The sequence below is a fragment of the Schistocerca nitens genome, chromosome 12, assembly GCF_023898315.1.
Source record: "Schistocerca nitens isolate TAMUIC-IGC-003100 chromosome 12, iqSchNite1.1, whole genome shotgun sequence".
Taxonomy (NCBI): domain Eukaryota; kingdom Metazoa; phylum Arthropoda; class Insecta; order Orthoptera; family Acrididae; genus Schistocerca; species Schistocerca nitens.
Genome location: NC_064625.1, coordinates 74,270,376 through 74,558,733, shown reverse-complemented (window position 1 = coordinate 74,558,733; position 288,358 = coordinate 74,270,376). Strand labels below are relative to the sequence as shown.

The following is a 288,358-nucleotide window of genomic DNA, read 5'->3' as shown; positions in this document are numbered from 1 at the left end:
AGCACGTTCTTGTATGCGCCCGTTTGTGCGACATCTCGTCACTCATCTTTATCCCTCAACATGGACACCAGATAGGAAAGGACATAAACAAAAAGAGGATAGCAGCAGTAAATTCTTATGCAAGACAACGCAGTGTGTTAATACTTTAGCAATCTTAATCTATTAATGCAACGATTATTGTTCCACGAAGAAAGGTTCATATATTTGCCTATTCTACTATGTACACCACTTACACTACTACTATAGCAAGGTTCATGTATTTGCCCATTCTACTATGTACACCACTTACACTCCTACTATAGCAAGGTTCATGTATTTGCCCATTCTACTATGTACACCACTTACACTACTACTATAGTAAGGTTCATGTATTTGCCCATTCTACTATGTACACCACTTACACTACTACTATTCCACGAACTCCTTTATGTGAGAGATGTGGTGGAGTCCTATGGACTTCTTTCCTTTCAGCGTCTCCAATTCATAAGCATTGTGGTGAGCTGCTCTCCTTATACGGTATGGGCCGTTGTAAACAGAATAGAATTTTTGGCATTTCATTTTTTGTTTGTTCGAAAGTCGGAAAAACTTCACGAGCACCTTTTGTCCAATTTGGAAGTGTCGTAGATGAGCTCCCCTGTCGGCACGTCTCTTCCTGACCTCTGCTGCAGCCCGTATCCTCTTGAGAGCCAAATCCACTATGGCTCGGTGCTGCGTTCGCGCCCTTGGTGGGAAGTTTACGACCTCGGTTATCAAGTCCTTAGGAATCCGGTTTTTCAGTACTGTAATGGGTGCCAATTTTGTTATCCCATGGGGTGCCTCATTGATCACCTCCTGGAAGTCTTTAAGGAAAACGTCCCATGTCGTGTGCTGTTTGGTACAGTACAACCGGCACAAGTTTCCGAGTTCCTTAATAACCCGTTCTGCAGCATTCGAGCTCGGATGGTGTGAAGATATAAAATGGGATCAATTTTACATCGACGCAACGTCTCCTTCCATGTTTTTGACTTAAACTGTGGCCCGTTATCAGAAATAATTCTACTCACATGACCAACCTGTGGTAGGAAATCCCGGATTAGGGCTCGTGATACAGTTCGTCCTGTCGCCCTCTTCAGTGGCGTAAAGGTAACGTATTTGGACGTTAGTTCAACAAACACTAATACGTAAGTATATCCTCTTCTTGTTCTTGGCAATGGTCCCATCAAATCTGTTGCTGCTAATTGTCTTAATTTGGTCGGTACGATTGTGGATAATGGTGCCTGCATGCTCACAGTGGTGTGCTTAGCCTTTTGGCAGTCTTTACACACCGACAGTACCCTCCGAATTCGACGCTCCATGTTTCGAAAGTAACACATGGTCCTTAGCTTGAGATTGCACTTGCGTGGTCCGAAGTGTCCATAGCTGAGGTGAGTATGCCATATAACCTTGTTTATTAGGTGCTCAGGGATGCATACCCCCCATTCAGTGTCATTTGCATAATTTCGGTGGAAAATTATGCCTTTCCGCAAGAGGTAGAACTGCCTGATGGTGGCGTGTCTTCTGTCTATCCATTTCTGTTTCAATAACACTAGGGCAGGGTCCTTGTCTTGCTCCTTCTTGATGTCCTGCATACTACAGATAATAAAATTTTCAAAGGCTACTTTCTGCATATAGAAAAGGCAGTAGTGATTTTCCTCCAGATCTTTTTCCATGTTGTGCTCAAATCCGATCGGTGACCGTGATAAGGCGTCTGAAATAATGTTCTGACTGCCGGGGATATATTCTATCGAAAAGTTGTACTGCTGCAGGTATGATGCCCACCTAATGAGCCGCCTGTGATTAAGCTTTGCAGTCATCAAGAACTCGAGTGCCTTGTGGTCTGTGTAGACCCTCGTCTTGCGACCAAACAGAAGGTATCTGAATTTTTCAAACGCCCATACAATAGCCAGTGCCTCTAACTCGGTTACTGAGTAATTCCTCTCACTCTTGGCTAGTACTCTGCTACCAAACGCAATTGTCTTCCACACCCTGTTTCCTTCATGTACATAGTCTTGGAACACCATGACACCCAGACCTGAGTATGAACTGTCCGTTACTATGCAAAGCTCTTCTGCTAAATTAGGGTGTGATAGGATGGGTGCTTGTAATAATGCGAATTTTAATGCTTTCCATTCGGTTTCGGCCGCCTCATCCCATTTCCAAGGAATCTTCTTTCCTGTAAGTTGATGCAACCTAGGACTGCTCTGAGTTTTGACATGTATAAAGCGGTTGTAAAAATTTATGATCCCCAAGAACCCCCTTAACTGCTTCTTTGTCGTAGGAATGGGAAACTTTTCAATCGCTTCGATCTTTTCGGGATTTGGTGCAATGCCCTCACCCGTGATGATATGTCCCAGAAATTTGACAGAGGACGTCCCAAAATTCGATTTTTCGATATTGATAGTCACTCCGTATTCCTTGAATGTCGCAAGGAGTTCACCGAGGACCGCATTGTGCTCTCCCCAAGATTTCTCCGCGATCAGCAAATCGTCCACGTAGCTGGTGACATAACGTTTCAAATTATCACTTAGTATGCCGTCCAGCCCCCGAATGAATGCGGCAGATGAAACGTTCAAACCAAATGGTAGACGACGAAACTGGTAACATCTTCCAAATGCTAAAAAGGCTGTGTACTGTCTGCAATTTGGATGGAGCTCGATCTGCCAGAAACTCGATTTTAGATCAACTGATGAGAAGATTGATATTCCATGGAAGTTTTGTAAGAGTTCCTCTAATCATTCCGGTCTGTCTGTTTCGGGTTCTATTATGGTATTAATTTGTCGCAAGTCCAAGACTAAACGAATACTACCATCTGCCTTCTCGACTACTCTTAACGGGTTATTATAGGCTGAAGCCGTAGGTTCTATTATTCCTTCACTCAGCATTCGCGTAATTTCAGCTGCTACTTTTTGTCGATATGCCAAGGGGATTGGATAGGGTGGCACACGAAACTGGTTGTGCGGACGTACACGAAATTCATATTGGAAGTTCTTTATCGAACCTGTCTTGGGAAGGAAGACCTCCGCATGTTCTACTAGTAATTTATGAAGTTCTTTGCGGTGGTCGCACCTTATATTCTTTATTGCTTCCACTTTTTCTCCTATTTTCTCCTTTATTTCTCCCATTATTCCGACTTCATTCTCATCCGTGTCCTCTCCCCTACCCGCAACGTCAACCTGTTCTTCCTTTCTGTCTTTCAGACACGCATAGTTTATCCGTACACAGTTAGACGGTAGTTGAGCTGGGATCAGCTGGTCGTCGAACTTAATGTGGACGGGATTCCCTTTCCTCAAAACCACTTCACCTCGTCCTAGATCAACTATCGCTTCATGTTCATTTAGGAAGTCCGTTCCTATCATCATGTCGATCGCCAGATTTGGCACGATCCAGAAGTTAGACTCTATTTTGTGTCCTTGGCAGGAGAATTCCAGTCGTGTTTGTTGGGTGACCTCCGTACATTTACCTGCTAATGCCCCTTTTATTTTGGTTTTCTTAACCGATAGGACAGGCCACTCCATCTCCTGAGGGCAACTCTTGTATGCTGCCTCAGATATTGCTGTTATGTAGCTTCCACTATCTATTATCGCATTCATACTCTTTTCAGCTATTGCTACTGTGATAAGAGGCTGCCGATCTTGTCGAGGAGTTGCTTTATGTTCCTCGAGCAGGATTTCTGATAAATCTTCGTAATGTATCATCCATAGTTGGCCAGGTCCAAGATTATGTGTGAAATTCCGGCGGCCTGTGTTCGCACTAGTCTGGCGTCAATCCCTTGTTAAGCTCCCCCTCCTCTGACGTGCATTAGGATTTGCGGGTCTAGTTTCAATCTCCTGGTTCCTCTGTTGTCCTTGGTTTCGCTCTCTCCAATTACGGTCGCTTTGCCGTTCGTTATTCCTCCTATCCCAGATTCCTTGTCTAGATTGACCCCTGACCCTGATGTTCTGGTTTCCGTGTCTTTGGTTTCCACAACCTTGAATAGCGTAACCTTGACTTCCGTAACCCTGGTTTCCTAACTGACCAGTGCGATTATGCGATCTGTTGTCGTCTTCCCTTCCTGGCCCGTGGTATTTGTTACTTTGCCCCTTCTTCCTGTCCTTTGCGTCTTGTTTATCAAAGACTACTTCGAGTTCGCGCAATAGACTCTTGAATGCTTCTATGTCAGATCTACACTTCCCGACAAGTGTCTGTTGGTACCTAACTGGCAATTTGGAAAAGCAAAATTTAGTGATTTCTCCGTTGCTATATGGACTATCTAAAAATTGATTCTTCTTGAGTAAATCATCAAGAAATTTGGTTGCGCTCCTATGCCCGGACACTTCCAGTTCAGGACAAAATATTATTTCCTCTTTAATCCTGTCTTGCGTTTCCTTTGACCAGTAGGTCCGCAGGAATGCACCAACAAATTCCTGATAAGTCCGACACGTCAATGCTACACCCCGCATCTTTTCCGCGGCTTGGCCTTCGATGTGTCCACACATGAATTCTAATTTTGCCTGGGTTGGCCATGATGCCGGTAATGAATTTGTAAACTGCATCACCCAGCTCTTCGGATGCATCGACCCTCCATTTTCTTTGAACTTCTGGAATTTTAGTATCGACAGGAAGTGATTGTGATCAAAATCCTGTCTGATCCTCGCACTGGTGGTGTCACTCATTTCCGATACTTGCACGTCTGCTGAGTGCCCTGTTCTATCTTGCTGATAACTGTGATGTGCTACCTCTGTATCACAGTGGAAGTGGCACTCAGAATTCACTCTCCTAAGTGGGCTATAGTTATTGGAGCTATTACTCGCTGTTTCTGCGTGTACATTGTTAGTTCCGCACTCGGTCATTGGGCTAGAGCACGCCGGGCTTTTCCTCGGAGACACAATTCTGTGTATTCCATCATTGGTATCCGAACGTGCAGTGCTCGTGTGCCCGTTTTGCTCTAGTTTTGCTATCCGACTCTCTACTTCTTCCATACGTTTCGTGGTGTTTGTAACCGCGATATTACCTTGAGTTTTTAAGAAGGCTAGGGATTTTGAGTGGGATTGTGTTGTACGTCGCAAGCGCCCTGCGAATTTAGAAGTTGCTTCCGCGACTTTCATTGCCCCTATTGCTGCCGTTTTGGCCAGGCCTGCTACTTTTTGTGCAGCCATTGACATTTGTTTTACTTCTCCACATTCTTTCTTTATTGTTAGTAATTCCCCACGAATTTCCCCTATATGCGAAATTATTGCCTCAGTGTCCTTCTTACGCTGTTCGTCAGCTTCTTCCTTCTCCTTCTTACGCTGTTCGTCAGCTTCTTCTTTCATTGATTGTAGGAAGCTCAGTATTGGGTTTACGTCATCTTTTTGATCCTCTTCAAACGTGGGAGATGTAACTCTGGACACCTGGGCGCTAGAGCTCTGACGTGGCCGAGCTAGCCCCTGTCTGCTCTCGTTCGTTTGATAATAAACTTCTGCTACCGTCTCGACCTGTGTGCCTGTCTCTGTTCCATCCTCTACTTCGCTATCATAATCACGGCCGCAACGCTGCTCTGAGATCGCGTCCAAATCACCTTCCTCATCAATGACCCTGGCGTCCTGCCCTGCTAAAAATGTGCCCATCTCATCTCCGAACCTATTCCCGTCAGTAAACTGCCCCTTATCCATTATGCTATCCTCTTTTGTTTTAGCTTCGCTCGATAATAGTCGTGCCTTACTTCTCGTTATCATTCATGAAAAACAAATTTATCTAAAATGCACAATAAAATTAATCTACTCCATATATTTTTACACATAGACATAAAATTTCAACAACGCCTCTCCAACGCTGTAATTATACGCACGATTTGTTGTGGTACAGAAACCGTACACAAACCCGATAAAGTGTGATGTGATACGGACACACCATCAAAGGAACACAAAAACAATGAACAAAAGAATATATACACTGAAAACAAAAACTGTAATCATGTGCTGCTACTTAAAACTAAACGCGGAACTACCAGAAAAAAACTTGGGTATTAATCAATAAAAAAAATTAAGCAAAAAAAATTCTGAATGTCCCTACTACTAATAATACTTGCTTATCAGAAGATTCACAGGAAAGATCCGAGGCTAAGGGTCGCCATTTTATGCGAGGTGCCGGGGCTAGCAGTGTATTTAACACTAAATTCTTCGAGAATCTACATATGTAAATGATGCTCTAAGTCCCCCCCCCCCCCCTATTCTAACTCCGACTTTTGCTGTTGCACAAGGATTAAAAAAAAAACACGCGAACTGACTCTTAATCAACCCTGCCAGTGGAGTAGAAGAGAGTTTGGCACCTGCAATAATTTAATTTGATAAATAAGTTAAATAAACGAAGGTTTCATTAACATAGTGAGAAATGATGGGTTGCTCTACCGATTAACAGAATGAAAGTTCTGTCCACAATAACAATATGATTTATTTAGACTAAACACAAAATAATAAAAAAAACACATGAAACATTTATAATACATCAAATTGGCTCAAATTGGAGACTCATACAAACACTGTGAAGGTGAAGTTGTCCCTAAACTAGATTATGAGGTTTAAGACGAAGTGGTATGTGGAGCCAATTCCTTGCCACTCAAATCTTAAGAGGGACACAGCTAGCCCAACATTAAATTGCTGCTACTCAAGACAGAACAAAGTTAGAAAAAGACGAACAGGCGCGCTCTGCTGAGCTCTGATTATCACCTAGGAAAATCCCTATCTGCCGGTGCTGCGGACATACATTACCAAACTGTCTTCTTAATTGCCAGAACACGATCTGGTGTACCGGGGGTGATGGCTGGTTACTTCGACGTCCTCGACCGAAAGGCGAGAGCCGACTACCCCTGAGCACCCGTACAGGCCGAACACAGAACATTCCCGCCCCCACGACAGTGGCTGTGGTTAAACGTTCCAATCAGCAACTCGAAAACTGGCGGAAAATTCCACTCCATTGCCGGAGCACTACCATTCCACCAATGGAGATTCTTGGCGCCAATTTCTGCGCTGATTTTGCTACGTCACGGAGCTATGCCCTGAGCAAGCCAATCACAGTTACTATTTTGCAGAAAGCGCGGGAATTTTCCCGCCACAACTGCCTGGGTACACAAGTCATTCCCACGCCTCACTGGTAGCCCACCAGAAAGTGTTTTCGCTAAGTTTCTGCGAAGTAACGGAACCTGTAGCCCAGCCGCTACTTCAGGCCCCAGCGGGCGTGTCTCTTGACAATGTCGGCGTCTGGAAAGCATTCACTCGACTGCCTCACACACGTCGGCTTAACCCTCTCGAGATCAGTGGAGCCCGCCTGTCACCGGACCACCTGGGTGACGAGAGACGCTGCGTGGGAAGTCCGCGTGTGAAGGAATAGCAACTTTCCACCGCATGCAATTAGAGAGGAGAATCGTAAGATAGAAATATGAGAGGGGGCTCATGCCACCTCTCATGTTTTTCATATGGAACCCAGAGGGACTATACTATACTTGGGTACAGTTCTGCCATCCCTCCCGGCAATATCAGACAAGTGATGTAGCCGAACCAAAATTACTCTCTCTGCCAACTCCTTAATATTTTATGCTGTTGTGAAAAAACTCAGTTCTGTCATCTCATGGTCAAAACCAATGTGAAGGCTTCTGAAGTATAAAGTCAGAAGATGCATTAAATATAAGACGTGGCTGGGTATATAAGTAAAAGGGTGTATGGCGCGCTTTTACAATATAACGGTGAATTTTGTTATGTTGCACTCTTATTGTAGAACCAACAGTAGACAGGCTCACTCAAAAGTGTTAATACAGGCTCTCATTATTCGTGGAACTGACCCGCAAATTATGGGGATGGTCAGAACAGACCAGAGACATCCATTTCACTCTAAAAGTTGACTACAGGACATATGTATGTTATTTTGACAGTGTGTAAACAATCATAGTTACAACCATATGTGTCACTGAATGGCTTTCTCGGGTGTGGTCCTGCCGGATTACTCTCTCATTTTGAGCACAGGCTGTGTGTCACTGGAGCACCCCTTAACGGCGCACATGTTAAGCCTTTGAGGCCCAGGAATAAACATAAGAAGAAAATTATAACAATTTCTATCAAAATCTACTTTTATTGTCTCAAAAAGCAATAATATAGTGCAATAACAATAAAATTTATATTCCATAATAAAATATTTTAGGTGGTTTCATAGTGAAACCACTGGGTGGCTACATTTTCTTATGAAATTCAGTGAAACAATTTTTTGTTTTTGTTAAGCAGAAACCCACATTACACATTTTGCAGAACGATCTTGTTCGATGCGGCTCTTTAGCAGTATTACAGTGTGCACATCTTTGAAATGGTCCTTTTTCTGGCATATGAGGTGCACTGTCAAATCGCCTTTTTGGTGCAACAAATGGCTTGAATTTGTTCCGCTGGATCTGAGATCTCTTGCGATTACGAGTTTATGATGAAATTGCTCCAACTAGACGAGCAATTGCAGACAGTCTGAATTGCTTCAGAGTTTTCTGATCATTATCACAATGTTCATTATAAATGATGCAGGCATTTACAACAGTGACATCAAGAAAGTGCCAGAAAATTCTTTGCCACCATTTCTTGCTTTTTCTATCAATCTCATAGAGTGATTTCACCATGTCGGATTTATCTACAAGCCCCATATAGGTATTGTAATCCGTTACAATATCTGGGCACAAAATTTCTGTGCGAGAACCATCTTTGGATTTCCGAGATGCTGAGTTCATATTTTCAATGTTGTGGAAGTTTGAAAGAAACTGTATTGGTTTACGATCTTTCCAAACCAATGCCATGATACCTTTGCCACTACAACGAAACTGGAACTCTCCGCAGGACATGTTCTTTTCATTTTCGAAGTCTTTTGGGAACCCAACTCTGCCTTTCCTCACTGTCCCACAGGCATATATTCCTTGTTTCTTCAGATCGAGCATCAGGGGTACAGAAGTAAAATAATTATCAAAGTACAGCTTGTGATGCTTTCCTGTTAATTCTGAACTAAGGTTTTTTACAACTCTGGCACCTAGACACTTTTCTACCTCCTGACCAATTTTCCCAGTATAAAGCTGAAATTTGGAAACATAACCAGTTTCATTTGCCAGTACCCAAACTTTGTACCCATGTTTTATGGGTTTTTGTGGCATATGCTGCTTGAGGCTGGATCTACCTTTGAAACGAATCATTGATTCGTCCACAGCAAGGTGTTCTGTTGGCTTATAACTTTCTGTGTACCTCTTGCTAAGATAGTCCAATAGTGGGCGTATCTTGAACACTTTATCAAAGTCTTTTTCTCCCTTTTTTGGTTTCTGGCTGTTATCATTTGCATGAATATGACCTAGCAACCATGAAAATCTATTCCGAGGCATGAGATCTGAAATGTATGAATCATGGAGAACTGGATCAGTGGACCAATAATCCCTAAATGAAGGATATTTTTTTATACCCATTAGTAAATTTATGGCAAGAAATTTCTTCATTTCGTCAATATCGGTTGGTTTGAAAACTGTGGAACCTCCAAGCTTTTGAGTTGCATATAAATTTGTTTGATACACTAGATGGTCTAATAAATCATCACCAAATAAGCAACCAAATATTTCAGTGGAACTTGATTTGTTAGATGAGATATTTGAACCATATTGCTGTGAAAACTCAGTTGTTGCATTTGACAGTATCTGTTGCACCTATTCAATATGCTCATTTATTTCTGTATTATCATCACACACATCGCCGTCATTGTTGCCACTACTATCACAAACAGAGTCAGCACAAACACCTCCATTCAAATACTCTTCAAATTCAACTACGCTCTCATCAGGTAAAAGAAGTCGAAGTTCTTCATCGGTTTTGCCTGATTCACTTCCAGCATCCGAAGCAGCCGACTCAGTATCACTTGGAATTTCAGCAAGTATGTCCATTAGCATATTTGTGGTAAGGTCACAAGCTCTGAATTGCTGATTTACTCTTGATGTTGGTCTATTATCCATAATGATACACTGTAAAGAATAAAAGAATTTACCGTTTGAAGGTTATGTCCCAGTGGTTTCATTCTGATACCACTTACATATTTGTAGAAAAACTAAACTTTACATTATAATTATCAATAAAAATATCTCCCAGATATCATAAAATGAAGCATAAGAATAATCCATTACCTGAAATTCTTATTATCTGCTGTATATTCGTCACAAAACAATTTTGTGTGAAGGCTGTGTCGAAAGCACGTGTACTCGGCACAGCACTACACAAATAATGCTTTTACCTGACAACAATCACTTCGTTACTGCAAGTAGCTGGTGCTGATGCTAGATGTCACCAGCAATCAATGTGAGGTGGTGGTTTCAAGAATGAACCTCTGGATCGCAAAAGCAGGCAAAGTAAAAATGTGGTTTCAGCACATAAACAACCCTGGGATATTACTTCCCAGAGCAACCAACAGCCCCGCCCGCAAACAACCAGCACTGTCAGTAACTTAATGTTATGGCAACAAAGCAAAGAAGGCCTTTCTTATTCACTGTACACTTTGTCACAAACCCAGGCACGGTATGCAGATTCATTACAAACAGGTATCAGCAAATTTGATGGACAGTAACTACATTGCAGTTATCATAATGTGAAGGCATCTGTACACATGGGTGGTGAGTAGAGCTTGTTTGAACACAGACTTACACTGTTCTATCAGTTTACATCTCAGTTTGGGAAATCTCATGTTGTGTTAGATCTTTTGATCTGTCTGCGATCCAGTGACTTTTGTTGGTACTATCAAGACGACCTATTTTAACTTTTCTAACATACTGTGGATTTGAACAATAAAATGAACTGTGAAACATGAACTGAAGTATCTTCAAGGGTGTAGGTCACGTGTAACAACAGCAACTAATAAAGTGAAGATTGCAATAAAGATCCTATGTAATTCTCAAGCTTTCGGTCATCCCTCGATCTGGCTGGGTCTGATGGTACTAGCTGCAAGACGGGCCACTCTGCTGTTATTTATTCTTGCTATAAAAATTACTGTTACTTTATTACGAGACATTTAGCTTGTTCAGCATTTAATTCATGATCAGTTGTCTTGATTGTTTCATCTGAATATTCCAGTGTTGTTATCAAACTGATTAAAATCTGCTAATATTTTTACCTGTTATTCAGATACATGAATAGGGATTGAATTGCTAATTTGCAACCTATTTGGTAAATTTCCAGAAATTTTACTCACTTAAGTTCTCAAAGGAAGCAAACTCCAGATGCATGAATGTAGTGACCATAATACAAGAGGTGTAAGAAGGAGTAAAGTTTAATGTTATTTTAAATCAATGTAATTACAAATATAATTTCATCATAGTATTATTTTATACATTTACACTAAATTAACTTCAATTACTGCTGTTATTTTTTAAATTTTTAATTAACGTTGACAGTGTGAAAATATTTAGCTGTATTGTGACATCATACTCCAATCTGGTTGTTATTGGAACCATATTGCAGTGTAGTTCTAGCTATAGGATTACGTCCAGAAGAGTCATCCGAAGAAAAATACTTCTCAGATCTGTCAAGTGATGACCTAACTGGATTTGCACCCTGACCACGTGGAACAGTTCTCGCAAAAAATTAACATTGTTAATAGTTGCGATTAGATGACTAGTAGGGCTGTTGAATCTCGTTTTTCTTTTTTTCGACTTACACGAGATGTTGATTTCGTGTTTTGCGAGTATCATCATCTAGCACTTCGAATTTCAGGCACAGTAGATCACAAAATAAAGAGCTTTCATCATTTTCTGTTTTCACTTTGTCAGCAACTCGTTTCAAAAAAATACAAGCGTTATCCATAAGCTTTTCATTTGCTGTCTGTTCAGCTTTCCATTTCCTGCCTGTTGGAGGTCAACCTTGATAAATTACAGTAGCTTCGGTAGCTGCAATGTCATGAATTTCTTCTCTGTAGTGTGCAGTATTTATTTCAGAAGATTCTGATGACTCAGGGTTGCATATTCAGTAGTTGATGGATTATCCTGTTTATTTTCATGCCCCTGAAAACAATACATAATATATAGCCTGCCTTTTTGAAACCATGTTGTCACTTTTAGAGCTACTCTCAAAAAACCTTTCACTTAAATTATCTACATAACATGTGCATAGAATAACAAACCTGCTTTTCTTCAGTTGCATGTAAATGAAAATGTAGCTGGATGTAGCATAACATTAGGAAAATGTTTGGAACTTAACAAACCATTTGGGAATGACTGAAAGCTGACCCACAACACAGGGCCTAATGAATACATGGACAGAATTCCAGTTTTAAAGTGCCATCGAAAGCTGGTGAAGTGAGAAATGCTGTAGGGTTTTGAAACAGTATAAGTGATTTTATGTTTCTATACTGAGGATGTGCTGTCAGTACATGATGCCATTATGAGTAACGAAATAATAATGTTATTACATTAACTCTTTTTATTTCCTCTCCAGCCACTTCATTACAGTAGTTCACTGAACAACCCTTCACTATCCATGAGTGTCCTCATTTTACTTCTTTTGTACTCTATTCTTCTTCTTCATGGATGGATCACTTAGGACCACGCGTAATCAACATTTGTTAACCTTCCTTTTCACCCAGTATTCCTTCATACGAAACGAATGGGCTAGTTTTCGTTGCACAGACCACATATGTCAGTTAGTTTTTCTCTCTTCTTCCTCAAAACCCCATGTGTTTGTAATTTTTCTGATTTCATTTCTGTCAAGTAGATTTGGAGATCCTAATTCTCTCAGGTCTTTTCCCATCTGTTTGTACCAGTTCGATCTTGTAGTTTTGTTCTTTAAAAATGTATGGATTTTGTGCGTTAACCTGTTTGAGTCCATTCTTTCTAAATGCCCCATGAATTGGATTCTTCTCATGCGCATTGTGTCTGTTATTTTGGAGATATTTTTATACATTTCTGCATTGGGTTTTGGATAATGCACACCATTTTTATTTCTTGTTCCTAGGATTTTCCCCATTGTTTCACATTCTTTCACTTCTTTTCCCATTTTAGTGTTTTGTGTTGAATATTTAGTGTCTCAGAGGCCTAGAGAGCTTCAGGCTTAGTTACTGTTGTGTAGTGTCGTATTTTGCAGTTCCACGAGAGACTCTTTTTGTTGTAAACGTTTTTTGTTAACTGGAACGCTGTCTCCATTTCCTGGACTCTTGATCTGACAGATTTCTTTTCATTACAATTTTCTGCAATCCATTCACATAATTTTTTAAATTCTTTTACTTGAGAGATGTAGTTATTACCAATTTTGAGACCGTAAGGTGCATCTTTGATGTCAGTTATAATTTTTTATTTTTTTTTATTTTTATTATTATTATTTTTTTTTTCAAACGAAATTTCTGATCCTATTTTTGCTGCCTGCTCTTGTAGTAATTCTAGCTGTTTCTGTGCATCGATAATGTCTTGGGCGATCAGTGCCATGTCGTCAGCAAATGCTAAACAGTCTAATTCTATGCCCTTACACTTTGGTCCCAGTGTATGTGCTGGTGCACCTGCTTTTCTCCATTCTTGAACGAGCACAATTGAAGAGCACTGGGGACAGTCCATCCCCTTGTCGTACTCCTGTGTCTATTTCAGATTCTGCGCTCAATTCTCCCATAAATTTTACTTTGGATTTGGTCTCCGTGAGTGTTTCTTTTGTTATGTTTGTTGTCTTTTGATCTAGTCCAAATTCTGCTAACACTTCAGAAAGGAATTCTCGGTCTATAATGTCATATGCTTTTTTAAAGTCGACAAACATGATGACATAACTTTTGTTTGAAGTACTATGCAAATATGTCATCGAGTTTTTCAAGTTAAAGATTTGTTGTACGCATGATCGACCTTTCCTGAATCCTCCTTTGTATTTGCCTAGTTCTGAATCCAGCTGAGGTTCTGCTCTGTTTAATAGAACTTTAGGCAGAATTTTGTATGTTGTTGACAATAAAGAGATTCCACGATAGTTGTTGGGGTCTGTTTTACTTCCTTTCTTGTACAGAGGATGTATGATTGCTGTCTTCCAATCTGTGGGGATTTTTTCAGTTTTCCAGATTTCATCTACAATTTCTTCGACTTTTGCAATAAGATTTTCTCCTGTATTTTTCCATGATTCTGTGATGATTTGGTCTTTCCTGATGCTTTGTTATTTTTCAGTGACTGAATTATCTCTTTAATCTCCTGTAAAGATGGTGGCTTTGAGTCTGGGTTTCGTTGTGTGTGACGGGACTCAAGTTTTTCTGCAGGCTTTCCACAATTCAGTAATTTAGAATAGTATTTTGCAAGAATTTTGCAGTTTTCGGTGTTGGTATGGGCAATTTCTCCATGCTCATTTTTGAATTGGAGTGATGTAGGAGAGTGTTAATTTTTGTTTGAATACTCTGTAGATATTTTGGGAATTGTTTTTCTTGAAATCGTCTTCTATGTCTTGCAATTTTTTGACTTCGTGTTGTGTACGGACTGTTCGTATTGCTTTTGTGACTGTTTTCCTGATATCTTTGAGATCTTCCAGGGTCTTTTGATTTTTGTTGAACAACCAATTTTGCCACGCCTATTGTCTGAGATTTATCCGTTGGTCACACTCGTCTGTCCACCGTGGGTGTTTATGTGTTCTTGTTTGCGTTGCTACAGTTTTAGCTGTTTTAAAAAAGTCCTACTTGCAGTTGTTGCCAATTTTGGGGTTTTAAATTTTGTGTTTCTTTTGTAAATTGTTCATCACCATTTATCTTTCGCACATCATATTTATGGTGTGGAGATTTCTTAGTGAATTTTCTTTTTTTTGGAATGACATCTAGGGAGAATTTTGTTGGGTAATGGTTGGAATGTAGGTCTTGTCCGTTAAGGACTTTTAAGTTTCATGATTTCTACTGTATTTATGTGGGAGATCATTACATGATCCAACTGATATTCACGTAGTAATGGGATTAGGTGAGATCCAAGTTTTGGTTTTCAAGGCTCTTTTCTTGAAAAATGTTGATTTGGAAAAATAGGTCGTGGTTTTTGCAGATTTCAATGAGTCACATGCCCTTCCGGTTGGTCTGTGTATGTCCTGACCATTTACTTACCCAACAATGATATTTCTTTTATTTACCAATTTGTGCATTGAAATCGTCCATAAGGATTTTGACATGGTTATTTGGGATTTTTTGGAGAATATTATCTAATTGGTTCTAGAATTCTTCTATTTCTTCTACTTTGTTTTTGTTAGTGATGTTAGTTGGTGCATGTCTGTTGATTAGAGTGTATATCTTATTAGCTGATTTTATTGTCATCATGGAGAGCCGACCCGAGTAAGATTTGAAAGTCATGACTGAATCAAGTATTAATTTATCTAGTATAAATCCAGTTCCAAATTGTGGACAATTTGCCATGGCTCGTTTTCCAGGTTTTCCTTTGTATATCCTGTATCCTTCAGAATCAAAAGGTGTTCCATCTGTATATTGTGATTCCTGAAATGCAAGAATTTTGATTTTACGTTCTCTGGATTTGGCCAGGATGTTTTTTAATTTTCCCATTTTTAGGAGAGAATTTACATTAAATGTCTTTAGCCAAATGCTTGATTTTGGCCTGATTTTGTTATTACGGAGTTTTGTGGCACTCTGGTTTACCTCCATGTACACTTCGGTGGTCTCCCCAAAATCCAAATAGACCACTTGTGGTTTTTCAACTGTGGGATTTGACCCACTGGGGTAATGTGTCTTTGAAGGTACTATATCCCTGTTGATTTGTTTGGACTGAGTTTGTGACTGAAATTGAGATTTCAGTCTGTTTAAATATTTGTACTCTATATTTATTTACCACTTCCCTATTATTTCAGATGTTGTTAGTAGCCATTTCCTTTACCCTTTACCCTTACCACCTCATCCCTTCTGGTCTTTCCTAATTAATTTTTCTGATTACATGCACTTTACTCTCCCCTTCTCGGATAAGAATCCTAATACGTTCACACAAAGCAGAGCATTTCATTGCTCATCATCAGATCTTCCTATGATTTACCTTTTCAAGTTCTCATTATCCTCATTCAAACTGTTCACATGTTATAACAACAACAAAAAATTCTTATTCTATCTACACACTTTAACTATCTGTTTGTTTGATGCTTATGTCGATTTGACCACAAGAATGTCTATGGATGTGGGAATATGGAGAAGTGTGGGAGGCGAATGGTCATGCAAGATGAAGAAAACAATTTGACAATTGGGGTTGCACACATGCCAGATTTGTGTAGCAGTCACAGAAGGACTGGCCCCACACATATTTATTACTCGCTACTAAGGATGTGCTTCCTCTGTTACATGATGCTTTTGGTTATTCACATCTCTACAATCAATGGATTTTATTCTCTTTTTTTTTTTCCGTATGTCCCTTCAGACTCGTGCTTTCTTTTATTCCTTTCAGTAGATTTAGGTGAAGTTGGTGCAATGTGGTCGCTCTTCTCCCGAATGTGCTTCGTCACAGATTCTGCAGTTTCTCTGAGCCAGAATCTCTCAGGATGGATCAGGATTTGTCCAAAGGAGTTTATTTTCAATATATATATACCAAACAAAAGCGCTGGCAGGTCGATAGACACACAAACAAACACAAACATACACACAAAATTCTAGCTTTCGCAACAAACGGTTGCTTCGTCAGGAAAGAGGGAAGGAGAGGGAAAGATGAAAGGAAGTGGGTTTTAAGGGAGAGGGTAAGGAGTCATTCCAATCCCGGGAGCGGATTGTAAGTCTTTCCGTCCCGGGATTGGAATGACTCCTTACCCTCTCCCTTAAAACCCACTTCCTTTCATCTTTCCCTCTCCTTCCCTCTTTCCTGACGAAGCAACCGTTTGTTGCGAAAGCTAGAATTTTGTGTGTATGTTTGTGTTTGTTTGTGTGTCTATCGACCTGCCAGCGCTTTTGTTTGGTAAGTCTCATCACTTTCTTTCTTTTTATATATATATATATATATATATATATATATATATATATATATATATATATATATATATCAGAGGGAAACATTCCACGTGGAAAAAATATATCTAAAAAGAAAGATGATGAGACTTACCAAACAAAAGCGCTGGCAGGTCGATAGACACACAAACAAACACAAACATACACACAAAATTCTAGCTTTCGCAACAAACGGTTGCTTCGTCAGGAAAGAGGGAAGGAGAGGGAAAGATGAAAGGAAGTGGGTTTTTAGGGAGAGGGTAAGGAGTCATTCCAATCCCGGGAGCGGATTGTAAGTCTTTCCGTCCCGGGATTGGAATGACTCCTTACCCTCTCCCTTAAAACCCACTTCCTTTCATCTTTCCCTCTCCTTCCCTCTTTCCTGACGAAGCAACCGTTTGTTGCGAAAGCTAGAATTTTGTGTGTATGTTTGTGTTTGTTTGTGTGTCTATCGACCTGCCAGCGCTTTTGTTTGGTAAGTCTCATCATCTTTCTTTATATATATATATATATATATATATATATATATATATATATATATATAAAATAGAGGGAAACATTCCACGTGGAAAAAATATATCTAAAAAGAAAGATGATGAGACTTACCAAACAAAAGCGCTGGCAGGTCGATAGACACACAAACAAACACAAATATACACACAAAATTCAAGCTTTCGCAACAAACTGTTGCCTCATCAGGAAAGAGGGAAGGAGAGGGAAAGACGAAAGGAAAACCCACATCCTTTCGTCTTTCCCTCTCCTTCCCTCTTTCCTGATGAGGCAACAGTTTGTTACGAAAGCTTGAATTTTGTGTGTATATTTGTGTTTGTTTGTGTGTCTATCGACCTGCCAGCGCTTTTGTTTGGTAAGTCTCATCACCTTTCTTTATATATATATATATATATATATATATATATATATATATATATATATATATATATATATATATATATATATATATATATTATGTTCCTGGTATCAAATACCCTTTTGGGTTGTGGATACGTTAATCATTAAGCATTTTCATTTGGAATTGACTCCATCCCAAATGGACCATGATATATGAGGGGAAACTTTGATTTCGCTGGTGATTTTCTTGGACCTTGGTCTTTACCAAAGCTAAATCGCTTTCTTTAAATATAGTGGCTTTAGCCTTTCCATAATGCCTAGGTTTTCTCTGTTGTGCCTTTTTTTTTTTTTTTTTTTAATTTAATTCGCGTAAGTTCTTCTAGCTCATTTCTCGTCAGCTTATCTCATGGGGGAACTAATTTCCTCTGAAATGATATTAGTTGGGTCCTCTCCTAACGTGAACTCACAAAACACAAATCCTGCCATGTTGTGCCACTTGTTGTTGATGATTCCCTCAAAATCAGGTATCAACTTTGCCCTGGTTGTAATCTTCTGATGTCAGAAGGGATGGCACAGTCTGTCCATTTCCTTCATAACCCTTTTGTTACACATGCCCTGTGGAGAATAAGGTGTTATTCTAACACGCTCAACTCCTTCTGGCTGTAGGAAACCTTTAAATAGCTCAACGAATTCCTGACCATTGTCCTACAACATAGCATCCGGCTTGCCATACTTACAAACAAAAATTTGGAAATTTGTAATCAAAGTTCTACCAGTTGCTTTCTTAAGAGGAAAGAAATTCACAGATTTGCTGAATGTACATTGTTGCGCCACTGTAATTGGGTAACAGTCTTAACAAATCCACAGCCAGGAGTTCTAATGGTTTCTTGAGGCCCTGTATGGGACCTGCACCAGCACACCTTTTGACATTGGTCACATGCTCCTACCAACCTTTTCATCTGCTTCCATGTGTTATCAAATATAACTGTCTCCTGCAATTTCTCAATGCATTTTCATACTCAGTAATGCCCATAACTTTGATGCACAAGCTCTATTAGTTATGTGATGGTCAGGAAACAAAGTTACCATTCCTCCGCATCTGTGTCATTCTCCTAAATAGTGCACCATTGTGAAGCTTGTTGAAAACCTTTACCTTTGTATGCTGATTTGAATTTAAAATTTACTTTACAGTCTTTAAATGGGGATAGACATACTGTTCCCTTCGTATCTTCCTACTGACCACCTCATTTGTGGTACCCTTCATACATAGTATTCGGATTTCATCTGACAGGGTTTCCTTGCTCTGTTATAGGCATTCTTGACAAGACATGTGCAATTAAATTATCTGCGCCCTTTACATATCAAATTGTTGGAGGTGCATAGCCCAACAGGAGAATGCTGGATGCTTCAATTGACATATCCTCCGAAAACCTAAAAGCCTTGTGATCCATTAATACCAAAGTTTTGTTCCCCAATAAATGCCCTTCAGGAACTTCTTGTTCTCATATACAGTAGTTCAGCAGATTTTAGGGTCCTGCTTGTGAATGCAATAGGAGGTTGTTTATCCTCTCCTCCTTCATCAACCTCCTGAAAAATGCCAATGACAGATATCCGTTGACACAACAAATGGCCTGCTGAAATCAGGATGGAATAAGATTTGGCAGCTGGATACTTCCCTTTTGAGATACTGAAAAGCTTACTCACACTCATTTGACCATATCGATACAGCATCTTTCTTCAATGAATTATTGAAGCAAGGGGCAGTAAATGTTTGCTTTGAAACAAAATTACAGTAAAAACCAAACAAACCAAATATGGGTATTAATTTTTGCTTTTTCTTTGGACTATGGAACTGTTTAATGGCTTCTAATTTCTCTTCTTCACGCCTAATAGCCTGTGTACTAATTATGTGCCCTAAGAACTTAATTTCTGATTTGACAACCTCTACCTTACTCAGTTTTCATTCCATTCCCCGGCTGTTAACATTGCATGCATTACTTCCCTTTATAATTGACAATGCTCTTCCCAATTGGGAGTGGCAAAGAGAATATCATCTTCATATACGACCAACCTTTCCATTAATTTAGGACCCAATACACACTGCAGTGTTGAGATCAAATGGCACAACACAAAAGTAGTAGCAAAGACCATCATGCAGAAATGCAGTGTACTTTCTTGAATCTGGGGCCAACCTTATATTCCAGTAAGTACATGTAAAATCAAGGAATGAAATAAATTTTACAACATGACATTTTTAAAGCAGTCGATCTACTTGCACTGGGTGGACACTTTCTCTGTCTACTACGTCATCAATTCTTCTCATGCTCAACTCTTAAGTGTATGCTCCCATCATGCTTAGGAACAATTCCCAGTGGGTTAATGTATTCACTTCTAGCTTGCTCAGTAACTCTCCAAGATGACATCTCTTTCTCTTTCCACAGCTTCCTCTTTGCATATGGTACAACATGTATTTTTGCCACAAATTTCTCATGGGGTTATACTGTTAGTTCGCACTCAAAGCCTTAACCTGTCCTGGAGCCTGAAAAATAGCTCCTTTAACTGCACAAGTACTCTCTTTAAATCTTCCTTTTGATTACCAGGTGAAACCTAATTCTCTCCACTTTACCCTCTGTTTACTCCAATGTATCGTTTATTTTGAGTTTTCTTGGTATATTCCCTCTACTTCCATTTCTTCGTGTATTATAAATGCTTATTGCTTTTGGTATGCCATTGTCCTGGCAACAATCCATAAAGGAAATACTCAAGTTGTCCCCCTCAGATCTAAATTGGTCTTTAAACAATACTACTAAATCTTGTCCTTGCACACATACCTCCACCTCTTTACCCTCGAAGTCTGTTGAGCAAAATATATATATATATATATATATATATATATATATATATATATATATATATATATATATATAAACAAAGATGATGTGACTTACCAAATGAAAGTGCTGGCAGGTCGACAGACACACAAACGAACACAAACATACACACAAAATTCAAGCTTTCGCAACAAACTGTTGCCTCATCAGGAAAGAGGGAAGGAGAGGGAAAGACGAAAGGATGTGGGTTTTAGGGGAGAGGGTAAGGGGTCATTCCAATCCCGGGAGCGGAAAGACTTACCTTAGGGGGAAAAAAGGACGGGTATACACTCGCACACACACACACATATCCATCCACACATATCCAGACACAAGCAGACATCTCACAAGCAGACATATTTCATATATATATATATATATATATATATATATAACAGAGGGAAACATTCCACGTGGAAAAAATATATCTAAAAAGAAAGAAAGATGATGAGACTTACCAAACAAAAGCGCTGGCAGGTCGATAGACACACAAACAAACAAACACAAATATACACACAAAATTCAAGCTTTCGCAACAAACTGTTGCCTCATCAGGAAAGAGGGAAGGAGAGGGAAAGACGAAAGGATGTGGGTTTTAAGGGAGAGGGTAAGGAGTCATTCCAATCCCGGGAGCGGAAAGACTTACCTTAGGGGGAAAAAAGGACAGGTATACACTCGCACACACACACATATCCATCCACACATACAGACACAAGCAGACATATTTAAAGACAAAGAGTTAGGGCAGAGATGTCAGTCGAGGTGGAAGAGTAGAGGCAAAGAAGTTGTTGAGAGACAGGTGAGGTATGAGTGGCGGCAACTTGAAATTAGCGGAGATTGAGGCCTGGCGGATAACGAGAAGAGAGGATATACTGAAGGGCAAGTTCCCATCTCCGGAGTTCGGATAGGTTGGTGTTGGTGGGAAGTATCCAGATAACCCGGACGGTGTAACACTGTGCCAAGATGTGCTGGCTGTGCACCAAGGCATGTTTAGCCACAGGGTGATCCTCATTACCAACAAACACTGTCTAGGCAGACAGTGTTTGTTGGTAATGAGGATCACCCTGTGGCTAAACATGCCTTGGTGCACAGCCAGCACATCTTGGCACAGTGTTACACCGTCCGGGTTATCTGGATACTTCCCACCAACACCAACCTATCCGAACTCCGGAGATGGGAACTTGCCCTTCAGTATATCCTCTCTTCTCGTTATCCGCCAGGCCTCAATCTCCGCTAATTTCAAGTTGCCGCCACTCATACCTCACCTGTCTCTCAACAACTTCTTTGCCTCTACTCTTCCACCTCGACTGACATCTCTGCCCTAACTCTTTGTCTTTAAATATGTCTGCTTGTGTCTGTATGTGTGGATGGATATGTGTGTGTGTGCGAGTGTATACCTGTCCTTTTTTCCCCCTAAGGTAAGTCTTTCCGCTCCCGGGATTGGAATGACTCCTTACCCTCTCCCTTAAAACCCACATCCTTTCGTCTTTCCCTCTCCTTCCCTCTTTCCTGATGAGGCAACAGTTTGTTGCGAAAGCTTGAATTTTGTGTGTATATTTGTGTTTGTTTTTGTGTCTATCGACCTGCCAGCGTTTTTGTTTGGTAAGTCTCATCATCTTTCTTTTTATTTATATATATATATATATATATATACCAAAATTTTTACTCAAATTGTAAATGGTCGAGAAACTTTGGTCTGCTCAGCATCATGGGTAACCGTACTTCATTTTAACAGCTCTTGAAAGTTTCCCTGTTGCACCTAAAATTTTCAGACCCATAACTGGCAAAACAAAAAAAATTCCTGTTTTTGGGATAGATTCATAGAATTCCTGGACAAATCTGACGCTTCTGAACTACTACCTAGTACAGTGTCTGCAGTGGCACTTACTAATTGGGCAGTAGTTATTGGTTTCATATTATTAATAAAATTACTATTATCTTCTTCTTCTTCTTCTTCTTCTTCTTTCAAAAACTCATTATCTCCTTCCTAATAAAACCAGAACAATCCCTTGATTCTTTATTATGAGTAACAGTTAGTAAACAAAAATGAAAATCGGCAACCTTTTGTGAAGTGATAAATTGCACGTTTTTTGCCCGACGCCACACCTCTTGTACAACCAAATTACGAAGCTTCTCATCACTAATAATTCTTTTAGAAACAAATTCATTTTCATCACTGTCTTCACCTTCAAAAATAAATTCCATAACATTTTCCTTATTCCTAATAGATACTTCATCAGTGTCAATACCTTGCTCACCTATCACGTTGTCACCACAACTTACCTCTTTTAAATCCTCTTGCAATTGTTCTTCAGTTTTAGGAGACAACAAACTCGATATCTCACTGCTAAAATTATGGTGTACCCCTTGTCATCCTTTGAATTTACACCAAATACTTCTGTTAACGACTCTTAAAATGTCACCGATACTCTACAAATTCTGTTCCCCATCAAATCAATCCCTTTTTTCACATCAAAAGCATTGGTAATGTTTAATTGGTGAATGAAGGTGAGTTCTGCTGAATGTGCGTTGAGTGGAATAGACTGGGTGACAGGAATGCCGCCCCCTGCCTCCAGCACGTTATAACTTGGTATGGGTATGCTGGGTTCGAATGCTGTGTCTCTTCCAGTTCCTGCCTCCAAATCGTGTGACATTTCAGTGAAAGTGGAAGTTCTCACAGACATGTAAATATGGATAAATGGAACAATAGTTACTCAAAATGTGTGAGAAAAATAAGAGACTGTGGGTCAGTAGTTTGAATGAAAATGCTGTCCCAGTCTGCGACACTATAGTACAACATTCAGTAATATCTTCCTCTCGTTACACCCTGGAGGACAGCATTCGAACTCCGCTTCTAGATATGTCGGCCAACATTGACGATCCTGATTTAGAATTATTATCTAGTTATTCATACCACTTACTGCTGTGTGCTGTCTGCTGTGATGCAGTGGTGACGTGCAGGTCACTGATGAAATTGCTGCCTTGTGCAGTTATTTAGAATTTAAATTTGTGATTAAAATATGGTACATTCAGTATTCATACATGTGACATGGATAGGTTTGCATGGCTATACAGTATTTAGAATAATAAAATATGCATATTTTTAATAATACCCAAGTACAAATAGATGTTGAGTTCATGGGTTCACAGAAAATTAGGTTATACCTATTCAGTAGGCTGTGACATATGCCTTACTTTGCAGTTGTTGAAGGTAATTTCAATTTTCTGTTAAATTGAAGAAGTACAGATAATTGCACAAAGTTAGTAAAATATTAGAAACTGCACACAACATCGCAACTTCTGTAAATAAGACAGATAAAACAAATTTTAATATAATTGACAATTATAACATTCTGATAATTGTGTCGGTATGACCAATATTTCTTATGTTTGTGACAAGTTTAGTAAAAAAAGTATAGTGCAGTGTGCTTTTAAATTTCAGTGCAGCAATATAACTAGAATACAATTAAATGTACTTTAATATAGATAATTTGAGAGCCATTTTAAGCTAGGAAAGAAGTAAAAATAAATAGCTTGGTGTGTCTGTCTGCTGAAGGTAAAATTTTCTCGAACTTAAAACTTCATTTGGTAATACATAAGACATTGTAAATGCATAGTTTTTGCAAACATGTTACACACATAAAAGTAGCCTGTCTTGAAGGCAAATGAAGACTTCATGGTTTTTATTAATTTATTTTATAGTGTGTTTTTGGCTTTGCTTTTGTAAATAAGCAGAACAAAGTGTTCAATAGTTTCCAGTGTTCTGTCTCTGAATTAATTAATGTAAAATTAAATTTAACAGAAGACAGTGCTGTTAGTGGGTAATTTTTTTCTGGTTTATTTATTTCTTCTTTCAGAACTTCGTCCTGGACTTTTTTATGAGGTATATGCCCCTTGCAAACTCTTGCATAACTTGTTACAAACTGATATTGTGAAATTTTGTCAAACTACATTTTGTAGAGGGATGGTACTTCTACTAGAGTAAAAGTTAAGACAGTAAAAGATTGTACGAATGTGTTAACTAATTGTGCCCACAAGAACTAATTGTACTACTACCTGGAAAATTTATAGCATTTGTAAGCACATATCAGTGTGGTATTGTTTAGGTATGTGTATAATTAAGACTGAACATAATCCATAGTACCGCAGTGTTCCTCATTATTACAGATGTCCTATCTCGATAGTTTTCTGTTTTGTGTTATATCGTCTTTAATTGTCACTTGCTTCTGCATATTCATATTTGATCACAACTCTGAATTAAATGCTGTTGAAGATATTTTTGTGTGACTTTGTGAAGACAGCAGAGTTGTTGACCAAATTTTGACTTTAATTGAACCAATATTTTCTTAGAATTATTGTAGATACTGCTTTTATTAATGCAAAAAATAAAGTGCAATAAAAAATTATCTGAGGAATATGAGTATTTCACCATCAATATATTCAGTGTACAGAATTGTGTTTGTGTATCATGAAAAGTGTTTCATTGTGAATGCAAACTCATTGTGCAAGGCACTTTGTAAGAATTTTATAAATCCTGTCATTGTTGCATCTTGGATTTAGTTGATGTTAGAGATTCACTAGGGTGTTTCTGTATAACCATGATTTAGTGTTGGTAATAGCTCTAAAGAATAGCATTTGTAGCAACAATATTGTCTACTTTTAGTGCCACCATAGGTATATTATTATTTTTGTTGTATTCTAAGTTATATGGTTACAGTTATATAGAAATCCATTGTTAGAAATGTTCATATTTCTTTGAAATGGGGGCAATATTGTTAATTAATAATTTTGGTTACAATATAATTCATTTTATCACAGTAATAGTGTATGGTACTATTTCATAAATTTTTATCATTCTGTAGTTACTTCAATTAAACAAGACATACATTTTTGGCATAATTCTAAATCTGACATTCTCCAAGGGATTTGTGAAACATAATTGATGTGAGATATTGTAGAAATAAGTTCAGCACTATTTTTATCAGTCATCAAATTGACAATTGTTAGTAATGACTCTCATCATAAATGTTACATGCTGCTCACAACTTGTAGCACACCTGTGAAGCCAATTAAAAACAATCTAAACTAGTGTTTGTGACAGAGCATAACAACAACAACCTTTGAACTTTGGTCTTGGTGTTCAGAAACATTGTGTACACCTGACAGCACCAAATAGTGGTATCAAAATGAAGTGAACTGGATGTAAGGGGAACTGTCAGACCCTGCAGATGAGGCCTCGTACTTACCACCACAATGTGAATAAATTCAAGCAAGGCATACTGCTACTCTTCTGGGAGATGTTCTCACAAAAAACATTCATCAGGAACTTTAGGGGAGGCACTGGAAACACAGAACGTTGTGTCACTGTCATTCTTAGAGGAATGCATTACAGAGTATGTGGATAAACATTCTGTCGGGAGTTTACTTGATGAAAATGCCAATCTGCATCTAGGGTGTGGATTTCTACTGGACACCATTAACGTCTTTGGTGTTCCTTGGTGATGATGTTGAAGTATGGAACAGACTGAGACCACAAAGATGATGTGGCACATGCTGCAGTTGAATCTGTGTGATCTCTTCCTGAAGTGTGTGTGTTTAGCATATAGCTTCCACAATGTCTCCATTGAAAGCTGATTTTCATCTACAAGTGACTGATCTCCACTGGGCACTGTATACGCATTTAGTATTTTTTTGTTGGAGAAGATAGTTGTTGTATCCCGCCATCTGGAGATCCGCATCAAAACGAGACAGCTTGATCACAACCTTGAAGAGACTTCAAGTCCAGGTGTTTACTTCAGGAGGAGACGTCGGAAAGTACACTCCTGTGAAACCTCACCGTACTAAAAGAGTACTTTTGCAAATGGAGATTTCAGACAAAGCCAATAAAATGGCGGTAACTGGTTCCATCACTATAATAAAGAGACACACAGGAATTTACAAGTGTAATTTCAAAGGGCCAAAGTATCCCATAACTGTGTCCCTAAATACCTATGTGCCATGGCCAGTCAGACACTATCATTCAAATAGCACTGCACAAACTGTGAAAGAAGCTTGGCTCAAAAGTAAATCTACCCCACAAAATAGCAAAAACACAGCTGAGAAGGAAATGCAGAGACACTACATAGTGGTACTATTTCACTTGTTCTCAGCTTCTGATATCGTGCCCAAGCATGGGAAAACTAGTGCCCCAGCAGCTAAGATAGATAAACATCTTAATGAGGCAATGGCGACTATCACTGGCACTGTTGGATCTACTCGTATTTTGTGGTTGCTTGATCTATCCAATATTGCCCTTCCATATCCAAGAATAAAAGTTAGTAGGGTGCAGAATTGTCAAGAAGAAAGTCATAAAAATTCAAATCTATATAGCCCTTTCCAGACTCCACCAGCTATATACACCTGAAGTCATGAAAGCCACCTTTGATCAAATTCTGTGTCAGTCATTTTCGATGACTGAAAGAGGAAAGAACTCTGGAATGAACATCCATCCCAGAATGTCCAACTAATTCAAAACCCATTGGAAAAAATTGCAACGTTTGATCTGTCCCATAATGAATGATGAAGACTCGGCCATACCCAAACAGGACGAGAGATGCGGGCGCATCTGGAAGAAGTGGGGTTATTATGAAAGTGCTGTGTGTGAGTGTAGTGTGGAGGAATAGACACAGACATTGTCCCTCAGTTCACACTTCTAAAGTCGGTCTGAAAGACTTCCATGAAGTGACACTCAGTGCTTTGATATGCTTGTCTAATTTAAACATTAACATGTAAATTCACTGTGTATTTACATGTTTATGTTCTGTTGTGCCATGACATGATGAGTCAATCATGTGCACCCATATGTTGCAATTTGGGCACACTACAAGCAACAATTAAATGTGCATCATTAGTATTTTGAATGCACAGGATACTAGCTGCATTTCTTAAGCGTGTTTGACTACACTCCAACTTTTTCTGGTGTTCATCATATAACAGCAGCTCATGCCACCATGGTAAATCACAGAGTCACTGAATGCTATTGTACTGCCTGTGAAATGACATAGGGTAGTGTCTGCTGTTGAAGCAGCCAATTGTAGGATATACAGTACAGAATGAATGACATGGAGTAGCACCTTGCATGAGGAAGTTACATTCTGATGTTTAACAAACAAGTGAAAGAGATGTGAATTACTTTGACAATCTATGTATTGGATATAAAGCTTTACCAATAGCTGTGTGTACATGATGTACACTTCCTCAGTAGCATTCAGTCTTCATGTATCAAAAACTTGGTTGTGGTATGCAGGTGTCAGATGCAGAGCAAACTGTGAAGAGGGAAATAGTTGTCAATCAATACATATGGATTCAGAACGGCATAACCTCTGTCAAGTGCACTGAATTTTGTTAGAAAAAAGCTTAATGTGCATTTACATGTTTGAAATTCCACGTCAGTAAACTCTTGAAAACCCTATCTTACATAGACTTTTCTGAATTCAGAATTTGTACATCAGCAGTTGTGCTAAGTGGTACCCAGACTTCAGATAAAATATTCTGTAACAAAATGAATGAAATCATCTGTAGAGGAGACATAGACAAGGTAACAAAATGTTTTTCCTCAATACATCAGCAGCTTGATGATCTTGTTTCTGTTTTGACATATGTTTTTGTTATTTAAATGTGCAACTTTGTTTGCTCCCACACCAGTGTTCAAAGAACTTTTTTTTTACTGTGTGGAAGAGTGTTTTATTTAACGTAAATTTTGAAGCAAGCAACATTCTGTGTTTAGTTGCAACAATACTGCTCAAGCAGTGACTTACTATTTGCTTTTATCATAGCTGATGTGGTCATGTAATAAGGTTCTGTGTGCGTAAGAGTGAGGAGTGATGTTAAGAAATGTTTTCCAATTGTGATTGTTGAACAAATCATTAATTTTCAGTGATGTTTGCTTAATAAATGATACATATGAGTTTCCAGTGTAAATAACCTGTAAGATAGATGTACACTACTATCATGATGGCTAAGATCCTGTAGTATACAAGCTAAAAGTAAATTTTCTTTTTAGGTGATCAGAATAACTGATAATTATAAAAGAAGAATTAATTCTTCTGTGATGCCTAAACTTTTTTCTGTTTTCTTGTTGCTTTTTCCCAATTTGCATTTCCAATTTTCTGTCTCAAACAACAAATATTTTTCAAGGTCACCCTCCCCTACTTACAGTGAAGCAAAGTCCAATGGAATGTGTAATCTATAGGTAATCAATTGTAAATATATTATTATAAGGTGAATCTGAAAAGTTTGGTAAATGGTCGTATGTGTTAAAAACTGCCCTCATTAGTATGAGACACCCTCAGATAATCATTGAGAGACATGTCAAGTACTTCGTACCTGTAAAAATGAAGCAGTGGTGCACACTGTGACTAAGTTAATAGTCAGTGTTAGAACTTGTGCGATTGCAGAATTGAGCAACACATGATCTTGAAGTTTTACTTCAAATTAGGGAAAACTGTGATAGAGACTCATGTTAGTGCAAGTGCATGGCATTGAAGCAGTGAATAAAAGTGTGTGTGTGTGTGTGTGTGTGTGTGTGTGTGTGTGTGAGTGGTTAAACACTTTGGAGGTGGAAAGAAAGGTGCCAAGGATGAGCCACTTTGAAGTTGACCATGAAGAAAACATTCCCAGGCAGCATCAAATGAGTGCAACAGATGATTACAGATGTGCAGCAGCTGTTCTTCTGGCAGAAGAGTTGAAGATAATCAAAGACAGGGTAAGCACTATTGTTCACATAATTTAAAAAGGCAGAAGATTTATGCCCAGTTTGTACTACAGATACTGACAGACAGACAAACTAAAGTGGAAACATCTGGAGATTTAATGGACATATCTGACCAGAATACACTGTTTTTGGAAACCATCATTACAACAGTGAATTGTGGTGCTACCAGTCGATGTGGAGACCGATCAACAGACAGTGGCACTGTGTTCATTGTCTTCTCCACCTCCCAAAAACAGTTGGCTGACGAAATCCAAGATAAAAATGGTAGTGAAAGTCTTTTTTGACAGCAAGGGCTTGGTCCATCATGTATTTATACTTAAGGATCAAACTGTTGATGCGGAATTTTACAAAGGAGTTGTGAAATGGCTGCTGCAATGCATCTACAAGGTTTGAACAGAACTGCAGTGGCATGGACAGTAGAATTTCTTCCATGACAATGCCCATCCACACACTGTGATCAGTGTGCTCGGCTTTCTCACTTCAACACAGGTGACAGTTCCTCAGCACCCTCCTTATTTTCCAGTTTTGGTGCCAGCAGACTTACTTTTGTTTCCCTGCCTTAAAACAGCCATAAAAAGCTTCAGGCTTCACAAATATCCAACAACACATGACCATTGTGCTTAGGGTGATTCCACAAGAAGTGTTTGCTGACATTTTCCAAGAGCTATACTACCAATGTCAGAAGTGTGTTGCAGCTAATGGTGATTACTTTGAAGTCCAGTAACTCTTGTTTTCTTTATTTTCTGTGCCCATTTACCAAATTTTCCAGATGCACTGATTAAATTGTCATTTGCAAACCAAAACATGTAGCGCACAAGTGATTTCTATCAATATGTGTTCATGATTATAATGGCCTTTAGCTTACAGGTGTGTTAATGCTAGCGGTACTTCTGTCCTTCCTCATTTCAGGAAAGCAAATTTCATAACTCACTGTGTAGTTCACAGCGGTTCAGTTACAACTGAAGTACACCAATGTGTCCTTGTTTTAACATATATAGATATTTTGAGAGTTTTTTTTCTTTTTTGTAATAAACTATGATCGGACCAATATGAGGCAATACTGTTAGTAGTTCTATATATATAACGTGTTTCACAGGCCTTGTTTAAGCACTAACATCATTGCTTTACTATTACGTATGTTGACTGTTCAAAACAAAGTTGAAAATAAGTTGCGTATTGTGCTTCTATATCAAGAATGGATGTTCAGGGTCTTTAAAATTTGCCATATTCCTGGTCTTTGCACTTTAATTTGTATACAGAATGATGTGACAAATAATTATGGGCTGTTTACAGTTAATGTTTCCGAATTAGAATGTTTCAGTTATGTTAAAAAGAAACCAGAAGTGTGTCCACAGATATAATAATAAAATATTGTAAACACCCAGGACTGTGTTTTTCATGTGTGATTCATTGAATCAGTTGCAAAAAGATTCTGCTTGTATGAAGGTGATTTGATGATAGACCCAGTACATAATGTTTTCACAACACTCAAATGTCACTAAAACTGAGCAAGGAAAAAAGTTCTCAGCCTAGCTGCATTTTATAAGTAAAAAATGTGTGTAGTACTTCTTCCCACCTATGCATTTTATCCAATATTTTCTCAGGGAATAGATTTAATTCCTGGTGTGTGATTCTGTAAAGCTTTCCTATTTAACAAACACTCGTCATTACCTTCAAAATATTTTTATCCACAAATTTCTTTAGATGTAGGAAGATACGGAAGTCAGCCAGTGCCAAATCAGGACAACAGGTTAGAAAGTACAGCAATTTGTACTTGGATCCATTAATCTTTGTGGACACAGTCTTCACCATAAGAAACATTACTTTTTTTTCTTTTTGCAGTTCAGGCACTTATCATAGGCATTCTCATCAAATAGGTTCAGAGAACTTGCGTGGCATTCACCAGTTACTGTTCTATCTTTTGCAAGGTTATCAACAAGAAAATACTATTTGTGTCCCAATAAAATATGACTAATTTTTCTAGCATATGAAATTAACTTTCTCTTTTTACTAGCTTTTTGTAAGCCATCAGCTAGATTTTATTGTATTTGTAGTGAGGAGTGGGTGTTATATGGTCCATTCACAGCAATGAATTGGAATTATCTTTAAAATGACTGAAATTGAGTGGAGGAATTTATTTTCACATGTGTTTTGCTCAGCATCCAAACACATTTAATCACTGGTTGTCCAGTTCCTTTCTCCATATTATGATCTGTGGCGACAATTTTTGGAGTGTGTCACATAGATGTTATTCAAAACAAGTAGAACCACATCTGAATTCAGTAGCCAGTTCCTTAAGTGTTACGTTGAAGTAGCAGACTGCCATAAACATAAACCTTCACCAATCTCAGATCTATTGGCAATAAGCTGTCCAAAACAATACAGTATTTTTGTGTTTGAATAAAATGTGCACACAAATATAACTACTCTGATAAGCCATATAAACCAAACCACTCTAGATTTATGGACATAAAAAACAAATTTGATTCGCCGCGCGGGATTAGCCAAGCGGTCTAAGGCGCTGCAGTCATGGACTGTGTGGCTGGTCCCGGCGGAGGTTCGAGTACTCCCTCGGGCATGGGTGTGTGTGTGTTTGTCCTTAGGATAATTTAAATTAAGTAGTGTGTAAGCTTAGGGACTGATGACCTTAGCACATAAGTCCCATAAGATTACACACACACAACAAATTTGATTGATATCAATATTGTGTGTATGCAAGACAACAGTTTCTCACCCCTGTCTTTATATTGTGCCAGACTGTACCTGGCTAGTTCAGTAAATGTCTGGAAGACCCACAGTGCATACAAAAATGCTTTGAGAAGCATTGTGCTTAGTGTCCTCATCCCTAGTTCCTTCTTTTCAGACAGGAGAAAAATTTGGGCACAAGAGTTTAGCTGTCTGCAGTTCCCAAACGATTTTGTCTGTTTCTTTCCTAGAATAATGTGACAAAGCATTGCCGCCATTGCCAGGCATGCATTTATTGGTAACTGAGGTGTATGCTATATCATAAGCTAGCTGTGCATGTCTGTGTAGATTCATAACAGGACACTATGTTCATTCACTACTTAAATCATGTGTAAACATCCTCATTTAAACCATATCTTCAAATAATTTGAGATAGTAAACACCTTTTCTTGAAGTGCTCATAAGAGTGGAGCAATAAGGCTGTTGTTGCATGGATCTTGGTGATAACGTTATAATTGTTCAATAAATTTTTTCTGGGTTTGTGGCCACATTGTCAATATATAAAACTACCAATGTTTCGGTCCCTGGTGCAGGTGACATATTTCAGGATATTTTTGTTTACTGACGAATGAGAACACTTTGTTTCTTATACACCTGCTGGCCTGGCTGTTATCTAATTCTGATGGGCTGTTAAGGATGAAGGGGTGGGATGTTAGGAGTCTTTATTGGTGTGTATAATTGTTGCACTGTTCAGCTACTATACCTTAGTGATGTGAAAAAATTTCATTGTTATTGCAAATGGACTAAACAAGTTGTTAATTATTTCGATATGATACACCCATTCTGTGGTCATTGCAATGCCCAGAGTCAGGGCAATATATTTCCATGTGAAACCTAATCTGCAGTCAGCCATTGTAAATATATTAGTTGCTATGGATTTGAAGGAAGAAAGTTATTGCGCTAGTTATGTGATATGTACAAAAAAGTGTTCTTCTGGATCTACATTTACACAGTTGCAGAATTCATCACATCAGACATTACTGAACTAGATGCTGTGTGGCTGGCAGCAGCCACTACCAGACCGCATGCCTGACGCCATGTGCATGGTCTGACGATGAAACATCCATCACTAAGTTTGTGGTAGTCAGCTAGGTGAGCTCACTCTAATATGCCCGCAAGTGCGCGCGCGCGCGCCCACACACACACACACACACACACACACACACACACACACACACACACACACACACACACCTTTTGCTTTCCTTAAAAAATAAAAATACAGTTGTTGAGGTCAGAAAAGCCAAGAAACACCCGAGGGAGAAGCATTTCTACTAACTGTGATGTCTGATCTTTTAGTGAGAGAGGGCTCTGTGATCAGTTTGTACCCTTGGCAAAAAATTGAAAGGTCGACTGCTGTTTTGATAAATAATAGTTTGCTTTTTGTACATCAGGGACGAAATAATAAATTCTAGTTTGCCTGCAAATGAAGCACATACAGCTTTTAATAGATGATAGATAAGTAACTAAAGATTTTCTGTTTATGTATTTGTTTAGAAATATCTGCCACAAAATTTATTATTGTGGGTAGTTTGTCAAACAGTTTTGGTGCTATGTATTTCACTTCCTTCAGGGGCAAATCTGATTAACCAGATTGCAGTCTAGATAATTTTCATTACCGTATTGCATTTATTAGTGTCTCTTACTTTCAATGGCTTGTTGTCAATAAATTTTCTCACTAAATAAATTCTCTATGTGGCCTTTGGGTCTGCCATTGGATCACATCTTGTGTGTATCTCAATATTTCCCCGAGGCAACTGCTCAACATCGCCAGGTGGTAACTCTACTGCTGGTAAGCAGTAGCCACACAGTATTCTGATTACTCTTTTAGCTACAACTGAGAGATTTTGCTGTCAGCATTGCCACTTTTAAACTTGCCTTACACAGAGATTTTGTAGTAGTACACACAAAAGCTGTTCTGATACATCCCATCTTATCTGGTACACGAAGCTGTGTGTTGTCTCCATCTGACAGACACCTCACTGTTAATCTCTGCAACTATGAATGTTATGATGTAGGACTCTAGTGATGAAATGTTTGCCTCTTTCAGCTGCAACTCCAGAATTGAGTGTCATAAATTTGAAGATACAAATGGTAACTGCCATCTTTACAATTCCCACTGCAATGAAGCAGAGAAAGAAAGTAATCTTTCACTTTTTTCCTTCCTTAACATGACGGGGAGATGCCTGGTTTACTCTCACCATTCATGAACTGTTTGGATGCTGTACGAGAAACAGAATTTTGCCCAATTCCTGAATGGAAGCAATTTTAACCTTTGTAATACCTGGGGGAGGGGGCTACGTTGTGCCCACATATTCAAAATATTCTAATCTAGTCCTGTACTTTGTATTTTAACATTTGTGGAAAATATTTATTGATTTCAATTATATTTATATCAGATTCAGTAACTGTCCTAAATTTTTCAATGAAATTTAACCCAAATATCTAAGTCTTAGTAGCGAATGTGGTTTCTTGCAACAAATTTCATATTTTCAGGTTTAAGTCCCTTCTATTCATCTACATAATTTGAAAGGGTATGTTGTGAAAAAAATCAACAGTTAATGAAATTTGTATATTTTTTTAAATTTTTTGTGGTGGTCATAAAGTATCTCTCCAATTAGTGTAAACATTACAGAAAATGTGTTGGTAAAATACGACAATGGAAACTCCAGGTAGGAATGTCAACAATGTAGAAAAAGATAGATGGCTGCTTACCCTAAAGATGACACATTAAGTTGCAGACAGGCACAATTAAAAGACTATTACATAAAAAGCTTTCAGCCACAGTCTTCATCAGCAAAAGAGAAACACACACCGTTCACATACATAAGCAAGCACACATCATACACGCATCACTGCCAGCTCCAGCAGCTCAATCGGAATGCCAGGCATTTACTGCAAAATTGAAGACAGTTACGGAATCTGATATAAATAATCATTAAAAACAATAAATATTTTCTTCATAATTTTAAAATACAAAGTACCAGGCTAGATTACAATATTTTAAAATATTGGCACACAGCATCCCTACCCCAGGTATAGCAAGGGTTAAAATTGCTTCAATTCCAAGAAGTATGCAAAATTTTGTTTATAATACAGCATCCAAACGCAGAAGTTTTACAGTTTTAAGAACTGTGTAAGTAATCCAAACATCTCCCCCTCACATTAAGGAGGGAAAAACTGAAAGACTATTTTCTTGCTCCACTTGATAAGAGTGAGAACTGCAAAGATGACAGTGACTGTTTGTCTCTTCAAATGTATGATACTCGATTCTGGAGGAGAAGCTGTAAGGGACTGATGAAAGCTGTGGCCGAAAGCTTTTTGTGTGCATGTCTTAATTATGCCTGTCTGCAACTTAACATGTCATGCTTACAGTAAGTAGCAATCTGTCTTTTCCTACATTTTTAGAAAATATGTGGGTTTCGCTCACATTATGCTTCAAGATATTTTCAGGTTCTCTACCCTACTTATAACTCAGTATGTATTTAAGAAGTATCTCATCAACAAAAGTTAAGCAAATTTAATAAAATATGTTTCTTTGTTGGTACCCCCTCTCCCTTGGTATTAGGCATTATGTAAAATATGTTGGTATTTCTAGGATTAATGATCATCACTTTCCTATAGAAACATGAGTGAGTACGGAAGATCCTTCCCTAGTCATTCAGGCTTACCTTACACCATTTTACTGGGTCTAGCAAGTTTAGAGTAACTGGAGCCACTGTTCAATAAATCAAAAAAGCTCATAGCCGATACATTCGGTAGAGTAACTAGAGTCACTGTTCAATAAATCCAAAAAGCTCATAGCCAATACATTCAATGTTTAAAACAAATTCAGTTGAGTGTGCAAGATGTCAAGCACAGGTGCCTGTCATATGAGGTCCAGGACACACATGCCAAAAGGATGTGTGGCTGACGAGGAGAGGCCCTAGTGGTGGGATTGACTTTTCGAAACCATCTGTGTAGTGAAATCAAACAATGGAAACTCAAGTTGGGAATATCAACAATGTAAGGAAAAGATAGATCACTGCTCATTATAAAGATGACATGTTAAGTTCCAGACAGGCACAATTAAAGGGCACCTACGTGTTATCTTTAAGCCACAGCCTTCATCAGAAAGAGAGGAAAACACGCACACACACACACACACACACACACACACACGAGCAAGCACATCTCACGCACACACAACCGGCTGCTGACTTGTTTGTGTGAATGAATGAGAGCCTGTGTTTCTCTTTCTATGAAGGCTGTGGCTGAAAGCTAGTGTGGAAATGTCTTAATTGTTCCACTTTGAAACTGAATGTGTCATCTTTACAGTAAGTAACAGTAGCTTTTCTTTGCATTGGTCATCTATATGGTGACATAGGTTAGAGTCCCAGGTACCACATTCTGCAGTCATTCAGCCCGGGAGGTACTGTAATCGCCAAAAGAATTTTGAAATGTTGCGGGATGTGCTAGAGCCTTAAAAATGAATGTTGTGCAGAATGGTTGTATAGTGTAATGGTTAAGATACAGTTGTCACATGCAAAAGGTGGTGGGTTTGAATCTTCTCAAATGCTTTGAACTTTTTAAGTCGCAGATAAGCACAACAAAAAGACTGTTCTAAATAAGGCTTTCGGCCCATAAGGCCTTAAATTACATTCCATCCTGGATTTCCCATTGTTTGATTTGAAATTTTTCATTTTTAAACGTATATCAAAATGATTATGATCAGTATTTTTAGTCGGTTAATTGGACGAAAAATATATTTGTTACTTAGATTCCTTTGTCACATTTTAATCTTCATATTCATTTTTTCATTAGGTCTAATTTGTGTAGCTATCTTTCTTTTTCCACTTTGAATCTTTGTTCATGTGACTTTAATTATTTTTATGTATTAACTTTGATTTAATTCATTCTGTTTTATTGTCCTATATTTTTAAAGTACTTCAGGAGATTTGGGCCCACAACCTTTTGCATGTGAGCACTTTGCCTTAATTGTTGCACTACACAAATAAAGTGCATAACACTCCTTTTTTTAATGCTCTAGAGTATTGTTCAAAATTCTGAATTTTTTTCCATTGAGTGCTAGCAAATGGGACCCCAACCGGGTGAATGGTTGCAGGCTGTGACACGTGCGATGTTAACCTGCATCACCATGTAGATGGTTTCAGACAGTAGATCCATCCTTTGGGGGCCACTCTTTGGGTGCGCAGGTAAGTCGAAAGGCTATTAGAAAAGTGAAACATATGAACTGTGCTCAGAAAAGAAAATGCTGAAAGAATAAAGCAAAAAAGGTTTGGAATATTTCTAAACAAGAAACATGCAAATAGCATTTCAAACAAAACTGAGAATTTGTACCCTGAATAACACTGGTGACACTTTAAATCATTGGCTACCAAATCCAGTGACTACTTCCTCACTGGAGAGAAAACATTTCACCCGCTAATAAACAGCAAAATACTTGTGTAGGGTTTTACTTTTGCAGTTACTGCGTACCTCACCAATAGAAATTATCTCAAAAAATACAGCAGCTAAGGAGATTATATAATTCATTAGGTCACTCAGAAGCAATAATTCTGCTGTATGTGATTTGATATCCAACAAAATGATAAAAAACTTGTGCTGACTAGATAGGGCTAGTCTTGAATTTGTAATCAGTCAGTAACTGAGGGCATTTTTCCTGACAGCCTTTTATTAAAACCCACCTACAGAACTGAAGATAAGCAAATTCTGTAATAATTTTTGTAAAGAAATAGTTGTAATTCAAGATTAAGAGCATTAGAGATGGAATTTACCATGAGCAAATAGGTGCTTCTGACTATAATCACATACCTCAGTTAAAAGCCGTCATCTTCCTCACCTTACCAAACTTGTTACTTTTTTCCAAAGGCTTCGTATTTCAAAAATGATTTATTGGTAAAGTTTTCGGGTTCCATTCTTGATGCGTGTTGATTTAAAAAATTCAGTTCCACAGATTTGTAGCCCTTACTTCAAAAATTCCCACTTCACTACAAAACGTTGTTAGTCGACTAATCATTTAACCTAGAAAATAATTATACTTTTTAGTCATTGATGATGGGCTCTGTGAATCCCTGAGGGAGTGTACATAACATTCACAACACAGTTCCTATAATTCTGTCAATTTTCCTGTTATACAATCAATAGTGAAAAAGACTTTTTCCTTACTTATTATAATTTCATGTTCACTAATTTGGTTTTCTTTCCTGTTGTAAATCAGAGTATGGTACCCTACTTTCTTCTTCGTTTTCTTTCGAATGGGCCCGCTAAGGACCACGATATTCAACTTTTCAGCCTGGAGAGGGACTTGATGTTTGCACAGTAATCCCACATTCTCTGGATATGGTTCTCCTTATTTTTCCTTTGTCCAAAGGACGCTGGTCTTTTTACGGGGTGATCTGTCCTGAAACCTCTTTTCTTTTAGTATCCTTCTGAGAAGTGCTTGGTTTCTAATGTCACTTTCAGTTATGTTCACTCCCTGGATGCCTTTCTTGACTTCTGTTAGCCCTGCTTTTCCAGTAGTTGAGAAGTCTCGTTTGGTCCATCCTTGTGATGTGTCCATAGAAAGTGAGACATCTCTTCCTGGCCACATATTTGATTTTCTCAGTTCTATAGCTCCTGGTCTGATTGTTTTCTGTACTCACCATCTGTTTTCATCGGTCCCAGCATTTTTCTCAGTAGTTTCCTCTCCTGAATCTAGTTCATCTGCCAAGCCTTTCCCATTCAGATTCAAGCATTCTGAGGCATATAGGGCTTCAGGGCGGATAACTGTTTGGTAGTGTTTTAGTTTGGAATAGGCATTTCTTATTATAGATGTTCTTGGTTAGTCGATATACTAATTGTAACTTATTAATCTGAGTTGTTAGTGCTGTTCCTTCTGATAGATTAGGTTCCAACCATTCTCCTAGGTACTTGAATCTGTCAACTTTTTCAGTTTGACCTTGTTCCAGCTGTAGTTCACTGGGAGTTTCACTTATGTTGGTGAGGTATTTTATCTTTTCTAGTTGAAGTCCTACCTTGGCAGCCTCGAGTTGGAGCATATTTAGCTGCTTTACTGCTACTTCCACTTAGCTTGCTGTAAGTGCCAGATCATCTGCGAAAGCTAAACAGTCTACTACTAGTCCCTCATTTGTGTCCCAGGTAAATACCACTCGCTATATTTTGTACTTCCACCTCTGATCACCTTGTCCAGTGCACAGTTGAAGAGAAGAGGTGAAAATCCATCTCCCTGTCTGTCTTTATCTCAAAGCTTTCTGAAAGTGTTCTCCTCAACCTTCCTCATGATCTAGTGTTACTTACGGTCTTTTGGATAAAGCTGTGGGTTTTCTGGTCCAGGCCCTTTTCCTGCGAAATTCTCATAAGAGTGTCGATTGAGTCTTATGCTTTCTTGAAGTCGACGAAAGTAACTATGTACTGTTTATTTGCTAGTTTAATTTGACTTAATTCTTTCTTCAAGTTAAGGATGTGTTCAGCACAAGAATGTCCTTTTCTAAAACCACACTGATAATCTTCAAGTTTTGGGTCCAATTGAGGTTCGACTCTATTCAGTAATGCCTTATGTAATATCTTATAGGTGACTGGTATCAGTGAGATCTCTCTATAAGTGTTGATGTCAGTTAACTCACCCTTCTTGTGCAAGGAATGGATCAGAGCAGATGTCCACTCATCTGGTAACTTCTCAGTATCCCAAACGTTCTGTAGGATCTCGGTCAACTTGCCGATTGCTTTGTCTCCAGCCTGCTTCCACAGCTCTGCAACTATAGCGTCTTCTCCTGGTGCTTTGTTATTTTTCAGGGACTGAATGGTGTTTTTCACTTCTTCTTCTGTTGGTGTGTGAGAGTTTGGTTATCTGGGACTGTCTTGATAGATAAAGTAGGTTTAAGAGGACTCACAGTTGAGGAGATTCTCAAAATATTTGGCTAATATGCGGCAGTCGTCTTTGTCATTATAGGCTATGTTTCCATCTGGTCCTTTGAAGTGTAAGTTGGGTGGGAGCATAGCTTCTAAGTTCTTGCTTGAAAGTTTGGTAAAAGTTTCTAGTGTTATTCTTCTTGAAGTCTTCATCTAATTGAGTCAATTGGTCCTGAGTACTGACATTTAACCTGCCTGACGGTTTTGGCAGTTAGCTGGCACTGTTCTATGAATTTCTCCTTATTTGTTTCGGACGTCTGTGAGCTCCATCTTAGCCAAGCTACTTGTCTCTGTGTGATCGCTTGGTCACAGGTACTTGTCCACCACACATTTCTGCTGTTTCTTCAGTGGGGCGACTTCTGTTGCGGCTTTTACTAATTTGTCCCTTAGTTGGTCTCAGTGTTTGCATTCTCTCTGTAAGCATATTGCAGGTTTTCAGTTTTTCCAAGTCAGACATGGTAAGTTTGGGAGTTTGAAACTTTCTTGTATTCCTAGGTAGAAATCGGAACTTTATTTTTGAGAAGTAGTGGTCTGAGTCCAAGTTCACCCCTCTTAACACACTCACATTCTGGACTTCTCTACAGGACTTTCTTGAAATGGCCACATGATCTATTTGAAACTCTCCTAGGAGTTTATTGGGTGAAGTCCAAGTCTTTTGTTTTCTTAGTAGATGCTTAAAGGCTGTTGATTTCATTACTAGGGTAAATGCTTTACAGAGTCCCACAAGTCATTCTCCATTTCTGTTAGTGCGCATGTGAGCTGGGTATTCCCCCACTATATATATACACTTCTGCTCTTTCCCTAACTGGGCGTTAAAATCACCCAATAATATAACTGTATTCCACTCTGGGATCTTGCCGATTGTGTCCTCGACTTCTACCCCAAAGTTGGTCTGTGCCTTAAGAGTTTTTCTTGTTGTCCTGGTTGATAGGTGCATGTACATTCACAATGGTGTAGACCTTATTGGAGCATCGAAATGTTAATAGTCACACTCGAGTATTACATGACTGGAAGACGATAACTGAATGAAGTATTTTGTTACTGACAGTGAATCCAGTTCCCAAGTGAGCAATTTTCTCCATCTTCCTAGGTCCCACTTTGTCCTTGAACATTGGATAACCCTGAGCTTCAAAGGCATGTTCGTCTGTATACCTGGTCTCTTGTACTGCTGTGACAAGAATCTTGTGTTGTGTCAGAGTGTCTGTCAGATGCTTGCTCATGTTGAGCAAGGAGTTAACGTTCAGTGTGGCAAAGTAGTTGCATTGTTTATGCCGTACCTTATTATTCTTATACATGTCTGTAAACAGTTGTGCAGGACAGCTCTTGAGTCAGCAAATGGTAGTCAAATTGCAAGTGTCTGTGTGTGTCTATCAGGTATCAAAATATACAAGGCATTTGTCAACTTCTTTTGTCAGTCAGTATTTAGAGCATTTTTACCAAGTTAACAAGTATATGGTTACTAGTTAAAGTGCATGTTACAGTCAGTCTACAGTTACAGTCAGTCTACAGGTATTGTGCAATCCTTTCATGTAATGTATTTTCTACTTAGTATGTGTGAGTGAAGTTTCTGTATGCATTTTACCAGTACAACTGTGATCTGCCCCCCCCCCCCCCCCCCCACCTTTCCCTTTTCCCCCACCTCCGATATGTGAGATTGTTTATTGGCTTAGCTTTTCAGTCTGGATGAAATATAAAAACTACTAACTGTTAAGAAGCTGATCATCATAAAAGTAAAATTGTTTCAATAAATGTAAAGTAACAGAAAACTGTATGCTACAACGCAGTGTATGATTTGCAACAAATGGCAGCACAATGATGCAGTAACAGGAGTGTGATTCGAGGCTAGAAAATGAGACAACCAAGGGCTAATAACAAGATAAAGTGAATTACACTCTCTTTTTCTAACGTGTATACACTCATTATGCATGTAACCACCAGTCACATGTCTAAGTAAAAAAAACATAATACATAAAGCAGGGGTGTTCAACACACAGGCCGCATGTGGCTCAAAGCAAGTAGCCCAAGAAGTGAGCATCTATTACATGACTGGTAAAAAAATATCCTATACAATTCAGTTTACGTAAATTTATGATAAATTTAATATTTTTAATCTGAAACTGAAACACCCACCGCACAATGTTATTCTCTTCTTGGTCCACCTGCTGTGTGTGTGTGTGTGTGTGTGTGTGTGTGTGTGTGTGTGTGTGTGTCCCTTCCCCCAGTTATTGTTAGTGGTAAGTGCATTATGCAGTCAAGAAATTCTTGTCTTTTTCCACAGCAGCCCAGGTAAGCTAAAAGGTTGGACACCCCTGATCTAAATGCTGTTTTTCCTCTCTGTAACTAACAGATTCTATATTATTTGAGTACAGACCAACTTCACCTTCAAAAACTGGTTAACTGGACAAGCCCAGACAAAATAAAACACCCAAATACATTGAAGCAAATTGAGATGATCGACTAATTACAGCAAAGGAAACACAAATAGAAATATAACTACAAAATAACTTCATTTACTTTAATACAAAAGGATTTCATGTCCACGTGGCAACATATAATCAAGTTTTTACCTTGTGTATGCAACGTGTGGCCTTAATAGTGTTGCTGCCAATAATGCTGCAATACACAGCAGTATGGCAATTTGACCGAGCAGAGGGTTACAGGTGGTTCCGAGATGTGATCAGCGTGGTGTCCATCAAGGACAGTGAGAATATTTTGTAAAGCCAAGCCGTATCTGCCTCTCTCCTTGTCTGCAAATGCTTCCATCTCAGTGACAGCCTTGCTTCCTCCTTCTCACCTCAACAGTGCTGATTGACATTAACAGAACAGAGTTTTAATATGTTCCCCTGCAAACATAGTTGTTTGGAAAAGCAAATCAACTTGAAGCTAAACCAAACACTGTTATTAAAAAAGTTAATACTTTATGCCCATAGTCACAGGCTCACATGTAACAGTGTGGGGACCATGTTCAGCTATATACAGCATGTCACATCATGATAACCAGCTAACAGTAGTGCAGCACCTAAACAACTTATGAGTATGTGGTAGGAGAGCATCAGGTTGCGTCATTCTGTGGTAGATGTTCTACGTAGGTACTGCATGAATGGCTTCTCTATATCATCAACAAATGGCAAGTGCCATGCAATACGCTACACTGAGACGCGCCGTTCTGGGGAATACTGTTTCTGCCAGACGCACCTGACAAATGACGAGCCAGCAGAAGTGAAATGGCCGACGAGATTAGATTAGATTTACTTTCATTCCAATTGATCCGTAGTGAGGAGGCCCTCCAGGATGTGGAACATGTCAGAAAAACAACAATACATGACAAATATTTACAACTAAAACAAATAAGGTAATGTACCATTCCACAGGTCCCAAGTGGAATGATCGTCATTTTTTAATGAACACTAAGAGTCATTTTACAAATACTAATGCACTGAATTTAAAATAAAAAAGTTTTTTATTTATTTATAAGGTAATACCCAAACATGTAATACAACTACTGTAATACTTATTTACAATATGAGAGAAGTGCTGGCTTCTTCGGGGTGAAGCACTTCTGATACATGTTCTGACCATGGAATATTGTACTTACCATAAACATTTCAGATGACAGAGTCCATTAAATACCAGCACAGTAATGTGTGTGATTTTTGTGACGAGTGTATATTACATTTACAGTGCATCTATCTCTTCTTGATCCAGGCAGTCGGGGTAAAAAAATATACATTCTGCCTCATGGTTGGGAGCTGTGAATGATAATTCCCACCGTTCTCATTCAGTGCTGTCACCAAATGTGCGCACTTTGCTCCGTGTGACTATCATTTGCAATGGTAGAAATGACAAATGGAAGTGACAAGCTTTCATGAATACGCAGTATGGATAAATTCATGTTCAAATCTGTTGCTCATTTATAGTAACGAATACGAAATGACGCCCATTGTAAGACAATTACTGTCAAATTGCAAAGATTGGTGGTTGTTGGAATGGGCAAGAAATCTGCTGATGAGAACTGTAGGGTCCATGAATCAAAAAAAGAGAAAATTAAAATACTGCTTCCCTCATAATTTCATAATATCGATTAATCGATAAAACGAATATCGACGATATATATCGACACCAAATTGCAGAAAAATTGATTTTTTTGTACATCGATATTTTTCCTCATTCGTGGTGTAAAATGTGAACTTGTGTAATCCAAACAATGAAACAATAATACTCTGCTTCAGTTTGAAAGATGGCATGCATATGTAGTTTTCTACAGGAGTATAGAGATGGCCAAAAGAGAGGACGTATATCAGTGTGTTACATGTATGTACAGCCATGGCTGAGGAACATAAAGATCACAGTCTGAAAAATAACATTCTAGGGTATAGGAGATGGTCATTAAAATCAGAAAAGATCAGTTCTTTACTGTTTAATCGGTTTTAGTCTATATTTTACGATTTTGGTCTGTAAAATAAGTTTTACATCACGTCATTTTTGTTTGTGTGCAAATTTTGTTTTTTCAGACTGTGTGCAGGGTATATACGACCCGGGAGATCCGGGAAAAACCCGGGAATTTTTTCGTCCGGGAGAAAACCGGGAAAAACTCGGGAATTTTTTAGAATTCCGGGAACTTTTCCTTGTTTTATTTACTAGTTAAATTTTTGTGATTTTGACCGGTAAGAACCAATACTCTAACGAAGGATATTACTGTATTCCGCTTCTGCAGAATAATGCTGCAAAAAAAAAAAAATGTACGAGAGAAAAAAACGAAAATAAAACTTAAGATGCAAAGGAAATGCGCCATTTACAACAAAAAAATACAGTGCTCATCCAAGCGTCTGCCAACCAAAGTGTGTCAAAGGCTTTAGGAAGAATATGCAGTGCTTCCTAACAACAAATTGCCTCCTATGACCGTGACATGACAGCTGTTTACATTTGATTCATTTGAGCAGTTGCAGGCGGGCTACTGCGCATGCGAAGTTGTCTCCATGTGACCTGTGTTTACGTTTAGTGATTTTGCTGTTTCCTCCTCGTTTATTGCTATCACATTAAATGAAAACAAAACGGATTTCTGTGGCCGGGAGCTACCAAATGAATTAAAATACGTTCGCATAATTACGGAAGGCTAAAATTTGTTGTTAGTTTCAGGTTTTATTTCCACCTTTCTGATGGTCAAGCATTAATCACCTTGCAGAACAATGAAGTTATTTTTGTTGGTTTGCCAAAGAGATTTGCCTTTTATTAATATTTTGCGCTGAGGCAGTCAATTTACTTGAAACGAAGTGTTTAATTTCACACTGTTGGCTAGTTTCAACTCTTCGCTGCATTTAAAATGCACGTTTTCCATCTTCTAGCTCGCATGGCATTATGCCATAATAAAGAACCAAACATGAGATAATACAGTACTGGTGCTCAAGAAAATTTACATCCGAATCTGGACATACGATTGTGCACCTTAAGCCGAATTATGCATTTTAGTATAGTTCACGAAATTCCGTTGCTCCTGAAGTATCCTTTGATGTCTTGTTTCTTTTATGACATAATGCAAGATCTTTTAATGTTTTACACGTACGAACATGCGGGCTTCGTCATCGTAGCTGCACAGGCGCAGTGACGCCTGTTATCTGGCGCTCTCTGGCAACTGCCGAAACGAACCAATTTCTAACAGGTCACGGGAAAATATTGCGAATGGTGGTTTGAAAAGTGTTACTTTCAAAGTAAATTTCATTTTACGCAAGATGAACTATGTGCGAAAATGTACAATGAATTTCTTAAATCACAGAGCGTTTAACTCTCATTTAAAAATCAACTCTTTGAGGACGACCATCTAGAAGAATTTCGCGCCCAGAAGATCAGACATTTACTACGCCGTTATTAAAAATTTTACTGGCACATTTGTGTGATGTATCTTAAAGTGTAACACGCGCAAAATGATCAGCATTATATGTGGAAGCTTAGCTTCTCTTACAGTTTATTAATCTTCGAGACCAGTATTATTTGTGAAAGCTTTGCTTTTCTTCTAGCAAAACTATGTATATTAATTTAAACCATTAACTTCTCTTCTTGTGTGTTCGCGCTACTTAAGAGTGATCTTGCTATTGGTTGACTACACTACGTGTCCTGTGCTATCATCAGCTGCCGAGATCACTTGACATGAGCTATGACTGGCTTACAAAAGCGCGTCGCAATCTCGATTTCATTGCTTCGGAAAGTAGCATGCAGTGTTTGGTGGAATTCGAATTTATACCTCCGTAAAACGAAGAAATGCAGCGTACATGTTTCTGCACATCAAAGATCTTTCCAAAACGTGTTTTTTCCCCCTGGGTTTCGTTTTCTAAAGTGTCGGCAGATTCTACGTCTGTCTAGAAAACCATAAACATTCTAAGGATTGATAAGTTTTACAGTGCCGAGGAAAAGTATACTGTCATTTAACACGGAAAAAGTATATTTTCACCTGGGAGAAAGTGTATTTTCAACCGAGAAATCCGGGAACTTTTTTTCCTTGTCCACGTATACACCCTGTGTGTGTTATAGAGCGGCATATGTCTAGTCGGAAGAACAGAGAACAAAATAAAGTGAAACTGACAACGTAAATGTCCAATCCGACATGTCGAAACCTGCCTTGAAATTTTTTGTACGTGAAGAATACACCAAGAGAAACTGTGTAGAAATTTTAGCTGCTAAGGCACACTACAAGTTTTTTTTATTTTTAGTTTTAAGATGAAAATTCACAAATACGCAGCTCGCCAAGTGGCTGGTGAATTGAACACCCCTACCATAGCTGTAGCAGATAGTGCATGTGCAACAAAAAAAGCATATAGCCTTGATTAACAGCACATCGGTAAACAGGTAACACAGCACAGCGCGATCGTTAGCTTATGAAACGAATTTCAGTTTCCGTTGATAGATTTACTGACACTACTCCAGCCTCGCTGTATCGCCTTCAGTTTCACGACCTTCGTGTACACTGATGGCTGTCGCACTGACCAAGGTGTCGGGTGTGCCTTCGTCATTGGCGTCGACGTTTTTCGGTATCGACTTCCAGCACACAGCCCTGTTATCAGGCCACGGAGTACATCCGGCGACACAGGCGTTTCAGTTGTGTCCTCTGCTCAGACTCAGCGCCCTTCAAAGTCTCTGTGCGCTGTACACCGCCCATGCCGGCCGGAGTGGCCAAGCGGTTCTAGGCGCTACAATCTGGAACCGCGCGACCGCTACGGTCGCAGGTTCGAATCCTGCCTCGGGCATGGATGTGTGTAATGTCCTTAGGTCAGTTCACTCTTGATGGAGCCACTGTGATGTTTATGTGGGTTCCTGGTCATGTCGGTTTGCCAGGAAACGAGGCTGTTACCAAGGCTGCAGTCCTCGTACGTCAGTCCACTTCTTCCTATATTCCCTCCGATGATCTCTGTGTTGCCCTCTGTCAGGAGGTGTTGTCACTTTGGCACTTTCCCTTTATGGGAATAAGTTCAGTGGCTTGGACGACCTCTCGGCCATCCCGCCGGGAAGAGGTCATTTTAACGAGGTTGCGTATAGGGCACTGCCTTTTTAGCCGTCGCCTTTTGTTAAGTGGCGTTCCCCCACCACTTTGTGCACACTGCGCCGAAGTTTTAACTGTCTGCCATTTCTTGACGGAATGCCCATTTTTATTTATTTATTTATTATTTTACCGTTTACGTTCCCGCTTGGGTTTGCCGTCTGAGTTATCGGCCGTTTTAGCGAACGACGCGTGGACTGTCGACCGCGTTTTACTTTTTATCCGTCATAGCACTATGGCGAAGGCCATTTAATTTTTAGTTCTGATCCTTCGTTTCACTACTGTGTATTTTATAGCCCTTTCTCCACGTCCCTCCTGTTAGCTGTCTTCTCTTACAACGATTGGAACGGACGTGTAGTCGTTTTTTTAACTCCTCTCTGCCTTCGTGTTCTATAGCTTTGACTTGGGCGCGTATGACTCCAGTTGTTTTTGCGCCCTGAAACAAAACAAAACAAACAAATTTGCAACTCATTTAATATCGATAACAATTAGTAAGTGGCTGAGTTATTGCTAATTGTTAACAAAGGAGGTAAAATGGAATTAATTTTCTTGGTGATTTCTTCGTATATGTCTGCTAACAGCATTTGTCGTTTTGCAGGTTCCAGAGTTTCACAGTAATGTTGTGGACACTATGTTTTAGGCCTCGCAAAGATACAGCAAGAAGAACATCGTATGCAATCGAAATCACCTTCTCCTGAAGGCATGCCTGTGTTTTATTTATTAGTTAATTTGTTGCACATTCATTTGAATGATGTTGATATTTCGTTCGAAATTGTGGAAATATTTGAAGACAGAAGAAACAGCTGACTATTCTGTGAATTTTAGTTTGAACGATGATTGTTGTGCTAATTAAAGTCCAGAGCAAAAATTCAGTACCTTTCTAGCCCAAAAAAAGATGGAGAGCGATAGCTTTCAGTGAAGGCTGTAAAATTTCTGGTTAAATGTATGAGGGAGACGACGTTTATTTAAAGTTAAGCTCTCTGCAAAGCCGATTTTGTTTCATAAAATACGAACATGAATCGTATAAGTGAAAGAAAGATTTATACAGTACGAAATACGCACCAAAATGAAACTCAGAAGAGTGTGAAAGAGAAACTGTTCGAACGATCTAGAACTGCTTGTGAGAGTCAGTGCACAGTTACCGATGGAAATCTATGAGACTAAGCCCCCTTGAGTTCTGACTGAGACGAACGTTGCTGATTTACAGGCTTCCTTGATTTGGTTAAACAGTTTCAGATAATTATACAGGAAAGGAAGTCGCAGAATTATGAAGTTTACTTTAAATGTGTGGGGGAGCTGTCGACAGGCAGTACTATAGATAAATTAGTAGCTTCTTGTTATCCCGAAAGGTTGTGTGTAAAGCCAATCAGTCAAGTTTCGTTCAAACCGCACTGTATCATTTTGAACAAGAAAAACAGAGACGCTTATGCAGTCAATGAATGCTATGACTAATTCATATATAACAATGCCAGCCGTAAGTGTCAGTGGGTTATTTTTTCCACAGCTTTAAATCTGTCTTCAGGAACTTCTAGGCAAATTAAGGGCAAAAGTTAAAAAAGGGACTGTTTAGTTTCAAAAATCTTGTAATCGACGTAGCAAAAGTCCGGGAAAGTGGGAGAGAAGTAGGCTCTGAAAACTTGTAATTGCAGGACATAGATTCAGCAGGTAAAATTAATCTACAGTGTATATACAAACAATACATTTTAGTGTTGCTTGAGGCTTTCCCGACGGACATGGGTGTATGTGTGGTTCTCGGGCGGGACGCCGGATGTCATAGGGAAAACTCCACAATATTTCGTCAGCGCAACTGGCCGACATCTTCAGGTGCGACGAACACACTGCTAAGGCAGCACCAGGGTCCCCTATTTATGCCAGTTTTAGGCAGGAAGTGCGCATGCGTGGAGGCGCCAAATTCGATGGGACAGTGTTATTAAGGAAGCAGTGGAAATACGTAGCTCGACGAATCTTGTAAACAGAGACACGGGCTTTCATCTTAGTTCAGCATGGGATCCTGCACTGGCCATATTGAAATCGCTTCGAGCAGAGAGGAATACTATTGGTCATAAGACGAACGACGATTCGCCAGCAACATAAATATTCTGTTGACAACGGGAGGATAATCAAGGCGCCTACGTGGACGCGCAGTTTTGCTTGCGGCTTCCGACAGAGGTCGCTGGAGCGGCCGATGGCAGCGCAGAGTAACAGCGGCAGCCTCCGCCCTTGCGGCTTCCGACAGAGGTCGCTGGGGCTGCCGATGGCAGTGCAGAGCAGCGGCGGCAGCCTCCGCGCGTGCGCCGAAGTATTTGGTCCTTCATCCTGTAGGTGGCGTTACTGTCCTTCCAGCTATCAGTTGATATCGTCGCTATTGGCCATCGAATTTGGCGCCTCCACGCATGCGCGCTTCCTGCCTAAAACTGGCATAAATAGGGGGGCCCTGGTGCTGCCTTAGTTCCCTTCCCTTCCCTTCTCTTTCCTTTTTCCCCGTCACCTCCCTCCACCGCTCTTCCCCCGGGCTTCCCCTCCCCCTTCCTCCCTCCCCCCTTTCTCCCCTGCCCGTGGCATCTCTGCTCTCCCCTCTCGCTCTCCCACTCCCCTTCCTCCTCCTCCTCTCTTGGCAGGTCCCCGGACTCGCACACGCCTAGTGAACATTCGCGCGCCGGAGGTCATCGCCATTAGTGTCTCGTGTGTGTGTCTTCGTTTGTGTTTAGTGTTTGTTCGCCGGAACGCCGCCACTGTTCACGTGTACCATCGCCATCGTCCCTGTTTTGTGCGCCGTGTCCACTAGTGTCAGTGATGTTTTCTCATCGGGCGTGAACGGCTCCGTGTTTTTTGTTTTTTGGTGTCTACATTGTTTTGCCCGCCATTTTTGATTGTATTCTCTGTGTCCCCTCTATTTCTTACTTATTGTAAATCTCAAGGCTGAAGAGCGGCGTACTCAGCTGCTGCCAGCCCGCCTTATGTAAGGTGATAAAAATTACAATAAAGGAAAAAAAAAAAAAAAGCTGCCTTAGCAGTGTGTTCGTCGCACCTGAAGATATCGGCCAGTTGCGCTGACGAAATATTGTGGAGTTTTCAGTATGACATCCGACGTCTCGCCCGAGAACCATACATACAATACATTTTAGAAATAGTAAAGCACTGAAGTATAGCTATTCAAGAAGGCAATTTATAATTGCATCGAAAGATTTCGTTATATAGTGACTACGACGAAATAAATAAGAAGTGCAATTCGAAATGAGAAGTATGAATATGCCTTTTCTCTGGAAACATATAAAGTCACAAAATTTACTATAGACAATCAGATGTAACGCTTTGCTTTAGACGACTGTGCAACGTAGGTGTAAATATTTTACCCATCATCACAGACGAACGTCTAATATGCACATCGAGGTAAATGCCAAATAAGTAGGAGTATATGATACACAAACATGAAGTGCATTATTATTTTGTAATTTAGCTAACAACAGAAGTGTGCATTTTAAAGTAAAAACATACAAGTACAACCATGTAAGACAAAAAATATAAGCACACATTTTCATTGAAAAAAATATGTTGGGTACTTGTTATACAATGATACAGATAATAATTAAAATTCACATTCAGTTAAAAATTGTATCGGTTGGTTCACATGAAATAAAGCACCACAAACAAAAGTTATGCAGAAACAATGAAGGCAAAGGAAAATACAGACAGCACGAAGTGCACACTGTACTGTATAGTACGAGGGTAGTTTGAAAAGTTCTCAGAACAGAAAAGAAAAAAATTACTTACATCACTGAAACTTTTATTTTTCAATGTAGTCTCCTTGTAGCTTAATGCACTGGGTCCAGCGATATTCCAGTGCCTTGATCCCATCTCGAAAATGAGTTTCCTTCAGGCCTGCAAAATAGTTGTCAACTCCGGCTATCAATTCTTTGTCCGAAGTGAATCTTCGTCCACCAAGAAAAGTATCAGTTTTGCGAAGAGATGGAAGGCTGACGGAACCGTATCAGGTGAATAACGCGGGTGTGGCAACAATTCATACCTTAGTTCGTGTAATTTTGCCATGGCGACGGCACATGTGTGCGGGCGCGCATTGTCTTGACTGAAGATGACTTTCTTCCTTGCTAAAGTTGGCCTTTTTTCGCGTATCTTTTGTTGCACTTCGTCCATTAGGTCAGCATAGTATTGGTTGGTTGGTTTGGGGAAAGGAGACCAGACAGCGTGGTCATCGGTCTCATCGGATTAGGGAAGGATGGAGAAGGAAGTCGGCCGTGCCCTTTCAGTGGAACCATCCCGGCATTTGCCTGGAGCGATTTAGGGAAATCACGGAAAACCTAAATCAGGATGGCCGGACGCGGGATTGAACCGTCGTCCTCCCGAATGCGAGTCCAGTGTCTAACCACTGCGCCACCTCGCTCGGTCTCAGCATAGTATTCTCCAGTTATTGTTTGCTTAGTGGGGAGATAATCTACAAACAGAATCCCCTTCGTATCTCAGAACACTGATGCCATGACCTTACCCGCCGAAGGAATTGTCTTTGCTTCCTTTGGTGGAGAGGAATCAGCATGTTTCCACTGCTTTGACTGTTGTTTTGTCTTTGGGGTAGTAGTGCACCCAAGTTTCATCTTTGGTTTGTTTCTCCTAAAACGGGCCAAACATTGTTCCGATATGTCCATTCTCATGCGCTTTTGATCCAGCGCCAAGAGTCGCGGCACCCATCTTCCAAATAATTATTTCATTTCTAATTCTTCAGATAAAATGTGATATACCTTGTCAGATGACATCTGGAAAGCGTGAGCAATTTCACACTCTTTCAATCGGCGATCATCCATGACCATTTTGTGCGCCTTTGCAATGATTTCTGGAGTAGTGACACATCTTGGCCGAGCGATGCGCGGATCATCATCTAAGCTCTTCCGACCAAATTTAAATTCATTTGTCCACTTGGCCACAGTTGAATATGAAGGAGCAGAGTTCCCCAGTGTATTCTTCAAATCGTCATGAATATCGTTTGCTTTCATACCTTTCTTTACAAAGTACTTAATCACTGCTCGAATCTCGATTTTTTCCATCTTCGCAAATCACTACGCCGGAATAACGGAGCCACGTCGCCGCCGCTGCTCTGTTCCAAGAGCACTGACGTAACACGTGTTTACAGGCAACAGTCCAATGAATTTCACGTAAACATCTCGTTGCGCTAGCGCTGATCTCTCGTGGTGATTCCGAGAACTTTTCAAACCACCGTCGTAGCAGTGCATTCCTGGGCTTAGCCACCGGGAAGGGATACGGAACGTCCTCAGTCACCTAAATAAAATTACACACGACCTAGTTGCCGTGAAGTGAAATTGAAAAATATTTTGATTTTCAGCCACACAACGAAACTGGGATACGAACTATCGATAGTGAACATCGCCCTTAGCCAACACCAATTACTGTACGTTGTTCGCCTTACTTAAAAAAGAGTCCAGATTTTACTTACAGTTAAATTTAATGTAAGCGCTGCCGTTTATTATTTTCGTGCTGTGTGCTGTGGCGATTGTTTCTGACTATGGATAAGTTAGTAACAAAAAAGAAGAAGGTAACCGGTTTTGACTCGTCCACTAGCATTAAGTTAAAAATATGCACGCACTATTACTATAGCCTAATTACCTATCTACAGCAGTCAAACGCTAGCACTGGAGTCATTGTTTAGAGATTAGTAGACCTTTGGAGTTGCAATATTTTAGTGTTTCACAAAGCAGCATGCATAAAAATACGCTTGGGTTCGCCTCTGTCGCCCAAATATCGCGTTGATCAACAAAAATATCGCCCAGACGATGTTGGCTCCATTTCTTTAAAAAAAATTGTTCAAAGTTCTATCATTACTAATCCAAAAGGCAAAATATCGCGCATTATGCTCACCCGGGCGGTATTCACTTACGAAAACGAGTTCAGGTACTGAACGCTAGGTGGGGGTTTGTGGAAATGACAGTACATTCTATTCTTTTCTAAAAGAGTTTTTCAGCACGGTGCTTGAATTCATCTGAGCCGACTGTGCCCTGCACCATCCCCCTCCTCACGTCCAAAATCTATCTACGCTCTTGCAATACTATGTATAGTAACGGAAATTCTCAATCACTCAAAAAAATTAAATGATAGGTACTTCAATACTATTTGAGACTGAATTGAGGAACTTGGGATCCTCTGATGGGCTGAAGGCATTCTGACTTGGTTCGTATAAGCAATAACTTTAAATAAAAGATCGTAATAGGAGAAAGGTAATTATTGTCAAAAGAGATTTGAACTTGTTTAACTTTATAAGCAATTCAGCGCTTCGTTAAGATTTCTCTACTCTACAGTAGTGAACCTTTAATTGGAGACTGAGCTTTGTTTTGTTAACAGTCATATTGTATATATAATATATATTAATTTGATGTACAAAATTTGCTTTGCTTTAGGGAGGCATCACACAAATATTTCGTCTAAAAAATTAAGGAAGAACAGCTTTTCTTGAAATATAGTTGATAATATACGTTGAACATTTTTAAGAAAAGCTTTTCTTGCTTAATTTTTTAGACGACATATTTGTGTCAAGCAAATTATGTACATCAAATTAAATAAATAAATAAATATGTTCTCAGAATAAATGAAAAACATGAGCCTCTTTTAAGTCAACTTTAACAAATCGGACCCCCTCCCCACTCTCCTTTGACAAAACTCAGGCTACGTCCTTGTGCACCATCCAAAAATTTCGAAAAATGTTTCGTAGAGCAGTGGATCATCAACAGTGTCTGTTCTTTCAGAGATGTGTATAAACACTACAAGCCTAGGCAGGCACTCGACGGTATCAGCAATGGTATTGATTCCTCATCATCACATCCTCCACGGTGCGTGAATCCGAGTAATGCTCCGAACATTGGGTGATGAATTTAGTGGAATATTCATATTGTCACTATTGGGTAATAGCTCTATAACCGCACAGCTGTTGTCAACGAATTCGCAGTCGAACTACAATACTGGCCATTAAAATTGCTACACCAAGAAGATGACGTGCTACAGACGCGAAATTTAACCGACAGAAAGAAGATGCTGTGATATGCAAATGATTAGCTTTTCAGAGCATTCACACAAGGTTGGCGCCGGTGGCGACACCTACAACGTGCTGACATGAGGAAAGTTTCCAACCGATTTCTCATACACAAACAGCAGTTGACTGGCGTTGCCTGGTGAAACGTTGTTGTGATGCCTCGTGTAAGGAGGAGAAATGCGTACCATCACGTTGCCGACTTTGATAAAGGTCGGATTGTAGCCTATCGTGATTGCGGTTTATCGTATCGCGACATTGCTGCTCGCGTTGATCGAGATCCAATGACTGTTAGCAGAATATGGAATCGTTGGGTTCAGGAGGGTAATACGGAACGCCGTGCTGGATCCCAACGGTCTCGTATCACTAGCAGTCGAGATGACAGGCATCTTATCCGCATGGCTGTAACGGATCGTGGAGACACGTCTCGATCCCCGAGTCAACATATGGGGACGTTTGCAAGACAACAACCATCTGCACGAACAGTTCGACGACGTTTGCAAGAGCATGGACTATCAGCTCGGAGACCGTGGCTGTGGTTACCCTTGACGCTGCATCACAGACAGGAGCACCTGCGATGGTGTACTCAACGACGAACCTTGGTGCAAGAATGGCAAAACGTCATTTTTTCGAATGAATCCAGGTTCTGTTTACAGCATCATGATGGTCGCATCCGTGTTTGGCGACATCGCGGTGAATGCACATTGGAAGCGTGTATTCGCCATTGCCATACTGGCGTATCACCCGGCGTGATGGTATGGGGTGCCATTGGTTACACGTCTCGGTCACCTCTTGTTCGCATTAACAGCACTTTGAACAGTGGACGTTACATTTCAGATGTGTTACGACCCGTGGCTCTACCCTTCATTCAGTCCCTGCGAAACCCTACATTTCAGCAGGATATTGCACGACCGCGTGTCGCAGGTCCTGTATGGGCCTTTGTGGATACAGAAATGTCCGACTGCTGACCTGGCCAGCACATTGTCCAGATCTCTCACCAATTGGAAACGTCTGCTCAATGGTGGCCGAGCAACTGGGTTGTCACAATATGCCAGTCGATACTCTTGATGAACTGTGGTATCGTGTTGAAGCTGCATGGGCAGCTGTACATGTACACGCCATCCAAGCTCTGTTTGACTCAATGGCCAGGCGTATGAAGGCCGTTATTACTGCCAGAGGTGGTTATTCTGGGTACTGATTTCTCAGGATCTATGCACCCAAATTGCGTGAAAATGTAATCACATGTCAGTTCTAGTATAATATATTTGTCCAATGAATAGCCGTTTATCATCTGCATTTCTTCTTGGTGTAGCAATTTTAATGGCCAGTAGTGTAATTTCGAGGTATAATTTCTTGTAACTGAATCAAATGGCTATGATCACTATGGGCCTTAACTTCTGAGGTGATCAGTCCCATAGACTTAGAACTACTTATACCTAACTAACCTAAGGACATCACACAAATCCATGCCCGAGGCAGAATTCGAACCTGCGACCGTAGCGGTCGCGCTGTTCCAGACTGAAGCGTCTAGAACCGCTCTGCCACACTGGCCAGCCTTCTTTCAACTCCCTGTATATCTAGACCAATGGTCGTCAAACATTTTTGCTCAAGAGCCAATACCGACATTATGGGACGGCACCTCAAGCAGCATTATTAACTGGTAACCAACATGAATTAGTATTTTTTTGAGCCCACAGCAGACTAGCTATAGTAAGGGAACGATATGCCGGTCGCCGGCCTCAAGCACTGATCGTTTAAAGTAGGCTCCACTCAGAAAACTTCATGTCGACTGTTGCCTGTTTCAGATTCCTGCCATCCTCGATGACCCCCGAGTTGTGACACCGTAACTGCTCGACCAAGGGTTGTGTTGTCTGCGTGAGCGGATGATTAACTGATTAATAGCAGTAACTGTATTTATACTGATCGGCCAGAACATTATGACCACCTGTGTAATAGCCGGTATGTCCACCTTTGGCACAGATAACAGTGGAGACATATCATGGCACCTAAGCAGTGAGGCGGTGATAGGTCGCTGGAGTGGATTAGCACCACATCTGCACACACAGGTCATCTAATTACCGTAAATTCCAGGGAGGAGCGATCAACTCTGACGCCACGTCCAATTACATCCCAGATATGTTCGGTCGGGTTCAGATCTGACGAGTCGGGGAATCAGCACTCGCTACTGTGTTCCTCGAACCACTCCATCGGGCCCCTGGCCTTGAGACGTGGCGCATTATGTTGTTGGAAAATGCCACTACCATCTGGAAACATGACCATCATGAAGGGGTGTATGTGATCTGCAACCAATGTATGATACACCATGGTCATCACGGCACCTTGCACAATCTCCACTGGACCCAAGGATGGCCACGTGAATCTTCCCCAGAGCAGCTTGTCTCTGTCCTGCTGTACATGTGTCAAGGAACTGTTCCCCTGGAAGAGGATGGATTCGCGTCCTCCTATGCCACGATGAAGAAGGTATTGAGATTCATCATACCATAGAACACTCTGCCATTGCAGCAACGTCCAGTGCTGATGCCCACTTCAGTCGGAGTTGCCGATGTTGTGGCGTTAACATTGGTATGTGTATGGATCGTTGGCTCCGAAGGATCCTCGTTAGGAATGTTTGGTGCACTGAGTGTTTGGACACACTTTCTCTCTGTCCAGCATTGAAGTCTGATGTTAGTTCCGCCACAGTTCGCCGCCTCTCTTGTTTTACCAGTCTGCCCCGCCTACGACGTCCGACGTCTGTAATGAGGTGTGTGCGTCCTGTCGCACGACTTGTGGACGTGGTTTCACCCTGGTTCCGGACATCCGACAAGTCGCGCAGTTTCCGAAATGATCGCGCCGAGCCTGCGAGCCATCAAAATATGCCCTCAGTCAAATTCAGAAAGGTCGCTTGCCTTCCCCATTCTACACATGGACACCACGCTCACTGGTGTTACATGCACTGCGTGTGTGTCTGACTGGCAATCATTCCTCGATGGGTGACGCCGCTATCGCCTGGACGGGTGTATATCGATAGTAGGTCCGTGTTCATAATGTTCTGGCTGATCAGTGTTCATTTAAGTGCATTATGCAGTAAGTTACAAGACACGATCACAGTTGTTTACTAAGTGCTTTGAACGTAGTTTTTTTTTTGTTCCCATTGCATTCTATTACAACAGCCTTAATTTAATTTCATATTCCTTGCTAGAAATATGTACCGCACTTGAAGACGACCGTCTCTATAATGCATATTCACAAATGCATGTTACTTCCGTCTCAAAATTTATACCATAGCAGCCGGCTGGCACGAGGCACATATGCCTATGAATTGTCAGTTCTGGAAGATAAGCAACTGTACTTAGTTCAAAGTTAATTCACCAACGTCATTTCAAATTAAGCTCTTCTCAAATTGCAGGATGAATCAAGAGGAAAGATATGTGTTTTGGAGGGTGATACTGTTAGTTCAAAAAAATGGCTCGGAGCACTATGGGACTCAACTGCTGTGGTCATCAGTCCCCTAGAACTTAGAACTACTTAAACCTAACTAACCTAAGGACATCACACACATCCATGCCCGAGGCAGGATTCGAACCTGCGACCGTAGCAGTCGCACGGTTCCGGACTGCGCGCCTAGAACCGCGAGACCACCGCGGCCGGCTATACTGTTAGTGATTCTGAACATAAAACTTCTTATGGACATATCCCCCCCCCCCCATTCCGAATCGTTTCCGAGATACAACACATTTAATATCACTTTTGTACGTTTTTGTCGAATAACTCGAAAACCACACCCTCCAGCGAAAACGTTTTGCAGTACACAATTAAACTGCATTAAAGTTCCTACATAAAAAAGGTGCTACTGATTTTTTCTCTAGGACTAATATTTTGCGCGAAGATAGCACCAGAGCACCATAAATCTCGCGCGACGCTCATGCGCTGTAGGTTAGGTAATTTCTGTAGGCCAATTTGAGGTAATTTCTCGACGACAGACCTCAAGTTTCCTGTATCAAAAATGTTCGTCTCAACTTCCTCTACTAGACTACTGTGATACGTCGTAAACAGTGGTAATGTCTGAATAATACGGAAAATGACTAACAATATGCATTAAATGTGTACTATCTCGGAAACCATGCGGAATAGGGCATATGCCCATACAAAGTTTTTTGTTCAGACCTACTATCAGCCCTCAAAGCATGTGCCTTTCCTCACGGTTCACCCTCTATTACTGTCTTTGTATTTTCGTTTGCTACTTACCAGCAAAACTACACTCGAAAGAAGCTATTAAGCCGGCCGGAGTGGCCGAGTGGTTCTAGGCGCTTCAGTCTGGAACCGTGCGACCGCTACGGTCGCAGGTTCGAATCCTGCCTCGGGCATGAATGTGTGTGATGTCCTTAGGTTAGTTAGGTTTAAGTAGTTCTAAGTTCTAGAGGACTGATGACCTCAGATGTTAAGTCCCATAGTGCTCAGAACCATTTGCACCATTTGAAGCTCTTAAGTTTAGTTAATGTTTTTGGATTCAGCTGTTAGTTGCCAGATGCATATTATTGTAAAACACCGTCGTAACCGCGGGCCTCACGGATGCTCGGTTCGGAGCGCACGTGGCCAGCGGTCCGCCGTTTGACGACCACTGATCTAGACTGTTAACGTTGTCGTTCAGTAGTCAACGCTAGGCCTTCACCAGGGAGAAACCACTCATGGCGCGACAGAAAGTCGCCTCTGCTGCGCATCTTAGTGATTCAGAGGGCACAGGTGTCGCAGGCATTGCCGCGGTCGCACCCCGCAAGGTAGCGGGTCAGAGAGCGCTCCTGTGAATCACCGAGTGACGAGTCGGACCGCTGTAGGGACGCCACCCAGACACTGTAGGTAGCCGGGAGGTCGGTGTGGAGGCCGCGGTTGCATCCCCGCGTGTTTGCCCCAGTGAGATACGGCCCCGCGACCGCGCAACGCCTCATTAGACGGGGCTAAGCCACGACACCTCTCGGCAAACAATCGGCGAGGACACGGCGTGTCAGTGATAATGAGCCGGCAGTCTGCGGAAGGCACTCCGCACAATAGCATCTAGCCGGAGGCACGAGCTTACTCCAGCGGACCGACACCATGCCGGGAGAGGGCAACACTCAGGTAAGTCTCCCAGCTAACCCAGTGGCCAAATGATGCGCTGCGTGAAGCAGTCGCATCCTCTTGAACGGCACATGTAAGCTTTTTGTTCTGTGCATTTAGATATTGCCAGAAATGTGCACAAAATCCGCACCTGAAGGATGCGTTCTGGGACCACTATTATTTATTGTCAGTCAGGTCAAATGCACCGAAAAGTGCAGTTTATGAGTCAGGGGGATTGTAATCAATGAAGAAAAGGGAGCTCAAGTAAGCTTTTTGTACCGTTTGTAGAGCTATTGCCAGAAGTATGCATAGTAAATGGACCTCAAGTATGCGTTTTGGGACCATCGAGCCATTCATTTCCATTTTCAGAGCATTTAATTTGATTTATCTTATTTAAGCCATTCATTTCCATTTTGATTTATCTTATTTAAGATAAATCAAATTAAATGCTCTGAAAATGGAAAGGAATGGCTCGATGGGATTTTAATCAATTATGGAAAGGTAGCACAAATTTTATTCGCAGAGTTTTTGCCAGAAATGAGCACACTGTCTGTCCTTCACGGCTGTATTTTGGGACCACTATTGTTTAAAATAAATCAAATTAAATGCACTTAAATGTGTAATAAATGAATCGATAGGACTGCAATAAACGGAAGGAATCTAGTGCACATACGCTTTTTGCTTTATTCGCAGAGCTATTGCCAGAAATGTGCACAGTAGTTGCACCTCAAGGGCGCGTTTTGGGACCAATACTATTTAAGATAAATCAAATTAAATGCACAAAAAACTGAAACAAATGACTCGATGGGGTTGTAATAAATCATGGAAAAGCAGCACAAGTAAAATTTTTGTTGTATTCACAGTGCTATTGACAGAAATGTGCATAGTACCCTAAAGTGAAATAAATGAATCGATAGGATTGTAATCAATGAAGAGAAGAGAGCACTAGTAAGGCTTTTGTTCTACTCACAGAGCTATTACTAGAAATGTGCACAGTCGCTGTACCTCAAGGATGCGGTTTGGGACCACTACTGTTTAAGATAAATCAAATTAAATGCACAGAAAAGTGAAATAAATTACTCAAGGGGCTGTAATAAATTATGGAAGGGGGGCACAGGTAAACTTTTTGTTGTATTCGCAGAACTGTTACCAGAAACGTGCACAGTATCTGTACCTCAATGACGCGTTTTGAGACCACTACTGTTTAAGACAAACTGAAGTCAGTGCACTGACAAGTGAAATCTGTGGATCGATGGGATGCAATATCCATCTAGAGTATTCAGCAAGCCTTCTGATGTTAAGTTGGGGAGAATACTTCTGGTGCCACTGTCTTTTCACTCCTTTGCTGTTCCATTCGAGAATGGTTCTTAAGAACGACTGTCCATAAACCTGCATTTGACCGGTAATTCTTCTGATTTTACCGTCGTAGCCATTTGGCGAGACGTATTTGGGAGGAGATAATGTGCTGTCCTACTCTTCTTGGAATGTACACTCTCCAGATTTCAGCAGTATACCACTCCATGTAGCAGAGACTCGTGCTTAGTGGACGAACCTGCGTGACGAAACGGGAAAATAGCATTTTTAAATCAATATCTAAAAATTGTACACTGAAAATTTGAGCCATTTTCTATGGGTGGTTGTTTATATAATTGCGATCCACTGTACAAAAACGGCTAAGAACAGCTTTTGTGGTTTACTGTATAATTACATAATAAGTTTGACCATCTGAATCTCGGTAACGAATATTGATACTGAAAAAAGTTTCGACGTTCCCGGAGAACATCATATTATGAACGTATGCCAAACATCTCGGAGATTTTTTATGAACAGAAATTATAAAACTAGCCATCGCCACAATTACGACTTTTGGTACTCAGAAATCATGATTTTTCGGTGTTTTCTCAGTACCCAGTCATGAACTAATGATGTCATAAACTGTCTGAGGCTCACCGTAGACCACACCTAATCCGTAAGAACCAACCAGTTTGCTGAGTTTTCTTGGGCTGGAAGAACGTGATATTTCAATTTTGACCCTGAACTCTACGATAGCTACAGTATGCCTACTCTTCCAGTAGGTATAGAAACGATCGCTACGCCAAGGGCTATCCAAAACATTTTAACTGTTATCTCTGTGATATGACTCCTTGAAAAATTATATTTGCGCACACGGGTCTGTTTGGTATGGATGCCTCCCACCTGAGCAATGATCTAGCATAGGTTCACGGGCGTATCGTAAACAATATCCTTTGCACACTGACCGCACTTTCCCAGAATCCTAACAATCCGCATTCGGGAGAACGACGGTTCAATCCCGCGTCTGGCCATCCTGATGTGGGTTTTCCGTGATTTCCCTAAATCACTCCAGGCAAATGCCGGGATGGTTCCTTTGAAAGGGCACGGCCGACTTCCTTCCCCGTCCTTCCCTAATCCGATGAGACTGATGGCCTCGCTGTCTGGTCTCCTTCCCCAAACAACCCAACCCCAACCTACCAAATAAACCAATGTATGTAGACAGTAATGGTTGTTGTGAGCTTTCGAGATAATTTCAAGAATGAGACCTACGAGTGAATTTTAAATAGTGCACAAAATATTAGAAGTTAGGAAGTACATATCTAAAGAATACAAGAAAGTGCATTTGTATCATTATCATGAGCTAGTCAGTCAATTTCAGATTCATTCTAATTGTATTTCACCGAACTATTTAATAACTGAATACCAGTCTTACGCGGAGGAGTCTTTGATGGATGTTTCACCACAAACATTTTTAAACTGAAGCTAATTTTCTGCCGAAAACTAACGGATCAAGAACACACTTCGAACTACACTTGAATCAGACTGGAGACGCTAGCGGAAGCAATGTAAATTACTATCGTTTGTTTTTGCTTCGGTTTGGACGCTCAAGAGAAGCCAACTTTAACTGAAGAAAATATAACAAAGCCATTTCTTGCGAAGATAAATTTGAAAATTATATTTATTCCATGAAATATAATTCGTGTTGTAATGCAGTTTCTAACAGCAGAAAATCTGAGTAAAGAGTAAGTATGGGAAATTTTTCGACCGCCCCTTATAGATAGTTCGTTTCCACCTGATTTATCGCATAAATACTTCTTTTTCTATCTTTTATTTCAAACGAACAAATCCGTCACAGTGATTGTCATTCCGTCAAGAAACTGTCGAATGCTTTCGGAGTTTGCTGGTGAATTAAATAAAAATTTAGTTTCTACTGAGAATCATATAACTCCAATGTAAAATGCCTTTCCGGGACTGAAATACTCCTTTGTGATACAGACAAGGGGGAGATTGAGTGACTAATTAAATGACTGAAGACTAAAGACTCTCATGCATATTATGGGGTGCCTAGCAGTACTGTACTACACATATTAGCTCTGTCTTTAGCCATATTTATAATTTTTCCTTTAGGAATGCTCAATTTCCTGAACGATTAAAGTACTCAGAAGTAAAGCTGCTTTATAAAAAGAGGGAAAGGGCTAATGTAGACAATTGTAGCCCTATTTCTGTGCTATCAGTGTTTGCTAAAGTTATTTAAAAGGCTGTGTATGTAAGGATAATTGATCATTTTATATCACATAATTTGCTATCAAATGTACAGTTGGGCTTTAGAAGTCGTTCAACAACTGAAAACGTCATATTCTCTTTTCTCTGTGAGGTACTGGAAGGGTTAAATAAAACATTTCGAACGCTAGGCATATATTTTGATTTAACTAAGGCCTTTGATTGGTTGATCACAAAATATTGCTTCAGAAGTTGGACTATTATGGAATACAGGGAGTAACTCACAATTGGTTCGCCTCTTACTTTAACAGCAGACATCAAAAGGTTATTCAACAATGTTGAGAATGGCTTGCATGTGGGGTCCGAGTGGGATACGGTGAAATGGGGTGTGCCCCAGAGATCAGTGTTGGGGCCACTTCTGTTTATATAAAATGATATGCCCTCTAGTATTACAGGTAACTCTAAAATATTTCTGTTTGCTACTAAAGGATGTTGTGTGCAACATTGGTTCGGTTTCAAACAGTGAAGGTCATGAATAAGTTCATGGCTTGTAGAAAATAAACTAACGCTAAATCACAGTAAGACTCAGTTTTTACAGTTTCTAAGGCATAATTCAACATAATCCGACGTTTTAATTTCATAGAATGGACATATGATTAGTGAAACTGGAAAGTTCAAATTTGTAGGTGTTCAGATAGATAGTAAACTGTCATGGAAAGCCCACGTTCAGGATCTTATTCGAAGACTTAATGTTGCCATTTTTACTATTCGAACGGTATCTGAAGTAAGTGAACATTCAACACGAAAATTAGTCTCCTTTGCTTATTTTGATTCGCTTATGTCGTATGGTATTATATTTTGGGGTAACTCTTCGCATTCTAAAAGGATATTTTTGGCTCAGAAACGGGCAATAATTGGTTTTAAGTTTGGAAACCTGTTGTTGACTCCTGTTCATTAGTCTGGGTATTTTGACATTGGCTTCTCAATATATATATATATATATATATATATATATATATATATATATATATATATATATATATATATATATATATATATATAATGTTGTTTCTTGTTAACAATATCAGCTTATTCCCAAGAATAAGCAACTTTGACTCAGTTAATACTCGGCAAATATCAAACCTGCATTTGGATCGGACTTCCTTAACTCTTGTGCAGAACGGTGTGCAGTATACTGCTGCATCCATTTTCAATAATCTGCCATTCGAATTCAAAAATCTTAGCAGTAACCACGCTCTCAAATCGAAACTGAAGAGTTTCCTCATGGGTCACTCCTTCCATTCTGTTGAGGAGTTCCTCGAATTTGTTGTATTGTTGATTGCGTTTACTTAAAGTTATGGCTTGACATTTTTTGGATTCATAAACGTTTTATTTTTATCTGTTATTACACTATGTTGTAATTTCATGTACAGAAACGTTCCAGGACCTTGGAGATTTGCTTCTGAATATGGTCCTGCGGAACTTGACGTGTAAATAAAAAAAATAAAAAAAGACGGCACGATTTTTAAGATAGGCTACCACCAGGCTGGGAAAAATAATCTGCCGCAATGCTTTGAACGCGTGCAATAGTATATAAATTGTAAAGGAGTGTGGTTTTGAAGATAACAAAACCATTTGCACCAATATGATGTTGTGGGGGTCTGAAACTGGCGGACGAAATAGAGCGATCTGGAGTTTCCCAAGATCGCGTTGCTTGGACAAGGCGAAGAACTGCAAGAATAATCGCGCCCTGCATCCATTGTGTAGCAGAGTGCGTGAGGCGAGTGAGTCACGCTGGAAGCAACTGCAAGGTCGTGATGAGATTAGGCGGTAGCAGATGCTGGAATCGTTTACTGGACGGCGCCTGCACGTGCAAGCGTTCACCGGGCGACGTCAGACAGCGAAGGGCTCGACAGCTGGTCGCCCACTGCGTGGGAGGCGTCGCTCAGTTGGGACTCGGCCGACGTCGACAATTGGCGGCGCTGCGCATTTCTCCAGATGCAGTGGGAAGAGGCGGCTCAGGTAGGTCGCACCTCCGTATAAAGGGGATCAAACAATTTGTCAAACTTTACTATGTTTCACAAATCTTTGATTGTACAAAAGCTGTCTGGCGTCTTCGTCAAACATACATCGTGTTTGTCAAACGTAGAGCGTGTTTGACGTGTTTCAGAGAAATTTTCTTTGGCGGCAGATTTCACGAGATGGAGCGCATCATCTGTCTTGTTGTTACGCCGCGCTTATTGAGCGAAGAAGAGTTTTATTGCAATTTATCTCCCTTTTTCGTGTGTTTCCGCTACTATGGAAACTACGATTGATGGTGAAAACAAAATAATAGTGGCAATTACCAAAATGGTAGAGCTGCTGCGTCTTTTCCAATCATTGCCTATACAGGGTGTTCCGAGAGGAAGGGAAGGATAGAAACCATCATTTGAAACAGAAAACTTCGTATGGACATATGCTCTATTCTGAATGGTTTCCGAGACAGAACACATTTAATGTATGTTGCTACTAATTTTTTGTACAGGGTGTCCCACATAAAACTGATACGCCTCACGTGCTGGTTAATCATCTCTAGTCGAATTGCTTATGAAGTGGCAACACTGACTCGAAGGTCTGCTGCACTGCTTTTTACCGGGAAGTTGAGTGCAGCTTTGTGTTCGTGCGTCAATTGTCTCGAGAAGCTCGTTTTATCGGATCGTTACAGAAATGGAGCACTTTGCATTAGAATAGTGAACCGATATTGTGGAGTGTTACATAAAGATGTAAGGACTTAAAATCTACTAAGAAATGCGGGATGCATTAGGTAGACGTATTTCATTACGTCCACATGCACTAATGTCCTCTAGCAGCCGTCAATCAGGCTGGTGGAGGAATGGGAGACTCTACCACAACAACTCCTGACCAATCTTGTGGGGAGCGCACGTTGAAGACCATACATTGCCACGCGCAGTGACCACAAACCCTATTAAAGAAGCACATTATTCCTCCTTTTATGATGTCCAGAGGACCATCGGAAATCAAAGTGATTTCAGTGTTGATACTACTAGTTGTACATGGTGTTTCAAAAATGACTTTACAACTTTAAAAATTTGTACAAATTTATTGAAAGAAGATATAGGGCTGGGTTTAGTGTTTGTTTGTAGGGAAACACATCAAGTTTTTTTTTACCTTAAACTAAATACGTTGTATGTGGCTTCCGTTGGTTATCTTGCACACATCCTGTCGCAAGTCAGTTTCTTCGCAAACTCGCTGTAGCATTGCAGGTGACACTTGTTCAGTGGCGGTGTAAATTCTTGCTCTAATTTCAGGTAGAGATGCCGGCACTGGAGGTACAAACACGGTATCCCTGATGACTCACCATAAAAAAAAGTGGTGTCGGGTCCTGGGAACGTGGGAGCCATGCAGTTGCCACATCACAGCCAGTCCATTGACCTGGAAGGCGGTCATTGAGAAAATCCCAGATGTCAGCCAGTTAGTGGGGTAGTGCACCATCTTGCATCAAGTAAACATTTCGTTCTTGATCATCCTCATCGGTCTGTGGTATCAAAAATTGCTGTACCATATCCATGTAATCTTCTTGATGGTTCTGTCACGCTCAGTGCACAAAAAACTTCATTTTAGGGCTATCACGAGTAGGACCTTTAGCGTACTTGGTAAGGAAATTACGTTGAACTGTTGTCGCAGACTTCGATTCTTGAAACCAAAGCACACAGCTAACATGCTCAGGTCCAGTGAAGGCAGCCATCTTTAACACAACTGCTGCTAGCGCTTCTTACGGTGCGGTTCGGCACTAGCGAACTACAAAAACGTGATGTATTTCTCTATGAATTAATTTATTTGAATTTTCAAAGTTGTAATGTGCTTTTTGAAACACCCTGTATATATTCCCACAGGGAGATCGACGCAGGGCTCTCTCTCTCTCTCTCTCTGTGTGTGTGTGTGTGTGTGTAGACTTCGCCTTGCGCCTTGTACGTATGCAACTCCATGACGCGTCACTTCACTGTTTGAGGGGTTGCTGAGCCCTTTAGGCGAACTACGGGTACATGAGAGTTATAGTCTTTGAATAAAACTAATATCTGTTCGCCTTGTTGCATATTTCTCTCAGGTACTTTCCGCACTATACTGCAGAAGTTCTTTCTGTATACGGTACAAGTTTCATCGAAGTATTTTGCTTGGCAGTGGCAAATCATGTAAAAGTTACTTTAGTCGTTAAGGTTCTAGGCGCTTCAGTCCGGAACCACGCAGCTGCTACGGTCACAGTTTCGAATCCTGCCTCGGGAATGGATGTTAGGTTAGTTACGTTTAAGTAGTTCTAAGTTTAGGGGACTGATGACCTCAGCTGTTAAGTCCCATTGTGCTTAGAGCCATTTGAACACCAGTGTAATTTCTTGTGGCTCAGTGGCCTGTTGCAAATCTTTCAACTGCACACGCGACATCCGTGTCCCTAACTTACCCCAGTCATCCAAACGGCGAAACGGGAGCTACAGTTTAACACGGAATTCGAACCACGTATCGGTACTGACGATCTTCGACAAGTCTGAAAGGTGAAAGGAAAAGTCCATGGTCTCCAAAGTTAACTGTTTAAATTTATTTTAGTGGTAGTGGATCTGTAATTATGGCTGTGTTTTTAATGTTAAATTGTCCGTTAGATGCTAAACTTTTGGCTTACTGTTTTGAATGATGCACATACCTCACCTTACAGCTGATACCTTGCGCAATGCTAATCGTTGGTTACAAAATTCAGTTGTGAGTACGCGTGGAGAAATCCAACGGCGATAATTCTGAGAAATTCGTGCCCTGTCGAAAACTTATTGTAATCACAAAATCTGACTGTGTACTTTGATAAAAGAAAACTGATTACTTTGAAACTAAAATTGGTCCCTTTGAAATTTAATTAAAGGAAGAGTTTATTTTATACACTATTTGGTTTACCTGAGTCGCGCTGAATAGCGCCGTGCAAATTGCTGTCGTAGCCACAGCCCGTCAGCGAGCTTGGTGGCGCAGGGGTTAGCACACTGGACTCGCATTCCGGAGGACGATGGTTCAAACCGGCATCCCGTCATCCTAATCTCGATTTCCCGTTGTTTCCCTAAATCGCTTCGGGCAAATGCCGGGCTGGTTCCTTTGAAAGGTCACGGCCGCTTTCCTTCCCCATCCTTACCTACCCCGAGCTTGTACTCCGCATCTAGTGATCTCGTAGTCGACGGGACGTTAAACACTTGTGTCCTCTACAGCGCGCCTCGATAACAGAGCTGCAGAACTTAACTACAGACGAACGCAAAAAAAAAGAAAAATAAATAAATAAATAAAATGCTGTCATTCTTGGTTCATAATTTTCATAATGGTTTTAAATAGATTGAAAATTAGTTGACTCTTGGGATGTGGATAATGACTCGGGATTAAATGAGCTCAGTAGCAATCTCATATCGTTTGACTTAATAACATTTGATGAAACAGATAGGTTGATTCTTACATAGAAGATTGCAGCAACCAGCCATTTCTGTGTAAGAGTCAACCTGTATTTTGTACACAGCTAGGGGCTCAAAATGTCAGTTTTTGACAAAGCAGCATTTAATAACAGTTCAGCTTCCTCTGAAATTAGGTAACTATAATCCAAGAATTAAAAAAAAAATAAGCTTAACAAAATTCCGAAATCTAATTCCTAAATTTGTTCTCTCACAATGATCGGAAAAAAAACGATTCCCGATTTGGATGTCTGATGAACCAAGACTACTACATTATCAAACAGTTAGCGCGAATAAAACAGACTTAATCATTACCTGTAATCCATTATTCAAAAAGAGTGTAATCGCACCAATCTAAAAATCAATTCTTTTTCTCTCACAATAAAGCTTCCATTAATCTATATTATAATACCCAAGAATCTCCATTGTTTGCTGCTTATTACTACGAAACCAAAACTCGACTGTTCATCGCCCGCATCTCGTGGTCGTGCGGTAGCGTTCTCGCTTCCCACGCTCGGGTTCCCGGGTTCGATTCCCGGCGGGGTCAGGGATTTTATCTGCCTCGTGATGGCTGGGTGTTGTGTGATGTCCTTAGATTAGTTAGGTTTAAGTAGTTCTAAGTTCTAGGGGACTGATGACCATAGATGTTTAGTCCCATAGTGCTCAGAGCCATTTTGTTTCGACTGTTCATCATTTTTCTGAAAGTGATTGATTACCACAGTCGAAGCGATTCGAGGTAGGGTTGTTGAGCGAGGTCTTTAGGTTGAACGTAAAAACGTTATTCAAAGAAATATCCCTAAGTGAAATTTATATTTTTTTCTTAATTTTCTGTAAGTTTTCTACTAAGCAGTATAGGACCTGCTATTTTTAAATAAATAGCAAATTTTTTCAAAACTTGGGGGAAATGCGTGATACACACTGTACTGTCTATATATATTGGAGAGCCAAAGAAACTGGTACACCTGCCTAATATCGTCTACGGCCCCCGCGAGGACGCAGAAATACCGCAACATGACGTCGCGTGCACTTAACTACAGTCAGTGCTGGAGGGAACCGAAACCATGAACCCTACAGGGCTGTCCATAAATCCGCAAAAGTACGAGGGGGTGGAGAGCTCTTCTGAACAGCACGTTGCAAGGCATCCCAGATATGCTCAATAATATTCATGTCTGGGGAGTCAGCTGGCCAGCGGAAGTGTATAAACTCAGAAGAGTCTTCCTAGAGCTACTCTGTACCAATTTTGGACGTGTGGCGCGTCACATTGTCCTGCTAGAATTGCCCAAGTCCGTCGGAATGCAGAGTGGACATGAATGGATGCAAGTGATCAGGCAGGATGCTTGCGCACGTCTCATCTCACAGAGTCGTATCTAGACGTATCAGGGGCCGCATATTACTCTAAGTACACACGCCCCACTTCATTACAGAGTCTCCACCAGCTTGAACAGTCCCCTCCTGACATGCAGGGTCCATGGATTCATGAGGTTGTCTCCATACCAGTACACGTTCACCCGTTCGATACAATTTGAAACGAGACCCTTCTGACCAGGCAACATCTTTCCAGTCATTAATAGTCCAGTGTCGCTGTTGACGGGCCCAGGCAGTCATCAAGGGTACACGAGTGGGCCTTCGACTCCGAAATACCGTATCGATGACGTTTGTTTGAATGGTTCGCACGCTGACACTTGTTGACGGTCCAGCATGGAAATCTGCATCAATTTGCGGAAGGGTTGCACTTCTGTCATGTTGAACGATTCTCGTCAGCCATCGTTGGTCCCGTTCCAGCAATGTCGGAAATTTGATGTTTTACCGGATTCCTGATATTGACGGTACACTCGTGAAATAGTCGCACCCGAAAATTCCCACTTCATCGTTACCTCGGAGATGCTGTGTTCCATCGCTCGTGCGACGACTGTAACGTGCCATTGTAACAGCAATATCCGATCTAACAACTGCGCCAGACACTTGTTGTATTATATAGACGTTGCCGACCGTAGCGCCGTATTCTGCCTGTTTACATACCTCTGTATTTGAATACGCATGCTTGTACTAGTTACTTTGGCGCATCAGTGTGTTAATTCACAAACGGTTTCGATTATGGACCATCTTCACCGAGCTAGCATAAAAGTGGAAACAAACTGAAAACTGTGAATATCAACGCAAATTACATTTTCATGAGAATTATTAGTCGGAAAAATTAAGTGTTCGTAACGAAAAATATCTATTGTGACCAGTTCACGTATCATACACGATATTGCTGAGGTGACAACGTTGTCAAATGATACTTGTGGGGATACCACCGGCTTAAATGGTTCAGATGGCTCTGTGAACTATGGGACTTAACATCTGAGGTCATCAGTCCCCTAGAGCTTAGAACTACTTAAACCTAACTAACCTAAGGACATCACACACATCCATGCCCGTGGCAGGATTCTAACCTGCGACCGTGGCAGGCGCGCGGTTCCGGACTGAAGTGCCTAGAACCGCTCGGCCACCACGGCCGGCACTACCGGCTTAAGCAAGCAGAAAACATTGAAAACATGACAATCTGCAACAGAAGTAAGTGGACAGCAACATTACTCAAGCACAAGTGTTGATCAAAGAAGCTACAAGCGAAAGGCGAAGAACAGGGTCAAAGATCAAGGTCATCGAACAAGTTCAGAAATATATGGTACACTGTATCACAGTCACAGAGAGACCAACATGCGCTCAAATTACAGTAAAAGAGATACAATAAAGGCAGACTGAAATGTATAAAAATATTTTCCTCCTTTTAGTGCATTTTTCCTTTTCTTTCTCCTCATTTTTTTCATTTTTGTTTCTGTTTTTAAATTTTATTTATTTATTTAGTTTTTGCACAATTTCTTTTTCACTTCGTTTCAGTGCAATTTTATGTAACATATTAGTCACATGATACTATTATAAAGTTAAACAGTATAAAGTCATATGATGTAAACAAATCAACTATTTTATCCGTATCAGTGTGTGTCATGCATTTCTCCAAGTATATGGATGATGTCGAAAGTCATCTGAAAAAATTTTTTTGTTCTGTTTTCGAAACGATAGTAATGTCTCATCTGCTAATAACTCAAAGAGGTGAGCCTCATGGAGTGGATTGATGCGGTTAGTGGTGCAAATGTACAGCAGTCGCCATTGTTAAGTGTGAACCTTAAGCGTTAAGCGATGAAGCACTCCTCCACCCTCCCCCTCCCCCTCCATCTCCCCCCCCCCCCACCCTCCGGCCTCACCACACACACACAGACACACACACACACACACACACACACACACACACACACACACACGAAACGACTGTGGGCGGGACTTGTGGAGTAGGTCAGGGCGCCGGAAACGACGGCCTCGCTGCAGGCCCAGACAACTGTTTCGAGCCTCGCCTGCCCCTTAAATGAGATTGCGAGCGCTTCACAGTCCGCTAACACGACACTGTGTTTGCGCTTCTGGTTAGGTGGCGCGCCAGACATTCACTGCCGAAACGAGCAGCAACAGTAGAGGCACGTGAGGATTAGCTGATTCGTCAAAGGGTGATCACACGGAGTATCAAACGATATTTGTGACTGGACTGGGGGTTTAGTAGTAGGGAACACGCACTTGTATCGAGAGTCATCGACAGAAGTGAAAGCATCCATTTGTCACGGAAGGGCGCCGCGAAAATGCTCAAAAAACATGAACTGGCAAGACGGTTGAAGGTGGACACCAAGTATCCCTCGACAGACTGCTCACAAGCTTACTAGAACCAGTATTCAGTCAAGAATTTAGAGATATTCGTCAGCCCGTCAGCCCGTGCTTATCGTTTTCGTAGTAGTCGTGAAGACAAGGTCAGACTAATTGCGGCACTCACACAGGCTTTAAGCATCCATTCTACACTCATGCTCATAAATTAAGGATAATTGCAGAATGTGGTGCCACACAACGTGGCACTACACAAAACTGGCACTAATAGCATAGGCACATAGGGAACACACACGACACAGATCTGTAAGTCCACAGTATTGGTGATAAGTTGAAAAAACCGTCCCCAAACACATGTGCTATAAAACGCCACTGTTTCCTGCGCATGTACCCCGACATCAGTGTTGGATATGATCACCATGCACACGTACACAGGCCGCACAACGGGTTGGAATTCTCTGGATCAGGTGGTCGAGCAGCTGCTGGGGTATAGCCTCTCATTCTTGCACCAGTGCCTGTCGGAGCTCCAGAAGTGTCCTAGAGGTTTTAAGACGTGCAGCAATACATCGACCGAGAGCATGATCGATGGGGTTTAGATCTGGAGAACAGGCAGGCCACTCCATTTGCCTGAGACCTTTTGTTTCAAAGTACTCGTCCACGATGGCAGCTCGGTGGGGCAGTGCGTTATCATCCATCAGGAGGAAGGTGGGACCCACTGCAGCCCTGAAAAGGCGGACATAGTGGTGCAAAATGACGTCCCGATACACCTGATCTTTTACAGTTCCGCTGTTAGAGACAGGCAGGGGTGTACGTGCACCAATCATAATTCCACCCCACACCATCAAACCACGACCTCCATACAGGTCGCTTTCAAGGACATTAAGGGGTTGGTATCTGGTTCCTGGTTCACGCCAGATGAGAACCCGACGAGAATCACTATTCAGACTATACCTGAACTCGTCCGTGAACATATCCTGGGACCACTGTTCCAATGACCACGTACTGTGTTCTTGACACCAGGCTTTACAGGCTCTCCTGTGACCAGGGTCAGTGGAATGCACCTTGAAGGTCTCCGGGCGAATAAACCATGTCTGTTCAGTCGTCTGTAGGCTGTGTGTCTGAAGGCAACTGTTCCAGTGGCTGCGGTAAGGTCGCGAGAAAGACTGCCTGCAGTACTCCGTGGCCGTCTGGGGGCACTGATGGTGAGGTATCGGTCTTCTTGTGGTGTTGTACACTGTGGACGTCCCATACTGTAGCGCCTGGGCACGTTTCCTGTCTGCTGGAATCGTTGCCATAATCTCGAGATCACACTTTGTGGCATACGGAGGGCCCGTGCTACAACCTGCTGTGTTTGACCAGCCTCCAGTCGCCCTAGCATTCTACCCCTAATAACACCAATATGTGTTCTTTTAGCCATTTTCAACACACACCGTTAGCACGTCTGAAAACGTCTGCACACTTACTCGCTGCACCGTACTCTGACATGCACCAACACACCTCTGCGTATGTGGACTGCTGCCAGCGCCACCGTGCGACGACCGCAGGTCCAAATGCACCGCATGGTCATACCCCGAGGTGATTTAAACCCGCAAACCGCCTACCAGAGCGTTGTTTCACCATGTATCAGCATTATCCTTAATTTATGTTCATGAGTGTACCTGCACTCAATACGTGGATGGAGCGGGAAGAACCCCAGAACGTGGTACTATGATAAATATCCTCTGCCATGCGCTTCATATTGGTTTGTTGAGAGTATATGTAGGCGCATCAAACCAGTCACAAGACTGATTACTCAAAAAAAAAAAATACAGATTAAAAAATGTGTTAGAGAAATGCAGTCTTTCTTCCCTAATGTTTAATGTATATGCAGTAGAACCAATGAGGGAATAAAGAAAAGCTGACGAGTGAGATTAAAATTCAGGACCGGCCGGAGTGGCCGTGCGGTTCTAGGCGCTACAGTCTGGAGCGGAGTGACCGCTACGGTCGCAGGTTAGAATCCTGCCTCGGGCATGGATGTGTGTGATGACCTTAGGTTAGTTAGGTTTAATTAGTTCTAAGTTCTAGGCGACTGATGACCTCAGAAGTTAAGTCGCATAGTGGTCAGAGCCATTTGAACCATTTTTAAAATTCAGGCTGAAAGCATATCAGTTATAAGATGCGCTAACGAGATTGCTATCTTCAATGAAAGTTTAGGAGAATTACAGAATGTGTTGAACTGTGTGAACCGTTCAGTAAATAAACAGTATGGATTGAGAGTAAACTGAAGGAAGGCAGAAGTAGTGAAGAATAACACAAAATTAGAAAAGGAAGAAACTTGACATCCAGATCGGTGATCACGAAGTAAACGTAGCTGAGAAATTATGCTACCTTTAAACAAAATAATCCATGATGGACGAACGAAGGAGGACATAAAAAGCAGACTAGCACAGGTAACGACGGCGTTCTTAGCCGAAAGAAGTCTCCTACACAGGGTGGCGCAAATATAAGAGGCCCGGAGAACAAAGATCCTGGCTACAAAGAAACACAGCAGAGGAAAGGAAATACAACACTAACCTGCCTACAGCAGATAGTGAAACTGCGCCCTGGTCAGGAAGTTGCTGCATTCGGATCGAAGCTGGACTGCTGCAGGCTCCTCCGAAATGTTCCGCTGCAGTTCCCGAAGACTATGAGGGTTGTTGCGAGACACCTCAGACTTGAGGGTTCCCGCGCAAAATTAACGCACAGCACGCAGACGGATCATGTGACCTGGGTGGCCAGCTAGGACCGCGACCGGACAGACCCCTGCCAACAACTCTCTCAGGCGCGAAAATTGTGTGAATGTGCTCCAAGGTTCAAAATGGTTCAAATGGCTCTGAGCACTATGGGACTTAACATCTATGGTCATCAGTCCCCTAGAACTTAGAACTACTTAAACCTAACTAACCTAAGGACATCACACGACACCCAGTCATCACGAGGCAGAGAAAATCCCTGACCCCGCCGGGAATCTAACCCGGGAACCCGGGCGTGGGAAGCGAGAACGCTACCGCACGACCACGAGCTGCGGACGTGCTCCAAGGCTCGGCCGGCTGAGTGGGCACTTACTCCATCCTGCTGGAAGTAACTGTCGGTCCTTTTCTCGTCCGCTAATGCTGCCACGAGTTGTACCCACTCGTCCAGGTCACTTTTATTTGCCCCATCCAGTGTCAAACATCGGTCTTAATTTGTAGAGGGAATTTCTGAGAATGTGCGTTTGGAGCACAGCATCGTATAGTAGTGAATCGTGGACTATGGGTAAAACGGAACAGAATAGGATCGAAGCGTTTGAGGTTTGGTGCTACAGAAGAGTGTTCAAAATTGTTCGGACTTATAATGCATGGAATGAGGAGGTTCTCCTCAGAATCGAGCAACGGAGGAAGATATGGAAAACACTGACAGGAAGTGGGGCCGGAGAGTGCGTTTCATGGTACTATACAGAATAAACTCGGGGAGAAGATAGGGATTGGAATACGTCCAGTACTAATCTGAGGACGCACGGTGCAAGTGCTGCTCTGGAGTGAAGAGGTATGCATGACTGGTTCGATGCGGCCCACCACTTTCTCCTGCGCCAACCTTTTGATCTCAGAGTAGCACTTGCAACGTACGTCCTGAATTATTCGCTGGATGTATTCCAGTCTCTATCTTCCTCTATAGATTTTACCCTCTACAGCACCTCACGTATTAACACATATCCTATCATCCTGTGCCTTCTTCTTTTCAGTGTTTTCCGTACGTTGCTTTCATCGCTGATTTTGCGGAGAGTCATTTTATTCCCTACCGTATCAGTCCACCTAACTTTCAGCATTCTATATCATTTATTTTAGTTTGCACGTCTACTTCCGTAGGACCAAATTGAGGAGGAAATCTCCATGGTCATAGAATGTATCAGTGCATGAAATTACAACAGAAAAGTACTAATAGATAAAATTAAAAAAGCTTTAAGTTTATATGAACACATACTGTAACATAGGAATCCATTTTTCGTGGGAATCCTCGACAGAATCGAAGTAGTGAACCATGAAAAAACTCTTGAACTTGGATTTGAAAGCTCGTGGACTGCTGCTAAGATTTTTGAATTCTTGTGACAGCTTATTGAAAATGGATGCAACGGAACACTGCGCACCTTCCTGCACAAGAGTGAAGGAAGTACAGTCCAAATGCAGATTGAATGTCTGCGTAGTATTAACTGAGTGGAAGCTGATAATTCTTGGGAGTAAGATGATATTGTTAACCAGTAGCAACAGTAAAGTATATATATATATTGAGAGGACAATGGCAGCAACGTATCTGAAACACTTATATTCTCTTTTGTTCCGGTTTTCTACCTGTTCACGATACACTACCGTACAACGCTGTGCTCCAAATGTACGGTACATTCTCAGACATCTCTTCCTCAAATTAAGGCCAATGTTTGCTAGTAGAACACTTTTCTTGGCCAGGAATGTCCTTTTTGCCAGTACTTGTCTGTTCTTTGTGCTCTCATTGGTTTGTCTTCCATGCGTCATTTTACCTCAGATGTAACAGAATTCCTTCACTTTGTACACTTCGTGGCCCCCAAATGTAGCCTCATTTTTGCTACTCCTTATTAGTTTCATATATCATCGATTCACTCTCAATCTATATTCTGTACTCATTAGACTGTTCATTCCATTCAACACGCCCTGTAATTCTTCCTCACTTTCACCGAGAATAACGATGTCGATATCCTCTCACCCTGATATCTGATCCCAGTCCTGAACCTTTCATTTTCATCAGTACTTTTTTATGATTAGATTAGATTAATACTTGTTCCATAGATCATGAATACGACACTTCGTAATGATGTGGAACGTGTCAGGTTAATAAAAGGTGTCTATACAAGATATTACATCACACGAAATATTACATGACACTTAATATTTTTATTTTTACTTTTTTTGTTTTGGTGGGGGTTGGGGAAATTACCCACTTACTATATCCAAAAATTCATCTAATGAGTAGAAGGAGTTTGCCATTAAGAACTTCTTTTAATATCTTTTAAATGCTATATCGCTATCTGTCAGACTTTTGATGCTATTAGGTAAGTGACCAAAGACTTTTGTGGCAGCATAATTTAACCCATTCTGAGCCAAAGTTAGATTTAACCTTGAGTAGTGAAGATCATCCTTTCTCCTAATGTTGTAGCCATGTACACTGCTATTACTTTTGAATTCGTTCGGATTGTTAATAACAAATTTCATAAGTGAATATATATATTGCGAGAGTACAGCGAAGATCTCTAGCTCTATAAACAAGTGTCTGCAGGATGATCTTGGATGAGCTCCAGCAGTTATTCTGATTACACGCTTTTGTGCAATGGACACTCTATTACTCAATGATGAGTTACCCCAGAATATGATGCCATACGAAAGCAGAGAATGAAAATAGGCGTGGTAAGCTAATTTACTGAGATGTATATCACCAAAATTTGCAATGATCCTAATAGCATAAGAAGCTGAACTCAAACGTTTCGGCAGATCTTCAGTGTGTTTTTCCAGTTCAACCCCTCATCAATGCATACACCTAGAAATTTTGAGTATTCTACCTTAGCTACCGATTTCTGATCTAAGTCTATATTTATTAATGGTGTCATTCCATTTACTGTGTGGAACTGTATATACAGTGTGGTGGTGTATATACTGTTGGGTGTGATAGCTATACTTGTATCATGGGCAAAAAGTAGAGCTTTGCATCGTCGTGAATATAGAATGGCAAGTCATTAATATATATTAAGAACAGCAGAGGACCCAAGACCGAACCTTTCGGCACCCCGTTCTTGATTGTTCCCCAGTTTGAGAAATCATCAGTTTTTTGCATATTATGTGAACTGCTTATTTCAACTTTCTGCACACTTCCAGTTTGGTATGATATAAACCATTTGAGTGCTGTCCCATTCATACGACAGAACTTGAGCTTATCTAGAAGTATTCCATGATTTACACAATCAAAAGCCTTTGAGACTATGTATAGACTGACTATGTATAGACTGAACAGTGGGGACGAAAGACTACCTCCCTGTCTTATGTTGTGGGAACGCTTGGTCATGATCTTCTATTCCACTGCCTAATAGACTGCTCCATACCTAGGTAGAAATTATCCAATAATGATGTTCCCCCCTCGACAGACGAACTCCATGGACGTGATGGTGAGCTGAGACGCACGTGGGAACGGGGTCAGCGCCGTGAGGGGCGCACGCAACAGGTGTGGCCGCTAACCACGTGGAGGCGGACCTGCTCGCTAATCGGCCCCTGCTGTCTCGTGTCTTCGACCTTGCCTACCGTGTTGCGCTGTGTCTCACGGTACCTCGACGGAAGGCCATTTAGTGCCGGCTGTGCGTGCATTATGGAACTAGGCTGGACAAGAGCTACATCTACATCTATACTCCCCAAGCCACCATGAGTTGCATGGCAGAGGAGACGTCCCATTGCACCAGTTATTAGGGTTTCTTCCTGTTCAATACACGTATGGAGCGTGGGAAGAATGATTGATTCAATGCGTCTGTGCTTGCAGTAATTATTCTAATCTTATCCACTCGATCCCCATGTGAGCGACGCAAAGGGGATTGTAGTATATTCCTAGAGTCATCATAAAAGCCGATTCTGGAAACTTTATTGACTTCCTAGAGATAGTTCATGTTTGCAAGTTCAGTTCTTTCAACATCACTGTGACACTCTCAAACGGATTAAACAAATCTGTGACCATTCGTGCTGTCCTTCTCTTTATACATTCAGTATCTCCTTTTAGTACAGGTCCCACACTGTTGAGCAATATTCTAGATTGGTCCCACGAGTGATTTGTAAGCCATCTTCTTAGTAGACTGATTCCATTTCTCCAGTATACTACCAATAAACTGGAATCCACCACCTATTATATTACCCATGACTGAGTCTATGTGGTCATTCCATTTCATATCCCCACAAAGCTTACATCAGGCATTTGTATGAGTTGGCTGACTCCAACAGTGACACATTGGTATATAGTTATAGGACACTATGTTTTTTCGTCGTGTTAAGAGCAGAATGTTACATTTCTAAACAGAGTGTAAGTTGCCAATCTTTGAAATCCTATCAAGATGTAAACGTTTATGCAGCTTCTTTCAGATGGTACATCACTATAGATGACTGCATAAAAAAGCCTGATGCTACTGTAAATGTTGTCCGCAAGGTCATTAATATACAACAGGAAGAGCAAGGGTCCCAACACACTTCCCTGGAGCATATCCAAAGTTACTTCTACATCTATCCAATATAACATGTTGTGTCCTCTCTACAAATTTCACTTGATATCCTATAACAAGCGTAGATGTGGTACTGGGTCAAATGCTTTTCAGAAATCAAGAAATTCTGCAATTACCTGTCTGTCTTGATCCAAAGATTTCAAAATGTAATGTCAGAAATGTGCGAGTTGGGTTTCACATGATCGATCTTTTCGGAATCCATGCTACCTGGTATTGAGGAGGTCTTTCTGTTCAAGATACCCCATTATCAGAATGAGATTTTCACTCTGCAGCGGAGTGTGCGCTGATGTGAAACTTCCTCGCAGCTTCATATCAGCGCACACTCCGCTGCAGAGTGAAAATGTCATTCTGGAAACATCCCCCAGGCTGTGGCTAAGCCATGTCTCCGGAATATCCTTTCTTTCAGGAGTGCTAGTTCTGCAGGGTTCGCAGCAGAGCTTCTGTAAAGTTTGGAGGTACTGGCAGAAGTAAAGCTGCGAGGACGGGGCGTGAGTCGTGCTTGGGTAGCTCAGTTGGTAGAGCACTTGCCCGCGAAAGGCAAAGGTCCCGAGTTCGAGTCTCGGTCCGGCACACAGTTTTAATCTGCCAGGAAGTTTCATACCCTATTATGTTTGAGCTCAGAATATGTTATAAGATTCTACAAGTCGATACTGGATGGTTGTTATGTGTATCACTTCTACTAACCTTCTTGTAGAGAGGTGTGACCTGTGCTTTTTTCCAAAAACTCGGGCATGGTTTTTTGTTCGATAGATTTCTGCTATAGATTGTAGTTACAAGAGGACCTGACTCAGCCGCAAATTTAGTACAGAATCTGACAGGGATCCCATCGAGCCCTGCAGCTTTGTTCAGTTTTAATGCACTGATAATGTCAACAATTTCTCTTCTTTAGGGCCAGCAGCGTAATACTCGTATGTGTCTGATAACGACATGGTTGTTACAGTAGATACACCAAATAGCTGCTTATAATGAGTAATCTTTATTTACAATTACGACAGTCTGTTTCGCCTTTATCGCCATTTTCACGTACGTCTAGATTGATGTGACGTCCATAATGCGTCGTTAGTGCACTGGTTTGTAACTGTCACTGCTTTAATAAGATCGTAAATGTTATTGTCAGCCGGCCGGAGTGGCCGAGCGGTTCTAGGCGCTACAAACTGGAACCGCGCGACCGCTACGGTCGCAGGTTCGAATCCTGCCTCGGGCATGGATGTGTGTGATGTCCTTAAGTTGCAGGAGTCACAGCTGTGCACGGCCGGCCCGCACGCGGGAGATCAGACAGTCTTGCTTGACCTTGCGGCGATGATGACACACGCTTTGACCAACGACTCACCGTGCTTTTGTCCACTGCCAGATCACCGTAGACATTCTGCAAGCGCCTACGAATATCTGAGATGCCCTGGTTTTCCGCCAAAAGAAACTCGATCACTGCCCGTTGTTTGCAACGCACATTCTTTACAGACGCCATTTTAACAGCTCCGTACAGCGCTGCCACCTGTCGGAAGTCAATGAAACTATACGAGACGAAGCGGGAATGTTTGAAAATATTCCACAAGAAATTTCCGGTTTTTTCAACCAAGATTGGCCGAGAAAAAAAATGTGTTGCATTACTTATTGAACTGCCCTCGTAGTTCTAAGTTCTAGGGGACTGATGACCACAGCAGTTAAGTCCCATAGTGCTCAGAGCCATTTTTTTTGTTATTGTCAAGATGTTAAAATTAAATGTTAATTACGACCTGACAGCAGTTTGATAGTTCCACTATTACGACGCTATATGTTTACCATATAGATTGCTTTAATAAGATCGTAAATGGTGTTGTCAAGATGTTAAAATTAAATGTCAATTACGACGTGACAGCAGCTTAACAGTTCCACTATTACGACGATATATGTTTACCAATCTGTGCATTGCCCTGCTGGTAGATGCCACCACAAATGGCTCTGAGCACTGAACAGCTGAGGCCATCAGTCCCCTAGAACTTAGAACTACTTAAGCTTAACTAACCTAAGGAAATCACACACATCCAAGCCCGTGGCAGGATTCGAACCTGCGACCGCAGCGATCTCGCAGTTCCAGACTGTAGCGCCTAGGTGCCATCATGCTGAGGAAAAAAAAGCAAACTGCATGTACGGATGGACATGGTGCCAGAGACACTGGCACTAATGTGTTGATCCACAGTGCCTTCCAGAATGACGAGATCAGCCCGACAATGGCGCGAAAACATTTCCCAGACCATAACGCTCCCCCCTCCGGCCTAGACCCTTCTGACGATTGATGTAGGATGTTTGCTTGCAGGCGTTTCACGAATATAGCGCATAAAACGTGATTAATCTGAAAAGACCAGCTGTCACCACTAAATGTTCGTCCAGCTACGGTGCTCGCGTGCAAATTGCAGCCTTCGTCGCCGATGGACAGCAGTCAGTATGGGTGCATGAACCAGGCGCCAGCTGTGGGGGCCCATACATTTACATCCACATCTACATACATACTCCGCAATCCACCATACGGTGCCTGGCGGAGGGTACCTCGTACCACAGCTAGCATCTTCTCTCCCTGTCCTACTCCCTAACATAACGAGGGAAAAATGACTGCCTATATGCCTCTGTACGAGCCCTTATCTCTCTCATCTTATCTTTGTGATTTTTCCGCCAAATGTAAGTTGGCGGCAGTCAAATTGTACTGTAGTCAGCCTCAAATGCTGGTTCTCTAAATTTCCTCAGTAGCGATTCACGAAAAGAACGCCTCCTTTCCTTTAGGGACTCCCATCCGAGTTCCTGAAGCACTTCCGTAACACTCGCGTGATGATCAAACCTACCAGTAACAAATCTAGCAGCCCGCCTCTGAATTGCTTCTATGTCCTCCCTCAATCCGACCTAATAGGGATCCCAAACGCTCGAGCAGTACTCAAGAATAGGTCGTATTAGTGTTTTATAAGCGGTCTGCTTTACAGATGAACCACATCTTCCCAGAATCCTACCAATGAACCGAAGACGACTATCCGCCTTCCCCACAACTGCCATTACATGCTTGTCCCACTTGGTATCGCTCTGCAATGTTACGCCCAAATATTTAATCGACGTGACTGTGTCAAGCGCTACACTACTAATGGAGTATTCAAACATTATGGGATTATTTTTCCTATTCATCTGCATTAATTTACATTTATCTATATTTAGAGTTAGCTGCCATTCCTTACGCCGATCACAAATCCTGTCCAAGTCATCTTGTATCCTCCTACAGTCACTCAACGACGACACCTTCCCGTACACCACAGCTTCATCAGCAAACAGCCGCACATTGCAATCCACCCTATCCAAAAGATCATTTGTTGTTGTGGTCTTCAGTCCTGAGACTGGTTTGATGCAGCTCTCCATGCTACTCTATCCTGTGCAAGCTGCTTCATCTCCCAGTACGTACTGCAGCCTACAACCTTCTGAATCTGCTTGTATTCGTCTCTAGGTCTCCCTCTACGATTTTTACCCTCCACGCTTCCCTCCAATACTAAATTGGTGATCCCTTGATGCCTCAGAACATGTCCTACCAACCGATCCCTTCTTCTAGTCGAGTTGTGCCACAAACTCCTCTTCTCCCCAATTCTATTCAGTACCTCCTCATTAGTTATGTGATCTACCCATCTAATCTTCAGCATTCTGCTGTAGCACCACATTTCGAAAACTTCTATTCTCTTCTTGTCCAAACTATTTACCGTCCATGTTTCACTTCCATACATGGCTACACTCCATACAAATACTTTCAGAATCGACTTCCTGACACTTAAATCTATACTCGATGTTAACAAATTTCTTTTCTTCAGAAACGCTTTCCTTGCCATTGCCAGTCGGCATTTTATATCCTCTCTACTTCGACCATCATCAGTTATTTTGCTACCCAAATAGCAAACCTCCTTTACTACTTTAAGTGTCTCATTTCCTAATCTAATTCCCTCAGCATCACCCGATTTAATTCGACTACATTCCATTATCCTCGTTTTGCTTTTGTTGATGTTCGTCTTATACCCTCCTTTGAAGACACTGTCCATTCCGTTCAACTGCTCTTCCGAGTCTTTTGCTGTCTCTGACAGAATTGCAATGTCATCGGCGAACCTCAAAGTTTTAATTTCTTTTCCATGGATTTTAATTCCTACTCTGAACTTTTCTTTTGTTTCCTTTACTGCTTGCTCAATATACAGATTTAATAACATTGGGGAGAGGCTACAACCCTGTCGCACTCCCTTCCCAACCACTGCTTCCCTTTCATGTCCCTCGACTCTTATAATTGCCATCTGGTTTCTGTACAAATTGTAAATAGCCTTTCGCTCTCTGTATTTTACCCCTGCCATTTCTGTGGATAGAAAACAACAGCGGACCTACCACACTTTACTGGGGCACTACAGACGATACCCTCACCTCCGATGAACACTCACAATCGAGGACAACGTACTGGGTTCTATTAGTTAACAAGTCTTCGAGCCACTCACATATTTGGGAACCAATCCCGTATGCTCGTACCTTAGGAGTCTGCAGTGGGGCACCGAGTCAAACGCTTTCCGGAAGTCAAGCAACGTTCACTAAAAGCGTCGTTGAGGAGACACTGTTGGTAGTCCTCCCATCTGGACTGTCAGTTACTCAACAGTTGAACATCTTTCGAATAGCTCCTTTTTTCCTGCACAGTATACTTGAACCACGGTGGCATGCGATCGGTTTACAAACGTAGCAGTCTCGGAAGTGCTTTCACTCTTGGCCCGACATTGACGGTAATGCCCTTTTGGACATCAGTTATATGGGTCGGTTTCTGCATCACGACAACGGCTGCACTGTTTTTCTTGTCACTAGTCACTGGTCACGGTCCTGACGAGGATGTCTGTTGTAGTGGTACTTGAATTACGTAACCATTACGGCACCTCACCTCAACCTCTCGATACCAGCAATATTCTACTGTGTTTCTGTAAAGTAGTTAACATATTTCTGTGACAACATCCAGATTTGATTTCATTAATGTAGAGGTACTTCGATACATCGATATGCATATATTGCAATGATATTATTCTTATGTGTGTACTTCCTTTTGTCACTATGATCTTTGACGTACTTGTAACTCTGATTTTTGGACGTGTAGGCATTTATTGGAGAGTCAAGCTTTGGTCGTCATGTTAAAAAGACGCAAATTGTAGTCAGTTTATGAAATGTGAACTTTAACAGTGAGGAAGATATTTTCAAGTATGTCTTATATTGTGAAGTGATGGTGCAACAAAAGTAATAAAAAAGAAGTGTTAAATTCGGAGTGCTGATTACTTTTTTACATCACCAATGTCCTAACTTGCAAAAGTTTAATCTTCAAGAATGGTTTATGAAACACATCTATAAAACATTTGAATTTCGCAGAATAACACCTAGGCCTCTTTGCATCCGAGTTTGGAATCAATACTACCTAGATTTTCGACGATTGAGCCATGAGATCACAACGAGACCAGCGTTGGAAAACACGAAAAGATGAGTGCCTAGTTTATCCATTATTTCAAGAAATGACTTTATTAACTGTGCTCTAATGACACCTGCCACGTAATATAACTTTGTTGTTGGCCGAGAATGCAATATTTAGCAGCGTGAGCAACACTACAATTACAATTAATTTTTGACCTTTGTTGTGGCAGGGTTGTTATACTGTGCTCGTCCGCACGCAGGGTAAGCGTATGTCGCTCTTCCTGCAGTCCCTCGGGTACTGGAGTCAGAGAGCACTCACTGTAAGGACGGGCCCAGCGGACGCACTGCCCCCTTTGGATCAGGCTGAGGCCGAATAAATGAGAAGATCGCTTCATTTTCAGGGGAGTGAATGTCCGTCGGACACGCTTTATACACCCCCCCCCCCCCCGCCACTTGCTAGTGTTGATTGGTTGTTGCACGTTGACGTCGAACATAGCCGATGATCACATTTATGTGACTAGACGGTGTACGAAGATAACGTTGCCTCTTACGCTTTCACTGACTATGCCGCTCAACCGATTTTGATGAAATTCCGTAAGGAGCTAGTTTGAACGCTGAGGCTATTTTAGAAAATGTGTAGTACAGGATGTTCATTGATTTGAAAAACGTGGCGCGGTACTGGAGCAATAATTAGGTTACTCTTAGAGAAAAACGTTTTACCCTTTGACTTCGTGCAAATCCTTTTATTGTTTGTATGTTCTACATAGTACGACTTGGTGTAATTAATACAGTGCTATAAAATCCTCTATGTGGTTAACCCATACTTCTGTATTAACTTCGGTCATAAGCCTACCACACGTTGGCCGCTGAGCTTCACGTGTCTCTCATAGCTTCTGAGTTGCTTGAAGACGCGCAGCGACTGCGTCATTTAAGGGGGGTAGGACGTCAAACGGGCCGACTTGGAGCAGGAGAGGCACCACAGGACATTTTAATTTCCACTGTCTATACTTTTAAAAGTAAATTCATAAAACTTTGTCTGCATGACCAGGAAGGATTCACACTCGTAGCAGTGGAAGTTCATAAACATAACAAAATAATTTTTTTACATGTGAAATTTCATAATTTTTTGACTTACTATTGGCTGCATTTGTTGCTATAGGCACACTTTTCTTCATAAGTAAGAGAGACTGTTCGATGAATTTTGCACAGCATACAAACCATACTTACAGGTGTCTGAAACTCTAGAATCTATTTAATTTATGAAAAAATGAATGAGCTGCTACGTTTTCAACTTTATCTTTAGAAAAATATCAAATTTTGTAGTTAATTATCTCAATTTTTACCACAGTTTTTAATAGATTTGGAAAATTCTAGAGTTTCATACACCTGTAAGTATGGTTTGTATGCTGTGCAAAATTCATCAAAGAATCTCTCTTACTTGTGAAGAAAAATGTACCTATAGCAACAAATGCAGCCAACAGTAAGTGAAAAAACGATGAAATTTCATATCTAAAAAAGTTTATTTTGTTATTTCTTTGCACTTCCACTGCTATGAGTGTGAATCCTGAATCCTTCCTGGTCATGCTGAAAAAGTTTTATGAATTTATTTGTAAAAGTATAGCCAGTGGAAAATAAAATGTCCTGTGGTGCCTCTCCTGCTCCCGGTCTGGCCCGTTTGACGTCCTTCCCCCTTAAATGCTGTATGACGAATAGAGGCATCGTGCCTTTATATGCAGAACGTGAAAGGCGTTTAGTGAGGCTGCATTTGATAATGATATGCGAGTGCATCTGTAACAGGCTGACATGTGACAACATCTGAGGTTACGGTACGTACGAATATTACAGAATAATTGTACTGCACCAAACCACAGATTATTTATTTTGTTTTTTGTCAGATTAACGCTGTTTGATAAATTTTGAAAATGAACATTTAATTTTAGCACCGTCACTATCACTCTTCGTAACAAAACTGGTGGAATGCGTCAACGGATCACGGTGACTAGGTTCCCTTAATTTTAGTTATGACAGCTGCCCTTACAAACGTGGGAACACTAATACAAAACACATGCTTTTTTCTTTCATTTAACGCCTTATAATTAGTGATTCTTGTACATGTTCACAGTATTCTCACTTCTTACAAGCTCCAATATTTCTAATATGGTCCAAATAGCCATTCCCACTTAGTTATAATTATCCAAGTTGAATATGGCCATACAAGGATGTTTTTAGTCATATTCATTCCAAATCCGAGCTCTGGCTTTAACTTAGGAAATAAATCCTTAACTTTTTTTAAAAAAAAAAACGTTGAAGTGACGTCTCTTCACACATATATACATAACTTTGCAGACTCGAACTTGGGACCTTTGCCTTGCCTTGCCGGCCGCGGTTCTAGGCGCGCAGTCCGGAACCGTGGGACTGCTACGGTCGCAGGTTCGAATCCTGCCTCGGGCATGGATGTGTGTGATGTCCTTAGGTTAGTTAGGTTTAAGTAGTTCTAAGTTCTAGGGGACTGATAACCACAGCAGTTGAGTCCCATAGTGCTCAGAGCCATTTTTGAACCATTCTGTTAACACCTGATGGCACTAATCATTTTGACCTCCGTCGGTCAATAGATAATAGGGGCGATGAAACCGACGTTGTACTTCCTTTCACGCATGTATGTTAAGCCCGTTACATTATTTGACCTTTAACGTCAACAGCTATTAGAACATAACCGATCTTAAGAAACTAGTTTAGCTTTTGGTTCTTTTTACACTATTTTGCTACATATCCGATAGCACTATTCAAAATGACCTCTGTCGCTCGGCCGGCCGGAGTGGCCGAGCGGTTCTACGCGCTACAGTCTGGAACCGTGCGGCCGCTACGGTCGCAGGTTCGAATCCTGCCTCGGGCATGGATCTGTGTGATGTCCTTAGGTTAGTTAGGTTTAAGTAGTTCTAAGTTCTAGGGGAGTGATGACCACAGCAGTTAAGTCCCATAGTGCTCAGAGCCATTTGAACCTCTGTCGCTCATTAGATATTAAAGGCGATTAAGGCGACGTTGTACGTCTTTTCACGCAATTACATTAAGCCTGTCATACTAATTTGACCATTTTCTGGTCAATAGCGCTCAGAATTTAATATAGTAACTGTAGACCCTTATCCAAGCGTAGTCATCAAATACTATCACCAATCCCAAGTAATTAAAAAATGGGTTATTCATCCCCCATATTTTTAGCCTGCTTCTAGCTGATGGTATTTTGTCTGTCCTGCGTGCATGTATTTTAACCATCCGTGGAATTTGCTATCCCACATATATAGTTTCAGCCTATTCACGTTCTATAAAATCGTCCTCGAGCTACGACATTATACGTACACACGCATTAAGTTCCTGCGCCTTCGACCCGGCCATCGGATCACTTTCGTAACACATGTTATGCCAATCACATAGAAGAAGACGATTTCTTAATTTGCGCATGCGCGTTCCTTTCCGACATTCTCACAGCCAAGCTGCTGGCGCCACCTCAGTTTACCTGGGAGCCCGCGGCCCACCGAACGTTGGCTGCGGTGAGGAAGCACGCTTCTGACTTTTGAGCTGCTAAGTACACCTTTTGACATGGTACACACGTTCCGTTTACTGTGCATTTTATGCGAGTCTTTTGCCCTTTTGGGCGTTCTGGATTAAGGGGCTCCGGAACGCCCTATACTTGCAATGTTAAAATAACGCTTATAAATTACATCTTTCCTCACAAAGTATTTGAGGTAGGAAGTTGAACTTTTTACAGATTATTTATTGGAATATGGGCTACAACTTAACACAGGGATTTTACAAAATTTTAGTTCAGTTATTAAAGATGATTTTTTCAATTGTAATGAAAATTCACAACATTTTTTTGCAATTTTTTATTTATATATTCAAAAATATACAGTTTTTTGGAAAAAGGCTGTGTTAAATTATGCAGAAGGTACTGTGTAACATTTACTGAAAGTTTGAAACAAATATGTTTGGAAGATCCTTAGAAAACATGTAATTAGTATGAGAAAATAAAAGTTTTGGGAATCGAGCGACAAAGATTGGATTAACTTTTTAGTGCATTCCAGGTCCATAGGATGGATTATCTTCATCCTCTGCAAACTCCTCCTCCAGCTTCCTCTTGTTCCTCCTCCTGTTTACTCTTGCTTGTATTTCTAGACTCTTTACAGCCCTGTCTGCAGCCCGAAGGCGTTCCTTGTCTAAAGCAAGCATCGCTCGTACCATGTTAGAACCTATCTTCATTCCCATATTTCTAAATACCTTGCACCTTACAATGTTGCCATCATTGAAAGTCGCAACAGCATCATACACACCAAAGTGAAGTGTTTCTATTCCAACAAATACAGTCTTGGGGATTCTCGACCATATAACACTATTTACACTTTCATTGGGGTTTTGAGTTTTTCCGTGAATACACTTTTTCAACAGTTCAGGTGCTGCTAAGTCTCTGAAAATAGGATTTATCACCTCCATTATTGCATGAGGCAGACTATGCTTATGAGTGTACACTTCACCAGTTAGCAATCCTTTGTTATATTTACACCAACTGTCTTCTTCTTTGGGACACAAGCTATGTTGGGGATTTTCATCGTCTTTATTGTTTACAGTAATAACACATACCTTTGGCTTTCCAACATTTCTCCTTTTCTTAAAAGCCTTCAGAGGATTTCTAATAACTTTACTTTTACTCATTATTATACTTCAACAAAACAGAGACTCAAGAAACAGAATTAATTACGAATATTTTCGAGATAACGACAGAGTAAATAAACATGAAACAATCGACAATCACACCAGCGATACATATTGAACCATCACAGGTTAGCCACAACACATACTTTATCTCACATCACTAAAATGTACCTGATGAACACGGACGTTAATAATAACACCATTTGACAGCAGTTTAACAGCGCCACAGTAGGTCACGCCCATGTAGAACACATTTCAAAAAAAATTTAAAAATAGTTGTAGTCTTCGGAATTGAGTAAATTATATATCTATTAAAAGGTAATAGTGTGCAGATTCAGAAAACGCAAAAAAGAAAAAATTGAACTTTTCATGATTTTGAGCCTTTCCGGAGCCCCTTAATGTTGGACCATGCCACTTTAGCAGTTGTAGTTTTAGTGTGTTCCGAAGAAGGCGTGGTTATCCGCGCCGAAACCTACGTCAACATCCGGTTTCTATTTGCAGTCGAGGCGGATTCTTCATAATCATTAAATTATTCACGATCGCTGACGCGCTGCAATGTTAAAAGTTCTCAAATTAAAAATGCTGTCAGAATCTACTCAGTAAGAGGTACAATCTTACGTTATAGGTTTAGCACAACAAGTATTAAGGTTAGAAATTGAGTACACAGGTTGCTCGGAATTTCCCGTCACAAACTTCTAGAACTTGCAGAGCGGAGTGAGTACGTAATATTCTGAATAGCAACCCATGTCAGGAAACGTACCTTTTCTATTCTATGACGGTTTCAGTTTGGATGTGTAACGCATCCACTTCCGCTTCTACTCAGGCTAACTGGTCCTGCATACTTGATCCTCCTACAAAACGTATTGGACGCATACTTGGAAGTTGCGTCGATGAATGACCATCAGGAAATGTGCTTTCAGGATGTTGGCGCACCGCCGCGTGGGATTAGCCGAGCGGTCTGTGGCGCTATAGTCATGGACTGTGCGGCTGGTGGCGGTGGAGGTTCGAGTCCTCCCTCGGGCATGGGTGTGTGTGTTTGTCCTTAGGATAATTTAAGTTAAGTAGTGATTTCACACACACATTTGATTTTTTTTTTTTTTTTTTTTTTTATGGCGCACCACATCACCTCTCACGTGCAGTTCCGAGACATCTCAACAGACGATATGGTGAAAGATGGGCAGGCCGAGGTGGCCCAACCGTGTGGCCGCTGGATTTAACTCCTATGGGCCACTACTAGTGGGATCGTATGCGAAGTTTAACTAACGAGACTGCTGTAGAGACAGAGGAAGAGCTTCTGGCACGAGTTCTGGCCGATGCACTACAAACTGAAGAGACACCAGCTGGGATGGGCAGTGTGGACCAGAACATGCTGCGTAGGTACCGTGTCTGTAACACCGAGCCGCTGTTACAGTGCATCAGTACTGCTCCGTACGCACAGAATGCGGAGTCGTTTTTTGTTTTGGATTAATGTAAACACATAATGTTCAAGTGCTAATGCAAACAACCGTGCTTAAGTGATACATGGTTGTTTCGGTACGTTTCCTTTCGAATTGTTACGTAATAACTGTACTGCGTATCGCCCAGTACGGATGCTCAGTCATAAATCGATGAGTTAGACATCTGAACTGAAACCTTTGTAGAACGAAAATGGTACGTTTCAGGACATGGGTTACTACTCAAAATATTATGTTACGTTATGTTAAGAGGGGGCCTAGAAACGACGGAGAGGCTCCGTCCCCGCCGCAGCCGCAGTGGTCCGCAACCCCACGGTGACTACCGCAGTCCACTTCACCCCTCCATCGCCCCACCCCGAACCCAGGGCTATTGTGCGGTTCGGCCCCCGGTGGACCCCCAGGGAACGTCTCGCACCAGACGCGTGTAACCCCTATGTTTGCGTGGTGTACGCGTACGTGGAGAACTTGTTTGCGCAGCAATCGCCGACATAGTGTCGCCAGATATGTGTTGAGACGCTGTAACACACGACGTGCAAATTATCCAGGCCATACTCACGGAGTGTTTGAGAACGAGAGCGTTCACAGGCTCCCAACGAACTCTACACTCAGTGTAATTTCAAACCTTTTGCAAACTTTTTCTCGCACACACACTGTACAAAATTATGAAAGGGAGACAGTTTATTGATTATCATGCACATTTTTGCTTTTCTTGAAAGTAAAACTTCAGTTTGAGGGATGAAGTGGAATTCGTATCCCACTGCAGTCAGTAATACCGCGCAGCTCCAGCGCTGCTAACATAACCATAGAGTAAATATCTCTGGAGTGAGCATTGCGTTCTGCGCATGTTGTCAACATTAAACGAGGATTGTCACGTGTTTTCGGGACTTCGCTGTGCATGTGTGCTTTACGTAGAGTTCGCAGTTTATAATATCAAGAATTTTTGTTGTGTTTTCACCGTTTGTTGATAGTGTAATAGCTATGGTGAATTACTGTTCTTGCTACGGATGCAAAGAAAAACATGTTAAAGGAGGGATAGTAACTTTTCATGGGTTTAAAAATTTCGAGACGCATTATAATTAAGGCTTGATTCTGTAGCCCTATTTTTCTACGCTTTTCTGACTATATAATAGATATTACGGCTCGTACAAAAGCTTACAAACAATCGCTTCCTCTCGCAAATTAGCTAGTGCAATAGGAAAGGGAATGGTTAGTTGTTTCAGCAAATACTATCCTCCATGCATTTATCAGTGACTTGTCGATTATGTATATACATTTCAAAGACGGGAGACAGATAAATTCAGTAGAGTGGGAGTCTGTAATTGTTTTCGTATAATATGTATGTCCAAACCATTTTTGTTTACTATAAAGTTACAGTAGGAGACCATGTTAAGTGTGTCTAGGACATGGAGAATGATTATGTGTGATTTATATTTTACTTTCCCGAAGGATGAACAACGAGTAAAGATGTGGCTCTAGAAAATAAGGAGGAGTAATTTTGTCCCCACAAAATATTCCAAAGTATGTTCAAAACACTTTGAAGAGGAATGTTTAGACAAAGAAAAATTTGGACGTGGGTGGCTGAAGGTAGATGCTATAACAACTATTTTTAATTTTTCACAGCACCTACTACCAATTTCTGCATTCAGCTTAAACACATTTTCTGCACAAATCAAATAAAAAGCACAATAGTGTAGCTAATCAAAGTACACATTCATCTTCTTTGGTGTATTTTGCCTTCAATTTATTTTCTTCATCATTTGATTAAGAAACGTTAATAGTGTTATATGGGTTGAGTGTTACATGACCAACTGTATTTGCTTTACAGTACATTTATTCTCCGATCGCCTTTTCTCCCCCTTCTTACTCACTCTACTATTTATTTAATAAACTGGGAGCAAGTACGTAAAATGCGTTAAAAAAACACTTTAAAGTGTCACCAGTAAGAAAAATTGTGCTTTAGGTCGCAAAAAAGAGAAAATAAATTCGCAGAAATAGCAGAAAAAAGGACGAATTAGCAGGGATATAATCGCTAATGTGTGGCAAATTTGGTGTTTTTCGGACACTTGCAAAAGTACTAGCGTACTGTCAAGTCCTTTGCAATACTATAACTGCAAAAATGTACGTCAGGCTCCGTAATACTATAAAGTGCCGTATCATACCGAAAATTACCAAAAATCGAGTGCATCTTAACTGTGACACCTAACGCAAAGGAGCAGAATGCAGTATCACTTTCCCTTAAAAGTTACGTATCTGGTTTATTCCCGGTATCAAATAGATATTGTTAAAATGTCTGCGCAACATACAGTATATAAATAATCCACGACACGTACGAAAAGAATCCGTCTGTACTATGGATGAAGTGACATTCGAAGTACACAGGGCGCTACACGGACAAACACACGACGTCCCGAGCACACGTGACCAGGCCGGCAATGTATGTCGACAACACAAAATGTGTTCTGCGCATGTGAATGCTCACTCCAGAGATATTTACTCTATGAACAGAACCAGAGAATACTACACGATAAGTCGAAAAGAAAATAGGTCTCAGCTTCACGCAGCAATAAACAAACTGCGCACTGCACTAAACTGACTAAAAATAAATAATGTCACTTTCACACCAGTTCAATTTGTACAGGAAACTTTGCCCGGTATAGTACAGCATCTCGACGTGCCATGGGCTTAACAACTCGTTCGACCCCCTGCAGAAATATTGAGTCATGCTGGGTCTATAGCCGTCCATAAGAAGGTAAGCGTTGTCGGTGCAGGATTTTATGCACGAAATGATTTCTCCGTTATGTACCATATGTGTTCGATGGGATTCATGCCGCGTGACGTGGGGGGCCAAATCATTCGCTCGAATTGTCCAGAATGTCCGCCCCCGGTAGCTGAGTGGTCAGCGCGACAGAATGTCAATCCTATGGGTCCGGGTTCGATTCCCGGCTGAGTCGGAGATTTTCTCAGCTCAGCGACTGGGTGTTGTGTTGTCCTAATCATCATCATTTCATCCCCATCGACGCGCAAGTCGCCGAAGTGGCGTCAAATCGAAAGACTTGTACGCGGCGAACGGTCTAACGGACGGGAGGCCCTAGTCACACGACATTGTCCAGAATGTTCTTCAAACCAGTCGCGAACAACTGTGGCCCGGCGACATGACATCATTGTTTGGGAACAAGAAGTTCACGAATCGCTGCAGATAGTCTCCAAATAGCCGAACGGAACCATCTATAGTCAATTATCGATTCAGTTCGACCAGAGGACCCAGTTCATTCCACGTAAACACAGCTCATACCATTATGGAACCACCACCAGCTTGCATGGTGCGTTGTTGACAACTTGGCTCCATCGGTTCGAGGTATGCACGCAGTTCTCGAATCCTACCATCGCCCGCATCTCGTGTTCGTGCGGTAGCGTTCTCGCTTCCCACGCCCGGGTTCCCGGGTTCGATTCACGGCGGGGTCAGGGATTTTCTCTGCCTCGTGATGGCTGGGTGTTGTGTGCTGTCCTTAGGTTAGTTAGGTTTAAGTAGTTCTAAGTTCTAGGGGACTTATGACCACAGCAGTTGAGTCCCATACTGCTCAGAGCCATTTGAACCATTTGAATCCTACCATCAGCTCTTACCAGCTGAAATTGGGACTGAGCTGACTACGCCACGGTTTTCCAATCGTCTAGCGTCCAACCGGCATTGTCACGAGCCCAGGAGAGAGGCTGCAGGCGGTGTTGCGCTGTCAGCAAAGGCACCTGCGTCGGTCGTCTGCTGCCATAGCCCTTTAATGCCAAATTCCGCCACACTGTCCTAAAGTGTAAGTTCGTCGTACGTCCCACACTGATTTCTGGGGCTATTTCACGCAGTGTTGGTTGCGTTTTAACACTGACAACTCTACGCAAACGCCGCTACTCTCGGTCGTTAAGTGAAACCCACCGGCCATTGCGTCATCGATGGCGAGAGGTAATGCCTGAACTCTGCTATTCTCGGCACACTCCTGACACAGTGCATCTCGAAGTATTGAATTCCCTAACGATTTCCGAAATAGAATGACCCACGCTGTCGTGTCCTCACGTAGGTGGGAGAGGGAGAAAAGGGGTTGCTGGTCAGTATGCGCTCCCGAGCGGTACAGAGCAGAAGGCAGAAGGACAATTCACAGTGACGGCATTTGATTGTTTTCTTCTATCTGAGCCAACACTGGTACAGGCATTTACTAGAAATGTAGGTGGTGAGTCTCGGTAGGGAACTCGTTGTGGAGGCTCTAGGACAAACAGGGTTTTCAAATAGTTGTTTATTTCAGACAGGACTAACTAATACAATGGAGGCTAGTTCTAGGCTTAGAAAAAGCCCGAATAACACTGTTACAACAGAAGCCAGTGCAGAAGACCCGGGAGTGGGTGCTAATCACAGTGGCAAACACTAGCAGCATCTCAAGGCAACAACTTAGTTGCAAAACAAAACATACTGAATGTGACACTGTTCACTGAGGCACTCCAAGTGAGAGAGAGAGCAGACTTACGCGGAGCTGGACCGAGGCTGGAGTCGACGGACGCGGATTCGGCGCCCAGATCGTCTGAGAACTCCGCCAAAATGCGGAATCTAGGGGTTTTTAAGAGTCGCGTGGGGTCTCTGTTGTTAAGTGGGAAAATCCCGCAGGTCTCCTGCAGGCGCCTGCCAATCACGGTTTTGTTAGGTCCCCTGTACTGCTCCTAAGGCGGGGATGTTAATGCAGTTGAACTAGCTAAGTCCGTATTTGGTACCAACTTTGTTCAGCTGAAAGCTAAACGTAACTGCTCTGCCAAATAAGGCTGGCAACATTATTGTTAGTCATTTAGCCCCGCCCCTCGGGCTCCACGGAGTAGGGACTGCTGGGTCAACAGTTTTTTGGCGTTTTCGCTCTCTTTCTAACCCTTGTGAGCCTACTGACATCGCTGTTCTCAGGGCTGGTATCAAGCTGGCTTTGTACACTAGTAAGTGCCTGTTAGTTACAAAGTTCTGCGGTGGCAATCTACCACAGCGTCAAGACGACTTATGAAGTTACATGTTAATTCCTTGAAGAGTAACTAGCGCCCTGGGACCGCGTCTGGGGACGTCTGTATTTTCGCAAGGCTCTCCCCTTACGGTTTACTTCATGTAACAATATCTCTCCTAGTTTCGTCTGCCCTCAGCATCGTCTCTGCTTCCGCGCCTTGGAGCGCCTGTGCACCTTTCTCACAGCTTCAAGATAACACTACAGTAGTAAGGAATAATCAATATATTACAATTGAAGGTGGGATGAAGAGTGTGTACCAGAACATGCTTCGTAGGTACGATGACTTCAACATCGTTGATGGTCGCCACATCGAGCCGCTGTTGGAATGCATCTGTACAGTTGTGTACAACCAATATGCTGGTTTCTTTTTGTTTTGGAATAACGTAAACACGTAATGTTCAAATGTTAATACAAACAAATATGCTCAAGTGATAAATGGGTGTTTCGTTACGTTTCATTTCGAATTGTTACCTAAAAATTGTACTGCATCACACCTACATCAATTCCTCAAGCAATAGTGGACGAGTTAAACATCTGAATTGAAACCGTCGTAGCCCCAACTACCATTCCTCGTTCAAAGTCTGTTAATTCTCGTCGTGCCGCCATAATCACGTCGGAAACCTTTTCATGTCAGTCACGTGAGTACATATGACAGCTCCGCCGATGCACTGCCTTTTTACACCTTGTGTACATGACACTACCACCATCTGTATATGGGCATATCGCTATCCCACGACTTTCGTCACCCCCACTGTTCCATTACTCATCGCCAAGTTACGCGCTGCAGTTCGGAGACCTCTGGCGGCAGGGGACTACAAACATACGCCAGCGAAGCGAGAAAGTCGACCGAGTAACATTCGTGCCATATAATACCTCAGCCGATATTGAGAAAAGAATAAAAAACTTGGAACCATTACATTTCAGCACACCCTCGTAATATTTTAGTGGGGGAGGAAAAACAAAATTATGCAAGTGGTCCGTCGCACTGTTGGAGGCGTGGTGCTCCAGAAACATGCTGGAAATTGTACTGGAGTGGTGGGTGAGTAAATTCTCTCAAGCATTGGTGATGAAAGCAATATGAGGAAAAGACTGACTGAAGAAGGGCGAGGATCATAGCGCGTATTTTAAGGTATCAAGCGTAACTTGCATGGTACTCGAGGGAGCTGTAGTGGGTATATACAGTAAGGGAAGAGAGATATTCGAATCTCCCTGCCATGCACTAAATTGCGAATTGCATAGTAATTATGTAGACGTAGATGTAGTGCGTAGCCAAGCTCGATAATGAGTCTTAGTTTGAAATAACTGGTAGTGTGAAATTAGTTTTGCGCAACTTTTCTTGCGTATGTCTTCTGACTGGTTTGAGGTGACCAGCTACAACTTCCGCTCCTGTGCTAATCTCGTCCCTCCAGTATATACACTGGAGAGTCAAATAGACTGGTATAGGCATGCATATTCAAATACCGATGTAAACGGGCAGAATACGGCGCTACGGGTCGGCAACGCCTATATAAGACAACTGATTCAGATCGGTTGCTGCTCCTACAATGGCAGGTTATCAAGATTTAAGTGAGTTTGAACGTGGCGTTACACTCGGCCCACGAGCGATGGGGCACAGCATCTCCGACGAAGCGATGAAGTGGGGATTTTACCGTACGACCATTTCACGAGTGTACCGTGAATATCAGGAATCAGGTAAACATCGTATTTCTGACATCGCTGAGGCCGGAAAAAGAAAATGAACCAACGACGACCTAAGAGAATCGTTCAACATGACAGAACTGCAACTCTTCCGCAAATTGCTGCAGATTTCAATGATGTTTCATCAACAAGTGTCAGCGTGCGAACCATTCAATGAAATATCATCGATATGAGCTTTGGGAGCGCAAGGCACACTCGTGTACCCTTGACGACTGCACAACACAAAGCTTTACGACTCCCGGTCAACAACGACATTGGACTGTTAATGACTGATCGGAAGAATCTCGTTTCAAATTCTATCCAGCGGATGGACGGTACGGGTACCTCATGAATCTATGGTCCCTGCATGTCAGCAGACGACTGTTCAAGCTGGTGGGGGCTCTGTAATGGTGCGGGGCGTGTACAGTTGAAGTGATGTGGCATCCCTGATACGTGTAGATACGACTCTGACAGGTGACACGTACGTAAGCATCCTGTCTGATCACCTGCATCCATTAATGTCCATTGTGCATTCCGACGGACTAGGGCAATTCCAGCAAGACAACGCGATACCCCATACGTCCAGAATTGCTACAGAGTGGCTCTAGGAAAACTCTTCCGCTGCCCACCAAATTTCACAGAGATGAACAATGTTGAGTATATTTGGGATGCCTTGCAACGTGCTGTTCAGAAGAGATCTCCGCCCACTGGTACTCTTATGGATTTATGGACAGCCTTGCAGGATTCATGGTGTCAGTTCCCTCCGGCACGACTTTAGACATTAGTCGACTCCATGCCACGTGCTCTGCAATTCACAATTTAGTGCCTGGCAGAGTGTTCATCGAGCCACCTTCAAGCTGTTTGTCTACCGTTCCAAATGGCTCAAAAAATGGTTCAAATGGCTCTGAGCACTATGGGACTTAACATCTATGGTCATCAGTCCCCTAGAACTTAGAACTACTTAAACCTAACTAACCTAAGGACATCACACAACACCCAGCCATCACGAGGCAGAGAAAATCCCTGACCCCGCCGGGAATCGAACCCGGGAACCCGGGCGTGGGAAGCGAGAATCTACCGTTCCACTCTCGAATAGAGCGCGGGAAAAACGAACGCTTAAATCATTCCTTGCGAGCTCTTATTTCGCTTATTTTTATCACAATGATCATTTCCTCTATATAGCAGGGCGCCAACAGAATATTTTCTCAATTGAAGGAGAAAGTTGGTTGAAATTCCACGAGAAGAACCTGCCGCAACGAAAAACACCTTTGTTTTAATGGTTGCCACCCTAATTGACGTATCGTATCCGCGACTCTCTCTTCCCTGTTTCTCGATAATACAAAACGAGCTGCCCTTCTTTGAACTTCTTCAATGTCCTCCGTCAGTCCCATCTGTTGCGGATCCCACACAGCACAGCAGTACTTCAGTAGAGGGCGGACAAGCGTGATGTAAGCCGTCTCTTTAGTAGATCTGTTGCACTTCCTAAGTGTTCTGCCAATAAATTGCAGTATTTGTTTGCTTACGCCACAAAATTGTCTATGTGATGGTTCTAATTTACGTTATTCGTAAATGTGATGCCTAAGTATTTAGTCGAATTTACAACTTTTAGATTTCTTTAATGTATCGTGTAATCTAAATTTAGCAGATTTCTTTTAGTACTCATGCGGATGACTTCACACTTTTCGTTATACGGAGTCAATCGCCATTTTTCGCATCACACAGGCATTTGTCTAATTTGTTTTGTTTTGATTATCTGATGAATTTACAAGACGATAAATGAAAACATCATCTGAAAGAGCTGCTCAGATTGTCTCCCATATCGCTTATGTTCGAGGGTAAGTCAATTCTTATCGGCAAAGTAGTTATAAAATTTTATTGTAATCAAATAGGAAACATACAAGAACATCATTTTTCGATACAGTCTCCTTGCGTTTCAACGCACTTGGTCCATCGTTGTACAAGTTTTCTGATGTCCTCATAAAACAAGGTTCTCGGATGAGCTGCGAGCCAGGAATGCACCGCTTCTTTTAGTGCTTAGTCCGAGGCAAATCGGCGGCCCCTTAGTGTCTGTTTGAGTGGACAAAACAAGTGATAGTCAGAAGGAGCAAGATCGGGTCTATATGGAGAATTTTCTGGAGCGTTTCAGCAGTGTGGGCAGCAGTATGCGGACGGGCATAGTCGTGCAACAACACAAAACCTTTGACAACAATCCTCGGCGTTTGCTTCGAATTGCAGGCGTTAGCCGGGCAGTAAGCATCTCACTGTAACGTACACTGTTTATTGTTGTGCCGCGTTCCCCATAATGTTCCAGTACTGGACCTTGTGCGTCCCAAAAAACCGTAAGCATCGGTTTTCCTGCGGACGGTCGGGTCTTGAATTTTTTCTTGCATGGCGAATTTGGATGTTTCCATCGCCTACTCTGCCGTTTACTCTCCGGCTCGTAATGATGGATCCATGTTTCGTCACCAGTAATGATTCTGCCTAAGAAATTGTCCCCTTCGTGACCATAGCGATCCAAATGTTTTTTGCACATGTCCGAGGGCGTTTGTTTATGCAACTGTGTGAGTTGTTTTGGGACCCATCTTGCACAGACTTTATGAAACCCAAGTCTGTTGTGGATGATTTCGTAGGCAGAACCGTGACTAATTTGCAGACGATGTGCCACGTCATCAATAGTTAATCGTCTGTCTAAGAGAATCATTTCACGTGAACGCTCAATGGTTTCTTCATTTGTTAACGGTCGTCCGGCTCCTTCAACGTGCGTTAACACTTGTGCGACCACTCCGGAATTTTTCACTCCATTCGTAGACACTCCGTTGTGGCAAAAAGCACTGTTCCCGCACTGTACCGAAAGTCTTCGATGAATTTCGGCCCTTGATACGCCTTCCGACCACAAAAAACGGATCACTGAACGTTGCTCTTCTTTGGTGCAAATAGACAGTGGAGCAGCCTTAATGGCTCTGTCACCAGCGATAGCGAAACTAACCTAGCAGCTTGCAAATTGCAAAGATATAACAACAAATGAACAAAGCATGCGTCATCAACGTAAAACGACAGTACTACCAAAATAAACAAAAATACAACTAAATTGCGGATTAGGAATAGCAGAGGGCCTGTAACATTTCCCTGGGCACGCCGGTATTACTTTTCCGTCAATTACTACATACTATGACATTTCTGACAATAAATCACAAACCAGTCGCACAACTCCATAGGCACCCTATTTTGATATAAATCTCTTGTGAGGAACGGTGTCCAAAGCCTCGAGGAAATCTAGAAATGGCCGGCTGGTGTGGCCGAGCGGTTCTAGGCGCTTCAGTGTGGAACCGCGCTACGGTCGCAAGTTCGAATCCTGCCTCGGGCATGGCTGTGTGTGATGTCCTTAGGTTAGTTAGGTTTAAGTAATTCTAAGTTCTAGGGGACTGATGACCTCAGATGTTAAGTCCCATAGTGCTCAGAGGCATTTGAACGATTTTGAAATCTAGAAATATGGAATCAGTATTGGATCCGTTGTCGATAGAACTCATCACTTCGTGCTAATAAAGAGCCATTTAAGTTTCACAAGAACGACATTTTCTGAATCTACGCTGACTATGTGCGATAGATCGTTACCTCCGAGTTAATTCATATTGTTCGAATACAAAATGTATTCCAAAATCGTACTACAAATCGCCGTTAATAATATGGGTCAGTAATTCAGCGGATTACTCCCATTATCATTCTTGAGTATTAGTGCGATCTGTTCAACACTCGTTTGCACGAGTCTTTTGTCTAGCGAGCGGTTGTATATGACTGATAAGTATGGAGCTACTGTACTAGCAGACTCAGAAAGAGGAACGTGACTGGTGTACAGTCTGGACCGGAGCCCCTTTTCTTTATTACATCATTTAAGTTGCTTCGCTAGACTGAGAATGTCTACTTCTAAGTTACAGATGTTGGCAGTTGTTCGAGATTCGAATTCTGGAATATTTGCTTCGTCCTCTTAGGTGAACGAGTTTCGGAAAACCGTGTTTGGTAACTCTGCCTTAATGGTACTGTCTCCAGCGACATAGCCTTCGTTATCGCGCTGTGGAGCTATTGACTGCGTCTTGCAACTGGTGTACTTTACATATGACCTGAGACAAAAACTATCAACTATTGCACATTCTTCAGGGAATTACGGGAAACCAGTGCTGCCAATTGTGAAAATACGGCTTTTCCTCCATGTCTGTTATTCCTACGCCGCAAGAGATGAAACCGTGGTAATTTAGCAGTATAGGAGCTAAGGCGCGTACATCGAGACAAGATAAAAAGACACAGGAATTTCAAGGTCGGGCATCCCTCGCCGACAGATTTACAGTTGTGTTTGTGCGGCGCTGGTAAACTCAGTGAGTTAACACGCAGCTCTTTTATCTGCAGAGGCGTGATGCAATACTGAAGGTGTTCCCGCAGTGCGCTAGTACGCTGGTGGCTTAGTGCGTTGCCGGCGACAGGTAGAGACTGCCTGACACTCCATTCATGGCGGAAGAGTTGTGCTTCTGGTGAAAGTAATGCCGCCACTTCACTATGCCTCCACGAGGCTGTTCGGAGTCGGCGCTGTTGTAATTACGCTACTGGCCATTAAAATTGCTACACCAAGAAGAAATGCAAATGATAAGTGGGTATTCATTGGACAAATATATTACACTAAAACTGACATGTGATTACATTTTCACGCGATTAGGGTGCATAGATCCTGAGAAATCAGTTCCAAGAACAACCACCTCTGGCCGTAATAACGGCCTTCATACGCCTGTGAATTGAGTCAAACAGAGCTTGGATGGCATGTACAGGTACAGCTGCCCATGCAGCTTCAACACGATACCACAGTTCATCAAGAGTAGTCACTGGCGTATTGTGACGAGCCAGTTCCTCGGCCAACATTGACCAGACGTTTTCAGTTGGTGAGAGATCTGGAGAATGTGCTGGCCAGGGCAGCAGTCGAACATTTTCTGTACCTAGAAAGGCCCGTACAGTACCTGCAACATGCGGTCGTGCATTATCCTGCTGAAATATAGGGTTTCGCAGGGATCGAATGAAGGGTAGAGCCACGGGTCGTAACACATCCGAAATGTAACGTCCACTATTCAAAGTGCCGTCAATGCGAACAAGAGGTGACCGAGACGTGTAACCAATGGCACCTCAAACCATCACGCCGGGTAATACGCCAGTTAGGCGATGACGAATACACGCTTCCAATGTGCGTTCACCGCGATGTCTTCAAACACGGATGCGACCATCATGACGCTGTAAACAGAACCTGGATTCATCCGAAAAAATGACGTTTTGCCATTCGTGCACCCTGGTTCGTCGTTGAGTACACCATCGCAGGCGCATCCTGTCTGTGATGCAGCATCAAGGGTAACCGTAGCCATTGTCTCCGAGCTGATAGTCCATGCTGCTGCAAACGTCGTCGAACTGTACGTGCAGATGGTTGTTGTCTTGCAAACGTCCCAATCTGTTGACTCAGGGATCGAGACGTGGCTGCACGATCCGTTACAGCCATGCGGATAAGATGCCTGTCATCTCGACTGCTAGTGATACGAGGCCGTTGGGATCCATCACGGCGTTCCGTATTACCCTCCTGAACCCACCGATTCCATATTCTGCGAACAGTCATTGGATCTCGAACAACGCGAGCAGCAATGTCGCGATACGATAAACCGCAATCGCAATAGGCTACAATCGGACCTTTATCAAAGCCGGAAACGTGATGGTATGCATTTCTCCTCCTTACACGACGCATCACAACAACGTTTCACCAGGCAACGCTGGTCAACTGCTGTTTGTGTATGAGAAATCGGTTGGAAACTTTCCTCATGTCAGCACGTTGTAGGTGCCGCCACCGGCGCCAACCTTGTGTGAATGCTCTGAAAAGCTAATCATTTGCATATCACAGCATCTTCTTTTTGTCGGTTAAATTTCGTGTCTGTAGCTCGTCATCTTCGTGGTGTAGCAATTTTAATGGCCAGTAGTGTAGAACATTTGCCACACTAGAAGCCCGTAGCGAATTGCCGAAAGACATGCGGAGTACCGGTGGCCGGGGTAGACATTGGTAGTTGACCCTGTACACCAATAAACGTAACATTTTGGACATAATCGTGCGAAAAGATTCACTACATTTCGGTTTCTTCCGCTAACAAACTGTTTGTTGGCTGAGCTCTGGCTCTATACGGGCCAATGGGGCCCGACCGACCGCCCTGTCATCCTCTGCCAATGGCGTCATCGGATGCAGTGTGGATGGGCGTGTAGTCAGCACACAGTTCTCACGACCATAGTCGGGTTTCTTGACATCCTCCCACGAAGGAAAAATATGTGGCAGGTCAGGGAATTCTACCCGGTTCCTCTACATTGTAGCCAGACAAAACGCTCACTCAACTACCAAGGCGGACAGTGGAAATAGCAACAATATGAGGGTCAGTCAGAAAGTCGTGTCTTATGTTTTTTTATTTTACAAGAAAAGAAGAATTCCATATACACAGGATAACAGCTAGCTAATGGTCTTGCCGAAGTGGTAACACCGGTTTCCGTCGGATTACTTAAGTTAAGCGCTGCCGAGCTGGGCTAGTACTTGGATGGGTGACCATCCGGTCTGCCGCTGTTAGCAAGCGGGGTGCACTCAGCCCTTTGTGACAGAAACTGAGGAGCTACTTGACTGAGAAGTAGTGGCTCCGGTCTCGTAAGCTGACATCCGGCAGGGAGAGCGGTGTGCTGACCACAGGCCCCTCCATATCCGCATCCAGTGACGCCTGTGGGCTGAGGATTACATGGCGGCCGTTCGGTACCGTTGGAACTTCATGCCCTGTTCGGGCGAAGTTTTGTTTAGCTGGAACATTCCCAACTAGTGTATCGCTTTTCAGTATAGCCACCATCTTTGCCAACAATTTTTTTGTCTTCATTGAAACACGAGCATATATATTTGTTGAAAGGTGTGTGTGTGTTAATTTTTGTAGGAATTTTTCTTTATTTGGATGTCTGAAATCGCGCGCAGAATCGGGCAGAGAAGCTGCGCTGCACGGTGATAAGTTAGAGGTGATCTTTGCTCAGCAAAGATTGCGCCGGGTTTATCTGTTGGAGGAGAGGAGAGGAGAGGAGACGAGACGGTCAGTTGAACTTTGTTGTTAGATGTGAACAGTCGAGTTTTGGTCTAGTAAGCAGCAAACAATGGAGATTTTTGGGAATTATACTATGGATTATCGAAAGATTTACTGTGAGGACAAAAATAATAGATTTTCACATTGGTACGATTACATTTGTGAAGAGTCGATTACGGGTGATGATTAAGTCTGTTTTACCTAAGGCAGCGATATCATAAAGCGGCATTCTTGGTCCGTGAGACATCGAGATCAGAAATCTTTTTGCTTTTGATTTTTTGTTACGATTTCTCAATAACTGAGAGAGAAATGGATTTAAGCATTAGATACTGAAAATTTCTTTAAGGAGAGATTACACATATGAAGTTCACTTTTTGTAATTCTTGGATTGTTATTACGTGACTTCAGGGAAAGCTCAACTATTTTTGTAATTTCATTAAACGTTTTTGAGTCAAAGGAAATGAAATTGGAACTGAGTTCATTTAAACCAGAGTCATTGTCCATATCCAAAGAATCGATTAATTTTCAATTTATTTACAAGAAGAAATGTTTTTAGAGTACCCATTGCACTTCTGTATATCTCTGTAGTTAGATTTTGCGGCTCTGTTATCGAGACGCGCTGTAACTGCGAGAGCAGTTTGCGCCTAGGTAAGACTGTGTAGAGATCAGATTCTTACTTTAATTAAATTTCACAGGGACCAACTTTACTTTCAAAGAAATCAGTTTTCTTTTATCAAAGTTCATAGTCAGATTTTGTGATAACAGTAAGTTTCAGACAGGGCATAAATTTTATAAGATTCACTCACTTACACTAGTGGCCATTAAAATTGCTACACCAAGAAGAAATGCAGATGATAAACGGGTATTCATTGGACAAATATATTATACTAGAACTGACATATGATTACATTTTCACGCAATTTGGGTGCATAGATCCTGGGAAATCAGTACCCAGAACAACCACCTCTGACCATAATAAAGGCCTTGATACGCCTGGGCATTGAGTCAAACAGAGCTTGGATTTACATCTACATCCATACTCCGCAAGCCACTTGACGGTGTGTGGCGGAGGGTACCTTGAGTACCTCTATCGGTTCTCCCTTCTATTCCAGCCTCATATTGTTCGTGGAAAGAAGGATTGTCGGTATGCCTCTGTGTGGGCTCTAATCTGATTTTATCCTCATGGTCTCTTTGCGAGATATACGTAGGAGGGAGCAATGCACCGCTTTACTCCTCAGTGAACGTATGTTCTCGAAACTTCAACGAAAGCCGGTACCGAGGTACTGAGCGTCTCTCCTGCAGAGTCTTCCACTGGAGTTTATCTATCATCTCCGTAACGCTTTCGCGATTACTAAATGATCATGTAACGAAGCGCGCTGCTCTGCGTTGGATCTTCTCTATCTCTTCTATCAACCCATTTCCGTAGGATTCTTCCAATGAATCTCAGTCTGGCATCTGCTCTACCGACGATCAACTTTATATGATCATTCCATTTTAAATCACTCCTAATGCGTACTCCCAGATAATTTATGGAATTAACTGCTTCCAGTTGCTGACCTGCTATATTGCAGCTAAATTATAAGGGATCATTCTATGCATTCGCAGCACATTACACTTGTCTACATTGAGATTCAATTGCCATTCCCTGCACCATGCCTCAATTCGCTGCAGATCCTCCTGCATTTCAGTACAATTTTCCATTGTTACAACCTCTCGACACACCACAGCATCATCCGCAAAAAGCCTCAGTGAACTTCCGATGTCATCCACAAGGTCATTTATGTATATTGTGAATAGCAACGGTCTTACGACACGCCCCTGCGGCACACCTGAAATCACTCTTACTTCGGAAAACTTCTCTCTATTGAGAATGACATGCTCCGTTCTGTTATCTAGGAACTCTTCAATCCAGTGACACAACTGGTCTGATAGTCCATATGCTCTTACTTTGTTTATTAAACGACTGTGGGCAATTGTATCGAACGCCTTGCGGAAGTCAAGAAACACTGCATCTACCTGGGAACCCGTGTCTATGGCCCTCTGAGTTTCGTGGACGAATAGCGCGAGCTGGGTTTCACACGATCGTCTTTTTCGAAACTCATGCTGATTCCTACAGTGTAGATTTCTAGTGTCCAGAAAAGTAATTATACTCGAACATAATACGTGTTCCAAAATTCTACAACTGATCGACGTTAGAGATATAGGTCTATAGTTCTGCACATCTGTTCGACATCCCTTCTTGAAAACGGGGATGACATGTGCCCTTTTGCAATCCTTTGGAACGCTACGCTCTTCTAGAGACCTACGGTAGACCGCTGCAATAAGAGGGGCAAGTTCCTTCGCGTACTCTGTGTAAAATCGGACTGGTATCCCATCAGGTCCAGCGGCCTTTCCTCTTTTGAGCGATTTTAATTGTTTCTCTATCCGTCTGTCGTCTATTTCGATATCTACCCATGCAGCTTCAACACGATACCACAGTTCATCAAGAGTAGTCACTGGCGTATTGTGACGAGCCAGTTCCTCGGCCAACATTGACCAGACGTTTTCAATTGGTGAGAGATCTGGAGAATGTGCTGGCCAGGGCAACAGTCGAACATTTTCTGTATCCAGAAAGGCCCGTGAAGGACCTGCAACATGCGGTCGTGCATTATCCTGCTGAAAGGTAGGGTTTCGCAGGGATCGAATGAAGGGTAGAGCCGCGGTTCGTAACACATCTGAAATGTAACGTCCACTGTTCAAAGTGCCATCAATGAGAACAAGAGGTAACCGAGACGTGTAACCAATGGCACCCCACACCATCACGCCGGGTTATACGCCAGTATGGCGATGACGAATACACGCTTCCAATGTGCGTTCACCGCGATGTCGCCAAACACGGATGCGACCATCATGATGCTGTATACAGAACCTGGATTCATCCGAAAAAATGACGTTTTGCCATTCGTGCACCCTGGTTCATCGTTGAGTACACCATCGCAGGCGCTCCTGTCTGTGATGCAGCGTCAACGTTAACCGCAGTCACGGTCTCCGAGCTGATAGTCCATGCTGCTGCAAACGTCGTCGATCTGTTCGTGCAGATGGTTGTTGTCTTGCAAACGTCCCCATCTGATGACTCAGGGATCGAGACGTGGCTGCACGATCCGTTACAGCCATGCGCATAAGATGCCTGTCATCTCGACTGCTAGTGATACGAGGCCGTTGGGATCCATCACGGCGTTCCGTATTACCCTCCTGAACCCACCGATTCCACATTCTGCTAACAGTCATTGGATCTGGACCGAAGCGAGCAGCAATGTCGCGATACGATAAACAGCAATCGCGATAGGCTGCAATCCGACCTTTATCAAAGTCGGAAACGTGATGATATGCATTTCTCCTCCTTACACGAGGCATCACAACAACGTTTCACCAGGCAACGCCAGTCAACTGCTGTTTGTGTATTAGAAATCGGTTGGAAACTTTCCTCATGTCGGCACGTTGTAGGAGTCACCACCGGCGCCAGTCTTGTGTGAATGCTCTGAAAAGCTAATCATTTGCATATCACAGCATATTCTTCCTGTCGGTTAAATTTCGCGCTTGTAGCACGTCATCTTCGTGGTGTAGTAATTTTAATGGCCAGTAGTGTAGATATTTTTACGCAATCTCGCAGTTGAATTTTTGACTCCAACATTCTTAATCTACCTACACATGTATCATGCGTTATTTCTAATGATGATTATAAAGTTAAAGCCGAATATCTTAGTTGAAGCTTGTTAGCAGTTTCATAACTTCTGGCACTTATCTAGGTTTCACATCACGCACAAATTTCATCCAAAATTCTTCCTCTTCCACAACGATGTGCTAAACTGCGAGTAATCGGTTGCGAATTGCCTTCTTTCCTATTTGTTCAGGTCGGTCAACATTTTCGGTATGCAGCGCGTACAAGTGTTGGAGTAGCCCAGCTTTTCATTGATGTCCGTCACACATCCTTTACCGACTGATAACCGACGACGCACTCACACGTTGTTGCCCGTCGGCCGATACGGTGATCTGGTCGAAACGCTGGATGTGATTTGAAGGAACTGCAGTCACTGGCCGGCCGCACCACGCTGCATATGCCGGCTGGGTTTGCCCTCCAGCTTTTTTTGCAGTGACGGACCCATCGCCTAGTCGGCCGTAGCATCTCCATACACCTTCTACAGCTTTTCGTTAATGCTACTGGACGTTTCAGCTTCTGCAGTAAGGAATTCAGTCATAGAATGCTGTGTGACGGGAGGAAAGGCGTTCATGTAACTGACTGAAAAATGTCGATTTTCATTGTATTTTTTGTTTGTTAGTAGATCTCACGGACTATAGGTTCCGAAAGTTTCAAGGATCAAATCGCATATGAAGTGCCTGGAAAATAAATAAACATATGAATACGTGGTGTCTGCCCTTTCGTATGTCTCCAAAAGAACAGACACCACACATTCATATAACTGATTCGTTTGGATGGGCAATGAATCCACCACTTTCATTGCGGATGCAAAATTACGTTGGATCTTCTGAGGGAATCTCAGAGTAGCGAGCCCGGAGTGCACGGGTAGGGACTGCGAGTAGGTGGCGCTAGGAGAGAATGTGAGTAGACGGAGAGGCGTGCCGACACAGTCCGCGCATTTGCAATAAACACTGTGTCCGGATGGAGCAGTGGTTAACTCAGCTTCCTAGTAGGCAGGAGATCATTGGGTTCGAATCCCAGTCCAGCACGCATTTTCACTCATCACCACTGATTCCGCATAAAGGCCCGAAGCAGCTGACATCAACAGTTCCTTCCCTTTTCTTTCCTTCCTTGCCGGCGGGAGTGGCCGAGCGGTTCTAGGCGCTTCAGTCTGGAACCGCGCGACCGCTACGGCCGCAGGTTCGAATCCTGCCTCGGGCATGGGTGTGTGTGATGTCCTTAGGTTAGTTAGGTTTAAGTAGTTCTAGGGGACTTATGACCTAAGATGTTGAGTCCCATAGTGCTTTGAGCCATTTGAACCATTTTTTTTTTTTTTTTTTTTGATGACCTCAGATGTTAAGTCCCATAGTACTCAGAGCCATTTTTTTCCTTTTTTCCCCTCCCCACCTTCAATAAATGTGTGACACGATCTCCACGCTCGATACTAGCTTGGTGAACAATGAATCCGTGAATTAGTTTCAAGCAAACTTGTATGATACACATCTAGAAGGGTGTGGTATATACTCTTTGGTTCTATAGATCTTCTGTGTTCCGTATCTTAGAAACAAAACCCAGAATCCAAATGAGTCTCTAAATTGACTCATATGGAAACGAAGCCCTGAAACCACATTTTCGTCTGATAGAGTAGACAGAATTATAACTTATAATTCATTTCTTGCATTTAATGGTGGGAATATAAGAATGCTGATGGTAATAGGAATAAAGGAATTCTGCTAGGTCTGCAGGAGAGCTTCTGTAAAATTTGGGAGGTGGGAGACGAGGTACTGGCAGAAGTAAAGCTGTGAGGGCGGGGCGTGAGTTGTGCTTGGGTAGCTCAGTTGGTAGAGCACTTGCCCTCGAAAGGCAAAGGCCCCGAGTTCGGCTCTCGGTCTGGCATACAGTTTTAATCTGCCAGGAAGTTTCATATCAGCGCACACTCCGCTGCAGAGTGAACATCTCATTCAAGGGAATTTCGCTTAAGAAATCTTCAGAAAAATAGAATTACAGCGCGTCTCTCCAGCTGTAAAGTCCGTTGAAGACCTGGTAAAGGAAAGAAGGCAAAAAACTAGAAATTGCAAGAGAAGCCTTGGAGGGAAGGAGGACCCTTAAGAGGTGATATAATAGAAACGTTAAATTGAAGTTTAAATTGCATTTCCTGAAAGTTATGTTTTTTAAACTGTATGTACTTTTTTCTCAGAATGTATGAAGACCATAATTAGGAAATTTTGTACACTTATTTCTGTGGATCCAATCAATCTTGTATCAAGAGTAAATGTTGCAATTCTGAGCGTCAGCTGAGATATGGAGAAAAGTGCTTAGAATTTTGCATGAATTTTATATTAGACTTACAGAAGTATAATTTAAAAAATTATTAAAATTCTCCTATTCGATAGATTCAAAAAGCCTCTCGAGAAACCCTTCCTGTATGCAAAGAGATTAAACATTGTAAATTTTGTAGAAATCTCTTGAATAGTTTCTGAGACAAAGATACACACAGTATCTTTAGAAAATAAAATTTTTAAATTCCATAACAAAAGCTCAATATATATGACCCAAGGAGCTTAACAGGAAATTTGTTAATGTAAAGCATGGTACAAATTTCATTGCTGTAACTTACCAATTGTGTATTTGTTGTACATTTTCAATAGTGTGTGCTTTTCAAGAACTTCCCTCCTCAACGCCCTCGTAAACGATCAAAGAATTTGTCACATTTCACTATTTTTCCCAAGTATCTGACGGTGTAAAGAGCCGTTTGACGTGTTTGGCAAGCGTAGAGCTTTGTTGACGTGTTTTCAAGAAATTCCAATTGACGGAAATTTTGACAAGAGGGCGGACGTTGTTTGTGTCGACGTTTCGTCGCATATGTTCGGAGGAGAAGACTTTTATTCCAATTTATCTCTCTGTATCGTGAGTTTCCACAACAATGATCAAGGATAAGAACAGAGATAAAAATATAACAGCACTGGCAGTTACTGAAATGACAGGTGTTTCCCAGTCATGTATTACGCAGGAAAAGTTAAAGAGAAGAGCAGTATTCTACGCTGAAAGCAAAAGTGGAAGTGAAATGAAGCAAAAAAGAAGGAAGTACTTTGGTTCTTCCAAGGACGATGTGAGTTATACAGGGTGGTCCATTGACAGTGACCGGGCCAAACATCTCACGACATAAGCATCAAACCGAAAAACTACAAAGAAGGAAACTCGTCTAGCTTGAAGGGGGAAACCAGATGACGTTATGGTTGGCCCGCTAGATGGCGCTGCCATAGGTAAAACGGATATCAGCTGCGTTTTTTAAAAAATAGGAATCTCCATTTTTTATTACATATTCATGTAGTACGTAAAGAAATATGAATGTTTTAGTTGGACCACTTTTTTCGCTTTGTGATAGATGGCGCTGTAATAGTCACAAACGTATAAGTACGTGGTATCACGTAACATTCCCCCAGTGCGGACGGTATTTGCTTCGTGATACAATACCTGTGATGATGTATGGCTATTGTGATCAAAATGCCCAACGGGCGTGTGCAATGTACGCTGCTCGGTATCCTGGACGACATCATCAAAGTGTCCGGACCGTTCGCCGGATAGTTACGTTATTTAAGGAAACAGGAAGTGTTCAGCCACATGTGAAACGTAAACCACGATCTGTAACAAATGATGATGCCCAAGTAGGTGTTTTAGCTGCTGTCGCGGCTAATCCGCACATGAGTAGCAGACAAATTGAGCGAGAATCGGGAATCTCAAAAACGTAGGTGTTGAGAATGCTACATCAACATCGACTGCACCCCTACCGTATTTCTGTGCACCAGGAATTGCATGGCGACGACTTTGAACGTCGTGTACAGTTCTGCCACTAGGCACAACTGAAATTAGGGGACGATGACAGATTTTTTGCACGCGTTCTATTTAGCGATGAAGCGTCATTCACCAATAGCGGTAACGTAAACCGGCATAATATGCACGATTGAGCAACGGAAAATGCACGACGGCTGCGCGAGTGGAACATCACCGACCTTGGCGGGTTAATGTATGGTGCGGCATTATGGGAGGAAGGATAATTGGCCCCCATTTTATCGATGCCAAACTAAATGGTGCATTGTATGCTGATTTTCTACGTAATGTTCTACCGATATTACTACAAGATGTTTCACTGCATGACAGAATGGCGATGTAGTTCCAACATGATGGATGTCCGGCACATAGCTCGCGTGCGATTGAAGCGGTATTGAATAGCATATTTCATGGCAGGTGGATTGGTCGTCGAAGCACCATACCATGGCCCGCACGTTCACCGGATATGACATCCCCGGATTTCTTTCTGTGGCGAAAGTTGGAGGATATTTGCTATCGTGATCCACCGACAACGCCCGACAACATGCGTCAGAGCATTGTCAATGCATGTGCGAACATTACGGAAGGCGAACTACCCCTTGTTGAGAGGAATGTCGTTACACGTATTGCCAAATGCATTGAGGTTGACGGACATCATTTTGAGGATTTATTGCATTAATGTGGTATTTACAGGTAATCACGTTGTAACAGCATGTGTTCTCAGATATGATAAGTTCACAAAGGTACATGTATCACACTGGAACAACCGAAATAAAATATTCAAACGTACCTACGTTCTGCATTTTAATTTAAAATACCTCCCAATACCAACTGTTCGTGTGAGCCATATGTTTATTACAGCGCCGCCTATCACAAAGCGAAAAAATTGGTTGAACTAAAACATTCATATTTCTTTATGTACTACACGAATATGTAATAAAAAATTGGGGGTTCCTATTTTAAAAAACCGCAACTGATATCCGTTTGACCTATGGCAGCGTCATCTAGCGAGCCAACCATAGCGTCATCTGGTTTCCCCCTTCAAGCTAGACAAGTTTAGTTCCTTGAAGGTTTTCCGTTTGAGGCTTATTTCGTGAGATATTTGGCCCGGTCGCGATCAGTGGACCACCCCGTATAAATACGTTCCTACGTTGTGGTATTCTAATGAACTGTCGTTAGAGAACCAAGTAGAAGAGAATACGTACTTGCGTCTTCTTTTCACCGCGAGGGCGAAGTAACTCTAAACAAGTTATTAAAAGTTTCACTGCCCATCTGCAGATAGTTGATGTAATCTTCAGGTTCTGACTGTAACTTCCTTAAAGAAGTTTTCATGTGTGTGTTTCTGTCTCATTTAAGCCATTCCGTGGACCAGCGTCTTGTTTTCTTCTGCTTCTCCTTTAAACACACTGCCAGATTCAGTGTCAGAAATATTTTGTCTGTATTTATGAACATCCTCACTACTGTCAAAATACTCACGAACACGAGCAGCGCCTTGTTCAAAGTGAGTTTAATCTGATAAACTTTTTTTGAACGAGAACGGGCTTGTTTGACAAATCCGCGACTAGATAAGGAAGAATTTGACAAACAAGTCTGCTCGTTCACGAGGGTCTTTACTACTGTGAAGTGGATGGCAGATGGTATGTCCCATTGTACCAGTTGTTAGGGTTTCATCCCATTCCATTCACCTATGGAGCGTGGGAAGAATGAATGCCGCTATTCGTGCTGTAATGGTGTTAGTCTTATCCTCACGATCCCACGTGAGCGATACGTAGGGGGTTGTACTAAATTCCTAGAGTCGTCATTTTAAGGCGATTCTTGTAATTTGTTAGTAGACTTTCTCGGATTAGTTTACGCCTATCTTCAAGAGTCTGCCAGTTCAGTTGCTTCAGTATCTTTGAGACACTCTCCCGCTGATTAAACAAACCTTCTCTGTATACGTTCAATATCTCCTAATAGTCCTATTTAGTAGGGTCCCACACGCTCTAGAATGGGCCGCAAGAGTGATCTGTAAGCAGTTCGTAGAGTCATTGCACTTCCGCAGTATTCTACCAATAAACCGAAGTTTGCGGTCGGCCGGCCGCGGTGGTCTAGCGGTTCTAGGCGCTCAGTCCGGAACCGTAGGACTGCTACGGTCGCAGGTTCGAATCCTGCCTCGGGCATGGATGTGTGTTATGTCCATAGGTTAGTTAGGTTTAAGTAGTTCTAAGTTCTACGGGACTGATGACCACAGATGTTAAGTCCCATAGTGCTCAGAGCCATTTGAACCGTTTTGTATGAGTTGGCCGATTCCAACTTCTCTGTATACTACAGCATCATCCGCGAAAAGCCGCATGGAACTTCCGACACTATCTACTAGGTCATTTATATATATTGTGAAAAGCAATGGTCCCATAACACTCCCGTGTGGCACGCCAGAAGTTACTTTAACGTCTGTAGACGTCTCTCCATTGATAACAACATGCTGTGTTCTGTTTGCTAAAAACTCTTCAATCCAGCCACACAGCTGGTCTGATATTCCGTAGGCTCTTACTTTGTTTATCAGGCGACAGTGCGGAACTGTATCGAACGCCTTCCGGAAGTCAAGGAAAATAGCATCTATCTGGAGGCCTGTATCTAATATTTTCTGGGTCTCATGAACAAATAAAGTCTCACACGATCGCTGTTTCCGGAATCCATGTTGATTTTCTACAGAGTAGATTCTGGGTTTCCAAAAACGACATGATACTCGAGCAAAAAACATGTTCTAAAATTCTACAACAGATCGACGTCAGAGATATAGGTCTATAGTTTTGCGCATCTGCTCGACGACCCTTCTTGAAGACTGGGACTACCTGTGCTCTTTTCCAATCATTTGGAACCTTCCGTTCCTCTAGAGACTTGCGGTACACGGCTGTTAGAAGGGGGGGGGGCAAGTTCTTTCGCGTACTCTGTGTAGAAACGAATTGGTATCCCGTCAGGTCCAGTGGACTTTCCTCTGTTGAGTGATTCCAGTTGCTTTTCTATTCCTTGGACACTTATTTCCATGTAAGCCATTTTTTCGTTTGTGCGAGGATTTAGAGAAGGAACTGCAGTGCGGCCTTCCTCTGTGAAACAGCTTTGGAAAAAGGTGTTTAGTATTTCAGCTTTACGCGTGTCATCCTCTGTTTCAATGCCATCATCATCCCGGAGTGTCTAGATATGCTGTTTCGAGCCACTTACTGATTTAACGTAAGACCAGAACTTCCTAGGATTTTCTGTTAAATCGGTACATAGAATTTTACTTTCGAATTCACTGAACGCTTCACGCATAGCCCTCCTTACGCTAACTTTGACATCGTTTAGGTTCTGTTTGTCTGAGAGGTTTTGGCTGCGTTTAAACTTGGAGTGAATCTCTCTTTGCTTTCGCAGTAGCTTCCTAACTTTGTTGTTGAACCACGGTGGGTTTTTCCCGTCCCTCACAGTTTTACTCGGCACGTACCTGCCTAAAACGCATTTTACAATTGCCTTAAACTTTTTCCATAAACACTCAACATTGTCAGTGTCGGAACAGAAATTTTCGTTTTGATCTGTTAGGTAGTCTGAAATCTGCCTTCTATTACTCTTGCTAAACAGATAAACCTTCCTCCCTTTTTTTATATTCCTATTAACTTCCATATTCAGGGATGCTGCAACGGCCTTATGATCACTGATTCCCTGTTCTGCACTTACGGAGTCGGAAATTTTGGGTCTGTTTGTTATCAGCCGGTCCAAGATGTTATCTCCACGAGTCGGTTCTCTGTTTAATTGCTCGAGGTAATTTTCGGATACTGCACTCAGTATAATGTCACTCGATGCTCTGTCCCTACCACCTGTCCTAAACACCTGAGTGTCCCAGTCTATATCTGGTAAATTGAAATCTCTACCTAAGACTATAATATGCTGAGAAAATTTATGTGCAATGTATTCCAAATTTTCTCTCAGTTGTTCTGCAACTAATGCTGCTGAGTCGGGAGGTCGGTAAAAGGAGCCAATTATTAACCTAGCTCGGTTGTTGAGTGTAACCTCCACCCATAATATTTCACAGGAACTATCCACTTCTACTACACTACAGGACCACCTGCAGATGGGTGCATCCTGTACCCTTCATAGCATCCGGAAGGACCCTTTCCACGTCTGGAATGACTCCCCCCGGCATGCACACGGAGTGCACATTGGTTTTCTTCCCCTCTCTTGCTGCCATATCCCTAAAGGGCCCTATAACGCGCCTGACGTTGGAGTTCCCAACTACCAGTAAGCCCACCCTCTGCGACTGCCCGGATCTTGCAGACTGAGGGGCAACCTCTGGAACAGGACAAGCAGCCATCTCCGGCCGAACATCAGTATCAGCCGGAGACAGAGCCTGAAACCGGTTCGTCAGACAAACTGGAGAGGCCTTCCGTTCAGCCCTCCGGAATGTCTTTCGCCCCCTGCCACACCTCGAGATGACCTCCCACTCGACCACAGGTGAGGGATCAGCCTCAATGTGGGCAGTATCCCGGGCAGCCACAGTCGTAGTCCGATCGGGGGATGCGTGGGACGAGCTGGCCGTCCCCGACAAACCCCCATCCGGACGCCCACAGTGATGCCCACTGGCAACAGCCTCAAGCTGTGTGACCGAAGCCAACACTGCCTGAAGCTTTCAGACAGTACTTCATTATAGATAACAACACATTTGCAAAAACTCTGTGGTTGCTACTAATATTGTCCACAAGGTCATTAATATACAACATGAACAGCAAGGGTTCCAACACACTTCGCTGGCGGGAATCCGAAGTTACTTCTACATATGACGACGAATTTTCGTCCAAGGTAACATTCTGCATCCTTCCTACAAGAAAGTCCGCACTCCAGTCACAAATTTCACTTGACACCCTATAGGATAGTACCTTTGACAATTAGCATAGATGTGGTAATGACTTAAATGTGTTTTTGATGTTTTAGCTTAATTTACTGGCATGTATTTTATGACTGACTTACGTTTAAAGCTTATGCATCTGTACATTTAATAATGCGTGCATGTTATCGCGTTGTAAGTGCTTCTACACATGCTTCTTAGCACTGAAGATGGCTTCAGAGTGACCGAAATCTAGGTATGGAATAAAACCAGTGCGACCGACTGCTGTACACTGTACTATTGAAAATCTTGGACGTTGTGGTATTGCATAGCGCCGGAGGAAGTTTTTTATAGCTCCAATGTATATAGTACGTTCGAAAGTAATCTAAGCTCGCATCTATATGTGCTACATTGGTGAGGCCGTTACTGTGCTCAGGGCCCAACGAGACGGATGAAACGTTCGTAATGTGTGGCTTGTTGTTGTTGTTGTTTTTGTTGTGATCTACAGTCCAGAGACTGGTTTGATGCAGCTCTCCATGCTATTCTATCCTGTGCAAGCTTCTTCATTTCAAAGTAACTGCTGCACCCTACATCCTTCTGAATCTGCTTGGTGTATTCATCTCTTGGTCTCCCTCTACGATTTTTACCCATCACGCTTCCCTCCGAAACTAAATTGTTGATCCCTTGATGCCTCCAAACATATCCTACCAACCGATCCCTTCTTCTGGACAAGGTGTGCCACATATTCCTCTTCTCCCCAGTCCTATTTAGTACCTCCTCATTAGTTACGTGATCTACCCATCTAAACTTCAGCATTCTTCTGTAGCACCACATTTCGCAAGCTTCTATTCTCTTCTTGTCTAAAGTATTTATCGTCCATTCATGGCTACACTCCATACAAATACTTTCAGAAACGACTTCCTGACACTTCAATCTATACTCGAAGTTAACAAATTTCTCTTCTTCAGAAACGCTTTTCTTGCCATTGCCAGTCTACATTTTATATCCTCCCTATTTAGGACATCATCAGTTATTTTTCTCCCCAGATAGCAATACTCTTCTACTACTTTAAGTGTCTCATTTCCTAATGTAATTCCCTCAGTGTCACCTGATTTAATTAGACTACATTCCATTATCCTCGTTTTGGATTTGTTGACGTTCATTTTATAGCCTACTTTCAAGACACTGTAGATTCCGTTCAACTGCTGTTCCAAGTCGTTTGCTGTCTCTGACAGAATTACAACGTCATCGGCAAACCTCAAAATTTTTATTTCTTCTCCATGGATTTTAATTCCTGCACCAAATTTTTCTTTTGTTTTCATTGCTGCTTGCTCAATATATAGACTAATCTTCAGCATTCTTCTGTAGCACCACATTTCGAAAGCTTCTATTCTCTTCTTCTCTAAACTATTTATCGTCCACGCTTCACATCCATACATGCCTACATACAAATACTTTGAGAAAAGACTTCCTGACACTAAGATCTATACTTAAATCTATACAGGCTACAACCCTGTCTCATTCCCCTCTTAATCACTGCTTCTCTTTCATGCCCTCAAGTCTTATAACTGCCGTCTGGTTTCTGTAAAAATTGCAAATAGCCTTTCGATCCCTGTATTTAAGCCCTGCCACCTTCAGAATTTGAAAGACAGTATTACAGTCAACACTGTCAAAAGCTTTCTCTAAATCTGCAAATGCTAATGTCTGCCTTATTAGAGTTTATTATTTTGAAATCAGGAGTTAGAAACAGTGCGTCACGTCTAGATTTAACATCTTTAACAGCTAGTCCCGAGTTACGTCACTGCAAAGTCGCGACACTATACAGGCAGTTATGTGATGGTGATACAGCCGAGGCGGAAGATAGAGTTGTCTTTTAAAGTGCTTACTTTAGTGTGAGGTAAGAGATGCTGCATTATGAAACTTTCTCAGCGCTGTTAGCGCTACCGACAACTTGTGCAGGGCAGGGTCGTTTTGAGCCAGCGGTCAAGGTCCAAAAGCTCGCACGAGGCACAGATGGGACCCAGGGGAGTTTGGCCTGCAGCCCTCTCTCTCATACACACACACACACACACACACACACACACACACAGAGAGAGAGAGAGAGAGAGAGAGGGGGGGGGGGAGGAGCGCTAGCCCAGCCCGTGGAATGTGCGATGTTCAACTTGCTGCCGTGACGTATGAATCAATTTCTAAAATGGCCCGGACGCGCACTGTTGCCGATAATTGAAAAAAAAAAAGAGACAAAGAAAGAGAGAGAGAGAGAGAAAGTGAGGGGGAGAGAGCGAAAAAGAAAGCGTTAAGAAATAAATGGAATGAGAAAGGGCGGGATAAGAGCGTTGGCGGAAGAACTTGGAAAGAAGAGGAGTTTTCATGACAGACGGATATAGAAAGCAAGATGCAAGGGGGAGTAGGGTGATGGGGGTGGCGGGTGGGGGGGGGGGGGGGGAGAACGACGTAGCGGAAGAGACAGAAGCCACACCAGTTACAATGCTCTCGGCAATCACATTGATTGCCTGCTGGGCGAGTACCATCTGCGAGTGCCAATTTTTCTGCGTTTCTCATTTCCAAACGTTTGCTGGGAAACTTCTTTTTTTTGTTCCAGTATTTTGCGATGTAAAGTTGTGGGGGGTGGGGGAGTGGAGTGGTTTGTTTGTGATAATAGTGGGTGGATAACATGACGCAAGAGCAGGGAGAATGGTGTTGTAGTATGTGGGGGGAGGGGGTGGTGGGCCGCTCATCAGATATGCCGATATCTGCTTCGCTGCACAGATACCGTGCCCGCTGGAATACGGTCGCATCAGCGTTTTATACGCAGCTGCGCCATCTGTTCAGCGAGGACAAACAGGCAAATTTATTCGCTCAGAAAGTAAATTCCACGAAATACGTTCTGAGCACTGTTTTACGAGAGTGATCCAAGCGGCAAAAGCTATAGCTTATGAGTATATCGAGGGTGCCCAGGAAGAGCCATTACAGTTCGTCGAAAAAAAAAAAATGTTTGAATAAAAAGACCAAGTTGATCACCAGCAATAGTTCAGCCGAGAGGGAACTATCATGTGTGACATTTTCGCTTGAGGAACATTGTTGTAAGCATACACTGTTGTATTGCGTCTAAACAGTGCTGAGGATTACTTGTTATGTAGGAACTCTACAGTGAGTATGCATCATACCCCAAGCACATCGTACAAAATATTGGAGGAGTCGTCGAAACAAAGTGCTGACACTAATTTTAGTAAGAGTTAGTCTGAGCAAGTTATCTGATGTGTTTTCGAATGGTCCAAATCTTCGATTGTTGGTCGAGTTAGATTCCAGAGAAGCTTACACGCCAAGTTCAGACATCGCTGTAGTCATATCCGTTCTGCGCTCTATTAGAAAATACAAAAGACAGATATTGCTTAGGCCTTGCTTCAGCATTTCATTTCTTGAAAAATACCTCATGGCAAATGTTTAATTTATGATGATGAACGTAGCTATGTGGAATGCATTCTAAGACAATGTAGGTTTACAGTGAATAGAAGGGATTGCTAATGTGATATTAACTGTACATTCGAGTGATTTACATATCCTCATCACTGAATCATTTAAGAAATGAAAATGATTGTGATCTAAAATAGTGATCGACCTAAAATATAAACTGCAAGTTTTCGTAATCTTATCTGGAGGGTTAGAATTTCAGACTTTGGCGCGAATTGTGCTCTCCGCCACACACCGCTTGGTGGCTAGCGGCGTACATACAGGGTGTTTCAAAAATGACCGGTATATTTGAAACGGCAATAAAAACTAAACGAGCAGCGATAGAAATACACCGTTTGTTGCAATATGCTTGGGACAACAGTACATTTTCAGGCAGACAAACTTTCGAAATTACAGTAGTTACAATTTTCAACAACAGATGGCGCTGCGGTCTGGGAAACTCTATAGTACGATATTTTCCACATATCCACCATGCGTAGCAATAATATGGCGTAGTCTCTGAATGAAATTACCCGAAACCTTTGACAACGTGTCTGGCGGAATGGCTTCACATGCAGATGAGATGTACTGCTTCAGCTGTTCAATTGTTTCTGGATTCTGGCGGTACACCTGGTCTTTCAAGTGTCCCGACAGAAAAAAGTCACAGGGGTTCATGTCTGGCGAATAGGGAGGCCAATCCACGCCGCCTCCTGTATGTTTCGGATAGCCCAAAGCAATCACACGATCATCGAAATATTCATTCAGGAAATTAAAGACGTCGGCCGTGCGATGTGGCCGGGCACCATCTTGCATAAACCACGAGGTGTTCGCAGTGTCGTCTAAGGCAGCTTGTACCGCCACAAATTCACGAAGAATGTCCAGATAGCGTGATGCAGTAATCGTTTCGGATCTGAAAAATGGGCCAATGATTCCTTTGGAAGAAATGGCTGCCCAGACCAGTACTTTTTGAGGATGCAGGGACGATGGGACTGCAACATGGGGCTTTTCGGTTCCCCATATGCGCCAGTTCTGTTTATTGACGAAGCCGTCCAGGTAAAAATAAGCTTCGTCAGTAAACCAAATGCTGCCCACATGCATATCGCCGTCATCAATCCTGTGCACTATATCGTTAGCGAATGTCTCTTGTGCAGCAATGGTAGCGGCGCTGAGGGGTTGCCGCGTTTGAATTTTGTATGGATAGAGGTGTAAACTCTGGAGCATGAGACGATACGTGGACGTTGGCGTCATTTGGACCGCAGCTGCAACACGGCGAACGGAAACCCGAGGCCGCTGTTGGATCACCTGCTGCACTAGCTGCGCGTTGCCCTCTGTGGTTGCCGTACGCGGTCGCCCTACCTTTCCAGCACGTTCATCCGTCACGTTCCCAGTCCCTTGAAATTTTTCAAACAGATCCTTTATTGTATCGCTTTTCGGTCCTTTGGTTACATTAAACCTCCGTTGAAAACTTCGTCTTGTTGCAACAACACTGTGTTCTAGGCGGTGGAATTCCAACACCAGAAAAATCCTCTGTTCTAAGGAATAAACCATGTTGTCTACAGCACACTTGCACGTTGTGAACAGCACACGCTTACAGCAGAAAGACGACGTACAGAATGGCGCACCCACAGACTGCGTTGTCTTCTATATCTTTCACATCACGTGCAGCGCCATCTGTTGTTGAAAATTGTAACTACTGTAATTTCGAAAGTTTGTCCGCCTGCAAATGTACTGTTGTCCCAAACATATTGCAACAAACGGTGTATTTCTATCGCTGCTCGTTTAGTTTTTATTGCCGTTTCAAATATACCGGTCATTTTTGAAACACCCTGTATGTAGATATGTAGATGTAGAGTCCATAGTCAGACTATTTTATTTTGTTGTTCGATAAACTTGCTGCATGAGGCCTATCAATTTTAAAGATTCAAATTATTCCGTTTAAAGTCTACAGTAAATCATCGTTTGAGGTTGAAGCCCTTTTTTCCGTGTTTGCTTTAACAATACGTATGTTTTTGGATAGGGTCCGCCTTTAGCAAAACACAATTTTGTTTTTGAACCCAAACAAATTCACAAACCCCTCTGAAAGATTCAGAACAACCGCACAGGAACACGATCAACTGTTCCACTGTCAGCCATCTTGTTTTTACACCTTCAGTTGTTACACTGCTCGCCATGTTTGTTTTTACAGCTGGTAAGCAGTGAAAGAGTGACAGTGACAGTGGCAACTCAATATATAATGTTAGACAGTGATGAAGATGAGGAAAAAGAAAACGTAAGTTCAAAAATGTTCAATGTGTGTGAAATCTTATGGGACTTAACTGCAAAGGCCATCAGTCCCTAAGCTTACACACTACTTAACCTAAATTATCCTAAGGACAAACACACACACCCATGCCCGGGGGAGGAGTCGAACCTGCGCTGAGACCACCCGCACAGTCCATGCATGACTGCAGCGCCTGAGACCGCTCGGCTAATCCACAGGGCAAAACGTAAGTGAAACATTATGTAAATAGACGCACACACACGCACTCACACACAGAATTAATTAATTTCAGGCATAGAAATAACAATTTTCAAATCGTAATTTTGGCTTAAACAATTTACCTACTTTAAGGTGTAAGTCGTTGCAGATGACAAAATGTGGAACAAAACAAAATGGTTGTTCCGATGATGCCAGACGTCTCGCCCAGCGCTTTTGTTGGCTGCCAAGTCTCCGTAGACATTCTGCGAGCGCGTATGAATCTCTGCAATGCTCTCGTTTTTCGCCAAAAGAAACTCAACTACGGGTCTCCGCTAGGAACGCACCTCCGGTGTGGGCACTATTTTGAAGGCTACGTGCAGCGACGGCATCGATCGGAACTTTATGAAACTACAGGGGCTGAAGCGGGAATATTGCGTGATGTCCCACAACAAATTCCGGATTTTTGTAGCCGAAACTGGCCCAGAAAGGAGTGCGTTGCGTTATTTATTCAAAGTCCCTCGTAGAAAATTTGTCCAGTGTCAACCGCAACCAGGTAAGAAAGGTGATATTATCGCACGGAATATTCATAATAGTGCCTAGACAGCGTTATTATGGAGCGACAGGATGCCCGAGTGTTTGGTAAATCAGGAATACATGCGTGCAGCTTAGTAAATGTGTATTGTCATCTTGGGAGTCCGACAGAATGCTGATCATGAAGATGTAGATGAAAGGGCGACACTTGGTCACAGAGAATGTTTAAATAAACACCCTTGTTCATGTTCTCGGTAACCTGAATGATTGGGCCATGCCATGGTATTAGACACAGTCTCAAAAAACCACAGTACGGCGTTCAGCCTGAAGTATACCCTAGACGCACTGTGGATTAAACGCAAATATTTGTGCCTATTGTCCTCTGCTGCCGGCCGGTGTGGCCGAACGGTTCTAGGCGCTTCGGTCTGGAACTGCGCGACCGCTACGGTTGCAGGTCCGAATCCTGCCTCGGCCATGGATGTGTGTGATGTCCTCAGGTTAGTTAGATTTAAGTAGTTCTAAGCTCTAGGGGACTGATGACCTCAGATGTTAAGTCCCATAGTGCTCAGAGCCATTCGAACTATTTTGTCCTCAGCCGATCGGAGGTACTCTTTGATCATTCATCGCTTTGTAAATAGTCTTTACATAGTGTTTGCACTCGTATATTCGTCTTGTACGCTTTACGAGCGTGTTATTTATACATCTTTTCTGGCTTGGGTGATGATTTGAAAGTTTGTGCAGGATTTATCGGAACGGTGCTAACCTGCGGCGTAAGGCGACTCACGCCGGCAGGCGCCTGCGCGAACTTTCAAATCATCACCCGAGCTAGAAAAGAAGAATGCGCGGCAAGGAACCGTAGTTGCACCACTTATTGCGTGATTACTGTCTCGAATCTTAACACCCGGCAACGTGATCTACATGTACATCTACATTCATACTCCAGAAGTCAATGTATGGCGCGTGGCGGAGGGCATCTTGTACCACTACTAGTTATTTCCTTTCCTGTTCCACTCGCAGACTGAGGAGGAAAAGACTATCTGCATGCCTCCGTATGAACCCTAATTTCTCGTATCTTAACTTCTTGGTCCTTACGCGCAATGTATGCTGGCGGCAGTAGAATAGTTTGGCAGTGTGCTTCGTGTACCGGTTCTTCAAATTTTCCTCGAAAAGAACATCGTCTCGCGCAAAGGATTCCCATTTCAGCTCCCGAAGCATCTTCAATATACTTGCGTGTTGTTCGGACCTACCGGTAACAAATCCAGCGCGCGACTGCTACGGTCGCAGGTTCGAATCCTGCCTCGGGCATGGATGAGTGTGATGTCCTCAGGTTAGTTAGGTTTAAGTAGTTCTAAGTTCTAGGGGACTGATGACCTCAGAAGTTAAGTCAACGTCTGAGGTCATCGGTCCCCTAGAACTTAGAACTACTTAAACCTAACTAACCTAAGGACATCACACACATCGATGCCCGAGGCAGGATTCGAACCTGCGACCGTAGCCGTCGCACGGTTCCAGACTGAAGCGCATAGAAACGCTCGGCCACAGCGGCCGCCACAGTGTTTACAACCCGTCGGAGATTATTAGAGAGTCTCTCAGATCGGAAAAGGAGAAAAGCGACCCACCAGCATCTCATGTACAGACAAAAATGGATTACAGTTTCATAAAAATTGAATGTTTTTTTCGCAAGAAAGAGCTTTACAAATTGAGCAAGTCGATGATGCGCTGGTCCTCCTCTGGCCCTTATACAAGCAGTTATTGGGCTTGGCATCGACTGATGGAGTTGGTGGACGTCATCCTGAGGAGTATGGTGACAAATTCTGTTCAATTGACGCACTAGATCGTCACACTTCCGAGTTGGTTCGAGGGTCCTCTCTATAATGCTCCTAACGTTCTCAGTTGGGAAGAGATCCAGCGACCTTGCTGGCTAAGGTTGGATTTGGTAAGCATGAAGACAAGCAGTAGAAATTCTCGCCCTGTGCGGGCAGGCATTGTCTTGGTGAAATGTAAGGGCAGGATGGCTTTCCATGCAGAGTAACAAAACAAAGCGTAAAATATCGTCGGCGCACCGAAACAGGATTCATCTCTGCAAACAATTCTACTCCAGTCAGTGAGATTCCAAGTATAAAGGAATTGACAAACCTCAGTGGGGAAGAATAATTTTCTCTTAAGATTGTATCTTGAGGTTTTCAGAATGTTAGAACCTAGACCGAGTTTATTTATTGGGTTTGATCACCTAATGGCTTTCTATGAATTTGCAGAAGAATGTCATTATTCTGTTGTGATAAAGCTGTTCCTAAGATGTTACTTCACTTGTAGGTTACATTATTTGTACAAAAGTAAGTCGATGGCACACAGTGCAATACAGATAAGAAAATATATATGAAGTTAATTTTATTTAAAACACAATTATGGCCCTTTCTTGTAAATTGGCCTACTGAATGTTGAAATGTAGTCTCAGCTACATTTTAACCTCGATTAACTGTTGGCCTAAGTAACAGAACATTGCTTATGACTAAACTTTCATTTGCTACATACAATAATTTTTTATTGCATTTCTTTTTATTCCTATTAGCTTTGCAACAGAAATTATCAGTAGAAATTTCTGTGCTTTACCTCAGTGCACAACATAAAATATAGTGATTCAGTTTTATTTTATCCGCAATAAAATGATTCTTGGAAGCCTGCAACAGTAAAACAATGGATTTCCATGTTAAAACAGTAATACTTGCTTTTATACGGAGACAGCAACAGTCTGACATCGGATTTGTGGTGTCGTGTATGGTGTTGAATCATGCAGCAGGCTACACGAATGAATGAATATTCAACTTCGATGAATTGATCTTAAGGGTCTAGTAACTGCTCTTTTACGACGAAGATGTATCCTAATGCAATGTGATATAAAACAAGGCACTCGTGGCTTCGATTAGAACTGATAAAAACCAGATAAAAACAACATAAATCTATGAAAAGAAATATATATATGTGTCCTGCGTAACATATCTGGAGTTCTCCCCATCAGAAAACACAGTTAAGCCTGTGAAGCACATTTTTAAAAATTTGTTTACTCGGCTGTTGCCTGCTTTCACTATAAATACCAACAATCTGTTAAAACGTAGTTCTGATAAATATGTAAGGGGTGTTCCCAGGTGTAAAATGTTGTTCAAATTAGTAGTAGAATAGCCAAATATAAAAGTTATAAATGGATTCGCCTGTATCTGCAGGGAAAGATACTTCGGTAATTATAAGAGTACGCTTTTTTACGTGACAATAAAGCCACCAAAATACTGCAAAACCCACGCGTCGCAAGTATCACGCTCAAGATGACATACCAGTATCACAAGACAGCTCACTTCATAATGAGAATCATTTACCGAAAAGCATCATTGTTGTGACTGGCAGCAGCAAATTCTATTCTACGACAAAACCAGACTTATGCATATTACATATTTTCATTCACTAACGTCATACGGAATAATATTCTGGGATTATTTCGTCTTTAAGAAAGAAAATATTCATTTTTCAAAAACGTGCTGTAAGGATAGTTTATGGTGTTCACCCACGATTATTTACAATTCTCTTTAAGGAGTTTGCCATTCTGACTAATGCTTCACAGTATATTTATGAAGTTTGTTGTAAATAATCCACTGCACATCAGAAGGAACAATGGTGTACATCACTACAATACCAGAAGGAAAAATGACATTCATTAGTCCTCATTAAGATTGTCTTTAGCACTAAAGCTGCAACTAAAGGTTTTGATAACTTATCCAGTGATAGAAAATGTCTGACAGACAGGAAAGTAAAATCTGAAAATATAACTGAAATTTTTTTTCCTTGACAACTCCTTCTATTAAATAGAACTTCCATTATTGTAGTGTGTGAAGGTGGTGGGTAGAAATTACAAGCTCAGGTCTGTAAGTTTAATAGTAACAATACAAAAAAACAAACATAAAAATAAAAAAAATGTTCAGCATGTAGTCATATGTACAAATCAATTTGCGATGTGAACATAGAACGAATCGTTCCACATCCTTGCGATTTTTCGTGCAAAATGACCCCTGGCACGTGAAACTATGTTTTCCGTAACGGTGCTGAGAATGTTACGACACCAGTTGCCAAATGTGCGATATTTTTAGCACAGCATGTTTCGGGACTGCGTTATCCCATTACCAAATGCTATAAAACAAGAAAACCAATAAATAAATGTATATACTATACGTACTGGCAACCTTATAAAATATTTATAACGCCCTGTGATATAACCTACTTAAAAGCTTCTATGCCAGTGGCAACGATAATAGCAAAAATCCAGCAGCGAACATGCATTGTCACACATAACACTGTTCTCCGAAGATCTCATGTTGGCGTGTTATATGTTCAACACACAGTTGTAAATTAAATGCTACCGATTTCATCTACCACACATAGTAGTTTACTGCAAAACGCATGTTACAGCCACCAACGATGCTACTATCATAAGATCTATGAACATTATATGTCATGTCTAGTAAAATGGATAAACCGATCGTACACCTATACTGCAACGTGCGCATCCATCGCCAACAGAAAATGTAAAACCCAACGCTGTTATTTCGAATAAGATGATGGCTGTTTCCCAAGGAGGACGTCGCTAAAGTGGACCCAGAAATTTCCCTTAGACACTTCTGTTTCTCATTTAACACCTGACGTATTTCTTTGTTAAAGCGCAAAAAAATCTCCACTTATCCGTGATTTCCCTAAATCGCTTCAGATAAATGCCGGGATGGTACATTCGACTGGGCACGGCCCCTTTCTCTCTCTCCATCCTTCCCTAATCTGGGCTTGTGCTCCCTCTCTAATGACGTCGTTGTCGACGGGACGTCAAACATCTAACTCCTCCTCTTCCTTTATCCTCGAAGTGCAATACCATCAGCTGTCAGTGCTTGTAGAATGTACTAGGACTTGACATATAGTGTTCATAGATTTTGCGACTGACTGTAGCATCGTTGTGGGCTGTGAGATACACGTTGCACGGAAGTACTATCTGTGACAGGTGAAAGCGGGTGCCTTCGGTTTACAAATGTGTCTCTTTTCTTTATGGCATCTCTGCTTCCTTACTCATAGCGCGCCAGACTGCTGTATACCACATTGTTTCCCTCTTTTTGCTTATTGTAACTCGATGAAATCCTGCTACAGTACGTCCTTTATTCTCTACATGTATTTGTAACTGACAATTTTATTCATTCTGCACTACGTATGGTCGTAATCATTTTTTATCATGTCTTCTTTTATGCTACATACAATTTGCTCCATTTAAAGGATCTTATCATACTGATGTATTACTGTAACAGTTGCGTGTTTCATATAACTGAGCGTTTCCACGCCACCAGGGCCCAGTAAGTGGCGCGCTCTACATTACGTTTACTTGGCATCGCAGGTAGTTGCCAGATGTTCTTTCCGATGTCTGCTCTTCCGACAAGCTGTACCTGTGTAACAATTTTTACTGTTGGAATGGAGGACTTTATTCCATATTTTCTACTGTTTGACTTGAACTCCTTAGCTCATCATGTGTGTTTACGGTTTTAACATCACGTATTTATGTAAGTACCAGTTTCATTCCATGTAGCCCGTTTCAGTGTTGTACAACATTAAGTATTTTACACGTTTATTGTATAATTTGTTTAACGCAAAGTAGATGACTTTCGTTCCGAGAAAGTTTCCCTTAGTGGTACTGAAACTTGGTCGCAATTTTTACAATAAATTTGACCAACCGGTTGGTTGTTGAAAATGACGTAACGTTCTCGGTACCGATTCACGAGTCAGTTAGTACGATGTCATCAAATTCACCATTTGTGTGAACATATTGTCCGTAGTTACTTTGCTGTTCCTAAGGGTATTTTTGTTCCGTCGTTACAGCTACAAGAAAATGCGTGTCTTTCTCAGCACACGCGTTTCGCTTTATTGAGAGCACCGTGAGTGGTCTGCAGTTAAGGATAATTACAATTTGGTTTATTTTTAAGCTCGTAAAAAACAATTAATCAACAATTTGTTCGTTTCTGCCTTCGGTAATTTCTGCTGGGTTTTTCGCCTATATCAGGAAATGCTGCCTGTTAGCACGTCTTTGGCTTTTTCCTTAACCAGACATTGATACTTGTTGTCTAATTTTTTGCTGCTCTGCAGAACTATGCATTTTTTACGTTTTACACAGCACACTTTTTCGTACTGTTTGTGTACTTCCAAGTGCTTATTGTGTTGTGTAGTGTTGCTAAAATTGCGACTAGTTAGTCTTTGAGCTGCACTTTTCTTTCTTATTCTCTGTAGTTAATTATGTCGTGTTATTTTTAATTCTGTTGCTCTCCAAAAAGTCTCCCTCATAGTACTATGCACTCATGTGACTCATCTCTGCTTCTCCCTCCCCCTCCACCACAAATAATCACTATTCCTTCATTACTCTTACACAGTAGCCGCGCGGGATTAGCCGAGCGGTCTCAGGCGCTGCAGTCATGGACTGTGCGGCTGGTCCCGGTGGAGGTTCGAGTCCTCCCTCGGGTATGCTTGTGTGTGTGTGTGCTTAGGATAATTTGGTTAAGTAGTGTGTAAGCTTAGGAACTGATGATATTAACAGTTAAGTCCCTTACGATTTCATACACATTTGAACATTTTCTACCACAGTATATGAATGCACAACAACATAATTAAATAGAACAACACACATATAATTAACTGTAGAGAATAAAGAAAATAAGTATAGGTCCAAGGCAAACGCGTAGCGATATTGGCAACACTATAAAACACAATTCACGCTTAGAAGTATACAAATAAACAGCGAACAATGGTGTACGAAAAACTGTGGTGTGTAAAACGGAAAAAATTCATAGTTCTGCGAAACAGCGAAAAATTGAACCACATGTATCAGCGTCTAGCGAAGAAAAATCACAAAGCCGTGCCAGCAGACAGCATTTCCTGGTGTAGGCGAAAATGCAAGCAGAAATTACCGTAAGTAAACACCAACAAGTTGTTGACGAACACTTTTTCGATCGAATGAAAGAAGTAGTTTACTGTTACCAGTCATTCTTTATTTGTATCCGCAATGCGTTTCGAAGGTTTAAACCTCCATCATCAACTGGATTTACATGTGTTGGTGTGACCTACGTGTGTTGTGTTTCGATTTTGGGGGAACTTGAGGATGACTGTTACAACCCCGCCCGGATAGCTGCGCGGTCTAACGCGCTGCTGCCGGCTGTGGTGGCCGAGCGGTTCTAGGCGCTTCAGTCCGGAACCGCGCACCTGCTTCGGTCGCAGGTTCGAATCCTGCCTCAGGCATGGATGTGTGTGATGTCCTTAGGTTAGTTAGGTTTAAGTAGTTCTAAGTCTAGGGGACTGATGACGTCAGATGTTAAGTCCCATAGTGCTCAGAGCCATTTGACCCATTTTTTTAACGCGCAGCTTCCCGAGCGGGAAGGCGTGCCGGTCCCTGGCGCGAATCAGCTCGGCGGATTAGTGTCGAGGTCCGGTGTGCCGGCCAGTCTGTGGATGGTTTTTAAGGCGGTTTTCCATCTGCCTCGGCGAATGCGAGCTGATCCCCCTTATTCCGCGTCAGTTACACTATGTCTGCAATTGCTGCGCAAACACTGTCTCCACGTACGGGTACACTATCGTTACTCTACCACGCAAACATTTGGGGTTACACTCGTCTGGTATGAGACGTTCCCGAGGATGGGGTCCACTGGGGCCCGAACCGCACAATATCCCTGGGTTTCGGTGTGAGGCGGCGGTGGGATAGGTGGACTGCTGTGGCCTGTTGTGGGGTTGTGAACCAATGAGGGCTACGGCGGTACGAAGCCTCTTCGCCGTTTCTAGGTATCCAGTTCAATACACACACAGTACACAATGACAGTTACAGGATTTGGGTAACTTGTGGCACTGTCTAGACACTGTCTAGGATGAAGGTTTACATCTTCGAAACGCGCTGTGGATATAAATAAGCAGGGACTGGTAACTTGTTGTTTCATTCAATATCAATAACAGTAAGGCCTAATCGAAATTGTTTGCATTTTAATGTTTTCTTCGATCTTAAAAACAAATCAAATTGTACATATAGTTAATCACAGAACACTGGCGATGTTTTTCTTCTCCGCGCGGGATTAGTCGAGTGGTCTGAGGCACTGCAGTCATGGACTGTGCGGCCGGTCCCGGCGGAGGTTCGAGTGCTCCCTCGGGCATGGGTAAGTAGCGTATAAGCTTAGGGACTGATGATCTTAGCAATTAAGTCCCACACACATTTTTTTTTTCTTCAATAGAGCGGAACGTGTCTGGTGAGAAAACACGCCCGCATCTCGTGGTCGTGCGGTAGCGTTCTCGCTTCCCACGCCCGGGTTCCCGGGTTCGATTCCCGGCGGGGTCAGGGATTTTCTCTGCCTCGTGATGGCTGGGTGTTGTGTGCTGTCCTTAGGTTGGTTAGGTTTAAGTAGTTCTAAGTTCTAGGGGACTGATGACCATAGATGTTAAGTCCCATAGTGCTCAGAGCCATTTGAACCATTTGAGAAAACACGCATTTTCTTGTAACTGTAACGACGGAACAAAAATACCGTCAATAATTTTACGAAGCATCATACCAGATAACGACGTTCGCATAGTAGCAGACGACTGGTATCACCCAACCTGAGGTTGCAAAACACGGCGGTTAAGTTCCCGGTTGGCTTAAAATGTGACGCCGTCTTGGCCATTCTATGTTGTTTCGACAGGTCGTCGCATTTACCCCCATTTCTTATCTGAGCCGCCGCCTCTACAAATTACTTTCTAGAATGGCTGGCCCGCGCTCGAGATCCACGGTCAGCAATGCGCTGCCATGTGCGCGTGTGTTGCCCTTGGGTGTCGGCCTTTTCAAGGACGGACCAGCTGATTCGTAGCTCGTTAACTGGGATAATCGGTCCCTCACGGCGCTTTACCGTTACAACACTGTCGAGCGAACGTAACCATTCAGCGGAGCTCAGCTAAACACCCTCCCACTCTTCACTGTCTCTACGAATTCGCGTGTGCATCTCTCTCTCTCTCTCTCTCTCTCTCTCTCTCTCTCTCTCAGAGCACTGGTCTCGACATTACTGCACCCTCCTGGGACCGCTGTCTATTATATTGAGGGTTTCGTACGAACTATGGCCTGTTGCCCACTGGGTGCGTAATAGGGCTGTTGATAAATTATCGGTATATCGATATTTTCTACAGAAAATATCGGTCTGTACTGGTGACACCTTTACGCCAGATGTATCGATACATCGTTGCCGAGACGGCAATATCGAGTGCCGATATATTTATTTTGTATTATATTTTTCTAGCAATTTTCGGTAAATATTTGAAATTGTTCTTTTGAAATTGTAGCAGAACATAATTTCAATTTCACTGTATGAAGGAATCTTACTACTACTTGTTGAGCTTTCATCACGTCAAGTCTACCTATTTGAATGTATGAAGCAAGTATAGGTGGCACAAAGGTCCGATTGCACTGGCTGGTGGAGAGGCGTTGCGTTAAAGATCAATTTTTTACGCAGCTACTGTGCTGATTATTCACATAGACATTCTTCAAAACCAGTTGGCTGCAAATGATGTACAAAAATCTGAATGACAACGTCGGTTTTTGCGGTTGGCAGAGACGTACGGGATGGAAATGTTGACGTAATCGGCGCTCGACGCTACTAAGAGAAACTGAAACATTTAGAGTACAACTGCTAGGTGGCTGGCGTTTGCAGAAATGAAAAAACAGGTTAGTTGGCATGAAGTGTTCCGGACAAAAATGCTTCAAATGACTCTGAGCACTATGGGACTTAACATCTGAGGTCATCAGTCCCCCAGAACTTGGAACTACTTAAATCTAACTAACCTAAGGACATGACACACATCCATGCCCGAGGGAGGATTTGACCGTAGCGGTCGCGCGGTTCCAGACTGAAGCGCCTAGAAACGCTCGGCCACAACGGCCGGCTGTTCCGGACAACTCTAATATGTGACGAAACCGAACGACAAACCCATCGGACACCTTTTACTTTGCCACTGACATGCAGTTACCGTTGTTAGCAAACTGGTTATCGCCATGTGCAGAACATGCATCACTTTCCTTCGAATTCTTGCTCTAAGGGGGATAAGCAGTCTCCTAGCTTGTTTATGGAGAGAGCATCTAAAATGAATCAATACTTAAATATATAGCTCTGAAACCGGCAGTATATTTACAATGTGCAGTAGATATTTTTATAGGCCGGTACGTCTATACAGGGTGTTACAAAAAGGTACGGCCAAACTTTCAGGAGACATTCCTCACACACAAATAAAGAAAAGATGTTATGTGGATATGTGTCCGCAAACGCTTAATTTCCATGTTAGAGCTCATTTTAGTTTCGTCAGTATGTACTGTACTTCCTCGATTCACCGCCAGTTGGCCCAAATGAAGGAAGGTAATGTTGACTTCGGTGCTTGTGTTGACATGCGACTGATTGCTCTACAGTACTAGCATCAAGCACATCAGTACATGGCATCAACAGGTTAGTGTTCATCACGAACGTGGTTTTGCAGTCAGTGCAATGTTTACAAATCCGGAGTTGGCAGATGCCCATTTGATGTATGGATTTGCACGGGGCAATAGCCGTGGCGCGGTACGTTTGTATCGAGACAGATTTCCAGAACGAAGGTGTCCCGACAGGAAGACGTTCGAAGCAATTGATCGGCGTCTTAGGGAGCACGGAACATTCCAGCCTACGACTCGCGACTGGAGAAGACCTAGAACGACGGGGACACCTGCAGTGGACGAGGCAATTCTTCGTGCAGTTGACGATAACCCTAATGTCAGCGTCAGAGAAGTTCCAGCTGTACAAGGTAACGTTGACCACGTCACTGTATGGAGAGTGCTACGGGAGAACCAGTTGTTTCCGTACCATGTACAGCGTGTGCAGGCACTATCAGCAGCTGGTTGGCCTCCACGGGTACACTTCCGCGAATGGTTCATCCAACAATGTGTCAATCCTCATTTCAGTGCAAATGTTCTCTTTACGGATGAGGCTTCATTCCAACATGATCAAATTGTAAATTTTCACAATCAACATGTGTGGGCTGACGACAATCCGCACGCAATTGTGCAATCACGACATCAACATAGATTTTCTGTGAACGTTAGGGCAGGCATTGTTGGTGATGTCTTGATTGGGCCCCATGTTCTTCCACCTACGCTCAATGGAGCACGTTATCATGATTTCATACGGGATACTCTACTTGTGCTGCTAGAACATGTGCCTTTACAAGTACGACACAACATGTGGTTCATGCACGATGGAGCTCCTGCACGTTTCAGTCGAAATGTTTGTGCGCTTCTCAACAACAGATTCGGTGACCGATGGATTGGTAGAGGCGGACCAATTCCATGGCCTCCACGCTCTCCTGACCTCAACCCTCTTGATTTTCATTTATGGGGGCATTTGAAAGCTCTTGTCTACATAACCCCAGTACCAAATGTAGAGACTCTTCGTGCTCGTATTGTGGAAGGCTGTGATACAATACACCATTCTCCAGGGCTGCATCAGCGCATCTGGGATTCCATTCGACGGAGGGTGGATGCATGTATCCTCGCTAACGGAGGACATTTTGAACGTTTCCTGTAACAAAGTGTTTGAAGTCACGCTGGTACGTTCTGTTGCTGTGTGTTTCCATTCCATGATTAATGTGATTTGAAGAGAAGTAATAAAATGAGCTCTAACATGGAAAGTAAGCGTTTCCGGACACATGTCCACATAACATCTTTTCTTTATTTGTGTGTGAGGAATGTTTCCTGAAAGTTTGGCCGTACCTTTTTGTAACACCCTGTACATTTCCCGTCGGTGTATCGATATATCTACATCTACATGGATACTCTGCAAATCACATTTTAAGTGCCTGGCAGAGGGTTTTTTCGAACCACTTTCACAATTCTCTATTATTCCACTCTCGTATAGCGCGCGGAAAGAATGAACACCTATATCTTCTCGTACGAGCTTTGATTTCCCTTATTTTATAGTGATCGTTCCTCCCTATGTAGGTCGGTCTCAATAAAATATTTTCGCATTCGGAGGAGAAAGTTAATGATTGGAATTTCGTGAGAAAATTCTGTCGCAAAGATAAACGTCTTTCTTTTAATGATTTCCAGCCCAAATTCTGTATCATTTCTGTGACACTCTCTCTTATATTTCGCGATAATACAAAACGTGCTGCCCTTATTTGAACTTTTGCAATGTACTCCGTCAGTTCTATCTTGTAAGGATCCCACACCGCGCAGTAGTATTCTAAAAGAGGACGGACAAGCATAGTGTAGGCAGTCTCCTTAGTAGATCTGTTACATTTTCTAAGTGTCCTGCCAATAAAACGCAGTCTTTGGTTAGCCTTCCCCACAACATTTTCTATGTGTTCCTTCCAATTTAAGTTGTTCGTAATTGTAATACCGAGGTATTTAGTTGAATTTATGGCTTTGAGATTAGACTGATTTATCGTGTAACCGAAGTTTGAGTTCCTTTTAGCACTCATGTGGATGATCTGACACTTTTCGGTATTTAAGGTTAACTGCCACTTTTCGCACCATTTAGATATTTTTTCTAAATCGTTTTGCAGATTGTTTTGATCTTCTGATGACTTTATTAGTCGATAAACGACACCGTCGTCAGCAAACAACCGAAGACGGCTCCTCAGATTGTCTCCCAAATCGTTTATACAGATAAGGAACAGCAAAGGGCCTATAACACTACCTTGGGAAACGCCAGAAATCACTTTTGTTTCACTCGATGACTTTCCGTCAATTACTACGAACTGTGACCTCTCTCACAGGTAATCACAAACCCAGTTACATAACTGAGACGATATTCCATAAGCACCAAATTTCACTACGAGCCGCTTGTGTGGTACAGTGTCAAAAGCCTTCCGGAAACCCAGAAATACGGAATCGATCTGAAATCCCTTGTCAATAGCACTCAGCACTTTATGTGAATAAACAGCTAGTTGTGTTTCACAGGAAAGATGTTTTCTAAACCCATGTTGACTGTGTGTCAATAGACTGCTTTCTTCGAGGTGTATTGGCGGTCGATAGTGATACCTTTTTAAATATCGATATATTGGATTGGCGATATTTTCAAAAATATCAGCTGTCCCAGTGCGTAAACTTTAGACTAATCGTCGGACGATTCTGCACGAGCCGGCCGCTGTGGTCTAGCGGTTCTAGGCGCTCAGTCGGGAACCGCGCGACTGCTACGGTCGCAGGTTCGAGTCCTGCCTCGGGCATAGATGTGTGTGATGTCCTTAGGTTAGTTAGGTTTAAGTAGTTCTAAGTTCTGGGGGACTTATGACCACAGATGTTGAGTCCCATAGTGCTCATAGCCATTTGAACCATTCTGCACGATAATGTGCGGGTAAAACAAATACATGCAGAATATGGGGGCCCTACTAATGCTACGAACTAAACGGTTCCCCGCTGTCGTGCGTAGTCGCACAACCTTCAGATCAGTTTGGATTTTCTAAACCAGTCGCGTGATATAATGGTGGACGGCGAGGAAGCTAATCAGCCTGGTGGAGAACACGGAGATCCATACGGGATTACAAGACGCCTCAGTATTACACGAGGAATACTACTTTCAAGGCGTGGGACGCAGTAGCTATGGAATCAGAAAGGTCAGCTAATTTCCTTTGCTATCGTTTGATGGGTGAGCTGCCACGTAAACGTATATGCAGAACAAGTTTGTCATCCGGAAATTTCTTGTCTTCTGGATACATCATTACAGACAGCAACGATACTGCTAATTTGTCCTACACTGAATGTAGTCCTGAGTAGAAAGGTCTTGTTTACCAACTCGGTATTGCATTATCTTTCGACGATTTCTTTTGTAAACATTTGGTTTTAATTTTTTATGTGTTTAATAGCAATGAACAAAGCATTTATTTAAAGTGAGTGTTACACGTTCATCGCGTGCAATAGTTTCTCTGAAGCTGCTGTATTTCTTCAAAAGATGCTCATTGTGCATCAGAAGTATCCAAAGGTTCACTTACTGATTATAAAGTGGACGAAAGAGTGCTCATCATTTTCTTACAGATTCTTAGATGAATGAGCAAATTCTCCATGCATACATCTTTTCTGTAGCCTAGTCACTCACGCAGGCTTGCTTCCGCCTTCTGTTTCTCCGCATAATATGCCCCAGCGTGTGCTATATATATGTAAGGAAAAAGAAACAAGATACAGACCTTACAACATTACTAGCTAAAATGCCGACTACACTGATTTTATCGGACGACATCGTGAACAAAGGACGCGGTGCTGTGAGATAACGAAACGCACGATAACGTGCGACCGTCTGTCACATATTTACGCATCCAGTGGACACCTAGCCTTAATTCGGCATGTAGACAGTTCATCCATCCAGGGAATCGGGGATCTCAATGATTTTTGCCTGTTATCGACATTGAAACTTGCAAGATATGGGTCGCAGGCATTCCAATACTTACCAGCATAATTTCACATTTAAAGTCTGATAACAAACGACAAAAGATATATTTTTTTCCTCTGATATAATTATAAATCAACAGTTCTTGGTTTTTTTCTTTACTTGTACTGTGAAACCTTACTTTTCACCACATTTCACGATTATACCCCAGGAGGAGGTATCCAACAGGTTTTATCGAGTGAGTTTGCAAGTTCCAATGTATGTGACGTAAATGACAGTATGTTTTGAGTACACTGACTTACAAGCGTAACATTTTTACAGCACCAAAACACCTCAGTATGTGACATAAATTTCAAGTTGATATAACTACCCGTTGCTGAGAAAATCGGGCCTTAACAGACGGACGGATAGTCCTTAAAACAAATGACAAACATTTTTCTTCGTGTGAGAGAATTACAAATTAACAATTTTCGAATTTTTCGCTTTAATTTTACTGTGGAAGCTTACAGAGTGCCAAATACGGAAAATAGCCTAAAGATTTGGATGAGTGAATTTGCGAGTATCAAAACCTGTGGCTTAAATGACCGTATCTTTTGACTGCACTTATTTGGAAGCTTACGTTTTTTTACGTCGCCAAGGGACCGTACACTTTAGGGATGTGACATAAATTTCAACTTGATACCTGAGAAAAAAGCGGTCTTAACAGAGGGACAAACAGACAGATTGATAACAAATGACGAAAAAATTTTTTTCGTGTGATATAATTACAGATTAAGCATTTGCAGATATTTCCCTTTGGTTCTACTGCGAAATCTTTCTTCTCGCCAAATTTCATGATCCTGTGTCAAGAGAAGTACCCTATAAGTGTTAATGAGAGTTTGCGAGTATCAAAATACGTGACATAAATGGCTCGTATCTTTTGAGTGCATTGACTTAGAAGCTTATATTTATTACACCACCAAGGAAAGGCAGAGCTTAATATGTGACGTAAATTTCAACTTGATACATCCAGCCGTTCTAGAGAAAAATGAATTTTGATACCAACTGAGGTACGGAAGCCTAAAAACACCAGTTTTTGAAAGGATGGGAGAAACTGAGAAAAAAAGGTTCATGTGGCTCTGAGCGCTGTAGCACTTAACATCTCAGGTCATCAGTCCCCTAGACTTAGAATTAGTTAAACTTAACTGACCTAAGGACACCACACACATCCATGCCCGAGGCATGCCCGAACCTGCAACCGTAGCGGTCGCGCGGTTCCGGACTGAAGCGCCTAGAACCGCTCGGCCACGCCGGCCGGCGGAGAAACTGACAGAATGCGTGTAGATCACAACTCACGCGTTTAGTTAAGGAAAAAATTTTTACGCGACCGGGTAGAGAATTACAAAGTTTTTCAGGAAAGGGAGTAAATAATTTACAACAGACGCCAGCGGTTGAGTTGTCCTTGACGGGCGCACATGCGCGCGGAACATCTGGCGACGCGCGATGCGGCGAAGTGGGCGCACTCAGTCGGCTGTATTTTTTCAAGCGAAGTGGGTGTGGTTTGCAATGCGCGTTGTAACTTACAGAGTCTGAAATTATGATCAATACTGTTCAAGAACTTGGTGACATCTGCGTCTGTAGCCTGCACTACTGTGAAGTGCGTGGCAGTGGGTACGCCACATTGGAGAAGTTTATGAAGGTCTCTTTCTCGTTCCGGTCAAGTATTTTCTGCAGGGTAACTTTTACTGCCGACTCCAAACATCACGAAATCATACGCAGGCCGATCAAAGGGGACACTAATTTCGTATGAAAGTATTTTTAGTTATTACCTGTCTTCGACATGCAGTCAACGGCGACTGTCAGGTTCTGCCGGGCGGTGTTGGCAAGCAGCGTGCATTCAGTCCTTGTGAGGGCAGTTGGAGAGTTACTTGATCGAGCAGTAGCAGCTCCGGTCAGGAAAACTGACAACGGCTGGAGAGCTGTTTGGTGACCACATGCCCCTCCATATCCGCATCCAGTGACGCCTAACGACTGAGGATAACACGGCGGTCGGTCGGTAGCGTTGGGCCTTCCGAAGCCTGTTCGTACGGAGCTGGACATGCAGCTTAATGAATAGAGTCGATATTTTGGCAATAAATGGTCGAACATAGGGCCTATCATTACAATTGAGGTGCACACGGTAAAGCTAATTACTGATCAGTGGGAACGGTCATACAATATGCTGTATTGTTCTACTGGAGACAAGCAATTATACATGGCTCTTCATATATTACAAGATAAAAATAATGAAGATTTTAAACATGACTGCAGCAGCAACTGTTAAAATTCTTCACAATAAAAGGATGACAGCCAAAAACAGTTGCAGGATAAAATTTTTTATTAAAATTCTTGACCAAGGTTTCGGTACATATAAATATACCTTCATCAGAAGTAAAACTTCCTGAACAGAAAGACACATTCATTAGAAAAGCCATATCAACGAAAGTGAGAAACAGAAGCTTAAGTAAAGGTGAAATTACCAAAGTAACACAGGTACAAAATCTTTAGTACTTACTAAAATTACATCATATAATGTTTTATTATTCTCCATTACATGATGTAATTTTAATAAGTACTAAAGATTTTGTACCTGTATTACTTTGGTAATTTCACCGTTACTTAAGCTTCTGTTTCTCACTTTCGTTGATATGGCTTTTCTAATGAATGTGTCTTTCTGTTCAGGAAGTTTTACTTCTGATGAAGGTATATTTATATGTACCGAAACCTTGGTCAAGAATTTTAATAAAAAAATTTATCCTGCAACTGTTTTTGGCTGTCATCCTTTTATTGTGAAAAATAATGAAACTAGAATATCAGCACCTCTATATTAAGACCATTTCAGCGTCTTACTGAAGAGATTAGTTGGCAAGCTGACATCATTACATGTAGCTATAAACCATTCTGAACGTGGCAGTGAACAAAATGCGTAAGTGGAAACTGACAGGGGATGGCCGAGCGGTACTAGAAGCTACAGTCAGGAACCGCGCGACCGCTACGGTCGCAGGTTCGAATCCTGCCTCGGGCATGGATGTGCGTGATGTTATTAGGTTAGTTAGGTTTAAGTATCTCTAAGTTCTAGGCGACTGATGACCTCAGAAGTTAAGTCCCGTAGTGCTCAGGGCCATTTGAACCATTTTTTGAAACTGACATAATTAAGTAGCTTTAATCAAAACCTGTTTGGTGTTGTGTCACTAGATGTGGCCGCTGATTCACTAATCAGCGACAATACCGTGTGACACAACACCAAACAGGCTTTGTCTAAAGCTAAGTAGCGCACAAAGAAATATTAACGAGTGCATTGTCACTAGATATTAAATGCTGTAAAAAAGTAATTCGTTCCATCTAAAAACTGTAGATAAATTCATATCTCGACAGATACAAATATTTCGAGTGTAAATCATGCGGCAAGATACGTACTTCATAGCGCAACCACGCGACTTTATACAAGTCGACGCAACAACTTGACTTCTTGAATTTAAGCTCCATAGGAAGTCATTAAACTTTATACGAAAAAGCAAAAGCAAAGAGTAAAGTGAATCAGTCCGTACTTCGGATGGTATTAATACCAGCAGGTTTGAACACTTAAAGTATAAAAATGGCTTCAAATGGCTCTGAGCACTATGGGACTTAACATCTGTGGTCATCAGTCCCCTAGAACTTAGAACTACTTAAACGTAACTAACCTAAGGACATCACACACATCCATGCCCGAGGCAGGATTCGAACCTGCGACCGTAGCAGTCGCGCGGTTCCGGACTGAACGCCTAGAACCGCTAGACCACCGCGGCCGGCACACTTAAAGTATAAAATCTTAACCTGACTTATCCCTCAGATGATGACAGGGGTGAAGCGTAACCTCCAGTGATACTTCGTTTCTTCAGCAAAGTTGGCTACAGTAGCTTCGCTTTTCTCTCATGCCTATCTATTCCTTCGTCATCGTTGCGTAAATCAGTCACTAGTCAGGTTTCTCGAAATTACTGCAACCATTGACCTTTTGTTTTGTTCTTCATTTATTATCCCATTACCAGTTTCGAATCGCCTAGCGATTCATCATCAGATGATACATGTTTATTGATTGTCTGCAGCACTGTGGGAGTCGTGTAGCTGTCGCAAGATGTTAAACGAAATAAGCAAGCACTGAGTGTGGCGAAAATCATTCACAGTACGAGATAGATAAAAATGGCTCTGAGCACTATGGGACTTAAAATCTGACGTCATCAGTCCCCTAGAACTTAGAACTACTGAAACCTAACTAACCTAAGGACATCACACACATCCATGCCCGAGGCTGGATTCGAACCTGCGACCGTAACAGCAGAGGGGTTCCGGATTGTAGCGCCTAGAACCGCTCGGCCACAACGACCGCCTAATTACTGTTCCATGGATCATTTTGCACGACAGATTGTAATGATGTCGAACGAGTCATTTTACGTTCACACCACAAATTAATTTGTACATACGGTTAAATTCTGGATATTTCTAAGTTTTTAATTTATGTATTACAAAAATAAAAAAAGATATAGAGGTGTGGGTTTGTAATTCCTACCCACCACCTTTTACGCAGTAATAGAAGTTCTTCTACGGAATAGAAGGAGTTGTCAATGAGAAACTTTCCCAGTTTGTTGTTAAATTTTACTTTGCTGTCTGACAGACGTTTTATATCATTGGGTAAATGATCAAAAATATTTGTTGTAGCACTGTGTATCCTTTTTGTGCTAAACACAACCTTAATGTGGAGTGCAGAATGTCGCATTTCGTTCTGATATATTCTGCGATAGCTTTTCGTGATAACGAACTGGTACTGAGAGGCTACAGCGCGTTGCTTTTATTACATCATTACGATCTGTCGTGCAAAATGATCCATGGAACAGTAATTAACTAAGTAACCAACTCTGTAGTTAGTAAATATGTACATCATTGTTCCTTTTGAACTGCAGTGGATTATTTACAACAAAATTCATGAGGGAATAAATATACTGTGAAGCAGCAACAGAGTGCACAACACCTTAAACGGATGTCTAAAAGATGATCGTCAATGAGTACCACTTACTATCCTTACAGCATGTGTTTGTGCGATGAAGAGTTTATTTATTAAGATGAGTTACTCCAGAACGTTATTCCAGATGACGCTTTAGAATGAAAATACGTCAAATTATTGATCTGCCTCACGCAGGATTTGCATTGACTCTAATCGCAAATGTGGCTGAACTAAGTTGTTTTAGGAGTTCCAAAATGAGTTTTTTTCCAATTTAAATTCTCACCAACGTGGACCCCTAAGAATTTTGAAGCTTCCACTCTTTTCATTATTTCTTCACCATGTGTTACCCCTATCATTGGTGTAGTACCCCTGGGTGTGCAGAACAGAATATGTTGTCTTTTTAGAACAGCGGGGGAGAAAATTCACAGAAAACCAGTAATATATACTTTTAAGAACATTGGTCACCATATCTTCTGTCTCTGTACGTACGCTTCAATTGGTTATAATACTGGTGTCATCTGCCAAAAGAACTAATCCTGCTTATTGTGCACTAGATGCAAGATCGTACACATATATATATATATATATATATATATATATATATATATATATATATATATATATATATATGATGGAAATCGGCGTCAAACGAAAAAACTACAAAGAACGAAACTTGTCTAGCTTGAAGGGGGAAACCAGATGGCGCTATGGTTGGCCCGCTAGATGGCGCTGCCATAGGTCAAACGGATATCAACTGCGTTCTTTTAAATAGGAAACCCCCCTTTTTTATTACATATTCGTGTAGCACGTAAAGAAATATGAATGTTTTAGTTGGACCACTTTTTTCGCTTTGTGATGGATGGCGCTGCAATAGTCACAAACGTATATGTACGTGGTATGACGTAACATTCCGCCAGTGCAGACGGTATTTGCTTTGTGATACATTACCCGTATTAAAATGGACCGTTTACCAATTGCGGAAAAAGCACGATATCGTGTTGATGTATGGCTATTGTGTGCTATGTATGCTGCTAGGTATCCTGGACGACATCATCCAAGTGTCCGGACCGTTCGCCGGATAGTTACGTTATTTAAGGGAACAGAGAGTGTTCAGCCACATGTGAAACGTCAACCACGACCTGCGAAAAATGATGATGCCCAAGAAGGTGTTTTAGCTGCTGTTGCGGCTATTCCGCACATCAGTAGCAGACAAACTGCGCGAGAATGGGGAATCTCAGAAACGTCGGTGTTGAGAATGCTACATCAACATCGACTGCACCCGTACCGTATTTCTATGCACCAAGAATTGCATGGCGACGACATTGAACGTCGTGGGCAGTTCTGCCACTGGGCACAAGAGAAACTACGGGACGATGACAGATTTTTTGCACGCGTTCTATTTAGCGACGAAGCGTCATTCACCAACAGCAGTAACGTAAACCAGCATAATATGCACTATCGGGCAACGGAAAATCCACGATGGCTGCGACATGTGGAACATCAGCGACCTTGAGGGGTTAATGTATGGTGCGGCATTATAGGAGGAAGGATAATTGGCTCAAATGGCTCTGAGCACTATGGGACTTAACATCTGAGGTCATCAGTCCCCGGATAATTGCCCCCCAATTTATCGATGGCAATCTAAATGGTGCAATGTATGCTGATTTCCTACGTAATATTCTACCGATGTTACTACAAGACGTTTCACTGCATGACAGAATGGCGATGTACCTCCAACATGATGGATGTCCGGCACATAGCTCGCGTGCGGTTGAAGCGGTATTGAATATCAAGGACGCAAACCACCGAACAACATGCAAGAATTCTGTCGAACAAGCGTTTTGTAAACGAACTCTTTCGTGCATAAATTACGATTCCTTAAGGTACCGGCCTAGACGCTCCGCTAGTTAATGGAATGAAACTTAGATTCTAAAGAAGCTGACAGGAGAGAGAAGGAAAGGTTGATAGCATAGAAAAATTTGAAGAGGAACATGGCACTGTTTACAAACATAGAAAAATTTAGTTTCACTAAAGTATTTAGTTTATTTGGTAAATCGCTTATGTGAGTTGCACAGAACTGATTTGTATAGCACTATATCTCAAGGTATTTGCTGTGATCTGCTTCTCGGAGCTTCTGACCTATATGAATAATTTGAAGTGCACTTGTTCCTGATTCCTTATTCCAGGTGAGCCATTTACATAAGAAATGAAAAGTATTGGGCCCAGAATTGAACCTTGGGGGACACTTTGCGAAACTGATTTCCATTGTGAGAAATGATTTCCATTGCTTGACCCTATAACAGTCCTTTGTTTCTGTGATGACCACAAGTGCGAAATTAGATAAATTCTGGGTAATGCTGGTGGGGACCATTACTTCCTCTTGTGTATCGTCCGCAAATGAAATAAAAATGAGGGGAAGCGAAGGGGAGGAATGTCGTACAATAATACCCTCCACCACACACCGCACGGTGGCTTGTAGAGTACAGATGTGGATGTGGACACAGATGTAGGATCTGATTGTGCTCCTCCTAATCTGTTGCGATGGTTTTACTTTTATGCTTACTAGCTGTTGTGACATCTTTTCCCTCACTGTGTTCAACATGTAATTGTGCTATTTTGCCGACACGCCACACGTGGTAATACTCAGAACGCTGTACCCATCTGTTGAGTCTGTACAGCATGCACTGGCTGACGTAGAAGACACTGCAACGCCTGCTGTACTACTGGTTAGAGGAACACTACGAACTCATTGAACTGGAGGCAGTATTCCCCGTCACGAGATCTAGTATAGATTAGGAGGAACAATTTATTTGGATGTGGAGCTGAAATGTGGTCTTTACGGATGTGAAAACTGAGCACTGTTAAGGCCAGGCAGAAAGGTTTAATACTGGTGGAAATTTGGATCTGGGGAAGGATATGCAGTACCAGGTGGACAGACAGAAAAAAATAAAGATATTTTGAAAGAGACCAGTGAGAATAGAAAGCTCATAGCCATTTACATGCATCTCTGAAAGAGCATATACTGGTGACGATTTACAGCTGCACAAAATATTTGGAAATTAATTCGCTGGCTGCAATTTCTTGACATCAGCTGTACTGGGGTATAGATTTAGTACCCAACAGTGAAATATCAAAGTTTGTACCTAACCGGGACTCGAACCCGGATTTTACTCTTATCGTTAGCGGTTGCCTTAACCATTTCGTGTGTTGCGAGCCTTAGGTGTTGAATTTAGTGATCTACGACATAAGGATGAGGACAGTGTGACATACAGTATGTAAGTGTGGGTCGGTCAGGGGAGCGTGCACAAGTAGCTAATACAGCTGAGGTCTAGGAAATCGCAGCCAGAGAATTAATTTCGAAGTACTCATAGCAAAACATCAAAACACGAAAACGAAACTTTTGGGGCATTTGTTTGGACAGAGTGTTTTTAAAAGGCGCTTTGCAACAAAAGATTTTGGGAAAGAAAACTTTAGTTCGCGCAAGGAAGAAAATAGTCGAAGACCTAGTAGAGGTAACGAACCGCCTAAATAATGTAGAATGAGGACAGCATAAAAGAGGTGAAAATTGTGGCAGCGACAGGGCTTCACCTTCCCAATGAAGAATAAAAACGACATCAAGATGATGATGAGCTAGTGTGGAAAACGTATGTTGGCGTGTGGAAACTTCTCGACTTTTTCACTTTCTCCCCTGAGTAGATCTTCCATTATGCGACTAGCAGGCAGCTTTTGGCTACAGTCTTACCGTCACTTTTGAAAGAAAAATGACCTTAATTTTTCAAATGCTTTGCTGAATTCTAGTACAGTTTATATTATAGCCTCATCGTTGTCTCTGGCATATTTTAGGACACAAGGTATCTTATTTATAGCAGTCTTTGTGCTGGGGTGTTTGTGAAAACCGGACTGAAATTTGTCAGACAAACTGAATATGGTACAACCACTGCTCCATGTCCTCTCGCTTGCACTGACCTACAACGGCTGGACAAAAAGCCGGAAACACCATGAGAAATGCACAATTGAACATATATGCAGATCCTAACCAAGCCTTCAAGTTGGGCTGCAGTATCTGACCCCGAACGGCACCTGTACAGTTTCCTCAATACATTGCAGCTGTCAGTCGGCGTCAGAACAGTGTTCGGTGTAGTTGTGTGCAGTACGTCAGAACTCAGTGCATTCGAAAGTGGACAAATTGCTGGTCCTCATATAGTGGGTGCTTCTGTAAACAAAGTAGTCGAAGTGTTCTGCATTGCAAGAGGTACTGTATCGAAGACTTATACTACATGCAGGGAAAACAGAAAAACTGTGCTGGCATAGTCTGTCGCCAGCACTCCGATCGGCAAAGAGGTTGCGAGAAGATCGATAGAAGGCACCGGAGCAAGCGAACCTGTCAGGGGAGAGGTCAAAGACAACCTCGCAAGGAACAATCCGCCAACGCCCTCTCGACCGCCAGTGAGTCACCAAGTCGAGTCATCAGTCACAGCCGAGACTTGCAGTCGCAATTAGAGTCTCAGCGTCAGGCAGTACATAGCGACCAGAGTAGTGTAGATAGCGTACTGCATCAGCAGTAAGGTAACGTGGACTATTACCGAGAGCTTGTACCACAGTAGCTGGAGTATCTTCAGTTACGTAGATTCCTGAATGAGATTTTCACTCTGCAGCGGAGTGTGCGCTGATATGAAACTTCCTGGAAGATTAAAATTGTGTGCCCGACCGAGACTCGAACTCGGGACCTTTCCTTTCGCGGGCTGGTGCTCTACCACCTCAGCTACCGAAGCACGACTCACGCCCGGTACTCACAGCTGTACTTCTGCCAGTACCTCGTCTCCCACCTTCCAAACTTTACAGAAGGCAGGTGCTCTCCCATCTGAGCTACCGAAGCACGTCTCACGCCCGGTACTCACAGCTTTACTTCTACCAGTACCTCGTCTCCCACCTTCCAAACTTTACAGAAGCTCTCCTGCGAACCTTGCAGAACTAGCACTCCTGAAAGAAAGGATATTGCGGAGACATGGCTTAGCCACAGCCTGGGGGATGTTTCCAGAACAGCGCACACTCCGCTGAAGAGTGAAAATCTCATTCTGGAATCGTCCCCCAGGCTCTGGCTAAGCCATGTCTCCGCAGTATCTTTTCTTTCAGGAGTGCTAATTCTGCAAGGTTCGCAGCAGAGCTTCTGTAACGTTTGGAAGGTAGGAGACGAGGTACTGGCAGAAGTAAAGCTGTAAGTACCGGGCGAGAGTCGTGCTTCGGTAGCTCAGGTGGTAGCCGGCACGGTAGCTCAGCGTGTTCGGTCAGAGGGTTACGTGCCCTCTGTAATAAAAAAAACTGAGTCAATCGATCAACAATGTACATAAATGGAAGTCTTACGACGTCCGCCCCGAGCACATGCAACGAACGAAAGCGAGAAAAAAAAAAAAAAAAAAAAGATGGTAGAGCACCAGCCCGCGAAAGGCAAAGGTCCTGAGTTCGAGTCTCGGTCGGGCACAATTTTTTAATCTGCCAGGAAGTTTCATATCAGCGCACACTCCGCTGCAGAGTGAAAATCTCATTCTGGAAACATCCCCCAGGCTGTGGCTAAGCCATGTCTCCGCAATATCCTTTCTTTCAGGAGTGCTAGTTCTGCAAGGTTCGCAGGAGAGCTTCTGTAAAGTTTGGAAGGTGGGAGACGAGGTACTGGTAGAAGTAAAGCTGTGAGTACCGGGCGTGAGACGTGCTTCGGTAGCTCAGATGGGAGAGCACCTGCCTTCTGTAAAGTTTGGAAGGTGGGAGACGAGGTACTGGTAGAAGTAAAGCTGTGAGTACCGGGCGTGAGACGTGCTTCGGTAGCTCAGATGGGAGAGCACCTGCCCGCGAAAGGCAAAGGTCCCGCGTTCGAGTCTCGGTCAGGCACCCAGTTTTAATCTGCCAGCAAGTTTCAAGTAGCTTCCTGTTTATGTTAATAAAGTACCCTGTTAATACCTGTGTACAGTTATAGAAAAAGGACATCAGCCACCAAACAGCATCTTCTCCTTGCTTCCCATGGTACACAAGCCTACAGTGACAACGAGAGGACAGAAAATCATACGCTGCGTCACAACCCGGACGAAAGTGTGTGTCGAGTTCGTGATATACGATCATTTGAAGAGTACTGGGACGAAAAATAAGAGACACAAAGGGATTACAGACATTGACGAACGAATGGTTCAAATGGCTCTGAGCACTATGGGACTTAACGTCTATGGTCATCAGTGCCCTAGAACTGAGAAGTACTTAAACCTAACTAACCTAAGGACATCACACAACACCCAGTCATCACGAGGCAGAGAAAATCCCTGACCCCGCCGGGAATCGAACGCGGGAACCCGGGCGTGGGAAGCGAGAACGCTACCGCACGACCACGAGCTGCGGACATTGACGAATGCGTATTGAGTGAAATCAATGAGGAAAGTTGAAAATTTGGGCCGGAGTAAGCAAGATACCGGTGTTGGAATCCCAGTCCAGCTCGCAACCAATATATATAAAATAGCTCGGAGGGTACTCCAAAAGCAGGCATTTACTGGGCGAGCTGGAATTCGACAACTACTCATTAGTGATGCAAATGCCCATAACAGGAAAACGTGGTACCGAAGCCATAAAACCTGGACTATGGAACAATGGAAGAAAGTCATTTGGTCGGCTGAGTCTTGATTCACGCTGTTTTCAACGTGGGGCCGACTTTATATGCGAAGATTGAAACGTGGTGGGTGTTCGGTAAAGATTTGGGTACCCACATTGTGGTATTCAATGCGCAGGTAGCATTACTGCCCAGGATGATATTCCATTTTAACTGACGAGGTCCATCCCGTAGCACAATGCCTATTCCTCAATCGCGATACTGTGTTCCAAGACGACAGGCCCCTGTTCACACAGTTTGCATTGTCCGGGACTGGTTTTGGGAGCACGAAGACACTGTCGAATCTGCCCCGGCCACCCAAGTCACCAGATCTCAATATTGTTGAGTCTTTGTTGTCCACTTTGGAGAGAAAGATGAGTGATAGCTATCTACATCCATCATCGCTATCTGAACTTGCCACTATTTTAAAGGAAAAACTGTGTAAGATTCCCTTGAAAACCATACAGGACCTGAACTTATCTATTCCGAGACGAGTGGAAGCTGGTCTGAATGCCAAAGCTTTTCCCACCCCGTATTAGGCATGCTAATGTGCTGTGTTTTTAATGTTTCCGTATTTTTGTCCACTCCCTGTGCACACAGACCCGAACCGTATACTTTTACTTCTCGTAAATTACTTCTCAGCTCTGGAATCAGTATACCATTGAATGCCTCAGTTTTACCTCTCATTTATACTTCCGTAATCCGATCACATTTTCGGCGGACGTCATTGACTGACTTGAAGTACTTATCCATCGAGGGACTGATGACGTCGCCATTCAGTCCCTTAGCCCCCAATCAACCATCCAGTCATGTGAATCAAGCAGCATTTTATGAAGACAGGTGCGTGAAATATTTTATTCAATTGTTTATTGAATCTCTGAACAGAAAGGAACAATCCCTTCTCTACGATACGATAATTAGTACCAACTATCTAATTTTTAAAATTCATAAATGCATTTGTGGATACTAATGCTGCTATCATTATGAAACGCCATGGGATGCTTTCTTGTACAGATTTTCAAGATGGACATGTGAAATTAGTTAATTTCGTTTGGTTGGCGTTTAGTCATTCATCATAGTCGTCTTTCGCTGTTAAAATTTCGTGTTTTGAAGTGCACTACTGAAAATTCGACCTTTCCCCGTTTTCAAGTGGAGCGCGCGAAAATTTTGTACTTCAAAAAAGGCCAAAATTTTGAAAAATGTGAGGTATATATACATACATGATATTTTTAAAATGTCGACATGTGCAGAAGGAAAGATTTTCGCTGGTTCCACCTGAAAGGCTTCAGCGCATTTTATGTACAAATAATTTCAACAGTTAAAGATAATTATGATGCACTTCGAAAAGTAAAAATGAGATATCACCGTGGGTACTTGGTGACACAGAATAACGTGAAAGAGAAAAGCACTTTTAATTGCCATCTGTGTTTCAGCAATTCTTTGTTTTGCGACCGCGACTTGGAGTTTGTAGCCTATTGTCTAGCATAACTGATAAAGATGTAGTTGTGAACGGGCGTTCAGTAGTGCAAAACATTTTTTTTTTTTGAAAGCAGATCGGTTATATTTAGGATTCCAGAATACCATGTAATTCCCCATTCTTTTGGCTGAAAACCATATTTTTCAACACAATCACCGTTCAGTGCGACGTCTTACGCCACATTACTGGGAGGACCCGAACCCCCCCGCATGGTACCACTCTAACGGAGAGAACGTCTTGCTCTGTGGAGTACCTGCGATGCTCTGGCTTTCCGCCAGAAGAAACTCAAAGACAGCTCTCTCCTTGGACTGCACCTCCATTAGAGAAACCATTTTGAAGGCTACGTAGGGGATAATGTTGGAATATTCCACGATGCCCCACAAAAAATTCCGCATTTTTTTCAATCGAAATAGGCCGAGAAAAAGTTGTGTTGCATTATTCATTGAATGCCCTTCGTAAAAAACATAAATGTCGAAGAATACACTTTAATCAAAGAAATTAATTGAGCCATCTGAAGAAAAGGGTATAAGCGCTGGAAACGCATCGTAGAAGAAAATGAAAATGACTCGCTAATGGTTCTGATTTGTCTTTGATATCATAGTTGTCACAGTTTTCAAAACACAGGCTATCATAAGGCTGATTCGTGCTAATATTCAATATGTAAGTTTTCTGTGTTACTAAGCGACTATCTCAGAACCTGGTACCAAGATGCGTATTTAAGGACTTCCTGGTGCAGCAAATATTTGATGTTCACTATTTCGCAAAATTATTGACAAATTTAAAATTTTAAAAGGCTGTCATAACCTATCCATAAGGGGTATAATCTTACAGGTATGAATATTACAGGTCCATCAGTATGGTACGTCATGTTTGGAAAATACTAATACCTATTGCTTACAGTAGAATGGAAAAACTGGTATAATCTGAACTTCGAGAAGATCAGTTTGGATTCCGGAGAAAGGTAGGGACACACGAGGCAATGCTGATCCTAGACGTATCTTAGTGTGTGGATTAAGGAAAAGCAAACCTACATTTATAGCATTTGTAGACAGAGAAACTTTTTACCAGTGTTTACTTGCAGACTCTCTTTGAAACTCTGAAGGTAGCAGGGATAAAATACTGGGAGCGAAAGGCTATTTACAACTTGAACAGAAACCTGACGGTATTTATGAGTCGAGGGGCACGAAAGGGAAGCAGTGGGTTGGGAAGGGAGTGAGACAGGGTTATAGCGATTCCCGATGTCATTAAATCTGTACAAGGAGAAGATATAAAATCTGTACAAGGAGAAGATATAAAATCTTTGAGGAATGCCGGCGACATCGTAATTCTCTCAGAGACAGCAAAGGACTGGGAAGAGCTGTTGAACGGAATGGAGCAGGTCTTGAAAGGAGGATATAACATTAACATCAACAAAAGCAAAACAAGGAAAGTAGCCGAATTAAATCAGGTGATTCTGAGGACATTAGTTTAGAGAACGAGGCACTGAAAATTGTGGATGAGTTTTGTTATTTGGACAGCTAAGTAAATGATGATGGCAGTAGTAGAGAGAATACACACACCAAAAAAAGTTTTGCATCACCACGGTTCCCAGAACTCCTGGAGGTAGAAGTTGACTGTGGATACTGTATCACAGACACAGTCCCTTTGAGTGTTCAGAGATGTCACTAAACCCGCTCAAAGATGTAAACAACCGTGCATGAGCAGCGCCTATTAGACGGAGGGGGTCCGACAACCGATCAGTTCCAGTCGTTCCACCAGGAAGGAGGTATACGACTCGTCTGTAGTTCAACCACGCCTAGACGGGCAATACCGCAGTTCGGTCGCGTCCGCATTGTTACTTTGTGTCAGGAAGGGCTTTCAACAAGGGAAATGTCCAGGCGTCTCGGAGTGAACCAATCGGACATGGATGAGATACAGAGAGACAGGAACTGTCGATGACATGCCTCGCTCAGGCCGCCCAAGGGCTACTACTGCAACGCCACCATATTGATTAATGCTTTCGTGCAGTGACAGGAAGTCGTGTTACGACTCGACCTGTGCGCAATAGACTGCATGATGATGCACGTCTTCACTTCCGACTTCCATGGCGAGGTCCATCTTTGCAACTACGACACCATGCAGCACGGTACAGATGGACCCAACAACATGCCTAATGGACTGCTCAGGATGGGCATCACGTTCTCTTCACCGATGAGTGTCGCGTGTGCCTTCAACCAGACTATCGTCGGAGACGTGTTTGGAGGCAACCCGGTGAGGCTGAACGCCTTAGACACACTGTCCAGTGAGTGCAGCAAGGTGGAGGTTCCCTGATGTTTTGGGGTGGCATTACGTGGGGCCGACGTACGCCGCTAGTGGTCATGGAAGGCGCCGTAACGGCTGTGCGATACGTGAGTGACGTTCTCCGACCGATAGTGCAACCATATCGACAGCATATTGGCCAGGCATGCGTCTTCACGGACGACAATTCGCTCCCCCATCGTGCACATCTCGTGAATGACTTCCTTCAGGATAAAGACATCCATCGACTACATTAGCCAGCATGTTCTCCAGACATGAACCCTATCGAACATGCCTGGGATGGATTGAAAAGGGCTGTTTATGGACGACGTGACCCACCAACCACTCTGAGGGACCTACGCCGCCTCGCCGTGAGGAGTGGGACAATCTGAAGCAACAGTGCTTTGATGAACTTTTGGATAGTATGCCACGACGATTACAGGTATGCAGCCATGCAAGAGGACGTGCTACTGGGTATTAGAGGTATCGGTGTGTACTGCAATCTGGACCACCACTTCTGAAGGTCTCGCTGTATGGTGGTACAACACGTAATGTGTGGTTTTCATGAGCAACAAAAAGGGTGGAAATGATGTTTATATTGATCTCTATTCCAATTTTCTGTACAGGTTCCGGAACTCTCGGAATCGAGATGATGCAAAACTTTTTTTGATGTGTGTAAAATGCAGAGTGACAATGTCAAGAAAGGCGTTCCGAAAGAAAAGAAATTTGTTAACATCGAATATAGACTAAAGGTTAGGAAGTCTTTTCTGAAGGTATTTGTCTGGAGTGTAGCCATGCATGGCAGTGAAAAATGGACGATAAACAGTTTAGACAGAACAAGAATAGAAGCTTTTGAAATGGGGTGTTACAAGATTAGATGGGTATATCACGTAATTAACTAGGAGGTACTGAAGAGAATTTAAGAGTCAAGAAATTTGTGGCACATGGTATCTAGAAGAAGAGATTGATTGATAGGACACATTCTGAGACATAATGGGATAACTAGTTCAGTACTGGGGCAAAAACCATAGAGGGTGAGTAAGAGATGAATATACTAAGAAGATTCAGAAGGATGTAGGTTGCAGAGTTAAACTCGGAGATCAAGAGGCTTTGACAGGATAGAGTAGCGAAGAGTGTTGCGGTCAAATCAGTCTTCGGACTGAAGATCACAACAACTGTCTTATATTAAACTTTTAACACAGTAAGACAGGTATTATTGTTAGAAACTGTGTGTTAGTCTTGAGGCAACACGACTGACCGATTGAATATACTCAGACTTCCAGTATTTGAATATGAGAGCAATTAGCGACTTCCAACGAAGCGTCCACATAATTTCAAGCCTTGACGAAATATTTTTATCTCTGATTCCTCTTAGAGGGCAACACCTTAACCTGTGCATCATGCCTTTGCAAAAGCAGAGGTCACGCACGGAGGTAAAGATCGCTCAGATGTTTTTCGTAAATGAAACTGAAATCGTCTTATGGACTGACACTGTAGCGGGTGAGAGTCAATGACCTCTGCGGTGGGTGTTGTAGCTGGACAGCTAGTTGTAGGGAGTGCCTGAAGTTCGCCAACCTAGGTACGGCTGTGAGGTCGAATAACAGAAAAGCCGGACTCGACGTTACATTTAGCAGGACATTTTACCCCAAAAGAAGGCCCTTCTGTTTTAAATACAAGCAGAGTCGCGTTAAAGGCACCGGAGAGGCAGTTCTGCCGTTGCTGTTCATAGTGGAAGCAAGACTAAAGAATAACCAAAACAAATTCATAGGATTTTCCGACCTGGAAGAAGCACTCGACAATGTCAAATGGTGCAAGGTGTTCGAAATTCTGATAAAAATGAGGTAAGCTATAGGGAAATACGGGTAACATACAACATGTACAAGATCCAAGAGGGAACTATGAGTCGAAGACCAAGAACGAAGTTCTCGGATTGAAAAGGTTGTAAGACAAGGATGTAGTCTTTCGCCACTACTGTTCAATATGTACGTCGAAGAAGCAATGATAGAAATAAAAGGAAGTTTCGGAGTGGAATTGAAACTCAAGGTGAAAGGATATCAATGATTCGATTCGCTGATGACGTTGCTATCCTGAGTGAAAGTGAAGAAGAATTGCAGGGTCTGCGGAATGGAATGATCAGTCTGATGAGTACAGGATAGATCGAAGAAATACGAAAGTAATGAGAAGTAGCAGAAATGAGAACAGGGAGAAACTTAGCATCGAGAGATCTCGAAGTAGATGAAGTTACACAATTCTGCTGGCTAGGCAGCAAAATAACCATGAACGACGGAGCAAGGACGACATAAAAAGGCGACTAGTTCTGGCAAAAAGGGCATTCCTGGCAAGGAGAAGTTTACTAGTATCAAACATAGGCCTATATTTGAGGAAGAAATTTCTGAGAATGTACTTTGGAGCACAACATTGTATAGTAGTGAAACATAGACTTGGTTCAAATGGCTCTGAGCACTATGGGACTTAACTGCTGTGGTCATCAGTCCCCTAGAACTTAGAACTACTTAAACCTAACTAACCTAAGGACATCACACACATCCATGCCCGAGGCAGGATTCGAACCTGCGACCGTAGCGGTCACGCGGTTCCAGACTGAAGCGCCTTTAACCGCACGGCCACACCGGCCGGCGAAACATAGACTGTGGGACAACCGGAACACAAGAGAATCGAACCATTCGAGATGACGTGCTACAGAAGAATGTTGAAAACTGGTTGGACTGGTAAGGTAAGGAATGAGGGGGTTATGCGCAGAATGGGCGAGGAAAGAAATGTGTAGAAAACACTGATAAGAAAAACGGACAGGATAATAGAACATCAGAGGAGACACCAGGGAATGAGTTCCATGTTACTAGAGGGAGCTGCAGAGGGCAAAAACTGTAGAGGAAATTTTTAAAACCGGAGTCGGCTTTTCTTTATCTCGTGAATTTCATGAAATTTTACCGCTTATCGAAGGATTTACTGTCATCCACCTACGTTTTTTGCTAAACAAAATATCTGTAATTTTTATTGCTTGTTTCCTGGTTACAGCAGCAGCTAATGTCGTTCACTGTAAGCGCTTTAATCGTGTGTTCAATTTGCACGTCCAGTATTTTAAGTAGTGTTTTGGAGTGAGCATATAGTATCTCGCGGGATGATGCCATATATTTTCCTCTACATGAAATTTTGACGGGAATGTTTATGATTTTCCAAACGAGATTAATGAAACATGTTTGGCAATGTTTCTTCAAACTGAAAATCTATGTTCATGACAAAATGATAACATTTACGTCCGGTAGCAACTTTTTTAATAAGTTAGACTACTAGCCATCTCAACCCGAAGATCAGGGTAAGATGACAAAATAAATTTGACACCATTACCAATTTTATTATATATTTTACTGTCAAGTACAAAAAAAAATTGTACTGCAATTAGTAGCCCGTCTATGGTTGATATTTACTGTTGTACAGCACCGTCGTTACATACGTCCGCTACGGAATCCCACAGTTCAGAGAAGTTCTAAAACTGTTTCAGACACGGGTTTTACGTGTTCCATTGTTAAATGGATGCTTTCTTCACTTCATTAGCCTCTATTTCTGGTTCCTACATAATTTCTAGCCATCGTCTGTAAATAAATAAATGTAAAAAAGTTATTACGAGTGTCCACCTTGTCCCAAAGAAAGTGTGGCGTCTTTCGCAGTTATCAGGATGAGATACATTTTGAAATATGTGTTCCAGTACGGCAGGAAACTGGAAGTAACTGGACGCACATATGCATCAAGAAATAGAGTACGTACAGAACACACCGTTAGAAACGGTAAAAATGTATTTGAAACACTATTATAGTTTGTAAGTGCGTCAATTTTAATACACATGTTTTTGCTCTCAAAAACGAACAACATTTGCTACACCTGCACTTACCTCTGCCGCTCGAGACTTGGACTCAAGGAAGCAGTGGACCGCTGTGTGAACTAACACCACCAAATAGCCATCATAAGCCGATTACCACGTTCTTCTCGATTCGCTCTGTTATTTGTGTTGTTCTAAATTTTTCCTCCTGATTTTCTTCTGTACCTGCAGGCTGTGTTTTCTTTTTCAGTGCTAAAAAACCTAACAAAAGATGAACAGGCCAGACTTGTATACATTTGTTGGACTCTTGCTTAATTTGTTATCAGCTTAGCTCCCGCTGCTTCGCTCGCGTAGACTGTGTGGTTTGCACAGATTTCTTTTGTCTTTTTCTTTAATTAAATTTTTACGTTGTTCATAAACTACAGGACCTCCTAAGCTTTTCACGCTTATTAAGGCCATGTAAGCATGGTCTTTTCCGAATGTACTTCTGACCAAAAAGCGATTCTGGTAGGTGGAGTCCAAGGTTTATGTTAATTATGCGTTATGCTTTCTTGCGCCGTTATTTCCATAGGAACTTCCACGCCCAGACACATATTTCTTCATATCTACCACAGAAGTCCAATAACAATTTTCATAGATTTAACTTTCAAAATTTATTAAAATTTTATTAATAATCTTTACCCGTTACTTCACCCCCTTAGGGACTGAATTTCCAAAAACACTGAAACACACATTTCTTTTTTTACTTCAGTCCGAGAAGTCAAATGCTAGTTTTCATACTTTTAACTTTAAAAATGCTTTCACAATGAAACATTTCGTAAAACGTTTCATGTCATGTTTCAGCCCCTTAAGGGTCGAACTTCCGAAAGTAAATTTGCAACTAAGAAGTCGAATACCAACTTACATAGATGTTGCTTTAAAAATACTATAGTAGGTGTTTAATAAAGATTTATTTTCAAAAGAAAACTTTCACTCTCTATCAGCCCCACAGGTGCAAAATTTCCAAAAATGCTCAAACACGTATTTCTTTATTTCTGACCGAGAAACCAAATAGCAATTTTCGTAGGTCTGGCTTAAAAATTATCTTAATAGCGACATATTTTCAAAATAAACTCATCCCCTATTTCACCCCCTTCTTAAACGACGCCTGCAGTACAAGAAAAACACCCTACTCAAAATTCAAGTTTCTGTCTTTAGTGGTTTCGGATGGTTGATGACGAGTCAGTGAGTGAGTGAGTCAGCCAGTCTGTCGATACCTTGCCTTTTATACATAAAGATTAGTTTTTGTTTTTGTTGTTTACGAATGTGAGCAGGTCCATTGAAATGTTTACTAGAAGCTTTTCAGATATAATTACGTCCATTCTGCATAATTTTTGCTCCTGTTTTGCAAAGCAAGCAACTCCGTCGCACTACGTGTTCCACACCATCGAGCGCCGACATCTTCGCTGCAAAGGTAGACTGTTCTGACTGACGCGTCCCGGCCATAAATATTGCGCAGTAATATTGTCCCGTTCTTGGTCTCGCACTTCTGCGCTATATATTGACAATATTATTGCGCAATAAATATTGAGTCATGGGCAGTATTCGGACTTGGCGCAGGCAGCACAGCTGCCGCTACTGGCAGCTTAACGGCCTGCTTCAGTTGTAGGCTGGTGACGACCTCTCCTCGTGGATGGCTGCTACGGTGGCTGATGGTACCTGTCTAAATCTGGCGCTACACATGCATGCTCGATCTGCTATTACACTGCGCAACAGAGTCAGATGATCACTTTTCGAAAACCCGTAACTGACTCCCATTACGACGCGTTAGTGTGACACGTGGCTAAAAGGTGCCTCTGTAACGGAGCAAAACCTTGGGGCCATATGAGGTCAGCCTCGGGCTCGGCGACGCTCCAAACGACAATGTGTCGACATATGTGGAAAAAGGCCAGAGCTCAGAAATTCATGTGGGATGTAATGTGGGATAACGCCGTCACGATGGCATCAAATTTCACTATGATTCTGCCCAACGCTACCGTGGATGTGTCGCACGATGGGAAGGTAGTCACAGCCCCTCCATTTCATCCATTCATCTAACGCTTCTGCGATGGAGGTCAGAACCGCGACGCTCAGAGTTGAAATCACATTTCATACATCCTGCTGCTTCGAATCGACACGACATGCCTCAGAGGGTGACAGAAGGACGTCCATAAAACCAGCCCTTCCCTTGGCATGCTGATTCCCGTACATTTCGCGGTCGAAAACGGACAGTTCGCAACGCGATGAGTAACCTTTGACGTTTCAACTCTTCTCCAAAGACATTGTGAGGCTGCATTCCCATTTAATGTAAGCCCATCCCTTTGGAGTGAAGCTTGAACGCAATTTTTGTTCTCCTGCACGGGTTGGAACCACAACAGACCGTTCAAAACCATTCGATGAAATTTGAACCTGTTTCGAAGCAGCAAAGGGTACTCACGCTTTTTCAGCTCTACTGTTTTGCGCCCTCCTGTGGTCACAGAGAAGTGCAGCATTAAAATGTGCGTGAATGAAACGCCAGAGCGTCCCTCTAACAACCACCACCCATTCTCGCAACACTCTCTGTGCTACCCAAGCACCTTTCCCGAGCACCGGCCTGAAACTTCGACACCCATTGACCCTCCCGCCTGCTTTAGCGCCAAACGTATATGCAACCCCTTCGACGCCCATTATGTGCGGGTTGCCTACCTACAGGCGCTAGAGCAGCCACAGTGCTGAACTGGTGTCGAAGTTTCCGATATGCACATTTGTAACGCGCTCAACAAAGATGTGTGAGTGCCACTAAGGGTGTTGACAAACTGGAGAGTTTTAAAGGGACGCCTTGGCGTTTTTTTCATGCTTGTGTTACCATTGCATTCCCCCACGATCACGCCACAGGAGGACTCAAAACAGGACTGAAAAAGCATGACTTTCTTTTGATGTTTCGATCATGTTCTTGATTCAAAAAACTTTACCCATAGCTGTGTGTTTTGGTTTATTTTATATCTCAAATGCTACCGGTTTTGGTAACTCAATATTGCCATCTCCAGACCCCTGCATAATAAAGGAGTATACATGTAGTGATATAAGGGTGTGCAGTTCAAGTTTACAATTGACAGGTATTCATAATCGCGCTTAAACTTAAAAATATTGGAAATATTATCGTTATATCATGTCTAGGTGTGCATCGACCACAAATATGCTAAAACATAATTATTTATTTGTTAATATCATTAAGTGAAACCTCTCTGTTTATGTAGCAAAATAGATTAAAACATGTGTGCACATTTGTTATTCAGAGAACTATTTTACATGACAGATTTACTAGGGAGCATGTAGAATCATTAAAAATATGAGCACTAGAAAGCGTACAGTCAAGAGCTCCATACAAACAAAGCGCGTCATTTTTTTAAATAATGAAATCTTATAAAATTCTTTTAGATGAGGGATCGCCTAGTGTATATGAGTCGGAATCTTTTATTTAAAGTAAAATGTCACATAATAAGGTATGAAGTACAATAGTTTGCAAAGTTACAGCCTAGGCAATATCACGTATGTTAAGACAAGCAGGTGTCACAGTATCAAAAATAACTTGACACAAAACCCAATGGCAATCGACAAATTAAGATAAAGTAGCATGCATAGCGAACACTAAGGAATTTAGCTAACTGGTGGCCTAAGTTATACAGTAACTCAGATTAAAAGATATGATTGGTTTCATTTATATCCCTGAACAGGTTAGCATTTCCACAGCGAACCAAAAATCAAGAAAGTCAAATCCTACTTAAGCAGGGCGAGTTCATAAATTTCACAGCCGACTACTTCATACAATGAGTCTATAAAGAATTCCTAACACGACCTATCTAACGATGCCGAACCATCTATATACTAAGACTAACAAGTTGGGTAGTGATAGGGTAAGTGGATACGGAAAAAAATAAAAGGTAAATGAGTATACGAAGACCAAAGGAGTACCATCTTCTACCTCTATGAATACCAAAACACATCAATAGTAAAAACATCATTGCAACCTCCATAATCTGTATGTAGAAGTAAGAAGCACGCTAACACGCTGATAAACTAACCGCCTCCTAATTATACTCGTCAGATGTGGTAGAGACATAACGAATTTCCACAAGTGAATTGGGGACTGTGTTAGTTGGGTCTAAAAGGCGAAGGGAACACAAAATACTTCATTGACCTAAGTATAAAACTAGCGTAGAAGATACCAATAGCCTAAGAACATCATCATTAGTAAATGCTGTCTACCATAGGAGTAGACTGCTATAAAACGGATACTTTGTTTGTACGGAGCTCTTGACTGTATGCTGTCTAGTGATGATCTTTTTAATGATTCTACGTGCTACCTAGTAAATCTGTCATGTAAAATAGTTATATGTATAACAAATGTGTACACATGTTTTAATCTATTTTGCTGGATATACAAAGAGGTTTGGTTTAATGCTATTAACAAATATATACATATGTCGTAGCATATTTGTGCCCGATGTACGCATAGATTTGAATTAGTGATGATATTTCCAGTATTTTCAAGTTTAAGCGCCATTATGAATACCTGTCAATTGTAAACTTGAACTGTTCACTCTTATATCACTACACGTATACTCCTTTATTACGCAGGGGCCTGAAGATGGCAATACTGAGTTGCAGAAACTGGTAGCATTTGAGATATAATATAAAATAAACCAAAACATACGGTTGTTGGAAAATATTTTTGAATCAAGAAATACGTACCGGCCGATGTCCCCAAGGTCATAATGGACCGACAGAGACTGATGTCCAAATTTCGTCGCATGCGATCTCTAGCGGTTCCACCTATAAACGAAAGCAAATATTGCATCCCGCTGCTCACCTTACACGGGCTTCTAAGCTCTGGCCTTTTTCTCGTATGTGTCAACACTCCAAGCGTCGCCGAGTCCGACGGTGACGTCACAGGGCACCACGCTTTTTCATAATTGCAGAGGAACGTCTAGGCACCTCTGAGCCAAATTTCCATCTTATGCATCGCTTCGAAAAAGTGATCCATTAATTTTATCTGCCGTGTATTTTTGAAACACTTGCACTTCTGGCGTCTAAGTCACAAAAACGTCGAGGTGCTGCGTGTGACCATTCAGCCATCATGACATCGTGCCAGCAACTGCACAGCTCTCGCTGTGGAGTAACCTCTCCTTTCAGAAGCCCAAGGCGCCGACTTCTGCATTGTAAGCGTGCTGAATACGTCTCTTTGGACAAGAACGCCTAACTATCGAGGTGTTCTGCGTCATCCTTCCTGTGGCGTCCTTTCGCTGAAACGGTCACAATAGTCCGCTGCTATTAGGATGGCTAGGTGTCTGGATTTATACAGACGTTTGCGGCCTTTTATGGTCGTTTTCGCCCAAAAAGATGTAAGTCCGGCCTGTCCGTCTTTTGTTAGGCCTTTTAGCGATGAAACAGACAACAGGTAACTATCGTCCGTTCCAAGATAACGACATAAGCGGGGGGAATAAATATACAGAGGAATGAGGAGATATACCATAAGGATACATAATATATTAACCAACGCTTCTGTTATGTCTGTGTCGCATGTTTTCTTTCGTAGGTTCAGCAAACCTAAGAAGCAGCGTACTGATGCGCCTGTTTGGGCATCATTTCTGTGACGTATGTGTTTCGTCTAAGTCTTCTTTTTTTTTTTTAATTATATAGCTACTCCTACAATGACAAATCACCTGTCAAGTCACTTGTCAATAAAATGATTTTGCCCTTGAGGGTACTGCATTTCTTTCCGCCAATATAGATAGTGGGCTAATAACACGAAGGCTAGATGGCAAAAATTTTAAAAAAGTAACAAAAAAAGCGTGGTTTTACCATGAAATGAGCTGTTTACGAACCAACAGATACGGTCTCGTAGAGAACAATTCCAGTAAGGGTTGACAAAGCAGCAAGGAGGCAACAGCCTGGAGCAAGTGTCAAGCCGGGGATACCTGCTGACAGGTTGGAAAGGGGGGGGGGGGGAGTGGGTGAAGAAAGAAACGTCCACCGGTAGCCTCGAGCCTGCGGGTGCATTGTTTCCCGTGGAAACAAGGAGGGGCAGAGAGGGCACGGGAGCAGCCGCGGTACCTTTGTTCTTCTGTCCTCAGCGCGGGGCAAGTGTCTGGCGTGTGGTTCTAGTCGGGCTGCGGCGACTATAAACTCGTCTATCAGTGAACCACTTTTATAAGGGTATGGAACATGTCACCGTGTTACAGTTTAAGAACAAAAACATATTTCTCATATACCGGCATTTATACAGGGTGTTACAAAAAGGTACGGCCAAACTTTCCGGAAACATTCCTCACACACAAAGAAAGAAAATATGTTATGTGGACATGCGTCCGGAAACGCTTACTTTCCATGTTAGAGCTCATTTTATTACTTCTCTTCAAATCACATTAATCATGGAATGGAAACACACAGCAACAGAACGTACCAGCGTGACTTCAAACACTTTGTTACAGGAAACGTTCAAAATGTCCTCCGTTAGCGAGGATACATGCATCCACCCTCCGTCGAATGGAATTCCAGATGCGCTGATGCAGCCCTGGAGAATGGTGTATTGTATCACAGCCTTCCACAATACGAGCACGAAGAGTCTCTACATTTGGTACTGGGGTTATGTAGACAAGAGCTTTCAAATGCCCCCATAGATGAAAATCAAGAGGATTGAGGTCAGGAGAGCGTGGAGGCCATGGAATTGGTCCGCCTCTACCAATCCATCGGTCACCGAATCTGTTGTTGAGAAGCGTACAAACACTTCGACTGAAATGTGCAGGAGCTCCATCGTGCATGAACCACATGTTGTGTCGTACTTGTAAAGGCACATGTTCTAGCAGCATGAAATCACGATAACGTGCTCCATTGAGCGTAGGTGGAAGAACATGGGGCCCAATCAACACATCACTAACAATGCCTGCCCAAACGTTCTCAGAAAATCTGTGTTTATGACGTGATTGCACAATTCGCATGTCAACACAAGCACCGAAGTCAACATTACCTTCCTTCAATTGGGCCAACTGGCGGTGAATCGAGGAAGTACAGTACATTATGACGAAACTAAAATGAGCTCTAACATGGAAATTAAGCATTTCCGGACACATGTCTACATAACATCTTTTCTTTATTTCTGTGTGAGGAATGTTTCCTGAATGTTTGGCCGTACCTTTTTGTAACACCCTGTATACTCGGAGGTCTAGCTTGAGAAGGGTAGTACAGGTAATCTTGTATTAGGAACCATCCTGGCATTTGCCTGAAACAAGTTAGGGAAACTATGCTGAACTTAAATCGGGCCGGATGAAGGTTTTAGCATCCATACTCGCGAATACAGGGCCAGTCTGTTTAAAACAGCGCAACATCGTTCGTTTTACCCCTGTGGTCTACAGTGAAAGTGGCTAATTGGTTTTGATACAAAAAGTTTTCTGGGTATAGTACCGCGTCATAATGTATTAAACTACTGCTGCTGGAGAAAAACCAACGTTTCGGCCACGGTTGCAGCGGCCATCTTCTGGGTCTAATGGTGCGTTCTAGCTATGCAGTGTCCTTTTATGTCGACTGACAGGCCGCGGAAGCCTATGCAGTTATAGCTGGTTTTGGTTGTATGGTAATATCTAGTTATATTTACTGGTATTTTGTCTCAGTGATGATGTGAAATTAAACTCGCGATTACAGAAACAGTAAAGCTCGTATTCGTAAGTAATCTTGTAACTCTTGAAAAGTGATTAACAATGCAAAAGTTAATCAGAACGGCAGCATTAAACTGAGTACTGCAACGCCCATGGCGAGAGTATAATGTGTTCCGTTAAATTTAAAGAAAACCGTCCTGCTAGCAATAATACAAGCAATCTGACTGCGAGAAAAACATGCAATATTAATGACTACCAGAAATGCCTTATCTGAAAAGTGTCTCACTTTTGAAATGTTAATTGTATCACACACAAATTATAAATGGCCTACCTGTATGTGCCATAAATAAATGCTGTGTTGCTGCTATCTAAAAACTACTGCAGGCGCTTCTGCTATGCTAGATAAATAATAAAAATTCAAACTACTAGCAATGCAATGTGCAGTGCGTTCTTTAAAACATAGAGAAATCCACAAAACGTCTGTGCTAGTAAATATCATTACTGCAATTATCATTGTCAATTAGAGTTCTGTTACTGAGAAAGTAGGGAAAGCAAAATTATATATGTTGTAAATGAAATAAAGAGATACATGCTGACTGATGGAAAAACAATAAAATAACTATATTAACAAAACTTTACATCACTAAGACAAAATATTTGAACAGTTGAAATATTAAAAATTCACTTTACTGTAACAGTGGAAATACCTGAACAAACTCTCTTTGCTTTCTTACAAACACATATGCATCATTGTAGAAAACTCATCACACATTGCTATGTATCATAAAAATCTCCAAATCTAAATTCCTGACCAAATTAATTACTATGCTTCGATGTGTCGGTGAATGTGCTCTTGCAGAACCTTTTGAAGTCTTCTGAATGAATTTACAAAATCTCTCTCCAAATATGAAAATCAATCTAAGAGAATCATTTCCGGCACACAACATGGTCTAAACACATCTTACTCCATCAAAAGATACGACTGTCTTTCTCTCTCTCTCTCTCTCTCTCTCTCTCTCTCTCTCTCTCTCTCTCTCTCTCCCTCTCCCTCCCTCTCTCTCTCTCTCCAACACTGCAGTCCACTCACAAACAAAGATTCTTCTAACGCTCTCTCGCAGCACGACCTCTCTGGCAGAAATGTTGCCCACTATTACTCAGATGCTATTAAAGCTTTACTTTTTCACGTGACATTCAAAATATTAGCAAAATCGCGATTTTCTGTATAAAACAGAACCCTTACAACAATACTGTTTTGCAATAAACTTACTTAATAATTGCTTGCATATCTGAAACAACTTACTTTGTTGACGATCCGCAGCTGTGCGAAATAATTCGAAATTTATTTGCTGACTGCGAACTCTTTGACATCGGCTGTACTGGGTGTACATCCACTACCCGTTAGTGACACGTAAAAATTTATACAGGACCTGGCTTCGAACCCAGTTTTCCCGCTTACCATGAGCAGGTGTAGACATTCTGACATATGCAGATTTGGGTTACTCCGGGGAGTGTGCGCGTTTAGCTGAAGTGGTTCAGGTGACCGTTTGTGATAAGTGAGAAATCGGGCTTCGAGTCCTGGTCCTGCAAAATTTACGTAGGTCACTAATAGGTCCTACATCTATACCTAGTACAGCTGATGACAAAGAATTCGCAGTCACCCAGTAAATTTCGAATTACTAAATAATTTTCTGCTGCTACACTGCTCATTCGCTTCTCACTGCCGATCACCGTTGATTTGTATCCCGCCTGGAAGGCGGCGCGTGGGTCTCCTACAATTTCGAGGGTAGGCCGAATGTAGGAAGCTAGGAGGAGCAGGTGAGGTACAAATACGTCGGTACTGCAAGTAACGTAAAAGAAGTTTACTCTAGGTAAGACAAGTAATAAAATGTGGTTACATAACTTTGGCTATGATGAGCACGTAGGTGCGAAGCAGGAGGTATCAAAGCCAACAGAAGTTGCACAGGCAAAATCTGTAGTGGCTCGCCCACTATGAAAATGAAACGAAGTTTGTTGTTTGTCTGCTCCTGATCAAATGGCTGAATCTGGAGCGGCGCTCGTACAGCTGCACAGCGCCGGCTAGAGGCCGCTGTCGTCGGTGTGGATCGTCCGCTCTCGTAGCGCCAACCTAAGAACTTTTACCTACGCCGTGGCATCGTAGCTATCGATACCACATCCGCCACATTATATACATTGTTTCATAGCACAACACTACACTATCAGCTGATATCTGAACCATGTCGACGATGTTCGTGTATCACAACTTTCCATTTCCTTGCCCAAAAGATTCAATCAGCATCACTCTATAATGAGTGGAATGCTGAGCTCAGGAAGAGAATTATGTGTCATTTTAAACATGGCATAGCTTTGAAAGTAACGTTTTCGAGAAACGAAGAAGAAAATACTGTGGAAATGTTGTATGAAATTGCATGTTGTGTTATTATTAACAGTGTTGGGGAAGTCATTGATACACACTTCCAGAAAAAAAGCATTACACCATTTTAGAGGTACCCTATTCATTCAAGATTTACACTACTATCCATTAAAACTCCTACACCAAGAAGAAATGCACATGATAAACGGGTATTCATTCGACAAATATATTATACTAGAACTGACATGTGATTGCATTTTCACGCAAACTGGGTGCATAGATGGTGAGGAATCAGTACACAGAACAACCACCTCTGCCCGTAGTAACGGCCTTGATACGCCTGGGCATTGAGTCAAACAGAGCTTGGATGGTGCATACAGGTACAGCTGCCCATGCAGTTTCAACACGATACAACAGCTCATCAATAGTCGTGACTGGCGAATTGTGACGAGTCAGTTGCTCGGCCGCCATTGACCAGACGCTTTCAATTGCTGAGAGATCTGGAGAATGTGCTGGACAGGGCAGCAGTCGAACATTTTCTGTATCGAGAAAGGCCCGTACATGACCTGCAACATGCGGTCATGCATTATCCAGCTGAAATGTAGGGTTTCGGAGGCATCGAATAAAGGATAGAGCCACGGGTCGTAACACATCTGAAATGTACCGTCCACTGTTCAAAGTGATGTCAATGCGAACAAGAGGTGACCGAGACGTGTAACTAATGGCACCCCATACCATCACCCCGGGTGATACGCCAGTATGGCGATGACGAATACACGCTTCCAATGTGCGTTCACCGCGATGTCGCCAAACACGGATGCAACCATCATGATGCTATAAACAGAACCTGGATGCATCAGAAAAAATGACGTTTTCCCATTCGTGCACCTAGGTTTCTCGTTGAGTACACCATCGCAGGCGCTCGTCTGTGATGGAGCGTCAAGGGTAACCACAGCCGTGGTCTCCGAGCTGATAGTCCGTGCTGCTGCAAACGTCGTCGAACTGTTCGTGCAGATGATTGTTGTCTTGCAAACGTCCCCATCTGTTGACTCAGGGATCGAGACGTGGCTGCACGATCCGTTACAGCCATGCGGATAAGATGACTGTCATCTCGACTGTTAGTGATACGAGGCCGTTGGGATCCAGCACGGCGTTCCGTATTACCCTTCTGAACCCACCGATTCCATATTCTGCTAACAGTCATTGGATCTCGACCAACGCGAGCAGGAATGTCGCGATACGATAAACCGCAATCGCGATAGGCTACAATCCGACCTTTATCAAAGTCGGAAACGTGATGGTCCGCATTTCTCCTCAATATACGAGTCACCACAACAAAGTTTCGCCTGGCAACGCCGGTCAACTGCTGTTTGTGTATGAGAAATCGGTTGGAAACTTTCCTCATGTCAGCACGTTGTAGGTGTCGCCACCGGCGCCAACCTTGTGTGAATACCCTGAAAAGCTAATCATTTGCATATCACAGCATCTTCTTCCTGTCGGTTAAATTTCGCGTCTGTAGCACGTCATCTTCTTGGTGTAGCAGTTTTAATGGCCAGTAGTGTATTGTTGCAATATTGCATATGGAGTACTTGAAACGCTTACATTTACATATCAATAGCGCACGTGGTTCAGAGGTACCAGGTATTGACCCATGCTGGGAGACCCATATTAGTACGTGGTGTAGGCTCCACGGGCGGCTATTCAGACACCGACTGTCACATCCAGTGGATCGTACATATTGCGAATACTGTTCTGGAATATATTATGCCACTCCTAATGGACTTGTTCACGTAGTTCTGTAAGAATCGTCAGCTGAGTCGTACGAGACATTTCTCGTCGCGTCATATCCCACAATTGCTCCATTGGAGACAATTGTGGAGATCATGGTGTCCAAGGGCGTTGCTGCACGTCTTGCAGAGCACATTGAGTTTCACGTGCAGTGTGTGGACGAGCATTATCCTGTTGGAACAACACACCACCTTCCTGTTGGAAAAATGGCAAAAGAACATATCGAACAACATTCTGGATGTACTGAGCGATGGTTACAGTCCCCTCCAGAAATACGAAGCTGAACGAAAGTGGTAGCTTACCGCACCCTAGACCATAAGGCCTGGGGTGGGGCGCTGTGACATAGGCGAATGCATTCTATTAGACAGTGTTCACCAGGTCTACATCGTACGTGCAAATGATCATCACTTGCGTGTCGGCAGAATCTGCGTTCTTTGCTGGAGACCACGACTTGCTGATTCCATCCTCCGATGGAACCAGTCGAGCAGTGCACATCGATGCCGTGGCGTGAGTGGAAGATGGGCAACAGGTGTGCGTGCCAGTAGTCTCACTGCTAATAACCGGTTCACAGTTGTTCGTGTTGACACATGTGGGCTCACAAGCTGTGCTGTGGTAGCTGTACGATCTGCCACTGCTGCCCTTACAATTCTGGCAGGCGTCTGTGCTGCGTGAGCGTCCAGAACCTCCTCTGCAAGTGTGACAATGTCCAAGCGACCATTGATAGAAGCATCGTTACACAACTGACAGCAGGTCCAACTTGTGTGGCAATTCTCCGAAAGGAGTATCCCGCCACTCAGAAGGACTCAGTTTGCCACCCTTCAGACTCAATCAGTTGGCTGTAGGAAGCACGAGTGCGTCTCTTTGGCATGGTTGCCTGCTTACTGTACACGTTTGCTGTCTGTGAACCTTCCCTATTACGGGATACACACAGATGGCGCTCTATAGCTACGAAATTTAAACGTCACACACAATGCGTTAGTTTTTCACGCATCTCAATGTTTATGGCGTCATTTCGAGAGGTTGTAACAATGGAAAATTGTACTGAAATGCAGGAGGATCTGCAACGAATTGACGTATGGTGCAGGGAATGGCAATTGAATCTCAATGTAGACAAGTGTAATGTGCTGCGAATACATAGAAAGAAAGATCCTTTATCATTTAGCTACAATATTGCAGGTCAGCAACTGGAAGCAGTTAATTCCATAAATTATCTGGGAGTAGGCATTAGGAGTCATTTAAAATGGAATGACCATATAAAAGTAATCGTTGGTAAAGCACGTGTCAGACTGAGATTCATAGGAAGAATCCTAAGGAAATGCAATCCGAAAACAAAGGAAGTAGGTTACAGTACGCTTGTTGGACCACTGCTTGAATACTGCTCACCTGTGTTGGATCCGTACCATATAGGGTTGATAGAAGAGACAGAGAAGATCCAACGGAGAGCAGCGCGCTTCGTTACAGGATCATTTAGTAATCGCGAAAGCGTTACGGAGATGATAGATAAACTCCAGTGGAAGACTCTGCAGGAGAGACGCTCAGTAGCTCGGTACGGGCTTGTGTTGAAGTTTCGAGAACATACCTTCACTGAGGAGTCAAACAGTATATTGCTCCCTACTACGTATATCTCGCGAAGAGGCCATGAGGATAAAACCAGAGAGATCTTTCTTTCCACGAACAATACGAGACTGGAATAGAAGGGAGAACCGATAGAGGTACTCAAGGTTACCTCCGCCACATACCGTCAGGTGGCTTGCGGAGTATGGATGTAGATGTAGATGAAGATATCTACTTAACTATATGTGGTACCATTATACTATTTTGTGGGTGCATTTAGCGGTGTATGTGTATACTGTCTGCGAAATGTATTGCGAATAAAGTCAGTAGCACAGAAGTAATAAATTTAAACGTCATGCACGATGCAGCAGTTTTTCACGCATCTCATTGTTTATGACGTAATATCTTCTGAACTGTGATAGGCAGGTGGTTCTTACCCCGAAATGAATTGTTGCTTCACGGTAAGAGATATGCGTACTACAGTAAGTTTCCTTGAAATCGGCCCAGTTGTTTAGGAGGATATGTGGAACACACATAAACTGGTGTACACATACACCGTTTCTATAATATGTACGAATTTCTTTATTCATTGATTGCCGACTCCATGGCATGTTGTGTACACCACGACCAAATAGTGGACGGAATTGGAAGGAAAATCAGCATTGGCCGTATTTTGTTGTTTTATTGTCAGCAAAATCGATTTTCTGGCACTTAGTGACCATCCTCAGTGCTGTAATATACAATTTATGAGTTTATGTGATCGCTCTAAGCTTGTAGTTATAGCTTGACACCAGTGCCTACCAATTTTAATTGTATATTACAGCACTGAGGATTCTCACTAAGTGACCGAAAATCGATTTTGCTGACAATAAAACAACAAAATACGGCCAATGCTGATTTTCTTTCCAATTTTTTTATTCAGTTCTTCACTCAATCCTGCATAGGACCATAAGGCTTTCTATTACGTCACAACACGCACTGTTAGGAACTGTAGACACTTGTTATCTATTAGAATCCCATCAATAAAACAAGATACACTGATATATATTTGAAAAAGTCGCATCACGTGTTAAGTGAGCAAGGACATTGGTTAATCACCTCTTTGATGCAGCGTGGGTTTTTAGCTGATCTGTTGTACGTTTTGCGAAGATTTATTTACCCATGATTTGTAAACGATGCTTCATTCATAAAAGCAATTTTGTGTAGAAACACCGCGTCATTTTGCACCTGTAAGTAGACACTTGATTGTAGCTTTTGACGATGTTTGGCGCCGAATTTAACAAATATTTTGGGTAACCTTTTATCACTGTAAAGTAATTACCATTTGTATAAAGAAAATATTCATTTTATGATAAGTGGGATCACAGCCACCAGACATACTGTGTAATAACTGTAGTCTAATTGAGGTGCCTCGGCGCCACTATACGTTTTGTAATGCCACCTGGCGTCAAAAATGTCTTCTTGGTGCGCACTCTGTAGAATTGTGTCAGTACTCTGCGAATGTTTGTTTCATATAAAACTGGAAAAGACGTATCTAAGTGCAGGAATCGCTCTTGGATAGGTCTGTTATGGTTTTTGCCAGGTGATTCTAGTTAAAGTAATGCTATAGCCTTCGATTATTGTGTTTTGTAAAATACTTTTTGTATGTGAATTTTTTGCTGATATCTGATTAACAGCACTGAAGTCATTTTTAACTGATGTTTGACTTTTATCATTGCGACCAGTCAGCCTGAATGCGGAACTACTGATTACTATTTGGAGAACTGTAACCGATTTTGGGAGCCATTGCCATGAAGCTGTCATTTTTTGTTGACGTATTTTATTCATCACACTTCCAGTTTCTTGAAATTCATATAATGTTTGTGAAGACATATCGAGATGGCTTGACACGCTCAGGTAATATGTTTCATTATACAACCCCACCGGCCGCCGTAACAGTTTGGCGACATTCGCTATAAACGAAAACCGCACCCGTCGTTTCGAACGTCTTGTACATTATGAAAGTCTGAACAGTTCGAGGAGCAAGTCGTTTGTGATCGCTACAACAGCAGAGCACAGACTGATATGTTTCAACTGGACAGGTAAGCACACGGCCCCTACCTCACAGTCACCTGTTTGCTGACTGTGAGACGCGGTTTTTCGGCGTTGTTGCCCGCAGCTCACTATCTGATCCTGGAGTCCCGGGTTCGAGATTTTCTCCGCTGAAGGACTGGGTCTTTGTGTTGTCCTCATCCTTTCATCATCATCATCATCATCATCATCATCGAACGACGTGCATCAGGCCTAATGGATTCTCCCAGCCAATAATGTCATACGATCATCATCATCATTATTTGTTTCTGATTGCTGTTATTTGGTTACTATTTGATCAAGTTCCAATCGTGTTAAGTCGTTGAAGCCCAATTCGAAGACTCTTTCCAATGCTACACGAAAAGTGTTTAGTTCCATTAAAGAATAGTTCAGTGTCATAGTACAGCAGCTATAAATGTTAATCATTACTCGTGTACGTCAGAAAGTTCTTTCGTTGTCCGCTATAGCTTAGCGGAAACAGTACCAATGTACACGTTCTGCATATACACGGACCAGTCACATTAATGTGACCACCTGCCAAAAGCCTGAATAATCACCTTTTGCAGCCAGGCCGTGCAGAAAAAGACACAGTGAGGCTGTGGAAGGTACCGACAGGGATGTACAGCTGTGCCGACTCCAGTGACGTGCCCAACTGCACCAGGTTTCTCGGTTGAGGATCCGCAGCGCGAACAGCCCGAACGAGGTGGCCCACAGATACGCGATTGGGGCACATCCGAGGAGTTTGGTGGCCAGAAGAGCATGGTAAACTCATCCCGGTGCTCTTCCAACCACGCACGTACAGTGTGAGTTGTCTGACACGTTGCATTGTCCTGCCGGAAGATGCAATACGTGTAGTGGCGGATATTGTCCCAAGTGCATACGCATGTTGATGCATTGTGCCGTCGAGAATGATGAGATCACCACGAGAACGCCGTCCAAACATTCTACAGACCATAACGTTCTCTCTTGGTTGCAGGGTCTTTGCTTTGAGACATTTTATGCCGTACACGTCAATGGCCATCTGTCTGATGGGGCATAAAACGTGATCTGTAGAGGCCATCTGTTGCCACTCAGTGGCCGTCCAGTTGGGTACTGGCGTGCAGATTCCAGCTTTCGAAGCCGGTGAACACCAATCAGCATGGGTGCTTGAAACAGGCACCTCCTGTGGAGGCCCAAACGCAGCGAAGTTCGCTGAACGGTCGTTGGTAGCCCCTTGGTTCATCCGGCCGGTCAGATGCTCAACAGTTGTACGTCTATTCGCCCGAACACATCTGCGCAGCCGTCGTTCATCTTAGTGACCTATAGCCTGCGGTGCACCACAGTTCGCTGGCGCCATTTTGTCGTGCACGGTATACGTGAACTACGGTGACATGCGAACAGTTTACAAACTGAGCCGTTTCGGGAATACTTCCACCCTTGGTCCCAAAAGCAAATGATCATATCCTTAAGGACGTCAGATAAATCACTCAGTTGCCTCTAATGAGGGCTGCACTGTTTTACCCATCCCCCAGACACGCGTTATACAGGGTGGTTCATTGATCGTGACCGGGCCAAATATCTCACGAAATAAGGGTCAGACGAAAAAAACTACAAAAACTACAAAACTAGGTTGAAGGGGGAAACCAGATGGCGCTATGGTTGGTCCACTAGATGGCGCTGTCATAGGTCAAACGGATATCAACTGCGTTTTTTTTAAATAGGAACCCCCATTTTTATTACATATTCGTGTAGTACGTAAAGAAATGTGAATGTTTTAGTTGGACCACTTTTTTCGCTTTGTGATAGATGGCGCTGTAATAGTCACAAACGTATAAGTACATGGTATCACGTAAGATTCCGCCAGTGCGGACGGTATTTGCTTCGTGATACATTACCCGTGTTAAAATGGACCGTTTACCAATTGTGGAAAAGGTCGATATCGTGTTGATGTATGGCTATTGTGATCAAAATGCGCAACGGGCGTGTGCTATGTTTGCTGCTCGGTATCCTGGACGACATCTTCCAAGTGTCCGGACCGTTCGCCGGATAGTTATGTTATTTAAGGAAACAAGAAGTGTTCAGCCACATGTGAAACGTCAACCACTACCTGAAACAAATGATGATGCCCAAGTAGGTGTTTTAGCTGCTGTCGCGGCTAATCCGCACATCAGTAGCAGACAAACTGCACGAGAATCGGGAATCTCGAAAACGTCAGTGTTGAGAATGCTACATCAACATCGATTGCACCCGTACCATATTTCTATGCACCAGGAATTGCATGGCGACGACTCTGAATGTCGTGTACAGTTCTGCCACATGGCACAAGAGAAATTACGGGACGATGGAAGATTTTTTGCACGCGTTCTATTTAGCGACGAAGCGTTATTCACCAACAGCGGTAATGTAAACCGGCATAACATGCACTATTGGGCAATGGAAAATCCACGATGGCTGCGACAAGTGGAACATCAGCGACCTTGGCAGGTTAGCGTATGGTGCGGCATTATGGGAGGAAGGGTAATTGGCCTCCATTTGACCGATGCAAATCTAAATGGTGCAATGTATGCTGATTTTCTACGTAATGTTCTACCGATGTCCCTACAAGATGTTTCACTGCACGACAGAATGGCGATGTACTTCCAACATGATAGATGTCCGGCACATAGCTCGCGTGCGGTTGAAGCGGTAATGAATAGCATATTTCATGACAGGTGGATTGGTCGTCGAAGCACCATACCATGGCCCGCACGTTCACCGGATCTGACGTCCCCGGATTTCTTTCTGTGGGGAAAGTTGAAGGATATTTGGTATCGTGATCCACCGACAACGCCTGACAACATGCGTCAGCGCATTGTCAATACATGTGCGAACATACGGAAGGCGAACTACTCACTGTTGAGAGGAATGTCGTTACACGTATTCCGAAATACATTGAGGTTGACGGACATCATTTTGAGCATTTATTGCATTAATGTGGTATTTACAGGTAATCACGCTGTAACAGCATGCGTTCTCAGAAATGATAAGTTCACAAAGGTACATGTATCACATTGGAACAACCGAAATAAAATGTTCAAACGTACCTACGTTCTGTATTTTAATTTAAAAAACCTACCTTTTACCAAGTGTTCGTCTAAAAATGTGAGCCATATGTTTGTGACTATTACAGCGCCATCTATCACAAAGAGAAAAAAGTCCAAGTAAACATTCCTATTTCTTTACGTACTACACGAATATGTAATAAAAAATGGGGGTTCCTATTTTAAAAAACGCAGTTGATATCCGTTTGACCTATGGCAGCGCCATCTAGCGGGCCAACCATACCGCCATCTGGTTTCCCCCTTCAATCTAGACGAGTTTCGTTCTTTGCAGTTTTTTCGTTTCATGCTTATTTCGTAAGATATTTGGCCCGGTCACGATCAATAGACCACCCTGTATACCCTCCACTGCTAATGCTGCCACTTGATATCTGTGAGTGGTTATTGTACGTTGACGTGACACGGTGATCACTGTAATCTGAGTGGACCGTATATTTAAGATGGCCTGTCTTAACTGCCTCTAAAGTTGTGTACAGTAATTGTGCCATTATACTCCCTTGGGGGTACTGGTACGTTCGAATCTACTTCTACATCATAAGATTTCTCCTTGTTAAGAACGATGTGCGGTGTGTCTTTTGTCATTGTGCGAGGCTGTGTAACTGTATTGAACACCTTGCGTGTGTCAAGCAACATAGCATCAACTTGGGCGTCGGTATCTGTTACCCGCTGGATCTCGTGGATGAACGAAGCGCGCTATTTTTCATACGATCGTTGTTTGCAGAGTCTGTGGATTCCTAATGAGTACATTTCCAGTCTCCATAAATTTCGTACTACGCAAGTATAGACGTGACCAAAGTTGTGCAACATGTTGACGTCAACGAAACAGGTCTTCTAGCTGAGACTTGATATTTACTGGTATTAAGAAAAACGTGGAAGGGAGGATACACCAACGTAACTTTCTTTTCACACAACATGTTTATTTAACAATATATAGAATTATAAATTTGTTCTCTTTACAAATTAACAAATTTGTGAAATAAATAAGCTTTTACAAGAGAAATCAAAACAAGAATAACATGACAATCGGGAGAGCTGCAGGTCCGGGGCCTTTTTCTCATGTTGTTCTTTCAAAGACAGAAACGCACAGCTTTGTACAACAGGTAGGTCAGATTATCTCAAATACAATTCCAGTCAAGGAACTGAACCGGCTAACATCTAAATCTAACCACAAGACTCCTGTTTGTTTAACAGTAACCAATGCCTTGCTACAATTTTTCCACCTGTATTTACGACCAGTAGCTGATTCATTAAAACATTAACAGCGGTGTTTACTACGGCGCTGGACACAGTGCATGGGGGCTTAATTAAAACAGAATGCAAATAATTTTAATTTTTTGCTTCAGTAGCTTGTCCGATTACGAAGTCTCGTAACGGTTGGCCCTGACTAGTATTATTACGCAATCTGACTGTATAGAACAACAACAAAGAATGAAATGGAAATTTTCATTAACACAATTAATTAATTAAGTCCCCAGCAACTATAAAACCTACGAAACCAAGGCACAAGTGTAACTGTTCTGTTTGTGGAAGTATGACTCAATGTACGCATCTGGCACGGTTCTTCTTCAACAACACAAGAAATTTTAAATATCATTTATACTGAATTAATTAAAGAAAATAGAAATACCATAATTACTCAAGAAAACCAGAATTACACTCCAATACAAGAACACAAGCCAGATGCTTTGTTGACTGAACCTGTAATGACGCATTATTCAGCACATTGAAATAATGAGAAAGAAAAGAAAAGTAGTTTGTTACCTTAATTTATATTGATGAAAAGCACTCTAGACATTACAATCTCTCCACACCGACTCGCTACTATCACATCTCAACAAGAACTTTTCAGTATCACATCTCAGCAAGCACTGCCTACTAGCTCATCTCAACAAACACTCCTCACTACGACATCTCAGCACTGACTACCACGAGTTCTCCCAAAGCACTGACTACTACGAGTTCTCAACAAGCACTGCCCACTACGAGTTCTCAATAATCACTGCCAGTGGTGGCGGCGGAACAATACTCTCTAGCGCGATCTCTGGCGCTGTGGCTCAGTGTAGCCACCTTTCAACAGTCTCTCTTGTTAAATTCTCTTCTGCAACACGTGAAAAGATATCAGTAATATTGATGACAAGAGTGTTTCAATTACTCAAACAGATGATGTACAACTTTTTTTAATTTGGAAACTATATGTCGGAATGTTCTGGATTAAAATGTGCACCTATGCTTAAAGGTTAAGCAAATTAGGAAATAATTATTACAATGATAAGGCTTGCATCAAAGCGAGCAACCTTTTCATTTCAATCAGCAACCAAGGTGCGACTGGATCCTGACCCGTCCCTTTTGACAATCTTATTCTGACTAAAGCCCTGGTGTCAGTTGGCTGTTAATATGTCAAAAGTTAAACTGCTTCTCAGTTATGAAGGCCGCTCTGAAGGAACGTTTTCAAACATTGCGTATGGGTACTTATTACAAGAGAACTCACTCGGCGGAACCACAAGAGCCAGTTAAAAATACACCAATAATGACCCTGTCTTTCAAAGACAGAAACGCACAGCTTAGTACAACAAGTAGTTCAGATTCTCTCAAATACAATTCCAATCAAGGAATTGAACCGGTTAACATCTAAATCTAACCACAAGACCCCTTTAACAGCAACTATTGCTACAATTGTCCTGCCTGTATTTACGACTGGGAGCTGATTCATTAAACCATTAATGATCGGGTATAAAGTAGAAAGGAAGGGCAAATTTTCAAATGACATCTAGTGTCTAGTACAATACTACGGTCTGTATTTAAGACGAAAGACCCGACCGAGTAAAACTTTGAGGGTCGGCTACAAAGCAGAAAATAATTAGGAGACTTCCTGGAAGATTAAAACTGTATGCCAGACAGAGACTCGAACTCGGGACCTTTGCCTTTCGCGGGAAAGTGCTCTACCATCCTTTTTTTGTTAATATCATTTTGTTCTATATTGTTCGTTGATTTTGTTCGAGGCGGACGTCCGATGATACCCGTTCAGGTTCTTCGTTGACCCGTTCGCTCAGTTTTTTATTACAGAGGGTAGATAACTCTCTGACCGAACACGCTGAGCTACCGTGCCGGAAAATAGTGATGATAAGGACAATACCCAGTCACAATCTGAGCTACCCTAGCACGACTCACGACCCGTCATCACAGCTTCACTTCTGCTAGTACCTCGTCTCCTACCTTCCAAACTTCCCAGAAACTCTTCTGCGAACCTTGCAGAACTAGCACTCCTGGAAGAAAGGATATTGCGGAGACATGGCTTAGCCAAAGGCTGGGGATGTTTCTATTCTGGAATAATTAGGAGGTCGGGTAGACAACGAAACAAATCACCACGAGGATTACAGACTGTTAGCCCCTTTACTAGTTTTTTGCTCGAGTATCATGTCGTTTTTAGAAATCCAGAATCTACTCTGTAGGAATCAACATGGATTCCGTAAACAGCGATCGTGTGAGACCCAACTCGCTTTATTTGTTCACGAGACCCAGAAAATATTAGATACCGGCTCCCAGGTAGATGCTATTTTTCTTGACTTCCGGAAGGCGTTCGATACAGTTCCGCACTGTCGCCTGATAAACAAAGTAAGAGCCTACGGAATATCAGACCAGCTGTGTGGCTGGATTGAAGAGTTTTTAGCAAACAGAACACAGCATGTTGTTATCAATGGAGAGACGTCTACAGACGTTAAAGTAACCTCTGGCGTGCCACAGGGGAGTGTTATGGGACCATTACTTTTCACAATATATATAAATGACCTAGTAGATAGTGTCGGGAAGTTCCATGCGGCTTTTCGCGGATGATGCTGTAGTATACAGAGAAGTTGCAGCATTAGAAAGTTGTAGCGAAATGCAGGAAGATCTGCAGCGGATAGGCACTTGGTGCAGGGAGTGGCAACTGTCCCTTAACATAGACAAATGTAATGTATTGCGAATACATCGAAAGAAGGATGCTTTATTGTATGATTATATGATAGCGGAACAAACACTGGTAGCAGTTACTTCTGTAAAATATCTGGGAGTATGCGTGCGGAACGATTTGAAGTGGAATGATCATATAAAATTAATTGTTGGTAAGGCGGGTACCAGGTTGAGATTCATTGGGAGAGTGCTTAGAAAATGTAGTCCATCAACAAAGGAGGTGGCTTACAAAACACTCGTTCGACCTATACTTGAGTATTGTTCATCAGTGTGGGATCCGTACCAGATCGGGTTGACGGAGGAGATAGAGAAGATCCAAAGAAGAGCGGCGCGTTTCGTCACAGGGTTATTTGGTAACCGTGATAGCGTTACGGAGATGTTTAATACACTCAAGTGGCAGACTCTGCAAGAGAGGCGCTCTGCATCGCGGTGTAGCTTGCTCGCCAGGTTTCGAGAGGGTGCGTTTCTGGATGAGGTATCGAATATATTGCTTCCCCCTACTTATACCTCCCGAGGAGATCACGAATGTAAAATTAGGGAGATTAGAGCGCGCACGGAGGCTTTCAGACAGTCGTTCTTCCCGCGAACCATACGCGACTGGAACAGGAAAGGGAGGTAATGACAGTTGCACGTAAAGTGCCCTCCGCCACACACCGTTAAGTGGCTTGCGGAGTATAAATGTAGATGTAGATGTAGATGTACTAGCAAGCAGCTCCATGGATCCACGGTGCGTCGCGGCGGTTACCGAGTGCTGGCGATGACAGGCTGGTAGAAGGGGGCAGCCAGGCCACGAGCGGTCGTCCGACACGAATGTTGCCGACCAACCGACGGCATGTCGGCCTGCTGCTTGTAGTCGACGCTCTCCGGTGAAGTGCTCCGGTATCTTCGCTCTGCATAGTCCCTCCTTGTACAGCTCGTGGCTTCGGCTGCTCGGACCTCGTGACCGCCTTTTGTCGCGATGTTACCTTCAATCCCCAAACTTGGTGCCCTCCTCACTCGGGCCACCGATCCCACACATATATCTGCAAGCAAAGAGCTTCTGAGTACATAAGCCACAGATACCAACTCTTCCTCATACATATTGGCAACGCGATACTATCTTTCAGCTAGTGGCGCCAGACAGAACAGTGTTCTAACTTAATGGCGCCACGGCTCACTAGGGAACAATGAACTGAATGTGCAGAAAGTTTTTTTAGTATTTTATCTGAAAATATACAAAAATTATGAGCTACAACCGGAATACTACAAAGTATTTCGGTATGGGTAGTTGTTAATCAACATGTCGCAATAACGAAATTTTTAGAAGCTCTTGCTGCGCGTTGATTTTTTTTAATTTGCGTTGTGTAAGATTTGTAAACAAATTTCTGTGTTTGTGTTGTTTTTAGCATATGAATGTGGAATGATACATCTGGTACTCGCAAGTTATGAAGAACAGTATGGGCGCTAATGATCCAGATGCCATGCGCCCTAATCTGAAACTGGTCCATTGATGTGCTCTACCATCCTTTTTTTTGTTAATATCATTTTGTTCTATATTATCTATTTGCGAAACTGTTGTGAATAAAACCATACCTCTATATGAACAAGCTGGCGTTAAAAGACTATTTTTGTCAAACATCTCTGTATTGAGTTACCACTGTGGGACACCTTGTGTATTGTGAAGGAAACTATGTGATTATATACGCGCTCAAATGCCTTTTACCAGTTCCTTACAGTTCTTGATAACTGTACAATACATTTTTCCATTTTTCAGCATTGCGCTTCGTGAGTGCCTTTCGCCTTCTATTTCGTCCTCCCTCTGCCACCAGACGGACTCAGTGTTAGCGATATGTATACGCATTACTTCGGTGTCTAGCATTTGACTGAACACTAGAAACGGTGCGTTACAATATCTCAAGTTTTCGCAACAAGGGTTAAAGTTTCGGCCACTTATTTTACGAGCCATATCGCTGTATAACCTTACACGTAAGTCTTTAATCGACGTTCATCATTAGGGCTGTAACCGAAGAATCTGTCGTAGAGTAGATAGTCCTGTTAATCTGGAATTTATACATTTGTAAAGGGGACTGTCATTCTCAGATCAGCTAAGGGTTTTGTCGACGTTAGTGTGAATTTTTCTGCAGGAAGCATGACAGATTTGATCATCGATTAGAGAATTTCTGCAGGTGTTAAGGGCCCCGCACTTCAAATTACAGTTTCAGTGTACATTAAATCCATGCACGAAAAAACGAGAGTTATCTCGCAGCCGATATGTTAACTGTTAATGTATATGATTCGGTAAGAAACAGGTATGTTAATCGAATGTTAAATTATCCTTCAGCTTTTACGTAATGCTCGATATCATATATTATAGTCTGGATTACTGTCTTAAGCAAATTCGGTCAACGGATGATAGTAATAGAAAGATGAACAAATGCTACACGTCGCGTATTAGCGGTTTCTGATCAGTGTAGTCTACGATGCAAGTATGTGTGTGTGCCGAAGTATGAAAAGGATGCCTCATATGAAGGAAAAGAAGGATGAGAAACACGTGACACTGATCCCTTTGGTAAAATGTAGACTTTCATGGCCGGAAATTTTGTTTCTTTATTCATTTAAACTGCTAAAATTCTCTTACTTCCTATCAGTCACATTTTAGAATATTGCCGGTTACAACACCGTGGCCTAACGAATTTCTTCAGTATTTTGTACCTGTCTATGGAGAACATCTTCATGGAGGACTGTAGCTTCTAAGAATGTCCGATTCATACCCAGACTGCGGTAAAATTCCATTCCCGCGAGCTCCCGTGACGTCACATGTTTTCAAAACTCGAGAGCAATCGAGTAAAGTTGCTGTCGTCAGCTGTTGCTATTGCTATTGCTACGATAAACGGGAATTGAGGTGTCAATCAGCTTCACACCCTCCTATTCGTGATTGGAGTTAACGGAGTGGGTGACAGAGGGAAGTTATAGAGGTCTGTGCCCATGATAAAGTACGAACACAAAACTAACTTTAACTTCCACAGAGAGTTTGGGCGACGTGCATCATCCCTTCTTTCTCCCGTAACTTTATTATTGGCGCTTCTATTAAGTACTTGTTTTCCTGTTGATTCTTATCCAGATTTCACGATTTCTCTCACCTTGAAGAGGGATCACTTCACATATTTTATAGTCTTCTAATACATTTCTACGCTTGCTAAGCATTTTATTTTTGTACTAGCTGCATCCGGCCCAGTCTGGTTAAATGAAAAGAAAAAAAGAAAGGACATGATTCTAATATGTTTACGTTATGAATGAAAATACGCACAACACTGGTGTAATGTTCTACAGTACCTCGTAATGTGTTTAATTTCGCAATGCTAGCTTGTGTGCCGGCATATTAACAGCGTATGTTCGAATGATTGTCTGAAACCGAGCAGTGCTTCGCAATTGCTGTATACAGCTATATATAGCTACCACTTCTTCCTCATCTGCCCCCTTCCTCTCTCCGCCCATGTTGTCCTCTCACCTCTCTTTGTTCATTTTCGTCTCCTTCCACCCTCTCTTTCGATCTCCTCCTCCAGCCTCTATATGTCCATTCTGTGCACAAACCGACCTGTCGATTATGACCCATAAATGTTCGATGGGATTTATGTCGGGCGATCTGGATGGGCAAACCATTCCATGGAATTGTCCAGGATGTTCTAGAAATCCATCGCGAACTATTGTGGCCCGGTGACATGGCGCATTGTCATCCATCTACATCTACGTCATTACTCTGCTATTCACAATAAAGTGCCTGGCAGAGGGTTCAAGCTGTCTATCGTTCCACTCTCGAACGGCGCGCGGGAAAAACGAGCACTTAAATTTTTCTGTACGAGCCCTGAGTTCTGTTATTTTATCGTGATGATCATTTCTCCCTATGTAGGTGGGTGGCAACGGAATGTTTTCGCAATCGGACGAGAAACTGGTGATTGAAATTTCGTGAGAAGATCCCGTCGCAACGAAAAACGCCTTTGTTTTGAAGATTGCCACTCCAATTCATGTATCATGCCAGTGGTCCTATCTCCCCTATTTAGCGATAATGCAAAATGAGCTTCCCTTCTTTGAACTTTTTCAATGTCATCGTCAGTCCCACCTGATGCGGATCCCACACCCCACACAGTACTCCAGGATAGGGCGGACAAGGGTGGTGTAAGCAGTCTCTTTAGTAAACCTGTTGCACCTTAAGTGTCCTGCCAATGAATTGGTGTCTTTGGTTTGCTCTAGCCACATTATCTATGCGATCGTTCCAATTCAGGTTATTTGTAACTGTGATCCGTAAGTATTTAGTTGAATTTACAGTCTTCAGATTTGTGTGACTCATCGCGTAATCGAAATTTAGCGGATTTCTTTTAGTACTCATGTGAATAACTTCACACTTTTCTTTATTCAGGATCAACTGCCACTTTTCGCTCCAGACAAATATCTTATCTAATCGTTTTGCAATTCGTTTTGTCATCTGACGACTTTACAAGACGGTAAATGACAGCATCATCTGCAAACAATCTAAGAAGGCTACGCAGAGAGTTTCCTATGTCTTTAATATAGATCAGGAACAATGGAGGGCCTATAACACTTCCTTGGGGAACGCCAGATACAACTTCTGTTTTGCTCGATGACTTTCCATCTATTACTACGAACTGTGACCTTTCTGACAGGAAATCACGAATCCAGTCTTACAACTGAGGCGATATTCCATACGCATGAAGTTTGGTTAGAAGACACTTGTGAGGAACAGTGTCGAAAGCCTTCTGGATATCTAAAAATATGGAATCAATTTGATATCCCCTGTCGATAGCACTCATTACTTCATGAGTATAAAGAGCTAGTCCATAAAAATTCGAACTTCGTTCGGGAACATGGAGTCCATGAATGGTTGCAAATGGTCTCCAAGTAACCTAACCTAACCATTCGGAGTAAATGACCGGTTCAGTGCCACCAGAGGACCCACTCCATTCAATGTAAACACAGCCCATACCGTTATGGAGCCACCACCTGCGTGCACAGTGCCGCGGTGACAACTTGTGAGTGGTCCCGGCGGAGGTTCAAGTCCTCCCTCGGGCATGGGTGTGTGTGTTTGTCCTTACGATAATTTAGGTTAAGTAGTGTGTAAGGTTAGGGACATATGACCTCAGCAGTTGAGTCCCATAAAATTTCACACACATTTGAATATTTGAACAACTTGCGACCATGGGTTCGTGGACTCCGCGCCACATTCGAACCGTACCATCAGCTCTTACGGACTGAAATCGGGACTCATCTGACAAGGCCACAGTCTTCCAGTCGTCTGTGGTCCAAGCGGTATGGTGACGAGCCCAGGATAGGCACTGCAGGCGATATAGTCCTGTTAGTAAAGGCACTCGCGTCGGTCGTCTGCTGCCATCGCCCATTCACGCCAGTTTTCACCGCAGTGGCCCAAAGAATACTGTTGTGTCTAGACAAGACAGTCGAGACACAAGGCGAGGAAGCCGAAAGGGCACGCGTCTGCTACGCAGGCTTGTTTAGGTCTGAAACAGGAGACGTAATGAATGCTATAAAGAAAAGTACGTAGCTGCTATAATACTTAACTTTAATCCATCTTTTGTATACAGCATTCTTGATGATACAAGTGAGACTCTATCTGGAAATGGTTAATGGCGCCTTGCTAGGTCGTAGCCATTGACTTAGCTGAAGGCTATTCTAACTGTCTCTCGGCAAATGAGAGAAAGGCTTCGTCACTGTAGTCGCTAGCAAAGTCGTCGTACAACTGGGGCGAGTGCTAGTAAGTCTCTCGAGACCTGCCGTGTGGTGGCGCTCGGTCTGCGATCACTGACAGTGGCGACACGCGGGTCCGACATGTACCAATGGACCGCGGCCGATTTAAAGCTACCACCTAGCAAGTGTGGTGTCTGGCGGTGACACCACAAATACTTTCGTCGAAGGTCCCACATTGATTTCTGCGGTTATTTCCGGAGGTATTTGTAGTGGCGTAGCAAGACAGCCACGCCACTCTGACGTAGCCGAAAGGCACGCGTTCAGCTCACGCAGATTGACGTGAAGTCTGGAACAGGACAATGTCTTGAGAATTGCAATAAAGTACGGAAATCTTGTAATACTTAACTTTAATCCACATTTGTAGAACATCTCTCGTTACGGTACATGCTTCATAATATTAATTATCAATTGAATACGGCGCCTTGCTAGGTCGTAGCAAATGTAGCTGAAGGCTATGCTAACTATCGTCTCGGCAAATAGCGTATTTGTCAGTGAACCTTTCCTTGCAAAGTCGGCTGTACAACTGGGGCGAGTGCTAGTAAGTCTCTCTAGACCTGCCGTGTGGCGGCGCTCGGTCTGCGATCACTGACAGTGGCGACACGCGGGTCCGGCGTATACTAATGGACCGCGGCCGATTTAAAGGCTACCACCTAGCCAGTGTGGTGTCTGGCGGTGACACCACAATATTGCTTGTCTATTGGCATTGACGACTCTACGCAACCGCCGCTGCTCGCGGGCGTCAAGTGAAGGCTGTCTTCCGAGGTGAGAAGTAATGCCTGAAATTCGGTATTCTCGGCATACTCTCGACATGTGGATCTCAGAATATTGAATTCCCTAACGATTTCTGAAATGGAATGTCCCATGTGTCTAGCTCCATCTACAATTGTGTCGAAAGTCTGTCAGTTCCTGTTCTGCGTGCGTAATCATGTCGGAAACCTTTTCACACGAAGCACCTGAGGGCAAATGACAGCTCCACCAGTGCACTGTCCTTTTCTAGATTGTGTTCGCGATAGAACCATCACCTCTATAAGGTGCATATCGCTTTCCCATGACCTCATTGTTAGCCAGACACTTCTGCAGTCAATGTTAGCGACGCTGGAGGCGATATCCACTACACTGTGGATGACCGGAAGCGAGAGATTTACAGTGATGAATCACGCTATACTCCGTGGCAATCCGACGGATAGGTTTGGATTTGGCTTATGGCTGGAGAACATTACCTGCCCTTATGAAGTAGGGTGCAGATGGTATTACGTTGTGGGGATGTTTTTTGGTGTTGGGGTGTCGTCCTCATATTGCTCTTTGGAAAACACTAATTGCGGAAGGATATAAAAAACATTTCACAGCATTGTGTACTACAGTAGAGGAACAATTTGGAGACGATGACCGTTTGTATCGGCACGTCAGTGCACCATGACATAAAGCGGCACCTGTAAAGCAGTGGCTTATGGACAGACGCTTACCTGAAATGAACAAACTTGTCCAGAGTCGCCGGCCGGAGTGGCCAAGCGGTTAAAGGCGCTACAGTCTGGAACCGCACGACCGCTACGGTCGCAGGTTCGAATCCTGCCTCGGGCTTGGATGTGTGTGATGTCCTTAGGTTAGTTAGGTTTAAGCAGTTCTAAGTTCTAGGGGACTTATGACCACAGCAGTTGTGTCCCATAGTGCTCAGAGCCATTTTTTGTCCTGAGTCCCGACCTGAACCCAATGGAACAGCTTTGATGTGAGATAGAACGTAGATTTCGTCCAGACCCTTGAGTACAGCAACACACCTTCTCTGATTTCGTCTCAAGAGGAAGAATAGGCTGCCATTACTTCACAGAGATTCAGACGTGTCATCGAAAATGACTGCAGCAGAGTGCAAGGTCATAAAATCGAAGAGAGGAAACACTTCATATTAATAATTTTTTCATAATGCGGGGCCACAGCCATAATATATTTCTTTAAAGTCAGCTCCGCCATTAGACTGTTGTTTATTTGCAGTGTTACATTTACACTTACACGATCATGATTTCGGCTTCAAAGTGCCATTATCAGGTGTTTTAAGTGTTATACAGTGCCTAAGATGGGTGTGAAGTAATGCCTAAGATGGCACTGTATAACACTTAAAACACCTGATAATGGCACTTTGAAGCCGAAATCATGATTGTGTAAGTGTCATCTTAGACACTGTATAACACTTAAAACACTTGATAACGGCGCCTTGAAACCGAAATCATGATCGTGTAAGTGTAAATGTAACACTGCAAATAAACAACAGTCTAATGACGGTACTGACTTTAAAGACTTCATATTAAGCTCCAGTAGTAGATGTACAAACGATTTTCATCAGGTATTGTATAATTTACTGTTTCTCTAGTCAGGATGCACTTGTGCATGGTACCTTTAAGTACTATTTTGGCGTGATACTCTGTACTGATTTTCCCCCTTGGGTTTTGGTATGTATATTTTCCACCTGTAGACGCTCTGTACTTTTCTTCCTCTTGGCACGCACATTTTCTTTTTGGTAATACGTGACAAAACATGTATCCTTTGTTTATTCCTTTTTTGCTATTTGACAAACTCAATGGATGCAGTCTCCGGAAACGCGTAATATATGTGCCATGGCTCTAAAAACAAATGAAATTGGTTTATATTTGATAGCTGTTTTTTTATGTTTACAATTTCATTGCAGTGTAGTTTGTTCGTTTCTCTCTATTACTTCTTTAATTATCATCATTCACAGGTTTTGTATACGCCAAAAAAATGGATATGGCTAGAGAACATGTCCGTGCTATGAATTTGTATGATACTGAATCCTCATTGATCCTAAACAATGTGAAGATCGTCTTGGAAATACATTTGGCGAAGAAGCCCCGTCTAAAGGAACAATTCATAATTGGTACAATGTATTCAAAAGAGATCGTCTTTTTCTTTGGGATGAATTTCATGAATGGCGCTATTCAACTATTGCCTAAAGAAGATCGACGGATATCTTATGAACTTACTCGGGCGACATTGGGCGGTAATATGAGTGCAGTCCAAAACATTTTACTTCCATTGTTGGATGTGAGAAAACTCTAGTATTGATGGATTCGACATAAACTGACCTTCGATCAAAAACAAGTGCCCATTGATTGGTGCAGCAAAACTCTGAAAGGATTTCAAGGGAGCATTTCGGATTCGGTTTCGTATATCGTTACTGGTGATGAACCTTGGATTCATTGTTACGATCCTGAAAAGGAAAAGTTAGTCATCTAAGCTGGTCTTCAGAACAGAATCTGTTACTATAGCATCAGAAGACAGACGCTCCTGTACTGTGGATTGGTACACAGATGTCTGTTTACTCCAAAAGTTTTGAGAAAGTAAGAGAAAAAGTAGTAATTTTCCATCATGACGACGCATCGACGCATGCAGCAAAACTAACAACTTAGTATATGGATGCCCTTAAGGCCAGCACCATGCCCCCCCCCCCCACCCCCCACCATAGAATCCCGCAACAGCACCTTATGATTTGTTTTAGTTTCCAAACGTTGAAGATGAAATGAGTGGAATCACTTTTTGGTCTCTGTTATGCCTCAGTCACAGCGACATCATTCCTTTAATACATTGAATGTATTCGCTGTTGGTAGTATGGATAACCATCAGCTGTATAATGGAATGACGACAATGAACATTTGTGTCTTGCCGGGAATCGAACCCGGATCTGCCGCTTATCGCGAGCGTCCGCCTTACCATATGGGTACCTGACCACGACTCACGGCGAGACCCAACCTTCCATAATGTCGTCCACCACGAAGTCCGGGTTCGAGTTCTGGTCCGGCACAATTTTTCATTGTCGTCATTCGATTATGCAGCTGATGGTTATCCATATTCGCAACAGCGAATACATTTAATATATTTCATAACGACTGTTGTCGCCACAGTGCCTGTCCGTATGGACATTCATGCATGTCCGTAGTAACTTTTCATCGTAATTCGGAAAAACAAAAGCTCTGAAATATCGGTCCATTGATTTCAGAACTGGTTTCATCAAATACAAAAAAGTATCGATTTTAAAAGATAATATCCTGAGAAACAATAAAATAATTTAATTTTTTAAAACTCATCGTTGTTTGATTTTCTAAAAAATATCAGTTTCCCTGCTGTAGATGTTTAGTAACCTCTGTCGCCGTACTGTGTAGCCGATCTTGGTATCAGCTCGCAGTTACTAAGACCTCACTACTACCAAAGCACGTTACTATCAAGCAGGATTTCGCCATCTTAGACGTTTTCTGTATCAAATAAGAGGGAAACGCCAATATTATCCTGCTCCCTGCATCTGATGATCCTCTATGTGGACAATACCTCGGCAGTGTCTGCGGACCTGGGAAAATTAATTTAGTTCTATTAATACTGACGACTTATTAATTATTTGACCGATCGCTCTCTGTTTCGTGTCAATTTACTCGGAATTTTATTGAGGTTTCGAATCGTTGATCAGAATTAAAAGACTAATTTTATTTGTCTCTCTTCCTTTGTGCCGGCCGCTATGGTCGAGCGGTTTGGGCGCTTCAGTCCGGAACCACGCGGCTGCTTCCTGCCTCGGGCATGGATGTGTGAGATATCCTTAGCTAGGTTTAAGTACACTACTGGCCATTAAAATTGCTACACCACGAAGATGACGTGATACAGACGCGAAATTTAACCGACAAGAAGAAGATGCTGTGATATGCAAATGATTAGCTTTTCAGAGCATTCACACAAGGTTGGCGCCGGTGGCGACACATACAACGTGCTGACTCAAGGAAAGTTTCCAACCGATTTCTCATACACAAACAGCAGTTGACCGGCGTTGCCTGGTGAAACGTTGCTGTGATGCCTCGTGTAAGGAGGGGAAATGCGTACCAACACGTTTCCGACATTGATAGTGGTCGGATTGTAGCCTATCACAATTGCGGTTTATCGTATCGCGACATTGCTGCTCGCGTTGGTCGAAATCCAGTGACTGGTAGCAGAATATAGAATCGGTGGGTTCAGGAGGGTAGTACGGAACGCCATGCTGGATCCCAACGGCCTCGTATCACTAGCAGTCGAGATGACAGGCATCTTATCCGCATGGCTGTAACGGATCGTGCAGCCACGTCTCGATCCCTGAGTCAACAGATGGGGACGTTTGCAAGACAACAACTATCTGCACGAACAGTTCGACGACGTTTGCAGCAGCACGGACTATCAGCTCGGAGACCACGGCTGCGGTTACCCTTGACGCGGCATCACAGACAGGAGCGCCTGCAATGGTGTACTCAACGACGAACCTGGGTGCACGAATGGCAAAACGTCATTTTTTCGGATGAATCCAGGTTCTGTCTACAGCATCTTGATGGTCGCATCCGAGTTTGGCGACATCGCGGTGAACGCACATTGGAAGCGTGTATTTGTCTTCGTCATACTGGTGTATCACCCGGGGTGATGGTATGGGGTGCCATTGGTTACACGTCTCGGTCACCTCTTGTTCGCACTGACGGCACTCTAAACAGTGGACGTTACATTTCAGATGTGTTACGACCCGTGGCTCTACCCTTCATTCGATCCCTGCGAAATCCTACAGTTCAGCAGGACAATGCACGACCGCATGTTGCAGGTCCTGTACGGGCCTTTCTGGATACAGAAAATGTTCGACTGCTGCCCTGGCCAGCACATTCTCCAGATCTCTCACCAATTGAAAACGTCTGGTCAATGGTGGCTGAGCAACTGGCTCGCCACAATACGCCAGTCAGTACTCGTAATAAATTGTGGTATCGTGTTGAAGCTGCATGGACAGCTGTACCTATACACGCCATCCAAGCTCTGTTTGACTCAATGCCCAGGCGTATCAAGGCCGTTATTACGGCCAGAGGTGGCTGTTCTGGGTACTGATTTCTCAGGATCTATGCACCGAAATTGCGTGAAAATGTAATCACATGTCAGTTCTAGTGTACTATATGTGTCCAATGAATACCCGTTTATCAACTGCATCACTTCTCGGTGTAGCAATTTCAATGACCAGTAGTCTAGTTCTAAGTTCTAGGGGACTGAAGACCTCAGAAGTTAAGTCCCATAGCGTTCAGAGCCATTTGAACCATCTTCCTTTGCGGTGGGGTTTCGTCTGGATAGACGCTGTGATCTCGCCACGTGCATTATGTGCTTGACAGAGTCACTGCTTCACAAGATGCCTACCGCACAGCTATTGTTGTTGTCAACGACTCACGCTGTTTTTGATCCTAATCCTCACTTTTTTCGTGTCCTTTCAGCTGAAATGGCAGCACGTGGCTGGGGACTGCCGCATCCTGTCGGACATCTTGGCCGAGAAGAACAACAAGTCTCCCTGGCTGCTGTTCAAGTTCCTGGACGCTCTGCTGCGCGGCTACGGACAGGTACGTCCGCATTACGGAACATAGCATGCTCACGAAATGCGACGTTTTTGATTGATGAAAAAATCAAAATCGATTCCGCGAAAACAAAGAAAAAGACCTGTGAAATGTGCCCGCCCTGTAATACCGTGAGTGCCGTAGACAACGCAGCCCAGCTTGATGCTCTATCCTTTGACTTCAGGAAGACGTTCGTTATAGTTGTAAGGTTTATACCTTATTTTTGGTACGCGATGAAACTTCACATCTGCACGCTGGATATGTTTCAAACAGAAGTCTTGAGTAGTCGATATGTTACGCCACAGAGCACACTCCTTCACCAAAGAAGACGAAGTAAATATTCCTGAATTCCAATCAAGAACAACTGCCAAGATGAGGAACGTAGAAGTAGATATCCTCGGAGTAACGAAGCAGCTTAAATCAATAAAGGCGAGGCCTCCGGTCCAGATTGTATACCAGTCAGGTTTCTCTCAGAGTATGTGCCTTAATATTCCTCCCTTCCTTCTACTGCACTGACTGCATCAGTAGCGGTTGTCTCGTTTGTGCTGCAGGTGCTGTTCTGCAACAACCCGCTGACTGGCGCGCTGCTGTTGGCAGCCCTGGCGGTCGCTGATTGGACGGTGTGCCTCTGGGGGCTGCTGGCAGCTGCCACGGGCCTCCTCGTGTCCGTCGTGAGTAGCAAAGCCGCCATTAACCTAGCTCTGTGCACGCGATTAGCGCCCTCGTGTCTGTGACGGTCGTAATGTGGAGAAAGGGCTCCAACTCGCAAGATGGGCAGTTACACTGAAATCTTTTGATCGTCATATTCACAATGCCACCAATCCTGTTGTGCAGTAGTCATGTGTGAATTGCCCAAGCTCTTATCATCTCATCCCGCTCTATGTCTTCATGCTTACATTTGCCCACACCATTTCTGCTATCACCGCCGTTAAATTGTATTCCATCTCCTTTGATGCATTCTGTACCCCTTTTCTTGCACATTTGTTTATCCTCTCTCATAAACATGCGTCACAAGTTACTTAAGTTCACTCCACTTCTCGAAATCATCAGACTTCACATAGAACCTAAATGACGTTTTACAAAGCGTTATTTAACAATCCCCACTTCCAGACCCATTAATTCACTATCTAATTTAGTCTTACATGCTTATACAACCTGCTATTAACATCCTCTTCTTGAAGGATAGCCGGCCGTTGTGGCCGAGCAGTTATAGGCGCTTCAGTCTGGACCCGCGCGACCGCTACGGTCCCAGGTTCGAATCATGCCTTGGGCATGGATGTGTGTGATGTCCTTAGGTTAGTTAGGTTTAAGTAGTTCTAAGTTCTAGGGGACTGATGACCTCAGATGTTAAGTCCCATAGTGCTCAGAACCATTTGCCCCATTTTTTTCTTGAAGGATAACTTGTTTACCTCAACCTCACCTCCAGTCTTCACCGTTCAGCCTTCTTAACCGTTAACAGCCACAACAAACTCTACCACTCAAACAATCTGAATTTGTTTCTGAATCATCAGTCAGTCAGTGACTGATTGTATCTCGCCATCCATGGCTTCATCTCCTGTACTAACCTCTTCATCTCATAGTAGCACTTACATCCAGCGTCCTCAATTATTTCTTGGACATTTTCCGACCTTTCCCTTCCTATACATTATTTTGCCTCTTCAGCTTCTCCTTCTTGATAACCTTTCTGAATCTTCTTTGAGTCAGTGTTTTCCATACATTTCTTTCCCTGTTGATTCTGCAGAACTTCTCATTCATTATCTTATCAGTCCACTTAATAATCATCACACTTCTATTGCACCACATATGTTTCCAGGTTTTTCTACACAAATTGTGGTTCACTTCTACACAATGCTGTGTGCAATACACATATTCTCACAAATGACTTTTTAAAGTAAATGCCTATGCTTCATACTAGTACACTTCTTTTAGAGAGAAATACTGTTTTGGCCTGCTCTAGTCTCCTTCCTATACCTCTCTAACCTCATCCACCATACACAATTTTGCTTACAATATAGGAGAATACCTTCACTTCATCTGTTATCCCAAATTGCGATTTTAAGTTTACTGGTACTGTCATTTCTATACTTGCAGCAGCTAGCACTTTATATGCTGATGCTATATCAGAAGCTGACTATTGTCTGCCATCGTCATGTCATGCTGCACTAACAGGTACCCTTTTATTAACCAAGAGATAATATTCACATGGCTGTGCCACATCACTATGGAAAAATAGCAATTTAGATAAATATCATCAGTTAAAAATCGAATTTTAAAGCTTTTTAAGCTATTTATTGGTTTTAACAGTATCATATGTGTTATATTGCCTCTCTTCTGTTGTGGAAGAATGACATGAAAGATGTGTCTAAAACGGTCAGTGATAAGCTGAAACAGAATTGTCTGTTGTGGGCAGTCAACAACAGTGAGTGACGAATTGTGACATAATACAATGCGTAAATATCAAGTTTTGTTACTGCTTCGGAAAAGTGGGTAGAGAGACCCATATGATGAGGGTGGACATGTATAAAATGGAAGACTAGTGGAATTAGGACAAGATATCTCGAGAGAATAGGAAATTGGTGGTGGTGGTGGTGGTTAGTGTTTAACGTCCCGTCGACAACGAGGTCACTAGAGACGGAGCGCAAGCTCGGGTAAGGGAAGGATTGGGAAGGAAATCGGCCGTGCCCTTTCAAAGGAACCATCCCGGCATTTGCCTGAAACGATTTAGGGAAATCACGGAAAATCTAAATCAGGATGGCCGGAGACGGGATTGAACCGTCGTCCTCCCGAATGCGAGTCCAGTGTGCTAACCACTGCGCCACCTCGCTCTGTAGGAAATTGGAATAAGGGTGTTAGAGGACTAGTAAGGACTGTGTGAATGCCACTAGACACGTGCCTCTACGTAAGTTTAACGTCAGTTACTGATTTGTGTTGTACCAATGGATCGGAAAGCACAAATCGACATGCAACGACACTGCTGGAGATTTCATGGGTACCTGTGGCTGGGATCTCTCTTTTCAGTGATCCATCCACTTAGGGGGTGAGAGCTGGTGCTGTACGTTGCAACCATCATGGTAGCAGCACAGTGAATTCTGCATCACATTTTCAAGGAAATTAAAAGGCATTGAGAAACTGTAACAGGAGAAACTTTGTAATCTTCGCCTTAAAAGATCATACTGGGCACTGCTCGATCTAGAGCACTGTAGACGTTGTACCAGGCTGTCATGTGAACCTTAACAGCCAGCGTAAATCATGTCAGTGAAGTGGGGCATATGTAACAGCCATTTGTCAGGATTGAGCACAGTAATGTTGGTCGACAGGGATATGTGACAGACTGGCCGAAAGAAGCACTTGTTCGGACGTGCCCATTACCACACCTTGGATGCAGTTGCCCAATCCGTTTGTGTATCAATGCGCACTGTCCACTGTGTCTATAAGGAATGGTTTACTATTGACAACTATGTAACATGACACAAGAATGGTGGTTGTACGTAGAAAGATCATGACTGACAGTGAATGTAGAGTGTTGTCCTTGACAGCATTTATGGACACTGGGCCAGGGAAGGGCAGTGGATAGCTGCTCCGCTAGCCCGTCAGCACTGTCTCTTCCCACATTCCATAAAGTGTTATTTTCCGTAATATTTGAATGTTCTATTATGTTTTACGTGCGCGAAACTACGATTGACTGATTTCTGTAGTATTCTGTGTGGTCTGTGAGATTTCTCAAAATGACTGAAACACCTAGAAGGAGCCAAATGTTTCAGAAATAGGCAAGGGATCTTATTTTCAAAATGTACTAGTGCTTCAAATGTGAGGTATGTTAAGAGGAGATTAGTATTTAACATCCCATCGACAACGAAGTCATCGAGTACAAGCTCGGATTAGCGAGGGAAGAAGAAGGAAATAGGCCGCGCCCTTTCGAAGGAACCATCCCGGCATTTGCCTGAAGTGATCTAGGGAAATCACGGAAAACGTAAATCAGGATGGCTGGACGTGGGCTTGAACCATCGTCCTCCCAAATGTGCGGACCAGTGTGCTAACCTCACTCGGGGGCAGATTCAGGCGAGCCAGTCTGCAACGTTGCCAAGATGGAGGAACATAATGTGGTTAGCGTCTATGCACTTTCAACCAAGTTGACAACACAACATTCCTTGTGAGCTACGCTGTCACCTACGCATTGTCATCAACAGTCGATTTCAAACCGACAGGAATTGCTGCTATTAATGACTGCAGCTTCATATCAGTTTCCGAGTGAACATTGGGAAGGGAAGCGCATGCAGTGCCACTGCTCTCTGTGGGAAATAAAGCTGCACATTGTTAGTGGGCCAAGTAGTACAAAAACTTGACAGTAGGCTCACAGGATGCGAGTAGCGTTGACCCATGAGTCGCGATTTCTCCTCATTTCGAATGTTGCAAGTTGATGTCCACTGACGGCATTCAACACCGATCTGTATGAACAGCGTAGTCCAGACCGAATGTGGTTCTACGGCATTTTGCATTTTTTTGTACCATGGTTTAAACCACTCATTCATGTTTCCCAGAACATGAAATAGGATGTTTGTTTGGATAAGTCTTTCCTGTTCTTCTACATCTTCATGGTAAGTATACCATGGACACACACATATTCCAAGATGAGAACAACCATATCCACACTGCTGCAAGCGTACATTCCTGGTACGTGAACGCTTTGGCATCTTTTTGCACCTTGACTGGCACACTAAATCGCTCGGTCTTAACCACATAAAAACATCTGGGACTATTTTGCAAAGCAGCAATCAACATCCTCCCAGAGTGTTAGCTCTGTGGAATCTAACCATGAGTGAATGTCTTCAGGTGGATATGGCCTACCTGAAGAACCTAGTGGACTTTTGTTCTCACCGTATTGAGACCCATTACGTAAGCTAGTGGAGATGTTACATAGTGTGCTGTCTCCTCGGGTCTGGGTTGCGTTCTTTGCAATGGTATAGCAGTACAATACGCAGATGATATTTACATTGTATGCTGCATCCCGCCATCCAGCCAGGTATTCCGTGATGCCATAAATCGCTCCACGCAAATGCGGGGATGGTTCCACTGAAAGAGCACAGCAAGTTTCCTCCTCCCTCTTAGAAACAATAATAACTCGTTCTCCATCTCCCAGAATCGAAGCACCTGAAGCTCACAGAACAGAAACACAACTATAGATGATGGAAAGATACACACACTAAGCAGAAAGTGGGCAGTGTCACTCAGAAGATATTGGTAACGCACATCCACGCAAATACCTTCCATCAACAGGTCTATAAGAGAAGCAGTTTGGAGTACTTTAACACATATTGCATAGGCAATATCTGATCAAGAGACGAGTTCGAATCGAAACACTTGAAGCTCAAAGTACACAAACGCAGCTATAGTGACATTGAGAAGATGGACAGATACACGCACTAAGCAGAAAGTTGGCAACGCCATTCAAAAGATATTGGTACTGCTACTGTACTGCAGTCTAACGATAGCAATACAGGTATCAACAGAATATGGCGTTCAGATTGCCATCGATACTTAAAATTTATGTTGTGATTCGTTGAAGATAGGTTCAGTGTCTTGGTCATAGACACTACAGTAATCAGTACTTACAAATCATATGATTAAATTACACGACATATTCACTAGATATGAGTGTAGTTACAAGGTGCACCTAAAAAGTTTGTTGAAACTTGTCAAAAGGCAAAGAAAACAGAAGATACAAAAATTAGTTTTATTCACGTCCATACTCATCTACACTAGCTGTAGTGCATGATCGGCAGCACTCATAAAGCCGCAAGAAAGTGTCACCAAATGCTGCTATTGATCTTTACTGTCAGCCACGGTGGCCGAGCGGTTCTAGGCGCTGCAGTCCGGATCCGCGCGACTGCTACCCAATGCATACGTGTTAAGGCAATCCAGACTGGCTATCTTCTGGCCCCAGTGACATAAGGTGTGTAGATGACTAAGCATTTGTCTCTGAATCACCATGCTAACGCTTCTGTCCGCAATTCACCATGACATTCTGACTGAAAAAAGAGAGAGAGTGAAGTGGGGTATTTGACTGGGATGCTAAAAGATGCAATCTGTGCCTGGTCAGACATGTTTAGCATGACCTACACCATCGCGAGTGTATCACATTCATAAGCAAAGCTAAATGAACCCGACTATCCACAGTCCGCCTCCCTCCTACCGTCCAATTCGCCAGCAACCAGTTCGACATCCATCCCATAGTGAGGCTCGTCAGTTGTTGCTTGACATGTGAGAACACATTTACGTTGACCGTATTCACAGGTGTGGATTTGGGTTTGCTCCCGGTGTGTCCAGTGTGTGTTTTGTGTTTTGGAACACAGGCCGCCCAGCAGGACATGGGCGCGGTGCGTGCGGGGGCGACCACGTTCAACTCGCTGCTGGTGGGCCTCGTTTCGGCCAGCGCGCTGCGGGGCATCTACGGGACGGCCCTGGAGGAGGACCCCAGGGTCGCCGTCATCGTCGTCGCTGGGGCTGCCATTTGGTGAGTCTAACAACACCCTGCGAGGGAAAGGTGCCGCGATTCCTGAAATTTTCCCGGTGTAAAGAGTATTCCACGAAGTTTTGGGACAGCAGCCGGATAACGTCCATCTGCTGTCACGATATTTCGGCTGACAACAATTTAGACATCTTCAGGTGAGTGGTTTGCTCCGGAGGTTGCTAGCTTTTTTTTTCCCTTTACTGTGATTTCATGCCTCAGCTGAGGCGGGCCGGCAGCAGACTACATACACCGCTCTTCGGCCAAAAGACACAACATAAATACGCGGAAGGCATAGAAAACGTAAAAAAACATGGTAAACACAAGATGAACACTGCACAAGTAATCAGAACGACGGAAGACACTGTAATGAAGGGTGGCACCACTTGAAAACAGATGAAGACGATGGAGACGCGAACGTAGGAGAAAACACTGACTAAGACAGGGCTTAACAACTGGCCAGTTTTGAGCGCGAGTACTCGCATCTGCTCAGGCATGTGCTCGCGAGCAAGTGCAAGGTCGCGGAGTAGGGAGAGAGGGGAGGGAGGGGAAATGCCCGCGCACGTTTGAATAGGGCCGCAGCGTGCCTATTGAATTCGCGCCGACTGTGTAACGTTTAAAGTACTGCGATCGGCTCTTAACAGTCACTTCGCTAGTTAAGAATCATGTGATGTCGCCGTTGTGTAACCCCAACCATGCTTCCGCAGTTCAACCCCCATTGGGAGGAATTGTATCTGTTTACAGAAAAAGATGGTGTTGCAAAATGTTTTGTATATCACAAAACGCTGAATTCTTTTACGAAATTTAATTTGCAGCGACATTATATGTCGTACCACGCGGAAGACTACGGACGTGGAAAATGTGATTGACCAGATCGTGCACAGGAAGTTATTAAATTTATAAGGAAGCTATCTGAAGAAGATCTGGACGACGAAGGAAAATCAACTGAGGCAGCTCTCAGAGTGGGTTACAAAATTGCTTTACTTTTAGCAAAATCCCTGCACCCCTTAACTCATGGCTATTTAATAAAAGAATGTTTGGTAGTTGCAGCGGAACATTTGTGTCCATCTCAAGTTGAACAGTATTGGATTGTGCCATTATCTAACATGACCATTATGCGTCGCATACAGGACATGGCAGACGACGTCCAGAGCCAGCTTGTAAATATCAGTAAAGATTTTATGGCGTATTCTCTAGCTCTGGACGAAAGTGTTGGTTGGTTGGTTGGTTGGTTTTGGGGAAGGAGACCAGACAGCGTGGTCATCGGTCTCATCGGATTAGGGAAGGATGGGGAAGGAAGTCGGCCGTGCCCTTTCAGAGGAACCATCCCGGCATTTGCCTGGAGTGATTTAGGGAAATCACACGAAAGTGTTGATATCACTGGAACAGCGCAGCTTGCCTTATTTATTAGAGGTGTTAATAGAGGTGAGGGAGGAGCTCCTCGATGTAGTAGCCATCAAGAACACTACAACCGGAGGTGATATTTTAAGTAGTGTTGAAGAAAGTGTTGAAAATACAGGATTGTCGTGGAATTCTTTAGTTTCAGTGTCTACAGATGGTAGAGGCATACACTAAGCTAATAAAATTATGTGGCACATGTACATTCTCCTCTATTTGTTTCATTTGTCGCAGTAATAATTGGTGAGTGATATCCCTGCAGGAGGCCGCGGATTTACATTGACTGGCGGCAGCTGTTGTGTGCCCCACGTGACTCTCCCCACTCTTCGCTCTGGTCCGGTAGTGGGGGTAGCGTGCTCGCGCTGCTCCGTGCTCGCACCTTGCTGCTCACAGCTTGCTCCGCGAGCACGTATGTTGTGAAGCCCTGGACTAAGACACTGTACACAAACGGAGGGACACTGACGTACGGAAAACACTGGCGATGACCATCGGCGAAGCACTCACACTGACGAAGGGGGCGGGGGGGGGGGAGGCTGCCTCCAGGTCAAAGGGTGAGGTAGGAAGGCGGGAAGGGGGGGGGGGATTGAAGCCAGTGGGAGTAAGAAGGGAGAGCGGCGGAAGTAAGAGGTTGCTAGTTCATGTCGGTACCTTTATACTAAAAACAGGAGCGCTACATGAGTGACCTCTGTCGAGTAAAGTGCTCTCTTCGATTACTGGTCCACCTACGGCCCGCTGGCGCAAGCGTAATGTGATACTACATGAGCTGGTACGTCAAGATCATTTGCAAATCTTTTTATTAATTACCTGTTTTGACAGGTCTGTCCTGTCATCATCGGATAGCGTAACAGATTAACAAAAGTTCATGATCTTTACAAACGTACGAGTCACACAGAGATGTTGCGTCGTTTTACTATAAAAGGTAGTCAGGAACATCAGCATGTCAAACATAAAATCTCACAGATATAAAACATGCACCATGTTGTCCTGATTGCTCAGTATCGGGAATGAGTTAGCACGATATCGTACTAGCTCAGTCGCCATTGTGGTGATAAGTAAACGAGTGCTCTGAGCAATCAGGACAACATGGTGTATGTTTTATATCTGTGAGACCTGGCTTCGATTCCAGTTGCCGTTTCAGTTTAAATACCGGGTGATCAAAAAGTCGGTATGAATTTGAAAACCTAATAAACCATGGAATAATGTAGATAGAGAGGTAAAAATTGACACACATGCTCGGAATGACATGGGGTTTTATTAGAACTAAAACAAAAAACAAAGTATTGCTAGACGCGTGAAATATCTCTTGCGCGCGTCGTTTGGTGATGATCGTGTGCTCAGCCGCCACTTTCGTCATGCTTGGCCTCCCAGATCCTCAGACCTCAGTCCGTGCGATTATTGGCTTTGGGGTTACCTGAAGTGTATCGTGATCGACCGACATCTCTAGGGATGCAGGAAAACAACATCCAATGCCAATGCCTCACCATAACTCCGGACATGCTTTACAGTGCTCTTCACAATATTATTCCTCGAGTACAGCTATTGTTGAGGAATTATGGTGGAAATATTGAGCATTTACTGTAAAGAACATCATCTTTGCTTTGTCTTACTTTGTTATGCTAATTATTGCTATTCTGATCAGATGAAGCGCCACTTTGTATTTTTGTTTTGTTCTAATAAAACTCCATGTCATTCCAAGCATGTGTGTCAATTTGTACCTCTCTATCTACATTATTCCGTGATTTATTCAGTTTTCAAATTTATACTGACTTTTTGATCACTCGGTACATGAAATCACATATTTCTGAAACCAATTAAGTCTCTGAAATTGTGTAATTTCACGAGAATTTTTAGTTTTGTAACCTATTGAACCTTTTGGCGATAAAATTATTGTGAGTTGCTTTCCAATCTTGTATAACTGCGCGGTACGAAGGTGTACGAGTACTTGTTGGACGCGCGGATCTGTATACCGTGCTGGCTGTTGCAGTGCGCTGGTGGCCTCTGGGATGACGCGCCTGCTGTCGCACCTGGGCGGCGTGCCCAGCCTGGCGCTGCCCTTCGTGCTCACACAGGCCCTCATCTTCCTCTGCGTCGCCCACGCCAGCCTCATGGCGCCCGCCTCCGACAACGGAGTGCAGGTCGCGGCTGACGTCACGAGTCCAGCTGCCGCCGTTACCCAGGTGCGTAAGACCACGATGTGATACGTACTGCGAAACTCTGTCGTGGGCAAGTCGTTACCGTTAGACAGCGGAGAGAAAGCATACCATCACATGCGTCGTAAGGATAATGTTTGTTCTTAATTATTACTATTATTATCGTATGCATCAATTACAGTGGCAACGGCTTTGCCGCACTGGATGCACCGGTTTCCGTGAGATCACCGAAGTTAAGCGCTGTCGGGCGAGGTCGGCACTTGGATGGGTGACCATCCAGGCCGCCATGCGCTGTTGCCATTTTTCGGGGTGCACTCAGCCTCGTGATGCCAACTGAGGAGCTACTCGACCGAATAGTAGCGGCTTCGGTCAAGAATACCACCATAACGACTGGGAGAGCGGTGTGCTAACCCCAAGCCCCTCCTATCCGCATCCTCAACTGAGGATGACACGGCGGTCGGATGGTCCCGGTAGGCCACTTTTGGCCTGACGACGGAGTGCTTTTATCAATTACAGTAATACACATTTAGCAAAACAAAGAAATATATATATATGAACACGTGAAATTAAATACAGTACACAAGTTTTAAAACGGCTCACACTCGGATGTTGATGGAGTCAATCCAGCGGAGTGCCTCGTGGGATACTTGGTGGAGCTTCTCAATGCTGCCATGGAAGCGTCTGATTGGACATTCATTCACAATGTGGCTCATTGTTTGGATGTCATCACAGTCACACACACTGTCATTTGAAAAGGCCCACTTGTGCATTTTGTATTTGCATCCACCCTCTTCAGTCCGATATCTGTTTAACTGCACCCACACCTCCTTCGGTTGGTGGAAGCCGGGAACTGGAACTGTTGGATTGTCTACAACCTCGTGGTTTCGGTTTCTTGTAGCTTGCCACTCACGTTTCCACTCTGCGTCCTGGTCGAATCCTGTGCATAGCATTTGGACTCCCATTTCATATGCCGGTCTTCTAGATTTGAGGCGTTTCCTGGGCAGTGATAGCAAATCGTCATCAAGAGGGATCGACTTGTTTTCACAAACCTGCTGACAGAGATTGTAAAGAGCAGCGCCGGCCGGGGTGGCCGAGCGGTTCTAGGCGCTACACTCTGGAACCGCGCGACCGCTACGGTCGCAGGTTCGAATCCTGCCTCGGGCATGCATGTTTGTGATGTCCTTAGGTTAGTTAGGTTTAAGTAGTTCTAAGTTCTAGGGGACTGATGACCTCAGAAGTTAAGTCCAATAGTGCTCAGAGCCATTTGAACCATTTTGTAAACAGCAGCCTTTTGACGGAGGTGAGGTCTGGTGGACAGGTGTTTGAAAGCACTGGTAGCCAGCAAGTAGGTGTAGACCGGACTGTACCACTAATTACTCTCATAACTGAGTTCAGTTGGACGTCTACTTTCACTACGTGGGCGCTTCGGAGCCGAACTGGAGCACAGTATTCTGCTGCAGAGTATACCAGTGCAAGGGATGCTCCTCGGACGACTGATGTGGTTGCTCCCCATGTACTGCCTGCAAGCTTTCTCACAAGGTTCACTCGTGTTTGTATCTTCTTCGCCAAGTTGGAAAGGTGGTTTTGTATGTTAAAGTTCTGTCCAGAGTGACTCCCAGGTATTTTGACTTTCTTTGTATCTGACTGTGCCAAGAGGGACGAACTGTGGATTGATCTTTGCTGATTAGAGAGGTGGAACAGGCTTACCTCGGTTTTAGAAACATTTGGTCTCAGTCGCCATGTTTGTTTTGTATCATTTTCTACTTAAATGATCGGCCAGAGTAGCCTAGCGGTTCTAGGCGCTACAGTCTGGAACCGCGCGACCGCAACGGTCGCAGGTTCGAATCCTGCCTCGGGCATGGATGTTTGTGATGTCCTTAGGTTAGTTAGATTTAAGTAGTTCTAAGTTCTAGGGGACTGATAATAATAATAATGAGCGTATGGCATTGGTGGCCGGGAGACCCCTCGCGGGGCGGTTCGGCCGCCGCTCCACAAGTTCTTTAACGCCACTACGGCGACTTGTGAGTGAATAAGGATGAAATCATGATGAAAGACGCACAACACCCAGTCATCTCGAGGCAGAGAAAATCGCTAACCCCGCCGGGAATCGAACCCGGGACGCTGTGCGCGGGAAGCGAGAACGCTACCGGAAGACCACGAGCCGCGGACAGGGGACTGATGACCTTAGAAGTTAAGTCCCATAATGCTCAGAGCCATTTGCACCATTCTACTTAAATAAGGAAACACTTTTACGTTCCATGCGTTAGTAAATTACCAATACACATGAACTGTTGTGGATTACAAGTAAAAACAGCCGAATCACACTGATTGCATAACACAAGCTACACACTGACCAGTGAGAACCTTATGATCACCTACCTTACAGCCGGTATGTCCACCTTTGGCATGTCATGACATGGAAGCGCTCACGCCTTGGTTGGTCGCTGGAGGGAGTTGGCATCGCATCTGCAGGCACAAGTCACCTAATTACCGCACATTATGGGGATGGGGGCGATGAGCTTTGACGCCACATTCAGTTACATCCCAGATGTATTCGATCAGGTTCAGATCTGCTGACTTGAGGGGACAAGCACATCAGTTGGAAGTCTCTACTGCGTTACTCGTACAACTCCATCACACTCCTAGCCTTGTGACATGGCGCCTTATCTTGCTGAAAAATGCCACTGCTGTCGGGAAACATGATCGTCATGAAGGGGTGTAAGTGGCCTGGGACCGGTGTACGAAACTCCTTGTCCATCACGATGACTTGCACCAGCTCCACTGGATTCATGGATGCCAACGTGAATGTTCCCCAGACCATAATGGAGCCGCCGCCAGCTGGTCTCCCTCCTGCACTTCAGGTGCCAAGGAGCTGCTCCCCTGGAAGACGACGGACTTGCACCCTCCCATTGGCATGATGAAGATGGTATTGGGATTCATCAGATCATACAGAGCTCCGCCACTGACCAGTGAGAACCTTATGATCACCTACCTTACAGCCGGTATGTCCACCTTTGGCACGTCATGACATGGAAGCGCTCACGCCTTGGTTGGTCGCTGGAGGGAATTGGCACCGCATCTGCAGGCACAAGTCACCTAATTACCGCAAATTATGGGGATGGGGGCGATGAGCTTTGACGCCACATTCAGTTACATCCCAGATGTATTCGATCAGGTTCAGATCTGCTGACTTGAGGGGACAAGCACATCAGTTGGAAGTCTCCACTGCGTTACTCGTACAACTCCATCACACTCCTAGCCTTGTGACATGGCGCCTTATCTTGCTGAAAAATGCCACTGCTGTCGGGAAACATGATCGTCATGAAGGGGTGTAAGTGGTCTGGGACCGGTGTACGAAACTCCTTGTCCATCATGATGACTTGCACCAGCTCCACTGGATTCATGGATGCCAACGTGAATGTTCCCCAGACCATAATGGAGCCGCCGCCAGCTGGTCTCCCTCCTGCACTTCAGGTGCCAAGGAGCCGCTCCCCTGGAAGACGACGGACTTGCACCCATTGGCATGATGAAGATGGTATTGGGATTCATCAGATCATACAGAGCTCCGCCACTGCGCCAACGTCCAGTACCGATGGCCCCTACACATTTCAGTCGTAGCTGCCGCAGACGCACGAAATATGGCAAGGCGCCTCAGACTGCATGGCTCCCCCACGTGGCCATCAAGAGAAGCTATTGTTATTGTTATGTATCTGGTGGAACAGCGATGATGTGGTATACTACGAATTGCTTCCCCAGTTTGTGTTAATCACTTCTGACATTTATGTCTCGTCAACAAGTGAGACCTCTTGCAGATGCAGTCCACGAACAACGATCAGGAGGACTGCATGGAGTGATGCTACCCCCATATAACGCCCACCCGCATTCTGCTAGACTGACAAGAAGCACTATATAGGAGTTGGGTTGGGAAGTCATTTCACAACCACCTTTTCACGTGGTCTCGCGCCCTCAGATTTCCGCCTTTCCCGCTATCGGACACCCTTTAAGTAACTTCCTTTCCGCATGAAAATGCACTCCGAACACGGCGCTATGAGTTCTTCGTCTCGTTACCACGTGATTTCCAGTTGCGGAATCGAAAAATTACGCCAGCGATAGCAGACTGTTGTAAATAGTGAAGAGGAATACATTATCGATCATCAGAGTCTCTGTTATGTGTATCTGTTGCGCTGTTTACACGTATGGAAAAACGCTACGAATTAATACACCAACCTGATACATCCACATCCAAAGATTTTTTCTGTGAGTTTCACTTTCTTCGTCAGGGGAGTTTAACAACAGTGAATATAAGCTCATTTCAATGGAACTTTGTACAATGTGTTCACACATGTACATAGGTAGGCAAAAATCTACAAAATAATAATTATTCATTTTAATAATTATGTTTGCCTGTGTTGTTTGTACTTCTCCTGCCATATAATCCTTTCCTTTGTTCATTTCCTTAAAACAAAAATAACTAATAACTGCTTTCTAAATTTTTTGCCTTTACATATTGGTGATGAAACACGAATGTTGGTGCATTGTAATGAGTTGTTATTCACTTCTGTTGTATGTTTTGCTTATAGCACATGTAAAGGTGAGATTGTAGACTTTCTGAAACCATCATATGACTTAAGTACCATAAATAAAACAGACAAATACATTTTTTAGAATGAAAATTTCACTCTACAGCGGAGTAAGCGCTGGTATGAAGCTTCCTGGACATCAGACACATCCATGCCCGAGGCAGGATTCGAACCTGCGACGGTAGCCGTCGAGCAGGTTCCAGACTGTAGCGCCTAGAACCGCTCGGCCACACCGGCCAGCCATTTTGGATATCTTGATGCTTTTAACAAATTAGACCATCTAGTCGACATATGCAGTTTGTGAAACTTGGAAGAGAAACCTCTTTATTGCTTCCATTCCCCATGAAAAGTATGCTGTGTGTCAATTTCCAGAGATTTTATCAGTGATATTTTGATTTGATTTAACAGTGCTACATGATGTTTTCATATTTTTAGTTCTCTTTGCAATGCTCAGAGCTATGATTTACGTGTGTAAATGAAATGTTTGAAGGTGAAATGACAGTGAGTAATAACAAGCTTGTAGGTAATACTTTTTGGTCCGCAGCTCGTGGTCGTGCGGTAGCGTTCTCGTTTCCCACGCCCGGGTTCCCGGATTAGATTCCCGGCGGGGTCAGGGATTTTCTCTGCCTCGTGATGACTGGGTGTTGTGTGATGTCCTTTAGGTTTAAGGTTAGTTAGGTTTAAGTAGTTCTAAGTTCTAGGGGACTGATGACCATAGATGTTAAGTCCCATAGTGCTGAGCCATTTGAGCCATATCCTAAATGTCAATCTCCACTTGAATGATGCAGTCAAAATATTATAGAATCGAACCCTATTGCAATATTATTATGTCATCGTCAACACATATTCTTGCGCATGAGACAGCCAGCTATTAAAAACAAAATCTTTCAAGTATCCTTGAGAAAAGAAAGTAACAAGTTGGATATGGGAAGTTAAAAATGATTTAGAACTACACGACTTAAAATCAGAATAAGCAGCAGATGGAGACATTTTCTGAAGAAATTTGTTAAGAAGCTACATGATAAAAGGTGCGGACTGTCTTGAAGAAAGAATAGTATACTATCATTAAAAATTCTGTGTCGCACTGACCAAATACTTGTCCCTTTGCAGGTACCAACTATGCATACGCATCAGCCCCCCAGGCCCGTGGTTCCAGTACACCGCACCTCGACTGTCTGGACAGCACCACTCAACGCCAGCGTTCCAGCACAACTGCTCTCCAGCGCCATACCCACACTGCCCCGAGACGTCGAAATCATCCAAGTGCCTGATGCAGTTCTCAGGAACCGGACACCATCAGAGTCGATTGGCGCCAGTAGCATACGCAGGCGCAGACGCAGGCTCGCCCGTTCAGCTATGATGGAAGAGGAACTACTGCCACAGGATGGCAGCAATGGGGGAGAATCTACTACAGGAGCAGAACAGTCTGACAGCAGTCTGGGGAAGGCTGAAACTATTCCTGTTCCTGCTGCTGAAGATGTCACTCTCCAGTCTTCACTACCTGTAGAAACAGTCCCGACAGCAGAGAGCACACATGCTATGGATGTGACAAACTCTCTGAGTACCACTGAGGTGTTTGCTGAAGGAACAGATGTGGGAGGAGGAATCCTTTATGGGGCTAACTTTCTGCTGGATGAACTGATGCAAAATGATGGGCCACCTCAGTTTGCATCAGCTACAGAGGAGAATGAGTCTACCACCGGAAATGATGGCATTGGCGATCCGGGAGCCTCAAATAATGGGGAGAGCAACAATGGATCTGTAGGAGACATCACTACGATCGGAACAGCCAAACTGGGCCAACTATCAGAAGAGCATCAGAGCACTGTGACTGAAGTGATGACTACAGTGGTATATACAGGCAAAGGAGTCAGTCAGGACCAGATTTACAGTCAAGGGGTTTCCTCAACCGTTCCTAGTAGTGTCAAGGAGGAGGGATCCAGTACAGCAAATGGTAATGCTGCTCTTAGAAGCAGTGCAGCCCCATCTCCAAAAGAAGCCCACCCTGCTGAGACAATGGAGTTGTCAGAGTCCAGATCAGCAGCTGCATCAGCACTGGAAGGTCCTTCCAGGTTCCAAGCACCAAGGGAGCCGGCTACGTCTGACCGTCAGCCTGTGGCGGGTCCGGTGGACACTGAGGCTGGCACTGCGGTGGAAGTGGAGGTGGATGTGGAGCCAGCCAGTGGCGAGGTGGACTGGGGCCGTGTGTTCGGCAGCATCCTGCTGGCCCCCACACAGGCCTTCGGGCTGGAGCACGAGGTGGCCGGGGCGCTCATGTACCTGGCTGTCGCCCTGAGTTCCCCGGTCACTGCTGCTGCCCTCGCTGCTGGGGCCATCGTAGGAGCCTTCACAGGTAACTCAGGGTCTGCTTCTGTATCTGAGCTTGGTGGTGGGTTGGATCGTTCAGATTAGGAGGGTTGTACGAAAAGCTCTGTTAGAGAAAGTGAGAATTTATGTTTTTAAAAACCTTTTGCTTTGTAGCATGATCTCCTTTATTATTAATACGCTTCATTCAGCGATTGTGATAAATTCCTGTTCAACTCATCGCTCATTTTATAAATCCCAGATCCATTGCTACCATTCGACCTACTCAAAATCGACTGCTTCAGATGAAAACTGCTTTCTTTGATATAACCTAAATCCTGCGTGTCATAACAGACACTTTCAGCCACCTCACAAAAATCCTTCCCTATCGAAATCAATCTCTTTCCTTATACTTACTTTGCTTCCTTTCTTCACGTGTTTAAAAGTCTCATGTTTGGGTCCTTATTTAGCATTTATCTCCAGATTGACTAACGTACATTCAAAGCCCGATCCAGCTCTTACTCGCAGTGACGTTATTGGTTTTGCAATGGACGGGATGGCTTCCATCAACTGATCTTGCAAATCCTGATATGAGTGCACTTCCCTTCTTTAGACCTTTCTTTAGGAAAGCCTTTTGAAGCAATTGATGCATTTCAGTCGAAGCAGGAGGTGAAAATACCTCGCTTCTGCTAACAAGTTTGATTAAAAAGATAACATTTTGATTACCATTAAATAATTGAAATCGAAAAAGACATCCCAGTAACTTTCACAGTATTTTGCCTTGATGAAGTGTGATTACAGTTTTATTATCTTCTGATCAAACGATGTTGTCTGGTGTACATAATGATAAACTTGTGTTAAATTTATATTCCGTCGTTTTTCTAGTGACTTTTGTTTTTTAATACTCTTGACCCTTTCAGCTCAACACGGTTAAAACATTATAAACACATACAGTGATAGCTTTCACGACCGAATGTCTCAGTAGCTGATGAGTCTTCCGGGCTTTATAGGCGTGGTCGATGCAATTTTTGGGTTCCGGACGTTTCGTCCAGAGCTGTGTTGGACATTTTCAGAGATGTTTCTGGTGACGGTGAATCTTGGCGACTGAAGAGTCGGGCGTCCGAGACCGACCTAACTATTGTGTGTAATGATCGTGGTCGAGTTTACACGCGGTCAGCAGAGATGCTAATCTTTATCAGAGATGAAACGTAACTATAGATTGTCGGCCTTTCAAAATTATCTATCGATTCTGCAGAGCCACTGTCCATTATCACTCAGTTTCGTCACTTTTCTTTTTCTCTTAAAATTGTCACTATTCTGGTATATTTCGATGGATTCTCTGTATAGTCGTGGATAAAGTTTTGTCAGATAAAATTTCTGTTTCGGAAAACTTCACTTCATGATTTCCTGATTGAAGACTATATTCCGATACAGCTGATTTTTCTGTTTTCTGTAGCCGACAAAGACTTTTATGTCCTTCCAGTCTTGTTCTACATCTACATCTACATCTAAATCTGCATGATTACTCTGCAATTCACATTTAAGTGCTTGGCACAGGGTTCATCGAACCACAATCATACTATCTCCCTACCATTCCACTCCCGAACAGCGCGCATGAAAAACGAACACCTAAACTTTTCTGTTCGAGCTCTGATTTCTCTTATTTTATTTTGAAGATCATTCCTACCTATGTAGGTTCGGCTCAACAAAATATTTTCGCATTCGGAAGAGAAAGTTGATGACTGAAATTTCGTAAATAGATCCCGCCGCGACGAAAAACGTCTTTGCTTTAACGACTTCCATCCCAACTCGCGTATCATATCTGCTACACTCTCTCCCCTACTCCCTTTCGATGTCCTCCGTCAATCCCACCTGGTAAGGATCCCACACCGCGTAGAAATATTCTAACAGAGGACGAACGAGTGTAGTGTAAGCTGTCTCTTTAGTGGACTTGTTGCATCTTCTAAGTGTTCTGCCAATGAAACGCAACATTTGGCTCGCCTTCCCCACAATATTACCTATGTGGTCTTTCCAACTGAAGTTGTTCGTGCCGGCCGCGGTGGTCTAGCAGTTCTAGGCGCGCAGTCCGGAACCGCGCGACTGCTACGGTCGCAGGTTCGAATCCTGCCTCGGGCATGGATGTGTGTGATGTCCTTAGGTTAGTTAGGTTTAAGTAGTTCTAAGTTCTAGGGGACTGATGACCACAGATGTTAAGTCCCATAGTGCTCAGAGCCATTTGAACCATTTTTTGAAGTTGTTCGTAATTTTAACACCCAGGTACTTAGTAGAATTGACAGCCTTGAGAATTGTACTATTTATCTAGTAATCGAATTCCAACGGATTTCTTTTGGAACTCATGTGGATCACCTCACACTTTTCGTTATTTAGCGTCAACTGCCACCTGCCACACCATACAGCAATCTTTTCTAAATCGCTTTGCAACTGATACTGGTCTTCGGATGACCTTACTAGACGGTTAATTACAGCATCATCTGCGAACAACCTAAGAGAACTGCTCAGATTGTCACCCAGGTCATTTATGTAGATCAGGAACAGCAGAGGTTCCAGGACGCTTCCCTGGGGAACACCTGATATCACTTCGATTTTACTCGATGATTTGCCGTCTATTACTACGAACTGCCACCTGCGACCTTCCTGACAGGAAATCACGAATCCAGTCGCACAGCTGAGACGATACCCCATAGGCCCGCAGCTTGATTAGAAGTCGCTTGTGAGGAACGGTGTCAAAAGCTTTCCGGAAATCTAGAAATACGGAATCAACTTGAGATCCCCTGTCGATAGCGGCCATTACTTCGTGCGAATAAAGAGCTAGCTGCGTTGCACAAGAACGATGTTTTCTGAAACCATGCTGATTACGTATCAATAGATCGTTCCCTTCGAGGTGATTCATAATGTTTGAATACAGTATATGCTCCAAAACTCTCCTGCAAACCGACGTCAATGATATAGGTCTGTAGTTCGATGGATTACTCCTACTACCCTTCTTAAACACTGGCGCGACCTGCGCAATTTTCCAATCTGTAGGTACAGATCTATCGGTGAGCGAGCGGTTGTATATGATTGCTAAGTAGGGAGCCATTGCATCAGCGTAATCTGAAAGGAACCTAATCGGTATACAATCTGGACCTGAAGACTTGCCCGTATCAAGCGATTTGCACTTTGCCAGTCGGAGTGCTTCACATATTTTCTTAGTGATCTGGTGTCATGTTTTTGTGTCGACCTGATCAGTTGCTTTTTTGATAAAAGGATCAGAAACCGTGTTCTTCCATCGCTATGTTTTATCAGTGTCCCTTTTCTTACTGTTGCTCGGTCACAGAATCCTATTAACTTCTCTGTTTAAATAGCCTTTTTTTCGAAAATCTGCTACAGATGTTTGAATACGGCGTCTGTGTGTTCCTGAGTGGCCATTCTCTTGGCTCTGTCAACAAGACTTTTAGTGACACATCCCTTTTGTTGCGGATGATGGTTGGAGTTCTTATGCGAATATCTATCTGTGATTTTCCGAAATTCCTTATGTTTCAACTTCTGATCAGCTTGTCTTATTACTATAACATCCGAGAAGTATATTGCACTGTCTTTTCCATAGAAAAGAAGTGTGAATGTTTTAGTTGGACCACTTTTTGCGCTTGGTGGCAGACGGCGCTGTAATAATCACATGCCGGCCGGAGTGGCCGTGCGGTTCTAGGCGCTACAGTCTGGAGTCGAGCGACCACTACGGTCGCAGGTTCGAATCCTGCCTCGAGCATGGATGTGTGTGATGTCCTTAGGTTAGTTAGGTTTAATTAGTTCATAGGCGACTGATGACTTCAGAAGTTAAGTCGCATAGTGCTCAGAGCCATTGGAACCTAAACTGGATTTTTGGGTTCAGAACACGGAAATAACAAAAGAATTCGTCTAAAGCTTTTTTACCATGTGTCCAAACTAGGAGTGTATCGTCAACAAACCGATACCATCGACATGGTTTCTTATTTGCATTTTCTGGAGCTGACTGTTTGATTTTTTCCATATAAAAATTAAGGATCGCAGGTGACACCATCAGCTTGCTTATAAAATTCACCGTGCCACTGGAACTGACTAGAAGTAAGGCAGTGCCGACATAGTGTCTATATTCACTATGATTTCAAGTAACGAAGTTATGATTTATTCAACGGATATTTTTCCAGTGGCTCAGTCTGCTCTTTTTAGACACTGTCTTCTATGTTGTGGCGGGTAACGTCGCTGTTATTTCACTTAGTTTTTCTGGATTTATGGTTGCCGTAGATGGGCAAGTGTTCTGTCTTTCCATTTTGGTGCTCTTGATTTCAGGCGATCTCCACAGCATTCATCTAGTAGTTGGTTTATGGGCGTGAATCTTGCCATGTCTAGGTATATCTATTTTTTGCCGTTCCTGGATTGTTGTCAGCTTGTTTCGGATTTCTGATGGAGTAATATTTAACAGGATATGAAGCCATGCTAGTGGGGTCGACTTTGCCGTTCATATTATTATTATTATTATAGTTTCATAGATTTGGACGTCAATTTTCTTCACATCGTGTTTGTACTGCATGCAAGGGGTCATTACTTCGCCACAATGTAGACCAGTGTTTGCTCTGCAGTGCGTAGTGTAATTAGGAGTACATCCGCTGCCAATGATGTTATTTCGAGTTTCCGTTGCTGGCTATTTAGTTCAAGGTGTTTTTGAAGGTAAGTGACTTGTCATGAATTATGCCTAGATATCTGGAATATTTGTTGTTTGTCGCGATCTCTGCAGAAGGTTAAGTTCCGTGTCTGTCAGTCGGTTATTTAAATGGAAGGAGAAATGTTCTATTTTACTTGGGTTCGGGCACAGTCTCCAGTTTATGTAGTACAAGTTTAGTACTTCTACATCAGCTGTTAGTTTTTTCCTCTTCGTCTAGCCACTAGTATAACTTCTTACTGTCTCATTTAGCGGGAAAGGAGGAAACGGAGTAATGATCATCATTCAAAGATAATGGAAATAAGAGCTCGTACTGAGGCGTTCAGACAGTCGTTTTTCCCTCGGGCGATGGGCGAGTGGAACAGAAGGGAGGAAATACAACTTTCACATCTACATCTACATTTATACTCCGCAAGCCACCCAACGGTGTGTAGCGGAGGGCACTTTACGTGCCACTGTCATTACCTCCCTTTCCTGTATGGTTCGCTTTGTGGTGGAGGGCACTTTACGTGCCACTGTCATTACCTCCCTTTCCTGTATGGTTCGCGGGAAGAACGACTGCCGGAAAGGCTCCGTGCGCACTCGAATCTCCCTAATTTTACATTCGTGATCTCCTCGGGAGGTATAAGTAGGGGGAACCAATATATTCGATACCTCATCCAGAAACGTACCCTCTCGAAACCTGGACAGCAAGCTACACCGCGATGCAGAGCGCCTCTCTTGCAGAGTCTGCCACTTGAGTTTGCTAAACATCTCCGCAACGCTATCACGCTTACCAAATAACCCTGTGACGAAACGCGCCGCTCTACTTTGGATCTTCTCTATCTCCTCCGTCAACCCGACCTGGTACGGATCCCACACTGATGAGCAATACTCAAGTATAGGTTGAACGAGTGTTTTGTAAGCCACCTCCTTTGTTGATGGACTACATTTTCTAAGAACTCTCCCAATGAATCTCAACCTGGTACCCGCCTTACCAACAATTAATTTTATATGATCACGCCACTTCAAATCGTTCCGCACGCACACTCCCAGATATTTTACAGAAGTAACTGCTACCAGTGTTTGTTCCGCTATCATATAATCATACAATAAAGGATTCTCCTTTCTATGTATTCGCAATACATTACATTCGTCTATGTTAAGGGTCAGTTGCCACTCCCTGCACAAAGTGCCTATCTGCTGCAGATCTTCCTGCATTTCGTTGCAATTTTCTAATGCTGCAACTTCTCTGTATACTACAGCATCATCCGCGAAAAGCCGCACGGAACTTCCGACACTATCTACTTGGTCATTTATATATATATTGTGAAAAGCAATGGTCCCATAACACTCCCCTGTGGCACGCCAGAGGTTACTTTAACGTCTGTAGACGTCTCCCCATTGATAACAACATGCTGTGTTCTGTTTGCTAAAAACTTTTCAATCCAGCTGGTCCGATATTCCGTAGGCTCTTACTTTGTTTATCAGGCGACAGTGCGGAACTGTATCGAATGCCTTCCGGAAGTCAAGGAAAATGGCATCTACCTGGGAGCCTCTATCTAATATTTTCTGGGTCTCATGAACAAATAAAGCGAGTTGTGCCTCACACTTTGGCGCGAATTGTGCCCTCCGCCACACACCGCGTGGTGGCTAGCGGAGTATATATGTAGATGTAGATGTAGAAAAGTGTATATCGAATAGTAAAGTCAATGGGTCTCGGTTTACACTGGATAGCTGAGGACCCAAAGCTCGGGCCCTGCAAGGCAAGGTCCCAGGTTCGAACCCCATTCTGACACTCAGTTTTAACCTACCAGTAAGTCTGATCGCGACTTACCTGCAACTACGACCGCGTGCTGACTCTCTGGGAGAAGCGGGACCCCCGTCCTCGCAGTGACGTCACCAGCTGTCCCATGTGTTCCACAGCGCTGCTGGTGGGCGCGCCGCTGGAGGGCATCTACTCTGCGGGCTGGACGTTCAACGCGATGCTGACGCACGGCGCGCTCTGCGGCTTCCTGTTCGTGTGGTCGCCGCTGTCGCAGGGGGTGGCGCTGGCGGCGGCCGCCTTCTCCGTCGCCCTCTTCTCCGCCGTCGAGCCCGCCATGTCCTCTGTGAGTACTGCTTCATGCGCCAAATGCTCCTGCCCTCAAACATACACTACTGACCATTAAAATTGCTACACCAAGAAGAAATGCAGATGATAAACGGGTATCCATTGGACAAATATATTATACTAGAACTGACATGTGATTACATTTTCACGCCATTTGGGTGCATAGATCCTGAGAAATCAGTACCCAGAACAACCACCTCTGAACGTAATAACGGCGTTGAAACGCCTGGGCATTGAGTCAAACACAGCTTGGATGGCGTGTACAGGTACAGCTGTCCATGCAGCTTCAATACCATACCACAGTTCATCAAGAGTAGTGACTGGCGTATTGTGACGAGCCAGTTGCTCGCCCACCATTGACCAGACGTTTTAAATTGGTGAGAGATCTGGAGAGTGTGCTGGCCAGGGCAGCAGTCGAACATTTTTTGTATCCAGAAAGGCCCGTACATGAGCTGCAACATGCGGTCGTGCATTATCCTGCTGAAATGTAGGGTTTCGCAGGGATCGAATGAAGGGTAGAGCCACGGGTCGTAACACATCTGAAATGTACCGTCCACTGTTCAAAGTGCCGTCAATGCGAACAAGAGCTGAGCGAGACGCGTAACCAATGGCACCCCATACAATCACGCCGGATTATACGCCAGTATGGCGATTACGAATACACGCTTCCAATGTGCGTTCACAGCGATGTCACCAAACACGGATGCGACCATCATGATGCTGTAAACAGAACTTGGATTCATCCGAAAAACTGACGTTTTGCCATTCGTGCAGCCAGTTTCGTCGTTGAGTACACCACCGCAGGCGCTCCTATCTGTGATGCAGCGTCAAGGGTAACCACAGGTCTCCGAGCTGATAGTCCATCTGCTGCAAACGTGATCGAACTGTTCGTGCAGATGGTTGTTGTCTTGCAAACGTCCCCATCTGCTGACTCAGGGATCGAGACGAGGCTGCACGATCCGTTACAGCCATGCGGATAAGATGCCTGTCATCTCGACTGCTAGTGATACGAGGCCGTTGGGATCCAGCACGGCGTTCCGTATTATCCTCCTGAAAAGCCCGATAAACCGTAATCGCGATAGGCTACAATCGGACCTTTATCAAAGTCGGAAACGTGATGGTACGCATTTCTCCTCCTTACACGAGGCATCACAACAACGTTTCACCAGCAACGTCGCTCAACCGCTCTTTGTGTATGAGAAATCGGTGGGAAACTTTCCTCATGTCAGCAAGTTGTAGGTGTCGCCACCGGCGCCAACCTTTTGTGAATGCTCAGAAAAGCTAATCATTTGCATATCACAGCATCTTCTTCCCGTCGGTTAAATTTCGCGTCTGTAGCACGTCATCTTCGTGGTGTAGCAATTTTAATGGCCAGTAGTGTATAAATGTTGCAGGAAGAGAATCGCCTGCTACAGAAAGTGGTCGCTATTACGAGGTAGCCCGCTGGCACGTGTCAACTACACAGCCTTGTCACAAGGCCAAATACGGTTGGGTAACAAAATAAAAAAATAAAAAAGATGGCAATAAGGATTGTTATTGTTGTTGTTGTTGTGGTCTTCAGTCCTGAGACTGGTTTGATGCAGCTATCCTTGCTACTCTACCCTGTGAAAGCTTCTTCATCTCCCAGTACCTACTGCAACCTACATCCTTCTGAATCTGTTTAGTGTATTCATCTCTTGGTGTCGCTCTACGATTTTTACCCTCCACGCTGCCCTCCAATACTAAATTGGTAATCCCTTGATGCCTCAGAACGTGTCCTACTAACCGGTCCCTTCTTCTACTCAAGCTGTGCCACAAACTCCTCTTAGTTGTGTGATCTACCCATCTAATCTTCAGCATTCTTCTATAGCACCACATTTCGAAAGCTTCTATTCTCTTCTTGTCGAAACTAATTATCGTCCATGTTTCGCTTCCATACATGGCTACACTCCATACAAATACTTTCAGTGACGACTTCCTGACACTTAAATCTATATTCGGTGTTAACAAATTTTTATTCAGAAACGCTTTCCTTGCCATTGCCAGTCTGCATTTTAGATCCTATTTATGAGGACACTACACGATATTAGGCAGGTGTATCGGTTTCTGTCGCTTTTCAGTGTATATTAAGACGGATTTTTGATCAGAGTTTGAAAAAATTAGGATCTGTAGGAGAATGCTGGTGATTTTTTCGAAGTATTTAATCACTTATCGCTTTTCGAAAAAAGCAGCGAACAGTCGACGAATTAAATGGTTTTTTATTTACCTAGTTAATTTAATATTTTCATTCTATGTATTGTGAAACTAAGGCAATCAAAATTTTTGCATCTTTGCTCGATTTCTGCGTTTATTACGGGAAATAATATGAATAAAAAACCGCAAATTGGATATTTCAGAAACCGGTTATTTTGAGCGATTTCAACAGTCAGGTTAAACTGGCGTCGAAGAAGACCGATACAGCAGAAACCGGTTGTTTCATCGATAAGCGTCATCCTTACTGGAGCGGGGCCAACGGGATATACTTGCCCTGCAAAGAACTCGTGACGTCACACTAGTCGCATTGTCCGCCACACTTCGAGAAACTTCGGCTCTGTGCAGGGTCCAAGGGAAATCAATACGTAATTGAAAAGGTACCCACTAATTCTCAAATTTCTCGTATGCTGTCGAGAGCTTACGTGTATTTAAACGAGCATTTAAACGAGCATTCAACAATTATTAAACTCGTATGAAGTGGTTACTTGCTCCCGGCCAGAGATTGCTGCTGGCACTCGTGACCTGCAGTGTCACGTAATGTGACGTACGAGCCACGGCCTGTCTTTCTCGTGGGCCTCGTACTGGAGGGTAGCCTTAATTCAGCTGCACCTGAATTGTAGGCAGCCCGTCACTCTTCTATGTATGGCTGTGTTGCCTGTCTTCTGGGGGACACAGCAACTACTTCTTTACCAGGTGAAGAGTTGCGTGTCTCAGTGGAATCGATGCGCCTGTCACGGTCCTCTGTTGAGCATTTCTGCCCCGCAGTCATACAGCTCGATACCTGTCATTGTTTCACGTGCAGCAGACGCGGTAAGCCGATGTAAGCAGCGGTTCCTCTGTTCTGCCGTGCAGGTACCGATGCCGGTGATGAGCCTGCCCTTCAACCTGACCACCATGCTGTTCTTCAGCGTGGCCAGCAGGAGGCTATGGAGGCCAGAGGAGCTCTCCAGCCCGGAACAGCACTTCCGCGACTACCGGGCCGAGATGAAGAAGGTAACGTATCAACACTTGCCGATTCGGAGCGTGCTGCTTCGAAATGGTAAGCGCGCAACTATATAGTATTGTGGAAAATTTTTATTTTGGCCGTCTCTGGTGCATGAATGTACAGTTTATAGCTACAGTTGTTACCGGTTTAGGGTTCACTCGCCCATTCTCAAATCACAGGCCCTGTTTTTAACCGTAGATAGCTATGCGACATGGTGCCAAAAGGCACGAATAGCTTTTTACAGCCGGGCGCAGTGGCCGAGCGGTTCGAGGCGCTTCAGTCTGGAACCATGCGATTGCTACGGTCGCAGGTTCTAATCCTGCCTCGGGCATGGATGTGTGTGATGTCCTTACGTTAGTTAGGTTTAAGTAGTTCTAAGTTCTAGGGGACTGATGACCTTAGATGTTAAGTCCCATAGTGCTCAGAGACATTTGAACCATTTTTGAGCTTTCCACAAGAAAGTCAATATCTGAACAACAAATACTGTCATTGATAAGACGACCTATGTGTCTACTCTTATACTTTAACGAATACATCTACAGGGTGGTCCATTGATAGTGACCTGGCCAAATATCTCACGAAATAAGCATCAAACGAAAAACCTATTAAGAACGAAACTCGTCTAGCTTGAAGGGGGAAACCAGATGGCGCTATGGTTGGCTCGCTAGATGGCATTGCCATAGGTCAAACGGATATCAACTGCGTTTTTTTAAATTGAAACTACCATTTAATTACATTTTCGTGTAGTACGTAAAGAAATATTAATGTTTTAGTTGGACTACTTTTTTTGTGATAGGTGGCGCTGTAATAGTCACAAACGTGTAAGTACGTGCTATCACGTAACATTCCGCCAGTGCGGACGGTATTTGCTTCGTGATATATTACCCGTGTTAAAATAGACCGGAGAAGACGTTTATTTCAATTTATCTCTCTGTATCGTGAGTTTCCACAACTATGATCAAGGATAAGAACAGAGATAAAAATATAACAGCACTGGCAGTTACTGAAATGGCAGGTGTCGCTTGTTTCCCAGTCATGTATTACGCAGGAAAAGTTAAAGAGAAGAGCAGTATTCTACGCTGAAAGCAAAAGTGGAAGTGAAATGAAGCAAAAAAGAAGGAAGTACTTTGGTCCTTCCATGGACGATGTGAGCTATACAGGGTGGTCCATTGACAGTGACTGGGCCAAACATCTCACGACATAAGCATCAAACCAAAAAACCGTTCGCCGGATAGTTACGTTGTTTAAGGAAGCAGGAAGTGTTCAGCCTCATGTGAAAAGCCACCAGTACCTGCAACAAATGATGATGCCCAAGTAGGTGTTTTAGCTGCTGTCGCGGCTAATCTGCGCATCAGTAGCAGAAGAACAGGGCGAGAATCGGGAATCTCAAAAACATCGGTGTTGAGAATGATTCATCAACATCGATTGCACCCTTCCATATTTCTACGCACCAGGAATTGCATGGCGACGACTTTGAACGTCGTGTATAGTTCTGCCACTGGGCACAAGAGAAATTACAGAACGATGACAGAGTTTTTGCACGCGTTCTATTTAGCGACGAAGCGTCATTCACCCACAGCGGTAACGTAAACCGGCATAATATGCACTATTGGGCAACGGAAAATCCACGATGGCTGCGACAAGTGGAACATCTACGATCTTGGCGAGTTAATGTATGGTGCAGCATTATGGGAGGAAGGATAATTGGCCCCCATTTTATCGATGACAATCTAAATGGTGCAATGTATGGTGATTTCCTACGTAATGTTCTACCGATGTTACTACAAGATGTTTCACTGCATGGCAGAATGGCGATTTACTTCCAACGTGATGGATGTCCGGCACATACACTCCTAGAAATGGAAAAAAGAACACATTGACACCGGTGTGTCAGACCCACCATACTTGCTCCGGACACTGCGAGAGGGCTGTACAAGCAATGATCACACGCACGGCACAGCGGACACACCAGGAACCGCGGTGTTGGCCGTCGAATGGCGCTAGCTGCGCAGCATTTGTGCACCGCCGCCGTCAGTGTCAGCCAGTTTGCCGTGGCATACGGAGCTCCATCGCAGTATTTAACACTGGTAGCATGCCGCGACAGCGTGGACGTGAACCGTATGTGCAGCTGACGGACTTTGAGCGAGGGCGTATAGTGGGCATGCGGGAGGCCGGGTGGACGTACCGCCGAATTGCTCAACACGTGGGGCGTGAGGTCTCCACAGTACATCGATGTTGTCGCCAGTGGTCGGCGGAAGGTGCACGTGCCCGTCGACCTGGGACCGGACCGCAGCGACGCACGGATGCACGCCAAGACCGTAGGATCCTACGCAGTGCCGTAGGGGACCGCACCGCCACTTCCCAGCAAATTAGGGACACTGTTGCTCCTGGGGTATCGGCGAGGACCATTCGCAACCGTCTCCATGAAGCTGGACTACGGTCCCGCACACCGTTAGGCCGTCTTCCGCTCACGCCCCAACATCGTGCAGCCCGCCTCCAGTGGTGTCGCGACAGGCGTGAATGGAGGGACGAATGGAGACGTGTCGTCTTCAGCGATGAGAGTCGCTTCTGCCTTGGTGCCAATGATGGTCGTATGCGTGTTTGGCGCCGTGCAGGTGAGCGCCACAATCAGGACTGTATACGACCGAGGCATACAGGGCAAACACCCGGCATCATGGTGTGGGGAGCGATCTCCTACACTGGCCGTACACCACTGGTGATCGTCGAGGGGACACTGAATAGTGCACGGTACATCCAAACCGTCATCGAACCCATTGTTCTACCATTCCTAGGCCGGCAAGGGAACTTGCTGTTCCAACAGGACAATGCGCGTCCGCATGTATCCCGTGCCACCCAACGTGCTCTAGAAGGTGTAAGTCAACTATCCTGGCCAGCAAGATCTCCGGATCTGTCCCCCATTGAGCATGTTTGGGACTGGATGAAGCGTCGTCTCACGCGGTCTGCACGTCCAGCACGAACGCTGGTCCAACTGAGGCGCCAGGTGGAAATGGCATGGCAAGCCGTTCCACAGGACTACATCCAGCATCTCTACGATCGTCTCCATGGGAGAATAGCAGCCTGCATTGCTGCGAAAGGTGGATATACACTGTACTAGAGCCGACATTGTGCATGCTCTGTTGCCTGTGTCTATGTGCCTGTGGTTCTGTCAGTGTGATCATGTGATGTATCTGACCCCAGGAATGTGTCAATAGTTTCCCCTTCCTGGGACAATGAATTCACGGTGTTCTTATTTCAATTTCCAGGAGTGTAGCTCGCGTGCATTTGAAGCGGTACTGAACAGCATATTTCATGACAGGTGGATTGGTCGTCGAAGCACCATACCGTGGCCCGTACGTACACCGGAACTGATGTCCCCGGATTTCTTTCTGTGGGGAAAGTTGAAGGATATTTCCTATCGTGATCCACCGACAACGCCTGACAACATGCGTCAGCGCATTGTCAATGCATGTGCGAACATTACGAAAGGCGAACTACTCGCTGTTGAGAGGAATGTCGTTACACGTATTGCCAAATGCATTGAGGTTGTCGGACATCATTTTGAGCATTTATTGCATTAATGTGGTATTTACAGGTAATCACGCTGTAACAGCATACGTTCTCAGAAATAAGTTCACAAAGGTACATGTACCACATTGGAAGAACCGAAATAAAATGTTCAAACGTACCTACGTTCTGTATTTTAATTGAAATAACCTACCTGTTGCCAAGTGTTCGTCTAAAATTGTGAGCCATATGTTTGTGACTGTTACAGCACCATCTATCATAAAGCGAAATAAGTGGTTCAACTAAAACATTCATATTTCTTTACGTGCTACACGAATATGTAATAAAGAATGGGGGTTCCTATTTTTAAAAAAACGCAGTTGATATCCGTTTGACCTATGGCAGTGCCATCTAGCGAGCCAACCATGGCGCCTTCTGGTTGCCCCCTTTGTTCTTTGTAGTTTTCTCCTTTGACGCTTATTTCATGAGATATTTGTCACGGTCAATGGACCACCCTGTATACATGTGTGTGTGTGTGGTGTGTGTGTGTGTGTGTGTGTGTGTGTGTGTGTGTGTGTGCGTGTGTGTGTGCGCGCGCGCGCGCACGCGCGCTTCAAAATTATAACATTACATGAATGAATGTGTGCGTGCGTGTGCTACAAAATTATAACATTACATGAAACGTAATGAATAGATCGAATGGCATTGTTGGACGAGAGGCCCCATGCGGGGAAGTTCGGCCGCCGAGTGCAAGTCTTATTTCAGTCGACGCCACACTGGCCGACTTGAGCGCCGGTGGTGAGGATGAAATGGTTATGAGGAGAACACAACACCCAGTCCACGAGCGGACAAAACCTCCAACCCGGCCGGGAATCGAACCCGGGTCCGCTTGCGTGGAAGGCGAGCACGTTATCACCCAGCTAAGCAGGCATGACGTTTAAATCTCTTACTTCTTTGAACTCTATTCGCAACACATTTTGTAGATGGTGTCCACATATTCTGTTAAATGTAGCTACAAAATTATGTTGTTGCACGACTCATGGTATCACGTTATAATACATTTACCGTGATTTTATTGCATATTGTATATATTATTATTTATGGTTTATTGACTGGGGTGTCTTTCAATATCGCCGGGTAGCATGAGACTTTTAATTAACTTATATCGCAATAACACTCGTACGGACATCGGCTGCCCCGAAGTATGTCCGATATAATATTTTTAAAGACTACGCGTGACTCACAGCCTTCTAATAAATAGTTTGCGTGAGCGCTGCTATTTAGAAAAGAAAATATGCGTATTCTTACGCAAACTGTAATTATTAATATTGGTCTCAGGGGCTACTGGTTATTTATGTACCAAATTTCACAAAGATAAACTGAGATATAGCGGAGCTTATTGAAAGGAAAGATTTTCAATATTTCGTGTTCATTATCTGAAGGCAAAACTGGAGAGAATTTCATCTGCTGTTAAGCGGCCAAAATGAAAGATACTGAACTCATTCAGCGCTGTGAATTTTAGTAAATGAAATCTATCACTACTATCTTTAACTTTGATATTAACGGAAGATCAAAACTGAGAAGTCTCTCGCATTTACATTTAATATTATAACATGGTAAAAGATCGTCAGCGTAAGGGCCGACGAAATGCTGTTAGAGAAGAAGACCTCCCTGCAACTCGAACTTCTGAAAAAACTTGGTTAGTGATAATTAATGGTTGCGACCATGAGAGGTGACAACTAAGTCAATAATACACACTTTCTAATAACAATTTCTATTATATTTTGCTAAAATACAGAAAAAACTTACATTAACTATCAGACTGCGCTACAATGGCGGCCTACCGCTAGACGAAACAAAAACAGAAGAGAGCGTTCAATCGAAGCATTGTCTCTGAACTTCATGGCCTATGTTGTACAGAAATTATACAAGAAACTGTTCTTTACAAAATTGTTAAGGCTTTCGTGGCCACTTGTTGACAAACTGCCTATTAGCTTCTGTCTTTGGTTCTTCGGCCGACGTTCATCTAATGATTTCTCTGATGTTTCGCCAGCACGAGTGGCTGGCATTGTCAAAGCTTCACCCTCCATTGCCGGTGGTGAACTGGAGCCGAGCTATAGGTGCCTGGCGCGCCAACGTCCGAGGGCTTCTCCGCGGTCATTTCCGGTGCGGTTCTCCTCTTGCTACCTGTGACGGTCGTTCGCTGCAGTACGGGAAGCCAGGATCCGTTTACCTGAAGGCTTTCCTCTGTCTTGTTCAAACTGTTCGCGTGTTTTTGTATTTCTACAGCTTCTCTGAACAAGCGCGTGTGATAGTGCTTCTCTACAGCCAGAACTTCCGTGTCGGCGGATTTTATTACGTGGTCGGTGTCATTCAGTGCGTGCTCTGCCACGGCTGATTTCTCCACCTGCCCCAACCTGCAATGTCGCTTATGCTCTTTGATCCTGGTGTTAATTGATCTTCCAGTCATTCCGACACAAACTTTTCCGCATGTGCATGGTATACGGTATATTCCCGACATTGCAAGTGGGTCTCTTTTCTCCTTCGCCGATCTAAGACAGTCTTTGATCTTCCTTGTCGGTTTGAAAATCGTCTTTACGCCATGTTTGCGCAATATACTGCCGATTCTGTCCGTCACTCTGGGAATGTATGGCAAAAAGGCCGTATCCGACATTTATTTTTCTGGTTCCTTACTTCGCCGAGTGTTTGGCTCTGTCACACTTCTAATGTAATTTGTGGAGTACCCATTGCTCCTCAGAACAGTTTCCAGGTGTTGCATTTCCGTTTGAGGTGTTGCGGCTTACATATTCGTCCTGCTCTCGTTACGAGCGTGCTAATCATGCCTCTTTTCTGGCTCGGGTGGTGGTTTGACAGTTTGTGCAGGTATCGGTCCGTGTGTGTCGGTTTTCGATACACGCTGTGTCCCAGGTTTTCACCGTCCCTTGTGACCAGCACATCTAGAAATGGCAGTTTCTTGTCCTTTTATACTTCCATGGTAAATGTTATGTTGGTATGGGGGCTGTTCAAGTGTCTTTTGCTGACGAGCGCCTGGCATTTACAGCGGAGAGAATTTTCGCTCTCTGATTGTCCTACACCTGTTTTCGTTCCAAATTAAACCTTGCTTTAGGAAATATTTAGTGAAGATAACCTCGTCGGAGAAGCAGTTAGGTTCCCCCTCCCGCAGAATGTGTAACGCCAACTGCAGCCTTCAAAGTGGTCTGTCTGGCGAGTTACGTCGCTAAGTCCCATCCCGCTAAGTCCCATCAAGTATTCCAATTTCCGGGTGAAGCTCAGATAATGCCTGTCTTTTTGCATACTCTCACCCAGACAAGAACAAATCGAGTAGCTGTAAATATCTGCCCAACTGGAAAGATAATTAGTTTCCTCTGCTTGCTCGGAACGTAATTTTCCCCGGTGCTCTGATAACGTGAGTATCAAGTTACGTTTCAGGTCAGCGGTCACTGCCGCCGTAAACGTACCCTTCCCAGCCCCGCTGTATGTCCAGAGAGCGCAAAACGTACCTTAACTGTCTTAGTAGGAAATGAAGTCAGTATGTTTAAAGGCGGTTTTTAACAACATACCACACCACAGTTAAAGAATGCTTTTTTCTTCCTGTGTAACAAAAGGAAATACACTCCTGGAAATTGAAATAAGAACACCGTGAATTCATTGTCCCAGGAAGGGGAAACTTTATTGACACATTCCTGGGGTCAGATACATCACATGATCACACGACAGAACCACAGGCACATAGACACAGGCAACAGAGCATAAACAATGTCGGCACTAGTACAGTGTATATCCACCTTTCGCAGCAATGCAGGCTGCTATTCTCCCATGGAGACGATCGTAGAGATGCTGGATGTAGTCCTGTGGAACGGCTTGCCCTGCCATTTCCACCTGGCGCCTCAGTTGGACCAGCGTTCGTGCTGGACGTGCAGACCGCGTGAGACGACGCTTCATCCAGTCCCAAACATGCTCAATGGGGGACAGATCCGGAGATCTTGCTGGCCAGGGTAGTTGACGTACACCTTCTAGAGCACGTTGGGTGGCACGGGATACATGCGGACGTGCATTGTCCTGTTGGAACAGCACGTTCCCTTGCCGGTCTAGGAATGGTAGAACGATGGGTTCGATGACGGTTTGGATGTACCGTGCACTATTCAGTGTCCCCTCGACGATCACCAGTGGTGTACGGCCAGTGTAGGAGATCGCTCCCCACACCATGATGCCGGGTGTTGGCCCTGTGTGCCTCGGTCGTATGCAGTCCTGATTGTGGCGCTCACCTGCACAGCGCCAAACACGCATACGACCATCATTGGCACCAAGGCAGAAGCGACTCTCATCGCTGAAGACGACACGTCTCCATTCGTCCCTCCATTCACGCCTGTCGCGACACCACTGGAGGCGGGCTGCACGATGTTGGGGCGTGAGCGGAAGACGGCCTAACGGTGTGTGGGACCGTAGCCCAGCTTCATGGAGACGGTTGCGAATGGTCCTCGCCGATACCCCAGGAGCAACAGTGTCCCTAAGTTGCTGGAAAGTGGCGGTGCGGTCCCCTACGGCACTGCGTAGGATCCTACGGTCTTGGCGTGCATCCGTGCGTCGCTGCGGTCCGGTCCCAGGTCGACGGGCACGTGCACCTTCCGCCGACCACTGGCGACAACATCGATGTACTGTGGAGACCTCACGCCCCACGTGTTGAGCAATTCGGCGGTACGTCCACCCGGCCTCCCGCATGCCCACTATACGCGCTCGCTCAAAGTCCGTCAACTGCACATACGGTTCACGTCCACGCTGTCACGGCATGCTACCAGTGTTAAAGACTGCGATGGAGCTCCGTATGCCACGGCAAACTGGCTGACACTGACGGCGGCGGTGCACAAATGCTGCGCAGCTAGCGCCATTCGACGGCCAACACCGCGGTTCCTGGTGTGTCCGCTGTGCTGTGCGTGTGATCATTGCTTGTACAGCCCTCTCGCAGTGTCCGGAGCAAGTATGGTGGGTCTGACACACCGGTGTCAATGTGTTCTTTTTTCCATTTCCAGGAGTGTAGTTCTAACAAAAGTAAGGACTATAGGAGGATTATTCGAATAGCTGGAAATCTACGCCGTGACTTTCCAACTGCCGGCCGGAGTGGCCGAGCGGTTCGAGGCGCTACAGTCTGGAACCGCGCGACTGCTACGGTCGCAGCTTCGAATCCTGCCTCGGGCATGGATGTGTGTGATGTCCCTAGGTTAGTTAGGTTTAAGTAGTTCACAGCGTCAAAGTTGCAGACGCCGGCGCCTGTAAATGTATGTGTGTATACAGGCTGATTCTGTGATGATGTTACAAACTTTCAGTGAAGCTGCAGAAGGATTATAGTCATCTTAGTTCGACATGAACATTCCAAAGGCGCATTAAATAAGCAATACGGCTACGTGCCGAAATAAAAAAGAAAGTGATGCACTACAGCAGAGAAACGAGCAAGCTGCCACCAATGCACGAGGATAATTACGGCGTTCACCCAGTTTAGGGGCAGCAAGGCTTTGTCCTCCGGATAAACCAGCACCAACGGGGAGATGTGTAAAACAATATGTTCCACAGGCCTCACGTCTTCTGGTCACGACGCCTCCATGGCGTGTTTATACTGCTTCTCCTTACTCGCCCAGCGCGCTCAAAACAATCCTTCCACACCGAGTGCGTCGTAGCCAAACCAGACCGCCAGCGACCTCTTTCAACGGCAACCACCACGAATCTCCCTCTACGGGCTGCCCCAGTCTGCTCTGTCTAAACCAAAGACCTTATAAAAAATAACTAGACTCACTGATGGCGCTGCAGTCGCGGGATAATTTGAACCTTCGGCTGGACGCCATTATAGTGGTTGTAATCTGATGTGTTGTGTAGTACTGTTGTTTATGAAGACCCTGATTCAACGTTGTATATTTGTTGGGACGTACGTACAGTATTTGTTACTCGTAATTCTACTGTCTGTACGTTCCAATCAAAAGAAGTACAATGGTGAAGAGTTGTGCAGCAACTAATTGTACAAATAAATTCGAGAAAGGAACGAATATTACATTTCACAGGTAAGTGAATATTTTAAATTCTTTTGTATGTCAGTGCACTTGCTTAATAAATGTTTTTGTAACACGGTATTAGTATAATGTCTGTGCATCTATTTGCAGGTTTCCTTTCTCAAAACCATAGCTGTTACAAAAAATGGTTACACGCTGTCAGGGGGCAACATTTACGACCGACAGAATACCATTTTATATGTTCTGATCATTTTGAAGAAAGTTGGCTGATCTGTAGTGTTTTCATGGTCTAGGTTAGGTTGAAACTTGATAATTTGGTCGTGAGTTGCCATAGCACTATGCCATATATAACGCACTTCTCGTCATAAAATCTAAAGCAAGGTAGAGTCAGAAAATATCTATTAATATAGTGGGCAAATCTCCGAGTATTTTGATGCATTTTGCGTACATCTATCGTAAATGAACTACGAAAAATGCTAGGGGTCCAGTACGTAACTTTTTAGCTACGGCAGATTCCATGTAGTACGTAAGATAAATTCATAAACAGTGACTAGTTGCCGTTTGTTCATAAATTAAAAAGTATATTGTAGTAACGTATTTAAATGAGGCATTATGTTTGTGACCTAACTCAAGGGAAGGCGTTTTATAACCAAAAGCGATGTACAAACATTCGAACTCCGCGCGTCAGTTTACCACTCTAATGGCCGCCGGCCAGCTATTCAATTTGACCGCTCTTCACAGTCGACCACTCGTGCGGTTGTGGGGGCCTAGTCTAAACAAACCAAAGAGAGCGTCACACAGCAGCAGTAGAGACGTACTCGCAAGTGGGGCGGGAAGTATCGACCTGCAAGTTGGGAAGTATCGACCTTGCAGCACGGCTCAGCCCCCCTCCCCCCCCCCCCCAAAAAAAAAGAAAAGACTCGACCGTTAGGGCAAAGATGGACCGACAAGCCTTCGTCCTTTGGGCTTAGCACGTTTGACTTGGCTAACGTTCTATCTGGACTTGCCCTGCCTCTTCGTTATGGATGCAGAGGCTGACCGAGGTGGGCACCCCGGAGACCCGCCAAAGGGAAACGAAGTGCAGCGCTAACGTTCTCGATATCACACGTTCCTGCTTCCACCCTCCAAAGTTTTTCACACAAACAGAATCGCCTTCCTTTAAAACAGCAGGTTCGCGTCCACGGTTATACTGCTCTGCCTCTCTCTTATGGACTTTTTCGATGTTCTTCTTTGCCCTTTCCAATTTATCTCGAAGAACATTGGGTGATGTTTTATCGGGAAGTGAATCCGCAGTGCCCCACAAATTGGAAAGCTAGGCAAAAAGCAAGGCAATAGGGGTGACCTGATGGGCCTCATGTCTTGCCATGTTGAAAGCAAAATTCAATCATCGCAAGGAACGATTCCATTTGGATTGCGCCTTGGCACGGAATGTGATCAACGCTGCCTTTAAGTTTCGATTAAACCTTTCGACAAAAGAAGGTTGACTGTTATATGGCATAGTTGTCACGTGGGTGACACCGTGATGAAAGCAAAAACGCCGAAATTCCCGGGAAGCAAAGACGAATATATTCCGCTTAGATATTTGACATGTATTAGTAGTCACCCCCCTCCCCCATCCTTACTCGAACACAGCCAAACAAACCTAGTGAAACCGACAACGGCCACAAAAATATATCATACCTGGTCTGATACCCATAACCAATGAAAAATCTTGCCATGGGCCGCTGTACCCGGGAGAACTGCAGCAGTCCCTTCTGTACACAGAGACGGCCAATTTATGACCTGTATAACCTTGTATGTGTGGTCTTGTGTATGGCAAGATGTCCTCCTAATAGGGACTCATGATGCTGGCACTAAGGCACGGGACAGAGAAACCTTCAACCGATCCCCGCGTCGAGGCCTGAAACACAAGATCCTCTTTGTGATCTGATATCCCAGCACCTCCTCGCCCAACGCAACTCGCCGCCTAAGACCACAATCACTCAGGCTCTGCCTCTTGTTCCTCCTCTCTGTTGGTAAACAAAGTCAGCACCTAGGCAAGAACAGCTCTCACGATTTACAGCTCGTCAGTCGAACGAAGTCTTCCGCCCATTGTTCCTCGAACATGCATGCAACTGAGTGCATCAGCCACCACAGTCTCACTGCCCCTAGTATGCCTCACTGAGAAGTCGAAAGCCGATAGGTGCACCGCCCAACAAGCAATGCGGTGTGTTTTACAAGGGCGAGCCAGAATCCAGGTAAGCGCCTGGTTGTCAGTTTCAAGTTCAAATTCTTCGTGGCGAGACAAAACAGGTCTATGAGTGCCTCCAACTCATACGTGGAATACTTCGGCCAGAGTCAGTGAACGGTATACACAACCAGTAGACCGTGTCTCTCCATTTTGCTTCTGGAATATCCAGAGTTGGAGGTCAGATGGGGACAGCCAGCATGGGAGCATGTCTCAATGCATCCATCAAAGTATCGAAGGCCACCTGCTGGTTTTCCATCCACTTGTAATTTTTGTATCATGGCGTGTTTGTAATAGGACTGATAGCTGTTTGTGATGATATTATGTAAACTGATGATGGACGGGAGAGAAAGGAAAGAAAAGGGAATGAACTAATGATACCAGTGACATTGGGACTTCATATGGAATCAGCGTTGATCAGTGAAAATGTGTGCAGGGCCAGGATTCGAAGCCAGGATCTCCTGCTTACTAAGCAGTTGCGTCAACAATTTTGCCACCCGGACACAGCTTTTATCGCAGGTACATGGACTACCTCGGCATGCTCACAGGGTGGCCTACCTGCAGTCCGTGTCGCCCGTGCTCTCTAATTTTAGATTCCAGCTGGAGGTCGAACGTAAACATGCATCCGAACTGAAAGTAGTCGACTCATAGCCCATCGAGGTGGCATTCATATAATATCTTGTTTGACATCTCGGGTTGTCGGGTGTTCTGCTGGATATTAGCGTCGTTCTTGCACGATATTTCGGTAGCGTAGCTCGTTACCTTCATCAGGTGTGACCTGAGACTACTCCTCGAGTGGACCTGGTCCAGTATTTATGGCTGTGGCCTTCCCCCTTCACCAGGCGCTCCCTCTGCGGTCAGCGCCCGCTCGCTGTGAGTAGTCTCAGGTCGCACATGATGAAGGTAACGAGTTAAGCTACCGAAATATCGTGCAAGTACGACGTTGATATCCGGCAGAAAACCCGACAACCCAAGATGTCATTAGACCGCCGGGAAAGCCTGAAGAATTACAGTATCTTGTTTGTTTGTCAGCTCTCTGTAGTGATGTTTATATGTTCACAGTGCATTTTATTCACGGAAGATCAATCAGCACTGATAAGCTTATTACAATATTGTTTTTATGTGTCATGAGGCGTTGAATTTCTAGCCTTATTTTTAGGGTATCAGTAAAATTTTGCAAACATTCTTTATGTTTTAGTTCTTTTTGTTCATTAAGATTTTGCTTGTGTACACATTTGTGCGGATGTGGATTTCAAGTTCTTCGAAAGTATTGATTGTATGTCGTTTGAGTATTCTATGTAGAATTTTTATTGTAATGTCCGTGTTGATTGCATAAAATGTTTATTCACATGACGGGTTTCGGTTCCTCTAGAACCATTTTCAGATCAGCAATTTTCGTTACAGGAGTAACCCGTCGACACACAGCAACACGCAGCATGTGAAGGTTGCTTTGTGTGGACGTGTGACCGAAATTACAGATCTGAAGATGGTTCTAGATGAACCGAAACCGTTCATGTGAATAAACATTTAATGCAATCAAGACGGATTATAAGTAACATTGTAAAACCATTGATTGCGGTTATCCCATTAGACATTATGTCTGCTTTTGCAAAATTTTTATTGTGTTTTGGTTTTGGTTTGGTAGATCCATGTAACATGTAGAATGACTGCTCTCGCAGTCTCAGTTGTGTTCTACGAATCGTACTGTGAACTTTCCACCTTTTAGTCCGGTGTAAAATACAAGAATACCTGAGAAGTAATCAAAGAGACGCTCCAGGATGCAACATTGTAATACATGTCATAACAGCTGATGTCAAGCAAAAGCTACTAATATACACCTGAGCCTTATAGTTTTAAATTATACTGTATTCAAACATAAACTCAAACTATCGTTAATAGAGACTTAAGCCTTATACTCCTGTAGCACAAAAGGTATTGCAGCATATGTTGTAGAGAACACAGTACCAACACAGACGTAAGCAATACACTTTTATCGTATAATATTAGAAAAAAATTGTATCATTATTGCAGGATCGCTTGAAAATGGCAAAAAATGCCGAAATGAGCCTGTCGTGAAGTAAATAGTCAATTGCAGAAAAAAACTCTGTAAGAAATATGTATATCTGTATATTATCGCTCAAAAGTTTTTGAACGTTAGTGCCCCTCAGAAAAAAAAAATGTAAATTGGAACCAGAAACGTTAGAAATACTCGTAAGATTTGGAATACTCTTTCATTGAAACTAAATACATGCAGTCAAATGTTACTCTCCTCAGAGTAGCCTCCTTTGGCTTTAACCACTGCCCTGCATACGCGAGGCAAACTTGCTGACATCTTTATCAGTGTGTCCTCGCTGATACGCCGCCATTCCTCTTGTAGTCCGGTCCAGAGGTGATCTGTGTCGGTAACAGGCCTTCGATTTGCTGCTCTTTCGAAGTGGTGCCAAATCAGTGAGGCCAAACAGGATTACCTTTTTCCTTAATTTGAGAAATACGCCTTACAGAGTTTTGAAGTGAGTTTAGGGTCTTTATCTTGCTGTATGACGAATCCCTCGCCAATCAAACGTCTTCCACATGGCTTTGCATGATACTGTAGAAATTGATGGTAATTCTCTTTCTCCATTGCTTCATTTATTTGTACAAGATCACCAGTCTTACCACCTCCAAAATATCCCCAGACCGAGAAGGAACCCCTTTCGTGCTTTAATGTTGGAGATACACATTCGTGTAACATTCTTTCACCTAGCAACCGGCGAACAAACTTGCGTCGCTTTGTGCCAATGACCTCATACTGGTACTCGTCAGTGAAAAGTGCCCAACTTTCATGTTGTCTTGTCAGTGTAGCCTCTTCTGCCTATTAACAGCCGTCAACAATGGCTCCTTAGCCGCCACACGCCGTTAAGGTTCACTGCCTGAAGACGTCTTTTTACGGTACTGACACTCAGCGGCTTTTTCTTATTGTGGTTGAGCTCTGCTGATAAAACTGGCGGTATTTTGAAGTGATCACGTTTACTTATGACTACTATATATTTGTCATCACTTTTTGGTGTGGCCGGCCGGAGTGGCCGAGCGGTTCTAGGCGCTACAGTCTGGAACCGCGCGACCGCTACGGTCGCAGGTTCGAATCCTCCCTCGGGCATGGATGTGTGTGATGTCCTTTGGTTAGTTAAGTTTAAGTAGTTCTAAGTTCTAGGGGACTGATGACCTCAGAAGTTAAGTCCCATAGTGCTCAGAGCCATTTGTCCCATTTTTGGTGTGACTTTCGGCCTGCCCTTTCGAGGTTGGTCCATATTCTGGCCAGTATCCGCATGTCTATGCAAGGTACAATGGACAAATTTCAAGGAAATATGTTCTTGATGTGCTACTTGTCGCATTGTAACATCGACTGCACGTAAAGACACAATTTCAGAACGTTTTTCTGTTGGAAATCCCTTTCTTCGTCCTATTATCGGTGTTTTCACTGAGCACTCACCGAAGTTTACTTTTTGATATCTCGTGCATAACTAAGTGCCCTTTTCCTACCTGTAACCGTGTTTACATATTTGTTTAGTCCTATGAACGCCATCGAGTGACGAAAGATTATATCAAACCACCATAATACAATATATATAAGATAAGCGGCATGCTATGCTTGGAAACTGAGTAGCATAAGAACGGAAATGTTGTGTTTTGAGCGATTTGATTTTTAAAAAAACGTGGAACACTACTCTTAAACTTTATATTGAGCATGACCCTGGGGAAACAATATAGTTAAATCGGAATCTGATAACTAGCTTTTCTTTTATCTTAGTTTCAGGACGTTCGAAAACTTTTGAGCGATAGTGAGTGTGGTCCAGTGGTCCATTGATCGTGACTGGGCCAAATATCTCACGAAATAAGCGTCAAACGAAAAAACTACAAAGAACGAAACTTGTCTAGCTTGAAGGGCGAAATCAGATGGCGCTATGGTTGCCCCGCTAGATGGCGCTGCCATAGGTCAAACGGATATCAACCTTTTTTTTTTTTAAGTAGGAACCCCCATTTCTTATTACATATTCGTGTAGTACGTAAAGAAATATGAATGTTTTAGTTGGACCACTTTTTTCGCTTTGTGGTAGATGGCGCTGTTGAGAGGAATGTCGTTACACGTATTGCCAAATGCATTGAGGTAGACGGACATCATTTTGAGCATTTATTGTATTAATGTGGTATTTACAGGTAATCACGTTGTAACAGCATGCGTTCTCAGAAATGGTAAGTTCACAAAGGTACATGTATCACATTGGAACAACCGAAGTAAAATGTTCAAACGTACCTACATTCTGTATTTTAATTTAAAAAACCTACCTGTTACCAACTGTTCGTTTAAAATTGTGAGCCATATGTTTGTGACTATTACAGCGCCATCCATCACAAAGCGAAGAAAGTGCTCCAACTAAAACATTCATATTTCTTTACGTACTACACGAATATGTAATAAGAAATGGGGGTTCCTATAAAAAAAAAACGCAGTTGATATCCGTTTGACCTATGTCAGCGCCATCTAGCGGGCAAACCATAGCGCCATCTGGTTTCCCCCTTCAAGCTAGACGAGTTTCGTTCTTTGTAGTTTTTTCGTTTGATGCTTATTTCGTGAGATATTTGGCCCGGTCACTATCAATGGACCACCCTGTATACTCGAAGTTAAGTGCTGTCGGGCTGGGCTAGCACTTGGATGGGTGACCATCCGGTCTGCCGAGTGCTGTTGTCAGGTGGTGTGTACTCAGCCCTTGCGAGGCAAACTGAGGAGGTAACTGATTGAGAAGTAGGGGCTCCGGTCTCGTGAAATGGCATACGGCCGGGAGAGCGGTGAGCTGACCACATGCCCCTGCATATCCGTATTCAGTGACGCGTGTGGGTTGAGGATGACACGGCGGCCGGTCGGTACAGTTGGTCCTTCCCAGGCCTGTTCAGACGTAGTTTCATATATGTATAGATATATTATTCTTTGGCCTAATATGTGCTGCGGGCCCATCAGAGAGAAAACTTCCCTGTAATAAGTAAATTCACGAATGTCCTGTGTGGTTAGTGTAATGTTTATAAATGTCGGCGTCTTTGTGTTTCCTCAGAGACGCCGAGACGCGGAGAGGCAGCGCATGATGGACGAAGAGCCGGCGAAGGAGAAGAAGGCACCGCTGGCGGAGGCGGAGAAGTTGAGCGACGCCGAGGAGGTGTGAACCTGGGACCCCGGCATACAGCGGACGGACGTGCCTCGCGCTTCTGCCGGCTTCCGATCCACCTGTTGCAGCCGGCCGCACTCTGAATGCAAAACATGCGGCGCCCATTAAGTGCTTAGCGGGGGGCGCCCAAATAAACAGTGCCAAACACTGTGGACATGTCGACAAAAAAAGAAAAATAACTGTACTTTTGCGTGTTTTAACAACTCGCCTTGATAATTCAGCATTTCGCCATGAAGTCGTTTCTGGAACATTCCATCCAGAATCATTTGCTGCCAACTCACCCATCACTTCATTTACCACTGACAGACGGGCAACTCATACCACCACGTCTCGTTAGGTTACGTTTATTTCTGATTTTTGTGTTGAATCTCTTGTGTTTCTACTATTAAGGTCGATCAGCAGGGACTTGTAGATAATGCTGTACCATATGAACCTCTTTGACACATCACGGTTTTGCTCCAGTGCAACAACTCCTCTTGTCATTGCCGCCGAAAAGGTGACGATGTGGGCTGTTTGTGACAGCAAGACAATCACATGGAAGTTGCATGTCGCCATGTACAGTTCACAGACATGTCGCAAATCTTCTATTCATTCACTTTGCATCTTCTGCAGCTGTGTCCCTATCGCTCGGTCGTAGGTTCGTGGATAGCACTCACCTTCACTGCGATGACGACAACGTATGATTAATAGGCTACCTGGCTATTTGAAATTATTTTATCTAACATGAGAACTATTTATCACAGTCACTTCGAATAATGATCTCAAAAAATTGAAATAGAACATAAAATCAATGCTATTTCCATCATACAGGGTGTTTCACTAAATGTGTTTGCCTCTGCAAATTACGAAGTAATAGGCGACGGAAATATTTATTGCGGTAGGTAACCATAAGAAAGAGAAGACAAAACTTCCTTATAACGACGTTATCCAGATATCCAATGAAGAACGAAAATCGTTTTTTCAGTCTTCGTGACGTGTGCGACACGCACTCAGTGCGTGATCCAGACGCATTAAGTGTGACCCAGTTGAATTTATCATTCCATATTACACAACATTATAGTTTTGAAACACCGCATTGTTTCACGTTTGGCAGGTCTCAGCACGGGAGCCATGCGCCAAAAACGCTACAGCCTCGATGCGTATGTGGATGAGGAAGCTATCTTAGGGTCATTCTCAAATAAGAAGACTAATTTGTCACCTTACAACTAATTTTGACGTCGATCCAACGTCTTGAATACCTGCTTTAACTATGTTCTGAACCGAAAATAGATGGATTCACGTGATTTTCCCATAGCATTTCATTTAGTCATCATAATCACGAACTGCGACACTTCTTGGAAGAGAATAAAGTTTTCCATTTTTCTCATCATTTCCAATATATGACCACACTTGCCACGTCTTGTTCACTTAATTGACTATTCATCTAAAATACCTTTTCGATGAAACTACTACACTGACGTCAAAGTAGTTTGGATTTGGTGTCATATAGTTATTACCGACTTTTCACTCTTAATTTTTATTATATTTTCTTATTTTATTATGTTTATGGTTTCTCCATATCCACATCTCGACCAGTTCGAATTTCTTTTTTACTGCTTCCCACGGTCCATCATGCTCTTCTGCAACTGACAATCCCCAGAAAGGAAAGCTAACCAAACTCTTTTCCAACTTCTTGTTCGCTTATCTGTACATAGGTTTCAATGTGTAACACTTGTTACATCACTGTGATTGTTTAATATCAGGTCACAAACTATTGTCAGCTTTGATTTTGAAATAGAAGCTGTCCACAAGAGAAGTTTCTCCACGAGAACTCTGTTCTTTACATCGTGTGCCGTCTACGTTTCTCTTCACATTCAGCTCCTTTAGCCATACAGTGAAATTTATTCTTGCATTACACTATCGCAAGATTTCAAAATGTTATCACTGTAGGTAAATGTATTCCAAATAAATCTCTTATTAACTTGCAGAGCAGTAAGTTAGTGAGTGAAGGTGTTCCAAGTACAGTATCTGCAAAGTTTGCAAAGCAATAAATGAGAGTGAATGTATTCGAAAAATACCATTTGCAAGCTTGCAGCGCAATAATGAAATGGGTAAAATTGCTCCAAATACGCTATACGCAAATACGTCCAAAATTCACTGACTCTTCTCTGTACATGTAATTTTATTGTTCTGGCGTGGTACACGTTTGCATCCTTAAAGGAACACAAGATCTATGGTTCTATCTTATTCTCCTTTCTTCCCGTTCTACTTACTGTTTTATTGTGGAGCCGCTGACCTGACCTCCCACAAGTATGGTGTAGTTACTTTTTACACGCATAGTGCAGTATTCATCTTGATTGTGTTCATCGTTAAAGCGTTTGCTATAGTCTGTTGTTGTCTCTTTGTGAATAGAAAGTGTCTCGCAACTTTAACAGAGAATGATAGTTCATATTTTGGTTGGTTGGTTCTGAGCACTGTGGTACTTAACATCTATGGTCATCAGTCCACTAGAACTTAGAACTACTTAAACCTAACCAACCTAAGGACATCACACAACACGCAGTCATCACGAGGCAGAGAAGTTCATATTTTCACAGAAAACTTAGGAAGAACTTGTCTAGTGGCCTGAAACAGTACTGGTGAACGGATTCGAATGTCGTCCAGTATTTTCATCCACCGACGACTTCCATCAAAGTACTCCCTTTTTAAATGATCGACTTTAATAGTGTGTTCCATTGCAACGTCTCCTGAGGACATTAAATTTTAGATGTATCTATGAGGTTTTTTTATATTTTGAATTATTGCGTAGAACTAGTATTAACTTTATATTTTATAACTATTTTATTTCCACTGTGTAGTACGAAATCGAAAAAAATAGCAACATCAAAATTAGACAAAACGTATGGTTTAAAATGTCCTTTACGATTCGCCGTTAAGTATTTATTGTACTGGAGCTTGTCAATCTAATAAAGACATACAAGCATATGATTGTATCTCCTCAAATTCCCTTATTGTGTTTGTGTGTGTGCGTTTGTGTGTGTGTGTGTGTGTGTGTGTGTGTGTGTGTGTGTGTGTGTAAGAGAAAAATAAAGTACACAATGACAATACTGTGTGAGTGATAATATTTCCTTTCTTTCTATACATTCACAATTTTTCTTTGCGTCTTATTGGTCTTGTATTCAAAGTTTATTTGTTAATGTAGATGGAAAGTTTTTTTAAAATACATGACACACAGCTGGTTAACTGTCTTTTAATGCAACTACCGGTTCTGGTTCTCACCATTATCACAGGATTTGTATACACCAAAACAAAGTGTGAAGCAACTAGAAATGTACGAGGTCTAATCAGTTTTACGCAGGGTTTATAAGCCAATAGTTACAAAGATTAGTCACATGTCACAGCGCATCACATCATTGTGACAATCCATATAATTACTGTCCTATCTAAATTTCTAAACATCTACAGAAACAAGGAGGTATCCATGCACAAAAGATGAAGTGTCCAATGGGAAATGTAACCAGTCAAAAAGTACCCAGTGATATTTGTTATGAAGAACAAACCAAAACAAAGATATGATTAATGCTTCTTCATGCATTCAGTGTTAAAAGTTATGACAGAATTTTATACAAAAAAATTCAGTCTTTAAACACAATAGTTTGAAATTTACTTATTTTTACACTATAACTGGAAGTCACATGTACAAGAGCATTACGAAAAAGGAAAATACACACATCAAAAAAAGTTTCGCATCACCTCGGTTCCCAGAACTCCTGAAAATAGTCGTTGACTGTGGATATTGTAACACCAACACAGTCCGCATCTCGTGGTCGTGCGGTAGCGTTCTCGCTTCCCACGCCCGGGTTCCCGGGTTCGATTCCCGGCGGGGTCAGGGATTTTCTCTGTTCGTGATGACTGGGTGTCGTGTGATGTCCTTAGGTTAGTTAGGTTTAAGTAGTTCTAAGTTCTAGGGGACTGATGACCATAGATGTTAAGTCCCATAGTGCTCAGAGCCATTTGAACCAACACCAACACAGTCCATTTCATTGTTCAGAGATGTCATTAAATCCGCCCAAAGATGTAAACAACCAAGCATGAGCAGCGCCTATTAGACGGAGGGCGTCCGACAACCGATCAATTCCAGTCATTCAACTAGGAAGGAGGACACGGCTCGTGTTGTCTGTAGTTCAACCATGCCTAGATGGTCAATACCACGGTTCGATCGAGTCCACATTGTTACTTTGTGCCAGGAAGGGCTCTCAACACGGGAAGTGTCCAGGCGTCTTGGTGCGAACCAAACCGAAGTCGTTCGGACATGGAGATACAGAGAAACAGGAACTGTCAAAATGGTTCAAAATGGCTTTGAGCACTATGGGACTCAACATCTTAGGTCATAAGTCCCCTAGAACTTAGAACTACTTAAACCTAACTAACCTAAGGACATCACACACACCCGTGCCCGAGGCAGGATTCGAACCTGCGACCGTAGCAGTCCCGCGGTTCCGGACTGCAGCGCCAGAACCGCTAGACCACCGCGGCCGGCTGGTCATGAGTCCCCTAGAACTTAGAACTACTTAAACCTAAGGACATCACACACATCCATGCCCGAGGCAGGATTCGAACCTGCGACCGTAGCAGTCGCGCGGTTCCGGACTGAGCGCCTTGAACCGCTAGACCAGCGCGGCCGGCTTCAGGAACTGTCGATGACATGTCTCGCTCAGAGCGCCCAAGGGCCTTCTGCAGTGGATGACTGCTACCTACGGATTATGGCTGGGAGGAACCCTGACAGCAACGCCACCACGTTGAATAATGCTTTTCGTGTAGGCACAGGACGTCGTGTTACGACTCAAACTGTGCGCAACAGGCTTCTTGTAGTCTTAGGCCTCGATTAGCTTAAGTTTTACCGACACTAGTGCCTTCTATTGTTGTACCGCCGTACTAGCGCGGGCAGCGTAATTTTCCTCTGTACCCTAGTTTGGTTGTGGCTGCCTAGTAGACCGTTTAGTGACGTGTTTTCCTTTTGCGTATGATGTACGCGCAACTCAAAACTGCGCTACACCCGACTGTTTTAAGGTATTCTCCATTACTTTATTTGTCCATACCCCCTCTTGTTTTGCTTACGTCCAAACATTTATCGCTGGTTTTTTTCCTTTTAAGGCCCCAACCCCCCCCCCCCCCTCCAGTAGACCTCTTGCGATATGCTGATGACACCGCATTCCTCGCCATCGCTCCTACCCTCCCACGGTCCCAACGCCTTCTCCAGAATCACCTTGACCTTTTTGCTGCATGGTGTAACCAGTGGCTCCTGAAAATCAATCCTTCAAAGACCCAGGCAATCATCATAGGTCGTACCACTCGCTCCTTCCGGCTCCTGGATTTCTTCCTTACTGTCTGCGCCCGTCCTGTCCGCCTCTCCCCCACCCTCACCTACCGTGGCCTCACCATTGACCGTCACCTCACCTGGATCCCTCATCTCCGCTCCATCGAATCCAAAGCCCACAACCGTCTCAGACTCCTCAAACTCCTCTCTGGCCGGACATGGGGGTTACACCCCTCTACCATCCACCACAGCTACAAATCCATAATCCATCCCATCCTCTGTTATGCCAGTCCTGCCTGGATATCTGCCCCCCCCCCCCCCAAGTTCTATAAGTCACTCCAGATCCTTGAGCGTCATGCACTCCGCATCGCCTTCTGTATAAGCCTCCCGTCCTCCACGCAGATCCTCTATGATCTCATTCCTTTCCCCCATCTGCTCCTATTCCTCGAACATATCCGCATCCTCTACACCTCCTGCCGCCTTGAACCCCCTCACCCCCTGGTTGCTCCAATCCTCTCCCAACCCCACCCCCCTGCCACGTCTTCACTGTTGTGTCCCCCTTACCCTCCATCTCTACACCATCTCCTTTCCCAAGGTGGCTTCCATCAACTCCCCCTCCCGGATGATGCCCTCTCTCCCTCCATTTATCCCTCCTATCAACTCCCTCACTCCCCCTCCTTTCCTCTGTCCTTTTCCCGGGCTCCCTCTCCCCCCCCTTCCATCCTCTTTTTTCCCCACCTCCCCTCTCTCTGCCCCCTTCTCTCCCCCGAGTCCTTTTGCATTTCCCTCCTCTGCCTCCTCTCATTCCCTCTCGCGTCTGCCCTGCCCCTCCCCCCCCCTTTATTGGTCCTCTACCTCCTTGATTCCCCCCCACCCTTTTCGTTTTTTTTCCTTCCTTCCTCCTTGTTCTTCCCCCTCCTCCAGGTCCCCCCCCCCCATCTGCCTTTGGCTCGGGAGTGTCATCTTTGTGCCGCCCTTTTCGTGCAGTGTTTTACAGTGAGTGTTCTGTGTTGTGTTTTTTTGGGAAGTGTTGCGAACATACTGTCGCTGGGTGTGCTTTTTATCTCTTGCGAACAGAAACCAGACTGTCGCCGTGTTTTTTTAATTGTGTGTGTACTATGTTACTTGTCTCATTCCTGTGTCTTTTATTAACATTGCCAACCCCTTTTGCTTTCTGTTTTAACTATCCGCATTTTTCCGCCATTTTACGCCTTATGTCACCGTTTTATCGCCTGTTTTTCTTGTTTCTTTTCTTCTTCCATTTTTTAAAATAAAAGTCTGTAGGCTGCAGAGCAGCATACTAAGCTGCTGCCAGCCCACCCCTTAGGGGGGAATTGAAAATCAATAAAGGAAAAAAAAATCCTTTTAAGTTGACGCAATTGGATTTGTTCCAATCTACTTTGTTAAGCCGTTCTTGCTCTAGATGGTTTGTTACCATCGTTGCGGCTAACAGTCCTAGCAGCCGGTGCTATGTATAGCTTTGACAGCCTTTCGTCAGTGTTAATTTCCTTTTTAAAAGTGACTTTCAAACATGAGTGTTAATTTCCTTTTTTATAGTTTTTAAAATTATTTTTAAAATTTTAACACAGCTCAGAACCACGCCCCTTAACTTATAGTTTTGTATAATTTCGTTCTTGCTTTTCCTCATCTTTTAAAAAATCTGCGGAAGCCTTAATCATGCGCAACGCATTATTTGTAAAAAAAAAAATAACTTTGCAACCGGGATTGCCTGTTTATATAATCATGGTTGTTGTACTAATCAGGCTGTCATGGAATGGAGTAAGCTTTAGAGAACAGTATTTCTACTAGCTTTCGGATTATCGCTCTGTCTCTGGTAGAAGTACACTCATTTGCACACACAACCACACAAATATCAAAATGCACACACCCATAGCCACAGCGAGACTGAAATTTACTCGTAGTCAACATGTAACATCACAAATATTTAAACTGGAAGAACAGTGATGTTGTTTTCTTTTTCGAGTAGTTTTAGTCACACTTGACGCACTGCTTAGTAGTTTCCCGTCAGTCCTAACAGTTTTCCACCGTCAAGTTCTGACGTAAACAGTTAGGGAATGAGGAATAAACTTTTAGTGTCTTATGTTTAGTAAAGTACAGATATGTAATATCGTCTCCCTCTAATATTTAAGCTTGACAACAGTGTTTGTTAAAGGTCCATAACTTCTGTTGTAAAGTCCATTTACCTCCTCTGTACGCTTTTTTTCTAAGTGCATCTATAATTCAATATAATATTACTAAAGTGGGACTTGTAAGGAAATCTGGACATATGGATGTAAGCATCATGTGTACCATAGGCAAAGAAATATAATTATAAAGAACGTAGCAACCAGTCGTGGAAACACAATTTATTTATGTTGTTGCAAATCGATTTCGACTGATATCAGTCATCATCGGTGCATTTTTTTAACCGATACATGCCATAAGTAGAAGTACTGTCCTTGGCAGATTTCTACTATGAAAAAGATAAATAAATTATGTTTCCGCGATTGGTTGCTACATTCTTTATAATTTTATATTCCATGGTCGCTGCACAGAAAGATAACCTTATGGAGCCCAACATTCAGAAACATAATTGTTGTGTAATGGAATCGGATATTTTTCCATGGCATACATCCTGTTCCATCGACACGTCTTATTACGGATTTGCCGGCCGTTGTGGCCGAGTGGTTCAAGGCGCTTTAGTCCGGAACCGCGCTGCTGTTACGGTCGCAGGTTCGAATCCTGCCTCGGGAACGGATGTGTGTGCAGACCTTAGGTTAGTTATGTTTAAGTAGTTCTAAGTTCTAGGGGACTGATAACCTCAGATGTTAAGTCCCTTATAGTGCTCAGAGCCATTTGAACCATTTATTACGGATTTATCGTTTGCACGTTGACTCTGGTATGCTTTAATCGGGTTCTGAATGCTGAATTATTATTTCTCAGTATTAGCGATCTGTGATTCACATGTATGTGGATTATAACACGTCGCTAAGTACTTGTTCACAGACGACACGTAACCCTGTCGCACTGGCCTTCATGTAGCAACAATACTACTCCACGGAGAGTAAAGTTGTGGCTTTTTCTTAACTCTGTTGAAGACTTCTTACGTAAACAAACACTTGCATCTAGTTTTAAAATGAAAATTACTCATAACTCTGTGCTGTCTCTCCCGCAAAATATCCAGACGTTTTGCTGAGTGCTATATATCATCCCGTACGTCATCAGTATCTCGCATTCGAAGTTTGCAGGTGATTTACGTTCCTACGTCAAGTGGGACATCAAAACGAATGCAGATTTTAAACATGTGCGTGCTGTGAATGCACATAAATTTTAGTTGTTGTATATCATTGACTACTTACAGGTTGGTGACTGCATGCAGCACGCAGAAATTTTAATGTTAATGGTTGTTGATAATTATTTATCGTGTTGCTATGTGTGTTATCTACCGGCTGTTACATAAACGTTTCCCTTTTTCGCTAGCAATTCAGCATTGAGATCGCACATACCTCTGTCGCTTTAATATTATATTTCATCAAAACATTTGTCACGCTTTCGGTAATGCGTCGTTAATGCGGAGTTTAGTGAATAGTGCCGTGAAAGACGGGTTTCGACGATGCCCTTAGGTTTGATAAACAGGCAAGTATTACGGAGAATGCTTCGTGAAAGCGCATAAAAATCCTTGGAGGGAACACGAAGTTTTCTTCGCAGAACGCTACTGAGAAAATTTAGAGAACGGGGATTTGAAACTGAAAGCAGAATGAATCCATCAACGCCAATGTAAAGGAAGGAATCAGATGAAAGCTATACAGATGGAAACAAGTAATTAAACTACTTTCCTGGCAGATTGAAACTGTGTGCCGGACCGAGATTCGAACCTTTGCCTTTCGCGGGCAAGTGCTCTACCATCTGAGACACCCAAGCACGACTAACGCCCTATCCTCACAGCTTTACTTCCGCCAGTACCTCGTCTCCTACTTTCCAAACTTCACAGAAGCTCTTCTGCGAACCTAGCAGAAATAGCACTCCTGGAAGAAAGGATATTGCGGAGACATGGCTTAGCCCGCGAAAGGCTAAGGTCTCGAATTCGAGTCTCTGTCTGGCACACAGTTTTAATCTGCCAGAAAAGTTTTATAACAGCGCACACTGCGCTGCAGAGTGAAAATCTCATTCTGGAAACATCCCCCAGGCTGTGGCTAAGCCATGTCTCCGCAATATCCTTTCTTCCAGTATTACTAGTTCTGCAAGGTTCGCAGAAGAGCTTCTGTGGAGTTTGGAAGGTAGGAGACGAGGTACTGGCGGAAGTAAAGCTGTGATGAGGGGGCGTGAGTCCTGATTGGGTAGCCCAGATGGTAGAGCACTTGCCCGCGGAAGGCAAAGGTCCCGGCACACAGTTTTAATCTTCCAGGAAAGTTTCATAACAGAGCACGCTACGCTGCAGAGTGAAAATATCGTTCTGGAAGTAATTAAACTACTTATTAGTTCAAAGGCAATTGCAATAACTTTTAATACGTTTATCCGACTGCCAGACGAGAAGATCAATGCCTGCACGGAAAAGTACATCATCTTCCCTAATCCTAATAGTTTTCCTCCCTAAAGTCCTGACGTAAACAGTTACATAATGAGGAGTAAGTTCTTTTTAGTGTCTGATGTTTAGTAAGTTATAGATATGTGATACCATCACCCTCTAATATTAAAGCGTAACAATAGTGTTTCCGGTTGCGTAGAGTGATGATTGTACCCGGGCGTGTAACTCTTGATACGAACCGAATTGACTCTCATGAATGCCCTTCTTCAGGGCTCCAAAAACACAGAAATCGGACCGAGACTGTATGGAAGATGTGTAAGGGATTCCCAGCGAAATTTCTGCAGCGTACTCGAAAGAATCTTCGCAGCATGTGGGTTAGATTTCTAGTGGCTTAATGGAGCGGCGCACATGTTGCCGAGATTGTTTTGAATGGGCCGCGCGGGATTAGCCGAGGGGTCTCGGGCGCTGCAGGCAGGGACGGTGCTGCTGATCCCGGCGGAGGTTCGAGTCCTCTCTCGGGCATCGGTGTGTGTGTTTGTCCTAAGGATAATTTAAGTAGTGTGTAAGGTTAGGGACTGATGACCTTAGCAGTTAAGTCCCATAACATTTCACACACATTTGAACATTTTGTTTTGAATGTGCCCACCCACATATTGCCAATGTTGCTTTGAGTGGGCCGACCCACATGTTGGCAATGTGGTTTCTAATGCCCCGCACACATGTTGCCAAGGTTTTTTTTTTTTTTTTTTTTTTTTTTTGTGGTACACCGCAGAAGTTTCACGGGGAGGCCCTTACACATTCTCTATACAGTCCGGATCTCTCCCCATGCGACTTCCATATGTTTGGAGCCGTTGCTTCGGACGAAGAGGTCCACGCCTGGGAGCAGTCACTTTTCGGTAGAAAACGGAAACACTTTTCCATAACGATACCGACCGCCTTCTCTCACAGTGGGATGAATGTATTAACATTTACGGCGGTTACTTTTGAAATAATAAACAGTTTCCCTACTTTTTTCCATCGATTTTGACTTCACTGTCGCTTATACACCGAAGAGCCAAAGAAACAGGTACAGGCATGGGTACTGAAATACAGAGGAATGTAAACAGGCAGAATATGGCACTGCAATCGGCGACGCCTATATAAGACCACAAGTGTCTGGCGCAGTTGTCAGATCGGTTACCGCTGCTACAATGGCAGGTTATCAAGGTTTAAGTGAGTTTGACGGGCCGTTATAGTCAGCACACGAGCGATGGGGCAAAGCGTCTCCAACGTAGCGATGAAGTGAGGGTTTTCCAGTACGACCATTTCACGAGTTTACCGTGAATATCAGGAATGCGGTAAAATATAAAATCTCCGACTTCGCTGCGGGCGGAAAAAGATTCTGCGAAAACGGGACCAACGACGACTGAAGAGAATTGTTCAACGTTACAGAAGTGCAACCCTTCCGCAAATTGCTGCAGATTTCAGTGTCAGAGTGCGAACCATTCTACGGAACATCATCGATATGGGCTTTCGGATCCGAAGGCCCACTCGTGTACCCTTGATGACCGCACAGCACGATGCTTTATGCCTCGCCTTGGTCCGTGAACACCATCATTGAACTGTTGATGACTGGAAACATGTTGGCTGGTCGGACGAGTCTCGTTTCAAATTGTATGGAGCGGATGGACGTGTACGGATATGGAGACAACCCCATGAATCCGTGAACCCAGCATGTCAGCAGGTGACTGTTCAAGCTGGTGGAAGCTCTGTAATGGTGTGGGGCGTGTGCAATTGGAGTGGTATGGGACTCCTGATACGAGTAGATACGACTCTGACAGGTGACATGTGCGTAAGCATCCTGTTTGATCATCTGCTTCCATTCGTGTCCATTGTGCATTCCGAAGACTTGAGCAATTCCAGAAGGAGAATGCGACATCCCACACGTCTAGAATTGCTAGAGAGTGTCTCCAGGAACACTCTTCTGACTTTAAACTCTTCGCTGGCTACCAAACTCCCCAGAGATGAACATTACTGAGCACATCTGCGACGCCTTGCAACGTGCTGTTCTCCAGCCCCTCCTACTCTTACGGATTTATGGACAGCCCTGCAGGATTCATGGTGTCATTTCCCTCCAGCACTGCTTCACACATTTGTCGATTGCATACCATGTCGTATTGCGACACTTCTGCGTGCTTGAGGAGGCCCTACGTGGTATTAGGCAGGTGTACCAGTTTCTTTGGCGTTGCAGTGTTCATTTCTCTTATGCCGAGCGTCTTTGAATAAAGAGAACGTCTCCTTACATTTTGTTTTGATCCTAATCGTTGCATAGCATATGTCATAGGTTTGTCACACGGCAGTGAATTCTTCTATTTAGTAGGATTTAATTATAACCGTCACATGATCAATTTCAATATAGTCTAAACCATATCGTTTGTTCTGCCCGTTGTTGAGGTGTATCAGATGTATAGTGAGTAAGTTTCGTAATATATAAAATATATGTAATAACAGAATTGGTTCTCGTACGCGTTTGCAGTGGCCATCAAATTGTTGATGTTCATTTCCACTTTGTTTATCCTGTATTTTGCTCGATAGCCTATCAACGAGCTTCTTAATAGTATTTAAAGAATATATTTATGGAGCCGTTGTAGGAAGTCACGCCTGGCTGTGATTCCATCGTAGTGATAGAGGTATAGAAAGAGCCAGTCGTAGGTTGACGCTGAGACAGCTTCCTGTCTAACGGAATTATTAAAATGAGGATACAGTCTGTCTTTTAATTGCAACTGAGCGTTTCACGCTATTAGCGCATCATCAGACAGGAACGATAAGGAAACAATTACAGCTCAAACTAGCGAACATAGCGAGCAGGGGATCTTACACCGGTAAAAGATGACTGAGTTTAAAAAACTTTAAAACTTACTTTATTAGACGCTGAGAATGTTTCGTATGAGCCCCCTTGTTATGTAAAACCGCCGTGGAAAACACACTTGTCATAAACTAGTAAGTTAGGGGACCCTAAAAAGATAAATAGCAAATATTGACTACAAGGAGTTGTGGAGGGGCGAATAAAATATGAAAATAATAAGAAATAATGTTTCTAAGAGGGGAAACAAGGGGAAAAGGGCAGGAGGTGAGTATATGGGGAATCGTAAGTTTTAATATGAAAGAAATAGGCGTGATGAGAATAAAATGATGCGAAGTGATGTTCATGTCAGATAGAGGGCAATGTTGTGACAAAAGAAAGGGAAACCTGTTGTGCTGTTAGAGGATTTTTTTTTCTTTTTCTTTTTGTCTGCGAGGAATGAAAGAAATCCGGAACAGATTTCTGAAACAAAAGGAGAGGTTTTAATGTTTTAATGAGGGAACAGGATAAGAGAAATCGGGGAGGGGGAGGGAGGGCAGGGTGGTATTGGGGGGGGGGGGGCAAGAAGAGTTCATTTTGGAAAGAATATAGATATCATAGTATCGTATGATTTCTTATAATAAGCTCCTAGTTAAGACAGTGCTCTGCATTTTCAAGAACGTGGAAATTTTTAGTTCCTACAAAATTGAAAGTTTTTTCTTCCTTTGGGGGCAGAGTAGAGGATTTGCAATTTGTCTAGAGGAGGCTGATTATGACTACTTTTTTTTGTTAGATGATCGGCAAAATGCTGCGTTGTTTCTAACAGCACCTTTCTTTCCTAGTAGGCATTTTTAATATGTAGTCGTGAGGGCTCGTCCAGCATGACCTATGCACGCTGAGGGGCGATGTAAGCACACGATGTTTTAGACCCCGGCGTGAGAAAATGTATCTTTCAAACATCTTTCGTTGTGATGAAAACGATACTGGACCTTATCGTTGACTGTGAAAGCTACCTTCTCCGGATGACTTTTAAGAATATTGGCAAGTCTGTAAGAGAGTTCTCATAGAAAAGGTAAGGAGAGATAGATGCGCTATGAAGTAATGGCTCTGTGAATGAGGTTTTCAAATTGTACACTATCGAAACCGGCATTTCTTTACAACTGCTAAATATGTATGGGAATTAATATACGTCCTGATCCTCTTGCCCACCCACCCCCTCATCCCCTCAAGCCCTCTCCTCTTGCCCCCTCCATTCGACAATATCTACCACTTCACCCCTCTCTCTGTCTATCACCTTCCCTCCGCTCCTTGTGCATCTCTTACTTCAGACTCGCTCCATCCACTTGTCCTCCATCTCTGTGCATATCGTCCTTACCCTTCTTTACATCCACTTCCTCCCTCCTCCTCTGTTCGTCTCCTACTACCTTGTCTCTCTGACCATATTTATTGCTATTACAAACTGAATCTTGATTGGGAATAAAAGTCAAAATGAATGGGTAAATCTGATGGGATCATTAGTACACGGGGTTTGAAAGACACCTTTCCAGCTTCCGGATCTGTGAGGACAATAGCTTTAACAACAGTATTTCGTGTAGTTTTAATCTACGAACAGGCAGGATTATAGAGGTAGCCATAAACCCAACATTCCTGTTTTCTGTTAAAAGTGAGAACAAAACCTCACATTTTCGCAGGACAGCTTGGCGTGTTGTTTCTTGCAGCCGTTTAACAGAAAGTGTTTGTTGTGTATCAAGTCTAAAACTCCAACAAGCTACGCTGTGCTTTGTTCGTCAGTCAGTCAGTCAGTAGGTCGAGAAGGGATTCACCCAATTGAATCTTTCCTTGAATTTGTATGTTGGAACGAAACATTTTCAGCAAGACCAGGAATTTACTGAAACGAAATAAATCGCAATTCATTGTGGTTAGTTGGCTGATTTGAGGGCCGGTGACAATACAGCGAGGTCATCGGTAGCATTGGATAGAGGAAGGATGGGGAAGAAAGTCGACCGTGCCCTTTCAAAGGAACCATCCCGGCATTTCCCTGAAGCGTTTTAGGGAAAGTACGGAAAACCTAAATGAGGATGGCCGGACCCGGGTTTGAACGTCGTGCTCCCGAATACGAGTTATAATGGATCGCGCTTGAGAAATTGTTGTTAGATTTTCCTACAAACGTTGTCTACGCTCGTCGTCTGTCTGGTTGACTCGCGGATCATGCAGCTGGCCTGCGTTGCGCGTACGCCGACCGATATTTCGACGCCTCACTGATGGCATTTTTTCCAGAGAAATAAACCACGAACCGAAATCAACTGAATATTTGCAACACATCCAGTTACCGCGAAGTGCCATCGATCCAGTATTTGCAACGTACCGAAGTTATGATGACCACCGATAACACACAGAAGTATCGCTTTAAATTGTATCCCTTTTTTTCAGAATATGAATATTCAAGGCGGAATTTGTTGTTGTTACGAAAACGTGCAACAGTAGAACTATCAAAGTGAACGTCACAATTTTTGTTGTTGTGAAAATATGTGACAGCAAAACTGTGAAACCGACCATCACAGTTCTTTCATTGAGATTTTCAGACAAAAGTATTAGTCAAATTTCCGACTTCTCCGGTAGACTTCCCAAAAATTTTCGTTCATACAAACCTTTTCCTGACAATTAGCGATACAATAAAAAAATTAGCCACATCGGTCCACCCCATTCTCATGCGATGATGTTTCATACTTCAGACAGTTGACTGTTATTTATCCAGATTCAGTGTACCAGATTAGTACGACATCCGCTGGTATTGGCCATGTACCTCCAGTTCGCAAGCTGCTCCAGCGCCGCCACCTGTTTGGCCGTCGACTCCAGCAGTTTGTTGACCGTCACCTCGTTGCACCACTTTTGTGTTTACGGTCTGTGAGGACACTGCAGTTCCACGTTTCTCAGTACGAGTGTAAACGTGTACGTACTGTTGCGCTGGTTCTTCCTTCTAACAAGGTGAGTTTTAATTACGTGACACATTTTCTCTCATTACTTTTATATTGTCTTCCCCACCCCCTCCCCCAACTCCTTACACTAAATATATTTGCTACTTTCTTAGAGTCCCCTACGTTAACTTGTAGTTTGTGACAAGGCTGTTCTCCATCGCCGTCTTACATGACAACGGGGCCCATACTAAACGCTTTCAACGTCTAACCTAGTAAATTTAAAATTCACTCGTGTCTTAGCGATATTAGATCCGCTGTTCGTTATGTTCACGTGTTGAAGCTGTTATTGTTTCCTTATTGTTCCGCTAACCGCGCCATACGCGTAATCACAATTTAAAAAAATTACATAATTGTAACAGAGACTTCTCTCATTTGAATCGCCCATCTACTGTTGCCGCATGCCGTAATAGAATGGAATGTACGGCAGCTTACCTTATCGGGCACTGCAAATGGTCGCCTCCTTTTGCGAACTTAAGCTCAAGATAATGAAGACCTCCATGAGAATCAAATTATTAAGCAGTGTATTTCGACAATTTCATCCCAGTGCTTTTACCCAAACCCCTCAATATTGAACAAAATGCTCCCCTTTCTTGGGTTCCTAGTATATGCGCCAAAATATTTTCTAACTCTGAAAACAAGTGCCTTGCTCCTTTAGGGATAAGTTTCACCTCACAGCATAAGATGGATATTTTTCTTCTGTTCGTAAGCTTAACCGCTCCAAATTAGATCGGTTTATGAAAATTGTTACCTCCCCCGTATGGGAATGTAGCGTACTTATTAAAGGAAGGTAATCTAAAAAGATCTCCCAACTAAAGAAAATACACCACGCATCACATTGAATTCTTAAAACCTAGGGACCTTCCAGTTTTCAAAAAGAGTGGTGAACGTCATTTCTATTGAGTTTAGTACTCAACAGAACGATCGTCTTAACAAAGATGTCAAGTACAACAATCTAACAGTTTTAAATAACGTACTACTGATCTCATTGCTGATTTTAATATTGGTTTAGATCTGGCAATTGATGACAAAATGTCGATGAAAGATCTCAAAGCAAGTGATATAATAGAGAGAAAGTTACCTTCCAACGCTGTTAGTAACCATCATAGAATAGTACTATCTGCAAATAAGAAGCTCAGAGAACATAGTGGCATCATTTCCGGCGCAAATGAATGCCATACAGATGTTTTCATTTCTAGGGCTTGTAGTGTTTCCTTTACTCGGGATTCTGCCGTGAAAATATAAAATAGAAAATCTGATTGGGTTTTTAATTTTGGTGGTTTCAGTTACGGATAAGGCGGACTTCATATTATTGATTGAGATAGTGCTGTAATTTGACCGTGCATGGCAGACCGGGTCGGCAACACTACAAAAAGCGACTGTACGGAAATAGCATCAGAAACTAGTGGAAATTTACCTTATAATCTTGCTAGAAACGCAGTACTAATTACAATATAGTCTTCATGGCTGCCGTCCTAATTCCCTTGTAGGACGACCCGTCTTTCACTTTTCTCCGTCTGTTGAAAACTTCAAGTTGTCACTGTCATGATCAATTCACAAATTTGGCCATAACCACCCCGAATCACTATTGAAACAACCTCGCTTTGTAATATAATTTTAATTTCCACTCAAAAGCACATTCAACACAGCGCGGAAAAATACATGCCTTTCGTATCAAGACAAGAGAGAGAGTAATCAATTAGCTGTTAAAAACAAAACGTACGCAAAAGTAAAAAAAAAGAACAAAATTATTTATAAAAATCGGTCGCTGGCGCAGCGCTCTTCTGCGTGCGCGATCGTGAATTATATCTTTGTATTGGCGGAGGCGCGGTAGTCAAAGTACCATTATAGGCTCAATATATCAGCAGAACTCGTTAACTTCAGTGAATTCACTATCCGCCCCATGGCTCATGACGCGATGCAGACTTACATGAAAGAACTATAGGCTTGCGTCCTTGAGTGTACAAATATAATTTGTCCTGATACTGACTACGACATCAGTTATGAATCCTAGGACCACAACCCCCCACTCCCAGGTAAAGACCAATAAAGAATATTTTCCGATCCGAGGTACTGTTAATTGTAGAGGCTGCCCTGATCAACCTTTTGCCAAGTTTTTACTAAGAGTGCTGAAATATTGTTACCCCTTTGAAATCTATTCCGTTCCTGACGAGAAAGTAATAGTCGAACGACTACAAGGATAATTTTTCCCGTCCTATTCTTGTTCGCCTTCCCTCGACATTATAAATAAATAACGGCCTTACAATTGGCAACTGCCTCACAGCCTGTTTAGCTGATATATTTGTCAGCGTCCTTGAACACCGCAATTTGACGCAAGCATCCGCTCTTTGCAAGAAAATTATTTTTTATTGCAGATTCGTGGACGACATCTATTTTATAATTGAATGCACTCACGGATGATGTAAGGCTTTTCGCAGATGAATTTTCTCATCTTCATTCAAAAATGGTTTTCACCCACCAGTCCGTGGTCTGAGTGTTGTATCAACTACTAAAGATGCATCACGTGGCAAAAAAGTAGCTGCAACTGCTATTACAGGAATAATGTATGGAAAGAGAAAAACCGGAATCGACCTCGATGAAAATGGTGGGGGGTTGTAAAAATATTTATCCTCAAAACTATTTTTATCTATATAAATGAATAACGTCAGCATTGATTATACATCGCTACCTAGTGCCAAACCTAAATTAAAATCATTTAAAATTAAACTCAATAAGGAACAATAGTGTTGACAATTTGTAACTGATAAAGAAAGAGAGGTCACATATTATCAAAAAAATGATCAAACGCCTAACAAAAAAGAAAGAAGGTTCTGGAGTAGCAAAACATGGAGAAGAATTATTCCGTTATTATTAGCAGCAATTAGTGCAATTACACCATATTTGGGCGCTATTGATGTAGTATGTGGGATGCTGTGTGCACGATATTGTTTGCTCAGTAATGTGTGTCCTAGTGCATCCAATGTACCTTCTTAGTAGTGTCGTCATTCGCTTTACATCGTATCATCCTTTCAGTTACGAAAAAAGCCCTTTTTCGACCGTTTATGTGATGTCCCCCTAGATTCATGAACAACTGAACAAGAGCTTGCAAACTTGAGATACATTGGCAAAACCAATGGATACCATACTAATGTGGCACACCGAATATACTATAAAAAAAAAAACATCTAAAACATTTCCTTCGTTCCCAGTGCTAGAACGTACCTATGTCTCCCTAAGTTTTGTAGGAGACCTCACTTTACAGACTTGCCAACGTTCTTAAGCCATCCGATTAAGGTAGCTTTCACAGTCAACAATAAGGTCCAACATCGTTTTCACCGCAACGAAAATTGCCGGTCGAGGTGGCCGAGCGGCTCTAGGCGCTTTGGGCCGGAACCGCGCTGCTGCTACGGTCGCAGGTTCGGATCCTGCCTCGGCCATGGATGTGTGTGATGTCCTTAGGTTAGTTAGGTTTAAGTAGTTCTAAGTCTAGGGGACTGATGACCTCAGATGTTAAGTCCCATAGTGCCTAGAGCCATTTCAACCATTTGAACGAACAATTGTTGAAAGACCCGTCTTCACGCTCTGGGGTCTTCAAAATCGTGTGCTTACAGTGCCACTCATCGCACATTGCTCAAACTGGACGACCCCTTAAGACTAGAAATCAAGATGACCTAAGAAAGGCTCTGTTAAAAACAAGTCTGCCTTCTCCGATTGTCTCAAGAGCTGCAGTCTCTTCTAGACAAGCTGCAAATCTTCGACTATGCCCACAAAAGAAAGCTGTCAATTTTGGAAGAATTAGGATCTCCAAGTTCGTGAAATGGTCTGTAGAACACGGTCTTAACTAGCAGTTGATCACAAGAAATCAAACGTTTCACGATGCTGCCCCACCCCCTCCCTCAACTACCATTCATCGCTTAACTTCCTCCCCCTCCTGTTTATAGTCCTTTCTTTCAATTCCTTCCAATCCATGAAATTTTCCTCTAACAGCACGTCAGCTTTCCCTTTTCTTCCGGGTTGTATGGCCGTGGTCCATGTAACTCTTCAGTCCCTGACGTTTCGTCCAAAGCTACGTTGGACATCCTCGGAGGTGCTCCTAGTTGTGCTGAGTCTTGCCGACTGAAGAATCGGACGTCGAAGAACGGCCTAAATACCGTGGAAAGTGGGCGTGGTCTGGATTTCACGTGATAGCAGAGATAAACCTTGTCAATGATAAAATATAACTATCGATCATAGTACGTCAAAGATAAAACCTTCTCATAGATTTTGTAGCGCCACTATCCGTATGTCGCTGAGTTTCATAGCTTCTTCTTTTCTGTTAAAATTATCCCCATGTTCATATATTTCGATGGCTTCTCTATATACCCGCGGGCAATAGTTCGTCATAGTACATACAACTTCAGTTTCCGAAAATTTCACTACGTGATCACCCACCTGAAAGCCTTCATTGTAGGTTTCCCTTTTCTTTACCATAACATCACCCTCTGTCTTGCATGAATCTCACTTCATACCATTACCTCTTTTACGTCGCCTTTTAACCCTCCCTCTTTCACTGTCCAAATTAACACAAAAGGTTCCCCGTATATTTAACCTGCTGCCCCTTTCCGCCTTCCACCCCACCCATTCTACCGACGCCCTAGCCCGTCATTTAAATTCCCACTACTACAGTGCCGTCACATGGCCGGAGTGGCCGAGCGGTTAAAGGCGCTACAGTCTGGAACCGCACGACCGCTACGGTCGCAGGTTCGAATCCTGCCTCGGGCATGGATGTGTGTGATGTCCTTAGGTTAGTTAGGTTTAAGTAGTTCTAAGTTCTAGGGGACTTATGACCACAGCAGTTGAGTCCCATAGTGCTCAGAGCCATTTGAACCAGTGCCGTCACCTCTCTGGCCCTCAACTCAACGCAGTTCCCCGTTCGTCACCTCACTGCACCACTCCAGTGTTTACTGTCGGTGAGGCCATTGCACTACCACCTCATTCAGTCTGATGATTGAAAACGAGATGTACTGTTGCAGCGCTACTTCCTCCAACCATGGTGAGTTTTAGTTACATGACACCATCTTTGTTATTACTTTTACTGGTTATCTGCTCTCCCTCTCCAAACACCTTATGCTGTATATTTGCTGTTTATCTTTTTACAGTTCCCGTACATTAACTGGCAGTCTGTGACTAGTGTTTTCCACAGCCATTTTACGTAATAACGGGCCCCATACTAACAAGGGGAGGCCGCCAATTGTGAAATTCAGATTCGATTCATACTGCGCATAATAAAAGCTCATGGCCAGAGGTGTAATGTGGCAAAGCACCAAGATGCACTTCTCAGCCGTTGTCGAGAAAATCGACAGTTAAAAGAAACCGTTGCGGTGAAATATTCTCTCCGATTGATAATTTCCTACAGCGTTGTGGCGCAGTGGTAAGCGCTCGGGTTCGTAATCCGAAGGTCGCCGGGTCGAATCTCGCGCCATGCATACCTTTTTTTAGTATTTGTTTTTTGTAATTCATATATATAATGTTTGAATTACAAAAAACAAATACTAAAAAAAAGGTATGCATGGCGCGAGATTCGATCCGGCGACCTTCAGATTACGAACCCGAGCGCTTACCGCTGCGCCACGACGCTGTAGGAATCTGTAAATCGTAGAGAGTATTTCACCGCAACGGTTTCTTTTAACTGTCGATTTTCTCGACAACGGCTGAGAAGTGCACCTTGGTGCTTTGCCACATTACACCTCTGGCCATGAGCTTTTATTATGCGCAGTATGAATCGAATCTGAATTTCACATTTGGCGGCCTCCCCTTGTAAATGCTTTCAGCACCTAAGTAAGTTTTATTTAATTTATTTATTTGTTTAATTTGATCTGATTAGGGGCATGAGGACCTTTCTTGCATCGGAGCAGCGTTTCACACATACGGTATCTATTACATCATAGTTACCTTTGCTAGGCGTTTTGAGCGCCTGAAGTGACAGTATGACTAATTTATATTGACTGTGAACTGCAGTTAATAGTGGTAGCTGCTGCCAATCACATAATGATGATGATGATGATTATGATGACTATAGTTATGACATTAATAACAATAATGATATCACCAGATATGAGAAGAATTTATAGGCGTATAGAATAGGTGTTTCCTGATACAGCGAGTTCTGGGAAAAGGAAATTTAAGGAGACTCCATCGGCTAAGAATACTGGGAAACGGAGGAGATAAGGTTCGAAGTAGCGATGTGAAATGGTAACGAATGCCTTCGTTGATATGTCATTACCTGAAACTTCCTGGCAGATTAAAACTGTGTGCCGGACATATACTCGAACTTGAGATCTTTGCCTTTCGCGGGCAAGTGCTCTTTGTCATTACTTGTCCTCTGAAGCTGGACATGTTATTTAGTATAGGGTGCTCCAAACTTCCCCTGAGAGACTTGTAGGACCTGTAGAGGGGAGTGGGTAGAGATTATTTTGAATGGAAACCCATGTCTGGAAACATAACGTTTCCGTGCTACAACAATTTGAAAATATGTCGGGTACGCGACCACTTTTACCATTACCAGTAATTTATTAAGGGTGACCCAATGCATCACTTTTCTTACAGTTCCACTCATCAATAAGTAAAGAAACAAAATACAAATGTAATCAGTTTTTGCAAACACATGTTTAAAGGTAGCTGGCGTGTCCAGCGTCTCCTTGGAGCACTACAGTCACGTCTGCTGGCCATGAAGGTACACTTTCTCGAAGCTCTCTGTATGCCCATCTTTATACAGACGGATGCGCAATGTCGAATCAAAACACGTTTCAGCCGTTTAAATTTACAATTGTTATTTTATTGGGATACCAGTTTCGGCGATATATTACGCCATCTTCAGTACCCCTGACCGACATGTGGGTAGATTCCCACCGATGGTCCAGTCAGACTACGTCACCGAATGCTGCCCCCCATTTTGACTGGACCAGAGGTGGGAATCTACCTACACGTGGGTTAGGGGGCCTGAAGATGGCGTAATATATCGCCGAAACTGGTATCCCAATAAAATAACAGTTGGAAATTAGACGGCGGAAGGTGTTTCGATTCGACATTCTTTCTCTAAGGCGTTGGTAATTGTGGCGAAAAGGGTACGTGATGGAGTCTGACGTTGTGGATAACTATCTTGATAAAGGCTACGAGCATCTCTTCCACTACCGCGAGCTTCGCCATTACGAACGATCGTGTGAGTATATTCTGCAAAGGTGTACTTAACCATGTTGCTCTAGCATTCACAGACGGGCGAGTGAGACTAGAGACCGGTCAGAGAGGCAGGACAGTCGTCAAATGACATCAATCAAACCGACGTAAGCAGCCCCCCGCCCCCCCCCCCCCCCCAATCATGATGAGCCTGATACACACATGCCTAGCAAACATGTTTTCAAACGGCTGTAGCACGGAAAGCATAGGTTTCCGGACTTGGGTTCCAATCCAAAGGTTCCTCCTTCCCCTCTTCTTGTGAGGCAATGTCTGTGTAAAATGTTGTATTTGCTGTCCCTGTGTCATTAAGTAGCACCAGAAATGCTAGTGAGCCATGAATCGTTTCAGATGTAAATCTACTTCGTTTCAGAGATGTGGGTGCCTTTGCACATTTTAATGGCAATTTATACTTAATAAGTTTTTGCAAATGATGTCAACTGTGTTCAAGAACCGACTACATCGTTTGCAACTCATTTTATTTACTACACGTATCTGAAGGTGTAATGTCCCCTTAGAAAAATTATAAATGACTGTGCTGATAAACCTCTTACGTTATTTGATTTTCAAACAGCTGAGCAAAACTGAACGTACTCAGACATTTCTCTCTTTACTTATTCTGATCATCACTAAACTGACGCACAATATTTTTTTTTTTAGCGCAACGTATTCTGACTTTAAATAATCCCTACAAAAGAATGACCCTGACTAAGAATAACCTATACCTTTCATGAATCACTTACCTCACAAAAATCTTCTTTACTCGAACTACTGCAATACAGCGAGCGCCAATACTGCCAGCTAAATGAAAGATTCTCACTACTGAAGGCACTAACTACTGATAGGCATAGTTAGAAAATGAAAGATTTTGATAGAGAACAAACTCTTCAATCCAATCACACAATTGGTCTGATAGTCCATGTGCTCTTGCAACATAATTGCAATTGATCGCTGTGAAGTTGTCGTCTGTAGAGAACATTAAAATCGTAAGGTCGTATATGTTAGATTAGAATCTGTGGTGTCCAACTAGTTGCATCACGAACCCTGACAAGTGAGAATCTAGTCGTATTAATCTTAGCAATTCTGCTGTTATTCTGAAACATACGTCGTTCAAGTGCGAGGCGGAACAGTTAACTGAAATATAAGAAAGCACCTTGATGAAGTTAATGAAATAACAACATCCATGCAATAATACTGTATGTATTGCCTCCAAACCAATTGGTCAACTCTGAGACTAAAATCTGCCCACCTCTACGTCTTACAGTTGAAAATACACGTAATTTTTGCCACTACTGGACTACTGAACTGAAATAAATCTGAAAAACTTTCACCATGGTCGAAAGGAGTGCTATGTATCTGTTTCACTTTGAAGTGTACTCTACGGGTAGCGTCTTTGATTCATAATCCCACCGCTGCTTGAATTTTGATTAATAATCTGCATTGGCGGCCGAAGACTTCCGGCATAAGAAGTCAACCTCATTCATAGAGCGGAGGAGCGGACAGAGGTTTAGGTCACTCTCTTGTCCTAGGGGTGGGAAGCTGCCCCTAAAGGCGGAAGAATCAGCAATGAGCAACGGGATGAGGATGCAGAAAGCAATGGAAACCACTACATTAAAGACACATAACGTGTATCCACAGGACATGTGGTCTGTAATTGAAGAAGTGTCATGATGATCTCTGCATTGGCAAAAGATTCCGGAATAGTCCCCCATTTCGGATCTCGGGGAGGGGACTGCCAAGGGGGCGACTACCATGAGAAAAAGATTAAATAACGAAAGGATAATGTTCTACTAGTCGGGGCGTGGAATGTCAGGAGCTGGAACGTGGTAGGGAAAGTAGAAAATCTGAAAACTGAAATGCAAAGGCTCAATCTAGATATAGTAGGAGTCAGTGAAGTGAAGTGAAAAGAAGACAAGGATTTCTGGTCAGATGAGAATAGGGTAACAGCAGCAGAAAATGGTATAACAGGTGTAGGATTCGTTATGAATAGGAAGGTAGGGCAGAGGGTGTGTTACTGTGAACAGTTCAGTGACCGGGTTGTTCTAATCAGAATCGACAGCAGACCAACACCGACAACGATAGTTCAGGTATACATGCCGACGTCGCAAGCTGAAGATGAACAGATAGAGAAAGTGTATGAGGATATTGAAAGGGTAATACAGTATGTAAAGGGGGATGAATATCTAATAGTCATGGGCGACTGGAATGCAGTTGTAGGGGAAGGAGTAGAAGAAAAGGTTACAGGAGAATATGGGCTTGGGACAAGGAATGAAAGAGGAGAAAGACTAATTGAGTTCTGTAACAAGTTTCAGCTAGTAATAGCGAATACCCTGTTCAAGAATCACATGAGGAGGAGGTATACTTGGAAAAGGCCGGGAGATACGGGAAGATTTCAATTAGATTACATCATGGTCAGACAGAGATTCCGAAATCAGATACTGGATTGTAAGGCGTACCCAGGAGCAGATATAGACTCAGATCACAATATAGTAGTGATGAAGAGTAGGCTGAAGTTCAAGACATTAGTCAGGAAGAATCAATACGCAAAGAAGTGGGATACGGAAGTACTAAGGAATGACGAGATACGTTTGAAGTTCTCTAACGCTATAGATACAGCAATAAGGAATAGCGCAGTAGGCAGTACATTTGAAGAGGAATGGACATCTCTAAAAATGGCCAACACAGAAGTTGGGAAGGAAAACATAGGTACAAAGACGGTAACGGCGAAGAAACCGTGGGCAATAGAAGAAATGCTGCAGTTGATCGACGAAAGTAGGAAGTACAAAAATGTCCTGGGAAGCTCAGAAAAATAGAAATACAAGTCGCTGAGGAATGAAATGAAATGGGAAGGGCAGGGAAGCTAAGACGAAATGGCTGCATGAAAAATTTGAAGACGTCGAATAAGAAATGATTGTCGGAAGGACAGACTCAGCGTACAGGAAAGTCAAAGCAACCTTTGGTGACATTAAAAGCAAGTGTAATAACATTAAGAGTGCAACGGGAATTCCACTGGTAAATGCAGACGAGAGAGCGGATAAGTGGAAAGAATACATTGAAAGCGTCTATGAGCGGGAAGATCTGTCTGATGTGATAGAAGAAGAAATAGGAGTAGATTTAGAAGAGATAGGGGATCCAGTATTAGAATCAGAATGTAAAAGAGCTTTGGAGAACTTAAAATCAAAAAAGGCAGAAGGGACCGATAACATTCCATCAAAATTTCTAAAGTCATTGGGGTAAGTGGCAACAAAACGACTATTCACATTGGTGTGTAGAATGTGTGTGTGTGTGGCGACATACCATCTGACTTTCGGAAAAGCATCATCCACAGAATTCCGAAGACGGCAAGAGGTGACAAGTGCGAAAATTATTGCACAATTAGCTTAATAACTCCTGCATCCAAGTTGCTTAAAAGAATAATATACATAAGAATGGAAAATAAAATTGAGAATGCGCTAGGTGACGATCAGTTTGGCTTTAGGAAAAGTAAAGGGACGAAAGAGGCAATTCTGACGTTACGGCTAATAATGGAAGCAAGACTAATGAAAAATCAATACACGTTAATAGGATTTGTCGACAAGGAAAAAGCGTTCGACAATGTAAAATGGTGCAAGATATTCGAAATTCTGAAAAAAGTTGGGGTAAGCTGTAGGGAGAGAAGGGTCATACACAATATGGACAACAGCCAAGAGGGAACAATAAGAGTGGATGATCAAGAACGAAGTGCTTGTCTTAAAAAGGGTGTTAGACAAGGCTGTACACCGAGAAAGCAATGTTGGAAATAAAAGAAAGGTTCAGGAGTGGAATTAAAATTCAAGTGAAAGGATATCAATGATACGATTCGCTGACGACATTGCTATCCTGTGTGAAATTGAAGAAGAATTCCATGATGTGCTGAACGGAATTAACAGTCTGATGAGTACAGAGTACAGGTTGAGAGTAAATCGAAGAAGGACTAAGGTAATGAGAAGGAGTAGAAATGACAACAGCGAGAAACTTAACATCAGGATTGATGGTCACGAAGTCAATGAAGTTAAGGAATTCTGCTACCTAGGCAGTAAAATAACCAATGACGGACGGAGCAAGGAGGACATCAAAAGCAGACAAGCACTGGCAAAAAGAATATTCCTGGCCAATAGAAGTCTACTAGTATCAAATATCGGCCTTAATTTGAGGAAGAAATTTCGGAGAATATACGTATTAAGTACAGCATTGTATGGTAGTGAAACATGGACTGTGGGAAAACTAATTTGTAGAATCTGAGATGTGGTGCTACAGACGAATGTTGAAAATTAGGTTCACTGATAAGGTAAGGAATGAGAATGTTCTGTGCAGAATCAGAAAGTAAAGGAATATGTGGAAAACACTAATAAGGTGAAGGGACAGGATGATAGCACATCTGTTATGACATCAGGGAATTACTTCAATGGTACTAGAGGGACCTGTTTTTTATTAAAATTTTATTAATATTTATTGTTAATGCAGGTGATGTTAAGGTCAAAATGAATCTGTGAGTCGGAGACCTTACGGAAGTGCAGGCTCTAATGTCCCGAAATTAAATAATAATTGTTAATCGAGGAATGTTAGTTTCTAGCAAATAGAATACCAATTGCCAACACACAATAAATCCCACATATTCCATTAAGTGTATGGATCAGCATTTGATCTTCGCACAGAATTGACTACATACGTCATGAATCAGGATTGAGGTACTAGTTAAGATAAGACACAGATGCTTGCTTTAGCCTCTTTATTTAACCTAGACTATTACACAATGGCACCTTTTTAGTACGTTGTCGAAGTCAGTCAGGTGGTGCTGAGGGAACTAGATTAGGAAATGAGACACTTGAAGTAGTAGATCAGTTTCGTTATTTGGGCTACAAAGTAAATGGTAATGGGCGAAGTACAGAGGATATAAAATGTTGACTGGCAATGGCAAGAAAAACGTTTCTGAAGAAGAAAAATTTGTGAACACCAAGTATAGCTTTTAGTGTCAGAAAGTCCTTTCTGAAAGTACTTGTATGGAGTGTAGCCGTGTATGGAAGTGAAACATGGACGATAAACAGTTTAGAGAAGAAGCGAATAGAAACTTTTGAGATCTGATGCTGCAGAGGAATGCTTAAGGATGGGTAGATCACGTAACTAATGAGGAGTTAGTGTATAGAATTGGGGAGAAGAGAAATTTGTGGCACAATCTGACTAGAAGAAGGGATCGATTGGTAGGAGACTTTCTAAGGCATCAAGGAATCATCAATTTAGTACTGGAGGGAAGCGTGGAAGGTAAAATTCGTAGAGAGAGACTAAGAGCTGAGTACAGTAAGCAGATTCAGGAGGATGGGGGTTGCAGCAGTTACTCGGAGGTGAAGGGGCTTGCAGTGGACAGAGTAGCAGGAGAGCTGCATCAAACCAGTCTCAGGACTGAAGACCACAACAACCACGTTCTCCTCAGAAGTCAGAAGTGATCACGAGAGAGAGAGAGAGAGAGAGAGCAATCAGCAGTGTGCAAAAGAAAGCACCCCGAACAATGATTATTTCACGTGTTATAGCTTAGTAATGACTAATGGCCAATGAGTGGAGCTGAGAACAGCACGAGACCTTACATCGCACTTCACTGTAGACACTTTGGATTCTTATACTCCGAGCAGACATACATCTCTGGCGGAATGTAAACCTGACATTACACTCCCATAGTCGTATGTACGTAATCTTTTGAAGTCCCCTCGTACGTGTTCACTTGAAATCTATCGTTCTTTTATGTTTATTTTTTTATTTATTCATTCATCCGGGGATCCTGACAGAATGACATCGGGTTTGATGTAAAATAAATCGCAAATAGTTAGCTCCAATATCTACACAGACAGAATATATCATGGCCGTGGCCTTGCTGAGGGAACCTCATCAGCATCTTCCTAAAACGATTTAGAAAACCATGGAAAACTTTCGGGATGCCATAATTCCGCATTTATCCGGACATTTCCGCCTTTTCGATAGTTAATGTACCGTCCGCCTACATTTTTACAATTTCCGCTATTATCCGCATTTCTTAGTTTCGGAAATTAAGATATTGTGCATTTTGTTCTCATCTCGTAACGTCACCAAATTACACTATCTCTACTTGGCTATATTGAATTACGTCATTTCTTATTTGCTTAAACACAACATGATATGCTAGTAAAACCGAAAAAACAGATTTATATTGCTTACAATCGATGTTTCGATCTTTTTAGCTTAGGCCGTAGTGACGTCTACGTTCATCGACTGAAAGAGTTCCACTTCCGTCCGATTTTCACTTAATAGTTTATTTTTTTATTTTTGTTCGATACAGCCATTTGACAATGTAAAACTTAACTATTCATGTTTCATTCGGCAGTCATAAAGAGATTAGTCTGGATCCAGATAGAAACATGACAGTCACTGTTTTACGAGAAACGTACTTCCTAATTTAAAAATCATCTCAACCTAGTGTCGATTACCTGGCCTACGCTTTAGATGAGATGTACGGCAATTACACTTTTTTAATCCAAAGCCTAAAAAGAAAACATTCTAGCACCGCTATAATTCATATAACGTCAGCAATGTTTACCTTGCTCTGCCCTCTTAGCGAGATCCGGCCTAGAACCGTCCTAAAGGAGTGCTGACCGATCCCGTAGAGGGCGTCCTAATTTTGGGGTTTCTAACCTGACAGAGGATAATCCATCTTCCCAAATATGAAGTCAGTGTTTCAACAACTGCACTGCTTTATTCGGCTGTAGTGTAGTCCCAGCAACGAGAGATGTAAACTGTCTCTCGATTTCTTCGCTTCCTACTTTCCTTCGTCCCCCCCCCCTCTCTCTCTCTCTCGCCCCCCCCCCCTGGCCCCCTCTCAAACCCCCCCCCCACACACACACGAGCGCGCGCGTCCAAAGCCCACCCGCTCCTCCCCCCCCCCCACCCGCCCACCCCCCCCCCCCCCACACAGACAGAAACTGACTTTATATATTCAAGATGACCCTTACAGCCAAAAGCTGGAAACCAAAATGGATCCAGTCTCTCTTTCTTTGCAATTCTACTTCATATATTTATAGGTGGCTACACCGTGGTCCTCATTCCGCGAAACACTCTTCGTACGAGCTAACAGAAATGAACACGGGTGTTGAGACGTAAGTGGGGGCTCAGAAGACGAGGCCGTCGACTCCCCGCGGCCACCTGTTCGCTGCCTGACAGCGGGCGTAACTCCCGCCATCGATCGCCGGCACGCGCCTTCCGCTTTAAACACGGCCGCGACCGCGGTGCGCCTTCTCCGGCCGCTAATGACTCCGACGTCGACGCGGCGGCATGTGCTCCGCTCTCTCCACCGGACCGTGACTCTGACTGAGCCGGCAGTCGGCGGTTGTGGGTCGAGTGTCGCCGGGGTAAAACCTGAAGGGTAGCCCCCACCTTGCTCATGAGCGGGTGTTCCACGCCGTCAGTATTGAAACATGAGGAGGAGGTCACGTTACGAAGTGCTGTAGGGCAAGCATCCAAGTACCCATGGCATAAACCTCCGAATATGTTCTCTCTGTGTAGCTTTCCTTAATTAATACAAATTAATGGTACCCAAAATTTCCGTTCGTTTATTTACCGGCAAAATGATTCGTAAACAATCAGAGTAATATCAATGGTTCATCACCGTAACAGCTGGGGAGAAGCAGATTATATGTACGAATTACAATAGAGGCAGCTTCAGCAGCATGCAGGTTAAAATTATCGGAATATCCAGAAACTCACACAAATACACTACTGGCGATTAAAATTGCTACACCAAGAAGAAATGCAGACGATAAACGGGTATTCATTGGACAAATATATTATACTAAAACTGACATGTGACTACATTTTCACGCAATTTGGATGCATAGATCCTGAGAAATCAGTACCCATAACAACCACCTCTGACCGTAATAACCGCCTTGATACGCCTGGGCATTGAGTCAAACAGAGCTTGGATGACGTGTACAGGTACAGCTGTCCATGCAGCTTCAACACGATACCACAGTTCATCAATAGTAGTGACTGGCGTATTGTGACGAGCCAGTTGCTCGGCCACCATCGATCAATTGGTGAGAGATCTGGAGAATCTGCGACCAGGGCAGCAGTCGAACATATTCTGTATCCAGAAAGGCCCGTACAGGACCTGCAACATGCGGTCGTGCATTATCCTGCTGAAATGTAGGGTTTCGCAGGGATCGAATGAAGGGTAAAGCCACGGGTCGTAACAAATCTGATGTAACGTCCACTGCTCAAAGTGCCGTCAATGCGAACAAGAGGTGACCGAGACGTGTAACCAATGGCACCCCATACCATCACGCCGGGTGATACGCCAGTATGGCGATGACGAATACACGCTTCCAATGTGCGTTCACCGCGATGTCGCCAAACACGGATGCGACCATCATGATACTGTAAACAGAATCTGGATTCATCCGAATAAACGAAGTTTTGCCATTCGTGCACCCAGGTTCGTCGTTGAGTACACCATCGCAGGCGCTCGTGTCTGTGATGCAGCGTCAAGGTTAACCGCAGCCATGGTCTCAGAGCTGATAGTCTATGCTGCTGCAAACGTCGTCGAACTGTTCGTGCAGATGGTTGTTGTCTTGCAAACGACCCCATCTGTTGAGTCAGGGATCGAGACGTGGCTGCACGATCCGTTACAGCCATGCGGATAAGAGGCCTGTCATCTCGACTGCTAGTGATACGAGGCCGTTGGTATCTAGCACGCCGTTCCGTACTACCCTCCTGAACCCACCGATTCCATATTCTGCTAAGAGTCATTGGATCTCGACTAACGCGAGCAGCAATGTCGCGATACGATAAAGCGCAATCGCGATAGGCTACAATCCGACCTTTATCAAAGTCGGAAACGTGATGGTACGCATTTCTCCTTCTTACATGAGGCATCATAACAACGTTTCACCAGGCAACGCCGGACAACTGCTGTTTGTGTCTGAGAAATCGGTTGGAAACTTTCCTCATGTCAGCACGTTGTAGGTGTCGCCACCGGCACCAACCTTGTGTGAATGCTCTGAAATGCTAATCATTTGCATATCACAGCATCTTCTTCCTGTCGGTTAAATTTCGCGTCTGTAGCACGTCACCCTCGTGGTACAGCCATTTTAATGGCCAGTAGTGTATAAGCAATGTAGTAAATTTAGGAACGATTGTGGAAATGTCAGCTTACTCCATAATCTTGAAAACAAACGTATTAACATCCTGACGCATTTTATATAGATCCACTCAATAATGTCTTACGGAATAATGTTCTGGGATAACCCACCGTTTACGTAGTTCTGCTTGCATAAAAGCAAGTATTACGAATAATACGTCGTGCTGACCAGCGGACGTCGTGTAGGTACCTCTTGAATGAGGTAGTCAACTTAATTGCGTCATCAAAATATATTCACTTGAAGCGCCAAAGAAACTGATACAGGCATGCGTATTCAAATACAGAGATATGTAAACGGGCAGATTATGGCAACGCTTATGTAAGGCAAGTGTCTGGTGCAGGTGTTACATCGGTTACTGTTGCTACAATGGTAAGTTATCAAGATTTAAGTGAGTTTGAACGTGGTGTTAGAGTCGGCGGACGAGCGATGGGACACAGTATTTGAGAGGTAGCGATACAGTGGGGTATTTCCTGTATGACTATTTCACGAGTGTACAGTGAATATCAGGAATCCGGTAAAACATCAAATCTCCGAGACTGCTGCGGCCGGAAAAAGATCCTGCAAGAACGGGAGCAACGACGACTGAAGAGAATCGTTCAGCGTGACAAAAGTGCATCCCTTCCGCAAATTGCTGCACATTTCAATGCCAGGCCATCAAAAAGTGTCAGCGTGCGAACCATTCAACGAAACAAGCTTTCGGAGCCGATGGCCCACTTCTGTATCCTTGATGACTGCACGACACAAGGCTTAACGCCTCGGCTGGGGCCGTCAACACCGACATTGGACTCTTGATGACTGGAAAAATGTTGTCTGGTCGGACGAGTCTCGTTACAAGTTGTATCGAGCAGATGGACGTATACGGGTATGGAGACAACCACATGAATCTATGGACCCTGCATGTCAGCAGGAGACTGTTGAAGCTCGAGGAGGCTTTGTAATGGAGCAGAGCTTGTGCAGTTGGAGACTTCTAGATACGACTCCGATAAGTGACACGTACGTAAGCATCCTCTCGGATCACGTGTATCCATTGATGTGCATTGTGCATTTCAGCAGAACAATGCGACACCCCATACGTCCACAATTGTTACCGAATTGCTCCAGGAACACTCTTCTGAGTTTTAACACTTCCGCTCAATACCTGACTCCCCAGACATGAACATTATTGTCCATATCTGGGATACCTTGCGACGTGCTGCTCAGAAAAGTACTCCACCCCCTCGTAACCTCAGGGATTTATGGACAGCCCTGCAGGATTCATGGTGTCAGTTCCCTCCAGCACTACTTCAGACATCAGTCGTGTCCACACCACGTCATGTTGAGGCACTTCTGTGTGCTCGCAGTGGCCCTACACGATGTTAGGCAGGTGTTCCAGGTTCTTTGGCCCTTCAGCGTATATTCTCTAATGAAATTAGTCATAAATAATCCATCACATTTCGATAAGAACAGCAAGGTCCATGCCTGCAATACTAGAGGGAAAATATGACCTTCATTACCCATTGTTAAAGCTGTCAGTGGCTCAGAAAAGATTTCGGTATGTAGCAACAACAAAATTTTATCATTTGCTGCATAACTTTAAATTCCTGACAAGTGGCAATGCAAATTTTAAATCTAACCTAAAATATTTTCTCCTGCACAACTGTTACTATTCAGTGCCCGAATTTCTAATTAAAAACAGATGGGCTGTGAAAAATAGCTTCTTTTTAAGGGGCTCCGGAAAGGCTCAAAATCATGAAAAGGTCAATTTTTACTTTTTTGCGTTTTCTGAATCTGTAGACTATTACCTTTCAATAGATATATAATTTATTCAATTCCGAAGACTACAACTATTTTTAAAAAATTTTTGAAATGTGTTCTACATGGGCGTGACCCACTGTGGCGCTGTTAAACTGCTGTCAAATGGTGTTATTATTAACGTCCGTGTTCATCAGGTACATTTTAGTGATGTGAGATAAAGTATGTGTTGTGGCTAACCTGTGATGGTTCAATATATATCGCTGGTGTGATTGTCGATTGTTTCATGTTTATTTTCTCTGTCGTTATCTCGAAAATATTCGTAATTAATTCTGTTTCTTGAGTCTCTGTTTTGTTGAAGTATAATAATGAGTAAAAGTAAAGTTATTAGAAATCCTCTGAAGGCTTTTAAGTAAAGGAGAAATGTTGGAAAGCCAAAGGTATTTAGAAATATGGGAATGAAGATAGGTTGTAACATGGTACGAGCGATGCTTGCTTTAGACAAGGAACGCCTTCGGGCTGCAGACAGGGCTGTAAAGAGTCTAGAAATACAAGCAAGAGTAAACAGGAGGAGGAACAAGAGGAAGCTGGAGGAGGAGTTTGCAGAGGATGAAGATAATCCATCCTATGGATCTGGAAACTAAAAAGTTAATCCAATCTTTGTCGCTCGATTCCCAAAACTTTTATTTTCTCATACTAATTACATGTTTTCTAAGGATCCTCCAAACATATTTGTTTTAAACTTTCAGTAAATGTTACACAGTACCTTCTGCATAATTTAACACAGCCTTTTTCCAAAAAAACTGTATATTTTTGAATATATAAATAAAAAATTGCAAAAAAATGTTATGAATTTTCATTAGAATTGAAAAAAAAAACCATCTTTAATAACTGAACTAAAATTTTGTAAAATCCCTGTGTTAAGTTGTAGCCCATATTCCAATAAATAATCTGTAAAAAGTTCAACTTCCTACCTCAAATACTTTGTGAGGAAAGATGTAATTTATAAGCGTTATTTTAAGATTGCAAGTATAGGGCGTTCCGGAGCCCCTTAGTGTATTTGGATGAGTGGGCCTGAACAAAATGTGTTCATTGACGTTAATGCTAGTTTATATGTGTATATAATCTCCTGTAAACTGACTCATTCATCATTTCAATAAAAGAACAGTTTAGATGATCTGCGGAACGTGTATGTAAGTTACTAACAATACCTTCCAGCTGCTTTAGCAAACCTTTTATGTAACAGCTGCAGCAGTGAAAGAAGGAAACACGATACGGTTCAGGTGACACAGTCCGCTCTACATGCGGGTCGTAAACAGTATAACGTAGCTGCAACAAATATGTGACTTTCCTACAACAAATATTGCCTACGTTCGTCTGTGAAAATGGACTCGATAAGCAACCTAAGCTATCAGTAATCGGGATCTAACGTACGTAACACTGTGTGCGCGCTGTATGAATATCAGTTTCACTGCCATTTAAGCCCTCAACGGGTCGTTACATGACAAACTTAAAATTAACATTTTGATAACCTTTATGAGTGCGTATTTGTGTATGAGTAACTACAGGAGCAAATAAACCTGTGAGAACGAATACCTAAGCTATCTGACTGCGTTTTGAACAAGGATTTACAACTGATACAGATTCTGGCTTGTGAAACGGAATTTACTGGATTAGAGTACATGACATGTTGTGGTGTGTCAGTGTTTCTGTTTTGGCCCTAAGTTTTGCACTCACCTCTTTAGATGACTGCCTTTTTCCAAGTGGTTCACAGCAATTCGTAGCAGCATGTGGCTAAAGCTTATTGTTACTAAGAATGAATTTAATAAAAAGTAGTTTGCTTGTGTCCTGCTAACTACTAAATACTTGTAAGAAGGGATTTCATAAGTTAAGTCTATTCAAAATTTCAGAAATCATCATGACCAATAATATACAATGACAGTGACAATGGCATAGGTATCAATAATGGCTGAGTGCCAGATTAACAAATTATTTCAATTTCAAAGTTACATTAACATTAAATAACCACAGTATATTTACTTAATAGATGTAGAGAATAATTATTATTGTTTCGAGGATTACGAGGCTTCTTTAACTTACAAAGCAAAATATGTAATTGTTGCAAACTCGGACTAACAATCACGAGCCTAAACCTGCCATTGCGCTTTACACTATGGTTGCGAATTTTACCTTGAATAACATCTTCAAGCCCAGTTAAGCCATCTAAATCTCTCCTGGCCATGTAAACGAAATAAGGACTTGAGTGTGGTAAGATCTGCCATCACCAACGTGAGGGCAGCGTGACACGTCTTCTATCTACGAGCTCACGAACGACACTGCTTAGAATCGCGCTCTCATGTTTCGCCCTCGGATAATGCCGTGTGGCTAGGGCCTCCCGCAGGGTAGACCGTTCGCCTGGTGTAAGTCTTTCGAGTTGACGCCACTTCGGCGACTTGCGTGTCGATGGGGATGAAATGACGATGATCAGGACAACACAACACCCAGTCCCTGAGCGGAGAAAATCTCCGACCCAGCAGGGAATCGAACCCGGTCCGTTAGGTATGGCATTCCGTCGCGCTGACCACTCAGCCACCAGGGGCGGAACGCCCTCAGATTGTTACTGTTGATATCTGAGTGCTTATTTATTTACAACTTTACACATTGCAAAGAATAGCGTTATCTAACTTGTTTTCAATGTAACGGAGAGTTCTGACACACTCCTTACAACAGACGAAGGTGCTGGGGCCGGTATATACTGCATACAGTCTAAAGACTGCACTCTCTCTGTCGAGGGTGACCTCGGTATTATAATTCGCGTAGGTGCTACAAGGATCGTAGCATCTACATTCATTTAGACAGCGAAGCAGTCGCTGCAACGAGATCAAAATCGCCGCCGAATGCCAGGAACCTGTGGTGGGGCTAGAGGTAAACTTCCCCTGGGTCCCTGGTCACTCGGATATTACTAGCAATCAACAGGCTGACGTAGTAGTTAGGTGACGACCACATTTCTATGAGCGGAACCTGACGTAGAACTTTGCACTAAGACCCAAAAGCGAATGCACGGCAAGCTAATGATACCGAAACCATGTTTAAAAAGAAGTACAGCACTCTTGGGTTACCGGCCTTGTGACCGAGTGGTTCTAGGCGCTTCAGTCCGCAACCGCGCCGCTGATACGGTCGCAGGTTCGAATCCTGCCTGGGGCATGGATGTGTGTGATGTCCTTAGGTTATTTAGGTTTAAGTAGTTCTAAGTTCTAGGGGACTGATGACCTCAAATGTTAAGTCCCATAGTGTTCAGAGCCATATGAACCATTTGAACACTTGGGTTGAACAGGGGACAGACTAAACCATGGGAACCTCAAGAATCTTCTTTGCACTATGCGAATATACAAAAAGCTTCTGTGCGTAGACTATATTTATTTTTTATTTTATTTATTTAGACTATATTAGACTATATTGCATGTAGGATGAAAATCCGGGGGCGAAAAGAGACAAAATATTTTTGTCATTAATTCCTGAAGAGATTGTGTCTAACGAAGATCTAATAAAAGAACTCCAACTACCCTTCAAGGCTACTGGCCGGCTTTACTAGAAAGACGGAAGAGAAACCGCATGATGAGCTATGGGTACAGGCAACAGGCAACAAGGGGCTAAGTTCACTGTTGTTTTTTTCCATCATTAAATAGACTCCAATGAAATCAATATAAAAGGTATAGCAAATACGCTATAAGGTAGTTCTTTTTTTTACGGCTTTCATCATGTTACACGTTTTTACGGTTTACACGCAATCATGCTTGATGGGGTTTCTCCTTGCTTAGCTGTGTGGCAATAATGTTGTTGATCCTTTGGACATACTAACTTCTTTCAAGTGCACTCGCCCTAGTATGGCATGTAATGACAAGAATGGTCAAGTCCTGTTGTCATACCTTCAGGAACATAACATCAAATAGCACACTCCAGCACGATAATGCAAGATCCCACACAGTAACCCACACCACAGACTCCTGGAGGAATGTACGAAACATTGGCAGGTCTGCCCAATAATTTTATTTGTCACCCATGGAGCAGATCCGGGATGCGTTGGGAAGACGTATACTTTCTTCAGCGTCCAGCCAGCACTGTTCATGAACTGACGAAGAGCCGGCTGCAGACCTAGGAAAAAAATTCCTCAAGACGACATTCGGAGGCTGTTTGTATCCACGTTATAATGAAGAGAAGAGCGTGTTCCTGCCAGTGGCGGTCACACCCCAGACTGATGTAGATGATGAATATCATTTCGCAATGGAATGAAAATTTGTTCATGTAATACCATTTCTGTGATGAACCTCTCCAAAAACTTTGGTAAATGTTGGAATAGTAACTCTTCGTATTCCCGTCAACGTTTGTAACGGTGTCTGTATGGGCATTCCGTGACGAATGGAAAGTGACGTAACTTTTGGATTCTGCACATCGAAGGTAACAATACGTCTAGCCTCTCTGGCGCTAGTCACACGGGGCCTCTGGGACTGTGCAGGGCGTGGCCTTGCTGAATACTGCGATTCCGTGCTCACAAGACGCTGTCGAAATCAGGCTTCGAGGCATAGCACCATCTTCTTATAGACAAACACCTAACACTGAAATTCGCTTCTGAAAAAGAATCATTCAGTGTAGACATCGCATGTATACGGAACAAGTATGGTGGTACTCCTGTTTTATGCAGTTGTCCTGAAATGCTAATAATTTGCGTATCCGAGCAGGTAGACTACTTCATCGCCGGCCGCGGTGGCCACACCGGCCGCAGGTTCGAATCCCGCCTCGGGCATGGATGTGTGTGAAGTCCTTAGGTTAGTTAGGTTTCAGTAGTTCTAGGGGATTGATGACCTCAGCAGTTAAGTCCCATAGTGCTCAGAGCCATTTGAACTATTTTTGACATGTTCAAAACAGATCCTTTCTGACCTAATTTTCTCACTTGAAGGGTTGCATGACACTTCTTGCTGTCACTTTGACATCATTAAGCTTCCCAGCAAACAACTGACCGCACCGATTCCACGACTCTGTAGTCGCGTAATTTTCCACAACGAACGCCCGGTGCTCCACTGTATCATCGTCCCCTTTGCAGTGCGCCACCTACACTGCCACAGCCTGCACTAGGCTCTGAACCTGTGTGTCACATGGCGGGCGTACACGTAGTGTGCGCGTCACGGGGTCTGGTTACATGCGTACATTCACGTCTAATCGTGTCCACTCGTCTGCGCTACTTTTGTTTGCCGCACCCTGTTAATTACCCCGCTTAGGCGATTGTCACATCAAAAAGTCCCACAATTCTGTGCATTGCGAAGTGTGACCAGAGTGTCAAATGGAGGCCCCTCTAAACTCTTTCAGGTGCTGATAAGGCTATCTCATAAGCGCGGCATCACAGTGATCACTGAACGTGTAACGCGGCTCTCACCCTGTATTACACTCCACCGGGCCGGTAACAACGCCTAACAACAGAAATCAACTCTTGTAGCCGTTCTAGCTGTCACAGAGAACTGTTACTCTAAACATTTGCACACCCTCCGAAGGTGTAGTACGCAGGTGCGAAGTAAAGTTGACTTTCGACCTTGTCTTGTCAGTGCGTCAGTTTTTTGTGAGGCAGTGTAAGTGTTGAGTGTTTTGAACGATACAATAAATTATATGCTAGTTTAGACTTTCTCTGCGAATATCGATAATGAAGTCTTCCCGGGTTCTCAACCGAGTCAAGGCATCGTTCTGCATCCACGTTTCAACAATTTTCTTACCTGTCATCTTCAGGTGAAGACTGAAGGAAACTTGTTGAAATGTTTCCTCAGAGCGACTGCTTGACTCGACTGATAACCGGGGAAGACTTCATCACAGTAGAATTAGCCAACAGATCAGAATCACATTTGAAAAACAGAATTGTATGATTTTAAGGATAACTTTACAGCTTGAATTTCAAAATAGAAATGGCAATAGATAAGTAATGTGCTGCGGTTTCGTTTGACTGCACTGTAAGGGATAACGTGCATACATGCCAAACAGTATTCAATCAGCAGCGCTAACGCGAGCTGCATCACTCACATTCTTCACAAAATTAATTTGCATACTGCTGCAGCCCCGTTAGGAGAAAAGGTGTGTAAGCGATGCCCCTTTAGTTCAGTTTCGGTTTCACTTCTCGTGAGGGCGATGAAGTGGGAGGTAAGTCCAGTTAAACCAAATGGGGTACATATTGTGAAAATAACTGAGGAGCCAATACATTGTGACCACTGTCCACCGCAAGACTGAATGCCTCCTTTTGTATGTTCATCCTTTTAGCAGGACGACTCTGGGACGACGGCCGTTTACTATCGTGACAAAAAGAAAACACACAGCCGTCCTAATGATTTCATTTTATTTTATCGGTACCAGTCGAAAGACGGAAGTGTGTACTAGCTACAACGCATTTATTCATAACTATACAGGGTGTTACAAAAAGGTACGGCCAAACATTCAGGAAACATTCCCCACACACAAAGAAAGAGAATATCTTATGTGGACATGTGTCCGGAAACGCTTACTTTCCATGTTAGAGCTCATTTTATTACTTCTCTTCAAATCACATTAATCATGGAATGGAAACACACAGCAACAGAACGTACCAGCGTGACTTCAAACACTTTGTCACAGGAAATGTTCAAAATGTCCTCCGTTAGCGAGGATACATGCATCCACTCTCCGTCGCACGGAATCCCTGATGCGCTGATGCAGCCCTGGAGAATGGCGTATTGTATCACAGCCGTCCACAATACGAGCACGAAGAGTCTCTACATTTGGTACCGGGGTTGCGTAGACAACAGCTTTCAAATGCCCCCATAAATGAAAGTCAAGAGGGTTGAGGTCAGGAGAGCGTGGATGCCATGGAATTGGTGCGCCTCTACCAATCCATCGGTCACCGAAACTTTTGTTGAGAAGCGTACGAACACTTCGAAAGAAATGTGCAGGAGCTCCATCGTGCATGAACCACATGTTGTGTCGTACTTGTAAAGGCACATGTTCTAGCAGCACAGGTAGAGTATCCCGTATGAAATCATGGCGGTGAATCGAGAAAGTAGAGTACATACTGACGAAACTAAAATGAGTTCTAACATGGAAATTAAGCGTTTCCGGACACATGTCCACATAACATCTTTTCTTTATTTGTGTGTGGGAAATGTTTCCTGAAAGTGTGGCCGTACCTAACACCCTGTATATTTCATTTTTCAATTAGTTCCTCGTGATCACTTATGTTTAACACACAAGCATACTTTTCGAGAGGTGTGCTACTCAGTAAGCTGTTGTCGTCCTTCATGAGACACTGTATCTTTGCGGGCTACTTAATGCCCCAGCGTGTGATTGTTTCATGGGAATAGACGATATATGACGCATTCGCATATGAATGTTTGCTTCATGAACGGTTTCCTTCTGGGTGTCTTTCATACGTTCTATGTACGTGGATCCTAAATTCGGTTTAAACCACGTCTGGGACGTTCATTTTATAGATATGACACAGTGTATGCCCCTGTATTTGTGTACTCATAAGCATTTGTTACTTTGACACGACACGTAGGTCACGTTCCTTCTTTTCTTTGTGGGGTACTGTTTCCTCCCATTCATCACATTTTACAGTTATTTTGCCTTATAGTCAGTTATTTCAAGGTTGTGCAGATAATGCATGTCCGACTGTCAAATAAAAATCGTGAATAGTATTTAAAGAAGTTTTAATAGCTGGTATAATTGTACAATGTACTGAGTGGGAATTCGTGATGGTGATGTCAAAATGTTCGGTGTAAATTGATTTATAGAGTCTTGCCTTTGTTCTCATTCTATTTTAACCTGTTTCTCTGTTACTTGACCGATAAGTTCATAATGCTATCTTTAATGTTATATGCATACAAGCCTGAAGATGACGCAATGAAGCGTCGAAACTGGTGGCGACAAAATAAAATCAAATCGTAAGGACGGCTGTAGGTGTTTTATTTTTTGTCATGAATGCCTCCTGGGGGTGTTCAGGGCACGTGACGCAGTAAGGAAAGAATGTAAGCAGGAGAGAGACGAACGGGCAGTCATTATAGACAAGATAAGGGCCGCAATGCGGAAATCCACTGATACAAGCGGTTTTCAGAAAGGGCACATGGTTGTGGCGCTGCAGCTGGAAACGAGGATCTCTCAAACGGATAAGCTGGTCGCCCGTTGGTGTTCGATGGCCACGTATCGTGACAAAACTTAGGGGTCCGAGGATCTCCCACTGTGTAATCCAGAACAGGCAGCGATCTGTGGCAGATATGACGACAAATCTTGCTGCAGGCACAAGTGTTTCGCAGCACACCGTTCAAAGGCCATTGTTGAACATCGAACGCCACATCACTGGGGCCCTACGTGTTCCTATGTTGACCCAACGACATCGCCAATTATGATTCCAGCGGACACAGTGTTGTGTATGAGGCGGAACTATGGGGCTGATGGAATAAGGGTGACCCGGCTGAGTCACGCAGTTTGACTCTTACAAGGGAACCTCCCCATCGCACCCCCCTCAGATTTAGTTATAAGTCTGCACAGTGGACAGGCCTTGAAAAACTGAACACAGATAACTCGAGAAAACAGGAAGAAGTTGTGTGGAACTGTGAAAAAAATAAGCAAAATATACAAACTGAGTAGTCCATGGCCAAGATAGGCAATATTAAGGATAGCTTATGCTCCGGAGCGCCGTGGTCCCGTAGTTAGCGTGCGCAGCTGTGGATCGTGAGGGCCTTGGTTTTAGCCTTCCCTGGAGTGAAAAGTTTAATTTTTTTATTTTCAGACAATTATTATCTGTCCGTCCGTTCGTCCGATGCGATCACTTTTTTGGGAGTGATTATCACAAATTGGGCAAGGTAGAAGAATCTTTTTACCAATTCGCCAAGTGTACAGGTTAGGTGGGTCGACAACATATTCCTGTCATGTGACGCACATGCCGTCACCAGTGTCGTATAGAATATATCAGACGTATTTTCCTGTGGAGTAATCGGTTGACCTATGACCTTGCGATCAAATGTTTTCGGTTCCCATTGGAGAGGCACGTCCTTTCGTCTACTAATCGCACGGTTTTGCGGTGCGGTCGCAAAACACAGACACTAAACTTATTACAGTGAACAGAGACGCCAATGAACGAACGGACAGATCATAACTTTGCGAAAATAAAGAAAGTAAACTTTTCTCTCGAGGTGTAAGTAGGCTGTTTAGGTTTTTTTTATTGGTAACGCCACCTCTGTATAAAAATCACTGGCTGTGCTGTGTGCAGTCTGTGTCTAGTTTGCATTGTTGTCTGCCATTGTAGTGTTGGGCAGCGGCAGCTGGATGTGAACAGCGCGTAGCGTTGCTCAGTTGGAGGTGAGCCGCCAGCAGTGGTGGATGTGTGGAGAGAGATGGCGGAGTTTTGAAATTTGTCATGAACTGCTATATATATATATATATATATATATTAAGGTAAATACATTGTTTGTTCTCTATTAATATCTTTCATTTGCTAACTATCCCTATCAGTAGTTAGTGCCTTCCATAGTTTGAATCTTTTATTTAGATGGCAGTAGTGGCGCTTGCTGTATTGCAGTAGTTCGAGTAACCAAGATTTTTGTGAGGTAAGCGATTTGCGAAACGCATAGGTTAATGTTAGTCAGGGCCATTTTTTTGTAGGGATTTTTGAAAGTCAGATTGCGTTGCGCTAAAAAATATTGTGTGTCAGTTTAAACATAGTCATGTATAATTGTTCAAAGGGGACGTTTCATATGGTGACCCTGCCAGGATTCGAACCTGGAATCTTCTGATTTTTTTCTTGTAGTTTGTGTGATTAGTGTAGCTTTTGTTTATTGCTAGCGCGTAATTGTAGAGAAAATCTCCTTTGTAGTTGCAGTCTTTCATTGTTGTACACTAAAACAGTTGTGGCATGCATGTAGATTTGCACCAAGTATTTCGCAGCTGCAATTAACTAGATATTATTTTCAGTCTTATGTTAATGTGTTCTCTTATTTTGCTCTTCAAATTGTGCTTTTCCGTGTTATCGTGTGAAATATTGTGACAATAATGGCGTGTGAAAAACGTAATACTAGGCTCCAAAGTAAACTGAGAAATGACAGTGCAAACGAAAGCAGTGTGTTAGCGCCACCGAGTAATGAATTAACTGATGTTCAAAGTAGTAATTTGGTAATTGTGCATAGGGAAATGGAGCGGGCTGCAAACAATGGTGTAGACAGTGAAACAATTAGTGAACAGGGAAGCATTATCGATCGATCGGTCGGCAACAGCTCGCCTCAGGAATCCGAAATGACAGAACACAATATTGCAAATACTGTAGACTTAGGTTTTGGGTCCTCACCGTTTTCTCAAATGAGTCAAGACACATTTTCTGCTTGTCAAAATGTCAATGTTGCCGGTGAAAATGCACTGCCAAAAAGCATAGAGAAACAGATTCCAGACACTAATACATTATTATTGCAATTAATGGAACAAATGGAACAAAATCAGAGACAAATGGGACAAAAGCTTCAAAAGTTAGACACAATGGAACAACACCAGAGACAAACACAGCAACAGTTAGACACAATGGAACAAAATCTTCAAAAGTTAGACACAATGGAACAACACCAGAGACAAACACAGCAACAGTTAGACGCAATGGAAGAAAAGCTTCAAAAGTTAGACTCAGTGGAACATACGCTTGAACAAACACGTGAAGATTTAACTACTGAGTTACATAACATTGAATCGAAATGTCAGAAAGTCTGTAATGACGTAAAAACACAAATTTGTGAGCATTTTCAACCTATTTTTTCGCGGCATGAAAATGCATTACAGAATCACGAAGCAGCCATAAAAGAACTGCAAATTATTGTTCATGAAAATCATGAGACCTTGCAAGCTAAATTTGACTCAGTTGCATCTACCGATTCGGTTACGCAACTTGGAAAAACTCAGGAAAACTTAAAGGACACAGTAGATACTCTGAAACTTGGTTCAGAAAAACACACTGAGGAAATAAGTACACTATCGGAGAAAGTATCCGAACTTTCGGATCAGTTCACTAATTTATCTACGAAGGTAGATGATAATCTGAATGACACAAAACCGGTAGTCTTTAATGACACAGAAGAGTGCGAACAAATTAGGAAACCGAAACAAAATCTGAATCAAATTAATACGCAACACCAAAGAGAAATCCGGGAAGTACAAGATCAGCTGACACAGGTAATACAAGAATTACGTATTTCAGAGGACACTCGCGCTCCAATACGGGAAGAGGGACATAGAAATACGGAACAGCCACAAAATAATAACACAGCGCATTTCGGAAGTTATGAAAGAAATTGGCAAGGTGCACCGAATTTTGAAATGGAACCGCCGACACGACGTAACAATGACCGATATGCTACTCGCCGACACGATGATTTTGACTATAAGCTGTTCATTACTACACGTAAATTCAAAACATTTAAGAATTCTGGCAACGACATTCATCCACAAGCGTGGCTCCATCAATTCTCTCATTTTTTTCCTCCCAACTGGTCGTTAGAACACAGATTCGAATTTATGTGTGGCTATTTAGAGAATGAACCAGCTCTAAGAATGCGATCGGTCATTCACGATTGTCGCAGTGAAGGAGAATTTTACCATGCCTTCCTCTCAGCATATTGGTCTCAAGCTACACAAGACCGAGTAAAACATAGCATCATGATGATGAAACACTTTGAACAATCTGAATTTTCCAGTCTTGTCAAATATTTTGAAGACATGTTGCATAAGAATCAGTATCTTTCAAACCCATAGAGGAAAGAATTGAACCAAGAACCTCTCGTTCGGCAGCTGCTCACGCTAACCACGGGACCACAGCGCTCCTGAGCTCACAGCATCCTTGATGTTGCTTATCTTGCACACGGACTACTCAGTTTGTACATTTTGCTTTTTTTTCATAGTTCCACACAACTTCTTCCTGTTTTCTGCATTGATCTGTGTTCAGTTTTTCAAGGCCTATCCACTGTGCCAACTTATAACTAAATCTGAGGGGGGTGCGATGGGGCGGTTCCCTTGTTAGTATGATCACGAGGTGTGGCCATTAACTGCACACGTTGATCACGTAGGCTGACGTGAGGATCGATGAACTATACTTGACGCGATGTACCTGAAACATCTTAGGTGATTCGAAAGTTAGTAGACAGGAATACAATTAAATACTTAGCTTTAATTCAGCATCAGCGGTGAACGTCGACCTTGACTTTGTACAGTAATATTTACAAGTGCAGTTATAGACTGAGCTGCGATCACTCCTTTACAGTTCTGATTCCTTCACACATACAGACCAACTGTCAATGCATAAACTGTATGTGGCGCCTGGCTAGGTCGTAGCTACTGACTTAGCTGAAGGCTATGCTAACTAGCGTCTCTGCGAAGGAGGTCTCTGAAGCTATTACGAGTGAACCATTCCTATCGAAGTCGGCTGTAGAACTGGCCACTGCGCCAGCTTGTCTGGTAAGACCAGCCGAGTGGCGGCGCTCGGTCTGCTAGCGTCGACAGTGGCGACTCGCGGGTCCGATGTGTACTGACGGAGCGCGGCCGATTTGAAGCCTACAACCTAGCCAGTGTGGTGCCTTGCGGTGACGCCACACACAGCATCACTGAGCTTACACCGTGGATCAATAACAACGTGTCGCCAGTCGAATGAATCTCATTTCTTGTTACAGCAGGTCGATTGTTGGGTTCTTGCACTCCCTCATCCGGGCGAATGGCTGGCCCAAACGTGCACCGCGCCACAGGTGCATACCCATGAGAGCAGAATCATGTTATGGGCTACACTGAGTCGGGCTTTCATGGGATCTGTGGCGGTAATCGAAGGCATCGTGACAGCAGTGACATTAGTGCGGATCAGCTGCATCGCTTAATGCTTCAAGTCTCCCCCCGCAGCGCTCACACCTTCCAGGTGAATCACTGTCCGTGTTACAACGCCAGAACAGAGCTACAGTGGTTTAAGGGGCATTGTACGAGGTGCATTCAGGTTCTAAGCCCTCCGGTTTTTTTTTCTAATTAACTACTCACCCGAAATCGATGAAACTGGCGTTACTTCTCGACGTAATCGCCCTGCAGACGTACACATTTTTCACAACGCTGACGCCATGATTGCATGGCAGCGGCGAAGGCTTCTTTAGGAGTCTGTTTTGACCACTGGAAAATTGCTGAGGCAATAGCAGCACAGCTGGTGAATGTGCGGCCACGGAGAGTGTCTTTCATTGTTGGAGAAAGCCAAAAGTCACTAGGAGCCAGGTCAGGTGAGTAGGGAGCATGAGGAATCACTTCAAAGTTGTTATCACGAAGAAACTGTTGCGTAACGTTAGCTCGATGTGCGGGTGCGTTGTCTTGGTGAAACAGCACACGCGCAGCCCTTCCCGGACGTTTTTGTTGCAGTGCAGGAAGGAATTGGTTCTTCAAAACATTTTCGTAGGATGCACCTGTTACCGTAGTGCCCTTTGGAGCATCATTTTTTCAGCACTGGCGGTTACCCGAAATTTTTTTGGTGGCTTTAGTGCTTTGTTTCTGGATTGAAACATGGCATCCACGTCTCATCCATTGTCACAATCGACGAAAAGAATGTCCCATTCGTGCTGTCGTTGCGCGTCAACATTGCTTGGCAACATGCCACACGGACAGCCGTGTGGTCGTCCGTCAGCATTCGTGGCACCCACCTGGATCACACTTTTCGCATTTTCAGGTCGTCATGCAGGATTGGGTGCACAGAACCCACAGAAATGCCAACTCTGGAGGCGATCTGTTCAACAGTCATTCGGCGATCCCCCAAAACAATTCTCTCCACTTTCTCGATCATGTCGTCAGACCGGCTTGTGCGAGCCCGAGGTTGTTTCGGTTTGTTGTCACACGATGTTCTGCCTTCATTAAACTGTCGCACCCACGAACGCACTTTCGACACATCCATAACTCCATCACCACATGTCTCCTTCAACTGTCGATGAATATCAATTGGTTTCACACTACAAAAAATCAGAAAACGAATGATTGCACGCTGTTCAAGTAAGGGAAACGTCGCCATTTTAAGTATTTAAAACAGTTCTCATTCTCGCCGCTGGCGGTAAAATTCCATCTGCCGTACAGTGCTGCCATGTCTGGGACGTATTGACAATGAACGCGGCCTCATTTTAAAACAGTGCGCATGTTTCTATCTCTTTCCAGTCCGGAGAAAAAAAATCGGTGGCTTTAGAACTTGAATGCACCTCGTAGTGAACTCACATTGATGTCTTGATCAGGAAATGTGCCTTAGCTGTAACACACCGGGCGTCAACTGTGTACTCGTAAACCACCATCCTGCAATTTGCGGTTAAAAAATGGTTCAAATGGCTCTGAGCACTAAGGGACATAACATCTGAGGGCATCAGTCCCCTAGAACTTAAAACTACTTAAACCTAACCAACCTAAGGATATCAGATACATCCATGCCCAAGGCAGGATTCGAACCTGCCACTGTAGCGGTCACGCGGTTCCAGACTGTAGCGCCTAGAACCGCTCGGCCACACCGGTTGGCGCAATTTCCGGGAATTGCTTGACCTGTGCTTACACATCTGGTGCCTCATATTCCTGGAATCATGTCAAGGGACTGTAAAATCCATGCCAAGCAGAATCTCTGTTTTTCTGTTAAACAGGTGGTCATAATGCTCTTGTGGATTGTGTCAGAATGTGGCATATTTCCACCAAATGTAGTGGGTGGGTGCCAGGAGGTGCAGTAGTAAAACTCGGCGAGAACTTTTTAAATGATTTATTCGTTTCCACTACAGAGCTCCGTTCACCTCAATCTGCGTCACAGGCCCTGCAATGGTGAGGCCTCTGCTCCAGCGACCTGTGCAACGCAACGCTGTGTCGTGCTGGCCTTGCTCACCAGCTGTAGAGTTCCGATTACGTCAGGATGGCTACGCCAGCAGTTGATTCAGCGGCCACCGTCCCCGCTGACTCCACGCTGCTCCACCGGGAGCCACGGGCCGGCCCCGCTGCTGCTTCTTCCTCGGCTGGCATAGCTGGGAACGAGGCGGCAACGACCGCCCACGATCCGGCGTCCGAGTCTGCGGCCCCTCGCCTCGGAAGTCTCCGGCGTGTGTCGGCAGCCGAGATGACTGCCCTAGGTAGCGAGCCGAAGAGTGGCCTGCCCTGGCTGGCTGCAGACCCCGCGTCAACCTCACAGGGTCGAACCGACGACCCGCCGTGGACTGGGACGCTGTCGCCCCATCTGTTGCTGCGTGTAGCCTGGCGGTGTGATACGCTCCACCGTCCAGGAGAGCTGCCACACTCGAATGACTCTCGTTAGAAAACAACACCTACTTATACTCGGCTGCGCGCCTCTGTTTCACTAACGCGTCGCTTCACGTCACATACGCACAACACCCTGGTTGCGCCAGTGGGCCTCTTCTGCCTATAGCTTGCTCCATGCGCACCGCTGCGTTTGCTCTGTTCAGCGGTTCTACGCCGCTGTGGCCTCTATTTGCCTTCACAACTACTGGTATGCGTAACTTACTGCAATCCGACCTGCATCTGGCTGTAGCTCGTGCTCCGAAATCACACAAAACTAACTTTCCCTATTCTAAACGGTGGTGTCGCTACAATGCTTTGGCTCCTCCGTGTATATATTTCTATAACGTTCCACTTCTAGGAACCACATACATATTTAATTCATGGAAAAATGTTATTGAAAAAATTTTTCTATATTAAAAAGCGGGAGAATTATGAGCCCTGAACGATTTTTCCGCAGACATCGTGACACTTATGTAAAAACCGGGACTGTCCCGGCAAAATTGGGGCGTCTGGTCTGCCTAGGAATGTTTGAGAAAGAAATCGCATGAAATCAGCGGAAGGAATCACTCGTGAGTTCCAAACTTCTACCAGCGGTTCAGCCAGAGGTGAGCGAGTGTGCCGGGACTTAACCCAGTTCACTGCTAGAAGCGCCACGTCACTTTGACGCGTCTGCACGCAGCGCAGAAGTATTGCATCACAATTAAGTATGAAATTAAAAATCTAAATTTAAGTTTAAAACTTTGTTGAAATATAGGTTGGTGTTATAATGTTCCAAATACCAAGTCTTTATGTTCTAAACTAAATAGTTTACGTAGAAAGGCCGTTTTAAGAGAAAAATAAGTGGCGCTAAATAGTGATGCTAGAAAGCCAGAACTTGGTTAGAAGGTGCAGTTAGAGCCCATAAATAAGTGGTGCATTTTTCCAAAACCATATAAGAAAAATTAACGCCGGAATCAACGTTTTTACGAAAAACCAGGGGCGCTAAATAATGGACTTAGAAACATGAAAATTTGTTTTATGTTTCAGCTCACCCCAAAAATAATAACTGAGAGACCACGTTAAGCTACCTTTTATAGTTTTTGAGTAATTAACTAAAAACCGATTTTGTAACTGAAATGCACCCAATTGTTGTAGATTAGGTACCTGAATTGTAATGATAGAGAATTTTGGGTAAAGTGAATAATAGAACATACCACATTTGAGAATTGTTGTATTAACAACAGCCGGTGTAAGTTGTAGTAAAGATATGGTTCAGAGGTAACGATCTACCGTTAGTTCCACTATAAAAATTCTAGAAGGCAAAGTTTTCATTTTAGCGAGCTGAAATTTTTCCGTGCTTTCAAACAGCTTAACTTTATAGAAGTAAAAAATTCAGAAGTTTCTGAATTAATTTGTAACTGTGTTACTGAAGATTATGTGCCCGAGAAAGCAGTCGTTCGAAGGCTCCTGCAGTATGCAGATAGCCGTAGACAACAGATGTTCCCTCGGCCGTCCGCTCTGGCACCTATATAAATATAGCACGAGAGGCAGCAGTAAGGTTCACTTTGCACTCAGACACGGTAAGATCCACGTCTGTCAAACGTCAGATCGCGCTCTGCCTCAGATGACGTCAGTGCCGAACTGTGTCAAAGCGCGTATTTTGCGGTACAGACGTACAGTGGACTCGCTAGGACTGTACACCGTCCTGGATCGCTTAGAATTCGCCAGAGTAAGTGTTAGTGTGCCGTCTGTGAGAGTTACAATTCAGCGTGGCAAGTGGTGACTTTTTCGACTTTTACGGCGAACATTAATTTCGAACATTTATTGCAAACTTTCATTTGAGTAATTTTGGTCAGGGCGAAAGACAATCTGGTAGGAATGTACCGTAGAGGTCGCCTCTGAACTGCTAAATGTGCTGATAGAATAGAAAGAAAACCTTGCTTTCAATTGAAAATAGTAGATTTCCAAGTGTTGTATGTGAGAAACTATACGTAATATAATTTTGATTGGAACTTGGTACTACTATTTAAAATCATAGTCCTGATCCGTCAAAGAAATAGGAGAATAGAAACTTTTCTTTCAGTGGGCTGGAGCAGAATGTGGCCCTGCAGACTGAAAACTAAGGTCTGTATGTTTCCCTACGTTCTCTGGCTGACCACAAAATACTTGCTAGACTCGCGTGAATAAGACGGCATTAATTAATTAATTTTTATCCGACGCCCCACAGGCTGCAATTATTGAAAAGCTCCTTGTAAGGTACGCATCGCCGTAATCAATACTGAGTGACGCGCGATGTGGTGTTGTGGGCGATGCCACCGTACAGTCGATAAATGGGAACCAGTGGTGTGCAAGGACGTAGCAAGAATTTCAGCAAAAGGGGGGGGGGGAGGAGGGGAGGGATTGTCAGATTTGTTGAAAACGAGCCACGTTTTTCATTTATTCTGGAAATTTACGTAAATAACGGTAAACAATTTTATTCGACAGTGATCTCTAAGTATACATCCCAAGCAGAGACACAATGAAGTTACTTAGGAGTGCCGTATTTTGGCAATCTTCCTTCACCATCCAAGGTCATTTTACACCCTTCATCTTTCAGAATGCATTTCAGTTGAGTAAGTTATCAGGAAAGGACGAGCGCTTAGTTTTGGGACACAGTGATTACCATCGACAGGGCTTTTGGAATAATGAAATCTCTGTTCAACAGAAGCTTGAAAAATTTTTGTGGGGAAAATGCGAAGGATTTGGAATTATTCAACCTTACACTGTTCCAAACTTTCTCATTTAAATACGGATCTGTCACTTCTTGCAATATAAGAAACATCTTTCTTTGCTGTAACTCTTCAGGCTTTCCCGGCGATCTAATGACATCTTGGGTTGTCGGGTGTTGTGCCGGATATCAGCGTCGTACTTGCACGATATTTCGGTCACGTAGCTCGTAACCTTCATCAGGTGCCACCTGAGACTGCTCCTCGAGTGGACCTGGTCCAGTATTTATGCCTATGGCCTTCCCCCTCCACCAACGGCTGCAGGCGCTTCCTCTGTGGTCCGCGCCCATTTCCTGCGACCTGCTAGAGCGTTGCTGCTCCTTGTCCGTCCGCTGCGGTTCTAGGTGTTCCCTCTGCGGTCCGCGCCCACCAACCCCGCTCCTGGGGGTTTCATCTACGGTCTGGGTTACCAAGCGTTCCCCCTGCGGTCCGCGCCCGCTCACCACGACCTGTTGGAGCGTTGCCGCTCCGTTTTTCGTCCACTGCGGCTCTGGATGTTCCCTCTGCGGTCCGCGCCCACCAGTCCCACTTCTGGGTGTTCCATCTTCGGTCTGGTGCTCCTGGCAGTCCGTCAGGGGCTCGTTTTCCATCTCCATGTCTCTGGTGACAGGGAACACCTAGAACCGCAGCGGACGGAAAACGGAGCAGCAACGCTCCAGCAGGTCGCAGGGAATGGGCGCGGACCAC

General features: G+C 43.1%; 1 protein-coding gene across 1 annotated transcript; it reads left to right on the top strand.

Moving 5' to 3' along the window:
- Window positions 1–59,680: 59,680 nt before the first annotated feature.
- LOC126214918 (uncharacterized) lies at window positions 59,681–238,713 on the top strand. The gene is made up of 9 exons (XM_049941559.1): window positions 59,681–59,726; window positions 191,884–192,006; window positions 192,552–192,671; window positions 198,351–198,511; window positions 201,888–202,080; window positions 207,744–208,986; window positions 215,539–215,723; window positions 218,810–218,950; window positions 235,775–238,713. Exons 1-9 carry the CDS (start codon window positions 59,703–59,705, stop codon window positions 235,880–235,882), a joined length of 2,298 nt encoding a protein of 765 aa, XP_049797516.1. The 5' UTR covers window positions 59,681–59,702; the 3' UTR covers window positions 235,883–238,713.
- The last annotated feature ends 49,645 nt before the right edge of the window (window positions 238,714–288,358 follow it).

Bases quoted from the DNA above. Each gene is read 5' to 3' on its own strand.
- LOC126214918 (XM_049941559.1), top strand. From the start codon at position 59,703: ATGCCGGGAGAGGGCAACACTCAG. The intron at 208,987-215,538 runs GTAACTCAGGGT...TGTGTTCCACAG, and splicing joins CATCGTAGGAGCCTTCACAG to CGCTGCTGGTGGGCGCGCCG. The intron at 218,951-235,774 runs GTAACGTATCAA...GTGTTTCCTCAG, and splicing joins ACCGGGCCGAGATGAAGAAG to AGACGCCGAGACGCGGAGAG.